The sequence below is a fragment of the Phyllobates terribilis genome, unplaced genomic scaffold (genome assembly GCF_046119375.1).
Source record: "Phyllobates terribilis strain yellow unplaced genomic scaffold, ASM4611937v1 Scaffold_12__6_contigs__length_324123572, whole genome shotgun sequence".
NCBI lineage: Eukaryota > Metazoa > Chordata > Amphibia > Anura > Dendrobatidae > Phyllobates > Phyllobates terribilis.
The window spans coordinates 12,598,451-12,871,090 of NW_027362772.1; the positions used below are offsets into that span (position 1 = coordinate 12,598,451).

The 272,640-nt window shown below is 45.9% G+C and overlaps 2 protein-coding genes across 9 annotated transcripts; one reads left to right on the plus strand and one right to left on the minus strand.

The window, feature by feature from the left end:
- The first annotated feature begins 39,506 nt into the window (after window positions 1-39,506).
- Window positions 39,507-73,758, plus strand: LOC141171904 (uncharacterized). 2 transcript variants are annotated; one of them, XM_073655546.1, is made up of 8 exons: window positions 39,542-39,579; window positions 64,942-65,016; window positions 66,666-66,815; window positions 66,945-67,124; window positions 67,203-67,326; window positions 67,403-67,506; window positions 67,700-67,790; window positions 71,135-73,758. In XM_073655546.1, exons 2-8 carry the CDS (start codon window positions 64,975-64,977, stop codon window positions 72,154-72,156), a joined length of 1,713 nt encoding a protein of 570 aa, XP_073511647.1. In that variant the 5' UTR covers window positions 39,542-39,579; window positions 64,942-64,974; the 3' UTR covers window positions 72,157-73,758. The 2 variants fall into 2 exon arrangements, with proteins under 2 accessions (XP_073511648.1, XP_073511647.1); XM_073655547.1 differs by lacking the exon at window positions 64,942-65,016 and having other exon boundaries at window positions 39,507-39,579.
- Window positions 73,759-95,362: 21,604 nt separating this feature from the next.
- Window positions 95,363-204,218, minus strand: LOC141171905 (uncharacterized). 7 transcript variants are annotated; one of them, XM_073655551.1, is made up of 8 exons: window positions 200,476-200,546; window positions 199,383-199,657; window positions 184,988-185,137; window positions 184,679-184,858; window positions 184,481-184,604; window positions 184,303-184,397; window positions 184,047-184,137; window positions 95,365-100,786 (listed from the first exon to the last, which is right to left on the minus strand). In XM_073655551.1, exons 3-8 carry the CDS (start codon window positions 185,063-185,065, stop codon window positions 99,681-99,683), a joined length of 1,674 nt encoding a protein of 557 aa, XP_073511652.1. In that variant the 5' UTR covers window positions 185,066-185,137; window positions 199,383-199,657; window positions 200,476-200,546; the 3' UTR covers window positions 95,365-99,680. The 7 variants fall into 7 exon arrangements, with proteins under 7 accessions (XP_073511655.1, XP_073511652.1, XP_073511653.1 ...); XM_073655548.1 differs by lacking the exons at window positions 184,047-184,137; window positions 184,303-184,397; window positions 184,481-184,604; ... (2 more) ...; window positions 199,383-199,657; window positions 200,476-200,546 and adding exons at window positions 116,411-116,501; window positions 116,659-116,753; window positions 116,837-116,960; ... (2 more) ...; window positions 127,891-127,999; window positions 139,376-139,464 and having other exon boundaries at window positions 95,367-100,786; XM_073655552.1 differs by lacking the exons at window positions 199,383-199,657; window positions 200,476-200,546 and adding an exon at window positions 204,075-204,218.
- Window positions 204,219-272,640: the final 68,422 nt, after the last annotated feature.

The window sequence follows — 272,640 nt, forward strand, 5'->3', positions numbered from 1 at the left end:
TACGAGGTGTACGGAGCGGAGCCGCGCGTGTACGAGGTGTACGGAGGGGAGCCGCACGTGTACAAGGTGTACGGAGCAGAGCCGCGCGTGTACAAGGTGTACGGAGCGGAGCCGCGCGTGTACGAGGTGTACGGAGCGGAGCCGCGCGTGTACGAGGTGTACGGAGCGGAGCCGGGAGTGTACGAGGTGTACGGAGCGGAGGCGGGAGTGTACGAGGCGTACGGAGCAGAGCCGCACGTGTACAAGGTGTACGGAGCGGAGCCGCGCGTGTACGAGGTGTACGGAGGGGAGCCGCACGTGTACGAGGCGTACGGAGCAGAGCCACGTGTGTACGAGGTGTACGGAGCGGAGCCGCGCGTGTACGAGGCGTACGGAGCGGAGCCACGTGTGTACGAGGTGTACGGAGGGGAGCCGCGCGTGTACGAGGTGTACGGATCGGCCAATAGCTTGTGAACAAGATACTATCCCCTAAAGTGACCGCATTTCTGTCACTGTGCCCACCAGGGAAGTCATCTGAGGTGTAATGGACGTTCTTATCCCACAGGTTTCTCACTGATTTCTTTACCGCTCGGTTGTGTGTACATAATATTACATTTGCTCAGTGCCGCAGCGAGGGGCTCAGCCAGGGGAGGACACACCGCCGATGCAGCCGCACCCGGGCCCAGAGGTGGAGGGGGCCCATGCAGGAAGGGGCGTACTGCTCAGGTAATAGACCACGTAGCTGCTATGGGGCCCCTCAGTCAAGGGTCCCGATGCTGCTTAACCCCGTCCACTCCCACCCGTAATGATTTTTGATACCCTGGGCAGAGTGTGGGCATTGAAAAAGGGGGCGTGTCATGCAGGAGAGGCGGCTGCCAATGAATACTTCACCATCAGACTGATGAGAGCGCTCATTGGAAGCTGTGTCCATCCTCCTGCAGGGACTTACACTGGGTCTTCTGCCTCCTGCTGGTCCCTTCCCAGCAGCATCTCCTCAAACAGTAGAGGGAGGAGAGTTCAGGAAGCTGAAATCAGGCCTGTCTGCTGTGTCCCCTCCTCCACAGTGGGTTCTCCAGAAGACCCTGATATCATAAAACATTAGTATATGAGAGTATGTATATGTGTGCAGGGCTGCCACCAGGAAATTCAGGCCCCATAATGGCAACATTTTCGGGCCCCCTTGAGACTTCCCCAAGGCTCCACCCCAGCTCCGCGTCCACTCCTCAAACCTTCCACACACCGCCCACTCTTTGAAAAACGCCACTTCTGCACCACGTCCTGACCAATCACAAATTAAGGGTATGTGCCTACAGTCAGGAGCCGCCTGTGGCCCCAAAGCTGAGGGATAGCCGCTGACTTTCCTCATAGATGTTAGTCTGTTATTGCATTTTATTGCAGTGTTGTGGCGACCAAAAAAACATAATTCTGGCGTTTGGAATTTTTTTCTCATTACGTCGTTTACCGATCGGATTAATTCTTTTTTTTATATTGATAGAACGGGTGATTCTGAACGCGGTGATACCAAATATGTGTATGTGGGGTTTATTTTTTATTATTTTATTTTGAATGGGGCAAAAGGGGGGTGATTTAAACTTTTACATTTTTTTAATTTTTTTTATATTTTTAAAAACATTTTTTTGACACTTTTTGCATCCTTCTATAGTCTCCATAGGAGACTAGAAGAAGCCATTACCTGATCGCCTCTGCTACATTGAGGCGATGAGCAGATCGCCTCTATGTAGTAGAAATGCAGTAGAAATGCTCCTGTGCTATGACTACCGACCACTAGGTGGCGCCCATAGCAATCTTTACATGACAACCACAGGGGTCTGCTGCCGACCCCAGGTAGTCATGCCCACCCATCAATGACCCGCGATCACGTGACGGGGTCACCGATGGGCGGGGTAAGTGACGCGCTTCCGGCGCGGCACTGTTAAATGCCGCTGTCAGAGATTGACAGCAGCATTTAACTAGTTAACAGCTGCTGGCGGATCGCAATTCCACCCGCGGCTGTTGGGGGCACATGTCAGCTGTATAAATCAGCTGACATGTGCCCGGTTCCGTGCGGGCTCAGCGCCGGAGCCCTCACTGAACCAGGGGTACCGATGTGGTGCGTACCAGTACCATGTCGGAAAGGAGTTAAAATGACCAATAATATCACATACAAGGAACAAATACAGCCACACCATGACCAGACCACATATTACCACCACATAGTGACCGAGTAATACCACATACAAAGAATACCGACACAACATGACTAGACCACATATTACCACCACATTAGTGACCGAATAACACTACATACAAGGAACAAATACCACCACACCATGGTCGGACCACATATTACCACCATATACTGACCAAATAATACCACGTACAAGGGACAAATACCGCCATAACATGACCAGACCACATATTACCACCACATAGTGACTACTACAATACTGATCATTAATAAAAAAAAACACAATACTATTATTACCGTAAGTGCCATTATACACAGGAGCTCTGTACATAGTAATCAGTGTATAATGTCAGTGTACAGGTAATACAGGGATCACCAGTGACAATTATACACAGGAACTCTGTATATAGTGTCAATGTACAAGTAATACAGGGATCACCGGTGACATTATACACAGGAGCTCTGTATATAGTGTCAGTGTTCAGGTAATACAGGGATCACCAGTGACATTATACACAGGAGCTCTGTATATAGTGTCAGTGTACAGGTAATACAGGGATCACCAGTGACATTATACACAGGAGCTCTGTATATAGTGTCATTGTACAGGTAATACAGTGCTCACCAGTGATATTATACACAGGAGCTCTGTATATAGTGTCAGTGTACAGGTAATACAGGGATCATCGGTGACATATGCAGGAGCTCTGTATATAGTGTCAGTGTACAGGTAATACATTGCTCACCAGTGACATACACAGGAGCTCTGTATATATTGTCAGTGTACAGGTAATACAGTGATCACCAGTGATATTATACACAGGAGCTCTGTATATAGTGTCAGTGTACAGGTAATACAGGGATCATCGGTGACATACGCAGGAGCTCTGTATATAGTGTCATTGTACAGGTAATACAGGGATCACCAGTGACATTATACACAGGAGCTCTGTATATAGTGTCAATGTACAGGTAATACAAGGATCACCAGTGACATTATACACAGGAACTCTGTATATAGTGTCAGTGTACAGGTAATACAGGGATCACCAGTGACATTATACACAGGAGCTCTGTATATAGTGTCAATGTACAGGTAATACAGTGATCACCAGTGACATTATACACAGGAGCTCTGTATATAGTGTCAGTGTACAGGTAATACAGGGATCACCAGTGATATTATACACAGGAGCTCTGTATATAGTGTCAATGTACAGGTAATACAGGGATCACCAGTGACATTATACACAGGAGGGAGGTTTAGGGAGCTGTAACGATGAATCCAAACAGGATGAAGATAATCCACTGAAGGGTCCCGCTTGTGAGCACAGCCATACGAAGAAAACGAAAAGGAGAAAATCGGCACTCCAGCAGGTAAAATATGAAAAAAATTTATTGGATCATTTACAAAAGAGGAACAATTTTAAATTCTTACGCGTTTCTGGTGCTGGGGTTGCATCCTTAGTCATAGCAGATGAGAAAAGGACAATTAAGTCATATATATACAAACACAATGGAGTCACATGACATGAAATGAGAAACAATTAGACATGCAAAAGGTGTGCAAGAAAATCACAGCCACAGTTCACATTGAAGGCAATTAGATCACATACAGACAAGGTGATCATTGATCATTGCAAGCGTCACACAACAAGCCGGACATACAAAACACCATGATGGTGAAAAATAAGATAGAATTAAACCTCATACTCTTGTTCATGCATATTTGTATCCCACTCTGTATATAAACTGTTTATTGAAGGAAATTTGTGTGAAAATCACTGTTGTTAGCAAATACACCCGCATAAGATCTGGTGCAAAGCATAATATCCTGGCAAAAGATCAGGATCATAGAGGTGCAGATATACCAAGCATTATCAATCATATCAACGGGAGGCAAATATATGCATCATTATAAAACAGACGAGAACAAGTACAAAACACTGGTGAGATTACTGTGGAGCATTGCAATGGTGAATCAGATTAGAAGGAATGTACAAATCCATGATATCAAGGAGTTGGATGTACAAGGGTATGTGCAGACTATCCGGAGCCGGCTGCAGCTTCAATGAGCGCCGGTCTCTTTTTTTTTCTCCCATGCAGACTTTCCCCATGGAGATTAGATCCATGTGGACCCGCCAGAGAAATTGACATGCTGCAGTCTGGAAAGATGCGCCACATGTCAATTTCCGCAGATGTACAGGGACGCATAGTGGACATGGGATTTGTATAAATCCCATCCACTATGCAGTAATATCTGCCCGCTGCGGATTGTATACAGCTTGCGCTGCGTCCAATCCGCAGTGAACACTGATCGTGTGCACATACCCCAACATCATATCTCGGGTATGGGTTCATTGAACGAGAATTTAAGCCAATGGTTGGATGAACACTTGTATCCTTTGGTTATTCAAACACCAGGCTATTTGAAAGATACTACATCTGTCCTGAGAGTTTTTGATCAGTTCGGTGGCGGGAGGAATTTGTCACCAGCGATGTTGTTGTGGCGCCCTGCTGCGCATTGGTGCCACAGATCTCAGAGGGGTGCATGGATGGACTTCTCCACAAGAGGCCCTCATAGCATTCACACACCTCCACCATACCACTTTAGACCACCAGCCCGGATAGGGATATATATACTGGGGGGGGTGGAGTTAGGCAGTCAGTCTAGAGAACAGTTTCCTCAGGGAACAAAGCTAGTTCCAGTTCCTGCAGAAGATGAGCCTGAGAGAGGTCAGTCTGTGGAGAGGAACGCCTGCAGTGGAGCTCAGCCAGTTCAGTCCAGACTCAGAGAGCTCAGATTAGTGAGCCAAGTGCGTGCCGACGCTAAAAGAGCGGTGAAGAGTAGCGAGGCCTACTGCCCGTGTGAAGTCTAGTGAGGGCCCCGAGCGTGACCGAAGGCGAGTGGAGTAAGCAAGCAACAAAGGGGGCAGAGGAGCTTAACCAGCTCACCCCAAAACCATTTACCGGACACCGGGTCTGCGCCTACGGGGGGCCTATATCCCCAGCAGGAATAACCGGAACCCCATGGAGAACTATATGTAACAGGGTCACCAGAAGCTGACTGTTATACCAGGGTCAGGAGTCACGGAGGCCCCAGAGACCAGGGAGTGTGAACTCCAACTCCCACAGAAGGCCCTACCACCAGGTTAGCAGGTGCAAGACAGAGACCAAGTTAGGCCTAGCTCCAGGCAGGTCAGAAACTTATCAAGGAAAGGCAAGGAACAGGAGGCCCCACACCCGCTCACTGGGGAGAGTCCTGAAATGCACCCTTCACCCTGAAGTACCCTTGACCGTGCCAAAAACACCACCAATAAAGGTACTGAAGTGAACTGTTGTGTGTGTGCCTATCCATCCTCTGACCCGGCTGGGTCCCCTCTGTCCTGCATCCCCACACTTACGCTGCCCTGAGGCCCCGCTCCACCTGTGGGGAGTCGTACCAACTAAGCTGCCTAAACACCGGCCTCAGAGGACTGTCGCAGCGCTGGTGATCCTCACCAGACACCACAGGTGGCGTCACGAACATTCCCTATCCCATATAACTTCCCCCCTTTCTTTTAAGAGTGACCCCAGGGTACGGGCCTGGGAGCCGACCACTGCGACATCCACCAAGGTCAGGCAACAACCAGTCCCGGGCGCCGAGTCGTCTCCATCCCCTGGGCGCATCATTGTCAGCCTGTATTCCTCCATCCCTCACATTGACCATCATTGCCATTCAACACCATTTAAATAAATATAGTGGATATTCAGTGAATTTAAAAAGGATCATTATAGCACCTTTAAAATATTTGTTGTCCCTCAATAATTTTATGTTTGATTCTAAATATTATTTACAGGTACTTAGAGCCCCCCTGGGCTCCAATTTCTCACCATCTTTGGCTATTCTGTACATGTTGTGGTGGGAAGAAATGTACATTTTTTCTGATGATAATCCATTTTTTTAGCACATTTTTGGGTTTGGTAGATATGTTGATGATGTACTTATGGTATGGAGAGGTGACCCCCAGGTAGTTTCACAATTTGCTTTCTATTTGAATTGTAATCTCTTACATTTAAAATTTACTGTCAGTGAAAGTTCGATTTCCACTCCATTTCTGGACATTTCCCTGACAGGGATAGTAACATCTCATAAAGTGGACACCACACTCTATAGAAAGCCTTTGTCAGGTAACACATTACTGTGATCTTCCGGTTCTCATCTCCGCCATACAACTAATGCCATTCCATTTGGTGAATTTAATCGAGCCTGACGTGCATGCTCTTCACATAGTTCATTTGTTCAAGAGAGTCATACCATCAAGCAGAGACTCGCTGATAGAGGCTATGGTGCGTCCCTTATTAAACGGGCTTTCAACACAGTCTCTGCAAAACCCATAAATGTCTCCAATCCTGATGGCGATTCCATTCTGACATTCACCGCAGCATCTAGCAAACAATTCACAGATATTAAAGATATAGTTTTAAAATATTTACCTGTCACCAATCAAGATGATATTCTCCGGCCGGTCATTTCTAAGGGCCGTAGACGTGTTCCAAAGAAAGGGTTAACACTGGGAAATATTCTTGAGTCGGTTCAGATGACCGACAAGCAATAGCTGGTCAGCAACCACTGGATGCCTTAAATGCGGTGGCTCTAGGTGTAATGTCGCTGTTATGCCCAGGACAGAACCTAGTCTTCTGCTATTACACCCAGTGTCCAGCATAATATTACCAGCTTTATCAATTCTGACACAATATTTGTCGTGTACGGCATTCATTGTAAATGTTGTCACGTCCAGTATATCGAATGCACCATCCGAAAACTAAAGAAAAGAATAGCGGAGCATATGGCAAATATCAATAGTTCTAAGAGCACATACTCCGGGGCATCATAACATTTTGTGTCCATACATAATAATGATCTCACACATCTTTCTTTCTTTGGTCTTGAGAAAGTTAATTATCCGGCGGTGGAAACAGACAAGCACCTTAATATGCGGGAAGCCTTCTGGATCTTACGGTTAAATACTAAATACCCTTGGGGTAATGAATTTCCACAATGACCTGTGTTACATCTATTGATGAAATTCATACTGGTTTATTCCCAGCAGACCATCTATATGACCATAATCCAGGTTTTCTGAACTTATTTTGTGTTTTTCCAGTTGTTATTTGCCGGTGTACTTATTTACCTTTAATAATAATAATAATAATAATAATAGTTTTTATTTTTATAGCGCCAACATATTCCGCAGCACTTTACAAATTTTAGGGGGGACATATACAGAATAAGCACATCACATATCGAAAGGAGTGAGGGCCCTGCTCGCAAGCTTACAGTCTATGAGGAAATGGGGGAGACACAAAAGGTAAAAAGTACATATATACAGTTATATGAAAAAGTTTGGGCACCCCTATTAATCTTAAGCTTATTGTTTTATAAAAATTGGTGTTTTTGCAACAGCTATTTCAGTTTGATATATGTAATAACTGTTGGACACAGTAATGTTTCTGCCTTGAAATGAGTTTTATTGTACTAACAGAAAATGTACAATCTGCATTCAAACAAAATTTGACAGGTGCATAAGTATGGGCACCTCACCAGAAAAGTGACATTAATATTTAGTAGATCCTCCTTTTGCAAAAATAACAGCCTCTAGTCGCTTCCTGTAGCTTTTAATGAGTTCCTGGATCCTGGATGAAGGTATTTTTGACCATTCCTCTTTACAAAACAATTCCAGTTCAGTTAAGTTTGATGGTCGCCGAGCATGGACAGCCCTCTTCAAATGATCCCACAGATGTTCAATGATATTCAGGTCTGGGGACTGGGATGGCCATTCCAAAACATTGTAATTGTTCCTCTGCATGAATGCCTGAGTAGATTTGGAGCGGTGTTTTGGATCATTGTCTTGCTGAAAGTTCCATCCCCTGCGTAACTTCAACTTTATCACTGATTTTTGAACATTATTGTCTAGAATCTGCTGATACTGAGTGGAATCCATGCGTCCCTCAACTTTAACAAGATTCCCCGTGCCGGCATTGGCCACAGAGCCCCAAAGCATGATGGAACCTCCACCAAATTTTACTGTGGGTAGCAAGTGTTCTTCTTGGAATGCTGTGTTTTTTTGCCGCCATGCATAATGCCTTTTTGTATGACCAAACAACTCAATCTTGGTTTCATCAGTCCACAGGACCTTCTTCCAAAAAGAAATTGGCTTCTCCAAATTAGCTTTTGCATACCTCAGCAGACTCTGTTTGTGGCATGCTTGCAGAAACGGCTTCTTTCGCATCACTCTCCCATACAGCTTCTCCTTGTGCAAAGTGCGTTGTATAGTTGACTGATGCACAGTGACACCATCTGCAGCAAGTTGATGCTGCAGCTCTCTGGAGGTGGTCTGATGATTGTCCTTGACTGATCTCACCATTCTTCTTCTCTGCCTTTCTGATGTTTTTCTTGGCCTGCCACTTCTGGCCTTAACAAGAACGGTCCCTGTGTTCTTCCATTTCCTTATTATGTTCCTCACAGTGTAAACTGACAGGTTAAATCTCTGAGACAGATTTTTGTATCCTTCCCCTGAACAACTATGTTGAATAATCTTTGTTTTCAGATCATTTGACAGTTGTTTTGAGGAGCCCATAATGCCACTCTTCAGAGGAGATTCAAACAGGAGAACAACTTGCAAGTGGCCACTTTAAGTAGCTTTTCTCATGATTGCATACACCTGGCTATGAAGATCAAAGCTCAATGAGGTTACAAAACCAAAAAAAAGTGCTTTAGTAAGTCAGTAAGAAGTAGGTAGGAGTATTTAAAACAAGAAAATGATAAGGGTGCCCATACTTATGCACCTGTCAAATTTTGTTTGAATGCAGACTGCACATTTTCTGTCAGTACAATAAACCTCATTTCAAGGCAGAAACATTACTGTGTCCAACAGTTATTACATATATCAAACTGAAATAGCTGTTGCAAAAACACCAATTTTTATAAAACATTAAGCTTAAGATTAATAGGGGTGCCCAAACTTTTTCATATAACTGTAAGTATAATGCAGCCTTGATATACTGAATAGGATAAATAATAATACATGGACTGGTGTCCTGCCAGTATGTGTACCGTCCTGACAGAGGCTATTAAGTGCATGGTTGGTATGAACCTGAAGTTGAAGAAGATTTTAATATGGAGGAAAACTGGGACGGACAGAGTGTGTTTAGGCGATACGCCAGTCTAAAGAAATGTGTTTTTAGGGTTCGCTTGAAACTGTGGGTATTGGTAATTAATCGAACTGTCCTGGGTAGTGCATTCCAAAGAATTGGCGCAGCACGCGAGAAATCTTGGAGACGGGAGTGGGAAATTCGGATTATGGAGGATTTTAGTTTTAAGTCATTTGCAGAACGGAGGGCACGTGTAGGGTGGTAGACTGAGACAAGGGAGGAGATGTAGGGGGGTACTGAAGCATGGAGCGCTTTGTGGGTAAGTGTGATAAGTTTAAAATGAACTCTATATTGGATGGGCAACCAATGCAATGACTGGCACAGGGAAGAGGCATCGGTGTAGCGGTTGGCGATGAATATGATCCTGGCTGCTGCGTTAAGGACAGATTGGAGAGGGGAGAGATTAGTAAGAGGGAGACCGATTAGTAGAGCGTTGCAATAGTCAAGACTAGAGATGAGCGTTGTTCTACTCGAACTGTTCGCCAATCTCAAATTCGAGCTGTTTTGGGCGGTGTTCGAGCCGTTCGGCGAACACGAACGATTTGAGAAAAATTCGGCTGTTCGAGGTTATGTTCGATAACTGTTCGTGCACCAAAATCATAACTGGATTTTTTCTCAGTAATGATAAAAATTAATGTTAATACGCAGTTTGAGTGTACAGCGGGGTGGGGGGAGGGGCAGGGGATGGATCTCTGCAGGAATAATGAAGATCTCCATTTTTTTTTCTCTTTCCCGCATTTGCAGTGGGGAGGTGCAGTCTGTCAGCCTATCAGCAGCGCATACACGGAGCGAACTGCTGTTTTTCACACAAGCAAGGGCATGTGTCATTGGCAGTGTATGTCACATGTCCCTGCCCTATAAGACCAAGCCATTTTCCCCGTCGCCACCATTTTCTCACTGCTGCAGCTGCGTGTTAGACGGCACCGCTGTTGCTGTGTGCGCTATACCTTGTTAATTTCAAGCCAATTTTCGCACAAATCTACAGATAGCTTGGGAGTAGGGAATAGTTGTGATTGCAGTCCTTTTAAGGACTAGGTTACAGCATTTCCTATGACTTTTATCAGGCAGGTCTGTGCTCTTAAATAGATAGATTGTGGGAGTAAAGACTAATTGTAATTTCAGTCCTTTTCAGGACTAGGTTACATCAGTTCCTATCAGTTTTTGCCAGGCAGGTCTGTGCCAGTGCTGTGCAAGTTTTTTTCACAGCATTTGGCTGAATCTAGTAAAGCTAATCCTTTTTGGCCTATTGCAGAGTGTGTTAGTCAGTGGAGTAGCCTATCTGTGTTGCAAGATATACCACCTGTGTATAGAATACCAATTTTTTTACTGCACCTAGTGAAGTAAAATCTTTTGGGCATAGCATCATTCTATTAGTCCATCTATACTGACCTCCATCAGGTTGCAAATTGAATATAATTTTTTTCTGCATCTAGCTCTGAAAAAATATTTGGGCTTCTAGCAGTGTGTGGGACTTGTTCTATTAGTCCATCTATACTGACCTCCATCAGGTTGCAAACTGAATATAATTTTTTTCTGCATCTAGCTCTGAAAAAATATTTGGCCTTCTAGCAGTGTGTGGGACTTTCTCTATTAGTCCATCTATACTGACCTCCATCAGGTTGCAAATTAAAAATAATTTTTATCTGCATCTAGATCTGAAAAAATATTTGGCCTTCTAGCAGTGTGTGGGACTTTCTCTATTAGTCCATCTATACTGACCTCCATCAGGTTGCAAATTAAAAATAATTTTTATCTGCATCTAGCTCTGAAAAAATATTTGGCCTTCTAGCAGTGTGTGGGACTTTCTCTATTAGTCCATCTATACTGACCTCCATCAGGTTGCAAACTGAATATATTTTTTTTCTGCATCTACCTCTGAAAAAATATTGGGCTTCTAGCTGTGTGTGGGACTTGTTCTATTAATCCATCTATACAGACCTCCATCAGGTTGCAAACTGAATATATTTTTTTTCTGCATCTACCTCTGAAAAAATATTGGGCTTCTAGCTGTGTGTGGGACTTGTTCTATTAATCCATCTATACAGACCTCCATCAGGTTGCAAACTGAATATAATTTTTTTCTGCATCTAGCTCTGAAAAAATAGTTGGCCTTCTAGCAGTGTGTGGGACTTTCTCTATTAGTCCATCTATACTGACCTCCATCAGGTTGCAAATTAAAAATAATTTTTATGTGCATCTAGCTCTGAAAAAATATTTGGCCTTCTAGCAGTGTGTGGGACTTTCTCTATTAGTCCATCTATACTGACCTCCATCAGGTTGCAAATTAAAAATAATTTTTATCTGCATCTACCTCTGAAAAAATATTTGGGCTTCTAGCTGTGTGTGGGACTTGTTCTATTAGTCCATCTATACTGACCTCCATCAGGTTGCAAACTGAATATAATTTTTTTCTGCATCTAGCTCTGAAAAAATATTTGGCCTTCTAGCAGTGTGTGGGACTTTCTCTTTTGGTCCATCTATACTGACCTCCATCAGGTTGCAAATTAAAAATAATTTTTATCTGCATCTAGCTCTAAAAAAATATTTGGCCTTCTAGCAGTGTGTGGGACTTTCTCTATTAGTCCATCTATACTGACCTCCATCAGGTTGCAAATTAAAAATAATTTTTATCTGCATCTAGCTCTGAAAAAATATTTGGCCTTCTAGCAGTGTGTGGGACTTTCTCTATTAGTCCATCTATACTGACCTCCATCAGGTTGCAAATTAAAAATAATTTTTATCTGCATCTACCTCTGAAAAAATATTTGGGCTTCTAGCTGTGTGTGGGACTTGTTCTATTAGTCCATCTATACTGACCTCCATCAGGTTGCAAACTGAATATAATTTTTTTCTGCATCTACCGCTGAAAAAATATTGGGCTTCTAGCTGTGTGTGGGACTTGTTCTATTAATCCATCTATACTGACCTCCATCAGGTTGCAAACTGAATATAATTTTTTTCTGCATCTACCTCTGAAAAAATATTTGGGCTTCTAGCTGTGTGTGGAACTTGTTCTATTAGTCCATCTATACTGACCTCCATCAGGTTGCAAACTGAATATAATTTTTTTCTGCATCTAGCTCTAAAAAAATATTTGGCCTTCTAGCAGTGTGTGGGACTTGTTCTATTAGTCCACCTATACTGACCTCCATCAGGTTGCAAATTCAAAATAATTTTTTGTCTGCATCTAGCTCTGAAAAAATATTTGGCCTTCTAGCAGTGTGTGGGACTTTCTCTATTAGTCCATCTATACTGACCTCCATCAGGTTGCAAATTCAAAATAATTTTTTGTCTGCATCTAGCTCTGAAAAAATATTTGGCCTTCTAGCAGTGTGTGGGACTTTCTCTATTAGTCCATCTATACTGACCTCCATCAGGTTGCAAATTAAAAATAATTTTTATCTGCATCTACCTCTGAAAAAATATTTGGGCTTCTAGCTGTGTGTGGGACTTGTTCTATTAGTCCATCTATACTGACCTCCATCAGGTTGCAAACTGAATATAATTTTTTTCTCCATCTACCTCTGAAAAAATATTGGGCTTCTAGCTGTGTGTGGGACTTGTTCTATTAATCCATCTATACAGACCTCCATCAGGTTGCAAACTGAATATAATTTTTTTCTGCATCTACCTCTGAAAAAATATTTGGGCTTCTAGCTGTGTGTGGGACTTGTTCTATTAGTCCATCTATACTGACCTCCATCAGGTTGCAAACTGAATATAATTTTTTTCTGCATCTAGCTCTGAAAAAATATTTGGCCTTCTAGCAGTGTGTGGGACTTTCTCTATTAGTCCACCTATACTGACCTCCATCAGGTTGCAAATTCAAAATAATTTTTTGTCTGCATCTAGCTCTGAAAAAATATTTGGCCTTCTAGCAGTGTGTGGGACTTTCTCTATTAGTCCATCTATACTGACCTCCATCAGGTTGCAAACTGAATATATTTTTTTTCTGCATCTACCTCTGAAAAAATATTTGGGCTTCTAGCTGTGTGTGGGACTTGTTCTATTAGTCCATCTATACTGACCTCCATCAGGTTGCAAATCGAATATAATTTTTTTCTCCATCTAACCCAGCCAATAGTTTTGGCCTAATACCACAGTTTGGCCACTCAGCTCTGCTCGGTTCCCATCCATTGTTTTTTTGTGCAAACAACTCCAGAGTTGTGAATTAGTTAACCACCAAAATGAGTGGAAAAAGGCCTGCTGCTGGTGGAAAGGGGAATAGGCGTGTTGGGAAGGGGAAAAAAGGTTGTGTCCGTGGGGTAGGTGTTAAAGCAACAGTAACATCAGCAGAAGAAAGACCATCTTCCAGCCAAACTAAAATGTCTACTTCTTTTAGCGGACAATGTGATAAGATCCCTTTCTTACGGCCACGCCAATCGCTACAAATTCCAGATGAGGCACAAAAACAGCAGGTGCTTCAACGGATATCAAGTGCTCCTTTAAGTGGGCTCTCCTCCACATCAACTTCAACATCACAAATACTCCAGTCCTCAAAGGTGTCACCCCAATCGCACTTGCTTCCTCACAGCTCCCAAATCTCCAGCTGCCCGTCTGAGTATGAGGTAGAACAGATGGTTGAGTCTGCAGAGCTGTTTACTCATACTATAGCCTGGGAATCAGAGGTCGACTCCAGCGCTTCTGTGAATCCAGACGAGGAAATGATCTGCACTGATGCCCAGAATCTTTATGAGTCGGATCCAGGACCAGACGCAGAAGGTTCTGACCATAATGTAGACCCTCATTCCCAAACTGTAACTCCTGTTGGTGGAGACAATGAGGAAGACGATGATGAGACTCAAATACCTGATTGGAGCGACAACTTTAGTTTTTTGTCAGGGCAGGAACAGGTTGGCTCTGAGGACGACGGGTGTGATAACGCACAGGGTGATGATGATGAGGTTGGAGATCCCACTTACTGTCAACCCACAGTCAGCCAAGAGATGAGGTCAGCAGAGGAGGTGGAGGAAGATGCTAGTGACGACGAGGTCAGGTTGCGCGTTCCTGGACAGAGACGTAGTACTGGAAGCACGTCAACAACTGCATCCTCAAACACAACTCTGCCTCTCACCACAAGTCGTGGTGGCTCTTCAGGTCGCATGGGTGCTAAGCCTTGCATAGCCTGGGCATTTTTTCAGATCGATAAAGATGACCCAACTCGTGTTATCTGTAACATTTGTCAGCAAAAGCTAAGTAGAGGCCAAAAAATACATAGTTTGAGTACTTCATGCATGAACCGGCACATGGACATGAAGCATAAGTTGCAGTGGGAAGCTCAGTGTGCTACAATGCGGCCTAGCCGGCCGGGCCAACCACCGTCTGCCATATCTTGTGCATCCGCGGCCTCTTCATCCTCTGTGACTGGGGGGACAGCAGTCACACCTGTTTTGGGGCGCAGACCTGCCACCTCTTTACCCGCAACAGCCAGCGTGATTGGCAGGTCATCATTTTCTTTGGAGGTGGTAACACCAGCTGGTGTTGAGCGCTGTCCGACATCGATAGCACCACCTTTGGATCAAGGCAACCTAACATGTCCGCCTGCATCTTCCTCACAGACTGGCAGTTTGCCGGGGACACCCTTATCAACCCCGTCTAAGCACAATAGCCAGCCCTCGGTCCCTCAGATGTGGACAAGTAAAAGACCATTTCCTCCTAGCCATGAGAAAGCTAAGAGGTTGAATTTCACCATCTGCAAGCTCTTGGCTACAGAAATGCTGCCTTTCCGCCTGGTGGACACAGAGGATTTTCGAGACCTTATGTCCGTCGCAGTGCCCCACTATCAGATGCCCAGTCAGCACTACTTCTCAAAGAAAGGTGTGCCTGCGCTCCACCAGCATGTCGCACACAACATCACCGCTTCTTTGAGAAACTCTGTGTGTGACAGGGTGCATTTCACCACAGACACTTGGACGAGTAGGCATGGACAGGGGCGTTACATGTCGCTGACTGGGCACTGGGTAACTATGGTGACAGCAGGACAAGGGGCTGCTGTCCAAGTCTTGCCGTCCCCACGAGTTGTGCGTCAATCCTCTTTATGTCAAAGTTCCTCCACTGCTTCTGCCTCCTTAACCTCCTCTCGGTCTTCCACCTGCACCCAAAGCCTGTCTGGTCATGCCACAAGCTTTCTAACTGCGCAGAAGGGATCCTGCACACCTCCTTACTATGCTGGCAGTAGGGCTCAACGTCATCAGGCGGTTTTTACTTTGAAATGTCTGGGAAATGTGAGTCACACAGCTGAGGAGTTGTGGTCAGCTCTGGAGAACCAATTTCATGAATGGTTGTCTCCACTGGACCTGAAACCAGGGAAGGCCGTGTGCGACAATGCTGCAAACCTGGGTGCGGCCCTTCGCCGGGGCAATGTCACACACGTGCCTTGTATGGCTCACGTGTTGAACCTGGTTGTCCAGCAATTTTTAGCCCACTATCCCAGACTAGATGGCCTTCTGCAGAGGGCACGGTCGCTGTGTGCTCACTTCCGCCGTTTGCATCCCGCAGCTCAGCGACTTACATCTCTACAGAAGTCGTTGGGCCTGCCACTTCACCGGCTAAAATGCGATGTGCCTACCCGGTGGAATTCAACTCTGCACATGTTGCAGCGACTGTGGCAGCACCGACAAGCCCTGGTGCAATACGTTCTGACGTATAGCCTGGGCCAACGAGATCCAGAGGTGGGGCAAATCACACTGGAGGAGTGGTCTCAGATCAGGGACCTATGCACCCTTCTGCACAGTTTTGAAATGGCGACGAAGATGTTTAGTGCTGACGATGCCATTATCAGCATGACTATTCCGGTGATTTACATGCTGGAGCACACGTTAAACAGAATTCGGAGTCAGGTGGTGGCACAAGAGGAGGTGGAGGAAGTAGAGGAGGAGGAGTTGTATGCGGAAGGGCTAACATCTGCAAGGTCCAGACGGTCGGCAGCACCAAGGCGGCAGGCATGTGAGGGTGGGGGAGATGGTTTTACCAGGGCGCATGGTAGCAGCCAAACTAGTGAGGAAGGTGCAGGAGCCCAGGAAGAAGTGGAGGACGAACTGATGGAAGACTCATCAGATGAGGGAGACCTTGATCACATTTCTGTTGTGCGAGGTTGGGGGGAGAGGACAGTGGAAGGAAGCATGATTGTTACCTCGCCACCAACACAACAGGGACTTGGTGCTCCTGGATGCGCAACACACATGAGTGCCTTCTTGCTGCACTACCTGCAACATGACCCTCGAATTGTGAGAATTAGAAATAATCCTGACTACTGGGTTGTCACACTGTTAGATCCCCGGTACAAAAGTAAATTTGCCGAAATTATTCCTGCCATAGAAAGGGATGCACGCATGCAGGAGTATCAGCAGAGACTGTTGCAGAATCTTACATGTGCTTTTCCACAAAACACCAGTGGTGCACGTAGTGAATCTCACAGTTCCAACTTGCCAACCGTGGGACCGTCAAGTGTTCAGCACTCAAACCGTAACAGAACCACAGTATCTGCTGGTAACATCAATTTTGCGGAATCATTTCACCACTTTTTTAGCCCATCCTTTGCAAGGCCACAGGAGACAAGAAGTCTGACACATAGTCAACGCCTAGAGACGATGGTACAGGAGTATCTCCAAGTAAACATTGAAGCCATGACTGTGTCACTGGACCCTTGCTCTTTTTGGGCTTCCAATCTGGATAAATGGCCGGAGCTAGCCACTTACGCCTTGGAGATCTTGTCATGCCCCGCAGCCAGCGTTCTGTCTGAACGTGTGTTCAGCGCTGCTGGTGGTGTGCTGACAGATAAGCGCACGCGGCTCTCCACTGATAATGTAGACAGACTCACGTTCATAAAGATGAACAAATCATGGATCCGAAACGACTTTTCTACCCCTGTGTCATCCTGGGGAGAGTAAAAGCTTGATGATTGGTTAAAATCACCCTACCAACCGTTTTAAGCTTTCAAATTACTAATCATGTTTATCTGTATCTTGGCTGGAAAATAATTTGGGCTTTGTAGCAGTGTGCAGCACTGATTCTATTAGGCCATCCATAATAAGCTCCACCAGATTTAAAATTACTAATCATGTTTATCTGTATCTTGGCTGGAAAATAATTTGGGCTTTGTAGCAGTGTGCAGCACTGATCCTATTAGGCCATCTATACTAAGCTCCACCAGATTTAAAATTAATAATAATTTTTAGCTGCATCTAGCCCGGAAAATAATTTTGGGGCTCCGAGATGCGCAAGACACATAAGTGCCTTCTTGCTGCACTACCTGCAACATGACCCTCATATTGTAAGAATTCGAAGTAATCATGACTACTGGGTTGCCACACTCTTAGATCCCCCAAACTTTTCGATCAACCTTTTCATTTTAATAAAGACCAAAAAAATGGTCATTTTTGAAATTATAAGCATTAGCAGGTTATTAGAAACTGAAATCAAACAGTTTTCAACTCAAAACTTTATTCTAGGTGATGTTACATTTTCACATAGGACCCCTTGTTCGAAAGGAGCTTCTGAACTCTCTCGTCCATTGAATTTGTCAGGTTTTGGATGGTTTCTGCTTCAATTGTTTTGCATGAGGACAGAATACCCTCCCAGAGGTGTTGCTTAGATGTGAACTGCCTCCCGCCATCATAGACACTCCTTTTGATGATGCTCCAGAGGTTCTGAATGGGGTAGAGGTCAGGGGAGCATGGGGGTCACACCATAAGTTTGTCCCCTTTTATGCCCATATCAGCCAGAGATGCAGATGTTTTATGTGCAGCATGAGATGGTGCATTATCATGCAAAAAAATGATCTTGCTGTGAAATACACGGTTCTTCTTCTTGAACCATGGCAGGAAGTGCTGTTTGAGAAAATCCACATACATTATGGAGTTCATCTTTAGCGCCTTCAGGGATCCTAAAGGGGCCGACAATCTCTCTCCCCATGATTCCAGCCCAAAACATTACTCCACCTCCTCCTTGTTGGCGCTGTAGCCGTGTTTGCGTGGGGTGTCCATCAACCAGCCATCCTCCACTCCATCCATCTGGACCATCGAGCGCTGCACGGCACTCATCCGTGAACAAAACAGTTTTGAAATCAGTCTTCATGTAATGTTTAGCCCACTGGAGCCGTTTCTGCTTGTGTGAAGTGGATAGAGGAGGTCGACAGGATGGCGTATGCACAGCTGCAAACCTCTGAAGGACCCTGCATCTTGTTGTTCGGGGGACGTTGGAGGCACCAGCAGCTTCAAAAACTTGTCTGCTGCTATGACAAGGCTTTTTTGCCGCTGCTCTTTTAACCTGACGTAATTGCCTGTAGGAAAGAGTCCTCAATTTGCCCTTATCAGCACGCACACGTGTGTACTGTGAATCAGCTACATACTTCTTGATTGCCAAGACACTTCATCCTGATCATCGCACAATGTTGATTGTAGTCATGCCTTGACCTAAACACTCCACAATTTGTTGCTTCTCAGCAGCCGACACATCCTTTTTCTTTCCCATTTTGGCAGAAAATGTAGGCTGCTTAATAATGTGAGACAGCCTTCTTAAGTAGTCTTGCCTTTCATTGGACACACCTGCCAAACTAATTAGCACAGGTGTCTGCAATTGCTTACAGTGATATAAAGAGCCCTGACACACATCACCATCAATCAGTTTAACTGACAAACAAACAAATTCTTCCCTTATCACTCCTAAACACTTTTTGCATAATAATTTGGAACACAGTGTACATGTGCTTTTCCACAAAACACCAGTGGTTCACGTAGTGAATCTTACAGTTCTAACTTGCCAACCGTGGTCTGTATGGAGTTGTTCAATAAAGGGCCCAAAATTAAGATAACATAGATGGGAGAGGTCTCTATGAATAGGAATTCCTAAGTATTTGATACCCTGTGAGGGCCAGGCAAAGGGAAAGTTGGACTGGATGGAATCCTATATGGATTTGGGGAGGGAGACATCGAGGGCCTCAGACTTCGCTGCATTGATTTTAAAATTTGACCATGTAACAAAGTGATCTATTTCAGCCATAACAGCATGGATGGATATATGTGATTGAGTGATATATACTAGGACATCATCAGCAAATAGAGAGCACTTGTACTCGGTCCCTCCCACCTCAATCTACCTAATATTGGGGTTATGGCGAATTGATGAGAGCAGGTGCTCCGTCACTAGGATGTATAAGAGAGGTGACAGAGGACATCCCTGCCTTGTCCCATTGGTGATTGTGAAAGGTGATAAAAATGTTCTGATGCACCCCCTGGGCCTTGGGACACCCGGAGCCGGACCCTTTTTGGTGGATGCTGGTGGTTGTAGTCTTCGTGGCGGCGACCCGGTTCCGTGGCTCAGGGTGGTCAAACCAGTGGCGGAACTATTTATGTGGTTTTGATGTTTAAATGTCCGACTACGCCACCCGTGGATTGCGGTCAGAGTGAACCGCCGCTGCAGGGCAGACCGCTGAGGCTGGTGTTGTGGGTGCAGCAGAGCGTAGCATAACTCCCCACGGGAGGAGTATAGCCTCAGGGCAGTGTATGCGGAGGATGGGGGTGATGGTACAGGGCAGCAGCAGTAACGACACGGAGTCAGTGATGCAGTCCAGGGCCTTTACTCACAGTTCTTATTATCCAGACCACGTCTGCAGGTAACGGCTGCCCACGTCGTACTGTGCTCACCAGGTGAGGGGCTCAGACAACTCCCAGATAACTTTGGAGCGCTTCACAGGACCCCCTTTGTGTGTCCTTTGTCTGGCCTTTCTTACCAACCCTTCTGTCCGGCTGCCTCGGGCCTCCTCTTGGTAAACTTGGCGCCAGTTTCCCTGACCCTATGTGGTGCCTTCCTAGCGGGTGTAGCGAGGGGCTGCGCCACATAAAATGTCACAGCCTCCGGTTTCTAGCTGAGGGTCGTTTCCTGCCTCCACTAGTTTCGGGGACCGGTCTCCCCCTTTGGCCTGACCCCTCCACGCAGGTGGATTCGGGCGTGCGGTGGCGACTCGCCCGTCCGCACCCCTGGGATCCCTTCATTCCTCGTTCCTGGAGCCTTCTCCGCTCCTCTTCCTTCCTTCTCCCTCTTCCAGGCCTGAGCCTCTGTTACTAGGCCCGCCTCCAGAGCAGAGCTCATGCAGAGCCCCTGCTCCCTGCCACTTCTGCTCAGACTTCTCTGCACTGAACTAAGATGGTGCCCACCTTTTATACTCCCTTCTCAATGCACCCAGGAACTGCTTCCTCCCTGCTCCTGCACTACAGGGTTCCCCTTCCTCAGTGTTCCTTCCCCCCACTCCAGCCAGGGACAGGGACTGTCGTGCCCATCTCAGAGGCATATTGGTCGCCCTGCCCCACGGCAATGTGGTGTAATGCATGCAGGTGTCGGGTCCTGATCCACACTCCATCCTTACCTGAGAGTGAGATATCACACCTCTGGGTGAGGTGCAATACCTCTGTAGCAACCGAGCCCTCAGGGTGCTACAGTTCCATTTACCTTCAGCCTAGGTGACGTATTGTGATACAGGGCCGTGATTTTGGCTATAAAAGGGTCCCCTAGACCCCTACCCCAAGCTTTTTAAGAGAATCATATATGGCGTGCCAGGAGACTCTATGGAATGCTTTCTCAGCATCCAACGAGAGTATCTAATTACAAATTTTTAACTGCATCTAGCCCAGGAAATACTTTGTGCCTAGTAGCAGTGTCTGCTAGTCAGCGGATTATCCCGGCTGTTAAGCAAGCTACACCACCTGTAGTTTGGACACTTAATTTTTTCAAAGGAAATGCATCGGGACCACGGGATACTCAGTGAAGAGCATCAGGAGGCACCCCAAGGCATAGGGGCTGGCACTGGCAGTAGGATGCCTTGCGGTGGACAGTCGAGCTCGATCCTTATAAAAGCTTTTTAACTGCAGCAGCTTTAGTGGACGCTACTGGAGCTGGAATTACGCGGCTGCCTGCATGAGACTTGCCCTCCAATAGATCCTTGTATATGGATTTAAAGTGTATTCATTCAAATTAGAGAGACAATTTAAATTAAAAAGCTTAGAGCTGCCTCCACCACAGGGGGGCTCGCTCGACCCACCAGCGGACAGGCACCAGTATTGGGAGAGGGGGGCTGGCCGTCAGGGTTCACTGCGGCTCTGGCACAAACCCGGCGACACGGAGGTGGCACGGGCAGGAGCGGACTGAACGTGTCGGCTTCTCACTTTTTGGATTTTAGAAGGGCATGACATGCCTATATTTGTGTCTCCCCCTCCTTTTACTCCTCCACCTCTTTTCTTTTCGCATGACTATATGTACTTGTCACTTTTCCATGTGTTAGTTGTGTCTTCTGAGCAGTTTGTCAGCTTTTGGACACCTTTGAAGGTGTTTTCTATGTGTTTCTATGTGTTTTTGTTTGCCTGCCATTGGTTTTAACGGTGTTCGAAGGTGTTCGACGAACAGTTCGGCGAACACACGGGTGTTCGACGAACCGAACCGAACTCGAACACTACGGGGGTGGCTCAACACTAATTGGCAGTCACAGCATATGCTTCGCGGTTGGCTACAGGCTCTACCGTAGGGACGGGCTGCACCTCAATGGGGAGGGTGCAGCGGTGCTGGGGAAGAAGATGGCTAATAGGTTGGAGGAGTTTTTAAACTAGAGACGGGGGGGGGGGGAACCAAGGAAATAGGTGGGATGTGAGGCAAGCAAGGGGGAAGGGGAGAAGTGAATATAATGAGGGTGGAGAGGGGGGTGGGGATAGTACAGTTAGATCGTTAGAGAAGTATAGGATGCTAAATAATCCCAAAGTTTTATCTTGCATGCTGACCAACGCAAGAAGCCTGACCAATAAGGCGGATGAGCTGCAGGCGCTTATATCGGAGTAGAGGTATGACATCGTAGGTATAGCAGAGACTTGGCTAGACGATAGCTACGACTTTTTTCTTCAGAGCACCCGAATAGACCAGTGAGCGACCCCTCTCTTTTTTTCTATTAATCATTTTTGGGATCCCGCTCCTGGAGCATTGCAGCAGGTACGTGTTCACACTATTAGAAGTTTGACAGCCTTTTTTCTGACCATGTGTCCCTCCCATTCAGTCACAGGTGGTTTTAACTAGCTCTACCAGCCCATACATTGTAGGTTAAAAGCCCAAGCATAGACATATTGTCCATACAGGCTTACAGCCCAAGAGTGGCATATCCAGTGGTAGCGTAGCGTAGTTTCCCATTATACGAAGGTGACCTTGTCATGGTTGATGGGCACACATAAATTGGCCAAATTATGCGCAAAAAACCTTCATTTTTCAAAGTGACATTAGTCTAGATACAATATTTCTTATATTTTCATGTATGGAGTGCCGAAGTTCTTTTTGCAATTGAGATTACTTTTTTCTTCAGAGCACCCGAATAGACCAGTGAGCGACCCCTCTCTTTTTTTCAATTAATCATTTTTGGGATCCCGCTCCTGGAGCATTGCAGCAGGTACGTGTTCACACTATTAGAAGTTTGACAGCCTTTTTTCTGACCATGTGTCCCTCCCATTCAGTCACAGGTGGTTTTAACTAGCTCTACCAGCCCATACATTGTAGGTTAAAAGCCCAAGCATAGACATATTGTCCATACAGGCTTACAGCCCAAGAGTGGCATATCCAGTGGTAGCGTAGCGTAGTTTCCCATCATACGAAGGTGACCTTGTCCTGGTTGATGGGCACACATAAATTGGCCAAATTATGCGCAAAAAACCTTCATTTTTCAAAGTGACATTAGTCTAGATACAATATTTCTTATATTTTCATGTATGGAGTGCCGAAGTTCTTTTTGCAATTGAGATTACTTTTTTCTTCAGAGCACCCGAATAGACCAGTGAGCGACCCCTCTCTTTTTTTCTATTAATCATTTTTGGGATCCCGCTCCTGGAGCATTGCAGCAGGTACGTGTTCACACTATTAGAAGTTTGACAGCCTTTTTTCTGACCATGTGTCCCTCCCATTCAGTCACAGGTGGTTTTAACTAGCTCTACCAGCCCATACATTGTAGGTTAAAAGCCCAAGCATAGACATATTGTCCATACAGGCTTACAGCCCAAGAGTGGCATATCCAGTGGTAGCGTAGCGTAGTTTCCCATCATACGAAGGTGACCTTGTCGTGGTTGATGGGCACACATAAATTGGCCAAATTATGCGCAAAAAACCTTCATTTTTCAAAGTGACATTAGTCTAGATACAATATTTCTTATATTTTCATGTATGGAGTGCCGAAGTTCTTTTTGTAATTGAGATTACTTTTTTCTTCAGAGCACCCGAATAGACCAGTGAGCGACCCCTCTCTTTTTTTCTATTAATCATTTTTGGGATCCCGCTCCTGGAGCATTGCAGCAGGTACGTGTTCACACTATTAGAAGTTTGACAGCCTTTTTTCTTACCATGTGTCCCTCCCATTCAGTCACAGGTGGTTTTAATTAGCTCTACCAGCCCATACATTGTAGGTTAAAAGCCCAAGCATAGACATATTGTCCATACAGGCTTACAGCCCAAGAGTGGCATATCCAGTGGTAGCGTAGCGTAGTTTCCCATCATACGAAGGTGACCTTGTCCTGGTTGATGGGCACACATAAATTGGCCAAATTATGCGCAAAAAAACTTCATTTTTCAAAGTGACATTAGTCTAGATACAATATTTCTTATATTTTCATGTATGGAGTGCCGAAGTTCTTTTTGCAATTGATAGCTACGACTGGGCGGTAAATTTATTAGATTATAGTTTATTTAGAAGGCACCGGAAACAGGGGAAAGGCGGAGGAGTCTGCTTATATGTAAAGTCATGTCTAAAACCCAGACTAAGGGAAGATATAGGAGAGGGAGAAGAGGGGGTCGAGTCCATGTGGGTAGAGATAGAGGGGGCAAAAAATAATACTAAAATATTACTGGGGGTCTGCTATACGCCACCAAATATAACAGAGGAGAATGAGAATCTGCTATTAGGACAAATAGACAAAGTAGCAAAACATAATGAAGTGATTTTTAAGGTGGGATTTCAACTACCCGGATATTGACTGGGAAACAGAAACCTGTAGATCTCAGAAAGGAAAAAGGTTCTTGACAAATATTAAGGATAATTATCTCTCCTAACTAGTGCAGGAACCAACGAGAGGGAAGGCCGTGTTGGACTTAATATTGACTAATAGGCCTGATAGAATAACTGAGGTACAGATAGGGGGGCACCTAGGTAATAGCGACCATAATATTATCGACTTCAAAATGCCCTTCAGTAGGGTTATCAATAAGGGAACAACAAAAACATTAAACTTTAGGAGGGCGAAGTTTGATCAGCTGATAGAAAACCTTCAACTTATTGACTGGGACAAAGTACTTAATCAATGGAATACGAATAGTAAATGGGAAACCTTCAAAAGAATTCTGAATACTCAGTGCGAGAGGTATATACCGTATGGGAATAAAAGGGCCAGAAATAAGAGGAAACCAATATGGTTGAACAAGAACTTAAAAGGGGCGTTAAATAGCAAAAAAGAGGCATTCAAGAGATTAACACAGGAAAACAGTAAGGAGGCACTAATGTGTTACAAGGAAAAAACGAGAACCTGTAAAAAACAAATAAAAATAGCGAAGGAGGAAACAGAGAGACGTATTGCTAGGGAAAGTAGATCAAATCCCAAACTGTTCTTTACGTATATAAATAGTAAAAGGATTAAATCGGATAATATTGGACCGATAAAAAGTGAGGAAGGCAAAATCATAGAGAAAGATGAGGATAAAGCTAATCTATTAAATAATTTTTTTTCGACAACTGTCACAAAGGAAATAGAACTAACAGGAGAAATGAGAAGTGACAAGCTTAATCCTCCACTAAGTATGACTATTCTAACCCAAGCTGGGGTACAGAAACGCCTCAGTAACATTAAAATAAACAAATCACCAGGACCTGATGGCATACACCCACGGGTACTAAGGGAACTAAGTAATGTGATAGACAGACCGTTATATCTTATATTTAAGGACTCTGTTGAGACTGGGTCTGTGCCACTTGATTGGCGATTGCTGTAAGGGCAAACAGGGTAATGGGATGTATCAGAAGAGGTATAGCTGCAAAGGATGAGAACACTGTTCTTCCACTGTACAAAGCACTCGTCAGACCACACTTGGAATACTGTGCTCAGTTATGGGCCCCAATATATAGAAAGGATATAAATGAGCTTGAAAAGGTACAAAGGAGGGCAACAAAATTAATAAAGGGAATGGAGGGACTGCAATACCCAGAGAGGTTGGCAAAACTAGGACTATTCAGCCTGGAAAAGAGAAGGTTGAGGGGGGACATAATAAATGTGTACAAATATGTTAGGGGACAGTATAGAGATCTTGCCCGGGATTTGTTCAAAAGGAGGGATATTACGGTAACAAGAGGGCATTCACTAAGACTGGAAGAGAAAAGGTTTCAGCACCAGCATAGGGAGGGGTTCTTTACTGTAAGAGCAGTGAGAATATGGAATTCACTGAGTGAGGAGACGGTAATGTCGGATTCACTACACCAGTTCAAGCGGGTACTGGATGCATTTCTAGATACCAGGCAGATTTCAGCATATACTTAAAAATAAAATAAAATAGTAGGTTGATACAGGGATTTATTCTGACTGCTGGTTTCAGAGTCGGGAGGGAATTTTTCCTCAGGTGAAGATTGGCCAAATCATTTGGGGTTTTTGCCCTCCTCTGGATCAACTTTAGCAATTACAGAACTAACAGGTCGAACTTGATGGACGCAAGTCTTTATTCGGCTTTACAAACTATGTATGTATGTTACTATGCTCCTTCGGATGATGGATATCACGACCGCGGCCCGTGATACCACCCAGCTCTCAGTCCGACTAGCAATGAATCTTCTCTTTCTCCTACACAGGGTTCAGCCCCCTGAATTGGCAGAAGAGCTCACCCCTCCCTCCCCCAGCTAATTGGGCCTTAGTGGAGATATTTTCTCAGGTGGAACCCATTCCCTGGGTTTGCATGTGAGACTACCTGTGGTGACGGAGAGAACAATGGCCCAAGGTCTTGGAGATATGGTCACTGAATGGAATAGATACCTGAGGTTGAACTGATGAGCAAACAAATCACTAACAAAACACAGCAAGCAAATTTCTAACAAAATACAAAAATAAGATCGATGAAAATGGGTGCTCAGTGCTGGAAAAGTATTTAGTAAGTGGCCAGGTCCTCACACACCTCCCCCACTTTTTCAGCATAGACATGAATGTAAGAGATCTCGCCTTTATGACAACGAAATTTTGTATCATCCAGTTTCCTCAAAGCATATTCCATGTCACCTTTGTGAATATACTCCACAGTCCCCATTCCACTCTGGTATACATCAGTATAATAGACATCTCCAGCTTTTCTCATATAATCTTTAAGATCCTGCCAACTTCCCGATGGGGTAAGCCCTGAAATGAGAACTCTGTATCTAGATAGCTTGTTCAGGGGTCTGTCCCTTCTGCGGGTTCCTCCATATCCCCCCCTGATTCCCGGTTAGTGCTGGGAAACTCCCCACGTGCCCAATGAGAACCAAACTTGGATCCATTGCGACCAGCCCCAGAGTGCTGACACCCAGTTAGGGGGATGGTCACTTGGCGGACTGGTAAAGGGAGCTCTGGGGGACAGTATCTGGGCTGACCAGGGTGATGGTAGATCCAGTGTCCCGAAGTCCCTGCGCCTCCTCGCTGATGTAATTTACCTCCCCCAGATTACATTCCTTCATTGTGACAGTCATTGCATTTTGTGTATCACTCACCGCTGACATGTTGATATTGCTCCTTTCCCTATTAGCTGATGCAGTGTGAACCGGTCCTTGGCTTCTTGTTACGACATTGGCCCAGTGGCACACCAATCCTGCTCCCAGATTGTTTCCCAGCAACACATCTACTGGTAGGTGCCGCACTACTCCTACGTCCACCATTCCATGACTGTGACCCCAGTCTAAATGTAGTCGGGCCCTCCGAATGTTCAAAGTTTCTCCTCCGGCTATATTGACTAACATACGGCTGCCGGGACAATACATTGGTCCGGTACTAAACGGTCTTTTATCAATGTGACTGAGGCTCCGGAGTCACGGAGCCCCACAGCCTCCACGCCCTCTACCCAGACCGGCTGCAGATGCTGGTTAATAGACTCTGAGGTGTCTCATCTAGTCCGGGACATTTCTCCTTGTACCACATATGCCTCTTCTTCTCCCGGTCGGGGTAGTGGGATCCTCTCTCCCTCAGCATTCCAGCCCCATTGCAGCACAGGGTTCACAGGTTTGGGACGCGGATGATGTGGCCTAGAATGTTTCTGACATTCCCTGGCAAAGTGTCCCATGCGTCCACAGTTATGGCAGTTAAGCCCTCGTCGCCCTGACGTGGGCCGTACTTGGGGGCTTGGGAAACCTCCCCCTCTTTGTGAAGTCCAAAATCCCTGCAGTGCCTCCTCTCGGTGGTCCATGGGCCTCACTGGAATCCGTGTAAGCCCTGATTCCCGACTCACTGGGGCTGTACTTCCACGTTGCCCGGGTCGATTGGCAGACCAATCATCAGCCAATCTGGCAGCCTCATCCAGGCTGAGTGGCTTTCTATCTGCCACCCATTCTTTTAAATTACCTGGGAGCTTTGACATAAATTGTTCCAGCATGACTATATCCATTACATGTTCTGCTTCCTGAGCGGCCAGTCCTTCTATCCACCGAGTGCATGCCGTACGTAGTGTGTTAGCAAACTCCCGATGTGTGTGTGCAGCGGGCTTGTCAGTCTCCCGAAACTTCCTCCGGTAGGTTTCCGGCGTGACGGCATACCTCTCTAGTAATGCACTGCGAATGGTAGAGTAACATCTCTGATCCCCAGAAGACAAGTTATTAAAAGCTTCTCTTGCTTTTCCGGTCAGGCCAATACTCGAAAATCTGGGCCAGTCACCGATTGACACGTCATGCAGCATACAGAGGTTCTCAAATAACCGGAGATGTTCATCAATATCTGAGGTGTCCTCATTAAACTGTGGTATATCTCGGTACCTTAAAGATGCAGGCCCCTCTCTCCTGTTATCCATTGTCCTCTGCGCTGGGGCGGGTGGGGGGTATCGCTACATGTCAACCAGATATTTGCTTAGCACTGCCGCCCGCTCCATCTCCGTGGCCCGCTCTCCTAGCGTGTCCAGCAGCCGCCTCAACTCAGTTGGTTAATCCTCTGCCATCTGGATGCCAGCCCTGGGCTGTGGTCCCTCCACAGAGATGCCCTCTTCCACGTCTGAACTGACCTCCTCCTGTGGCTGTTCACGATCCCAATCGTCCAAGCGTTGTATTAGGGTCACACGGTTATCCTCTGGCAACCAATCTAGCTCTCTCCCAGAGCAAAGAGTTCTCAGCTCCTCCTTCTTGAGCCTCTTGCAGATGGAGTCTGCCATCTCTTCTGCCAAGTCACCGCTCAGTAACTTTCCCTGGTATGCTGTCCAGAGATAGGTGATCCCACCACTTGCCACCACTTGTAAAGATGTCCGGTTGTGGATTTTAATAATCACCTAGGCAGGTTATCGATGCAATTAGTTTTATTCCTTCTGACCACGGTGAACAGCAATTCCAGGTAAATGTCCAACAGGCAATTCTCTTAGTCCTCGAGTTTCCAACCTGGGATCAGTAGTTCCACTGCCCCGTACAAGGTGATACCCACTGTCCCCCAACTTTTAGTTGGCCCACAGCTTTTTGTATCTCCTGCCGGTATATTGGCAGTCACAGCATATGCTCCTTCGGATGATGGATATCACGACCGCAGCCCGTGATACCACCCAGCTCTCAGTCTGACTAGCAATGAATCTTCTCTTTCTCCTGCACAGGGTTCAGCCCCCTGAATTGGCAGAAGAGCTCACCCCTCCCTCCCCCAGCTAATTGTGCCTTAGTGGAGATATTTTCTCAGGTGGAACCCATCCTCTGGGTTTGCATGTGAGACTACCTGTGGAGACGGAGAGAACAATGGCCCAAGGTCTTGGAGATATGGTCACTGAATGGAATAGATACCTGAGGTTGAACTGATGAGCAAACAAATCACTAACAAAACACAGCAAGCAAATTTCTAACAAAATACAAAAATAAGATCGATGAAAATGGGTGCTCAGTGCTGGAAAAGTATTTAGTAAGTGGCCAGGTCCTCACACCTTTATTACCTGGACACTGACACTATATACAGAGCTCCTGTGTATAATGTCACTGGTGATCACTGAATTACCTGTACACTGACACAATGCACAGAGCCCCTGTTTATAATGTCACTGGTGATCCCTTTATTACCTGGACACTGACACTATATACAGAGCTCCTGTGTATAATGTCACTGGTGATCCGTGTAGTACCTGTACACTGATACTATACACTGTGTACTATGTACAGAGCTCCTGTGTAAAATCGCACTTATAGTAATTAGTATTGTGTTTTTTTATTAATGATCAGTATTGTAGTATTTGGTCACTATGTGGTGGTAATATGTGGTTTGGTCATGTTGTGGCGGTATTTGTCCCTTGTACATAGCATTATTCGGTCACTATGAGGCGGTAATATGTACTCCATTCATAGTGTGGAGGTATTTGTTCCTTGTATGTAGTATTATTCGGTCATCATCTGGTGGTAATATGTGGTCTGATTATGGTGTGGCGGTATTTGTTCCTTGTATGTAGTATTATTCGGTCACTATCTGGTGGTAATATGTGATCTGATTATGGTGTGGCGGTATTTGTTCCTTGTATGTGGAATTATTCGGTCACGATGTGATGGTAATATGTGGTCCGGCCATGGTGTGGTAGTATGTGTTCCTTGTATGTAGTATTATTCAGTCACTATGTGGTGGTAATATGTGATCCGGCTATGGTGTAATGATATTTGTCCCTTGTGTGTGGTATTATTGGTCATTTTAAAAAATGTATGTGACACATTCCCTTAAAGAAAAATAAATAAAAATATACCTAAATAGAGTACTGGATATTTTAAGAAATGTTTAATAGGTTAGAGTAGAGTAGGGCCCGGCCAGAAGAGTCTACCTTGTCATGGTGGCGGCTTACAAAATATTTTGGCCAAAACAAAAGCTGCTGGCTATGTATGTGATACGGTGTTCTAAGGGAACTGTTAAGGTATGTGCACACGGTCAGGAGCAGCTGCGGGTTTATGCAGCATAAAACCTGCAGCGGCCAGGTATTACAGCACAGTGCATGGGATTTCTAGAAATCCCATGTCCACTATGCGATTCTGTGTACCTGCGGATCATCCATGGAAATTGACATGCAGCGCGTCTTTCAGACCCGCAGCATGTCAATTTCTCTTGCGGGTCCACATGTGGACCTTCCCCACAGAATAACATCTATGAGGAAAGTCCGCATGTAGAAAAAAAAAAATCGCATTTGCATAAAATGAGGACAGAAGCCGCGCGGCTATCCTGCAGCTTCGGGGCCACAGGCGGCTCCTGATCGTGGGCACATACCCTTACTGTGTGATTGGTCATGACGTGGTGCTCTTTCCAAGAGTGGGCGGTGTGACTGTGGAAGGTTCGAGCAGTGGAGGCAGAGCTGAGGTGGAGCCTGGGCGGAGTCTCAAGGGGGCCTGAAGATTTTGCCAGCATGGGGCCTGAATTTCCTGGTGGCAGCCCAGCACACATATACATACACTCTCATACTAATCTTTTATGATATCAAGGTCTTCTGGAGAGGGCTGCAGGACCCACTGTGGAGGAGGGGACACAGCAGACAGGCCTGATTTCAGCTTCCAGCCCCTGCGTGCTGTCCGATGCTGTGAACTCTCCTCCCCCACCCTCTACTCTTTGAGGAGATGCTGCTGGGAAGGGACCAGCAGGAGGCAGAAGACCCAGTGTAAGTCCACACAGGAGGACGGACACAGCAGCCAATTAGCGCTCTCATCAGTGTAATGCGGAAGCGTTCATTGGCAGCCGCCTCTCCTGCATGACTCGCCCCCTTTTTCAATGCCCACACTCTGCTCAGGGTATCAAAAATCATTACGGGTGGGAGTGGACAGGGTTAAGCAGCATCCGGCCCCTTGACTGAGGGGCCCCATAGCAGCTACTTGGTCTATTGCCTGAGCAGTATGCCCCTTCCTGCATGGGCCCCCTCCACCTCTGGGGCCCGGGTGCGGCTGCATCGGTGGTGTGTCCTCCCCTGGCTGAACCCATCGCTGCAGCTCTGAGAAAATGTATGGCTCCGCTCCGTACACCTCTTACATGATGTGCCCCCTGGGGCCGTGGGGTACTCGGTAGCCAGACCGGTCCTTTTCTCTGGTAGTCACGGTGGTAGTGACCCAGTCTGTGGCCCCGGGCGGTCAAATGAAGGAAAAGTAAAAGTCAATTTTGGGGAATGTATTCGTGACGCCACCCGTGGTATGCGGCTATATGGGGCCGCCGCTGCGGTGCAAGTCCACTGGAGCTGATGGTGACGCAGCAGAGTTAGTTCAGCTCTCCACAGGCAGAGCTAAGCTCCAGGGCAGTATATGATGAATTGTGAATGTAGATGTTGTTGGTGCGGTGTAGTGCAGGGCTGAGGGCGCAGATAAAGACCAGACAACAAATTTATGGCAGTTTCCTCTACCTTTACTTGCGGTTTGTCAGAGCAGACTGGGGCACTGGTACTAGCTGGTGGTAGAGGTCCGGGCGGCCTAGAAGCAATTTGGGGATCCACCTTGCCAGGTGGAGTTGTAGGCCTTCCCTCTGCGCTATCCTCTTTGGCCCTGCTGCTTAAAGTTATGCTCCGGCCCTCGTTCCTGAGCAAAATGTCTATTCCTCACCCGTATGGCAGGTAGCTCGAGTCTTCTTCAGGTGTCGCTCCTTCGTGGCGGCGCTGGGTCCTAGGATGCTGCTGAGCCGCTGGGCGTCTGGTGAGGCCAGAAGACCTGCAGTCTCCTTCTCTCCGGATTTAGCTGCCGGGCCTTCAGTGCCAGCACAACCACGGACTCCGGTGTCCGATTCTTTGCGCTTTTTCCTCTGGGGCAAGCTTGTTCACAGCTCCGTTCCCCAGGCTCTTCCTCGTCGCTCTCCTGTCTCCAACCCCTTCAAGTAACTTTTCTAACCCCGCCTCCAGGTTCCAATTTAAAGGGGAGGAGCTCCCCTTTCTGGTCTGGAGCTAGGAAAGTGTTGGATGCTGGTATACCTGATAAGGGGACCCCTCCTTGCTTCTAGGCATGGCATCACCCCCTGTGAGGAAGGCAATGCCAATGTGGCAACCGGACTCCTGGGGTGCCACATTCCCCCCTAGTTAAATTCAGTACTCCCGGACTGAGGACACCTTTTAGAGTTAAACAATTAACAACAATAATGATTCAGATTACAAAAAAGAATTTACAAAGTCTCAGTAAGGCAAAAATCACAAAACCAAATAAAAATTGGTAGCAGTCACTGCGGCGCTTAGTCTTTATGCCGCTATCCGGGAATTGTCTTTTCCGGATACCTGAAGGTTGGTGGGAACCGCATCAACCCACTTCGTATATTGTCCCTGGGCATGGCTTCAGGGCACTCTATCGGTGGGCCTGGTTTTCGGCGACACCTGCGGTTTATTTTCAAGACCAACAATTAACTTTACTCAACATTGTTCTGACCACATCTAGTCCTGTGGTTCATTTGTCTTAAATATAATAACTATATACACTCACGATTGCTTAATGGTTCTTACAGGAAGTCTCTTTAGGCTCTCATACTTAACGGTTGCAACTATATACTATTATCGTATTACACCTTAGTCCCTATAATGGGCAGGGAGCTGATCTCTGGTACTATGGGCCGATCTACGCAGTACAGTTGTTGCCAATGACCTACCAGGGTCTCTAGTGTCTACCGCTGGTGTGGTGGGCTCAGTGTGGACTACACTACGGTTAGTCTGAGGTAGTACAGGTAGACTTGGTAGTCTTCTACGACCTTGTCTCACCATGGGCATGACAGATTCACCGCTAGCAGGGGGTGGATTCACTTGTTCCACTGCAGTTGTGGCATCTGTTGCTGGGGCCGTCTGGCTCTCAGCTGTTCTAGAGTCTCTGCGGCATCCGGTAAGGCTACTTGGGGAAAGGTCAGGACAGGTACCACGATTGCTTGGTTCACCTGCATCCAAGACCGTGGAAATTCTCCAAGGATGGTTTGAACCATCTCTTCCACCTTTTATGTGTGCTGGGGGCTGTTTTGGTCTTCCTCTTGGTGTCTCAATTGATCAGGGCATATCTTCAGGTGGTCTCTTGAGACTGCCACCGAAGTCTCTCCTCCATCTTTACTGATGAGGCATACCTTAGTGTTGTCGAAATTTGAAGGTAAGATGGTATATGGCTCAACCTCCCACTGATCATCTAATTTGTGAACTCGTCTCTTCCTTTTGAGTACTTGTTCTCCAAGTAACAAGGGAGCTGCATATGCATGCTGATTATAAGTTCTTTCCTACCTCTGTCTCGCCTGGGACAAACTTCTCTGTACACATTCTTACACCTTGCGGTATTGTTGCTGCCGCTCCATATCCCAGTCTGCATCTGGTGATGTCGTCTCAGGTGTTAAAACTCCCATGTGTAAGTCAATGGGTAACTTGCCAGGTCTTGCCCTCATCAGGTAGGCGGGTGTACAGTTGGTGGGGTTCACCGGGATGTGGTTATATAGGTCTACCAAATCCGGTAACTTCTCTGGCCACAGGGTACGTTCTTCAAGGGGCAACGTCTTCAACAGGTCTATTACCACCTGGTTCATTTTCTCGCACAACCCGTTGGTCTGGGGATGATACGGTGTCGTATTTATTTTCTTGCAGCCATACAAGTTACAGAATTCCTGAAACACTTCTGCTTCAAAGGCTGGGCCCTGGTCAGTATGCACTCATTCAGGGCAACAAAAGTGTTGTTGAAACGCTTTGGCTGCCGTTTTAGCCATCTGATCCTTCACTGGCACTACTTCCAGGAACCGGGAGTAGTGGTCTACTATGATGAGAGCGTAGACATAGCCTGACCAAGTTGGGGCTAGCTTCACGTGGTCCAAGGCTACCAGTTCAAGTGGTTGTTTGGTGACTATGGGCTGCAAGGGAGCCCTCTGGCTATCGCGGTCTTTCCGTCTCAGGTTGCATGGACCACATTCTCGACACCATCTCTCGATTGCTTTTCGCATGCCAACCCAGTAGAATCGCTCATGTAGCAGGACTTCCAACTTCTTCCACCCGAAGTGTCCTGCTCCATCGTGGTATGCCTCTAAGACCATTGGCGCATCCCGCTTCGGGACTACCACCTGCCAGACCAGTTCGTGTGTCCGGGAGTTGATGCTTCTCCGACACAGCTTTCCCTCATAGATGAACAGCTTGCCCTTCTCCTTCCACAACTGTTGGGTCTCCTGTGGATCATCTGGACCAGGGTGCGAGTCAGCTTGTGTCAGCAACTCCTTTACTAGGTGGACAGCCGGGTCGCTATCCTACATCTCTGCCCATCCATGGTGGGGCAATGGGTTAAAAGTGGCCTCTCTGTTGGCGGAGCACTTGTCCCTCACACAGTGGGAGCACTGGGTCACCCCGTGACGATGGAAAGCCGGTAGCTCTATCTCCTGCAGCTCTTCTCCCCCATCTGGCAAGTTTGGTATCCTGGACAGCGCATCAGCATTAGCGTTTTATGCCCCGCCCGATACTTGATGATAAACTCGTAGTTGGACAGCCGGGCCATCCATCGCTGCTCCAGCGCACCCAGCTTCGCCGTGTCAAGGTGGGTCAGCGGATTATTGTCTGTGAAAATGGTAAACTTCACTGAAGCCAGGTAGTGTTTGAAGCGCTCTGTTACAGCCCAGACTATGGATAAAAACTCCAACTTGAAGGAACTATAGTAGTCGTGGTTCCTTTCCATGGGACGGAGCTTCCTGCTGGCATAGGCTATCACACTCTCCCTGCCCTGCTGTACCTGGGACAGCACCGCTCCCAATACCACGTTGCTGGCATCCGTATAGAGTATAAAGGGTTGGCCATAGTCGGGGTAGGCCAGGACTTCGTCTCCCGTAAGAGCCACCTTCAGTCGAGTGAAGGATTCATCTTCTTTTTTACCCCACTTGAATAGAGGATTCGGGTTCTTGGCCTGGCCCACTAAGAGGTCCTGCATGGTGCCGCTATCTTGGTGAAACCCTTGATGAATCTCCTCTAGTAGCCTACCAGCCCGAGGAACTGCCGCAATTCCTTGATAGTGGAGAGTCTTGGCCAGTCCTTGATCACGGTGACTTTTTCAGGGTCTGGTGCTACACCTTCGGCGTTTACCACATGGCCTAGGTACTGCACCTTGGGCTTCAACAGGTGGCACTTAGACGGCTTTACTTTCAGGCCAAAACCGGATAAGGCCTCGAACACCTCGGCCAGGTGGTCTTCGTACGTCTTTGAGTAAATGATTACTTCGTTCAGGTCCAGCAGAACGTTTTCAAAGTTTTTGTGTCCTAGCCAACACTCCTTTAACTGCTGGAATGTTCCCGGGGCATTGCAGAGCCCGAATAGCATGCATTTGAACTTGCAGAGGTCTATTGGTGTCGTAAACGTGATCTTCTCTTTGTCCGCATCTGCCACATGAACCTGCCAATACCCACTGGTGAGATCCAAAGTGGAGGAATAGTTAGCGGATCTCAGTGCAGCTAATGATTCCTCAATTCTGGGTAATGGGTAGGCGTCCTTATGTGTAATGCGGTTAATCTGCCTATAATCAACACACATCCTAATTGTACCATCTTTCTTTTGAACGAGGACTAATGGAGCTGCCCAGGGGCTACAACTATCTCTGATCACCCCAGCCTCCTTCATCTCCCGTAACATTCCCTTGGCACATTGATAGTGAGCTGGGGGTACAGGCCGGTACCTCTCTTTAATGGGCGGATGATCTCCTGTGGGGATATGATGTTGGACCTCTTTTACCTGCCCAAAGTCTAGCTCATATTCTTGGACCACCCGGTTCACCCCATGCTTTTGGTGCAAATGGGTGCAGTCAGTGCCTACTTGTAGCTTCTGACACCAATCCTCCATCTGCCCCTTGGGTCCGTTGTCTTCCGCCTGTTCGGACGGAGGCAAGGGTTCCACTGCCTTCATTGCATTGTTACTGACAGTGAACAGCTTAGCAACGGTGGCATACCAAGGTAAATGGACCTCTTTCTCCCCACAATTCAGGATGCTTATCGGTACTCTCCCCTTACGGACATCGACTACCCCCCTGGCCATCAAGATGGTGGGCCTACTATCAGAGTACACGGGTTGTACCAGGGCTTGATAATCTTGTCCCCTGAGACCTATTGCTGCCCGACACCATATTAACATTTCACTCCTAGGGGGCATTGTATTGAGGAATGAATCACTCACTCTGAAACTGTTGACTTCTCCACCAGACAGCTCTACCTGTTGTCTCTGCATCAGGTCTTTGATCTCCTTCTGCAGAACTCGCTGCTGAACAGAGCTGGCAGTCTCTGCGACCTGTTGCAACAAAACAATAATTTCCCCAAGACAATTCTCGATCACATTGGTGCCTAAGGTTATCATAGGGTGGCCTTCTCGGCGATCAATATCTACAATAGTCAACCCTTGTGATGGCAATTCTACTTGGCCAACTTTTATGGTCACCTCTTCATACCCCACCTGAGGCAAGGGCTGACCCTTGCAGGCAAAGATGTTAAAGTGTTCATCTGGACTGCGGGTAATGTCTGAATCAGCTCAGTATCGTTGAAAAAGGATATATGGCATCGTTGTCACCTGGGAACCAGTGTCCAGTAACACGTTCATCGGGATGCCATCAAGCACGACAGGTAGGACCGGTCGTCCTCCCACGTACTTGTCTCGCCAGCTTTGTGGGCCTGGTCGTCTTACTCCTGGGGGTTGGCCCTCTGCCCCAGGGGTTGCTCATTTAAATCGCAGAATCGTGTGATGTGCCCCGCCTTTTGACAGTGGCGGCAGATGGGTTGTCCGTTCTGGTCGTAGCGATCGCTGTCTCTCCCTCTGGTCGGTGGACGTTATCTGGACTGGAAGCCAGCTGGATCCTTTCCTTTGGAGACACTTGCATAGCCTGCATGGTTTTGGTTAGTGTAGCCACACTTTTGGTCAGCTCCTGGACCTGAAGGCGTAGGTCTGCAAAGGGGTCATTATCTAAGGTCTGCGCGTCAGCCTCCACAGGTGCCAGGGAAAAGGACACTGCCTCCTGGTGGTATGTGATAGCTGGGCGCCGGAGGGGTGCAGTGCTACTTGGGGTTGATTCTCGCAGCAACCGGATGGCCCAGTCTTTAAATTGCGCAAAGTTCAGATCAGGGTTTTGCAGAGCCATAATTCGCAGCTGTGTCCGGTGAGCGTTAGACCGGAGCCCCTCAATAAACTGCTCAGTTAGCAATCTGTCCTCATCTCGCACACTGTCGGGGTCTACTTGTTTAATGGCCCGCAGCGCCTCCTGCAGGTTTGGAGCATAGTCCCGTACATTGTCTTGCACCCTTTGTTTGCACCCGTAAAACTTCATTTTAATCTCTGCTGCTGTGCAGGTGTCAAAAGTATCCTTTAACCTGGCCTGTATTTGCTTAACAGTGCCATTGTCCCTGACCGGCCTTCACCTCTCTCTGGGCTGCACCGATTAGCTGGCCTATGAGGATGCTGACTTTTTGCTCCTCAGAGAGGGGGTACACTTTAAACAAACTGCGCACTCTCTCCTCAAAGTCGCTCAGGGTGTGTGACTCCCCTGTGTACAGAGGCAACCACGCCACCCCTGGTATATATGGCATTGATAACGGCATTACAGTGGCGACGGCCGCGCCCGCGGCTGAATCCTCTCCCAGGTTGGGCATCTCCCCCCCCCCCCCCCAAGTGAACCTCAGCCAGGTCCTGGGTTTCTGCTGGCGTACCAGTCTGCTGCTCTGCAGGCGACAGGGATCGCTTACCCGGCGGTTCCAGATTGAGGCCTCCTGCTTCCCCTCGGCTGACTGCAAATGACGTGATGATACAGTTCAGCAAAGTCTATGGCAATGGCACACAGTACCCGGTTATACCGGGCTTCGTTTTTCCTGTTTGTGATGCCAAGTTGACGCGCCCCCTGGGGCCGTGGGGTACTCGGCAGCCGGGCCTTTTCTGGGGTAGTCATGGTGGTAGTGACCCGGTCTGTGACCCCGGGCTGTCAAATGAAGGAAAAGTAAAAGTCAATTTTGGGGAATGTATTCGTGATGCCACCCATGGTATGCGGCTATATGGGGCTGCCGCAGCAGTGTAGATCTACTGGAGCTGATGGTGACACAGCAGAGTTGGTTCAGCTCTCCACAGGCAGAGCCAAGCTCCAGGGCAGTATATGATAAATTATGAAAGTAGATGTTGTTGGTGCGGTGTAGTGCAGGGCTTAGGGTGCAGATAATGACCAGACAACAAATTTATGGCGGTTTCCTCTACCTTTACTTGCGGTTTGTCAAAGCAGACCGGGGGCACTGGTACTAGCTGGTGGTGGAGGTCCGGGCGACCTAAAAGCAATTTGGGGAGCCACCTCGCCAGGTGGAGTTGTAGGCCTTCCCTCTGTGCTATCCTCTTTGGCCTTGCTGCTTAAACATATGCTCCTGCCCTCGTTCCTGAGCAAAATGTCTATTCCTCACCCGTATGGCAGGCAGCTCAAGCCTTCTTCAGGTGTCAATCCTTCGTGGCGGCGCTGGGCCCTAGGATGCTGCTGAGTCGCCGGGCCCTCCGGATTTAGCTGCCGGGCCTTCAGTGCCCTCACAACCACAGACTCCGGTGTCTGATTCCTTGCGCTTTTTCCTCTGGGGCGAGCTTGTTCACAGCTCCCTTCCCCAGGCTCTTCCTCATCGCTCTCCTCCTCCATCCCCTTCAACTAACTTTTCTAACCCCGCCTCCAGGTTCCAATTTAAAGGGGAGGGGCTCCCATTTTTGGTCTGGAGCCAGGAAAGTGTTGGATGCTGGTATACCTGATAAGGGGACCCCCCTTGCTTCCAGGCATGGCATCATCTCCTGTGAGGGAGGCAATGCCAATGTGGCATCCGGACTCCTGGGGTGCCACATACACATGCAGCTCCGCTCCGTACACCTCGTACACACACGGCTCTGCTCTGTGCACCTCGTACACGCGCGGCTCTGCTACATCCACACTGTAAACCCCTCCTGACCCCACACATAAACTTCAGCTCATCCAGCACCATGACAACCAGCACAGCAGAGTCCTGCATCCACTGAGGCCCCTTATCATGTGACCCCTGACTCCTCCCCTCCTGTGACCTCATCACAGGTCCTGTGCGCACACAACAGCCATATATGCGGTGGCGGCTCTGCAGGTGGAGGTATGTGGAGACCCCCATTATAGGGCACAGTGGGCATTAACCCCTTCAGCACGGAGACGCTTTTGGGGTCTTGTGTTGCCCCTTTATAAGAATCATAAGGTTTTGTTCTGTTTCCTGTAATAGATACATACGACCCAACTATGGAGACAGGAAGTGAGGAAACATATTGTTCTCAGAGTACAGGACCCCCACAGTGTAATGCCCCCATTATGTCCCTTATACAGTATGTTTGATGCCCCCCACAGTGTAATGCCCCCATTATGCCCCTTATGCAGTATGTATGATGCCACAACACAGTGTAATGCCCCCATTATGCCCCTTATGCAGTATGTATGATGTCCCCACTAGTGTTGAGCCACCCCCGTAGTGTTCGGGTTCGGTTCGGTTCGTCGAACACCGGGATGTTCGAGGAACTGTTCGTCGAACTGTTCGTCGAACACCTTAGAACACCGTCGAACACCGTTAAAACCAATGGCAGGCAAACAAAAACACATAGGAACACATAGAAAACACCTTCAAAGGTGTCCAAAAGCTGACAAACTGCTCAGAAGACGCTTTCTTTAAAAAAGCCGGCCGGCAATTCAGCAGCGGCATACACCGGTACCCGACAATTTAGACATGAAGGAATAGAGCATCACACATAGATTAGATAGATAGAAACATGTCAGTCACATATATATGAAGTACAGTGACAGTGTTGCTTAATGTACTTGTCATTTAGTGTAAAGGATTTATTAAAAAATATAATAGTGTTTTCGTGCACCGTCTCTTTAAAAAAGCCGGCCGGCAATTCAGCAGCGGTACCCGACAATTTATAACAGACAGAATAGAGCTTCACACATAGATTAGATAGATAGAAACATGTCAGTCACATATATATGAAGTACAGTGACAGTGTTGCTTACTGTACTTGTCATTTACTGCAAAGGATTTATTAAAAAAAATAATAGTGTTTTCATGCACCGTCTCTTTAAAAAAGCCGGCCGGCAATTCAGCATCTGTACCCGACAATTTATAACAGACAGAATAGAGCTTCACACATAGATTAGATAGATAGAAACATGTCAGTCACATATATATGAAGTACTGTGACAGTGTTGCTTACTGTACTTGTCATTTACTGCAAAGGATTTATTAAAAAAAATAATAGTGTTTTCATGCACCGTCTCTTTAAAAAAGCCGGCCGGCAATTCAGCAGCGGTACCCGACAATTTATAACAGACAGAATAGAGCTTCACACATAGATTAGATAGATAGAAACATGTCAGTCACATATATAATAAGTACAGTGACAGTGTTGGTTACTGTACTTGTCATTTAGTATTAAAATAAAGGATTTATTATTAAAAAAAATTGGCGTGGGGTTCCCCGTAATTTTAGTCTCTAGCGGAGGTTAAGCAGACAGCTGGGGCAGATGTTTGAAGCCTGGGAAGGGGGTAATACCCACGGAGCTTCCCAGGCTACTAATATCAGCCCCCAGCTGAATACCTAGCCTTTACTAGCTATTAAAATGGAGGACCCCCCAAAAAAAATGACGTGGGGTCCCCCCTAATTTAATAGCTAGCAAAGGCTAGGCAGACAGCTGGGGGCTGATATTAATAGCCCAGGAAGGGAGCCATGAATATTGGCCCCCTCCCAGGCTAGAAACACCAGCCGTCAGCCGCCCCAGAAATGGCGCATCCATAGGATGCGCCAATTCTGGCACTTAGCCTCGCTCTTCCACGCTGCCCTGGTGCGGTGGCAGGGGGTAATAGGGTTGGGGTTGATGTCAGCTTATAATGCCAGCTGACATCAAGCCCAGGTTAGTAATGGAGAGGCGTCTATAAGACACCCCCATTACTAACCCCATAGTCAAAGTTAAAAAAAAAACACAAACACCCAGAATAAAGTCCTTTAATTGAAATAAAGACACAATTCTTTATTGTTCTAAATTAAACCATACTTACCATCACGCCCATTCCAGCTGAAGCCAACGATCTCCTGCAATAAAAGAAAAATAATAAAGCAACCTCATCCTTACCTTTCCATGGTTCCCAGGACAGCTTCAGCTCTGCTACATCGAGATGACAGGCTGGACCGCAGCAGAACGCTGCCATCCAGCCTGTCATCCCGCAGACACTGAGAAGCGCAGGCATGCTTGCGCTCCTCAGTGTCTCTCTGTGACGGCATCCAGATGAGCCGACAATGAACTCGGCTCACCTCATGTACGTCACTGACAGCGTGGGAAAATTCTCCTGCACTCAGCGCTTCAGCGTGAGAATTTTCCCACGCTGTCAGTGACGTGCATGAGGTGAGCCGAGTTCATTGGACATTACCTCGGCTCATCTGGATGCCGTCACAGCCAGACACTGAGTAGCGCAAGCAAGCCTGCGCTTCTCAGTGTCTGCGGGATGACAGGCTGGATGGCAGCGTTCTGCTGCGGTCCAGCCTGTCATCTCGATGTAGCAGAGCTGAAGCTGTCGTGGGAGCCATGGAAAGGTAAGGATGATGTTGCTTTATTATTTTACTTTTATTGCAGGAGATCATTGGCTTCAGCTGGAATGGGCGTGATGGGAAGTATGGTTTAATTTAGAACAATAAAGAATTGTGTGTTTATTTCAATTAAAGGACTTTTTTCTGGGTGTTTGTGTTTTTTTTAAATACTTTACTAGAAATTCATGGTGGTCATGTCTAATATTGGCGTGACCCCATGAATTTCGGGCTTAGGGCCAGCTGATAATGCCAAGCTGGCCTTAACCCCTTTATTACCCAGTGAGCCACCGCACCAGGGCCCTGGATGAGTTGGGTACAGCGCCAGAAGATGGCGCTTCTATGAACGCGCCATTTTCCGGGGCGGCTGCGGACTGCAATTTGCAGCGGGTGGGGCCCAGAAAGCTTGGGCCTCCCTGCGCTGCAGATTCCAGCCCCCAGCTGCCTAGTTGTACCTGGCTGGACACAAAAATAGGGCGAAGCTCCACGTATTTTTTTTTTAAATTCATGAAATTCATGGAATAATTAAGAAAAAAAGGGCTTCCCTATATTGTTGTGTCCGGCTAGGTACAAATAGGCAGCTGGTGGTTGGGAGCAGCCCGTTCCTGCCTGCTGTACCTGACTGGACACAAATATAGGGCGAAGCCCCACATCAATTTTTTTTTCATTATTTCATGAATTTCCTGAAATAATTAAAAAAAAATTGACGTGGGGCTTCGCCCTATATTTGTGTCCAGTCAGGTACAGCAGGCAGGAACGGGCTGCCCCCAACCACCAGCTGCCTATTTGTACCTGGCCAGACACAACAATATAGGGAAGCCCTTTTTTAAAAAAATTATTTCATGAAATAATTAAAAAAAAATTGACGTGGGGCTTCGCACTATATTTGTGTCCAGCCAGGTACAGCAGGCAGGGACGGGCTGCCCCCAACCACCAGCTGTCTATTTGTACCTGGTTGGACACAACAATATAGGGAAGCCCTTTTTTTCTTAATTATTCCATGAATTTCATGAAATAATTTAAAAAAAAAATGTGTGGGGCTTCGCCCTATTTTTGTGTCCAGCCAGGTACAACTAGGCAGCTGGGAGCTGGAATCCGCAGCGCAGGGAGGCCCAAGCTTTCTGGGCCCCACCCGCTGCAAATTGCAGTCCGCAGCCGCCCCAGAAAATGGCGCGTTCATAGAAGCGCCATCTTCTGGCGCTGTACCCAACTCATCCAGGGCCCTGGTGCGGTGGCTCACTGGGTAATAAAGGGGTTAAGGCGAGCTTGGCATTATCAGCTGGCCCTAAGCCCGAAATTCATGGGGTCACGCCAATATTAGACATGACCACCATGAATTTCTAGTAAAGTATTTAAAAAAACACAACACCCAGAATAAAGTCCTTTAATTGAAATAAACACACAATTCTTTATTGTTCTAAATTAAACCATACTTACCGTCACGCCCATTCCAGCTGAAGCCAATGATCTCCTGCAATAAAAGAAAAATAATAAAGCAACATCATCCTTACCTTTCCATGGTTCCCAGGACAGCTCCAGCTCTGCTACATCGAGATGACAGGCTGGACCGCAGCAGAACGCTGCCATCCAGCCTGTCATCCCGCAGACACTGAGAAGCGCAGGCTTGCTTGCGCTCCTCAGTGTCTCGCTGTGACGGCATAAAGATGAGACAAGCTCATGTCCAATGAACTCGGCGCACCTCATGCACGTCACTGACAGCGTGGGAGAATTCTCCTGCACTCAGCACTTCAGCGTGAAAATTCTCCCACGCTGTCAGTGACGTACATGAGGTCAGCTGAGTTCATTGGACATGAATGAGCTCACCTCATGCACGTCACTGACAGCGTGGGAAAATTCTCACGCTGAAGCGCTGAGTGCAGGAGAATTTTCCCACGCTGTCAGTGACGTGCATGAGGTGAGCTCATTCATGTCCAATGATCTCAGCTCACCTCATGCACGTCACTGACAGCGTGGGAAAATTCTCCTGCACTCAGCGCTACAGCGTGAGAATTCTCCCACGCTGTCAGTGACGTGCATGAGGTGAGCTCATTCATGTCCAATGAACTCAGCTGACCTCATGCACGTCACTGACAGCGTGGGAGAATTCTCACGCTGAAGTGCTGAGTGCAGGAGAATTCTCCCACGCTGTCAGTGACATGCATGAGGTGCGCCGAGTTCATTGGACATGAACTCGTCTCATCTTTATGCCGTCACAGCCAGACACTGCAGAGCGCAAGCATGCCTGCGCTTCTCAGTGTCTGCGGGATGACAGGCTGGATGGCAGCGTTCTGCTGCGGTCCAGCCTGTCATCTCGATGTAGCAGAGCTGAAGCTGTCCTGGGAACCATGGAAAGGTAAGGATGAGGTTGCTTTATTATTTTTCTTTTATTGCAGGAGATCGTTGGCTTCAGCTGGAATGGGCGTGACGGTAAGTATGGTTTAATTTAGAACAATAAAGGAATGTGTCTTTATTTCAATTAAAGGACTTTATTCTGGGTGTTTGTGTTTTCTTTTAACTTTGGCCATGGGGTTAGTAATGGGGGTGTCTTATAGACGCCTCTCCATTACTAACCTGGGCTTGATGTCAGCTGGCATTATAAGCTGACATCAACCCCAACCCTATTACCCCCTGCCACCGCACCAGGGCAGCGTGGAAGAGCGAGGCTAAGTGCCAAAATTGGCGCATCCTGTGGATGTGCCATTTCTGGGGCGGCTGACGGCTGGTGTTTCTAGCCTGGGAGGGGGCCAATATTCATGGCACCTTTCCTGGGCTATTAATATCAGCCCCCAGCTGTCTGCCTAGCCTTTGCTAGCTATTAAATTAGGGGGGACCCCACGTCATTTTTTTAGGGGGGGTCCTCCATTTTAATAGCTAGTAAAGGCTAGGTATTCAGCTGGGGGCTGATATTAGTAGCCTGGGAAGCTCCGTGGGTATTACCCCCTTCCCAGGCTTCAAACATCTGCCCCAGCCGTCTGCTTAACCTCCGCTAGAGCCTAAAATTACGGGGAACCCCACGCCAATTTTTTTTAATAATAAATCCTTTATTTTAATACTAAATGACAAGTACAGTAACCAACACTGTCACTGTACTTATTATATATGTGACTGACATGTTTCTATCTATCTAATCTATGTGTGATTCTCTATTCTTTCTGTTATAAATTGTCGGGTACAGATGCTGAATTGCCGGCCGGCTTTTTTAAAGAGACGGTGCATGAAAACACTATTATTTTTTTTAATAAATCCTTTGCAGTAAATGACAAGTACAGTAAGCAACACTGTCACAGTACTTCATATATATGTGACTGACATGTTTCTATCTATCTAATCTATGTGTGATTCTCTATTCTTTCTGTTATAAATTGTCGGGTACAGATGCTGAATTGCCGGCCGGCTTTTTTAAAGAGACGGTGCATGAAAACACTATTATTTTTTTTAATAAATCCTTTGCAGTAAATGACAAGTACAGTAAGCAACACTGTCACAGTACTTCATATATATGTGACTGACATGTTTCTGTCTATCTAATCTATGTGTGATTCTCTATTCCTTCTATTCTAAATTGTCGGGTACCGCTGCTGAATTGCCGGCCGGCTTTTTTAAAGAGACGGTGCATGAAAACACTATTATTTTTTTTGATAAATCCTTTACACTAAATGACAAGTACAGTAAGCAACACTGTCACTGTGCTTCTTATATGTGTGACTGACATGTTTCTATCTATCTAATCTATGTGTGAAGCTCTATTCTTTCGGTTCTAAATTGTCGGGTACCGGTGTATGCCGCTGCTGAATTGCCGGCTTTTCATGTTTCACTGTGAGCACTGTTCCCATCGATTTGGGCAATCACTGTAATGCCACAACCACCATGGCCGTGGCATTACAGTGAGTGGCAGACAATCCCTGCATGATTGGTGCTCTAAATAGCGCCAGACATGCAGGACAAGCTTTTGGTGCACGAACAGTTATCGAACATAACCTCGAACAGCCGAATTTTTTGCAAATCGTTCGGGTTCGTCGAACAACTCGAACACCGCCCAAAACAGCTCGAATTTGAGATTGGCGAACAGTTCTAGTCGAACACCGCTCATCTCTAGTCCCCACACAGTGTAATGCCCCTTATGCAGGATGTATGATTCCTTCTCCCACACAGTATAATGCCCCATTATTCCCCTTATGCAGTATGTATGATGCCCCCCACAGTGTAATGCCCCCATTATGCCCCTTATGCAGTTTGTATTATGCCCCCACACAGTGTAATGCCCCCTATGCAGTATGCATGATGCCCCCACACAGTGTAATGCCCCCATTATACCCCTTATGCAGGATGTATGATGCCCCCACGCAGTGTAATGCCCCCATTATGCCCCTTATGCAGGATGAATGATGCCCCCATTATGCTCCTTATGCAGTATGTATGATGTCCCCACACAGTGTTATGCCCCTTATGCAGGATGTATGATGCCTCCACACAGTGTAATGCCCCCATTAGGCCCCTTATGCAGGTTTATGATGCCCCCACACAGTGTAATGCCCCCATTATGCCCCTTATGCAGTATGTATGATGCCCCCACACAGAGTAATGCCCCTTATGCAGGATGTATGATGCCCCCACAAAGTGTAATGCCCCCATTATGACCCTTATGCAGTATGTATGATGCCCCCCCACACAGTGTACTGCCCCCATTATGCCCCTTATGCAGTATTTATGATGCCCCCCTACAATGTAATGCCCACATTTTGCCCCTTATGCAGTATGTGTAATGCCCCCATTATGCCCCTTATGCAGTATGTGTGATGCCCCCACACAGTGTAATGCCCCCATTATGCCCCTTATGCAGGATGTATGATGCCCCCACACAGTGTACTGCCCCCATTATGCCCCTTATGCATTATGTATGATGCCCCCCTACAATGTAATGCCCACATTATGCCCCTTATGCAGTATGTGTAATGCCCCATTATGCCCCTTATGCAGTATGTATGATGCCCCTACACAGTGTAATGCCCCCTGTATGCCCCTTATGCCGTATGCATGATGCACCCACACAGTGTATGCCCCTGTGATCAAGTGACCGGATGTAACGCACAGACAAACCCTATAACCATATGTTACTTTACTGACAAGGGTGATGGTCCCGACACATATAGGCTATTATGCGCTTTGGCATGGAACACATAACTACAGGCATGCGCAGTCACGGGTACGAGTGGTGTGTCGTTAATTCGTTTATCCGGTGTTTCAATCTAAAACGCATCACTTCCGGACATGCACACTAGGGGATGTACATTATTGGACCTCTAGCGCTTGAGAAGTAGCGCAGGCGCAGTACATTGTTGTAGACAGACTCCATTCTATATGTCCTATGACAATTCACCTCTAGGAATGGGAATGGGTCTCCTAGTCTGGGGAGGGGTTTGGATAAAGTGAATATTTATACATGGACACCTGGTTATTAGGCACACTATGATGAATATCATGTATCATCATCCCTGTATGAACCTGGCAGATTATTGAACCATTCTCTGATGAGTACCATACCCTTTCCTTTATACCTTGAGACATATCTGTTCCCATGTAATGTATCAATGTATTTTTTTGATATATCAGAATTAACTAGGGTTTCTGAGGGACAGCCACCGGTGAGTGGTGGCACCATTGTTGTTCCTTAGGGCGCCAACCTCCGTGGCCAGGCAGTACCAGCTTTGTTTAGGTACAGAATAGAGTACGATAGTGACTGTATTAATTACTCAGCAGCGTCATTGTTTTCATCTTTATGTATATATATATTTTAGTGCGGTGGTGTTCACACTGTGCAGTAATGAGGCAGTGACCCAAGAAAAGTTCAACTTAAGCTTTATTTGGCAAAAACTCACACAGTGAAGGCGCTTTATCCTCCGAATCGCAAGAATAAAAGCCCATGCCGGGTTTTATTAAATCTGCCTTGGGCAAATAGCTTGACCAAGTCCAAACTTAATTTTATTCTTCACTGCGACCACAGGCTTGCCTGTGATTGCAAAGCACTCCAGCGGGTTCAATATGCTTTGGTGCATATATGTAGATATATATATGTGTTAGTCCAGTTTCCAATGCATACAATTAAAAAAAGTTTAAGATTTTATTTTAGGGGGGGGGGGGGGTTCTTATAGTATTGCCCCCTTCACACAACATGGTACCATCCACCCCACCGACTACCCTATGGCTGATAAATAAATACTCACTTAGGCCACTGCCCACTAACAGTATTTGGTCAGTATTTTTTCTCAGGAGTGGGCGCCAAAACCAGGTGAGGAACAATCAGAGAAAAGGTATAATAGAAACATGTCACCAGTTCTCCATTTATCACCCACTCCTGGTTTTGGCTCCCACTCCTGAGAAAAATACCGAACAAATACTGATAGTGGATAATGAACCCAGAACCTATGAGATATTTACCACACAATAGTTAGCAGGGCTGTATCATCAATAGCTGAAGCCCATGTGGCCGCTATGGTGCCCATGAATTGAAAGGGCTTGAACCGAGCAGGGCTGTGGAGTCAGTAACCAAACCCTGACTCCTCAATTTCCACGACTCCGACTCCCTCATACATGGCTCATGTTTAAGTGATAAATTTACTGTAGCAAAGATTCATCTCAGCTAAAAGTGTAGATCCTTAGATCAGGAACAGGACAGACATTTATAAGACATTTCATAACTTTCCCAAATTCTTATGAAAAAATATGCCCCACAAACTGCATTGAACTACTGTACCCAATTTATTATATATTTTCGTAGTCGGTCCATTTTATACCGTCTCCAACTCCAACTCCAGAGCCCTGCAAGCACCCTCTCCTTCCCCACCATTACAATTTCAGTGATATCCACATTCCCATGACTGTGAAACCATTGAATAAATAGTGAATCAGGGAGTTGAAAGCTTACTGATCCACAGTTCAGTCGTCGCCTGTGAGTCAAAGACTCCGTGCACTGCAGGCACAATGGCGTCACTACATCACACCTGTAGTGGAGCCTCAGTACTCACACTGCACAGACTGGAGCAGCGCACCTCAGGAACAGGGTTGGATGAGTAGTGTGTGTTTTAATATCAGGAATTTTGGGGGCAATCATACTCTGTGGTATCTTTGGGGGCAATCATACTGTCTGGGGGCCCTCATTCTGTGCTAGATGGGCACACAGAACAATTTCCTGGTGATGAGTCAGATAGGGATAAGTACTTGAGAAATACAGACATTCAGTCCATCTGGTTGCAGGGTGTTGTGTGCCAGGAGGTAGACATCGAATAGTATGTTCTGAAGGAAAGCAGAGATATAATGTCAGTGTGAATCTGGATACCAGGCAGGGAGCATAGTAGAGACAAAGAGCAGGACGAGGTCCTAAGCTCAGGCCAGGAGACCTACTAAGATGATACAGAACTTTGCCCTGAGTGGACAGTAGGCCTAATTAAAGGAGATTAAGTTAAGGAAGGATTCCTTATCTTAAGCAAACAATTGTATATACTAGAGAGGAAGCCACAGTGTTGCCAAACTGGGACACAAGTTCTCCTATGGAGATCTGAAGATGCAGTGTCATAGAAAGGAGTATGTGGCCTTCATCGAATGGACTTTGACAGTACTAGTGAGGAGTCGTACTGATGCACTTCAGCCAGCGAGGTCTTCACAAATCAACTGGGAGCTGAGAGTAGCTCTGAGGAGCCATAGTGACACATCTCAACCTGTATGGTTCCCACAGGTGATGATGGGCTTTCCCATAATAATTTACTGGACTGATGTAGCTTGTAACAAAAGTTATGTACTGCTACATGTAACCGGAAAGTTCCTAATTCTGCTATATATTGTAGGGGTTTGATACTCACTCAGCTGCTTTTGAGGTACTCAGAGGAGTCAGTTTCTTTAAAATGTCCAAGGCAGGTTTATTCGAACGTCATAAACTGCATTTTCAAAGTAAATAAAGCATAGTCTTGTCTGGCACAAAGTAACAAAACAGGAAAATGAACAGTCCATACAGTGCTGCGGGTTCGCCCGCTCACAGTCAGAGTCCTTCAGCACAGACACGCTGTAGGTCTCTACACCTCCAGCCACAGAAACTGAATGAGACACTCTGTCTCCATTTTATTCACATGCCCTGGGGTGGGGATATGTGAGCAGCCAATCCCTCCCAACTCTTATTACTGTTCGAAAAACTGGCCCTGATATTCCCTGTTAACACTCTCAGCACTACGTGTGCTGGAGCATACTTCCTGGGTTTACATCAACGAAGCAGCCAAATTCGGTGACACACATCTCCCCTCAAGGACCTGTCCGGTGGCCATCTTGCATATTCTGCCCTCTGCCCAAAGCCGGGGGGCTTGGCACCTTCCGCTACCAAACAGTGGACCATCGAAAATGCATCAGAATTGCCATGCAGTTTCCTGGGTTTATGCTCTACATGAAATCTAAAATCTGAAGGGCTAGGAACTAGAGATGAGCAAATGTTTCAATATTCGGTTCGGATTACGATTGCTGAATTTACAATATTCGCCGATCTATTCGTCGAATGTTCATCAAACGTTACCGAACGCCATATGATTCAATATGGGGCAAAAAAAACGCATACACAACACCTTCAAGCGGGCCCAGAAGCTGCCAACACACATCAAATTAGGGGTAGACACCAGGAAAGTGCCATCAATTGACCCAGAGTACAAGTACTATAATTATTACTATTACAGCGACATTTATTCCGTGGTGTTTTATATGTCAAAAGGGGTCACCGACTGGTATAAAAGGAGAGAGGACCCTGCTCGTGAGGGTACAAAAACAATCTACAAACGATGAGTGAGGATACAGTAGGTCAGGGTACTGCTAGTTGTGTAGCGGTATGCTGGAGCGAGGGTTGCCACAGATTGTATTCTTGCATTCTTTGGAGGAGCAGAGTTGAGTTGTTATGAGAAGGGGCTGTTGGGACTTTAAGCAAAAGTTTTGCCCTATGTTGTGAATCTTCTGCTTGAAGAATGAGGCTTAGGCTGTGTGTCCACGATGCGCATGGTAGAAGGCCTGCCATGGTCCCCAATTATAATCCGCATGTGCTGTGCACATGCTGCGGAAATTTCCGCTGCGGATTATCATTGCGGAAAAAAACGCAGCACTACCAATTATTTTGCGGAAGTGCTGCGTTTTCGCCGCCATTGACTTGCATTGAAACGCATGGATTACGTATCACTGCATATGTAGATGCGCATTCCACGCATTACAATGTGCGGATGGTACCCCAGTCTAGAGGACAGGAGACTCTCCTCGGGTACCATAGAACCTGTGAAAAAAAGAATAAAATAAAAAAGAAATATTATATTTACCTTCTGACGGCCCCCGCTACGCTCGTCCTCCCTCCCTTGCCGGCAGATCGCAGTGGACTGAAGGACCTACGCTGACGTTTTAGTCATGTGACGGCAGTTCCTTCAGTGCAGTGTACCGTGATCTGCCGGCAGCCAGGACGGAGCAAAGCAAGACTGCGGGGGCCATCAGAAGGTAAGTATAGATTTATTTTTTTATTTTTTACCATTCTTTACTGTCACTCTATATAGATCCATGCCGGTTGCATGGATTTATATAGTGTGACCACGTTGACAAGCACTTTCCAAGTGATGCTAAAATCGCTTGGAAAGAGCTTGTCAACCCGCATGTGGAAATGCATGTGAAGAACGTTTCACATCCGCATGTCCCTGGCAGGAAAAACGCATGTACAATCCGCATGCGTTTTTTTCTGCCAGGGAGGTGCAGAAACGCTCAGGAAAAATCCGGAGCATTTCTGCATCGTGGGCACATAGCCTAAGTCTTCAGCTGAGATGAGAGGGAGGGAGAGCTGGTGGACAGAGGAGGGACTTGAAAGTACTGAATAGCTAGTTATGGTTGTGAGACACGTATGATATGAGAGATGAGAAGTAGGTTTGTTTTGCTGCAGTGAGCAATTGCGCAGCATTTTGAAAACTTCTGTTACTGGACTCCACTCCCTTTCTTTGGCAGTCCCACAGCGGTACGCCTTGTAGATGAGGGGCTGGAAGAACATGTGCTCCAGTAGATGACAAGCGCTGCATCAAGTGGCCTCTTCTCCTCTTCCTCCACCTTAACATCACACACAGTACAGTCCTCAGAGGTGGCACCCCATTTACCCTTGATTTCACCTACGTCACAACTCTCCAACCGGCCAACTGACTATGGGGAAGCACAGATGGGCGAGTCTGCAGAGCTGTTCACACATTCTATTCCGGGGCATCAGAGGTCTGATCCAAAGCTTCACAGACTCAAGAGGGAGAAAGCATGTGTAGCGATGCCCAAAGTTTTTTTCAGTTGATCCGGGTCTGGACGAAGTAGGGTCCAAGAAGAATCCAAACCCTCGTCAGCTGACGTTAATCTGGGCATGGATGGGTTGGAGAAAAAAATAAATACACACCAGAACATGGAGAAATAAACTAATAGAAAACAGGGGTTGGAGAACTAACCTACTAAACAGATAGGGTTGGAGAACTAAACCACTACACACCAAGGGATGGAGAACTAAACCACTAGACACCAAGGTGTCACTAGACAGCAAGTGTTGGAATCCCCAAGTCTTGCAGGACAAACCTTTGTATCTAACACTTCCTCCAGTGCTTCTGCATCCTCCACCTCCTCTAGGGCCTCCACTTGCGACCTCAACCTCTGCCTTACTGAAGCACATGTTCCAACAGTGCAGAGAGAATCCCCCCCACCTCTGTACTGCACAGCCAGGTCTCACCGCAATCAGGCAATGTTAAAATTAATATGCCTGGGAGATGGCAGTCATACAGCTGAAGAGTTGTGGACAACTCTCCAGGCCGAGTTTGAGCAATGGCTGTCTCCACTGAACCTGGAGCAAGGGAAGGCGGTGTGTGATAACGGTGCAAACCCGGTAGTGGCCCTTCGCCTGGGCAACCTCAGACACGTGCCTTGCATGGCTTGCATCCTCAACCTGATGGTACAGCAATTTCTCCGCCAGTATCCTGGCCTGGATGCGCTGCTGCAGATACCATGGTCTCTGCGTGCACACTTAAAACTATAAAAATGAGCAGGATATTTAGTATAAAAGCCAGACTACTACACATCGAGCAAACACCTTCATGATGATAGAGGCCACCATCTCCTTAGCTTGCTAGTACTTTTTTGTGGGAATGAGCTTGTCTCCAACCAGCCAGGAATATCCAGTTTATTTTGTAGACTGGCTGAGCAAACATTAGTTTCTCACAAAGGAGCTGAAGACACTGAGTGGCAGTAGGTGCAAGTTTCTCTAGCATGACCTTTTTGTTATTGTTAGATATCAGAGGGAGAACATAGCTGGGCTTTGCCAAGGTGCCATATTGCATCTTAAGTCTTATAGACCCTGCACTTGCAGCCTTACATTCTACAGGATGGTGGGGAAGGAGACAGTAGATTGTAGAGTTGCATTAGCTCCGGTGGTGTTGAGGTGAGGTGGCAGCGAGGCAATGGCAGGCTGTAGGCTGTCTTAAAGAGATGGGTTTTCAGGTTGTGTCTGAAGGATTCGAATGTGGTGGCTAATCGGACATGTTGAGGTACAGAATTCCAGAGGATGGGGGATATTTGGTAGAAGTATTGGAGGTGATTGGATGAGGAAGAAATAAGGAAAGAAGGAGGTCTTTGGAGGACTGGAGGTTACGTAAGGGAATATATCGGTAGATTAGTTCAGAGATGTATGGAGAAGAAAGTTTGGCTTTGTACGTCAGTGTTAGTAGTTTGAACTTGATACACTGGGCAATTTGGAGCCAGTGAAGGGATCTTATAGATTGCAATCTTATGGATTGCTGGAGTCAGTCCACAGTAAAAAGCAGCCAAAGAGTGTCTGGGAACCTTTCCACACTTCTCTTAGCCAGGGCTGCTTCTCGGCAGGGTTGGACGTGCCCACCAGAGAAGCGGAGAATCCTCCGGTGGGCCCTGGCTTCTCCATCGGGAGAGTTCATAGCGCAAACCTTTCAGGTTGTGATGATAAGGCCATCCATCTCCTTAGGTTTCTGTTACTTGAAATGCAAGCACAAGTATGCAGCCAGCCACCCACCCACCCACAGTCCGCAATACTAAACTGCCACATTTCTGGACAGCTGCTTGCACTTGAAATGTTGCATTTTAGGCTCATGGAGGCGGAAGCTTTTCACAACCTCATGGCGGCAGCCGGGTCTCCATACTTGGTCCCCAGCCACTATTTCGCCCGATGTCGTCCCCACCTTCCACAAGCACGAGTCCCAGAACATTACCTGTGCCCTCCCCAGTGCACTTATTGGGAAGGACTGCCTAATCAAAAACATGTGGCCAGGGACGGTTCGGAGCCAGTCCACAGTAAAAAAACAAAAAAGCAAAACAGCCATAGAGTGTCCGGGAACCTTTCCACACTTTTCTTAGCCAGGGCTCCTTCTCGGCAGCATTGGACGGGCCCACCAGAGAAGCGGAGAATCCTGCGGTGAGCCCTGGCTTCTCCTTCAGGAGAGTTCATAGCACAAACCTTGCAGCTGCTAGGTGGTCCCTCAGAATCAAATCCTCTGGTGAGCCCAATGTTCTTCAGTCTGACTCTGCTTCTCGGTGAGAGTTGTATTTCACCACAGCCATATTCTTTAGCTTGGTGAAAGGACTGGCATCGAGGGAAACCGTATCTACTCCGGCTGTCATTTCTCCTAGGAAGTCCTCTAATGCAGCTTGTTGCATAAGCAATGGCAGCCCATCCAACATCAGCTCATACTTCTCGGTGGTGCTTAGTCACAGACAAAGATGTTTCTTTACGCCTTGAATATAATCACTACAGAGTTGGACAATGGCCTGATCTGCAATGCATTTTGAGAAATAACGTGCATAAGCAAAGCCACGGTTTAGGCCACTGAAGGTCATTAAGCGAAACTCATACAGCTTTCCCACAGACTGAAAGAGGTGTATCAAAACTTCCAAGATAGCCAAGACTTCCCTGTTCTCCCCAAGAGGACGACTGTCCATGTTCTCCTCCTCATCCTCCTCCTCATTATCACCTAATCCGCATTAAGATGAGATGAGGTTGGGCTGCATAGTTCCTTGCTCCACCTGCAATGCCTCCTCTTTAACTGTGAGCACCGAGCGTTTCAGTAGACAGAGAAGCGGGATGGTGACGCTAATTATGGCGTCGTCGCGGCTCACCATCTTCAGAGTCCTCAAAGTTTTGGAGGACGGCACAGATGTCAGACATCCATGCCCACTCATCAGTTCTTATGTGCGGAGGCTGACCTGAATGCAGATGGGCGTGTTGATGCTGGTACTCAACAACTGCCATCTGCTGCTCACAAATCCTTCCCCACATCTGTAACGTTGATTTCGAACATTTGGTGACATCACACAACAGTCGGTGAACTGGAAGCTGCAAACACTGCTGAAGCACTGCCAGGGTGGCGGAAGCATTGTATTTTCACAAGCAGCTCTGGCAGATCTGGGTAGGTTTTGAGAAACCGTTGAACCACTAAGTTGAGCACATTTAGTGCTCTCTCATTACTAATATGAACCCCTGCATGGAGAACAATATCAGCATTGAAAAATTAAAAGATGAAATATAGCCTGCATTATATACCACAGTACTAAGAAAACCAATTTCGATTATATCTTGTGTACCCCTGTGACAAAAATATCTGCACCAAAGAATAAATTTCACTAGAGTAGAACTAGTGTAATGGTGATCGACAACTCTTCCACTACAGCCAAACCCAATAGATGGATACCCAATCAGGATTCTCCACATTTCCAAAAATTAGTGGCTGACACCATCAAAGTGGCATCAATTTCACTACAGTAGAAATTGTATAATTAGGACCGACACCTCTTCCAGTAGATGGAGACACAATCAGAACTGTTCACATTTAAGAAAATTAGGGCCTAAGACCTTCCCGGTGGCCTAGAGATTGGAGATGGTGGAGTTCAACCTCTTTGTTTACTCCTACACATGACAAAGCTATCTTTTACGTGACCACAACTGCTTGACCAAGGGCTCGCTGCAATGCTTAAAGAGGGCGGAGTACGGTGAAATAGACAAACTGCTAGACCGTGAGTGGGGTGCAGGCGGAGATGTTTCGGTGGATTGAGAAACGTGGTGTGCTCAGTGAAACAAACACAGCAGGCATGTCCGTTTCTGTTACAGCTGACTGGAGTGACTATACTACTGTAGGTTCTGCGGACAGAGACCTGCGTGACAATACTTGGCACAGTAACAGAGGAGGAGGAAGAAGCAGCAGATGCGTTTGATGGGGCAGCTGATGGTTGTTTATTGAAAATCAATTTTGAGTTTATCATGTTTGTGTACCCTTGTGTTGAGAACAATATCTGCACCAAAAAATAATTTCACTAGAGTATAACTATTAGAATGGATACCAAAACATCTTCCACTACAGCTGACCCAGCAGATGGAGACCCAACCAGGAGTGTTCACATTAAAAATAATTAGGGCCTGACACCACCGAAGTGGCATCAATTTCAGTAGCTTAGAAGTAGTATAATGGGGACAGACACCTCTTCCACTACAGCCAACCCAATAGATGGAGACCCTTTCAGGATTCTCCACATTTCCAAAAATTAGTGGCAGACACCAGCAAAGTGGCAGCAATTTCACCAGATTAGAAGTAGTTTAATTGAGACAGAAACCTCTTCAGAAACCCAATAGATGGAGACCCAATCAGGAGTCTCCACATTTCCAAAAATTAGTGGCAGACACCAGCAAAGTGGCAGCAATTTCACCAGATTAGAAGTAGTTTAATTGAGACAGAAACCTATGTAAGTTAAGGGCCTGAGATGAGTTGAGAGATTTTACAGGTTTATGACAAGGAGATGTACAGACGGTCTATCATAGTGTTTCTGAGAAGGCTTTCCGATGCAATCCCCAGAGTCGTTAACCATTGTTCCCATAGTTTTAAAAATTTTTTGAGGACATTTCTTTTAATATATGTTCCCCTTTCCATACCTAAGACATTATTTAGTTTGGATTTCAATTCTTCTATCTTTGGGTGGGATTTTTCTATCCAATGTAGTGCTAAAAGTTTTCTAGCTTGAAATAGTACTCGGGAGATAGCTATAGCTATAAGTGAATCCGAATCCAGCCCCTCCACCAACAGACCAAGTATGCAGATTTGGGGTTCCTATTGTATATGGATTCCAAACACAGATTATATTAAGTCAACTACCCCCTTCCAATAGTTCCCAATGTTTACAGACTCCCACATCATGTGCATTAAATGAGCGTAGTTTTTCCTGCATCTTGGACACAGGTTGTCCACTCGTATACCAATTTTAAATAGGATACTGGGGGGTCTTATGTACTCTATGAGTAAGAAAGATTTGGGACAGTCTTTGTAATTCGGACAAGGATAATTTAGGAATTAGATCCAGCACTTCTTTCCATTGTTCCTCAGATAGGGGACCCGAATTAGAAAAACACAATGAAGCAAACATCAGCTCACCGGGTTGAGAAATTCCTGGAATAAGGGTGTGGTGCACGTAGACTTCAGGCTGGTTTCCTGAGCAATTGAACTGTGGAAAAAAAATGGAAAGTCCAGCAACCGCAAAAATCATAAAACATCACATTTATTAGTAGATTAAAACATGAAAAAGGAAAATTTAAAAACCATGATAGTGCAAGGGTTGACGCGCTTCGAGCTACACTAGCTCTTAATCATTTTTTTTTCCAGGGGACCCAAATCTCTTTCCCACTTTACTTTGGCTGTGATGGGATAGTTTTCTAAATGCACAGCCATAAGCTGCTTATATATATATATATATGGGAAATTAAACCCTTTGTGTCTATCGCAGAAGCAATTGTATCAATTATAGAGTGCTTATTTATAATAATGTCATTTGCTCTGAGTTGTTCATTATACACATGATTTATTTGAAAAAATTGCTAAAACATTTTGCGAGTAAGATTATAACCTGCTCTTATTTGTTCGAAGTTTTTAAATATTTCCTCATTTAGAAGTTGTGACAAAAGAAAAATCCCCGTATCTTCCCAATTGTTGAAGCCTTTTAGCTTGTATATCTCTGGCATGTTGTAGTTATACCATACAGGTGTATAGTTTGTGAATTTCCCAATTCCTAACATTCTTGCCTCTATACCATACTTTATATATCAGGTTCATGTGGGACAGTTTGGGACATTCTCTCGGGGGGTGACCCATGTCTAATACTGACATTGGCAGGTTCCATTTAGTTTCTTCTCTAACTAGTTGACCTGATATTCCACAGTGCTCTGTTGTTCCCCAACCGTGAAACTGTTGCATTTGTGAGGCCAAGACCATTATCTTTTCCTCTCTGCAGGGTCTCTAGTTTAATTCTGGCCTGTTTCTTTTTCCATTAAAAGTTCTCGGAACAAGATATGTATTTTATAAAAGAAGGTTGTGGGGATCCATACTGGGGTATTATGTAGGAGATATAAAAGTTGAGGCATGAGAATCATTTTTATTAAATTGCCTCTCCCGATTACCGATATTGGAAGTCGACACCAAGTGTCTATTTTAGTTCTGAATTTTATCAATATGGGAGCCAAGTTAAGAGAATAGTATTCCTGGGGCCTGGCGGTAACCACTACCCCAAGATATTTAAAAGTATTTGCTACCTGTATCCGAGTATTCTCCTGGGATAAATCTGTTGGTAAGGGATCTACGGGCATGAGGACTGATTTATTCCAATTAATTGTTAATCCTGACCAAGTTCCAAATATTTTAATAAGATTCATTGCTGGAAAAATGGAAGAGACCACATTTCCTAAAAACAGAAGCAGTGACCCACAACGGAAAGCAGTTATTTCAGTAGATGAGCGTATTAAACAAGCTAATGGCTCTATGGCAATCGCAAAGAGAAGGGGCGACAGGGGGCATTCCTGCCTGGTTCCCCTCCTCATCTCTAACGTCCCTGATATACGACCATATACCTTAAGTTTTGCCCTAGGAGATACATATAACAGCTGGATTTATGAAATATACTGTATGTATCACCAATCCCATTACTCTCAAGACTGCCCACAAGAAATTCCACTCTATGCTGTCAAACGCTTTGGCAGCGTCAAGAGAAAAGACTACTCTGGACCCGGTAGACTCCGAGCTTAGCCGTACACCCAAAAAGAGACGTCTCAAATTAACTGATGTGGATTTGTTTGGCATAAAGCCTGTTTGGTCGTCATTAATCACTTTGGTAATTACTTTTGACAGTCTGTTGGCTAAGGCTTTTGCCAGTAATTTGACATTGGTTGAGAGAAGGGAGATTGGTCTGTAGGAATCAGACTGACAGGGGTCTTTCCCAGGTTTTAATAATAGGATTATTACAGCTTCCTTCATAGATTCTCGAAGAGATCCAGTTTTAACTGATTCTTCAAAGACATTTAACAATTTAGGTAATAATATATCGTCGTACATTTTAAAGAATTCTCCTGGTATCCCGTCTAAACCTGAGGCCTTTTCATTTTGAATCTCTTGAAGTGCCTCTTCTAAGGTTAGAGGTTTTTCTACACCACGTGCAGAATTATTAGGCAAATGTGTATTTTGATCACTTCGATACTTTTTATACATGTTGTCCTACTCCAAGCTGCATAGGCTTGAGAGCCAACTACCAATTAAGTAAATCTGGTGATGTGCAACTCTGTAATGAGGAGGGGTGTTGACTAATGACATCAACTACCTATATAAGGTGTGCTTAATTATTAGGCAACTTCCTTTCCTTTGGCAAAATGGGTCAGAAGAGAGATTTGACGGGCTCTGAAAAGTCCAAAATTGTGAGAGGTCTTGCAGAGGGATGCAGCAGTCTTGAAAGTTCCAAAATTTTGAAGCGTGATCACCGAACAATCAAGCGTTTCATGGCAAATAGCCAACAGGGTCGCAAGAAGCGTGTTGGCCAAAAAAGGCGCAAAATAACTGCCCATGAATTGAGGAAAATCAAGCGTGAAGCTGCCAAGATGCCATTCGCCACCAGTTTTGACATATTTCAGAGCTGCAACGTTACTGGAGTATCAAAAAGCACAAGGTGGGTGATACTCAGGGACGTGGCCAAGGTAAGGAAGGCTGAAAAACGACCACCTGTGAACAAGAAACATAAGATAAAACATCAAGAATGGGTCAAAAAATATCTTAAGACTGATTTTTCAAAGGTTTTATGGACTGATGAAATGAGAGTGACTCTTGTTGGGCCAGATGGATGGGCCAGAGGCTGGATCAGTAAAGGGCAGAGAGCCCCACTCCGACTCAGACGCCAGCAAGGTGGAGGTGGGGTACTGGTATGGGCTGGTATCATCAAAGATGAACTTGTGGGACCTTTTCAGGTTGAGGATGGAGTGAAGCTCAACTCCCAGGCCTACTGCCAGCTTCTGCAATACAACTTCTTCAAGCAGTGGTACAGGAAGAAGTCGGTATCGTTCAAGAAAAAAGATGATTTTCATGCAGGACAATGCTCCATCACATGCATCCAACTACTCCACAGCGTGGCTGGCCAGTAAAGGTCTAAAAGAAGAAAAAATAATGACATGGCCCCTTGTTCACCTGATCTGAACCCGATAGAGAACCTGTGGTCCATCATAAAATGTGAGATCTACAGGGAGGGAAAACAGTACACCTCTCGGAATAGTGTCTGGGAGGCTGTGGTGGCTGCTGCACGCAATGTTGATCAAAAACAGATCAAGCAACTGACAGAATCTATGGATGGAAGGCTGCTGAGTGTCATCATAAAGAAAGGTGGCTATATTGATCACTAATTTTTTTGGTTTTTGTTTTTGCATGTCAGAAATGTTTATTTCTAAATTTTGTGCACTGATATTGGTTTACCTGGTGAAAATAAAGAAGTGAGATGGGATTATATTTGGTTTTTATTAAGTTCCCTAATAATTCTGCACAGTAATAATTACCTGCACAAACAGATATCCTCCTAAGATAGCCAAATCTTAAAAAAACCCACTCAAACTTCCAAAAATATTAATCTTGGATATTTATGAGTCTTTTGGGTTGATTGAGAACATAGTTGTTGATCAATAATAAAAATAATCCTCTAAAATACAACTTGCCTAATAATTCTGCACACAGTGTAGTAAATTTCTATCTTCAAATGTTAATTGCGTTAATGGGATGTTTTTTAGGAACTCTTCGATATCTTCATTTGTGGCACTGCTTTTAGATGAATATATGGAAGAGAAATAATAACTATGTAAAGTTTGAAGGATATCCTCATCCTCCGTGACCACTACGCCATTTCCAGAGATTAGTCTAGATATATATGATGTTCCACTTTGGACTTTGACAATAGTTGCCAATAAACGTCTGTCACTTTCTCCCTCCCCAAAGAATGCCTGTTTCATAAAAAAAATCTCTTTTGGGTAGCTAAGTCAAATACGTGATCTTTCAACATTGTTTGAGCCTTCTCTAGCTCTTTGGCTTTATAAATGGAGGGGTCCGCAATGAATAATAACTCAGAGTGGACAACCTCCTTTTCTAATTTTTGCATGAGTTCCCTTGATTTAGATTTTCTTTTACTAATCTCGTATATAAACCTCTGACTTATGCCTTCATTGCATCCCAGACTATTAGAATGAAGGTGAATCTGCATTAACTGCAAAGTATTCAGTTATCCTCTCATACAGACAACTTCCAATATTTTTAATCCAGAACGGGTTTAATCGCCATATAACCCCAGTATTTATCCTGTTTTTGCCTAACTGAAGTCGTACCTGTAAAGGGGAGTGGTCCGAGTTGCTTCTAGGTAGATATTCAATAGATTTTACATATGGCAGCATGTCTGTGTTCCCAATAGCTAGGTGTATTCTGGATAGCGAGTGATATGATGCTGAATAACAAGAATATTGCTTGATATTAGGGTGTTTAATTAGCCAGTTATTTACCAAACCCATTTCTGAAATAACTGTTGATAGAGATGTTTGTGCTGTAGTTACTGGTATAGTCCACATGTGGAATTTGTCCCAGTGTGGGTGCAAATACATATTTAAATCACCTATTATTATAGTTGGAAAATCTGGGAAAGTGGCCAAAAAGGAAAATATCCCCTTTAACATCTCTCCTGAGTACAGCGGTGGGATATACAGCGCTACTATGATAACTGAAATATTATATATAAAAGATTGTATAGAAACAGAGCGGTCCGCTGGGTCCACAACCACCTTATTACATATAAAGGGTATGTTCCTATGTACCATAAGGCTTACGCCCCTTGAATGAGTGGAATACACAGAGTGATATTCATGCGACATCCATGAACGATGTAGTAAATAAGTTCTGTCCCTTATCATATGCGCCTCAGACAAGTATATTATTGCTGGTTGGAATTTCCTTAGCCATGAGAATATGGCGCATATCTTGGAAGTGTCTCCCAAGCCCCTAATATTCCATGTTATAATATCCATTCATTTAGACATAGTGAGTAGTGTGAGAATCATTTGCAATATATTTTACATATATCCCGATCTGTTCGGGGTCAATTTCGGCAGTCAGATTATTGTGTTGAGAGAAGAACCTTAAATCAGAAAAAAACAAACCCATAACATACTAATTACTAAGCAATATACAGTTGTGCTCAAAAGTTTACATACCCCGGCAGAATTTTTCCTTTCTTGGCCTTGTTTCAGAGAATATGAAAGATAGCAAAAAAACTTTTTCTCCACTCATGGTTATTGGTTGGGTGAAGCCATTTATTGTCAAACTACTGTGTTTTCTCTTTTAAAATCTTAATGACAATCAAAAACATCCAAATGACCCTGATCAAAAGTTCACATACCCTGGTGATTTTGGCCTGATAACATGCACAGAATTTGACACAAATGGGTTTGAATGGCTACTAAAGGTAACATGCTCACCTGTGACCTGTTTGCTTGCAATCAATGTGTGTGAATAAAAGCTGAGTGAGTTTCTGGGATCCAGACAGACTCTTGCATCTCTCATCCAGCCACTGACGTTTCTGGATTGTGAGTCATGGGGAAAGTCATGTGTTTTCTCTTTTTAAATCTTAATGACAACCAAAAACATCCAAATAACCCTGACATCAGTGACGGGTCACGTGATGCCTCTGAGGCGGCCAGTGATAGCGCCGCTCAGAGGCAGAAAAGGCACCGCAAGTTATTTACAAAAACACTTCTGGGCCCTGGGGGGATACATTGGGGGGTTCATATAAAGTAGTGGACAACTTCTTTAATGATATAAAATATAAACCAGCAATTTAAAGGTGCAGCATCCTAATCTATCTATATAATTGTCTTATCCCGTCTGCCTGTCTGTATTTATGTCTGTCTGTCCTGGAAATCCCGGGTCGCTGATTGGTCCGGCCGCGGCCAATCAGCGATGCAGCATTTCAGAAAAACATGGCGGCCATTAGCGGCTCATGTGTGGCACGGAGGTCAGCGGCGATGCAGCCGGGAGATGCAGCCAGTTGCTCGCAGCATAAGTCCCCCGACCGCAGGCGCCGCTGACCTACATGCGGCTATCGTTGGAAAAATCAGCGGCTACGCTTATCTCCCGAGGACAAGTGTGACGCCCCTCCCCTCCTCTCCCCTCTTTTCCCCTCCTCTCCCCTCCTCTCCTCTCCCCTCTCCTCCTGTCCCTCCCCCTGCTCGATCAGGACCCCGGCACCCGGCCTCATACTTACCCCTCCCCGTGCCTGCGCAGCAGCTCCTGTGTCTTCCGCTGATGCTCTGCGATGTCTCAGGTCAGAGGGCGCGGTGACATCTTTACACCTCTCTCTCTCCTGAGCGGTCACAGCGCACAGCGGGAATATGCCGGCTACGCTGGAGTCCAGAGAAGCAGTGAGGTGAGTATTGGATTTTTTTTTTTGTATGGGGCCATAGGGGACCTGCATGGGGCACTATGGGGGGATGTGACATCCTGCATGGGGTATTATATAGGGGGGATGTGACAGCCTGCATGGGGCACTATGGAGAGATGTGACATCCTGCATGGGGTATTATATAGGGGGGATGTGACTTCCTGCATGGGGCACTATGGGGGGATGTGACATCCTGCATGGGGTATTATATAGGGGGGATGTGACAGCCTGCATGGGGTATTATATGCATGGGGTATTATATAGGGGGGATGTGACAGCCTGCATGGGGCACTATGGGGGGATGTGACATCCTGCATGGGGTATTATATAGGGGGGATGTGACATCCTGCATGGGGCACTATAGGGGGATGTGACATCCTGCATGGGGTATTATATAGGGGGGATGTGACTTCCTGCATGGGGCATTATATAGTGGGGATGTGACATCCTGCATGGGGTATTATATAGGGGGGATGTGACATCCTGCATGGGGCACTATAGTGGGATGTGACTTCCTGCATGGGGCATTATATAGGGGGGATGTGACATTCTGCATGGGGCATTATATACGGGGGATGTGACATCCTGCATGGGGTATTATATGCATGGGGTATTATATGCGGGGGATGTGACATCCTGCATGGGGTATTATATGCATGGGGTATTATATAGGGGGGATGTGACTTCCTGCATGGGGCATTATAAAGGAGGGTCGGGAGACATATGCTAGAATACCCGATGCATTAGAATCGGGCCACCATCTAGTAATATTATAAGAGAGCATAGTTACTGTCCCAAGTGGTGGAGATGTATTTGTCTTCAGGGTTTTTTTTCTGTAAGCTTTTTTTCATTAGTGTCCATCCATGATGAAGCATCAGTCGGGTTCTCAAAGATATGCACTTCTCCATTTGCCGCCACACACAGATTAGCTGGATAAAGCATGGAGTATGGCACTTGAAAGGTCCGCAATCTTCTTTTGATATCGATGAATTTTGCACGATGTTTTTGTATTTCAGCAGAAAAGTCAGGATAAATAGAGACTCTGTGACTATCAATGTAAATATCTTTGAGGTCTCTGGCTTTCCGCAGAATGGCGTCTCTGTCCCAAAAGTGTAATAAAGCATGAGGATTGGACGTGGTGGAGCACCTGCGGGTAAAGGTCTGGTGGGTACCCGATGAGCTCTTTCTAATGTGCAAAATGAGGAAATTATTTCTTTTCCAAAGGTGCTCAACATCCACTTTTCAAAGAAGCTCACTGGATCTTTACCCTCAGCTTTTTCAGGGACCCCCACCAGCCTCAAGTTGTTTCTGCGCAGTCTATTTTCCAAGTCATCTGTCTTAGCAATGAGAAGGGAGATGTTATGTATAAACTTGTTAAGATCTTTATTCGTCTGTGGCATTTTGTCCTCAATATAGCTAATTCTCCCTTGCATCTTCTCAGCATTTTCATTCACTCTCTGGAGGCCATGTTTAATAAGACGTATGTCTTCTTTTAAACCTGCCATGTGCTCATTGAGAGAAGTTTGCGCTTTATTAGACATAGTCACTGCAGTGTACACATCTCTTAGGTTGGTTCTGCAGACTAACTTACAGACATTGAGGCATCTGCACATACCTCTGTGGCAGGTTCTTCTGCCTGTATTAATGAAGGATTAACTGCAGAGAGTCTGTGAGCCAGCACCATGATGCCTGTGTCAATGGGGTCTTCTACCTCCGCCTGCAGCTATGTCCCATCTAGCAAAGGGTTAACTTTTTCTTCACTGGTGAGAGACTTCAGAGGTACAGTGTCCATTTTAGGACATGATCAGATATCAAAATCAAACATCAGAATGATGTCAGTTTGAGGCTAAATACCCTGTCTGAGAACTGATTTTGATAAGTGATTCTTACGAGTGATTTTGACGAGTGACTTTTATGACTGTAATAATAAAAAAAAAAAAAAAAAAAAAAAGGAAGAAAGTCACACATCAGACTCACACATAAAAATCAAACATCATTTGAATTTGGCTTGCTTGTAGTCTGTGCATAAGTCCCAATGAGTTTTAGACAAGTTTGCACTGAAAATCATATAACCAAATAGAACTCCTAGGTTTTCACAACTGAGTTTATAGCTCAGTGGTTAGTGCACTGGCTTTGGGACACAGAATTTCGGGTTCAAGTCCCATCAGCGATCAGTTACTTTTTTTTTAAATTATTATTACAGTTGTAAAAGTCACTTGTCGAAGTCACTCTTCAGAATCACTCGTCAGAATCACTGATCAAAATCAGTTCTCAGACAGGGTATTTAGCCTCAAACTGACATCATTTTGATGTTTGATTTTGATATCTGATCATGTCCTAAAATGGACACTGTACAGAGGAGTCCTATCTACTGCCCTGTTCCCAGCAGGAGTATTAGTCTCCGGCACCATCTTAGCAATGCTGTCTTCCTTCGGCTGCTGTTCTTTTTCTGCTGTTTTTTTGCTACGGGTCATGTTTGGAGAGCAGATAATCTTCCCCTCATAAGACACCAAGATTAAACAGTGCAGGTACACCGGTTATCTCCTCCAGATGTAGGTCTATAGGCTGGTATATCAGGATTTTTAGGAGTGAGAAGCAGGAGCGAGGTGAAGTGCGTCTGCCTCACATGCCTGCCAGGCCACGTCCCCGAAGAGATTGCTTGTTGTCTGTGGCCTAAAATATATAGGTTTTATTAGGAGATGTAAAGAAGGAAACTAAACTGTAAAATAATAAATCTCCTCTTTATTTCCAGTAATTGTATTATTACACAGGATTTTTATGACGTTACATCGGCTCATCTTCTTCTCATTCAGGTCTCTACAATATCAGATCCTCTCAGTGAAGATCGTCTATATAAGAAAATTTTCCTGATTTACCCATCAAAGATGCATATGGACAGAGACAAGATGGTGGAGAGGATGTTACACCTCACCCTAGAGATCCTCTTCCAGCTTACTGGAGAGGTGAGAGATTCTGATGACGTCACATTACATCATTCTTATATATGGGAATAACAGATGAGCAGAACTGGAGAGGTGAGGACTCTGGAAATGTCTGTAGTGAGATTTATTAATGTGTCTCTCCATAACCAGGATTACACAGTAGTGAAGAAGACCTCTAGTGAGCGCTGTCAGGACCCTGTGTCTGAGGGCTGGGAAAGACCCCTTAGCCCAGTCACGGGACCTCCACCTCACCCCTGGATACATGAGGACATCAATGACCTGAAGATCCTGGAGCTCACCTACAAGATGATTGAGCTGTTGACTGGAGAGGTGACACTGCTGGGAATGCTGGGACATTATACAGTAATGTTATGATTCGGGGAGTGAAGATATCATTGTATGTGTCAGGTTCCTATAAGGTGTCAGGATGTCGCCGTCTATTTCTCCATGGAGGAGTGGGGGTATTTAGAAGGACACAAAGATGTGTACAAGGACATCATGATGGAGGTTCCCCAGCCCCTCACATCACCAGGTAAAAGACAGGACTAAGTACACATGGCCTGTAATTATCTGTATGTAAAAATTAATTTAGTCCCTGTTTCCTCCAGTTCTATCCAGTAAGAGGACAACACCAGAGAGATGTCCCCATCTCCATACTCTTCTTCCACAGGACTGTAAACAAGAAGTTTCTATTGTTCCTCCGGTTCATCAGGTAGATGGAGAGAAAGTGTCATGAGATCTCCCTTATGATGCCGGCTGTGAAGGTCTTGTGTTCAGTCTTGTTTTATCCACCAGTATTATATGTTTTATACTTGTGTAATGAGAATGGTGGAGATGGCAGGATTAGAGCTGATCATAGATGGGACTTCTCCATCTGTCTGTGACTTTTACAATATTCTTTTCAGGGTAAAGATCTGATCCATATTGGTACTACAGAGACATATGTGAGGGGTGATGAGCGGTGTAAGGAGGAGATTCCTACATATGACTACCCAGGTGAGTAGTAACCACTAAATGCACAGAAGTCACAGATTCTTCTCAGTCACCAGCTGCGGCTGCTTTATCGGTGGTGTAGTCCGGCCGTATCACAATTGTGTGATCACCATTTTGCCTCCAGACCACAATGGTCTCCTCCACAAAAAAATAATCAAATGACTTTGGGCATTGAAAGCCCTTTTCTAGAGAACTTACAACCTGGAGGATCCACCTACCCCCTGGTATTAGAAGACGCTGACCGTTACCTGCCCAGATCTTTAAACTACAAAGCCAAATGACAGCATATGTAGAAAGTGCTGACAAGTGAGAAAATCACTTGTAGAAAATATTCTGATGAGCCTGTAAGAGAAAGCGGAGGGTGATGATGCTGCTGGCTTCCTAGATCCCTGATATCTTATTAGATGAATCTACTTTCTCTCTGTTCTGTGCTGCTGAATGTGCTTATATGGTCCCTACAAGACCAGGTCCAGTCTTTCTGACCAAACTTCGCTTTTAGGCTGCTTGCCCACTATGCGTTTTCAAGCGTTTTTGCCATGGAATTTCCGCAGTGAAAACGCTTAAAAAAAACGCTTGGTAATACGTGCCCCATGGTCCCCAATGATAATCCGTATGTGCTGTGCACATGCTGTGGAAATTTCCGCTGCGGATTATCATTGCGGAAAAATATGCAGCATGTCCATTAATTTTGCGGACACGCAGCGTAGTTGCCGCCATTGACTTGCATTGAATCGCGTAATATCCGTATGAGCACATGCGCACAAGCAGATATTATGCGATTCAATGTGCGGATGGTACCCGGGTCTGGAGAAGCGGAGACTCTCATCCAGAATCTGGTACCATAGAACCTGTTAAAAAAAGAATTTATAATAACGTCGGCTGTCGCGTGACCTGTCACATGACTAAATGACGTCATGGCAGGTCCTTTCACACCACTGCGAGCCGCCCAACACACTGGACGTAGCGGAGAAAACACCGGGGGCCATCGAAAGGTAAGTATAATCTTTATTTTTTATTTTTTACCATTCTTATTCTTTTTTTTTAACTATTACTTGGTCACACTATATAAATCTATGTCGATTTATATAGTGTGACCAAGTTGTCAAGCACTTTTCCAAGTGATGCTAAAATCGCTTGGAAAAGAGCTTGATAACCCGCATGCAGAAATGCATGTGAAGAACGCTTAACAAACGCTTCTACCTGGTGGGAAAAACGCATGTAAAATCCGCATGTACAATCCGCATGCGTTTTTCCTGCCAGGGAGAAGCGGAAAAAATATGCAGCATTTCTGCATTGTGGGCACTTAGCAACATTAAATGTACAGTGAGGGCCAAGTGTGAAATTCTGTAAAATAACAACAGAGTTTCCCTTTATCCCGACTTTTCATTTTCTTTTAAAACCGACTAATTTTAAACAGGATTGTGATAAACTACATAAATAACATTACACCTGTGCCATGATATATCTCTAAGCTGTGCGTGGCTGATGGCTGTAATATACATCTATTCACGCCTCCAGGAGATGTGGTGGCATGGCTCGAGCCCTGGTTTCATGGATTCACTCCACATCATAAATTACATTATGTTTTCAATCCTAAAGAATTCAGATTCCTGCACAATGTCTCTTGAAATGGGGAGCACTGACATACATTGTTGTTGGAGATGTAAGATGTTTTTTAAGTCTATGCCTTTTTTGGCCTGCCTCACTTATATGAGTCTGTAACTCCCTGGTAGTCTTTAAAAAAAAAAGGTCTCCATTACCTCTTCCAAATGCCTGAGATATAAATTTAAGACCCCTCAGCTCTGCATTATTATAAAAAGTTCCCTTTAAATGTCTAATATTTCTTCTTGAAACTCATTCGACAGAAAATATTGGCCCTTACAATAGTTTAGATTGCAAAGAGCCCCCGAGCCCCAGACTCTAATTACCCCAGAGAGGTTTCTCCACTAGTTATTCATTTTTTATTGATGAAGACTGTTGAGTTTGATAATTTCTGTAGATGTGTTATTGTCTATAGTCACAGTTTTGCCCATCACAGTTTAACCCCTCTACATGGATCTGGACTTACACAGAGACCCCTAGGCTCGGGCCACGGTGTTACCTGCTGTTCTGTGGAGTGAGATGGGAAGAAGAATAGTCAGGTAGCCGGATCAGAACCAGGAGGGCAGAGAAAATACAAAGTCAGAAGACACGAGTAGTCAGTAAACGGGCCGGGGTCACAACAGGAAACAAATACACAAGCCGGGAGCTGAGCACAGAGGACTGAACCAGAGGAGAACAAGGCTGGATCTGGCAGCTTCCGGCAATATGCTTCCAGCTTTAGTAGGGTGCGGTGCTTTCCAAATGGCTGAAGCAGGGAGCAGATTACTTCAGCTTGACTGCACACACACCCATACTGCCAGACTCGATGGTACTACTGGTCCCAGGCACCCTAATCTTAGTGGGTGGACAGAGCCTGAACCACCCAGAGCTTCAGGTTCTAACATCTCCTCCATTACCAGCGCCGCCTGCAGAATGAATAAGGCGGCTCCTGGTGACAGAAGTAGATCTCGCAGGAGCAGATTACACAGGAGATAGGACGCACCATTTGCAGAAGCCCTAATATGACAAAATGGCAGAAAACCAGAGCAGTAGAAATCCCCATAAAGTGAGTCCATTTTGGAAATAACCCTCAGTGATCTAATCTATAGGAGTAGTGACTATTTTGACTCCACAGACACTTTCCGGAAATTATCACGCAGTGGATGTTGGAGAGTGAAAATTACAAATATGTCATTTTATTCCCCAACACATAGTGCCCAGATTGTGCTCCAGGAGACACACACCATAAATTAAGTGGGATCTTCTCACCATAGTAATGCCAAATACATGGATTGTAAATGTGGTTTGGGTGCACTGCAAGGCTCAGAAGAAAGGGGGAGATTTGACTTTGGGAGAGCGGACATTGCTGGATTGGTTTATGGAAGTCATGTTTTGAAGAGCCTTTGAGCCACTAATAATGTCGAAATCTCTGTTTTTCCCCTGACAGATGATGGAGCTAAGTGGGGACTTGTTTTTTGTGAGATGAATAACAGTTTTTATTGGTTTTATTTTCGCCTGCATAACATTGTTTGGTGGCTTTTTATTCCATATTTGGGGGGCAGAATGAACAAACAATTGAACACCACGCTCTACTGGTTCATCCTATGAGGTTTTCTATTAGACTGGGGACTGTCATTGTCTTGGTGAAAAATTTCATTTTTTTACATAACTTAACATTTGTACAGACAGTTTAAGTAGAAATGTTCAAAAATATAAATTTCAACAATATTTTATTAAAAACTAATAATTGGTTTTATTCTTGGCAGATGACTGTACCATGAGATCAGAGGGACACCTGACATCTTCATTTTTTAAATCAGATGATCTTGAGATCCCACAGGATATAATTGAAATGAATGCCATTACTCCAGATATCCCATCATCCCTTCACAGCAAAAATCAGCCCTCTGACCCTTTGAAACAGATCCTGTCTGCTGATTCATTACTGACCACTAAGGAAAATCAAAGTCACAAAACAAGCATTAAAAGACAAACTGCTCTTAAAGCAAAGAAGCCATTTTCACGTTCAGAATATGGAAATAGTTTTACCCTCAAAAATTCTATTCTTAAACCTCAAAAGATTCACACAGCAGAAAATATATTTTCTTGTTCCAAGTGTGGGAAATATTTTAACCAGATATCAGATTTCGTTAGGCACCAGAGAACTCATACACCGGAGAAGCCTTTTCCCTGTTCAGAATGTGGGAAATGTTTTAACCGGAAATCAGATGTTGTTATACACCAGAGAACCCACACAGGGGAAAAGCCTTTTTCCTGTTCAGAATGTGGGAAATATTTTACACAGAAATCAAATTTTGTTAAGCACCAAAGAACTCACACAGGGGAGAAGCCTTTTTCATGTTCAGAATGTGGGAAATGTTTTATCCTGAAATGGAATCTTGTTATACACCAAAGAACTCACACGGGGGAGAAGCCTTTTCCATGTTCAGAATGTGGGAAATGTTTTAACCAGAAATCAGTTTTTGTTAGGCACCAGAGAACTCACACAGGCGAAAAGCCTTTTCCATGTCCAGAATGTGGGAAATGTTTTAACCGGAAAGTGTATCTTGATAGCCACCAGAGAACCCATACAGGGGAAAAGCCTTTTTCCTGTTCTCAATGTGGGAAATGTTTTAATTGGAAAGGGCATCTTGTTAGACACCAGAACAGTCACACAGGGGAGAAGCCATTTTTATGTTCAGAATGTGGGAAATGTTTTGCACAGAAATCACACCTTAATACACATCAGAGAACTCACAGAGGGGAGAAGACATTTTTATGTTCTTAATGTGGGAAATGTTTTGCTTGGAAATCAACTCTTAATGAACATCAGAGAAGTCACACATGGGAGAAGCATTTTTTATGTTCAGAATGTTGGAAATATATTAACTGAAAATTGTGTCTTATTAAATGCGGTGCCTTGTTTTACATCATTAAAATAAAAACACTCATACTCTGCTTCCTTGTCAGCTCTGTTCCAGCAGTGTTGCATTCCTTGGGCTCACGTGAGGTTGTTATGTCATGTAAACCCTGCTCACAATCAGTGCCGGCTCCACTGTTCCCACCTTCGGACATATTGAAGATCATCAGAAAGCCAGGGCTGTGACTGCTTTCTGACTTCCTCGTGATGTTCGATTTGTCCGAAGGTGGGGACAGTGACGCCAGCGCTGATTTGGGCGCAGGGCTCACATGACATAAAAACCTCACATGAGCCCCAGGAATGCATGTGCTGACACCGCTGGAACGACACCAGCATGAGAGGTTTGGTTTTGTTTTAATATTGCGAAACATGAGGAATGAGAAGGGATTGTCCAAGAAGTAGTGGACAACCCTGTTAAATATCAAAAATCGTACACCGAGAGAAGCCATTATCATACCTGGAGTGTCAAAAATGAAGTTACTGGAAAATCATATTTTGTTGACCATCAAATATAACTCAGACGGAGAGAAACTATATATGTTAAATAATAAGGTACCGATAGATAACTTAATATAAATGGTGAATATCAAGACCAACCTGTACATGTGAGTTCAATAGGGCCTGCTTCACTCAGAAGATAGAATATGTTTCTGTGTAGAGACGTTCTTGTATCTGATGATACTGAGCAGTGGTCAATAGTCCAACAGTGATTTCCACAAGTGTACCGTTATAGAGTCCATTCCACTTTAAACATACGATAATCCGGGGTGGAGGAGGTAAGTGAGTAGTCGTAATGTTTATTGCACTGAGCTACAATTTTAGGTTTTCTCCGTCCTGTCCTGGTCGTTGTATGGAAGTGTGATAGAGAAAACTGATAGCTGTAGTTATGCACCACGCTAACCACCGAGTGAATAATAAGCTCCAAACTCGTGGTGCCAAAGTAGAGCAGCTGGCCAGTCAGGATGATCCAGGCTTCCCACAAAGTCGACACCGCCATGAATTGCAGTGACATCACTAGCCACGTAAAAACGCGTTTCAGAGGATGACGTCCTCCTTCTTCAGGGATTGCCGTTGTACAAGGCAGTGTTAGCTTTTATAGAAGGGTATCGATACTGATTGATCTCGCAATTGCTAACATTTAATTGTCCACAAATGCAATTAGCTCTATTTTACTATAAAGTCCCGCTGGCATAAGTGTATTTAATTCAAAAATCCAGCGGCTCTCCCTTCTTGACATCTGATGTATAAAGTTGCCCCCTCTCCAGTGTTTTCTTACTTTTTCTACTCCCCAGAAAGAATTACCTTTTAGTTTCCCATCATGTACTAGTTTATAATGTTTGGATAACGGATGTCCTGTATATTTACGTGTAATATTATGTGTTCTTTTATTCTTGCACATAATTCCCTTTTTCTTCCAATGTATAATTTATCGCTGGGATATGTAATGCAATAAATTATACCTTTACTCTTGACATGTTATGTGATTTTTGATAGTAAAATTTCCCTCTATTTTAGTGAAAGTGTATGTAGGATTAGTGTTTTTTGTGGAACAGCACATTTTCGAGGAGGGAGTATTGGAATTACAGACTGGGAAAATAGCACAAAGAATCCCTTAGAGTACTTAAAGATGGGAACACCTACAATAAGATAAAAGATGACCCCGCAGAACGATTCAAAAGAGTTAAAAACCCTTCTGGACACAAGAAAAAACATAATTTCATTACAGGAATACAAGTATATAAAAATTCACAATCCATTTACAGCTATGTTTTTTTCATATACCCAAAGGTACAGAAAAATGAAACTAATCCGCCAGGGAGACCCATAATTTCGGGCATTAACTCTTCAACAACATCTAATTTATCTGAATATCTAGATAACATTCTGCAAAGATATGTCCCCTCCTTACCCACGTATATCAAGGATACTAAGCATATACTGGAAATTCTTAAATCTATCCAATGGAAACCCCACTATATTATGGGAACTCTTGATATATCGTCACTATACATAGTAATTATAAACCAGAAGAGATGTGATGCCCTAGGAATAGATTGATTTTATTAAAAAATCTTATGTTTATTTTAACCCACAATTATTTTAAATATGATTATTTTATGCACAATGCGGAGGCACAGCTATGGGGACGAGACTTGCACCAAGTTTGGCCAACATGTATGTCGGTTGGTGAGAATCACTAACCCTCCCGCCTCTCTGATGCATGAAGTGAATAAAAATTCAAAGTTAGAAAATTGCAAAATTTTTGCAAAATTTCCAATTTTTTTCATAAAGTAACTCACGCAAGGTGTGGGAAAGACTAAGTGTCAAACAAAGGGATGAGGGAAAGGGAGCCGAAACACTAGGGAAAGGGGGAGTAGAGATCTGATATCACCCTGTGTCCCCTTTTGTCCCTATATTGGTTCCTCACCAATCGCCGCACGGGAACCTAAACCCTGTATTTCCATAGAGCTTGGCCCTGGATAGGGAAGGGGGGATGAGCACTAGTCAGTCCCCACTAAACAACTAAAGACAGCAAGGGGGACAGACACAGGGGAAAGCAACTTAGCTTGAGCCGACTTCAGAGAGATTACACAAACATCCTTTCAGCACCAGGGAGGAACTAAGCAGACTGCAATAGCTCCAAGCCTTCACAGGAAACATGAATATCACCGGCACCTCCCTATTGCAAACTGAAAGTATTTAAACACCCACGCCAGGGTGTCAATTAGACCAGGAGTGAGGTAGCCACTGGGTCCTAGTGTGAGGCAAATTCTAAGAAGGTGTCTGTAATGCCAAACGAAGACATCTCCTGCACCATCTGAAGGGCGACTGTCGCATCTGACACACCCATAACAGTACCCCCTCCTCTACGAGTGGCTTCAGGACCAGGTTTCTCAGGATAAGAGGTGTGAAATAAACGAACCAACCTGGGAGCGTTCACCTCTGATGCTGGAACCCACATCCTCTCCTCAGGACCATAACCCTTCCAATGCACCAAGTATTGTAGAGAACGATGTTGGAGATGAGAATCTACAATCCTCAAAATCTGTGACTCCAGATTACATCAACCATTATTGGGGGCGGCGGTAGAGGTGAGGACTCAAGAGGTTCCACATATTTATTGAGTAAAGACCTGTGAAAAACATTAAAGACCTTAAGGGCCTGAGGTAGCTCAAGACGAAAAGCTGCTGGGTTAATGACAGCGATTATTTTATAGGGACCAATGAACCTAGGTCCCAGCTTCCAAGAAGGAACTTTAAACTTAATATTCCTGGTAGACAACCACACAAGGTCATTAACAATCAGGTCCGAGCCTGGCAAGCGTTTTCTGTCAGCCATACATTTATACCTGTCTCCCAAGATCTTCAAAGTACTCAGAACCCCCCCCCCCCGCCACACTGAGGAGAGTGACGTAGCAAAACGTTCCTCCTCTGAAACTCTCGAAGCTCCTCCCCCACTAAAAGTACCAAACTGGTAACAGTGCAGCGAAGAACTGTAACCTGCCAGTAGATTCTTGACAATGATTATTAATGGCGAATTCTGCCAGCGATAAGTAGAATGCCCAATCCTCCTGATTTTCGGAGACAAAACACCTAAGGTAGGTCTACAAATTCTGATTGATGTGCTCGGTCTGTCCATTCGACTGAGGATGGAAGACAGAGGAAAAGGACAGCTGCACCCCCAGTCGAGAACAGAATGCTTTCCAGAATTTGGAAACAAACTGGGTCCCCTGATCTGACACCACATCGGAAAGAACCCCATGAAGCTTCATGATCTCATTTATGAACATCTGAGCAAGAGTCTTGGCATTTGGAAGTGCCGGTAATGCGACGAAGTGAACCATTTTACTGAACCTATCTACAACCAACAAATCCATTTTGCCTGCCGACACCGGTAGGTCAGTAATAAAATCCAAGGACAAGTGTGTCCATGGCCTGGTAGGGATAGGTAGTGGAAGAAGAGGACTAGATAGGCGGGTATGTGGTACTTTAGAATGTGCGCAAATTCTACAAGCAGATACGTGTTCAATCAAATCCCGATACAACCCCAGCCACCAAAAACGACGAGAAAGGAGGTCCGCGGTTGCTTTGCCACCTGGATGACCAGCGAGCACAGAGTTGTGGTGGTCCTTAATTACTTGGCAGCGCAAATTAGATGGTACGAATAACCTTCCTGAAGGGCAGGCGACAAGGGCGCCCCACTAAGCCCCCAACACCTCACCCTCCAGTTCAGGGTACAATATCGAAATGACTAAACCCTTCTGTAATATCGGGGCAGGATTCTCATGGTCACCATCACCAGGGAAGCATCAGCCTTGACATTTTTGACCCCTGGATGAAAAGTGACAACAAAATTGAACCTAGTAAAAAACAGGGACCACCTGGCTTGCCTTGGGTTGAGACGTTTAGCTGATTGGAGATATGACAGGTTCTTATAGCCAGTAATAACAGTAACAGGATGCGTGACAGCACAGGAAACACAGGCTCTGATCGGCGGTAGCATTACCGCGGTCAGAGCGCTGTGAGATCATGCTGACAGGTATCAGCATGATGCCTCAGATGTGACAGTGAGCTGCGATACATGGTTACCACGCTCAGAGCACTGTGGTATAACGCTGTGGTATCATGTGTCAGCATGATGCCACAGTTGAGACCGAAACCCCTGGTAAATAGCTTACCGGGTTCGGGTTGAACTCCGTTCAACTCATTTAATATATAGATATATATATAGATGTATATAGATATATTGATAGATAATAGATCGATAGATAGATAGATATATGGATAAATAGATTTATAGATAGATAATAGTTAGATATATGGATATATAGATATATTGATAGATAAATAATAGATATGGATAGATATATAGATAGATAACAGATATATGGATATACAGTGCCTACAAGTAGTATTCAACCCCCTGCAGATTTAGCTGGTTGACACATGTGGAATTAACTTGGCATTGTGACATTTGTACTGTAGATCAGCCTGGAAGTGGGAAATACAAAAACAAAATTTGCTGCAGTGCTTTTTTTGTTTGTTTTTTTTTAAAACGTTAAAAGTTAATTCAGAGTGTCATTTATTATTCAACCCCTCAAACCACAAGAATTCTGTTTGGTCCCCCTAAAGTATTAAGAAGTAGTTCAGGCACCAAGAATAATGAGCTTCACATGTGTGGATTAAAGATCTCTTTTGCCAGCCTTTTCTGACTATTTAAGACCCTCCCCAAACTTGTGAACAGCACTCAGACATGGTCAACATGGGAAAGACAAAGGAGCATTCCAAGGCCATCAGAGACAAGATCGTGGAGGGTCACAAGGCTGGCAAGGGGTACAAAACCCTTTACTAGGAGTTGGGCCTACCTGTCTCCACTGTTGGGCGCATCATCCATAAGTGGAAGGCTTATGGAACTACTGTTAGCCTTCCACGGCCAGGACAGCCTTTGAAAGTGTCCTCCCATGCCGAGGCCAGGCTTGTCCGAAGAGTCAAGGCTAACCCAAGGACAACAAGGAAGGAGCTCCGGGAAGATCTCATGGCAGTGGGGACATTGGTTTCAGTCAATACCATAAGTAACGTACTCCACCGCAATGGTCTCCGTTCCAGACGAGCCCGTAAGGTACCTTTACTTTCAAAGCGTCATGTCAAGGCTCGTCTACAGTTTGCTCATGATCACTTGGAGGACTCTGAGACAGACTGGTTCAAGGTTCTATGGTCTGATGAGACCAAGATCGAGATCTTTGGTGCCAACCACACACGTGACGTTTGGAGACTGGATGGCACTGCATACGACCCCAAGAATACCATCCCTACAGTCAAGCATGGTGGTGGCAGCATCATGCTGTGGGGCTGTTTCTCTGCCAAGGGGCCTGGCCATCTGATCCGCATCCATGGGAAGATGGATAGCACAGCCTACCTGGAGATTTTGGCCAAGAACCTCCGCTCCTCCATCAAGGATCTTAAGATGGGTCGTAATTTCATCTTCCAACAAGACAACGACCCAAAGCACACAGCCAAGAAAACCAAGGCCTGGTTCAATAGGGAAAAAGTCAAGGTGTTGGAGTGGCCTAGTCAGTCTCCTGACCTTAACCCAATTGAAAACTTGTGGAAGGAGCTCAAGAATAAAGTCCACATGAGACACCCAAAGAACCTAGATAACTTGGAGAAGATCTGCATGGAGGAGTGGGCCAAGATAACTCCACAGACCTGTGCCGGCCTGATCAGGTCTTATAAAAGACGATTATTAGCTGTAATTGCAAACAAGGGTTATTCCACAAAATATTAAACATAGGGGTTGAATAATAATTGACCCACACTTTTATGTTTAAAATTTAATAAAATTCAACTGAGCAACATAACTTTTTGGTTTGTAAGATTTATGCTTCTGTTCATAAAACCTACTCTCGTTTGCAGTTTGAAGGCTCTAACTTATTTGCATCTTATCAAACCAGCTAAATCTGCAGGGGGTTGAATACTACTTGTAGGCACTGTATATATAGATAATAGATATATGGATAGATCAATAGATATATGGATAGAAAATAGATTGATAGATATATGGCTAGATAAATAGATTTCGAGATAGATAGATAGATAATAGATATATGGATACATAGATATATGGATAGATAAATAAATTTATAGATACATAGATAATAGATTTATGGATATATAGATATATTGATAGATAGATTAATAGATATATGGGTAGATAGATAATATATGGATAGATTTAGGAAAGATAGATAAATAGATAATAGATTGATAGATATATGGATGGCTTGATATATAGATAATAGATATATGGATAGAATTAGGAAACATAGATAATAGATCGATAGATAGATGAATAGCTAGATATATAGATAATAGATATACAGATAGATATAAATATGTGATATATATAATCTGTGCTTTGCGTTTGTACCTCACTGTTCATGTCATTTATTAATAAATGAGTAAATTTCTGGAAAAAAAATTGAGTGGAGTCCCCCGTAATTTTATTAACCAGCAGAGGGAAAGCGGACAGCTGGGGCGGATGTTTTTAGTCTGGGAAGGTGGTAATAACCATGGAGCTTCCAAGGCTCATAATATCAACCCCCAGATGTATACTTAGCCTTTACTGGCTATTAAAATGGGGGAACACCCCCCCCCAAAAAAAGAAAATGACATGGGGTACCCCTATTTTAACAGCTAGCAAAGGCTATGCAGACAGATGGGGGCTGATATTAATAGCCTAGGAAGGGGCCATGGATATTGGCCCCCTCCGAGACTAGAAACAGGAGCCCTCAGCTGCCCCAGAAATGGCGTAGCCATAGGATGCAACAATTCTGGCACTTAGCCTCGCTCTTCCCACTGCCCTGTAGCGGTAGCAGGGGGTTATAGGGTTGGGGTTGATGTCCGCTTATAATGCTAGCTGACATCAAGCCCAGGTTAGTACTAACCCCATAGTGTAAGTCAAATGTAAAATAAAAACACCCACACCCAGAATAAAATATTTTATTTGAAATAAAGACAGACACCCTTTAATATTGTAAATTAAACCATACTTACTGTCACGTCCATTCCAGCTCAATCCAATGTCCCCTGTAATAAAAGTAAAATAATAAACCATCCTCATCCTTACCTTTCCGACGCAGTCCAAATAGCGAGAGTCCCACGAAGATCCCATGAACAGAACGGCCACATTGTAAAATGTTACCGCTCTGTTCAGCAGCCGGCAATACACTGAAGCTCAGTCTATTCCCGGCAAATGAGGTCAGCTCATGCGCAGTCAGTATTTTCCCACGCTTGCAATGAGTTAAACAGAGCGGTCCATTTTACAATGTGGCCGTTCTGTTCATGGGATCTTCGTGGGACTCTCACTATCTGGACTGCGTCGGAAAGGTAAGGATGAGGTTGGTTTCTTATTTTACTTTTATTACAGGTGATCATGGGCTTATGGGCTTTGGGGACTAGGCGTAAGGTGAGTATGTGGTCTTTTTTTAATTTTTGCAGGGGCGGAGAAAATCGTGGACGAGATGTGAGTATAATGTGTTTTATTTTTATTTGAACATTTTTTTTAAATTAATTTTAACTTTTTTTTTTACTTTCAGCACAGCACAGGCGCCAGTGGATGGTCAGCATCTGTCAGCATGATACTACAGCGCTCTGACCGCGGTAACCATATACCGCAGGTCACTGTTACATCTGTGGCATCACGCTGACACCTGTCAGCATGATTTCACAGCGCTCTGACCGCGGTAATGCTATTACCGCCGATCAGAGCCTGTGGGAAACAAGGTAAATGCGGCTCCCCCATTCACATGAATGGGGTCCATGTTCGCGTTTGGGGTTTGGGTACAGTTCTGGTACCCAAACCTGAACTTTTATTAAACTTTTTGGCATTCGGCTCAATTAGCCGAACCTGAACAGTCACGGGTTCGAACATCACTACCAGTGACCCATGGACCAATGTCACTAGGCTCCCTGAGTCCAAGACAGCCTCCGTCTGTTACCCGTTGATGATTACCTGGCACAGTTGGGGTTCGCTGCGCGCAGCGTCTGCAGTCGTGGTGCAGACTGTCTGGGCATACATCAAGACTCTGCATGGTAAACCCGCAGTCCGTAGGTTCAGCCATCAAGGGGCAGTTGGCAGCCATATGTCCTGGCCCTTGGCATCGCCAGCACCTGATAGTGGAGGCACTGTTAGTCCCTGAGACCGTTTTAGGGGACACTGGTTTCCTGCCACCCTCACTCCGGGGTACTCTTTCAGCATGGGCTGTGTTCTGACTATCCCCAGCAGAGGGATGTTACCCTTTCCCCATCTCCTGGGCTTGCAGAGTCCGGCATGATAGTCGCAGTGGGGCAGAGTTCCGTATGAAGTCCTGAGTGGCCGTGTACCAGTTGATCAAGCAAACCACCTGATCTAGAATGCCAGGGTCCCCTTTCCCCACACAATGCTGTATAGTGACTGGCAGAGTTCTCATTAGCTGGTCAACGACCACCCTCTCCACCATCTGGGCTGGTGTTAAGGTCTCAGGCTGGAGTCACCTTTTAACTAGCTGAAGGAAGTCATATGCCTGAGACCTGACGGGTCGTGCCTCCGCAAGGGTCCATGAAAACACCCGTTGAGCTCTCACATAGGTATTAACTCCCAGTCATGCAAGGATCTCTCATTTCAGCTTTCCATAGTCCTGGCCATCCTCCCGACTGAGGTCAGAGTAGGCCTTCTGAGCGTTTCCCATTAAAAACGGAGCCACCACTTCAGCCCACTGATCGGCTAGCAGGCACTCCCGCTCCACCGTGCGTTCAAAGAATGTGAGGAAGGCTTCCATGTCGTCCTCAGGACTCCTCTTCCTCAACGCTGCCCTTACTTTGTCCTGAGCCCCACAACGGATCGGGGTCGGTGTTGGGGACGTCTCTCGCAGGACACCAATCTGTTGCAGAATCAGTTCATTCGTCTACTACTGCTGCTGGTGAAGTAGCTGCTGCTGCTGATTGTGCTGCTGGTTCTGCTCCTGCTGTTGCTGCTGGAGATTCTGGTTCTGCTCCTGCCGTTGCCGCTGGAGATGCTGGTGCTACTCCTGCTGTTGCCGCTGAAACTGCAGCTGCTGGGTGAGTACCAACTGTTTTAGTAGCTCCTCCATGTTGTCGGCAGACCTGAGCTGTAGCTTTGCCTGCTTAATCACGGACATGCAGTTTTTTGGGGTATGCCTCAGTTCACACTGCCTGCATTCTCCACCATAATGTAATGTGGCGGTGTTTACACGGTGCGGTAATGAGGCGGTGACCCAAGGAAAGTTCAACTTAAATGTCTTTATTTGCAAAACTCTCAATTCAAATGCAAAAGATGTCCTCCAGATCACAGCCAGATGATCCAAACAGTCCGTGTAAACCTGTTGCCATGGGAGACAGCCACTCCGTTTCACTCGGGTGCGCCAGTTACATTGCCTTCACAAGCTTGTGTTATGCCTTCACCAAGGCTTGCAGTGCACAGACCCTCCTGCTCTGCAGCTTAGCAAACAAACTACTGACACACCCAAATCTTTGCTGAAGGTTTTTAAATGGAATCTGTGGCCATGAGCCACTTGTAAAACCCGGCTGGAGGGAGTGATCCGCCCCACTGACACTTGTAGAGCTCTCCAAATATAAAAGCCCATGCCGGGTTTTCTTAAATACAACTTAGTCCAAATAGCTTGGCCAAGTCCAAACTTTACTTTTATTTTGCACTGCAACCACAGGTGTTTCTGTGATTGCAATACACTCCAGCGGGTTCAATATGCCTCTATGCGCATCCTAGGGGATACATACCATCCCTCGCATATGATCCACCTCACTGCCTCACACAGAATACAGACAGATTTTTTTTTTTTAATTCGCATTACTGTTTTGTGGCAGCAGATTAACTTGTCCATCATAAGACGTGATCCGATATTACTACGGTAATAATCGTGACATTTTTTTGAGCGTGTCAAATGTTACGCTCCAGTTAAAGTCTGCAAGTTGTGCGTTGTTCAACCTATTCACGCTTGGTCACTGATCAATACCACATCTCTAAGGCCACTGCCTAAAACCGTGGTCATCAGACGTGATCCGATATTACTACGGTAATAATTGTCACATTTTTGGAGCGTGCCAAATATTACACTCCAGTTAAAATGAGCAAGGTGCATGGCAAGGGACGGAGAAGTGGACGTAATGCTGATGGCGCATGCAGAGGCCGAGGCCATGGGCAAGATGAAACTGTGCCTGCTGAGGGAGCAAAACAAACACCCACATCATGTCGAACTACCTTCCTGTACCAATTTCTAGGGGGCCGCGTAACAACACTCTTGAAGCCAGAGCAGTGTGAAAAGGTTGCTGGTTGGATAGAAGATAATGCTTCCAGTCAGTTTGCCACCACCACCCTGTCTTCCACATAGTCCAGTCTCAGTAACCGTGAGTCTGGACCACATATTCCTCACCCTGATCCTCCTTCCTCCCACCATGCCGAGTGACCGGAGACAAGTGTTCCCACAATTGGACACTCCGAAGAGCTGTTGAATTTCCCATTTATAAAATTCGGGCCTCTCACCCGGCCCGCTTCAAGAGGGGCAAGAAGAGATCGCATGTAGTGATGCCCACATATTTGAGCAGCCATGGTCACACAAAGGTGATGGTGGGAAAGTACCATTACTGTCACAAGAGGTAGATGATGATGATGAGACACAATTGCCAGCAAGTCAGGAGGAGGCCCAGGGTGCGTACGTGGAAGATGAAGTCACTGACCCAACCTGTCAAGGTGACATGCATAGCGAAGACAGTAGCACAGAGGGCGAGGGAGGAGTAGCACCATAACAGGCAGGAACATGCAGTGGGGAAGCCACTAACCCAAAGAGGGCAACTGTTCCCCGGAACACCAACACGAGGTAAGTTGCCAGTCTAACTGTTAGGTCTTCCAGAGTCTGGCTCTTTTTTAAACATTGTCCAGATAACCCAAAAAAGCCATTGGCAACATCTGCCATGACAGCATCAGCAGAGGCAGCAAAACTACCAGCCTGACCACCACCACCATGCTCAGGCACATGACAAAAAAGCACCTGACTAGGTGGGCTGAACGCCTGGGTTCACAATCAGTGTCTGCGGGAGACACCAATGCCTGTTCCACTGTTGTGCATGCACACCAATCCTTTGTACATGGTGCAGGCGAAGATGCCTCCGCCCTGGACACTCACAACCACCACTATCAGCAACCATGTCGAAGTCCTTGTCCCAGCGCAGCGTTCAGTTGTCTCTACCCCAGTCCTTTGAACGAAGCGCAAATACGCAGCCAACCACCCATAGTCCACAGCGCTAAACTGCCACATTTTTAGACTGCTTGCACTTGAAATGTTGCCTTTTAGGCTCGTGGAGACGGAATCTTTCCGCAACCTCATGGTCCTCGATACTCGGTCCCCAGCCGACACTATTTCTCCCGGTGTGCTGTCGCCACCTTACACAAGCACGTGTCCCAGAACATTACCCATGGCCTCAACAACGGGTTACCCGGAAAGTCCACCTAACCATGGAAACATGGACAAGTGCTTGTGGCCAGGAACGGTACATCTCGCTGATGGCACACTGGGTTAATATAGTGGAAGCTGGGGCCCAGTCGGACCATGGGACAGAACACGTCCTTCTGACACCTAGGATTGCGGGCCCTGGGTCAATCTGGTTCGCCCCCACATCCTACAGATCCTGCACCTCCTCCTCTTCAGCCTCCCTCTCCGAAATGACCACATCAGTCGGAAACTGGTATCACTGCAGCACTGCCTCAGCCAAGCAGCAACAGGCTGTGCTGAAGCTAATATTATTAGGGGACAAACCGCACACTGCTGCAGAGTTGTTCATAGCTGTAACAGAGCAAGCAGATCTATGGCTGTCACCGCTGAACCTACAGCCAGGCATGGTCATGTGTGACAATGGCCGGAACCTGGTGGAGGCTCTGAAGCTAGGCAAGCTCGCACACATACCATGCCTGACCCATGTACTCAACCTAGTGGTTCAGCAGTTTCTCAAAACTTATCCTGATCTGCCTGAGCTGCTTGTCAAAGTACACCGTTTGCCCATTTCAGAAAGTCAACTGCAGAATCCACCACACTCGTTGTGCTTCAGCAGCGTTTGCAGCTTCCAGCTCACCGATTGGTGTGCGATGTCACCATGCATTGGAATTCAACCTTGCATATGTTGGGAAGGATTTGTGAGCCGCAGCGGGCAGTTGCTGAGTACCAGTTTCAACACGCTCATCGGTATTCAGGTCAGCCTACACACATAAGAGCTGATGAGTGGATGTCTGACATCTGTGACATCTTCCAAAACTTTGAGGACTCCAAGATGGTGAGTGGCGACGACTCCATAATTAGTGTCACCATCTCACTTCTCTGTCTACTGAAATGTTCACAATTAAAGAGGAGGCATTGCAGGAGGAGCACGATGAGATAGAGCAAGAAACTATGCAGGGTGATGCCACACAGCGCAGCCTCATCTCATCTCATCGCAGATTAGGTGATAATGAGGAGGATAAGGAGGAGGAACAGGAGCTGGTTTCCTGCGCTACAGATGGTAATACCCACACAACATTCATACCGTCTGTTTAGCGTGGATGGCCGGAGAATGAGGAGGAGGACCAGGAGGAGGATGAGGAGGAGAGCATGGACAGTCATCCTCTTGGTCAGGACAGGGACAGGGAAGTCTTGCCTGTTGGCAGTCTGGCACACATGGCTGAGTTTATGTTCCGCTGCCTTTCCCATGACCCTCGCGTTGTATGCATTTTGGATGACAGTAATTACAGGTTGGTCACATTTCTAGACCCACACTACAGGGAGAACTTTCTAACTCTCCTTCTCGTGGCGGAGAGGTCTAATAAAATGTTGCAGTATCAGAAGGCCCTTGTTGAGGAAAAGATTCCCATCTGAAAACGCTGGCTGCAGAGGTCACAGTTCGTTGAACAACCAAGAAGTACAGGCATGGGAGACACAAATACAATGCACAGAGACAGGGGAATACTGTCAAAGGTGTGGGACAGTTTTCTCAGACTTTCCCAGCGCCCAGGCCCTGCCTGATGCACGGGGTACTCTGACAAGGGAACATTTTTGGAAGATGCTGAAGGAATACCTTGGCGACCATACCAACATCCTCCGTGATTCCTCTGTGCCTTATAAGTATTGGGTATCCTAGCTGGACAAGTGGCATGAACTGGCTCTCTACGCCTTGGAGGTCCTGGCCTGCCTTGCCACTAGTGTTTTGTCAGAATGGGTTTTTAGTGGCGCCGGGGCCATTTTGACTGATAGGCGTTTCTGTTTGTCAGCTGAAAATGCTGACAGGCTAACTCTTAGAAAAATAAACAAGGGCTGGATTGGGCCAGACTTCTCAACACCATCGGATGATAGCAGCGGAACATAAAGTCAAATCTAGCGTTTTTTTTGGGGGTCTACTCCCATGCACCTCTTCACACCCAGACATGAGTATTCGCTTCCTGATTTTGTCCATTTTCTGCTGTCCTCCTCCTTATCCTTATCCTCCACCACCATATCACCAGGGTGAACGTGATGCAACACTCACATAATTTTTTTTAAGGGTGCGGTTTATGATGCCCATAGGAAATTTTTTTAGAGGTGGCCTACCTCTAACATTCTGTATGTTATACAGTATGTTCATGTATACCCCCCAGGGGTAAATGTTTTTCAGTCCATGCACCTAGTGCATGGGCATTACCATATAGGAGACCCACTCCTCAACAAAGGTAACAATTTTTTTAATGAGGACCTCCTCTATGTCTCTTCAAATGGGTATTAAAGTATGTCCTAATTTTTGGCAGCTCTTGAACTTGCTGCATACGCTATAATAGTGTAGGAGACCCACTCCTTAACCCCTTTACTCCCGAGGGTGATTTGCACGTTAATGACCGGGCCAATTATTACAAATCTGACCACTGTCACTTTATGAGGTAATAACTCTAGAACGCTTCAAAGGATCCCGCTGATTCTGAGAATTTTTTTCGTGACATATTGTACTTCATCATAGTGGTAAAATTTCTTCAATATCAGTTGCATTTATTTGTGAAAAAAATCGGAAATTTGGCGAAAATTTAGAAAATTTCACAATTTTCAAAATTTGAATTTTTATGCCCTTAAATCAGAGAGATATATATCACACAAAATAGTTAATAAATGACATTTCCCACATGTCTACTTTACATCAGCACAATTTTGGAATCAACATTTTTTTCATTAGGGACCTATAATAACAACAAAATTTGCAAACCCATTTTTTTAGGGACCACATCACATTTGAAGTGACTTTGAGGGGCCTTTAAGACAGAAAATACACAAAAGTGACACCATTCTAAAAGCTGCACCCCTCAAGATGCTCAAAACCACATTCAAGAAGTTTATTAACCCTCCAGGTGCTTTACAGGAATTTTTGGAATGGAGAAGAAAAAAACGAACATTTAACTTTTTTCACAAAAATGTTACTTTAGACCCAATTTTTTTTATTTTTGCAGGGGTAACAGGACCACAAAATTTGTGAAATTTCCTGAGCACGCAGATATCCCATACGTGGGGAAAAAACACTGTTTGGACGCACAGCAGGGCTCAGAAGGGAAGGAGCGCCATTTGACTTTTTGAATGTAAAATTTGCTTGAATAATTAGCGGACGTCATGTTGCGTTTAGAGAACCCCTGATGTGCCTAAACAGTGGAAACCCCCCATAAGTGATACCATTTTGGAAACTAGACCCCTCAGGGAACTTATCTAGATGTGTGGTGAGCACCTTGAACCCCCAAGGTGCTTCACAGAAGTTTATAACATGGAGCCGTGAAAATAAAATTTTCACATTTATCCCACAAAAATGTTTTTCGGCTCCCAGTTTTGCATTTTCATAAGGGTAACAGGAGAAATTGCACCATGCAACTTGTTGTGCAATCTCTCCTGAGTAAGCTAATACCCCATATGTAGAGGAAAACCACTGCTTGGGCGCACGGTAGGTTTCGGAAGGGAAGGAGCGCCATTTGAATTTTTGACGCCATGTTGCATTTGGAGAGCCCCTGATGTGGCTAAACAGTAGAAACCCCCCACATGTGACACCATTTTGGAAACTAGACCCCTCAGGGAACTTAACTATATGTGTGGTGAGCACCATTAACCCTCATGTGCTTCACAGAAGTTTATAACTTTTTCCACAAAAATGATCTTTTAGCCCCAAATTTTTTATTTTCACAAGGGTAAGAGGAGAAAAAGGAACCTAAAAACTGTTGTGCAATTTCTCCTGAGTACGCCAATACCCCATATGTGGGGAAAATACACTGTTTGGGCGCACGCCAGGGTTCAGAAGGGAAGGAGCACTGTGTGACTTTTTGAACGCAAAATTGTCTGGAATCAAGAGCGGATGCCATGTCGTATTTTGGGAGCCCCTGATGTGCCTAAATAGTGGAAACCCCCCACAATTGACTCAATTTTGGAAACTAGACCCCTCAAGGATTTTAAGGGGTATAGTGTATATTTTGAACCCAGAGATATGACAGAATTTGATGACATTAGGTCATCATATTGAATAAGTTGTCATTAGTCTTGAGTGCAAATGCTCGCTACTTGAGTTTGCATCGGGTACTTGGGTATGCAGCATGTATCATGGGTGCTCGAGTGTCATGCCCGAGTCCCTCCCCCGCATGTTTCACGGTTGTTAGACACCCCCCAAAAAAATACAGGGATCGCTCGTGCATGGCAGGCGATCCCAGCAATGTTTTTTTTTTGGCCGCGAAGCATATGGGGCAGAGACTCGAGTATGTCACTCGAACACCCATGATACTCAGTGCATACCCGAGCACCCGATGCAAACTCAAGTAGCGAGCACAACACTGACCGCCATATCGTCATCATTTTGTTTTCTTTACTTTTGATAAAATCCCAACCCTAACCCCAACGCTAACCCTAGCCCAACCCTAACCCTAGCCCAACCCCAACCCTAACCCCAACCCTAGCCCAGCCCTAACCCCAGCCAAACATTAACTCTAACCCTATAACAACCCCAAACCATAACCCTAGCACAACCCTAACCCTAGCACAACCCTAACCCCAAACCTAATACAATTCCAACCCTAACCCTAGAGTTTATTTTTTTACATCGTTCCTCGTGTGGTATAAGTGATTAGACGACTTTATTCTTTGGGTCGGTGTGATTACAGCAATACCAGATTCATATCGAGTTTTTATGATGACAGCTATCACATACTAAAAGACGCTTTTTTTGCAAAGGCTAGTTTTTGCATCGCCATATTTTGAGAGCTATAATTTTTCCATATTTTGGCCAACAGAGTCATGTGATGGCTTGTTTTTTGCGGAATACGTTGACGTTTTTATTGGTACCATTTTCTGGCATGTGACATTTGTTGATTGCTTTCTATTCCGATTTTTGGGAGGCAGAATAAACGAAAAACAGCAATTCCGGAATTGTTTTTATGTTTTTTTTTTATGCTGTTCCACGTGTGGTAAAATTGATAAGGTAGCTTTATTCGTCTGGTCAGTACGTTTACAGTGGTACTGCATTGATATTTTTTAATGTTTTGGTGCTTTCACACAATAAAAATTATTTTCTAGAAAAAAGAATTTTTTTTGTATCGCTATATTCTGAGAGCTATAACTTTTTTATTTTTGGATGATGGAACTGTATGGTGGCTTGTTTTTTGCGGGACAAGATGACATTTTCAGCGGTACCATTTTTATTTACATTCGTCTTTTTGATCGCGTGTTATTCCATTTTTTATTTGGCGGTATGATGATAAAGCATTGTTTTTTGCTTTGTTTTTTATTTTTATTTTTCACTGTGTTCACTAAAGGGGTTAACTAGTGGGACAGTTTTATAGGTCAGGTCATTCCGGACGCGGCGATACCAAATATGTGTACTTTTATTGTTTTTTTTCATAATAAATAAATGTTATGGGTTCATTTAATTTTTATTTTTGGGGGATTATTTATTTCATTTTTTTAATATCTTTGCAATTTTTTTTTTTTAAATTTCACTTTCCTACATTTTTTTTTTCTTTTACACTCTGTCCCACTATGGGACTTTCACTTTTTGCAGCCCGATCGGCTGTATAGCATAGAGAGCAGCAGCTCCCTATGCCATGCAGCCTGTCAGCGCTGCACACAGGGAAGACATTACTTTTCTCATGCACTGCGCATGACCAAAGTAACGTACTTGCCTCCTGGTGACCCGGATGTTGTCATGACGACATCGGGTCATCATGACAACATCCGGAAGCTGCCGCAGATATCGTGGGACTCAGGCAGGAGAGGCGAGTACAGCAATCCCCTCCTCCCTTGCCCCCGCAATGCTGCGATTGACTTAGATCACAGCATTGCGGGGGTTAACGTGCAGGGAGCGATGCGGGACCACTCCCTGCACATAGCACCGGGTGTCAGCTGTGACAATCAGCTGACAACCGGCGGTGATCGCCCCACACCGCTTGTGTGCGGGCATGATCGCCGCACGCGTAATAGTACGTAGCTGGTCCAAAAGTCCCAGGGCGCAGCTACATACTATTACTGACCTGGTCGGAAAAGGGTTAATAATGGGAACAATTTTTTTAAATGAGGACCTCCTCTACATCTCTTCAAAGGGGTATTGGAGTGCGCCCAATTTTTTGGCAGCCCTTTCAGTCTCTGCATGGGCATTACCACTATAGCAGACCCACTCCTTAATAATGGGAAAAACAAAGCATAGCTGGCTGATGGCCCTCTAACAATAGTGAGGGACGACTGATGGCCATCTAACAATAGTAAGGGCCGACGGATAGCCTTGTAAAAATAGGCTTTGTGACTTTCACAGTCCCTCCTTCATAAATGAAACAGGATGTATCTGATCATGTCTCACACACCACATGGCCAGATAAGGTAGTAAAATGTTAAAATTACATTTACCAGTGAATGTATTTTTCACCGTTGAAAGCAATGCAAAAACGCATCAAAAATGCTATTTCATTTTTGGTTATTTATTTTGCCTTATATACAAGTCATTACCCTTGAAAGAATGTTGCTTAACATTTTTTCCAGGAAAATTCATTTTTATATGTTTTATTGTGAGTCCGTAAAAGTGGCGTAATACTCTGACAACATTGTTCACAGCAGTGACCGGGGAGTCAGAGATACTTCCAGGGCTCTTTTCCATGCTGTTCCCGTATCATTTTGGTTTGGTTAGGGTGTGTTAGTATGGTTAGTTATATATGTATATATATGTTAGTATAGTTAGTACAGACAGTGACTTTGAAATCCTATCACGAGATTTAAAAGAAAGGTTTTATGAACGCGGCTATAGCCGCAGGTTAGTTAAAAGGACATACAATAAGGTCAAACATTCTACTCGCCAAAGCCTTCTGTATAAAACCAGGGACAATATGAACACTGAGATGGTAAGATTTGTTACCAAATACCATACTCAAGTCCCAGCAATGAGGAAGGCCCTAGGAAAGGCAGGGCCAGTTCTGAAAACCGATCCAATTTTGGCAAGATATGTACCGGATAAGCCAGTGATAACATTTCGAAGTGCCAGAAATCTCTGTGATCATCTTGTGTGGAGTCATTATGAGGGTAAACCTAGACTTAAATTTCTTGATGGAGTGGGTGGTAGGAAGTGTGGCTATAGTCCGTGTGGTCACTGTGTCGCTTGCCCCAACATTGATCGTTGTACCAACTTTCTTGATTCCAGTGGAACAACAACCCCTGACAAAAATTATGGAATCACGGGGCTCGCAGGATGTTCATTCAGTTGTTTAAAACTAAAGTAATTTCAAATGGCAACTTTAGGGCTTTAAGAAACACTAAAAGAAATCAAGATAAAAAATGTGGTACTCAGTAAGGGTAATTTTTTTCAGACCAAGCAGAGGGAAAAAATTATGAAATCACTCAATTCTGAGGAAAAAGTTATGGAATCATGAAAAACAAACACACAAAAGAACACTCCAATACATCACTAGTATTTTGTGGCACCACCTCTGGCTTTAGTAACAGCTTGCAGTCTCTGAGGCATGGACTTAATGAGTGACAAACAGTACTCTTCATCAATCTGGCTCCAACATTCTCTGATTGCTGTTGCCAGATCAGCTTTGCAGGTTGGAGCCTTGTCATGGGCCATTTTCTTCAACTTCCACCTAAGATTTTCAATTGGATTGAGATCCGGACTATTTGCAGGTCATGACATTGACCTTATGTGTCTTCTTTCAAGGAATGTTTTCACAGTTTTTGCTCTATGGCAGGATGCATTATCATCTTGAAAAATGATATCATCCCCAAATATCCTTTCAATTGATGGGATAAGAAAACTAACCAAAATATCAATGTAAACTTGGGCATTTATTGAAGATGTAATGACAGCCATCTCCCCAGTGCCTTTACCTGACATGCAGCCCCATATCATCAATGACTGTGGAAATTTGCATGCTGTCTTCATTTCTTTATAAATCTCATTGGAACGGCACCAAACAAAAGTTCCAGCATCATCACCTTGCCCAGTGCAGATTCACGATTCATCACTGAATATGACTTTCATCCAGTCATCCACAGTCCACGATTCCTTTCCTTAGCCCATTGTAACCTTGTTTTTTTCTGTTTAGGTGTTAATGATGGCTTATGTTTAGCTTTTCTGTATGTAAATCCCATTTCCTTTAGGCGGTTTCTTACAGTTCGGTCACAGACGTTGACTCCAGTTTCCTCCCATTCGTTCCTCATTTGTTTTGTTGTGCATTTCCTGTTTTGGAGACATATTGCTTTAAGTTTCCGGTCTTGACGCTTTGATGTCTTCCTTGGTCTACCAGTATGTTTGCCTTTAACAACCTTCCCATGTTGTTTGTATTTGGTCCAGATTTTAGACACAGCTGACTGTGAACAACCAACATCTTTTGCAACATTGCGTGATGATTTACCTTCTTTTAAGAGTTTGATAATCCTCTCCTTTGTTTCAAATGACATCTCTCATGTTGGAGCCATGATTCATGTCAGTCCACTTAGTGCAACAGCTCTCCAAGGTGTGATCACTCCTTTTTAGATGCAGACCAACGAGCAGATCTAATTTGATGCAGGTGTTAGTTTTGGAAATGAAAATTTACAGGGTGATTCCATAATTTTTTCCTCAGAATTGAGTGATTCCATAATATTTTCCCTGTTTGGTCTGAAAAAAACTTACCCTTACTGAGTACCACATTTTTTATCTTGATTTCTTTTAGTGTTTCTTAAAGCCCTAAGGTTGCCATTTGAAATGACTTTAGTTTTGTGCCATGTCTGGTATCTGCTTTTTTTCAACAACATTAAACAACTGAATGAACATCCTCCGAACCCGTTGATTCCATAATTTTTGCCAGGGGTTGTATGACTACGGATATTTGTAACAGTAGGAGCAGACAGAATGTGCAATGGACCCTCTTGTGCTGTTTACACTACAACAAACCCTGTCTGCCTAATTTCTGCTATCACCACTAGATATATGCAGCTGGATTTGTCCTCAGGAGGACTGTTAGATCAGATTGATATATGTACTCCTGGAGTACCACTACCACTATATCTAACTATTACACTGCCAATTCTGTCCCTAGCTCAGCAGCACCTCTCCCTACTCTGCCTGTTTCTGGGATAGAGCGTGACAAGCCGGACATTACCAGGTCTTATATAGACCCGATGACGATATGCGGCCAGCCAATCACTGTAATGCCACAACCAACATGGCTATGGCATTTCAGTGTGTGGCAAGGAATCCATGCATGTTCATTGGCTCTCTAAAGAGCGCCAAACATGCAGGGCGGGGACCCAAGCTCCTGCCCGAGCAACCCGGAATTACTCGCCGAGCATGTTGAGCAGGGTGATGTTCGGGAGAGTACAGAGCAGTGGCGAGCACGCTCCCTCATCACTACTTATAACCTCATCTTGACATTACCAATAGAGTGAATCTATAAACTCCTCTTACTCTCTCGATGCTATTCTTTACTATATTAAAAATATTATACATAGTTTATAAATTTTCCTATCATTACATATATGAAATTAAACCAGATATATTTACGATAAAGAGATATGTGTCAATACACATCAACCAATTTACTCTTACTTACTATTTTATAGACCGCTTCTATTCTATAGGAAGTAAAAGAGAAACAGCCAATTCAGTTGGTTCCTGTGTCTTTTGCTTCTGAAGGAAACCCCACCCATAACTAATAGGGATAAGTATAAGTACCCTGTATGTGATATGGTTTCATATACATCTGATGAAGGCTCGCTCATAGAGTCGAAACGCGTTGTGTGAAAATACTATACATTTTTAATGTAACACAGCAATCACTCCTTTGATTGCAGCTATTTATATTACATAATTGTTTTTTAAATATTATGGGCGTTCACAACAAAGATGAATAATCTCCTTGCTATACTGGGGACTCTACTATCCTATGGGAGCGCCTCTGGGTAAAACATTCCTATCCTTGTCCACGTGGAGGCAATTTATCGGGCTAGGACAAGCACGCCACCACAGCCCTTGGGTGAGCTGCAGACCACGGATTAAGAACCCCATCTCCCTAAGATTTTGAATTAGAGTTGTGCCTATCCCACACAACCAGCTCAGGTGAGCACATACAGTATAATTTACATTTAAATATTAATTCTTATTCTACTTACTACACTCAGCGTTCTTTTTTCTTTCCTCCCACCTCTCTCTACCCAGGATTATTTATTGAAGATTTTATGTATAATTGTACTGGAATACGATTTGAAATTAAAGGGTGATATTAATAACCATAGGGTGGAATGCAGCCTATTTCGTAAAAAAACATCTGGCAATTCTATATTGCACGCCTCAAGCCAGCACCCTAAACATGTTATTAGCAACATACCCACAGGAGAGTTCATAAGGGCACGCAGGTGTTGCACTGATGGCTTCAAATATGAACAGAAATGTCAAATCATTAAAGAGAGGCTAATAAATAGAGGGTATGACACTAAAACCATAGAAGCATCAAAAGATAAAGCTAATGGTAAGACCAGGGATCAATATTGAGTTCCAAAAATGCAAATAGAATAAATACATTCCCGAAAAAAAGTGATATTCTCAACCACATATAACAAAAATTATTATAATGTTATTGGTGCTGTACGGAAATATTTGCCATTGCTTTATACCGATAGTACTTTAAAGGAAATTTTGAAAAATGGATGCAAATTAGTTCCAAAGAGGTCACGCACAGTGGGGAACATTATTTCTCCTAGTGAATTTAGAAATAACAAACATAGAAAGAGGGGGAATTCTTTGCTGTCCACAAAAGGCTCATTTAAGGGTGGACAAAGGCAATGCGGCTTGTGTTCGTACATGAATAATAACAACAAATCGGTAATTAATATACAGCGAAGGGAAAGATACGATCAAAGCTACACAGCAGGTGATTTAATCATAAAATATAGCTTTTATTAAATATATAATTAGGAAAAAGGTACACCACATAATATGGCAAAAACAGTGCGAGACATACATATCTAAAATACCATCATGCTCAATGGACATAGAGGTCCACATATAAGACACCCACAAGGACTATAATCATAGACCCTAATGCACCTAATCAACAGATCTCTAATATATATAACCAGTTAGTGTGTATCTAGTGATCAACTCGTTCAGCCTAACTGTATGGCAGTATAACAATATAGTTGACCACTTATTACAATAATAAAATCTACCTGGACTGAGGGCTAACTGAGGGGATGCTCACATGTGGACCACGCGTCCACCCCGACGCGCGTTTCGGCGTTACCTTCTTCAGGGTAATCGGTAATTAAGAATGAGGGACAAATATACCGTCTAGTGACCTTTATGAACTGCGGCAGCAATCATTGTGTTTATGTGATTCTCTGCACACAGAGTAATAAACAGTATGTTGGGTCCCTAAGCAGAACTTTGAGAAAACGTTTGTCAGAACACATATACGATGTCCTAAATCCCACTACCCGTAGTTTGTCAGGAGCCTCCACACATTTTTTGGAGGTAACATCAGCTGCTTACGTATAAGTGCATTGGAATCTGTCCCTATATCTCATCGTGGTGGGTACAGGGTTAAATTATTATGGAAAAAAGAAGCACAGGGGATTTTGAAATTAAATACTAGATATCCAACAGGTTTAAATATGAGAAATGAATTCATGTATTTGTATTAATATTTCGGTTATTTCTACTTGCACTATTTTACACTATCGGATTTCCTGCTATATTCATAATAATTGTCTGTTTCTAGGTTGATATTATGTGACTTAAATTTATGGAGTTTGTAATTATTTTGTCAAGCTTCCATTTTTTTTTTAAAAGAAACAGTCAGTTTATTTAGAGTTAAAACGGAGTTTTCTGAGACTCTAGAGTCATGTGTAATTGAGCTTCTGAACAGGTGATGTTCGGTGGGCGGCTACTTTTTCCATATGCCTTAAAAGTTTTCCCATTTCAACATTGTATTATGCTATGAGTAATGATCTACGTATCCGAAATGCGTAAGCCTCTGCACGCTTTTATTTGCACTATGGTCTTATGTTTTTAATTTTTTTTTTTTTTAAAAAAAGGCTATTTTTTTATGTCAATTTCACGAGTTGCCGGATAACTACCCTCTCATCACTGGAATACGATGGTGGTATGTAGATAGAGTTTATAAATAGAGATTTAGTGATCAACTTACAGAACAAACATACGTACTGACCCTCTGTATCTATTATCACTGTAAGACGCTCACATTGTGCACTAGGATGTACTAATATTCTGAATCCCTGAGAGTATGGAGAATGCGTGGAGTGATAGTCAGCCTGTAAGCACTTCTTGTTTAGTAGATGAAGTTTCTCAGATGTAAGATGTGTTTCTTGCAAATTAATCAGAGCAGGTTTTTCTGTTTGAAGATACTGAAAGGTTTCTTGCCTTTTAACACTAGAAGAAAGACCCTTTACATTCCAGCTAACTATTTTCACCGACTTTGCCATATTTAATGCAGTAGATATGTCTTTTCCAATATCCTATCAGCAGAGCATTTCCGTTTTACATAGCTAGTTAAGAGTATGTTACAAGATTGTCGAAAATATAAAACATAACCAAAAACAAAAGAAAAAAAAAGGGAGTACCCCCCCTTCATAAAACCCCAACCATAACAAGCAGATATAAAACATCTTTCTCCGGGTGACAGAGTGGGCGAATTATTTCCATAGCCGTCACTTTTAAAGTAGAAAAAATGGCAGCTCAGTCACTGTTGAATGTATGGGAGAATCTTGCCTAGAACTATCAAGTCTCCTTGGGGAATAATTCAACTCCAATTAGGCATAAAAACAGTGATATAAGCATAATAGAACATGAAGAAAAAAAAAAGCATTTGTAAAGAATTGTCCAACAAGCAGGGACACACTTCTTCCCATATATTCACGGATCGCCGTGTTTTTGAAGAACTAGCATTTGTACCACAGGATCTTCAACTTGTAACATCCTGCCATCTCATCTTTAAGACCACCAAACTGTATATTCAAAGCAGAAATAAAGGATTTACATTGTACCACTGTCATGAAAATATCTTTTAAAGTAGATTCCACTTGGTGCAGATTAGGCTGTGGGGCAGTGAGTACTGTGCCACATGCAGTTTTGTGGTCTTTTCGACCCTCCATCATTGCAGCTGCCTCTCCCATCTCCTCCTCACCCAACTCCTCTGATCCGGAGCCCGTGCACAGCTGCGGGGTAGCTGCTATATGAAGGCCACCGTCACCTGCTGAGACCTGTGTTTCTGTGCGGGAAAATTGCTCCAGCCTGACCACTACTTCCCTTCTCTAGGTCTCCACTGCTCAATCTGTCTCCAGCATGATGAAAGTGGTGTCATCTTGGAGCTGAGAGCCTGCTTCTCCAGCCATCTTTCTGTGGCTTTTCCTGGTCATTTTTTACCCCCGGAGCAAAGTACCTCCACACTCATAAAGTTATCCAATAGGTGAATGGCGATTTCCAGGATGATCTTCAGGTCATCGGATAAAAATAGCTAGATGCTTGGCAGGAGCTCCTCCATTTGCACTCTTACTTGGTCTCCAGGGTAGATACACAAAGTACTGTTGCTTTCAGTGTAAGTGGGATAGTCGTGCAAGAGAATATCACTACAATAAAAGACTGGCCTCTCTGACATTCACTTTAGCCAGGGAATAAAAATGTCCTGCATCCATCACTTCTTGACCCACATAAGATTCTGTTACCACCATTGCATATTAAGTTGGGCCTAATGAAGAACTTTGTAAAGACAGTGGATTAAAATGTGAAAACATTCAAGTATTTCATTGATAAACCAACAACCATCTCTGTGATACATATCTCCCATCAACTGTGTGTCCAGTAGCTGCCTTACAATCTTTCTACTTGCAAAAATAATAATATTTCAAAGTACTGAAACTTCTATGCATTAATTATATGTAGCAGTAAAAGGAAAACTCTTTGGTAAAACCAAAAATTTTCACTGTCAGATTTGGATTCAGGAGGTCAAAATCATTAAGAAATGGCAAATTTTATAACTGAACTTGACAACTTTTGATAATATGTAAAACAGTGTTACATGGTCTGAAAGTCCTTGAACTAGTCGGGTGTTGTCATGGGTGTGTCAGAAGTGACAGACAGTCCCCTACAGTTGGTTGTGGGAGATCTCTATGTTTGACCTACAGACATCTTCTTAAAAGCTGTCTCTAGGACCCAGCGGCTACCTTCCTCTGGCTAATTAACACCCTGTCTGGGTGTATAAATACCTGCTGTGTTTCAGAGGAAGGTGCCGGCGCTATTCATTCCTACTTGTGAAGGCTTTAGCAAGAGAAGTACTTCGTTCTCTCTGGAGCTTGAGGACGTGTGCGCATTTGTCTGGAGTTCGTCTAAAGCTAATCAATTTCCCCATGTTTGTACACCCCTGTTGTTCGTAGTGTTTAGTGGAGATCGACTAGTGCTCATCTCCTCCCTTCCCTAGCCTTAGCCATACACCAGGGAAAGACAGGGATAGGCACGTGTGCGAAGATTGGTGAAGAGCCAATATAGGGACATTAGGGGAGACAGGGTGACGCTAGATCAACCTAGGAGGTCTCCACTTCCCCCCTTTCCCTAGAGCCTGGTCTCCCTTTCCCTCTTCCCTTTATGATGCACTAAGTCTTTCCCACACCTTCCGTGACAGGTGGCAGGTTCTTCAGCTGCTCACGTTCAGCCTCTGTGCAGATCCCGGTACCTTACTCTCCTGCTCTGCACCAATCAGTTAGATAAATGTGGGACTGGAGGACAGAGAGCAGTTCTCGCACTGATCAGGAAGGACACTAGCTAAAAGGGTGTCTTACGACTGTATGTTATATGTTTTTGTTCAGTTTGCAAATAACATATATTGTTTCCCCCGTCTGAGTTATTTTTGAGAGTCAACAAAATATGATTTTTCAGTAATTTTTCACACTCTAGGTATCATAATGACATCTCTGTGTGTGGGATTTTTGATGTTTAAAAGGGTTGTCCACTACTTGGACAACCGCTTCTAATTCCTCATGTTTGGCCCTATTAAAATAAAATCACTTATACAAACTTCCCATGCCGGCGCTGTTCCAGGGGGCACAAATTGGGCGTAGGACTTGTGTGATATGACCACCGCATGTGAGCCCCAGGAATGCGAGTCCTGACACCGCTAGAACGGCACCGGCACAGGAGCAGAGTATGAATCGGTTTATTTTAACGAGTCCAAACCTGAGGAATGACAAGCGGATGTACTAGTAGTGGATAATCCCTTTAAGAAGATACAATTTTCAGTTAAAACATTTCCAACATTCTGAACATGAAGAAGGCTTTTCCCCCTGTGTGACTTCTCTGATGTTTATTAACAGTTGATTTCCAAGTAAAACATTTCCCACATTAAGAACATGAAAAAGGCTTTTTTCCTCTGTGGGTTCTTCGGTGCTTAACTAAATTTGATTTCTCTGTAAAATATTTCCCACATTCTGAACAGTAAAAAGGCTTCTCTCCTGTGTGTGTTCTTTGGTGGTTATCAAGATGCCCTTTCCGATTAAAACATTTCCCACATTCTGAGCATGAAAAAGGCTTCTCCCTTGTGTGAATTCTCTGGTGACAAACAAGATCTGATTTCTGGTTAAAATATTTCCCACATTCTGAACATGAAAAAGGCTTCTTCGCTGTGTGAATTCTCTGATGATTATTAAGGGTTGATTTCAAAGTAAAACATTTCCCACATTCTGAACATGAAAAAGGCTTCTCCCTAGAGTGAGTTCTCTTGTGACTAACGCAATTTGATTTCAAAGTAAAACATTTCCCACATTCTGAACATGAAAATGGCTTCTCTCCTGTGTGAATTCTCTGGTGACAAACAAGATCTGATTTCCGGTTAAAACATTTCTCACATTCTGAACATGAAAATGGCTTCAGCCCTGTGTGAGTTGTTTGGTGTATAACAAGATTCCATTTCAGGTTAAAACATTTCCCACATTCTGAACATAAAAAAGGCTTCTCCCCTGTATGAGTTCTCTGATGTCTGATAAGACTTGAATTATCTGTAAACCATTTCCCACATTCTGAACATGAAAAATGTTTTTCCCTTGTGTGGGTTCTTTGGTGACGAACAAGATCTGATTTCTGTTTAAAACATTTCCCACACTTGGAACAAGAACATATATTCTCTGCTGTGTGAATATTCTGATTTTTAAGAAAAGACTTTTCGCTGAGAAAACTGTTTCCATATTCTGCATGTAAAAATGACTTCTTTGATTTAGGAGTATTTCGTTTTTTAATGCTTATTTTGTGACTCTGACTTTTCCTAGTAGTCGGTAATGAATCAGAAGACAGGACCTGTTTCAATGGATCAGATGATTGATCTTTGCTGTGAAGGGATGATGGTATATATGGAGTTATGACATTCACTTCAATTGTATCCTGTGGGATCTCAAGATCATCTGATTTAAAAATTGAAGATGTCATCTGTCCCTCTGATCTCCCGGTACAGTCATCTGCCAAGAATAAAACAAATTATTATTTTTGAATAAAATATCCTTGACATTTATATTTTTTGAACATTTTTTTTTAAACTGCTGTAAAAAATGGCAAGTTATGTAAAAATATTTACTTATTCACCAAGACAATGACAGTTCACAGTCTAATAGAAAACCTCATAGCATGAAACAGTGGAGCGTGGTGTTCAACTGTTTGTTCATTCCGCCTCCCAAATATGGAATAAAAAGCCACCAAACAATGTTATGTAGGCGAATAGAACACCAATAAAAACTTCTACTCATCTCACAAAAAAACAAATCCCCACTCAGGTCCATCATCTGTCAGTGGAAAAACAGAGGTTTCTACATCATTAGTGGCTCAAAGGCTCTTGAAAAGAAACATGATTATGATTCCATTAACCAATCCAGCAATATTCACTCTCCCAAAATCAAATCTCCCCCTTGCTTCTGAGCCTTGCAGTGCGTCCAAACCACATTTAGCAATCATATATTGGTATTACTATAGTGAGAAGAACCCTCTTAATTTACGGTGTGCGTGTCTCCTGGAGAAGAATCTGGGCACTATGTGTTGGATAATAAATGGCAAATGTGCAACATCCACTGCATGCTAATTTCTGGAAAGTGCCTGTGGTGTCAAAATAGTCACTGCTCCTACAAATTAATTCACAAAGGGTTAAAAGTTCCAAAACGGAGTCACTTTATGAGGATTTGTACTGCTCTGGTTTTCTGCTATTAGCGCTTCTGAAAATGGTGTAAATGGTGGGTCCCATCTCTTCTGGGATCTGCTCCTGTGACGTCTGCTTCTGTCATCTGGAGCCGCCTTATTCATTCTACAGGTTGATCTGGTAATGGAGATGTCAGAACCAGAAGCTCTGGGTGGCGCAGGCTCTGTCCATTCACTAAGGTTAGGGAGTCTGGCACTTGTAGTACCATCCAGTCTGGCGGTATGGGTGTGTGTGATGCCCAGCTGCAATAATCTGCTCCCTGCTTCAGCCATTTGGAAAGCACCGCACCCTACTAAAGCTGGAAGCATATTGCCGGAAGCTGCCAGATCCAGCCTTGTTCTCCTCTGGTTCAGTCCTCTGTGCTCAGCTCCCGGCTTGTGTATTTGTTTTCCATTGTGACCTCGGCCCGTTTACTGACTACTCTTGGGTCTTCTGATTTTGTATTTTCTCTGCCCTCCTGGTTCTGGCCTGACTACCTGACTATTCTTCTTCCCATCTCACTCCACAGAATAGCAGGTAACACCGTGGCCCAAGCCTAGGGGTCTCTGTGTAAGTCCAGATCCATGTAGAGGGGTTAAAGGGTGATACACATCGTGGCAAGGAGATATAGCTCCTGTGCTTTGGAATACATTAGAAAGCAAAAGTAGATAGCTGTATGAATGGAAATATAACAAATCTCCTGATATACCCATAAAATAGATGGGTGAAATGCGTTGAGGAGTATGAGAATCAGCTAATAATAAATGAAAGGAATGTAGGGAGTCCGGGATACTGGGATAATTGTTAAACGTAATACTGTAAAAATAAAATGGGGGGGGGGGGCATAGTGTTCACCTGACATCTGGACAGAATTTGAAGATCAAAGGGACCATACATACCATCAACTTTTGTATAAGTTGAATAATAAAGATTGTCTATTGAAAGAGCTATGATGCAAGCAGTATAATGCACCAACCATGTGCCTAAACAAGGTGTATTACACAAAAATTCATTGTATCAAGAATGTTTAATACCCTGTGGGTAAAGAAAAATGTATTTCCCCTAATTAAAGGATTAGCATTGATATTTCATTAGTTAAGTATTATCACGGTATTTTCTTATAGGTTAATACTAGCAGCCTGAGGGGGTCACCTAGTGCTCATTTGATTAAGGGCAATGTGAAATAATAAGTGGCAATGTATATACAGTGGGGGAAATAAGCATTTGATCCCATGCTGTTTTTGTAAGTTTTCCCACTGACAAAGACATGAACAGTCTATAATTTTAAGGGTAGGTTAATTTTAACATTGAGAGATATAATATCCCCCCAAAAAATCAAGAAAATCACATTGTATAAATTAGATACATTTATTTGCATTTTGCAGTGAGAAATAAGTATTTGATCCCTCTGGCAAACAACACTTAATACTTGGTAGCAAAACCCTTGTTGGCAAGCACAGCAGTCAGAGTTTTTTTGTAGTTGATGATGAGGTTTGCGCACATGTCGGGGGGAGTTTTGGTCCACTCCTCTTTGCAGATCAACTCTAAATCATTACGATTTTGAGGCTGTCGCTTGGCAACTCGGAGCCTCAACTCCTACAATAGTTTTTCTATGGGATTAAGGTCTGGAGACTGGCTAGGCCACTCCATGACCTTACTGTGCTTCTTTTTGAGCCACTTCTTTGTTGCCTTGGCTGTATGTTTTGAGTCATTGTCTTACTGGAAGACCTAGCCACGACCCATCTTCAATGCTCTTACAGAAGGAAGGAGGTTGTTGGCCAAAATCTCGTGATACATGACCCCATCCATCTTTTCTTCGGTACAGTGCAGTCGTCATGCCCCCTTTGCAGAAAAGCAGCACCAAAGTATAATGTTTCCCCCACCATGCTTCACGGTTGGAACGATGTTCTTGGGGTTGTACTCATCCTTCTTCCTCCAAACACGGCGAGTTGAGTTAATGGCAAAGAGATAAATTTTTGTCTCATCTGACCACAGCACCTTCTCCCAATAACTCACAGAATCATCCAGGTGTTCATTGGCAAACTTCAGATGGGCCTGCACATGTGCCTTCTTGAGCAGGGGGACCTTGCGGGCACTGCAGGATTTTAAAGCTTTAAAAGGGGTATTCCCATCTCCAAGATCTTATCCCAATATGTAGTAGGTGTTAAAATAATAATAGCAAATACCTCCAATTAGAAATGTAGTATAGTTTTTCTGATTCGTTAAGTCTCTTTCCTCACGTGCAGGCATTGCAAGACCTTAGAGATCCATGGTTATTACCACTAGCAACTAGCTAACTAACTGTCACTATATCAGTGGTCGTAACTATGGATATCTAAGGTCCTGCAATGCCTGCACATGAGGAAAGAGACATAACGAATCAGAAAAACTATACTAAATTTCTAATTGTAGGTATTTGCTACTATTATTATTAGTACTACAACTACTACATATTGGGATAGGATCTTGGAGATGGGAGTACCCCTTTAAAGGCATAATGTGTTACCAATGGTTTTCTTGGTGACTGTGGTCCCAGCTGCCTGGAGATCATTAACCACTTCCCCCATGTAGTTTTAGGCTGATCTCTCACCTTCCTCATGATCAAGGATACCCCACGAGGTGAGATTTTGCATGGTGCCCCAGATCGATGTCGATTGACAGTCATTTCGTATTTCTTCCATTTTCTTACTATTGCACCAACAGTTGTCTCCTTCTCACTCAGCGTCTTACTTATGGTTTTGTAGTGAAAAGATAAAAGGTGTCGGTAGTTCCGCGCTCCTCTGTTAGTCAAGATGATACAGAATCCAGTTCTTCTTAAGAAGGGTTATGAAGAAGGAGTCCAGATTGTATAGGTAAAGGAGAGTGAGGACGCAGTGTCTCAGTCAAAGAGGGAGCAGGCAGCTCCTGGACAATAGGTGGATACCTCGTTCTATGCCTCCTTACCTCCTGTACTACTTTCTTTAAGGGCCGTCTCCCTCTTTGACTGAGATACTGCATCCTCAGTCCCCTTTAGGCTGTATGCCCACGTAGCGTTTTTCAAGCGTATATGCTGCGGAATTTCCACAGCGTAAACGCTTGTAAAACGCATGTATATCCGCACCCCATGGTCCCCAATGGCATTCCGCAATGTCAATGCCCATGCTGCGGATTTTTCCGCAGCGTATATGCTGCGGTCAAAAATCCGCAGCATGTTCATTAATTTTGCGGAAGCGCAGCGGAATCAATGTGCGGATGGTACCCAAGTCTGGATGAGAGGAGACTCTCATCCAGACCTGGGTACCAAAGAACCTGTAAAAAAAAGAAAAAATAAAGTTTATACTTATCTTCTGATGTTTTCCCTCCGTCGCGCTGTTGTCTGAAGGACCTGCCACGTCATGAGTCATGTGACCCATCAAATGACTCAATGACGTCACCCCAGGTCCTTCACACAACAGCGTGAGCCGCTCAAGACTCCGGACGGGGCAGAGAATGAATCTGTAGGTGAGTATAAACTTTATTTTTTTATTTTTTACCATTCTGATTCTTTTTTTTAACTATTACTTGGTCACACTATATAAATCCATGCCGGTTGCATGGATTTATATAGTGTGAACAAGTTGTCAAAGCACTTTTCCAAGTGATGCTTATAATCACTTGGAGAAGTGCTTGATAACCCGCATGCGGAAATGCATGCAAAGACGCCTCACAAACGCTTCTACCTGGTGGGAAAACCGCATGTAATATCCGCATGCGATTTTCCCGCCAGGGAGATGCGTAAAAAATATGCTTCAGGTCCGCAACGTGGGCACATAGCCTTACCTATACAATCTGGACTCCTTCTTCATAACCCTTCTTAAGAAGAACTGGATTCTGTATCTTTACAAACGGAGGAGCGCAGAACTACCGACAACTTTTATTTTTTCAATACATTGTGAACCACCAAGGTTTGGTGTCTCCTGCAGCCCTCTTTCACGCCTAATATATGAGTTGTGCATGACACAACCCTGCAAGGTAAGCATATTTCTGCTTTTATACAATATTGTTTGCCTGGGTAACAGCAATATTGCGCCTCTATTCTCATCCTTTTGTAGAATTATGGTTTTGTAGAACATTCCAGCTTTGTGCAGGTCTATGATCTTGCCCCTGACATCCTTAGAAAGCTCTTTGGTCTTGCCCATGTTGTAGAGGTTAGAGTCTGACTGATTAATTGAGTCTGTGGACAGGAGTCTTTTATACAGGTGACTATGTTAGACAGCTGTTTTTATTGCAGGTAACGAGTTGATTAGGATCGTCTAACTGGTCTGTAGGAGCCAGAACTCATAATGGTTTGTAGGGGATAAAATACTTATTTCGCACTGCAAAATACAAAAAAATGTATCTAATTTATACAATGTGATTTTCTTGATTTTTTTTTGGATATTCTATCTCTCAATGTTAAAATTAATCTACCTTTAAAATTATAGACTGTTCATGTCTTTGTCAGTGGGCACAAAAAAGAAATTGCCACACTACTGTATAGGTGCACGAGTAGGGTCCAAAACCAAACATTTAAAGAACAACCTCGGCACTCAAAACATAAGTAAGTGTAGAATTTAATGCAGTCCAAACAAAGTAACAGACGTTTCGGCCTTGACAAACGGCCTTCATCAGTGTGGTCTATAAACCAAGAACAAAATCATAATCAAAATCCAGAAAGTAAAACATATTACATTTAAAATCAGTGTTACGTATAGAAAATCTTTAGTTTACATGGGAGAAATGACTTCTAAAGACAGGAGACCTACCAGACTGTTTGGAGTCAGGTGTCTAAGGAGAGGATGGGCGAAGTGCCTCTGGGAATATGTATCAATACCTGTGAAAGCACGTGGATAACCTAATTAGGTGCAGTTCAGAAAAGACTAGACTGTCCGAAAGTAGTGCTGAAGCATACCTGTGTGCCATTAGCAGGGGTCTTAGCGTTAGAACGCGGTATCCACCACTGGTTCAGTGTGGTCCCAGTGTGTGACATCTATCTGCACTATTTAATTGCATAAGGGGGGTGGGACTGGTAAATATGAGGGCCAATCCCATAAGATGGGTGTCACCCCAGGAAGTTGTATGGCTGTCATAGAAAAGTGTAGTGTCAGTGGGTTGTGCCGGCTGTGACGTCACAGGATGTGACGCGCGGCACGTGCGTGCCAGGAAGTCCTAGAGGTTATCAGCGTGCGTTCCACTGTGCCGCATGTGACGTCATCGAATGTGACGCGCGGCACGTGCGTACCAGGAAGTCCTCGAGGTTGTCAGCGTGCGTTCCATTGTCCCGGAAGTGCGCGCTCTCTAATGGAAATGTGCGTTCCACAGGTTATAAGGGGCGGATTCTTATATAGTGATGGTCAGCATGCGTTCCACAGTCACGGAGGTGCATACTAGTGAATAGGATTGTGCGTTCCAAGGCTATCAGGTGGATTTCCTGTGCAGTGGCAGAGTGATAGGTCCATAATCAATGTCCCACATTTCAAGGCACAATTAAACATGCCATCTGTAACACAAAATGAATAATTAGGACTAATCATATCCGTGGGGTGATATCATAATGACAAGGGGAATTAAATAAAGGAAATTAAATAGGGAGGCGTACTGGATACATGAACTTCAGTCCCTTGCCCCCAAGGGTTTAAATAGGGACTACGATTTAATTTCCTTTATTTAATTGGCACTAATTCCTCTTGTCATTATGATATCAAAAGCCCAAATCTAGGGTTTATTTGCAGAAAGCCTTGAACTTTGATTGTATGCCAATTTATGCTATGACAAGGTTGTATTATGCCGTCACCCCACGGATATGATTAGTCATAATTATTCATTTTGTGTTACAGATGACATGTTTAATTGTGCCTTGAAATGTGGGACATTGATTATGGACCTATCACTCTGCCACTGCACAGGAAATCCACCTGATAGCCTTGGAACACACAATCCTATTCACTAGTATGCACCTCCGTGACTGTGGAACGCATGCTGACCATCACTATATAAGAATCCGCCCCTTATAACCTGTGGAACGCACATTTCCATTAGAGAGCGCGCACTTCCGGGACAATGGAACGCACGCTGACAACCTCGAGGACTTCCTGGTACGCACGTGCCGCGCGTCACATTCGATGACGTCACATGCGGCACAGTGGAACGCACGCTGATAACCTCTAGGACTTCCTGGCATGCACGTGCCGCGCGTCACATCCTGTGACGTCACAGCCGGCACAACCCACTGACACTACACTTTTCTATGATAGCCATACAACTTCCTGGGGTGACACCCATCTTATGGGATTGGCCCTAATATTTACCAGTCCCACCCCCCTTATGCAATTAAATAGTGCAGATAGATGTCACACACTGGGACCACACTGAACCAGCGGTGGATACCGCGTTCTAACGCTAAGACCCCTGTTAATGTCACACAGGTATGCTTCAGCACTACTTTCGGACAGTCTAGTCTTTTCTGAACTGCACCTAATTAGGTTATCCACGTGCTTTCACAGGTATTGATACATATTCCCAGAGGCACTTCGCCCATCCTCTCCCTAGACACCTGACTCCAAACAGTCTGGTAGGTCTCGTGTCTATAGAAGTCATTTCTCCCATGTAAACTAAAGATTTTCTATACGTGAGGCTAAGTGCCCACGATGCAGAAATTCTGCATATTTTTTACGCTTCTCCCTGGCAGGAAAAACGCATGTGGATTTTAAATGCGGTTTTCCCGCCAGGTAGAAGCGTTTGTGAAGCGTCTTTGCATGCATATCTGCATGCGGGTTATCAAGCACTTTTCCAAGCGATTTTAGCATCACTTGGAAAAGTGCTTGATAACTTGTTCACACTATATAAATCAATGCAACCGGCATGGATTTATAGTAGTGTGACCAAATTAGTTAAAAAAAAGAATAAGAATGGTGAAAAATAAAAAAAATAAAGTTTATACTCACCTTCTGATGTCTTCCCGGTGTTTTGTCTGCTCCGTCCGGTGTCTTGCACTGCTTGCGGGGGTGTGAAGGACCTGTGGTGACGTCATTGAGCCATGTGATGGGTCACATGACTCAGTGACGTCATGGCAGGTCCTTCACATCAACGCGAACATTGCAAGACACCGGACGGAGCAGACAAAACACCGGGAAGACATCAGAAGGGGAGTATAAACTTTATTTTTTATTTTAAATTCTTTTTTTTACAGTTTCTATGGTACCCAGGTCTGGATGAGAGTCTCCTCTTCTCCAGACTTGGGTACCATCCGCACATTGAACCGTGTGATATCCGCATGTGCAAATGCAGTGATGCGGATGTCACGCGGTCCAATGCAAGTCAATGGCGGCGATTACGCCGCGCTTCCGCAAAATTAATGGACATGCTACGGATTTTTGAGCGCAGCATAAACGCTGCGGAAAAATCCACAACATGGGCATTGAAAGTGCGGCTTGTCATTGGGGACCACGGGGGGCGGATTACCAAGCGTTTCCCAAGCGTTTATGCTGCGGAAATTCCGCAGCATAAACGCTTGTAAAACGCTACGTGGGCACCCAGCCTGACACTGATTTTAAATGTAATATGTTTTACTTTCAGGATTTTGATTATGATTTTGTTCTTGGTTTATAGACCACACTGATGAAGGCCGTTTGTCAAGGCCGAAACGTCTGTTACTTTGTTTGGACTGCATTAAATTCTACACTTATGTTTTGAGTGCCGAGGTTATTCTTTAAATGTTTGGTTTTGGACCCTACTCGTGCACCTATGCAGTAGTGCGGTGATTTCTTTTTTGAGTATATAAACCTATACGCCTGCACACTGTAGTGTCATGTCTACACCAATCACTTTTTCATACAATGCGGAGGAGACTTCTAATATATTGGCACAATCGAGTTTTTCAAGTGAATTTTTGAAAGTTGCACCTAAGGAGACCCGTGGGAGAGACCACGAGAGAGAACAGCGGCATCTCGTTAACAACGAACTGCATTGTGCTACCCTTACTGAGTATTTGAGAACCGAACGTATCCCGAGGGGGCTGAGGGTACAACTGCGGCCGACTTTATTCTCAAACAATACTGAATATACTACAAGATTTGAACAGATTGTCATTAAATCAAAAGAACATTTATTTACATTACCTGTTGATTTTCTGAATAAGGCCATCATCACGACTAAGGAGGAGATCAAGAACATAGAGACCCAACTCCTGACGACCACTACTTCTGAGGAATACGCCAACTTACAAGGCAAGATTAAAACCAACATCGAAAACCACCGACGTGATACCGAAGCAAGGAAAAGGTCCAAATTTATACGTGATACCGAAGATTACGAGTCCAATAGAGTCTACCGATGGCGCGACAATTACTCCACTAGGAGAAGTTCCTATAATTACAACAAATCTCCCTCAGACGCCTCCACATCAGGTTCGGAAGTGGACCGACGGGATCATCACTCTTCTTCTGTTCCTTTTTTAGGCCTACCCCGGAGACAACCAAGAAGAAAACGAGGTGGGGCAGGCAACACAAGGAATATGGACTACAATCGAATAACCAGATCTCAAGCAACCCCCTGGTGGTAAATATATCATCACATACCCTTAGTATCCCTCAATTGTCGGTATTACAATGGGGTCTGTCCTTTTGCCCGTTAAGTAAATACAATACATTTCAGTTGGACATGGAGTTACAGCGATTTTATCGCTCACTGCGTTTAAAAACACATGTCTCCAAAACTGTGTCCACTAAAGATAAAGGCCAAATAGACACCATGGCACTTATTACGGCTGAGGAACTAGGGTTCCGAAAAAAGAGCACTTATAGACCACCATATGGCACCCACGCATTGGAGACATTCATCAGTTTTATTGATAGTGCATTCCAAAAATTACGCTCAGATAGCGAAAGGGGCAAACTACACTATCAACAGAACCTGTCACCACTTGATCAGCAAGCCCTGAGGGAACTAAGGGATAACAAATCACTAATAATAAAACCAGCCGACAAGGGGGGAGCAATTGTAGTGATGAACAAAATCGACTACACTAATGAAATAGAACGTCAATTGGGGGACACTACCACCTACCGGCCACTACCCAATGACCCCACCCCACATCTGAGCACATTGATTCAGACCACAGTCCAGAGATACCTCACAGCAGGTGTCATAGATACCAAAACAAGTGAATTTCTGATTAGGAAATTTCCTATTACCCCTGTCTTTTATGTCTTACCTAAAATACACAAGAACCTTGAACAACTTCCTGGTAGACCCATAGTAGTTTCCACTGACTCATTACTTTCACCACTCTCGATCTTCTTGGAGAAGATCCTTACACCATTGACCCAACGTAGTCCATCTTACCTGTTAGATACGGGAGCCTTCCCGACAGCTTTAAAAGATATTGGACAAGTCCCCTCTAGTGCTATCTTGGTATCATTTGATGTCAAAAACTTATATACGTCCATACCTCATGAACAAGGTATTGCCATGGTCCAACGGTTACTGACACACTCCGAAATAGATCCCAAGGTCTCGGACCTCTGTGTAGACCTCCTATCATTAGTCCTTACGAAGAACTTTTTCCTTTTTCAGGACACATACTACCTCCAAGTGAAAGGGACCGCCATGGGATCCAATGTGGCGCCCCCATATGCAAATTGTTACATGGCAGCCTTTGAGAATGATGTCGTCTATTCCCACCCACTATTTCAGAGATACTCCATTATGTGAAAAAGATTTATCGACGACATCTTTTGCATATGGGGAGGTCCAAAAGATTCCTTAATAGAATTTTTCTCTGGTTTAAATATGGCATGGCCCGGTCTTAGCTTCACCATGACCAGGGAAATCCATCAAGTAAGCTTCCTTTATACCATGTTGATGAAAGATCAACATGGCACCCTTTCCACAGACCTGTTTTCCAAACCCACTGACCGCAACAGTTTGTTACACTTTACTAGCAATCACCCTAGGGCCATGAAGAGTTCTATTCCCAAATCACAATTTAAAAGGGTAGATAGAATAGTAACTAACGAACAGTTAAAGCAAACCAGAATTCATGAAACGAGAGCGAGATTTTTAGAGAGGGGCTATCCCCCAGCCATTCTTGACCAGCAACCAACAGAGCCCCGCGGTACACGTATTCCCACCAAGGATCGCATTCTGTTTGTACATACCTTTCACCCTTATGCGTACATACTTCATAAAGCAATACGTAGACATTGGAACATACTGGGGACCGGTTATCCTGACATCCCTTCTTTTCAAACACCATTTCTACCCTGTTTTAAACGACCGTCTAATCTTAGAGATTCCCTAGTACGGGCGGACATAGGTAGTACAAAATCAGGTCCTCAACAGAGATTCCTACAGAATCCCAAAACAGGAACATTTCCCTGCCTACAGTGCAGGCAATGCAATAATGTCCTGCGAGGAGATTCAGTCCACCATCCACCATCCACAATCCGGGAACAGATATCAAATTAAATTTTTTTTTACCTGTGACACATCTTTTGTGATTTAGTTGATTAAATGCCCTTGTGGCTTGATCTATATAGGTGAGACCACCCAACCCATCAGGGATAGGATTTCCAAACATAAATCCACTATACGATGCAAAAATTTATTATTGCCCATTCCCTTCCATTTCGACACAGCAGGACACCACGTTTCACAATTAAAATTTCACGTTTTGGAACAGGTACTCACGCCACGGAGGGGTGGCTACCGTGTATGCCTCCTGAAACGTAGGGAGGCGTACTGGAAACATGAACTTCAGTCCCTTGCCCCCAAGGGTTTAAATAGGGACTACGATTTAATTTCCTTTATTTAACTGGCACTAATTCCTCTTGTCATTATGATATCAAATGCCCAAATCTCGGGTTTATTTGCAGAAAGCCTTGAACTTTGATTGTATGCCAATTTATGCTATGACAAGGTTGTATTATGCCGTCACCCCACGGATATGATTAGTCCTAATTATTCATTTTGTGTTACAGATGGCATGTTTAATTGTGCCTTGAAATGTGGGACATTGATTATGGACCTATCACTCTGCCACTGCACAGGAAATCCACCTGATAGCCTTGGAACGCACAATCCTATTCACTAGTATGCACCTCCGTGACTGTGGAACGCATGCTGACCATCGCTATATAAGAATCCGCCCCTTATAACCTGTGGAACGCACATTTCCATTAGAGAGAGCGCACTTCCGGGACAATGGAACGCATACTGACAAACTCGAGGACTTCCTGGTACGCACGTGCCGCGCGTCACATTCGATGACGTCACATGCGGCACAGTGGAACGCACGCTGATAACCTCTAGGACTTCCTGGCATGCACGTGCTGCGCGTCACATCCTGTGAAGTCACAGCCGGCACAACCCACTGACACTACACTTTTCTATGACAGCCATACAACTTCCTGGGGTGACACCCATCTTATGGGATTGGCCCTCATATTTACCAGTCCCACCCCCCTTATGCAATTAAATAGTGCAGATAGATGTCACACACTGGGACCACACTGAACCAGCGGTGGATACCGCGTTCTAACGCTAAGACCCCTGTTAATGTCACACAGGTATGCTTCAGCACTACTTTCGGACAGTCTAGTCTTTTCTGAACTGCACCTAATTAGGTTATCCACGTGCTTTCACAGGTATTGATACATATTCCCAGAGGCACTTCGCCCATCCTCTCCCTAGACACCTGACTCCAAACAGTCTGGTAGGTCTCCTGACTATAGAAGTCATTTCTCCCATGTAAACTAAAGATTTTCTATACGTGACACTGATTTTTAAATGTAATATGTTTTACTTTCTGGATTTTGATTATGATTTTGTTCTTGGTTTATAGACCACACTGATGAAGGCCGTTTGTCAAGGCCGAAACGTCTGTTACTTTGTTTGGACTGCATTAAATTCTACACTTACTTATGTTTGTCAGTGGGCAAACTTACAAAAACAGCAAGGGATCAAATACTTATTTCCCCCACTGTAGCTGAAGGAGCCATCTGTTACCTATTTAATTAAAGGTGAAGTGTAATAACAAGTTTCTATATAGAACAGTAACAAGCACAATTGAATTAAGTGTATAGTTTGAGGTGTTTATACAATTATGTGAGGTAGGAATCAAAGTATATGCTGTCGAATGAAATAAAAGAATTACTATGATTAGAACAGGGGTCCTCAAACTACGGCCCGCGGGCCACATTCGGCCTGCGGAGGACTTTCATCCGGCCCGCCGGGCTATGGGCGGAGGAGAGGAGAGCGGTGCCATTGCCCGCCCTTCCCCCCCGCTTGCTCAGGGCCCCGGCAGGTGGATACTTACCTCTCCCCGTGCCTCCGCAGATCAGCTGTCATCCTGCTCTGCGCTTTCTGTGACGTCTCAGGTCAGAGGGCGCGGTGACGTCTTTACACCGAGTGCTGTCACAGGCAGCGCAGAGCGGGACAACGCCGCTGCGACGCTGGAGTCCAGACCAGAGCAGCAGCAGCAAGTGAGAAGTGAGGTGAGTATTGGATTTTTTTTTTTTTTTTTTTAAATGTATGGAGACATAGGTCATTATATGGAGGGTGACATCCTGCAAGGGGTATAATATGGGGGGGGGGGGGGGGTGACATCCTGCATGGGGTATAATATGGGGGGGGGGTGACATGCTGCATGGGGCATAATATGGGGGGGGGGTGACATGCTGCATGGGGCATTATATGGGGGGGTGACATGCTGCATGGGGCATTATATGGGGGGGTGACATGCAGCATGGGGCATTATAAAGACAGGGGAGTGATATCCTGCATGGGGCATTATATGGGGGGGTGACATCCTGCATGGGGCATTATATGGGGGTTGACATCCTGCATGTGGCATTATATGGGGGGTGACATGCTGCATTATATGGGGGTGTGACATGCTGCATTATATGGGGGTGTGACATGCTGCATGGGGCATTATAAAGACAGGGGAGTGATATCCTGCATGGGGCATTATATGGGGGGGTAACATCCTGCATGGGGCATTATATGGGGGGTGACATCCTGCATGGGGCATTATATGGGGGGGGGAGGGACATCCTGCATGGGGCATTATAAAGACAGGGGAGTGATATCTTGCATGGGGCATTATATGGGGGGGGTGACATCCTGCATGGGGCATTATATGGGGGGTGACATCCTGCATGGGGCATTATATGGTGTGAGAAAGGGACATCCTGCATGGGGCATTATATGGGGGGTGGCATCCAGCATGGGGCATTATAAGGGGGGAACAGCCTGCCTATTGGGAACATTTACCTGCCCATTGAGGACCTATGCTGCCTATTGGGGACCTATGCTGCCTATTGGGGATATTTATCTGCCTATTGGGGACATTTACCTGCCTATTGGGGACATTTACCTGCCTATTGGGGACCTATGCTGCCTATTGGGGAACTATGCTGCCTATTGGGGAACTATGCTGCCTATTGGGTACAGTTACCTACCTATTGAAATACCGGTTGATTTAACTTTACTTGTTCTTCATTTTAAATATTGTCTTTGTTCCTGTATTGTTTTTTTACTTCAAAATAAGATATGTGCAGTGTGCATAGGAATTTGTTCATACATTTTTTTAAAAACTATATTCCGGCCCTCCAATGGTCTGAGGGACAGTGAACTGGCCCCCTGTTTAAAAAGTTTGAGGACCCCTGGATTAGAAGAAAAAACGCACATGATTTTTTAGTACATTTTGTTTATTGTTAGTATCCAGCTCTGACCTTATCCAAAGGCCAGAGACGGTAGACTGCACGAATAGTATGGTGAATAATGGAATATAATTTTAATATCCTAATAAAGGTTGCATTTTAATATAGTTATCCTAGTCAGTAAGTTGTTAAAGAGTGATGAGCAAGGAAATCCCTGAGATCTGGAAAAAGGAGTAGATAGAACCAAGCCTGTTCGTCGTGGCCATCTTTTTAGCTGCCAGGTGACCACGAACAGTGCCTTCAATACATTGTGTCTTCAAGCTATTCCAACAAGAGTATGCAGAGAAGAAAAGAAAAGTGGCAATCACCATTGGAAGCAGAAAAACATTCTTTAATTCAGACAAAAGTCGTGATGGGAAGTGGTAGGCTGGGGTGTGCGGGGGAGTGCAAGACTGGATGACGCAGAAGCGCATTCCCAGCATAAAATGGTCGTCGTCCAATCTTGCACTCACTCGCACACCCAAGCCTACAGCTTCCCATGACGACTTTTGTCTGAATTAAACAATGTTTTACTGCTTCCGATGGTGAGTGCCACCTTTCTTTTCTTCTCTACATACTACTGTAGTACTCTTGTTGCAGCACCGTGGACCGTCGGCAGGCATTTTTTTGTTTCATTACAGAGGACTACAAGTCCAGGCTTAAAAGACTGGTGCACTTGGTACTCCGTTTCTTTTGAGACTCATATTCCAGCAAGATCTGCATTCAAATAGCTAAATGGTGCTCCTTCCCTTCTTAACCTGCCATGTGCCCAGACAGTAGTGTGCAACCAAATACAGGGTATTGTCGGATTCAAGAGATGTTCGAAAATAATTTTTAAGGTCCATTTGTTTCCTTTTAATCCTTTGTGAAGAATTCCAAAGTTATCACCACATAAAGTGACACACGTCAGATTTGAAAAATGGGCACTGATTAAGAATACAAAACTGGCTGCGGGAAGTGGTTAAGTCAGAGTATTTTTGGCACTAACTACTATAGTTAAAAACTGTGAGTATAGACAATAACATCTACTGAAATTAACAAACTCAACACTCTTCATCAGTAAAAATATGAGTAACCAATGCAGAATGTTAATGCTCTAGAGGCAAAATGGTAATCACACGATTGTGATACGCCCAGACTACACGACCGACAAAGCAGCCGCAGCTGGTGACTGAGAAGAATCTGTGACTTCTCTGCATTTAGTGGTTACTACTCACCTGGGCGGTTATCTGTAGGAATCTCCTCCTTACATTGCTCATCACCCCTCACATATGTCTCTATAGTATTAATATGGGTCAGATCTTCACCCTAAAACAAATATTGTAAAAGCCACAAATGGAGAAGTTCCATTAAGTTCTTATTACATAAGTATAAAACATATAATACTGGGGGATAAAATAATACTGAGCACAAGAGCTTTACAGCTGTCATAAGGAAGATCTCATGACACCTTCTCTCCATCTACCTGATGATCCTGAGGAACATTGGGATCTTCTTGTTTACAGTCCTGTGGAAGAGGACGGGGACATCTCTCTGCTGTTGTCCTCTTACTGGATAGATCTGGAGGAAACACATACAGGGACTGAATTCATTCTTTACATACAGATAATTATAGGCTGGGTGTATTTAATCCTGTCTATTACCTGGTGATGTGAGGGGCTGGGGAACCTCCATCATGACGTCCTTGTACAGATATTTGTGTCCTTCTAAATACTCCCACTCCTCCATGGAGAAATAGATGGCGACATCCTGACACCTTATAGGGACCTGACACATACAATGATACCGTCATCCCCCCAATCCATTCATAGCGTTACTGTGTAATGTCCCAGCATTCCCAGCAGTGTCACCTCTCCAGTCAGCAGCTCAATCATCTTGTAGGTGAGTTCTAGAATCTTCTGGTCATTGATGTCCTCATGTATCAGGTGATGAGGTGGAAGCCCTGTGATTGGGCTCAGGGGTCTTCCCCATCCCTCAGACACAGGGTCCTGACAGCGCTCACTAGAGGTCTTCTTCACTACTATGTAATCCTGGTTATGGAAAGACACATTAATAAATCTCACTACAGACATTTCCAGAGTCCTCACCTCTCCAGATCTGTCCATCTGTTATTCCCATAGATAAGAATGATGTAATGTGACGTCATCAGAATCTCTCACCTCTCCAGTAAGCCGGAAGAGGATCTCTAGGGTGAGGTGTAATATCCTCTCCGCCATCTTGTCTCTGTCCATGTCCATCCTTGATGGGTAAATCAGGAAAATTCTCTTAATATAGAAGATCTTCACTGAGAGGATCTGATATTGTAGAAACCTGAACAAGAAGATGAGCCGATGTAACATCATAAAGAATCCTGTGTAATAATACAATTACTGGAGACAATAAGGGGAAACATATGAGGAGATTTATTATTTTACAGTATTTAGGTTTCTCTTTTAAATCTATATATATGTATAAAGTATAAAATTTGTGTGAAGCCCGTTGAATACAAAAACCACATTTTTCATGCAGTTTGAGTGAAGTTTTGCATGGCCTGTTTTAACACGAGACTAAAAATGCTGCAAACATTAAAATTTGAAATTTCCCTCCATCACGAGATTTGGCCCCCCAAATTTAGGCTCTATAGAAATAAAGGAGAAAATGGGTGTCTGTGTGTTGAATGCAAAACCATAGTTTATGCTCAAAAGGTTTTAAAGAATAAGAGCGACGGCGTCCGAAGAGTCGCTCTTAAAGGGGCAGCAACCATATAGTCGCTGAGGTGGGGCAACCTGATAAGTCGGTCTAAATTCCGTAATTATAGCAATGGCTGTTGCAGAAGTAACTGAGGCCTCATTTATGAGAATTGCTTCACAGTAAGATTGCTTTAGTTGCCCATAGCAAACAGACTGCAGCTTTCAGCATTGAAGCTGCTGAGGTAAAGTGAAAGCTGAGCTCTGATTGGTTGCTATGGACTACTAGAACAGTCTGAGAGTGAGGAAGTCACATTTTCTGCTTTATATATATAGATTCACCTATTAGATCTCTGATAAGTGTGAGGTGATTACAGTATTTTTCGGACTGTAAGACGCACTTTTTTGCCTCCAAAATTTTGGAGGAAAGTGGGGGGTGCGTCTTATAGTCCGAATACTATATTACTGTATGGCCACATGGTGGTGGGTGTGGGGAAGCGGCAGCGGGGGATCAGCGGGGCACAGGAGGCAGCAGCCGCCTGCTGCAGCCTACCCTGTGCCCGCTACTAAAGAAAATGAATATTCCCTGCTCCCCACGCACATGGGCGTGGAGAGCAATGAATATTCATTTTTCTTAATAGCCAGTGCACTGTACAGCAGCGAGGCTCCTGCTGCTGCTTTGCGGTCTGTGTGCCCGCTATTAAAACTCATGAATATTCCCTACAACCCACTCCCATTGGTTGTAGTAAATATCCATGGTCTTTAATAGCGGGCACACTGACCGCAGAGCGGCAGCAGGAGCAGCGCTGCTGTACGGTGTGCACGCTATTGAACAGACTGAATGGTCACGGCTCCCCACGCACAGAGTCCCGACGTGGGGAGCAGTGACTATTCCAGCACAGCGTCTCACACTGTGTGAGGGTGCATGGCAGGGATGCCATGTGCGCCCTGCCATGTGCGGCTCACACAGTGAGAGTGTCGGCAGCAGAGCGGGACAGCGCTGGAGGAGAGAGGAGGTGAGTATGAGTGTTTATTTATTTATTTTTGTAGCCAGCATGATGGGGGCTCAGAGGGTGCGATACATACCAGGATGGGGGCTCAGAGGGTGCCATACATACCAGCATGGGGGCTCAGAGGGTGCCATACATACCAGCATGGGGGCTCAGAGGGTGCCATACATACCAGCATGGGGGCTCAGAGGGTGCCATGCATACCAGGATGGGGGCTCAGAGGGTGCCATGCATACCAGGATGGGGGCTCAGAGGGTGCCATACATACCAGCATGGGGGCTCAGAGGGTGTCATACATACCAGCATGGGGGCTCAGAGGGTGCCATGCATACCAGGATGGGGGCTCAGAGGGTGCCATGCATACCAGGATGGGGGCTCAAAGGGTGTCATGCATACCAGGATGGGGGCTCAGAGGGTGCCATGCATACCAGGATGGGGGCTCAAGGGGTGTCATGCATACCAGTATGAGGGCATCAAGGGGTGCCATGCATACCAGTATGAGGGCATCAAGGGGTGCCATGCATACCAGGATGGGGGCTCAAGGGGTGCCATGCATACCAGGATGGGGGCTCAAGGGGTGCCATGCATACCAGGATGGGGGCTCAGAGAGGTGCCATGCATACCAGGATGGGGGCTCAGAGAGGTGCCATGCATACCAGGATGGGGGATAAAGGGGTGCCATGCATACCAGGATGGGGGATAAAGGGGTGCCATGCATACCAGGATGGGGGATAAAGGGGTGCCATGCATACCAGGATGGGGGATAAAGGGGTGCCATGCATACCAGGATGGGATGGGGGCCACTTATACCAGGAAGGAGGGGTCATACATACCAGGATGGAGGATATTAACAGAATTGGGGGGGGGGACATTACCCCAATACCAGTGTCAGCAGCAGACACCCACCCCCATAACAGGGCATCATGGCCACATTTTTTGCTTAAATTTTTTTTCCTATTTTCCTCCTTTAAAACATAGGTGCGTCTTATGGTCCAGTGCGTGTTATAGTCCGAAAAATACGGTACTAAGGGTCATAATACTAAGGATTGTTTTTTAAAATGCCGCCCAAAAAACTGCCATCAATTGGGCAAGATAATCCAAAAGCTAAGAAAGCAAAACAGTCTCAAACAGCTGAGACAAGTGAACAATGCGAGTCCCGGCTTGAAAGGAAATGGATGAGACAGGCTGAATCAAATGCAGCTGAAACATCTGAACAACAGGAACATCGTCTTCAGGAGAAACGGATGAGGCAGGCTGAATCAAGGGATGCGGAAACATCTGAACGAAAGGTTGAACCTTGTCAAACTGACCGCATATGACATATGCAATTTATGCAAAGATGTAGGCAGCCTGACTTGAGTTTGGAAGTGTTTCACTATGACACAATTCAGGACTATAGGTCACATCTGAAAGTCATAATAGGCAAAATGGACATAATATGCGAACATTGTCAAGCAAAAAAGTTTAACTTTGAATCGTCTGGTATGTGCAGCTCAAATGACAAAGTCAGTTTATCACTTAAGTCTACCTCCCAAACCACTTTTTTCATACATGTTGGAACAACTCCTGAATCCAAACATTTTCTGCAAAGTATTAGGAGATACAATTCATCCATCCAGATGACATCCTTTGATAAGACAGCTAGACTCAAGGAAGCAGAAATTGTGCCCACTTTTTTTGCCCAGGGCAAAATATATCACAACATAAGTTCTATGCTTCCTGTAACAAATGAAGACCCAATTTTTTTTTTTAAATTTACTTTTTGGGAGATGAACAGATGCAAGCTGATCGACTTTGTGAAGCTATACCTGAGACAAAAAAAGATATTGTTTTGAGTTTGCAAAGATTTTTCCATTAATGAATTCAGGTAGTAAACCTTTTTAAAAAAAAACTTAGAAAGAATGCCAAGTGACGAATATTAGGTTATAATAAGAGCAGACAAGACACCAGTTGGTGAGTAGTGATGAGCGAGCATGCTCGCTACTGCTTGGTGCTTGCCCGAGCATCTCACTGTACGAGATGCTCAGAACTCGCCAAGTATTTCCGGGTTGCTCGGCGGGAGCTCGAGTCCCCTCCCTGCATGTTTGGCGCTCTTTACAGAGCCAATGAACATGAAGGGATTGCCTGCCACTCATTGTAATGCCATAGCCATGGTGGTTGTGGCATTACAATGATTAGCTGGCCGCACAGCGTCATCAGGTCTATATCAGACCTGGCGCCACCGTGCTCGACACAGTCACTCCAGAATCAGACAGTGTAGGGAGAGGTGCTGCTGAGCTAGGGAGAGATTTAGTTGTTTATTATGTAGTGTAGGTACGAGAGAAGTACCGTATTTTTCGGACTATAAGACGCACTTTTTTCCCCCCAAATTTGGGAGGATAATGGGGGGTGAGTCTTATGGTCCGTACACAACTTACAGGTGGTGGTGGAGCGGGATTGCAGGGCGGCGGCGGAAGAAGAGGTAAGGCAGGCTGATATCTGGCTGGGGGCCGGGCCTGGCCGGGTACCGGGGCCGGTGTATTGCTGTGAGCGGAGTTTGCAGAGCAGAGTGTGCGGCTTCCAGTGGCCGCGGCCATGTTCCTGAAGCTGTGCTCTACAGGAAAATGGCCGCCGACTCGGCAGAGCGCATGCACAATGGTCATACCCTCTGTTCAGCGTGGATGGCCTGAGGACAGAGAGGAGGAGGAGAGAATGGTCAGTTGTCCTCTTGGTGAGGACACGGAAGTCTTTCCTGTTAGCAGTCTGGCACACATGGCTGAGCTTATATTACTCTGCCTTTCCCATGACCCCCGCGTTCTCAAAATTTTGGATGACAGTCATTACTGGTTGGTGACACTTCTAGACCCACGCTACAAGGAGAACTTTATATCCCTTATTCCTGAGGCAGACAGGTCTACAAAACTGGGGCTGTACCACAAGGCCCTTGTTGCGTAACTATTGAAAAAATTCCCATCTGAAAACGCTGGGGGTAGAGGGCACAGTTCGTTGGACAACCAAGGAGTACAGGCGAGAGAGACAACTCCAATCCAGCAGAGGCAAGGGAACACTGTCCAAGTTCTGGGAGAATTTTCTCAGCCCCTCCCATCGCACAGGCCCTGAGGCACGGGTACTCTCACAAGGAGTGCAAAGTTTGGGAAGATGCTGAGGGAGTACCTTGCCGTCTGTACCAACGTCCTCTGTAATTCCTCTCTGTCTTCTAATTATTGGGTATCCAAGCTGGATACATGGAATGAACTGGCTCTCTACGCCTTGGAGTTCCTGGCCTGCCCTGCCGCTAGCGTTTTATCAAAGCGGGTTTTTAGTGCCGCTGGTGGAATTATAACTGATAAGTGCATCCGCCTGTCAACTGAAAATGCTAACAGGCTGACTCTTATAAAAATGAACAAGGGCTGGATTGGGCCAGATTTCTCAACACCACCGAATGATAGCAGCGTAACAAACTCATAACCAGTGTCCTTTTTTAGGGGGGTGTATTCCCATGCACCTTTTCACACCCACACATGGGTATACGCTTCCTGATTTTGGCTATTTGCTTTTGTCCTCCTCCTTCTCCTCATCCTCAACCACCATATCACCAGAGTGACCGTAGTCTGTGATGCAACACCCACATAATTTTTTTAAAGGGTGTTTATGACTCCCGTAAAAAAAAAAAAAAATTGTATACAGTATGTTCATGTATACCCCCCAGGGTATCCTGGAGGCTGTATTTCCAGGCCTGTCTGAACACGCTCCTAGCCTGTTCCTCCCGCCTTCTAGGGGCCGATTACCTAGACCCACTCCTGTATCTTGTCTGTCCTGTCTGAACACGCGCCTTGCCTGTTCGTCCCGCCTCTCTGGGGGCCGTATTCCCAGACCCGCTCCTGTATCCTGCTGCAGTGTCGGTCTCCTCCGTGCACTCAGTTCCAGTCTGAACTCTCTCCTATCCTTTACCTGTTTTTTCTGTATGTCCGTTCCTTTCCTTTTTCTGCAGAGTCTGAACTCGTACCTAACTCCTGCTTGTTGTCTCTGTACTCCCATTTGTGAGTTTGTGGTCCACTCGCTACTTCACTGCAAGTACCCTGTGGGTATCTGGCTCTGCCTTTCCCTTCCTGTCTGTTCCGTGTGAACAGAGCCCTGTCCCCGCTGCTCTGCCTTGCTCACCGCTCTGGCGGTTCTAGCCTGCTCTGCCTTGCTCACTGCTCCGGCAGCCTTGCTAAGCTCTGACCCTTTTGCTCGCTGCTCCGGCAGCCTTGCTCCGCTCTGACCCTTTTGCTCGCTGCTCCGGCAGCCTTGCTCCGCTCTGACCCTTTTGCTCACTGCTCCAGCAGTCTTGCTCCGCTCTGACCTTTTTTGCTCGCTGCTCCGTCAGCCTTGCTCCGCTCTGACCCTTTTGCTCACTGCTCCGGCAGTCTCGCTCCGCTCTTATCCTTTTGCTCACTGCTCCGGCAGTCTTTCTCTACTCTTGCTCACCGCTCCAGACGGCCTCGTCCTGCTCTGACTCCTTGCTCACTGCTCCGGCAGTCTCGCTCAGCTCTGACCCTTTGCTCACCGCTCCAGGCGGTCTCGTCCTGCTCTGCTCTTGCTCACCGCTCCTGGCGGTCTCGTCCTGCTCTGCTCTTGCTCACCGCTCCTGGCGGTCTCGTCCTGCTCTGCTCTTGCTCACCGCTCCTGGCGGTCTCGTCCTGCTCTGCTCTTGCTCACCGCTCCTGGCGGTCTCGTCCTGCTCTGCTCTCGCTCACCGCTCCTGGCGGTCTCGTCCTGCTCTGCTCTCGCTCACCGCTCCTGGCGGTCTCGTCCTGCTCTGCTCTCGCTCACCGCTCCAGGCAGTCTCGTCCTGCTCTGCTCTCGCTCACCGCTCCGGGCGGTCTCGTCCTGCTCTGCTCTCGCTCACTGCTCCGGGCAGTCTCATCCTGTCCTGCTCTCGCTCACCTCTCTGGGCGGCCTCACTCTGCTGTGTTTGTCCGCCACATCTGTGATTCTGTTCCAGAGTCCCAGTGTGTACTGGGTCCTATCCCGCCTGTGTTCCTACCTGCTAGTGCCTTCCTGTCTGCACTCTAGCCGTGCTTGCCTGTACCCCCCCTGCCTGCATACCAGTCGTGCCTGCCTATTCCCACCAGTCTGTGTGCCAGCCTAACCAGTCTGTTCCTGTATTCCTCTGTGTGGGTCAACAGCCGTGTCCGGGGTCTGTCCTGGAGTAGCACCTGGTCCCTCTGCTCGGTTCCTCCTTGGTGCACTGGCGTCGTATGCTGTCGTGCGACCCTGGTCGGATCGGGTGAATACCTAGTTACGCCCCTCCAGGCATTCACTCTCCGGCACGGTCCAGTGGAATCACACGCACACGCCGCTCAGCCCGGGCGTGTGCATTACAATGTTTCACACACCACATGGCCAAATAAGGTTGTAAAATGTTAAAATTACATTTCCCGGTAAATGCATTGGTCACTGTTGAAAGCAATGCAAAAGTGCAAAAACGCATCAAAAACGCTATGTGTGAACATAGCCCAAGGTGTGGAGGAGTATTTTTGTTTTTGGTTATTTATTTTGCCTTATATACAAGTCATTACCCTGGAAAGGATGTTCCTTAACATATTTCCCAGGAAAATCCATTTTGGTTTTGTTTTTGTATGTTTTATTGTGAGTCCGTAAAAGTGGAGTAATACCTCTGACAACATTGTTGACAGCAGTGACCTGGGAGTCAGAAATGCTTCCAGAGGTCTTCTCCATGCTGTTCCCATGTCATTTGAGAACTGTTCCCATCGATTTTGGCAATTTTTAGACCCTCTGCCGACCGCCTGAAAAATGCTCGAGTTTCCCATAGACTGACATTGGGCTCGTTGCTCGGGTCGAGCACCCAAGTATTCCAATGTGCTCAACCCAAGCAACAAGCACCCGAGCATTTTAGTGCTCGCCCATCACTATTGGTGAGCACAAAAGGCGAGTTAATTCTCCCAGTATTAACGAAGTAGCTATTGTAATGGTTGGACAAAACTTTCTAAGCCGAGATATAATTATTCAGCGACGAAGCGAAAATGGCTATCACTTTAATTTAACGCAGACTGATCCCAACACTGCTTGACCAACCAATACAAAAATATCAGCTATGGACTTCTACGCCTACCAAATAATGATCAGAGATGGTTCATCAAACCACATTTTACAATGTAGGCAACTTTTTCATCAATTTATATTAGATATGTATGCCAAGGTGGAAAGCGAGCATCTTTTGTACAAACGACTGAACCAACGAAAGCTTCGATTGGATGAGGATAAGAGATGCTGCTGCTAACGATGGCAACGTGAGGGATATTGGCCGCATGGTTTATTTTACTGGCTACATTTACAGGAAGTCCCAGACAAATGCACGAGTACGCTCAGGACGCCATGACATATGTTCGGATATATGGCCATAGCGTAGAGATTTGTTTATTACAGTTATATGTTATCCAACTTGGCCAGCGATATGGGAAGAACTTCTGAGTGGTCAGGATCCCCCTAATCGACATGATTTAACAGTAAGGGTGTTTAAACTAAAACTGATTAAGGTCATGGAAGTAATTACATAGTGTCATATTTTTGGTGAAACTCTATGTTGGATGTATTCAATTGAGTGTCAAAAAGAGGTCTTCTGCATGCACACATACTGATGTGCCTAAAAGACAAGATATGTCCTGATCAAATTGACAGAGTTATTTTGGCTGAGCTTCCAAACCCAGAGGAGCACCCGATACTTTTTGACAGGGCTGTGGAGTCGGTAAGCCAAACCTCCGACTCAGACTCCTCAATTTCCATGACACAACTCCAACTCCGACTCCCTTATACATGGCTCATGTTTAAGTGATAAATTTACTGTAGCACAGATTCATCTCAGCTAAAAGTCTAGACCCTTAGATCAGGAATAGGACAGACGTTTATATGACATTTCATAACTTTCCCAAATTCTTATGAAAAAAATATTCCCCACAAACTGCATTGAACTACTGCACCCAATTTATTATATATTTTAGGAGTCAGAGTTGGTCCATTTTATACCGACTCCGACTCCACCAAAAAGGGGTCCGACTGACTCCACAGCCCTGCTTTTTGAAACTATTTAGAAAATATGATCCACGGGTCATGTGGGCCATTTAATCCAAGATCGCCATGCATGAAGGAAGTAAAATGCACTAAAAAGTATCCTCGCAACTTGATTGAAGAAACACAGACAGTAGATGATGGTTATCCTCTTTACAGAAGACTGAAAACCTGGACAGGGAAGATATACTACAACAATCAGATTTAAAAGAATTAGCCAGTACACAGATAATGAAATAGATAACCGATGGGTTGTACCTTAAGCCCCCGTCTCACATAGCGATATCGCTAGCGATATCGCTGCTGAGTCACGGTTTTGGTGACTCACCAGCGATGTCGCTGTGTGTGACACTTTGCAACGATCAGGCCCCTGCTGTGAGGTCGCTGATCGCTGCAAAGTGTCCTGGACCATTTTTTGGTCGTTGGCCTCCCGCTGGCCAGCACACATCGCTGTGTGTGACCAGCGGGACCAACGATCTGGCTGGTAACTATGGTAAACATCGGGTTACTAGGGGCACGCGCGCACTTCGTAACCAGCTGTTTACCATGGATACCACTCTGCTACGGTAAGCGGAGGCTCCCGCGCACCGTAGCAGAGTGGTATCCATGGTAAACAGCGGGTTACTAGGGGCACACGCGCACTTAGTAACGCGATGTTTACCATAGTTACCAGCCTGCTCCTGCTTGCAGCAGGCTGGTAACGGGAGCAGGACATCGTGGAACGATCCTTTCCACGATATCGCTGCTCCCCTGATCGCTGGTGAGCCTGCCTGTTTGACAGCTCACCAGCGATGTATTAGCGATGCAGCAACGATCCCTGACAGGTCGTATCGTTGTCGGGATCGCTGCTGCATCGCTTAGTGTGACGGGGCCCTTACACTCTACTGCTTTGAACAATGTTTGACGAACACATTAACGTAAAATATTGTAACTCTGTGAAGTCAATCAAATACATTTGCAAATATGCTAACGAGGACAGTGATATGGCAGTTTTTCAGCTACACAATAAAAAATGTGCATCTGATGAGATTATGCTCAGATGGAAAGGTATATAAACAGTAACGAATCTGTGTGGCCATTACTACATTTTAACATCTGTTAAAAACATCCAACTATGGTTCATCTCAGCTTCCATCTTGAAAATGGACAAATTTATTTCACTACCTAAATTGCAGAGGAAAGAGCTGCTCGACTACGTAATACAACATTAACAGCTTTTTTTCTCCTGTGTCAAGCAGATCCATCTGCAAGGAGTTTATTATATTCAGAAGTTCCAAGTTATTACGCATGGAATAAATTGAGAAAAGTATTTTGCAAGAGGAAACAAAGTGCATGGGTCCAAGGATGGAACGGAAGTTCCAGTGATGTTCTTGGACTTGTGTATAAAGTTCAGCCAAACAACGCAGTTTTACAAACTATGTTTATTGGATCCAGTTGGATAAACACGTAAGTGGGCTGTGCTGCTGAAGTAAATCAATTCTTCAGAGATGATGATGATGAAAAGGCTTTTTATTAACAACACGTTTCAACGCCATAACGGTGTCTTTTTCAAGTAAAAAAAACTTGAAAAACTTTTTTTACTTGAAAAAGACGCCGGTACGGTGTTGAAACGCGTTGTTAATAAAAAGCCTTTTCATCATCATCTCTGAAGAATTGATTTACTTCAGCAGCACAGCCCACTTACGTGTTTATCCAACTGGATCCAATATCTCCTGAAGGATTTATCTTCCAGCCACGGGGAATCAGCAGCTGTTTTTCTTTGTGCCTTCATAGGAGTTGTGCCTGTCACAACTCCATCAGGTGAGTAACCAGCACTTTCCTACACTCCCTCCATAGGGTATCACTCTATTGTGCGCTCTGTTCCCCACATTTAGATCTACATATAAACTATGTTTATTGTTTCACACTGTCCGCGGGCCAACATCTTTCAAAGATTTAAAAACAGTTGATGGTGAGATGTGTCAAACTTACAGGGAGGCATCCCAGAATCGTGGTCTGATCAAAGATGCTCAACACTGGGACATGACATTGCAGGAAGCATCCTTCACTCACAACCTGTGCACCTTCCAATCCTCGTGCTCTATGGGATAAATACAAAGAATATCATAACAAAGATACTGTTAGAGGGCACAGGAGAGTTAATCCGGACTCAAACTTAAATTTCACTACCAAAGTCCTCTTGACACTAGAATAAAGGTGCATATGTATGTATAGTAAAACTCTAATAGAATTAGGTTTACCAGCACCGGTTTGACCAGCCTTTGATTTTATGGACAGAGATATTTAAAGAGAAAAAAGCTGACTTGGAAAAGTTGAAAGAATTTGTCACACTAAATAAGCTTTTGGCTGATGATCAAACAACGGTGTATTTGGCAATTATGGATCACATTTCAAGTGGAAATGGGAGACTTTTTCCTTATTTCCTGTTTAAAATCTTATCTATGTAGACAGTGTGTCCCTACAGATTCCACTACTGGCTTATTTAATTTTCTGGAAGACTTTTGCAAAATGACGTCCTCGGTACTGGAGGTTAAGTTTTCCCTGATATTTGTAACAATTTTATCAACCATCAGTGGCGTTGTGAACGCGCAAATCCTAGGGCCTAAAAACGATAGTGTCAGCTCCATAAATCTACAAATACAGAAGAGACTGTCCGGTCCAGGGACCACATACATGTCCGCTGATTCAGTCATGGATAGTGAACAAACCGTAATGTGCCCATTGGGGTTCCGGAATTGTGTGGAGCCTCCTGGATGTCACCACTAGTGTTGAGCCACCCCCGTAGTGTTCGAGTTCGGTTCGGTTCGTCGAACACCGTTAAAACCAATGGCAGGCAAACAAAAACACATAGAAACACATAGAAAACACCTTCAAAAGGTGTCCAAAAGTTGACAAACTGCTCAGAAGACACAACTAACACATGGAAAAGTGACAAGTACATATAGTCATGAGAAAAGAAAAGAGGTGGAGGAGTAAAAGGAGGGGGAGACACAGATATAGGCATGTCATGCCCTTCTAAAATCCAAAAAGTGAGAAGCCGACACGTTCAGTCCGCTCCTGCCCGTGCCACCTCCGTGTCGCCGGGTTTGTGCCAGAGCCGCGGTGAACCCTGACGGCCAGCCCCCCTCTCCCAATACTGGTGCCTGTCCGCTGGTGGGTCGAGCGAGCCCCCCTGTGGTGGAGGCAGCTCTAAGCTTTTTAATTTAAATTGTCTCTCTAATTTGAATGAATACACTTTAAATCCATTTACAAGGATCTATTGGAGGGCAAGTCTCATGCCAGCAGCCGCGTAATTCCAGCTCCAGTAGCGTCCACTAAAGCTGCTGCAGTTAAAAAGCTTTTATAAGGATCGAGCTCGGCTGTCCACCGCAAGGCATCCTACTGCCAGTCCCAGCCCCTATGCCTTGGGGTGCCTCCTGATGCTCTTCACTGAGTATCCCGTGGTCCCGAAGCATTTCCTTTGAAAAAATTAAGTGTCCAAACTACAGGTGGTGTAGCTTGCTTAACAGCCGGGATAATCCGCTGACTAGCAGACACTGCTACTAGGCACAAAGTATTTCCTGGGCTAGATGCAGTTAAAAATTTGTAATTAGATACTCTCGTTGGATGCTGAGAAACCATTCCATAGAGTCTCTTGGCACGCCATATATGATTCTCTTAAAAAGCTTGGGGTAGGGGTCTAGGGGACCCTTTTATAGCCAAAATCACGGCCCTGTATCACAATACGTCACCTAGGCTGAAGATAAATGGAACTGTAGCACCCTGAGGGCTCGGTTGCTACAGACGTATTGCACCTCACCCAGAGGTGTGATATCTCACTCTCAGGTAAGGATGGAGTGTGGATCAGGACCCGACACCTGCATGCATTACACCACATTGCCGTGGGGCAGGGCGACCAATATGCCCCTGAGATGGGCACAACAGTCCCTGTCCCTGGCTGGAGTGGGGGGAGGGAACACTGAGGAAGGGGAACCCTGTAGTGCAGGAGCAGGGAGGAAGCAGTTCCTGGGTGCATTGAGAAGGGAGTATAAAAGGTGGGCACCATCTTAGTTCAGTGCAGAGAAGTCTGAGCAGAAGTGGTAGGGAGCAGGGGCTCTGCATGAGCTCTGCTCCGGAGGCGGGACTAGTAACAGAGGCCCAGGCCTGCAAGAGGGAGAAGGAAGGAAGAGGAGCGGAGAAGGCTCCAGGAACGAGGAATGAAGGGATCCCAGGGGTGCGGACGGGCGAGTCGCCACCGCACGCCCGAATCCACCTGCGTGGAGGGGTCAGGCCAAAGGGGGAGACCGGTCCCCGAACTAGTGGAGGCAGGAAACGACCCTCAGCTAGAAACCGGAGGCTCTGACATTTTATGTGGCGCAGCCCCTCGCTACACCCGCTAGGAAGGCACCACATAGGGTCAGGGAAACTGGCGCCAAGTTTACCAAGAGGAGGCCCGAGGCAGCCGGACAGAAGTGTTGGTAAGAAAGGCCAGACAAAGGACACACAAAGGGGGTCCTGTGAAGCGCTCCAAAGTTATCTGGGAGTTGTCTGAGCCCCTCACCTGGTGAGCACAGTACGACGTGGGCAGCCGTTACCTGCAGACGTGGTCTGGATAATAAGAACTGTGAGTAAAGGCCCTGAACTGCATCACTGACTCCGTGTCGTTACTGCTGCTGCCCTGCACCATCACCCCCATCCTCCGCATACACTGCCCTGAGGCTATACTCCTCCCGTGGGGAGTTATGCTACGCTCTGCTGCACCCACAACACCAGCCTCAGCGGTCTGCCCTGTAGCGGCGGTTCACTCTGACAGCAATCCACGGGTGGCGTAGTCGGACATTTAAACATCAAAACCACATAAATAGTTCCGCCACTGGTTTGACCACCCTGAGCCACGGAACCGGGTCGCCGCCACGAAGACTACAACCACCAGCATCCACCAAAAAGGGTCCGGCTCCGGGTGTCCCAAGGCCCAGGGGGTGCGTCAGAACATTTTCATCACCTTTCACAATCACCAATGGGACAAGGCAGGGATGTCCTCTGTCCCCTCTCTTATACATCCTAGTGACGGAGCACCTGCTCTCATCAATTCGCCATAACCCCAATATTAGGTGGATTGAGGTGGGAGGCACCGAGTACAAGTGCTCTCTATTTGCTGATGATGTCCTAGTATATATCACTCAATCACATATATCCATCCATGCTGTTATGGCTGAAATAGATCACTTTGTTACATGGTCAAATTTTAAAATCAATGCAGCGAAGTCTGAGGCCCTCGATGTCTCCCTCCCCAAATCCATATAGGATTCCATCCAGTCCAACTTTCCCTTTGCCTGGCCCTCACAGGGTATCAAATACTTAGGAATTCCTATTCATAGAGACCTCTCCCATCTATGTTATCTTAATTTTGAGCCCTTTATTGAACAACTCCATACAGACCACGGTTGGCAAGTTAGAACTGTAAGATTCACTACGTGAACCACTGGTGTTTTGTGGAAAAGCACATGTACACTGCGTTCCAAATTATTATGCAAAAAGTGTTTAGGAGTGATAAGGGAAGAATTTGTTTGTTTGTCAGTTAAACTCATTGATGGTGATGTGTGTCAGGGCTCTTTATATCACTGTAAGCAATTGCAGACACCTGTGCTAATTAGTTTGGCAGCTGTGTCCAATGAAAGGCAAGACTACTTAAGAAGGCTGTCTCACATTATTAAGCAGCCTACATTTTCTGCCAAAATGGGAAAGAAAAAGGATGTGTTGGCTGCTGAGAAGCAACAAATTGTGGAGTGTTTAGGTCAAGGCATGACTACAATCAACATTGTGCGATGATCAGGATGAAGTGTCTTGGCAATCAAGAAGTATGTAGCTGATTCACAGTACACACGTGTGCGTGCTGATAAGGGCAAATTGAGGACTCTTTCCTACAGGCAATTACGTCAGGTTGAAAGAGCAGCGGCAAAAAAGCCTTGTCATAGCAGCAGACAAGTTTTTGAAGCTGCTTGTGCCTCCAACGTCCCCCGAACAACAAGATGCAGGGTCCTTCAGAGGTTTGCAGCTGTGCATACGCCATCCTGTCGACCTCCTCTATCCACTTCACACAAGCAGAAACGGCTCCAGTGGGCCAAACATTACATGAAGACTGATTTCAAAACAGTTTTGTTCACGGATGAGTGCCGTGCAGCGCTCGATGGTCCAGATGGATGGAGTGGAGGATGGCTGGTTGATGGACACCGCACGCAAACACGGCTACAGCGCCAACAAGGAGGAGGTGGAGTAATGTTTTGGGCTGGAATCATGGGGAGAGAGATTGTCGGCCCCTTTAGGATCCCTGAAGGCGCTAAAGATGAACTCCATAATGTATGTGGATTTTCTCAAACAGCACTTCCTGCCATGGTTCAAGAAGAAGAACCGTGTATTTCACAGCAAGATCATTTTTCTGCATGATAATGCACCATCTCATGCTGCACATAAAACATCTGCATCTCTGGCTGATATGGGCATAAAAGGGGACAAACTTATGGTGTGACCCCCATGCTCCCCTGACCTCTACCCCATTCAGAACCTTTGGAGCATCATTAAAAGGAGTCTCTATGATGGCGGGAGGCAGTTCACATCTAAGCAACAGCTCTGGGAGGGTATTCTGTCCTCATGCAAAACAATTGAAGCAGAAACCATCCAAAACCTGACAAATTCAATGGACGAGAGAGTTCAGAAGCTCCTTTCGAACAAGGGGTCCTATGTGAAAATGTAACATCACCTAGAATAAAGTTTTGAGTTGAAAACTGTTTGATTTCAGTTTCTAACAACCTGCTAATGCTTATAATTTCAAAAATGACCATTTTTTTGGTCTTTATTAAAATGAAAAGGTTGATCGAAAAGTTTGGGGAATCTAAGAGTGTGGCAACCCAGTAGTCATGATTACTTCGAATTCTGACAATATGAGGGTCATGCTGCAGGTAGTGCAGCAAGAAGGCACTTATGTGTCTTGCGCATCTCGGAGCCCCAAAATTATTTTCCAGTCAAGATACAGATAAACATGATTAGTAATTTGAAAGCTTAAAACGGTTGGTAGGGTGATTTTAACCAATCATCAAGCTTTTACTCTCCCCAGGATGACACAGGGGTAGAAAAGTCGTTTCGGATCCATGATTTGTTCATCTGTCTACATTATCAGTGGAGAGCCGCGTGCGCTTATCTGTCAGCACACCACCAGCAGCGCTGAACACACGTTCAGACAGAACGCTGGCTGCGGGACATGACAAGATCTCCAAGGCGTAAATGGCTAGCTCCAGCCATTTATCCAGATTGGAAGCTCAAAAAGAGCAAGGGTCCAGTGACACAGTCGTGGCTTCAATGTTTACTTGGAGATACTCCTGTACCATCGTCTCTAGGCGTTGACTATGTGTCAGACTTCTTGTCTCCTGTGGCCTTGCAAAGGATGGGCTAAAAAAGTGGTGAAATGATTCCGCAAAATTGATGTTACCAGCAGATACTGTGGTTCTGTTACGGTTTGAGTGCTGAACACTTGACGGTCCCACGGTTGGCAAGTTGGAACTGTGAGATTCACTACGTGCACCACTGGTATTTTGCGGAAAAGCACATGTAAGATTCTGCAACAGTCTCTGCTGATACTCCTGCATGCGTGCATCCCTTTCTATGGCAGGAATAATTTCTGCAAATTTACTTTTGTACCGGGGATCTAACAGTGTGGCAACCCAGTAGTCAGGATTATTTCTAATTCTCACAATTTGAGGGTCATGTTGCAGGTAGTGCAGCAAGAAGGCACTCATGTGTGTTGCGCATCCAGGAGCACCAAGTCCCTGTTGTGTTGGTGGCGAGGTAACAATCATGCTTCCTTCCTCTGTCCTCTCCCCCCAACCTCGCACAACAGAAATGTGATCAAGGTCTCCCTCATCTGATGAGTCTTCCATCAGTTCGTCCTCCACTTCTTCCTGGGCTCCTGCACCTTCCTCACTAGTTTGGCTGCTACCATGCGCCCTGGTAAAACCATCTCCCCCACCCCCACATGCCTGCCGCCTTGGTGCTGCCGACCGTCTGGACCTTGCAGATGTTAGCCCTTCCGCATACAACTCCTCCTCCTCTACTTCCTCCACCTCCTCTTGTGCCACCACCTGACTCCGAATTCTGTTTAACATGTGCTCCAGCATGTAAATCACCGGAATAGTCATGCTGATAATGGCATCGTCAGCACTAAACATCTTCGTCGCCATTTCAAAACTGTGCAGAAGGGTGCATAGGTCCCTGATCTGAGACCACTCCTCCAGCGTGATTTGCCCCACCTCTGAATCTCGTTGGCCCAGGCTATACGTCAGAACGTATTGCACCAGGGCTTGTCGGTGCTGCCACAGTCGCTGCAACATGTGCAGAGTTGAATTCCACCGGGTAGGCACATCGCATTTTAGCCGGTGAAGTGGCAGGCCCAACGACTTCTGTAGAGATGTAAGTCGCTGAGCTGCGGGATGCGAACGGCGGAAGTGAGCACACAGCGACCGTGCCCTCTGCAGAAGGCCATCTAGTCTGGGATAGTGGGCTAAAAATTGCTGGACAACCAGGTTCAACACGTGAGCCATACAAGGCACGTGTGTGACATTGCCCCGGCGAAGGGCCGCACCCAGGTTTGCAGCATTGTCGCACACGGCCTTCCCTGGTTTCAGGTCCAGTGGAGACAACCATTCATGAAATTGGTTCTCCAGAGCTGACCACAACTCCTCAGCTGTGTGACTCACATTTCCCAGACATTTCAATGTAAAAACCGCCTGATGACGTTGAGCCCTACTGCCAGCATAGTAAGGAGGTGTGCAGGATCCCTTCTGCGCAGTTAGAAAGCTTGTGGCATGACCAGACAGGCTTTGGGTGCAGGTGGAAGACCGAGAGGAGGTTGAGGAGGCAGAAGCAGTGGAGGAACTTTGACATAAAGAGGATTGACGCACAACTCGTGGGGACGGCAAGACTTGGACAGCAGCCCCTTGTCCTGCTGTCACCATAGTTACCCAGTGCCCAGTCAGCGACATGTAACGCCCCTGTCCATGCCTACTCGTCCAAGTGTCTGTGGTGAAATGCACCCTGTCACACACAGAGTTTCTCAAAGAAGCGGTGATGTTGTGTGCGACATGCTGGTGGAGCGCAGGCACACCTTTCTTTGAGAAGTAGTGCCGACTGGGCATCTGGTACTGGGGCACTGCGACGGACATAAGGTCTCGAAAATCCTCTGTGTCCACCAGGCGGAAAGGCAGCATTTCTGTAGCCAAGAGCTTGCAGATGGTGAAATTCAACCTCTTAGCTTTCTCATGGCTAGGAGGAAATGGTCTTTTACTTGTCCACATCTGAGGGACCGAGGGCTGGCTATTGTGCTTAGACGGGGTTGATAAGGGTGTCCCCGGCAAACTGCCGGTCTGTGAGGAAGATGCAGGCGGACATGTTAGGTTGCCTTGATCCAAAGGGGGTGCTATCGATGTCGGACAGCGCTCAACACCAGCTGGTGTTCCCACCTCCAAAGAAAATGATGACCTGCCAATCACGCTGGCTGTTGCGGGTAAAGAGGTGGCAGGTCTGCGCCCCAAAACAGGTGTGACTGCTGTCCCCCCAGTCACAGAGGATGAAGAGGCCGCGGATGCACAAGATATGGCAGACGGTGGTTGGCCCGGCCGGCTAGGCCGCATTGTAGCACACTGAGCTTCCCACTGCAACTTATGCTTCATGTCCATGTGCCGGTTCATGCATGAAGTACTCAAACTATGTATTTTTTGGCCTCTACTTAGCTTTTGCTGACAAATGTTACAGATAACACGAGTTGGGTCATCTTTATCGATCTGAAAAAATGCCCAGGCTATGCAAGGCTTAGCACCCATGCGACCTGAAGAGCCACCACGACTTGTGGTGAGAGGCAGAGTTGTGTTTGAGGATGCAGTTGTTGACGTGCTTCCAGTACTACGTCTCTGTCCAGGAAGGCGCAACCTGACCTCGTCGTCACTAGCATCTTCCTCCACCTCCTCTGCTGACCTCATCTCTTGGCTGACTGTGGGTTGACAGTAAGTGGGATCTCCAACCTCATCATCATCACCCTGTGCGTTATCACACCCGTCGTCCTCAGAGCCAACCTGTTCCTGCCCTGACAAAAAACTAAAGTTGTTGCTCCAATCAGGTACTTGAGTCTCATCATCGTCTTCCTCATTGTCTCCACCAACAGGAGTTACAGTTTGGGAATGAGGGTCTACATTATGGTCAGAACCTTCTGCGTCTGGTCCTGGATCCGACTCATAAAGATTCTGAGCATCAGTGCAGATCATTTCCTCGTCTGGATTCACAGAAGCGCTGGAGTCGACCTCTGATTCCCAGGCTATAGTATGAGTAAACAGCTCTGCAGACTCAACCATCTGTTCTACCTCATACTCAGACGGGCAGCTGGAGATTTGGGAGCTGTGAGGAAGCAAGTGCGATTGGGGTGACACCTTTGAGGACTGGAGTATTTGTGATGTTGAAGTTGATGTGGAGGAGAGCCCACTTAAAGGAGCACTTGATATCCGTTGAAGCACCTGCTGTTTTTGTGCCTCATCTGGAATTTGTAGCGATTGGCGTGGCCGTAAGAAAGGGATCTTATCACATTGTCCGCTAAAAGAAGTAGACATTTTAGTTTGGCTGGAAGATGGTCTTTCTTCTGCAGATGTTACTGTTGCTTTAACACCTACCCCATGGACACAACCTTTTTTCCCCTTCCCAACACGCCTATTCCCCTTTCCACCAGCAGCAGGCCTTTTTCCACTCATTTTGGTGGTTAACTAATTAACAACTCTGGAGTTGTTTGCACAAAAAAACAATGGATGGGAACCGAGCAGAGCTGAGTGGCCAAACTGTGGTATTGGGCCAAAACTATTGGCTGGGTTAGATGCAGAAAAAATTATATTCAATTTGCAACCTGATGGAGGTCTGTATAGATGGACTAATACAACAAGTCCCACACACAGCTAGAAGGCCAAATATTTTTTCAGAGGTAGATGCAGAAAAAAATTATATTCAGTTTGCAACCTTATGGAGGTCAGTATAGATGGACTAATAGAACAAGTCCCACACACAGCTAGAAGGCCAAATATTTTTTCAGAGGTAGATGCAGAAAAAAATTATATTCAGTTTGCAACCTTATGGAGGTCAGTATAGATGGACTAATAGAACAAGTCCCACACACAGCTAGAAGGCCAAATATTTTTTCAGAGGTAGATGCAGAAAAAAATATATTCAGTTTGCAACCTGATGGAGGTCTGTATAGATGGATTAATAGAACAAGTCCCACACACAGCTAGAAGCCCAATATTTTTTCAGAGGTAGATGAAGAAAAAAATATATGCAGTTTGCAACCTGATGGAGGTCAGTATAGATGGACTAGTACAACAAGTCCCACACACAGCTAGAAGCCCAATATTTTTTCAGAGCTAGATGCAGAAAAAAATTATATTCAATTTGCAACCTGATGGAGGTCAGTATAGATGGACTAATAGAACAAGTCCCACACACAGCTAGAAGGCCAAATATTTTTTCAGAGGTAGATGCAGAAAAAAATTATATTCAGTTTGCAACCTTATGGAGGTCAGTATAGATGGACTAATAGAACAAGTCCCACACACAGCTAGAAGGCCAAATATTTTTTCAGAGGTAGATGCAGAAAAAAATTATATTCAGTTTGCAACCTTATGGAGGTCAGTATAGATGGACTAATAGAACAAGTCCCACACACAGCTAGAAGCCCAATATTTTTTCAGAGCTAGATGTAGAAAAAAATTATATTCAATTTGCAACCTGATGGAGGTCAGTATAGATGGACTAATAGAATGATGCTATGCCCAAAAGATTTTACTTCACTAGGTGCAGTAAAAAAATTGGTATTCTATACACAGGTGGTATATCTTGCAACACAGATAGGCTACTCCACTGACTAACACACTCTGCAATAGGCCAAAAAGGATTAGATTTGCTAGATTCAGCCAAATGCTGTGAAAAAAACTTGCACAGCACTGGCACAGACCTGCCTGGCAAAAACTGATAGGAACTGATGTAACCTAGTCCTGAAAAGGACTCCAATTACAATTAGTCTTTACTCCCACAACCTATCTATTTAAGAGCACAGACCTGCCTGATAAAAGTCGTAGGAAATGCTGTAACCTAGTCCTTAAAAGGACTGCAGTCACAACTATTCCCTACTCCCAAGCTATCTGTAGATTTGTGCGAAAATTGGCTTGAAATTAACAAGGTATAGCGCACACAGCAACAGCGGTGCCGTCTAACACGCAGCTGCAGCAGTGAGAAAATGGTGGCGACGGGGAAAATGGCTTGGTCTTATAGGGCAAGGACATGTGACATACACTGCCAATGACACATGCCCTTGCTTGTGTGAAAAAAAGCACTTCGCTCCGTGTGTGTGCTGCTGATAGGCTGACAGATTGCACCTCCCCACTGTAAATGCGGGAAAGAGAAAAAAAAATGGAGATCTTCATTATTCCTGCAGAGATCCATCCCCTGCCCCTCCCCCCACCCCGCTGTACACTCAAACTGCGTATTAACATTAATTTTCATCATTACTGAGAAAAAAATCCAGTTATGATTTTGGTGCACGAACAGTTATCGAACATAACCTCGAACAGCCGAATTTTTCTCAAATTGTTCGTGTTCGCCAAACGGCTCGAACACCGCCCAAAACAGCTCGAATTTGAGATTGGCGAACAGTTCGAGTAGAACAACGCTCATCTCTAGTCACCACATAGGATCACTATAGAAATAGGAGCTCCGATAATGCTGCTTAGGAACCTTGACCCACCAAAATAGTGTAACGGTACAAGGTTGTGTGTTCGAGTCTCATGCCCAACGTTATTGAAGCCACTATTCTTATGGGAAACTCTAAATGTTCCCATTCCGTGTATCCCCTTGCTATCAAGTGACATGCCCTTCCATTATAAGTGTCTGCAGTTCCCAATACAACTTGTGTTTGCCGACTATAAACAAAGCAAACACTTAAAGTAGTCGGCATTAATTTGGAGAACCCGTGTTTTAAGATGGACAACTCTATGTTGCTTGTTCTAGGGAGGATTAACCCCAAAAATCTTTTTATCTACACACCTGAAGGTAAAACAAAAAACGTTGTTTACCAGAAAACTACAATAGACAGGCCGCGGAGTCGAGCACAGCGCCTGAGCACCCCGATGTGTCACCGAGTAGTGGAGAGATCATCACCAGTATCTACATCACTGTGCTGGAACTAGAAGAGAAGTAGCGGCCATTGTGTGAGGACGTCTCTGGGCTTCTGTCCTTCATCCTGCAGTCGTCTGAAGGGATCTAATGTGAACGGGAACCAGCGAAGCCGCATTCTGTCCTCAGCTGTTACCTCACTGTTCACACCACACAGAGACCCCCAAAGAGCCTCCGTGCTGAAGGGGTTAATGCCCCCTGCCCCAGTAATGGGGTCTCCACATACCTCCACCTGCAGAGCCGCCACCACATATATGGCTGTTGTGTGCGCACAGGACCTGTGATGAGGTCACAGGAGGGGAGGAGTCAGGGGTCACATGATCAGGGGCCTCAGTGGCTGCAGGACTCTGCTGTGCTGGTTGTCATGGTGCTGGATGAGCTGAAGTTTATGTGTGGGGTCAGGAGGGGTTTACAGTGTGGATGTAGCAGAGCCGCGTGTGTACAAGGTGTACGGAGCGGAGCCGTGTGTGTACGAGGTGTACGGAGCGGAGCCGCGCGTGTACGAGGTGTACGGAGCAGAGCCGTGTGTGTACGAGGTGTACGGAGCAGAGCCGCGCGTGTACGAGGTGTACAGAGCGGAGCCGCGCGTGTACGAGGCGTACGGAGCAGAGCCGCGCGTGTACGAGGTGTACGGAGCAGAGCCGCGCGTGTACGAGGTGTACGGAGCAGAGCCGCGCGTGTACGAGGTGTACGGAGCGGAGCCGCGCGTGTACGAGGTGTACGGAGCAGAGCTGCGTGTGTACGAGGTGTACGGAGCAGAGCCGCGCGTGTACGAGGTGTACGGAGCGGAGCCGCGCGTGTACGAGGTGTATGGAGCGGAGCTGCGTGTGTACAAGGTGTACGGAGCAGAGCCGCGCGTGTACGAGGTGTACGGAGCGGAGCCGCGCGTGTACGAGGTGTACGGAGATGAGCCGCGCGTGTACGAGGTGTACGGAGCGGAGCCGCGTGTGTACGAGGTGTACGGAGCGGAGCCGCGCATGTACGAGGCGTACGGAGCGGAGCCGCATGTGTACGAGGCGTACGGAGCGGAGCCGCGTGTGTACGAGGTGTACGGAGCTGAGCCGCACGTGTACGAGGTGTACGGAGCGGAGCCGCGTGTGTACGAGGTGTACGGAGCGGAGCCGCGCATGTACGAGGCGTACGGAGCGGAGCCGCATGTGTACGAGGCGTGCGGAGCCGCGTGTGTACGAGGTGTACGGAGCGGAGCCGCGCGTGTACGAGGTGTACGGAGCGGAGCCGCATGTGTATGAGGTGTACGGAGCGGAGCCGCGCGTGTACGAAGTGTACGGAGCGGAACCGCGTGTGTATGAGGTGTATGGAGCCGCATGTGTGCGAAATGTGCGTGTGTACAAGGTGTACGGAGCAGAGCCGTGCGTGTACGAGGTGTACGGAGCGGAGCCGCGCGTGTACGAGGTGTACGGAGATGAGCCGCGCGTGTACGAGGTGTACGGAGCGGAGCCGCGTGTGTACGAGGTGTACGGAGCGGAGCCGCGCATGTACGAGGCGTACGGAGCGGAGCCGCATGTGTACGAGGCGTACGGAGCGGAGCCGCGTGTGTACGAGGTGTACGGAGCTGAGCCGCACGTGTACGAGGTGTACGGAGCGGAGCCGCGTGTGTACGAGGTGTACGGAGCGGAGCCGCGCATGTACGAGGCGTACGGAGCGGAGCCGCATGTGTACGAGGCGTGCGGAGCCGCGTGTGTACGAGGTGTACGGAGCGGAGCCGCGCGTGTACGAGGTGTACGGAGCAGAGCCGTGTGTACGAGGTGTACGGAGCAGAGCCGCGCGTGTACGAGGCGTACGGAGCGGAGCCGCATGTGTATGAGGTGTACGGAGCGGAGCCGCGCGTGTACGAAGTGTACGGAGCGGAACCGCGTGTGTATGAGGTGTACGGAGCCGCATGTGTGCGAAATGTACGGAGCGGAGCCGTGACTATAATCAGTCTTTTAGGGCTAAATGGTTTTCCGACCTTGACCTTAGACCTTATTACAATTTAATTTGCATCATGAAGGATGATGAGTGGAAAACGGCGTCTTTAGGGTCTGAGGGTTTATCCGATAATCTTCTCCTGCCCTTTGGATTCTCCAATTCACCAACAGGATTTCACGACTTTCTGAATGATATTTCTCTGATTACTTCGGGAGATTTCTTGTGATTTATCTTGATGATAGAATTTTCTCTCCTGATTTGGATTCTCACCAGGAACATGTCCGTGTTGTATTAGAAAGGTTGAGGGAGAATTCTTTCTTTGTTACAATTGAGAAATGCTTTTTTTTTCTGTTCAGGAAGTTTCATTCCCGGGGTTAATTTTATCGGCTGACGGTTTACGATGGATCCTGGGAAGGTGAAAGCCATAATAGATTGGGTCCAACCTAGTGACCTGAAAGCGCTGCAATGTTTTGTAGGATTCACCAACTATTATAGGAAATTCATTAGGGGATTTTTTCAGATTGCTGAACCTCTTACTGACCTCACACGTAAGAGGGCGGATCACAAAGTTTGGCCACTGGATTCTATGAGGGCTTTTGAAAAATTGAAAGAGTGTTTTATGTCTGTCATAACTGTCCGACCAGGAAATTGCCAATTCCAGAAAGACCGTGGACTCATCTGTCCATGGATTTCATCACAGATTTGCCTCTGTCTGGTGGGAAGACTGTTATTTGGCTGAGATTACAAAAATGAGGGTGATTTCCTGCACAACAGACTGGATAAAATGACTCCTCTGACTAAGGGCGTCTTAGTACACTGGGTTTCACTTTTAATGAATTTTTTAAATTGATCTAATAAATTTACATTTTATCCAGTTGGTTGTGCTGGAAATCAGCCTCGTTTTTCTAATGTCAGCTGCAATCACCAGCAGCACCCACTTGTATTCAATTTTGGCAACGGACTCGTCCAGGATTCCAGCATGAGTAGCTCTAACCTCCCCCTCAAACTGTAATTTGGGTGGTGGTTGACCGATTCAGTAAGCAGGTTCATCTTGTTCCTTTGTCAGGATTACCTAATGCTGAGTCACTCTCCAGGTTGTTTATTTGTCATGTTGTGAGATTACATGGAATACCTCTTAAATTGCTCTCCCCTATCAGACACAATGTTATCTCCAAATTCTGGAGTGCGTTTTGTAAAAAACTGGGGATTGACTTGTCATATTCCTGTGCCTACCACCCTGAAACCGATGACAGAAAGGACAAATCAATCTTTGGAACAAATTTTAAGGTATTTTGTTGCGGCTTAGCAGAAGGACTGGTCTTCATTCTTACCTCTGAGCTCACCTTTAAAGGGAACCTGTCATGTCTTGTCTGCTAAATAAAGTGCCCCCCCATAGCGTTGGGCATCACTAACATGCTTTTTTCATTAAAATTAGTGGTAATATACTGATGATAGAACATTTTATATACTTATATCCTACCTGCTCGTTCAGTTATAAGGGTGAGATTCAAACATTCAGTCATGGGCTGGCGCAGCATTCAGTCAGTGCTGGCGCTGCCCACGTATTTGAATTTTGCTCCCGGTGAGCGCTGAAGTTGTGGGGCGCTTGCGCAGGATCATGGCCAGGCAGTAATGCTTCCAGCGCTGGGAGCCGCGCATGCGCTCTGATGAGCGGCTCCCCGCGACTGCGCAGTGAGACTGTGTACTTTCCAGCTTCACTGCGCTATGACGAGGCTGCTCCCGGCGCAGTGAAGTTTCCAGCTTCACTGTGTGCCACTGGAGCCTCTCATCACAGCACATGCGCACTAAAGCTGGAAAGTACACAGCCTCACTGCGCAGGCACGGGGAAGGAAAAAGTGTGGTTGAAAAAGGTGCACAAGCAACCGGGATAACCGCAGCATTGAAAGGATTGTTAAGAAAAGGCCATTCAAAAATTTGGGGGAGATTCACAAGAAGTGGACTGTTGCTGGAGTCATTGCTTCAAGAGTCACCACACACAGACGTATTCTGGACATGGGCTACAAATGTCGCATTCCTTGTGTCAAGCCACTCATGACCAATAGACAACACCAGAAGCGTCTTACCTGGGCCAAGGAGAAAAACACCTGGACTGTTGCTCAGTGGTCCAAGCTGTTGTTTTCAAATGAAAGTAAATTTTGCATTTCATTTGGAAATTAAGGTCCCAGAGTCTGGAGGAAGAGTGGAGAGGCCACAATCCAAGCTGCTTGAGGTCTAGTGTGAAGTTTCCACAATCAGTGATTGTTTGGGGAGCTATGTCATCTGCTGGTGTAGATCCACTGTGTTTTATCAAGACCAAAGTCAGCGCAGCCGTCTACCAGGAAATTTAGAGCACTTCATGCTTCCCTCTGCTGACAAGCTTTTTGGAGATAGAAATTTCATTCTTCAGCAGGACTTGGCACCTGTCCACACTGCCAAAAGTACCAATACCTGGTTTAAAAACAACAGTATCACTGTGCTTGATTGGCCAGTAAACTCGCCTGACCTTAACCTCTTAGAGAATCTATGGGGTATTATCAAGAGGAAGAGAGAGAGACACCAGACCCAACAATGCAGGCTAGCTGAAGGCTGCTATCAAAGCAACCTGGGCTTCCATAACACCTCAGCAGTGCCACAGGCTAATCACCTGCATGCCACATTGCCGCATTGATGCAGTAATTAATGCAAAAGGAGCCCCGACCAAGTGTTGAGTGCATTTCAGTAGGCCAACATTTCGGATTTTAAAAACATTTTTTCAAGCTGGTGTTATAAAGTATTCTAATTTACTGAGATAATGACTTTTGTGTTTTCATTGGCTGTAAGCCATAATCATCAACATTAACAGATATAAACACTTGAAATAGATCACTGTTTGTAATGACTCTATATAATATAGGAGTTTCACTTTTTGTATTGAAGAACTGAAATAAATTAACTTTTTGATGATATTCTAATTTAGTGAGTAGCACTTGTATGTTGAAAAAAGACTTCATCAAGTTCAACCTTTCTCCACCAATTATACATTTTCTTGTCACTAAATTATCTATTACCCGCAATATTATGTGTACTGAGGAAATCATCCAGCCCTTTTTTAAAATTTGTTACAGTGTCTGCCATTACTACCTCTTGTAGTAGGGTGTTACACAGTCTGACTGCACTAACTGTAAAGAACCCTTTCCTGTTTGCCGGACTGGCCCTTCTTCCACCCATAATGAGTGCCCTCTAGTCCTTAGTATGGAATAATTTCAACAAATTAAGGAAAGAGCTTAATCGTGTAGACTGGGACCATGTCATGGTAACTAGGGATACCGAATGTAAATGGGGCATCTTTAAGGAAATACTACTAGAATCCTGTAGAAATCCTGCAGAAAACTTATAACCTCTGGTAATAAAATGTCAAGGAATAAAATGAAGCCATTATGGATAAATAAGACACTACAAAGTTTAATAAGACAAAAACAAAGGGCATTCAAAAATTTGATGGCCAAGATTACAGAAATAGCATTTCAGGAGTATAAAGATCTAAATAAGAAATGTAAAAAATAAATCAATCTAGCAAAGTTATCTACAGAGAAACAAATCACCAGCGACATTAAAATAAATCCCAATTTTTTTTATAAATACACCAATGCCAACAAGGAAAAAAACAGATGGTATTGACCCCTTAAAAGATGATAATGACAAGATAATTATAGAGGACAAAGAAAAGGCTGAGATATTAAACATCCACTTTTCATCCGTGTTCACCAATGAATTGTCTGTTCCAGAGATTTTTCAACAAGGCAAAAATCTAAATTAAACACCTCATATAACTAGTTTACTACAAAAAGAAGTATGCATGGGTCTGAGCAAATTAAACATTGACAAATCCAGGTGAAATTCATCCACGGATACTGAGGGAATTGAGCTCAGTAATTGACAGACCGCTGAATCTCATATTCTTAAACTCCCTTGTAGCAGGGGTAGTGCCACAGGATTGGAGGATAGCCGATGTGATACAGATATTTAAGAAAGGTAAGAAGGTGGATCCAGGTAACTACTGTCCGGTAGGTCTGACATCAGTGGTGTGCAAAGTTTTTGAGGGCATCATAAGAGATGACCTGCAGAGTTATATCACAGAGAATAATATAATAAATGATAATTAGCATGAAATCATGAAAAATAGGTTATGTCTTACCAACATGTTGGGGTTCTATGAGGAGGTAAGTGCAAATCTGGATGTTGGTAATGTGGCTGATGTGATTTATCTGGAGTTTGCAAAGGCATTTGATACTGTACCACATAACAGCCTTATACTGAAGCTACAGAAGCAAGGACTTGGAGGAACTATATGCAGATGGGTAAGGAATCGGCTAAATGACAAGAAACAGTTGTCATAGAGGGTACGTTCTCTAAATGGGATAAAGTCAGCAGTGGGGACCGCAGGGTTTTGTGTTAGGACCCAATCTTTTTAACCTTGTCCTACACTCACTCTCTGAATCTCTCCTCCCTCTTATAGACATAAGTTCCTTACATGATGCAGACGTTGCTGCTGCTTTATATAACACCTCAACAGCTGCAGCTCTCAATTCGGTCACCCCTCTTACACACACCAAAGCTCGCACAATCAATAGGCAACCCTGGTACACCAACTGGACTAAAGAACTGGAACTGGCCTTCAGGGTTGCTGAGCAGAGATGGAAAAGGTCCCGCTACAACGAGCACTTTATCACATTCAAACAATCCCTCACCATTTTCAAGTCCACACTCACTGCAGCAAAACAAACTTACTTCTTATTTCTCATATCCTCCCTGTCTCACAACCCTAAACAGCTATTCAACACTTTCAATTCACTCATCCATCCCCCAGTGCCTCGTCAATCTCATCTCAGCCGAAGACTTTGCCTCATTCTTCAAGCAGAAGATTGACACCATCAGACAAAGTGTTTGCCTTAAGTCCCCACAGTCCCTCCTCATGTCTACCCAACCTTCCTTCTCCAAAACCAGCTTCTCCACCATTACAGACGATCAAGTTTCCTCTTTACTCTCCAAATCACACATCCCCACCTGTGAACTCGACCCAATCCTGTCCCACCTAATCCCTAGCCTTACCACAGTCTTCATCCCAACCCTAACCCACCTCTTCAACCTGTCACTAACAACTGGTGTCTTCCCCTCATGTATCAAACATGCCTCAATCACACCCATCCTCAAAAAGCCCTCCATCGACCCATCCTCTCTGTCTAGCTATCGCCCCATATCACTCCTCCCCTATGCCTCAAAACTACTGGAACAACACGTCCACCTTGAACTGTCCTCCCACCTCTCCTCCTGCTCCCTCTTTGACCACTTACAATCAGGCTTCCGACCGCACCATTCTACTGAAACTGCCCTGACTAAAGTCACCAACGACCCACTAACCGCCAAATCTAAGCGTCACTACTCTGTCCCCCTCCTCCTGGACCTGTCATCTGCCTTTGACACAGTGGACCATTCCCTCTTACTACAGACTCTCTCTTCTCTTGGCATCACAGACTTGGCCCTATCTTGGATCTCTTCATGCCTAACAAACAGGACATTCAACGTCTCACACACCACGTCCTCATCTCACCCCCTATCTGTCAGTGTCCCCCAAGGTTCAGTCCTAGGGCCCCTGCACTTCTCTATATACACCTTTCGCCTGGGACAGCTCATAGAGTCTCACGGCTTTCAGTACCACCTATGCTGATGACACACAGATCTACTTCTCTGAAACCGATATCTCCTGCTTACTAACCAGAATCCCACAATGTCTGTCCGCTATTTCATCCTTCTCCACCAAATTTCTAAAGCTTAGCATGGACAAAACTGAATTCATCACCTTTCCCCCACCTCACTCAACCCCCCCAACTGACCTATCCATCAAAGTTAATGACTGCCCACTCTCCCCAGTAACACAAGCTCGCTGTCTCGGTGTAAACATGGACTCTGATCTCTCCTTCAAACCACATATCCAAGCCCTCTCCACTTCCTGCCGACTCCAATTCAGAAATATGTCCCGGATCCGCACATTCCTCAGCAAAGACTCTGCAAGAACACTTGTGCATGCCCTCATCATCTCCTGCCTCGACTACTGCAACCTCCTGCTCTGTGGCCTTCCTTCTAACACTCTCGCACCCCTCCAATCTATCCTAAACTCTGCTGCCCGACTAATTCACCTGTCCCCCCGCTATTCCCTGGCCTCTCTGCTCTGTCAATCCATTCTCTGGCTCCCCATTGTTCAAGACTTTAACTTGGCATACAAAGCCATCCACAACCTGTCTCCTCCAAACATCTGTGACCTAGTCTCCCGGTACTTACCTGCACGCAACCTCCGATCCTCACAAGATCTCCTTCTCTACTCCCCTCTTATCTCCTCTTCCCACAATCGCATAGAAGACTTCTCCCGTGCATCCTCCCTACTCTGGAACTCTCTACCCCAACATATCAGACTCTCGCCTACCGTGGAAACCTTCAAAAGGAACCTGAAGACCCACCTCTTCCAACAAGCGTACAACCTGCAGTAGCCACCGCTCCACCATACCGCTGTACAACCAGCTCTACCCCCACCTACTGTATCCTCACCCATCCCTTGTAGATTGTGAGCCCTCGCGGGCATGGTCCTCTCTCCTCCTGTACCAGTCGCTGACTCATTTTGTTCAAGATTATTGTAAATGTATTTGCTATGTTACCCCTTTTCACATGTAAAGCGCCATGGAATAAATGGCGCTATAATAATAATTAATAATAATAATAACCTCTTTATTAATGACTTTGGGGATGGGATTGAGAGAAAAGTGTCAGAAAAGTGTCAGCCTTTGCTGACGACACCAAACTATGTAGGATATTTAAATCTGATCTTGACATTACAATATTGCAGAGCAATCTGGATAAGATGACTGAATGGGCAAACACTTGGCAGATGAGGTTTAATCCCTTTTCCCCCCGAGGGTGGTCTACACGTTAATGACCAGGCCAATTTTTACAATTCTGACCACTGTCACTTTATGAGGTAATTACTCTGGAATGCTTCAACGGATCCCCCTGATTCTGAAACAGTTTTTTTTGTGACATATTGTACTTCACAATAGTGGTGAAATTTTTTCAATATCACTTGCGTTTATTTGTAAAAATATGGAAATTTGGTGAAAATTTTGCCATTTTCAAACTTTGAATTTCCATGCCCTTAAATCAGAGAGATTTGTCACACAAAATAGTTAATAAATAACATTTCCCACATGTCTACTTTACATCAGCACAATTTTGGAACCAAATTTTTTTTTTTGTTAGGGAGCTATAAGGGTTAAAAATTGACCAGCGATTTCTCATTTTTACAACAAAATTTACAAAAATATTTTTTTAGGGACCACGTCATATTTGAAGTGACTTTGAGGGGCCTTTATGACAGAAAATACCCAAAAGTGACACCATTCAAGAACTTTATTAACCCTTCAGATGCTTCACAGGAATTTTTGGAATGTGGAAGAAAAAAATGAATGTTTATTTTTTTTTCACAAAAATGTTACTTTAGACCACAATTTTTATATTTTCGCAAGGCTATCATTAAAAAATGAACCCCAAAATGCGTTGTGCAATTTTTCCTGAGCAAGCAGATACTCCATATGTGGGGGAAAACCACTGTTTGAGCACACAACACCACTTTGGAAACTAGACCCCTCAGAGAACTTATCTAGATGTGTGGTGAGCACCCTGATCCCCCAGGTGCTTCAAAGAAGTTTATAACATTGAGCCGTAAAAATAAAATGTTCACATTTTTTCTACAAAAATGTTTTTCAGCCCCAATTTTGCATTTTCATAAGGGTAACAGTAGAAATTGCGCCAAACCATTTGCTGTGCAATTTCTCCCGAGTAAGCCGATACCCCCATTTGTGGGAGAAAACCACTGTTTGGGTGCACGGCAGGGTTTGGAAGGGAAGGAGCACCATTTGACTTTTTGAATGTAAAATTTGCTTGAATAATTAGCGGACGCCATGTTGCGTTTGGAGAGCCCCTGATGTGCCTAAACAATGGAAACCCCCCACAAGTGACACCATTTTGGAAACTAGACCCCTCAGGGAACTTATCTAGATGTGTGGTGAGCACCCTGAACCCCCAGGTGCTTCACAAAAGTTTATAACATGGAGCTGTGAAAATAAAAAAATCTAACTTTTTCCACAAAAATGATCTTTTAGCCCCATATTTTTTATTTTCACAACAGTAAGAGGAGAAAATGGATCCCAAAAACTTTTGTGCAATTTCTCCCGAGTACGCCAATACCCCATATGTGGGGAAAATACACTGTTTGGGCGCATGGCAAGGTTCAGAAGGGAAGGAGCACGATGTGACTTTTTGAAAGCAAAATTGGCTGGAATTGAGAGTGGACGCCATGTCGCATTTTGAGAGCCCCTGATGCGCCTAAATAGTGGAAACTCCCCACAAGTGACCCCATTTTGGAAACTAGACCCCTCAATGATTTTATCAAGGGGTGTAGTGAACATTTTGAACCCAGTGGTACGACACAGAATTTGATAACATTAGGTCATCATATTGAATAAATTGTCATTAGTCTTGAGCGTAAGTGCTCGCTACTTGAGTTTGCATCGGGTACTCGAGTATGCATCATGTATCGCGGGTGCTCAAGTGATATGCTCGAGTCCCCGCCTCGCATGTTTCACGGTTGTTAGACACCCCCAAAAAAATTGTGGAGATCGCTCGTGCATGGCAGGCAATCCTAGTGAGGTCTTTTTTGCTGCCAACCATATCGGGCGGAGACTCGAGCATGTCACTCGAGCACCTGGGATACTCGGTGCATACCTGAGCACCCGATGTAAACTCAAGTAGTGAGCACTTGTGCTCAACATTAGTCGACATATGATTATTCATTTTTTTTCTTTACTTTCGAAAAAATCACAACCCTAATTCTAACACATCCCCAACCCTAGCACAACCCTAACCCTAGCACAACCCAAACCCTAGCACAACCCCAACCCTTGCACAACCCCAACCCTAGCACAACCCCAAACCTAGCAAAACCCTAACCCTAGCACAACCCCAACCCTAGCACAACCCTAACCCTAGCACAACCCTAGCCCTTGCACAACCCTAGCCTTAGCACAACCCTAGCCCTAGCACAACCCTAGCATAACCGTAGCACAACCCTAACCCTAGCACAACCCTAACCCTAGCATAACCCTAACCCTAGCACAACCTTAACCCTAGCATAACCCTAACCCTAGCACAGCCCTAATCCTAACCCTATAGTTTATTTTTCATGCCGTTCCTCGTGCGGTATAAGTGATTACACAACTTTATTCTTCGGGGCGGTGCAATTACAGCGATACCAGATTTATAGCGGGTTTTTATTGTTGACAGCTGTCACACACTAAAAGACGTTTTTTTTTGCAATGACTAGTTTTTGCATAGCCATATTTTGAGAGCTATAATTTTTCCATATTTCGGCCGACCGAGTCATATGACAGCTTGTTTTTTGCGGGACAAGTTGACGTTTTTATTGGTACCGTTTCAGGCACGTGACATTTTTTGATCGCTTTCTATTCTGATTTTTGGGAGGCAGAATAAACAAAAGCTTTTAAATTGAAATTTTTATGACGTTCCACGTGTGGTAAAATTGATAAGGTAGCTTTATTCTTCGGGTTACACCGGTACCACATTTATATAGTTTTTCTAAGTTTAGACGCTTTTACACAATAAAAGCTATTTTATAGAAAAAATAATATTTTTTGCATCGCTTTATTCTGAGAACTGTAACTTTTTTATTTTTCGGCTGATGGAGCTGTATGGCGTTTTATTCCATATTTTGTTTGGCGGTATGATGATAAAGCATTGTTATTTGCTTCGTGTTTAATTTATTTTTTTACCATGTTCACTAGAGGGGTTAACTAGTGGGACAGTTTTATAATTCAGGTTGTTCCGGATCCAGCGATACCAAATATTAGTACTTTGTTTTGTTTTTCATAATAATATTTATTGATGGGTACATTATATTTTTATTTTTTGGGGATTATTTTTTGTATTTTTTTTAATATTTTTACAATTTTTGTTTTGAATTTTCTAACACTTTTTTTACTTTTATACTTTGTCCCACTATGGGACTTTCACTTTTTTTTTACTCTGATCGCCTGTATAGCATAGAGATGGAGCACCATCCCTGTGCTATACAGGCTATCAGCGCTGTAGAGGCAGAAGATACTTTGATTGTGCACTGCGCATGATCAAAGTATCTTCTGGCTGTCTGGTGACCCGAATATTGTCATGACTACATCCGGGTCACCATGACAACCACGGGACCAGGCCTCAGACAGCGCCGGACGCCGGGGAAGAGGTGAATATCGGCGCTTACCTCAGGAAAGCTGCGATTGACTTTGATCGCAGCATTCCGGGGGTTAATGTGCCGGGAGCGGTGCGGGACTGCTCCCAGCACATAGCACCAGGTGTCAGCTGTGACAATCAGCTGACACCCAGCAGCGATCGCACCCGCACAGCCTGTGTGCAGGCGCAATCGCCAGGGCGTATTAATACGTACCTGGCTCTTAAAGCCCAGGGCACAGGTACTTATTAGTATGCCCTGGGCTGTAAAGGGGTTAATGTAGATAAATGTAGATTAATGCACCTAGGACGGAGTAAACCTATTGCTGCATATAATTAAATGGGAATATACTTGGGACTACAGAACATGAGAAGCACTCAAACAAGCAAACACGATTTTAGGATTTATAAAAAAAAGAGAGATAAAATCCCGCAATCCTGACGTACTATTGCACCTTTATAAATCACTGGTGACGCCACATCTGGAATATGGGATCCAGTTTTGGGCTCCACATTTTAAAAAGGATATTCAGAAGTTAGAGTCAGTTCAAAAGCCGACAACTAGATTATTACAAGGGATGGAGGCCTCTCATATGATGAGAGGTTGCAAAAGTGGGGCTTGTTTAGCTTAGAAAAAATACGCCTCATAGGGGGATCTCATTTACATGTATAAATACATGTGTGGTCAGTACAAAGGACTAGCACATGACTTATTCCTTCCTAAGACCATACTAAGGACCAGGTGGCACTCATTACGGGTGGAAGAAAGGCAATTACGGCAGCTAAATCGGAAAGGGTTCTTTACAGTTAGAGCAGTTGGGCTGTTGCATTCCCTACCCCAAGAGGTAGCAATAGACACTATAACAGCTTTTAAAAAAGGGCTGTATGATATCCTCAGTACAAATAATATTGTAGGTTATAGTTAAATTAGTGACAAAATGTACAATTGGTGAAGAAAGGTGGAACTTCATGGACTTAGGTCTTTTTTCAACCTATGTAACTTTGTAAATAAGTCATCTAGAGATAGTCGCCATCGTGCTCTCCAGAGACCTCCAAGCATCCCCTAGGAGTAAGAGTAAATCATTGGCATACAATGCCACCTTCTCTTCCTTGTTCCTATATTTAAATTAATTTATCTCAAATGTTTTACTAATTCCTGCCGCAAGAGGTTCAATTGCTATTGCAAACAATAAGAGAGACAGAGGCACCCTTGTCTTCTACCTCTGTGCAACAAAAATTGATTAGCCATAGAGTCATTCGCTCTTATTTTGACATTTGGGTCTGAATAAAGCAATTGCACCCATCATATAAATTTGTCACTGAAGCCCATCTGCGGCAACGTAGCTCACAAATATTGCCATTCTACACTGTCAAAAGCCTTAGCTGCGTCCAAAGACAAGATAAACAGACAGCAGAGGAAGTGTACTTATGTACTTTATGATTCTTTATTCTTCCCCCTCTTCTTTTTCCCCTATTTTCTTTAGGCAATTAGTATACTATATCCTTTTGTGATGTATCCTTGAGTAATGTATATCCTACCCAATAAAAAAAATAAAATAATTTGACAGAGAAGACAAGGAACTTACTGATGACTTTATTGATTCATCTCCCCCTCTCCTCCCACAGGTCAGCCTCCCCCACCTCTTCCACCACACCTCTCCCATTGCTGATTTCTCTTCCCATGTCTTCTGTTGTCCACCTTACTTGACACTGCTTTATCCCCTAGGCTAGCTGAGTCAGTGAAGCAGTCAGTAAGTAATCTGCCTTCTCAAGCCTTCTCCAGATTTTTCTTGTTGGTCAGTCGAGGCGGTAAATGCTTTTTCTCCTCTCAAAACAGCTTTGTCTAGGGCTTCTGTTCTGAGCCAACAAGAGGTCGATCTGCCTTTCTTTGTCGAGGTAGAAGCTTCCCCTATTGGGATAGAAGCTGTTCTTTCACAGAAAAAAGTGGGTATGTACATTTGTCACGGGTGTGTCAGAAGTGACAGACAGTCGCCCTGCAGGTGGTTGCAGGAGATCTCTACGTTTGGCATTACAGACACCTTCTTAGAAGCTGTCTCACTCTAGGACCCAGCGGCCACCTCCCTCCTGCTCTAATTAACACACTGGCCTGGGTGTTTAAATACTTTCAGTCTGCTTTTGGGCAGCACCGGTGATATTCACATGTTTCCTAGTGAAAGCTTGGAACAAGTACAGTTCTTACTTCCTCTCTGGTGCTAAGAGAACGTGAGTGCAATCTCTCTGAGGTTGGCTCAATCTAAGTTACTTTCCCCCGTGTCTACCTTGTTGTCTTTAGTTGTTAGAGGGGACTGACTAGCGCTCATCCCCCCCTTCCCTAGCCAGGGCCTAGCACTAGGGAAATACAGGGTTTTAGGTTCCTGTGCGGCGATTGGTGAAGAACCAATATAGGGACGATAGAGGAGGCAGAGTGATATCAGATCAGCCTAGGAGGTCTCCACTTCCCCTTTCCGTAGTGTCTGGGCTTCCTTCCCCTTATCCCTTAGTGTTGCACTTAGTCTTTCCCACACCTTCTGTGACATTATCACCGGCATTTAGAAAAAAAAAAAAAAAAGACACTTGGGTTTAATTGTGTGGTTTTATTTCGGGAGTGTTTTTTTTTTCTTCTTTCTCCTTGGTATGGGTTCAGTTACAGAGCTCGCAGAACAGCTGCGCTGTCTGTCTCTGGAGGTGAATGACCTTCGCTGTGAGGTTCAGCAGCAGCATCAGCAGCTACAGGTCGCTAATGTGGGTGTCTCTGCAGGTAGGCCTGCCCAGCCTGAACCCAAGGTTTCCCTCCCGGACAGGTTTTCAGGAGGTAGGGACAAGTTTTTTGTATCCAAGGAGGCCTGCAAACTGTATTTTAAACTTCGTCCTTACTTCTCCGGAAGTGAGGAGCAACGAGTAGGAATTGTTATCTCACTGTTGCAGGGAGATCCTCAGTCCTGGGCATTATCTTTACCACAGGATTATTTTTGGGGCTCTGGCTCTCATCTATGATGACCCTGACCGAATCGCTTTGGCTGAGTCTAGGCTACAATAGTTTATAGTAACTTCGGCACTCAAAAAGTGATCTGATTCAAATATTTTATTCAAGAAATTGAAAAAATAAGCCAGACTCAAGTGGAAGCAGATACGTAAATTAACATTTCGGCCTATAATGGCCTTTCTAAAGGTATCTGTGTATATACAAAAATCAAAATCAATATACAGAACAGTAATCAAATATACAAAACAATAATCAAATAAATCTCAATACAAAATGCAATATATACATTAATGTCTATATGAGTCAATAGTAATATGCTCCTAGGGAATAATGGGCAACTAATCAGTACTAATATCCTTAATGGAAAAAGCGAAGTAAATTAAGCACAAAACAATATTTTCTTAGGTAAATATTAAACGGCAGAATCAGGGGATGATGGCGGTCCTCCAACATGGATTTCCACAGATGTCTCAGGATATTGATGGTTTGTTTCAGTATCAACCAATATGATATTCCCTTATATGTAGATGAGAAGAAAAGGGAGGAGGAAAATTAATAAATAATGGATAAAAAGAGATAGATGTCCCACTGTGCCACATAATCATAGGGACACAATAAGTCTAAAACATTCTAGAGCAGGGATCAGGAACCATTTTGGCTGAGCGAGCCATGAACGCTACATATTTTAAAATGTAATTCCGCGAGAGCCATACAATATTTTTAAAACTAAATACAAGTAAAGGTCTGCATTTTATGCAAGACCAACACTTTTAAAGTACAATACGCACCTGCTCTCTCCACAAAGGCAAATTCTCAGTTGCTGCTACGCTGGGGTGAGGAGAACGATGGCTGACAGCGTGGTAACTCCCTATACCTGCTGGTGAGCTCACCTCCGGTCTGCGCTTAATGATGACTCACCCCAACGTAGCAGCAACTGAGTTCCGCTCGCTCAAGCTCCGCTCTAGCTGTCAGGAGGGAGGGCGCCTTATATTCCGGGTGACGGCTTCCTGTGGTGCGGATCAGAAGCGATGGCCCCATTTTAAGCTGTCAGTGGCAGGTAGAGAGGTCACTCGTCTGGAAGCCAGATGAAGCCTTCAAAAGAGCCACATCTGTTCTCGCGAGCCATAGGTTCCCGACCCCTGTTCTAGAGCAATCTGAAAGAATAAATCTGAAAATAATACTGAAATAGGGAAATAGTATTGGCATAAAAGAAAACAGAAAAAAAGGAATCTAAAGAGGTAAAAAAGAACTGGAGAAGAGATTCTAGAGATTATGCTATAATATGTACATATAACCCCCCCTCCAGCTAATATGACAACTCTCAAAAAGGCGGTGAGCTTTGCTCTGAACTATCCAAATGCACATGTTCTGTGTATGGGGATTTCAATTTAGTAATGGATAATGATCTGGATAGATTTAGAGTGGAGGATGGAGTCTCTCGCATGGTCTCCTCTCCTTCTCAGTTATAAATGTTTATGGAGGGCAATGGCTGTTTGGATTTATGGAAACTACGCCATACTGATGTGAAAGAATATACCTGCCATTCATCCACTAGGCACACTCTCTCGTCTGGAATATATATTTGGATCCAGTAACTTGGCAGTTTGGGTGGGAGAGGTAAAGCATGGGAACAGAAGTATTTCAGACCACAGCCCAGTAACAATTAACATTAGGTCCGGTTGGACTGGTAATAACTCTTTTTGGAAACTAAATCCATTCTGGCTGAAATTGATAGGCCCTAACGACAGAACGATAGACCAATTGGACTGTTTTATTTCGACCCACCCTGAACCCCGAAACACCAATCTATTCTGGGATACACTAAAAGCATACATGAGAGGCTGTCTGTCCTCTACAATATCATATATCAAACGAGTAACATCAAAAGAGGACGAGGAAATGGAAGAAAATTTGAGAGAATCGGAAAAAGCTTACATTTCTAATCAGATAAATGAAAATAGAATTGAATGGTTAAGCTCCCATAGATTACACACACAATATTAAGATACAATATCCAAACGTAAATTATTTTTTACCCGTCAATCATACTTTGAACTAGGGAACCAATCCAGTAAATTACTAGCATTTATGGTCCGTCAGCACAATACATCAAATACTATCCTTCAAACTCAAAAACCAAATGGCCCTTTAGCCACTTCAATTGATGATGTACTTGTTATGATCTGCGACAAGTACTAAGGAAAGATAGGGGAAAGCTGTCCCTACAGTAAGCTGAATCCCTACGATGTAGCGGGCTGACTGTTCCTAGCAAACAGACCCGCCTTAGTCCTCGGCTGGTCTGAACGGAGACCTATAGCATAAGGGGAGGGGTCCCTAAAAGAACTAAGGACTGGGACAAAAATGGGACACATCCTAAACAGAGAAGTTGTTGCAGAACACAAAAAGACAAACTGACAAAAAGGTACTAGAGGTCTCAGAAGGACCAAGCGAACTGACAGAGAAAGGCACCGAAGCACCTGGCTAGAGAAACAGTCAAACACTGAAGTCCAGCACAGCCAAAAGGGAGGAGCTGGAATATAAAGGCAGATGGTCATGTGACCGCAAAACACAAGATGGAAAAAACAAACAGGAGGGTTCTAACAGTACTTAAATGATTCTATGAGTATTACAAAACATTATATAGATCTGATACTTCAGAATGCCTTAAATATTTATCGGATATAACATTTCCTACATTAAGTCCCTCTCAACAATCCTTTCTAAATGCGGATTTCAGTCTGGAAGAGATAGACAGGGCCATTATATTGGGTAAGGCGCCGGGACTGGATGGTTTTCCCATAGAAATATATTGAAGATATCGAGATGTGCTGGCTCCTCTTCTTCTAGAAGTATTCCAACAAACCTACTGTATGAGGGAGATTGTCTCCCAAACTCCTTCTATGAAGCAAATGTAATAGTTCTTAAAAAAGAAGGAAAAGATCCATTGGAATGTGGGTCCTATCGTCCCATATCACTAGTGAAGGTAAATTAAAAAAATTTTTCACTAAGATTCTAGCCACTGGGCTAAACTCAATAATCTTGGAAATACTACATCCAGACCACACTGGCTTTATGCCCGGAAAGAGTACGTCCATAAATATTAGAAGAGTTCAATTGGTTGTACAATACAGTTCCATGGTACCTGATAATGAATGGGCTGTAGCCTCATTAGACACGGCTAAAGCTTTTGACTCGCTGGAATGGTCCTTCTTATTTGCTTGCCTCCAGAGATACGAGTTTGGTCCTAGATTTCAAAAGTGGATACGCATAATATATAGAAACCCTAAAACCCGAATAATAATCAATAATTCTACATCTGAGGCGTTCTTCCTGGCGAGGGGAACACGTCAAGGGTGTCCTCTATACCCAGCCCTCTTTGCCCTTGCTATTGAAGCACTGGCGATACGGATACGTTCCACCCCAACCATTAAAGGCATAGCAGACCATTTAGATACTATTGGCTTTTATGCCGATGACATGGTGATTTTCATGGATAAAGTAGAAGAAACATTACCCGAAGTGATTGTGACTATAAATGTCTTCAAGACACTACTCACGACTATATATAAACTGGGAAAAGTCTGCACTGATGCCTCTTTCTCATGGGCCGACAGATCACCTGGAAATATTATCCATTGTATCTAGCTTTAAGTACTTGGAAATAAATATATCCAAACAGAGTAAGTATGACCTACAATTAAATATTTTTCCATTACTAGAATACATTAAACTTAAATTTGCCCTATGGAGTAAATTACCACTATCTATATCTGGTCGTATAAACCTAATCAAGATGATTCTACTTCCAAAGCTTAGTTATTTTCTTCAACACAGTGCAGGCAATTCCTAAATCCTTTTTTTCAACCCTTAACTCACTGGTCTCTTCCTTTATATGGGGAAGTGCTAGACCTAAGCTTAAACTATCCACTCTACGTAGATCTAAACAAATGGGAGGAGCAGCACTATATTATCTAGCAAGACAATGAGTAAATGGATGCCTAATACTTGCCTAATTCAGAAAGTCACTTGGCCCACGCTGCTGGACTGGACTGACTTTTGGGTTTTCTAGAAATGGATAAGCCTAATGTCCCTAGATTATTACCACTTCTTAAACTGGCGCAATTGATCTGGAGGCAGACTAAAAAGGTGCTTCATTTCAATAACGTTATAACTGAGATGCCACTATGGTACAACACATATTTCCCAATTCTGTTAAACCACCCATCCACTCAGTTTTGGATATCACATAATATGTTTTTATTAAAAGACATATACGAACAAAACGTCCTAATGTCCTTTGAACAATTACAAAACAAATATGGAATTCCTAGGTCCCAGTTTATTCGATACCTAACTCAATCTCTCTTACAAAATATGGGCACCATCAAGTTAATATCATCTTTCCCTTTAATAGGGATACTCAAATCACAAAGCCCTCAGGGCCTCATTTCCACTTTATACACATATACACTGCTCAAAAAAATAAAGGGAACACTTAAAAAACACAATGTAACTCCAAGTAAATCATACTTCTGTGAAATCAAACTGTCCACTTAGGAAGCAACACTGATTGACAATCAATTTCACATGCTGGTGTGCAAATGGAATAGACAATAGATGGAAATTATTGGCAATTATCAAGACACCCTCAATAAAGGAGTGGTTCTGCAGGTGGGGACCACAGACCACATCTCAGTACCAATGCTTTCAGGCTGATGTTTTGGTCACTTTTGAATGTTGGTTGTGCTTTCACACTCGTGGTAGCATGAGACGGACTCTACAACCCACAGAAGTTGCTCAGGTAGTGCAGCTCATCCAGGATGGCACATCAATGCGAGCTGTGGCAAAAAGGTTTGTTGTATCTGTCAGTGTCGTTTCCAGAGGCTGGAGGCGCTACCAGGAGACAGGCCAGTACACCAGGAGACGTGGAGGGGGCCGTAGGAGGGCAACAACCCAGCAGCAGGACTGCTACCTCCGGAGGATCAGGAGGAGCAGGACTGCTACCTCCGGAGGAACAGGAGGAGCACAGCTAGAGCCCTGCAAAATGACCTCCAGCAGGCCACAAATGTGCATGTGTCTGCACAAACGGTTAGAAACCGACTTCATGAGGGTGGTATGAGGGCCTGATGTCCACAGATGGGGGTTGTGCTCACAGCCCAACACAGTGCAAGATGCTTGGCATTTGCCACAGAACACCAGGATTGGCAAAGTCACCACTGGTGCCCTGTGCTCTTCACAGATGAAAGCAGGTTCACACTGAGCACATGTGACAGACGTGACAGAGTCTGGAGATGCAGTGGAGAGCGATCTGCTGCCTGCAACATCCTTCAGCATGACCGGTTTGGCAGTGGGTCAGTAATAGTGTTGGGTGGCATTTCTTTGGAGGGCCGCACAGCCCTCCATGTGCTCGCCAGAGGTAGCCTGACTGCCATTAGGTACCGAGATGAGATCCTCAGACCCCTTGTGAGACCATATGCTGGTGCAGTTGGCCCTGGGTTCCTCCTAGTGCAGGACAATGCCAGACCTCATGTGGCTGGAGTGTGTCAGCAGTTCCTGCAAGATGAAGGCATTGAAGCTATGGACTGGCTCGCCCGTTCCCCAGACCTGAATCCGATTGAGCACATCTGGGACATCATGTCTCGCTCCATCCACCAACGTCACGTTGCACCACAGACTGTCCAGGAGTTGGCGGATGCTTTAGTCCAGGTCTGGGAGGAGATCCCACAGGAGACCATCCGCAACCTCATCAGGAGCCTGCACAGGCATTGTAGGGAGGTCATACAGGCACGTGGAGGCCACACACAATACTCAGCCTCATCAGGAGCATGCCCAGGCATTGTAGGGAGGTCATACAGGCACGTGGAGGCCACACACAATACTGAGCCTCATTTTGACTTGTTTTAAGGACATTACATCAAAGTTGGATCAGCCTGTAGTGTGTTTTTCCACTTTAATTTTGGGGGTGACTCCAAATCCAGGCCTCCATTGGTTAATTAATTTGATTTCCATTGATGATTTTTGTGTGATTTTGCTGTCAGTACATTCAACTTTGTACAGAATAAAGTATTCAATGAGAAAATTTCATTCATTCACATCTAGGATGTGTTATTTGCACGTTCCCTTTATTTTTCTGAGAAGTGTATGTTATCCATAGGTGTTGAATCTACTCCCCTGGGGATAAAAGGAAAATGGAAGTATTCAGGGTGAGGACTGGGAAGAGATTTTGGAGTCTTCAACCAAAGTTTCTCCGTCTGCTAATAACAAAATGATCCAATTGTACATTTTACATCAATCATAACCCCATTGAGGTTATTTAGGATGGGGCGATCCCAGACCTCGCAATGTTTGAGATGTCCTGCACCTGATGCTGACTTTATACACATGGTGTGGAAATGCCGAACTATTCTTTCTTTTTGGAATAAGGTTACTTCACTACTATTTTCCCTAATATCTATTCCAGTTCCCCATGACCTATTAATTTGCTTATTTGGTGTTTTGGAGGAAGAGTGGTTGGGACATCATACTAAAATTTTCCTAAGGGAAACCCTCTTAGCCAGGAAATTACTAGCTCTACACTGGATGAGTAATTCCCACCCATCTCTTAGATCCTGGATTGAACTAGTCAATTCAGTCATACCATATGAACGAACAGTTTATCAGAATAGAGGATGTTTGGAGAAATTTAATAAGATCTGGGATCTATGAAATTCGTCCCATCTTATTGTCCCGTCACATAGATAACGATTCGAGATATAATGACGAATAAAACAAAAAGGTATAGTGACTCATATTTAATTTTCGTAATACCATAAACACAGCAACTTTAATTATCTTTCTAAATTTCTGTAATATGATAATTTTGGCAACAAAGTAGTTCTTTTTTTGTAGTTTTAGAGAACATTTGTTTGGTTAGACATGTCATTCTGGGTAATAATTAATCACACGTACACAAAAGTGAAGCAATAAGTTTATTGACTTTATAAACCTTGTGTACAATATATGGTTGTGTAATTGGAAAAATATGTAAATAATTCATTTCTATGAATATTCTGCTTTATTAATGTAAAAATCTATAATATCTATTAGTTGAATATGCATTATTCTCAATGTAAAATGTCTTTGTTAATAAACGAATTTAAAAAAAAAAATATAGATTACTTTCAGAACAGACTGTCTTCACGGGAATGAATAATTCAACAGACAATTGGATATGCAGAAGACCCAGACATCGATACTCCTGCTATGGAGGACATGTTTTCTGAGGATGACACCATCCAACTGAGGAAGCTTTTTCACAAACTGGAGGGCACGAGATTCCTCCCCATCTACATTGAAGAAAAACTATGTCCGAGAGGTCTCAGGTTAGTGCATTCATCTCCCTTTCCTGATGACCTGGAATACTCTGCACAATAGGATGGTACCCTGAAGGAGTGTATGAACAACATGCTGCTATGTTTATATAAGAAAAGGTCTAAATTATGTGATATTACGGTAGCTAAGGAACAGTGGTGTGAAAAAGTGTTTGCCTCCTTCTTAATTTCTTATTCTTTTGCACGTTTGTCACTTAAATGTTTCAGATCGCAAAACAAATTTAAATATTAGACAAAAATAACACAAGTAAACACAAAATTCAGTTTTTAAATGAAGGTCTTTATTATTAAGGGAAAAAGAAATCCAGACCTACAGAGCCCTGTGTGAAAAAGTGTTTGCCCCATCCCCCCCTTAAAGATAAATTAACTGTAGTTTATCAAATCTTTGGGATGATGAGTTCAATTTCCCTGGACACAGGTATGATTTCTGCCTCACCTGTTCTTAATCAAGAAATCACTTAAATAGGACTTGCCTGACAAAGTGAAGTAGACCAAAAGATCCTCAAAAGCTAGACATCATGCTGCAAGGAGAATGTCAGGCCATCTGTTCATGACATCAAGCTGAAGCGCACTTGGGTTATGCAGCAGAACAATGATCCAAAACACACCAGCAAGTCCACGTCTGAATGGCCTATGAAAAACAAAATTAAGACTTTGGAGTGGGAGAGTCAAAAATCCTGACCTTAAACCGATTGAGATGTTATGGCATTACCTTAAAAAGGTGGTTCCTGCTCGGAAACCTTCCAATGTGGCAGAATTACAACAATTCTCCAAAGATGAGTGGGACAAAATTCCTCCAGAGCATTGTAAAAGACTCATTGCCAGTTATTGCAAATGCTTGATAGCAGTTGTTGCTGCTAAGGGTGGCCCAACCAGTTATTAGGCTTAGGGGGCAATCACTTTTTCACACAGGGCCCTGTAGGTTTGGATTTCTTAATCCCTTAATAATAAAGACCTTAATTTAAAAACTGCATTTTGTGTTTACTTCTTGTGAAGACCCGGGATCTCCCCTGGACAGAACACTACTCAGACAACACAGGGTGAGGGTAAAACAGTGTGGCAATACTTTATTGAACCACAAAGCAGACAATAAACACATAGAACAGTCCCAGCTAATACCCAAGATGGTACAACATTACACAGTCTCACCCTTCCGCTGGCCTGCCTGGGAATAGAACAGCTGTGACTTTGGAAATTCCAGGCCAACTACCTCAACCAGTGGCCCTTCGCTTTTGGTGCCCCCCCCCCCCCACAAAGGAGGTAGCCTGGCTTCTCCGAATGTCTCCATGGGTTCTCTGATGGTCAATGGAGCAAATCTGTATCCTTCCAGTCAGGGCCATGTACCCTTAGGCCGGAATCATATATAAGCCAAATCAGTGTCTCTCTGGGTAAAGCCATGCTACCAAGCTGATGTCCTGAAGAGACTGTCTGATCTTTGATTCTCTCTTTCAATTCTGACTGCTACAGAGGAATGTACCTTAAAATAGTTACAATTGCCCTTTGAAGTAAACATCCACAGGTCAAGGGTTAGGGATGATATTATTCCACAGGACTCAGGTCTCATTGTTTGTGAAAATAATCAATTTACATAGTTGGTATAGCAGGAGGACTCTTTAAATCAACATCTAGCTGGCTTTAGTACAATATGCAATTAGCATAGTAACAAACTTCATGGTTTCACCCGGAGTCACTGTTCTTGACCAGCCAAATAAACACATACATTCACAAGTCAACACAAAGATAATAGTGTATTTCTCTTGGCTTAACAAATCTAAACGTCAGGCTGTTTAAGATTAGAAGCTGTTTCATCATACTTGTGTTATCTTTGTCTAATATATAAATTTGTTTTGTGATCTGGTCTGAAACATTTAAGTGTGACAAACATGCAAAAGAATAAAGCCCCCATCAAACTAAGCGAGATCGCTAGCGAGATCACTGCTGAGTCACAAGTTTTGTGACGCAACAGCGACCTCAGAAACGATCCTGCTACGTTTGACACATAGCAGCGACCAGGCCCCTGTTGTGAGATCGCTGGTCTTGTCGAAATGGCCTGGACCATTTTTTTGATCGTTGAGGTCCCGCTGGGTTGCATGCATCGGTGTGTTTGACACCTTACCAACGACCTCGTTGGCGACTCAGAACTGAGACACATAGGCGTGCATTTGCGTTGCATCGTTATACAGGTCGCCGTATCGTTGCTGCGTCGTTGGGAAGATCTGACTGTTTGACATCTCACCAGTGACCACACAGCGACGCAGCAACGATCCCTGCCAGGTCGTATTGTTGTCGGGATCGCTGTAGCGTCGATAAGTGTGACGGTACCTTAAGAAATCAGGAAGGGGGCAAACACTTTTTCACGCCAGTGTATATGAGTTAGCCAAAGAATTGATAAGTTTCGAGACACATCCTGAGCATAGGAATCTAAATTCGTTGGTAACTACTTCTATTTTGAAAATGGAACATGACACATACAGTAATTAGAAAATCAAAGAAACCGCATCGAGACCGCTGTGACTACAAAAATGGAAAGAAAAGGGAAAAAAATGATCAAACCCTTGTCTCTAAGACTAGACCCAGAACCTATTCCACTAATTCCAGAGTTTTGTCAATAGCAGTTTTAAAAAGAAAGATAATGTTTTTAAAAATAATCCCTCTGAAAAAAAATAAACAAAAATGACTCTACTAATGTGAAACAAAAAGAGGATGAAAATATGAATAAAAATAAAAAGAGTAATTTAAACAGTGAGAGACAAAAAGAGGAGGAAACTGACCCTACGCCAGGTATCAAAATATCTGATATCCTGTGTAAAAGTTCTGAAAATCCTAAACAAGATAAATCCCACAGCAGATTGCATTTCTTTTCTTGATGCAAAAAAAGCATTTGGAAATGATTAAAAAAAACAAACTGAGAAAATCAATGAGGAAACGAGAAAATCGAAAAAATTTCAAAGACCTTCTCCTACTTATACCTAGGGATAATCTTGACAGTGAATCACATTTCTACGCACTTTACTTGAATTTTCTGTATATGATGAAACCCTTCATGAAGATGAAGCTCGAGTGGAAGAAACCATTATAACTTGACAATACAGGGAAAAATAAGGAGGCTACTGTTCCTTTTTTGCCCAGAGCTCTATCTCCCAAGAAAAAACTAATAATACTTTCATCCACCAAAACCATGAAAAAGAAAAAATTCCACAGAGGATATAGAGCTGAAAAATCACAGCAAATAAAGGAAAAACTGTGATCCCGAATTAAGGGAACACGCAAAATCAGTAAATATCTTTAATTTATCCAACTACTTATTATCCAAGGATGAGACCTCTTGCTCTCTCCATGGACTTTCTTTTTGTCTAACCAATGAAACGAAGGATTTTGATTTATTCTCCGATTTTCAATCATTTATTAGGAACATAACATTAAAGAGATCTTTTCTTATGAATAAAAATGAAGCACCTCTAACGGCACAAGGAGACACATCTGATAATTATCTATATGTGGATCTTGATGCAAAATCCTCCTTTTACCCTACTGAAAGTAAAGGGCAATATATATCAGTATGTTTAGTGATTTGGTACTCTACAAATTTAAGACCTCCCGAACCTTGAAGACCAAGACAAAAAATCTGACCACAAAAGAGAGGAAAGCCCTGTATAACCTTCTAAATAATAATAATGATATTATTATCAGATCGGCTGATAAGTTTGGGGGGATCTTAATGCAAAACACCATTGATTACTGCCAGGAGGTGAATAGAATTTTATCCGATCCTGTATATTACCATGTGATCTAAACTGATCCTTTCCCTAAACTTACTAACGAATATAATGCATTAATAGAGAATGCAGTAACTATGAATATACTAAACAAAAAAACCCTTGCTGAACAGATTTCCAACGATCCCATTTTATTATCATCTTCCCAAAATCCAAAAACATCTTAAGAACCCACCTGATCGACCAATTATCTCAGGTATCGGGTCACTCATGAGTAATTTATCTGCTTACATACATAAAATCATGAAATCACACGTCTGCAATTTACACAGCTACATCAGGGATTCCACGCAATTGATAAATTTACTTCGAAATATGGAATGGAAAAATTCTTATGTTTTTTTAACCATGGATGTGTTAGCATTATATTCCAACATTGATTACGACATTGGTCTTCCTCGTTTTAAGAATTTAGTTTTTTTTCTGACCCCAGACTCCCTTTAAGTCAAAAAGATTTTATCATACAGGGGCTATCCTTCATTTTATAGAATTATTTTACTTTCCTGGGGAAATTTTATCACCAGAAGCAGGGGACTGCAATGGGATCGAGGGTAACACCAAACTATGCAAACTTTTTTATGGGTCTTGTAACGAAACAAAGGGACTGAAGTCGGCACTCCAGCAGGTAAAACTAGAATATTTATTGGATGATATTAAAATGGGAAAAAGAATTAAAAAACGGTCTGGCGCGATAATAGCGCCCTTGGTCATAGCGTATCCATATCATATGCTATGACTAAGGGCGCTACTATGGCACCAGAAACGTGTTAGACCGCTTTTTAACTCTTTTACCCATTTTAATATGATCCAATAAATATTCTAGTTTTAGCTGCTGGAGTGCCAACTTCAAACCCTTTGTTTCATTACAATATATGGCTGTGCTCACCTCTCAGTAAAATATTGTAACCTCAGCTTGGATCCAGTATGGAAGCTCCCTGACCCTCTCTCATGCCTCCTTTTTATGGGTCTATTTGGAAAAGTTTTTATATACCAAAATCCTCTAGCAGAAAACATTGTGGTTTACACACGTTTTATTGATGATGTTTTTTATTTGGAACAACACATCTGACAATATGATAAAATTAATTTAGGAGCTGAATAAAAACAACTGGGGCATTTATCTCTCCTCCAATTTCAACACAAATACTATAGATTTTTTGCATATTACTATCTTCCAAACGAATCAGCAAATTCATACAAAAATCTTTTTTTTAAAAAAAAAGTAGACTCAAATAGCTACATTCACTACAAAAGTAGCCATCATCACAGGTGGTTAAAAATTATCCCCATCAACCAATTTAAGAGAATAAAAAAGAACTGAACGTTTGATTCTGATTTGATATCCCAAGCTAATGTCCTACGTGACAGGTTTGTGGAGCAAGATTACCCAAAAAACAAATAAAAAAAAGCGTATAATGTCACAAAAACTTTACTCAAAATGTGCTATTGGCGAATAAAACCATTCCCCCAAAAAACTAGAACGAATTGAATTTATTTTTTAGCTTTGCAAATGATGAGATCTGTGATATTCTAAGGCAACATTGGCACATAAAACTAGAGGGTCCTATTCTGGGCCCCGATTTACCAAGAAACCCAGGAATCACATTCCGCAGGGCTCCGACCATAAGAAATATTATAGCTCCCAGCCGTATATGAACGAAACCCTACAAACATGATAAAGAGATGGTCCTGAAAGAACCCGTCCATGGGGTGTTTAAGTGTAACACAGCTAGATGTCTCTACTGCAGATCTATCACCCACAACACCTTCTTGTCTATGAATACAAATGAAAGGTTCCGGATTAAGACCCTACTGACATGCCAATCTAGCTTTGTCATCTATTTAATAGAATGGCCCTCTAAAAAACAATATACAGGGAGGACGTTTCAAACCCTACACAAAAGACTGAACAACCACAGGTCTAATATTAAAAATGTTTTTTTGCAGCACGGACTCTCCTGGCAATGTGCAATAGAACATAATAAAGACCACAGATATTCAAAAATTACTCCTATTAATCACATTCCTCACGAGGCTGAGAGTCATATCCAACTGCTAGATAGAAAAGAGATTTATTGGATTTATAGATTAAACACCCCGAAACCAAGTGGACAAAATTAAGTCACTGATATTTTTAATTAAATACATATTCTTAATTAATTTTTATCCCCCTATTTCATAGTAAGGTTTATACATTATACTATATATACTGTGCTTCCAATAGGTGGCGCTATAGAGTTCAAGTCCTCTTTTTCTCTGAAGAGACAATTTGCATATTAAATTTCCCAGCGGAGCATTGTACGTCGAATAAGCCTCCTTACCTTGACGTGCCAGAGCCGGTATGTCACTCTTCACAGCGAGAAACGTTACCCCTTAGACCTCAGTCCAGAGCCTCTCACCTAGCCAAATCAGTTCTCATACTTTGCACTGACGAGGGCCACCAGCCCGAAACACCGTGTCTGCAAATTAAGATTGTGATTTGGCTTTTATCCTAAGTCATATTGTGCGACTCGTTAAAGGGTTGCTTGTGACTTGTAGGATTGCTGCTTCCAATAGGTGGCGCTGTAGAGTTCAAGTCCTTTTTTTCTCTGAAGAGGCAATTTGCATATTAAATTTCCCAGAGGAGCATTGCATGGCGAATAAGCCTCCTTACCTTGACGTGCCAGAGCCGGTAAGTCACTCTCCACAAGGAGAAATGTTACCCCTTAGACTACATTATACTAAAGATTATTAAGTACTAATTAATTTACATATATTTGTTAGCTGCCCCATTATTAAATCTCTCTAGGGTCACCTTCAGCAAGGCACTGACACCTCCATAAAAACCACTAGTTTACTGCAATAAAACCATCAGACCATGAATTCTTCTTTTCCCATCCTATATAACTTCACTTTCAGGTATAATAATCTTCACACCCTCATTATCCTTACCTTCATTTACTCTCATCTGTGTGTGTTTTTTCAACGCTTTTTTCACTGTCCTTTTGTCTCTGTTATGCATGTACATAAAGTTGAGTGAGAAAAAAAATCTGGTTTAGGCACAAAAAACACTGAAAACGTGACACTTGGATATTTGGTGCGTTTTTTCAGCACCCATTACTTCCACTGGGTGGAAAAAAAAGTGACATGCTCTATTTTGCAAAAAACATGCAAAGCACAAAATCCTGAACAAAAAAAAAACATGATGTGTGCATGAGATTTCTGTAATCCCATAGACTTAGCTGGTATTGCAAAATGCAGCTGAAAATGTGCATAAAAAACGCTGATAAAAACATGATGTGTGAACAAAGCCTTATAGTCCAAATAGGTATCTTACCTGAGAGTCAACGTTTTTAAGGTTGAAGGAAGACTAAGTCCATCTAGTTCAACCCATAGCCTAACATGTTGATCCAGAGGAAGGCAAAAAACCCCATGTGGCAACACTAAGCTCCACATTGGGGAAAAAATTCCTTCCCGACTCCATACGACAATCAGACTAGTTCCCTGGATCAACGCCCTATCAAGGAATCTAGTATTTATAACCTGTAATATTATACTTTTCAAGAAAGGCATCCAGGCCCTTCTTAAATGTTAGTAGTGAATCACTCATTACAACATCATGCGGCAGAGAGGTCCATAGTCTCACTGCTCTTACAGTAAAGAATCCGCGTCTGTGATTATGATTAAACCTTCTTTCCTCCAGACATAGAAGATGCCCCCTTGTCCCCGTCTCAGGCCTCAGAGTAAAAAGATCAGTAGAAAGGTCTTTGTACTGTCCCCTCATATACTTGTACATAGTAATAAGATCACCCCTAAGCCTTCTTTTTTCCACACTAAATAACCCCAAGTGTAATAACCTGCCTTGGTATTGCAGAACCCCCAGTCCTCTAATAACCTGTGTTGGTATTGCAGACCCCCCAGTCCTCTAATAACCTTGGTCGCTCTTCTCTGCACCCGCTCTAGTTCAGCTATGTCTTTCTTATACACCGGAGACCAGAACTGTACACAGTATTCTAAGTGTGGTCGCACTAATGACTTGTATAGAGGTAAAATTATGTTCTCCTCATGAGTATCTATGCCTCTTTTAATGCATCCCATTATTTTATTTGCCTTTGCAGCAGCTGCCTGACACTGGCCACTAAACGTGAGCTTGTCGTCCACCAATACACCCAGGTCTTTTTCAGTTACAGTTCTGCCCAGTGTTTTACAATTAAGCATATAATTATACATTTTATTTCCTCTGCCCAAGTGCATTACCTTACATTTATCCCCATTAAAGCTCATTTGCTATTTATCAGCCCAAGCTTCTAGTTTACATAGATCCTCCTGTAATATAAAATTGTCCTCCTCTGTATTGACTACCCAGCAGAGTTCAGAGTCATCTGCAAATATTGAAATATTACTTTGTATGCCCCCTACAAGGTCATTAATAAATATGTTAAAAAGAAGGGGGCCCAATACTGACCCCTGTGGTACCCCACTTTTAACTGAGACCCAGTCTGAGTGTTTTCCATTAATAACCACCCTTTGTTTCCTATCACTGAGCCAATTCTTAACCCACATACATATATTTTCCCCTATCCCCATTGTTCTCATTTTATGTATCAACCTTTTGTGTGGAACAGTATCAGAAGCTTTTGAAAAGTCCATATACACAACATCCACTGCATTTCCTTGGTCCAGTCCAGAACTTGCCTCCTCATAAAAACTGATCAGATTAGTTTGACAGGAACGGTCCCTCGTAAACCCATGTTGATATTGGGTCATGAGGTTATTCTTCTTCAGATACTCTATTATAGCATCTCTTAGGAAACCCTCCAGGATTTTACCCACAGTAGTCGGTGGAGTAGGAGGCATGGTCCTTCAGGAAACCGGCAGAAGTGTAGCATTGCAGAGGGCCCTGGTTGGGAGAAGAGGATGCCCCAGCAGCGGATGGTTGCGGTGGTGGTGGGGCAGGATAGCAGGAAGCAGGGTGCCTCCCTTAGGAACCTGGCGGAAGCGGTGAAATGCTGTGGGTCCGGTGTCGGCGGTGAGGCAGAGCGAAGTGCACTGCTTTTCCGGCCTTTCTTCCAGAAGTCATGGTCTACAGGGAAATGGCCACCCGAGCCTGCGTATACGCAGACTGGGATTTCGGCGGCCATTTCCTTGAGGCCCATGGCTTCTGGCAAGATCCCAGTCTGCTCATTCGGCCACCTGGAAAGCTCGGCCTGACCGCCAACACCGCTTCTGCTGCCACCGGCTTCCTGATGGAGGAGCCCTGCTTCCTGCAATCCTGCACCACCACCACCGCAACTTCCCGGTAAGCCTATACTCAGACCATAAGACGCACCCACCATTTTCCTCCCAAATTTGGGGGAAAAAAAGTGTGTCTTATGGTCTGAAAAATACAGTACATGTCTCCTTCCCGGTTTCAGTTTCGACTCCTCTTTCAAAGATTCCTCTGTACTGCTGTGACTGACATCTGACGTCCTCCATGTCCTGAAATGGTCTTGAACCCTTTGTCCTTCTCCATGGTCCAGCTATAACGCGCTGTTGCCCCTCTCTCCACTAGGCTACAAGCGAGCTGAACAGTTCCCACGCAACGATCTCCGTTGACCTCGCTCTCCGAGTCCGGCATTGAGGGGCTTCCCCTCCCTGTGCAGCTGATGACTCAGGGTAGGAATCACCGCTCTGTGACCCTGCTTTTCAGGCAAGAATACCATATAAAATGAAAACTCAGAAGATTATTCATTTACACTATTGATTTTACTGAATAATATAATAAAATATATAATACATTATTTAACCAATCCTTTTAATAAGAATGAAAATAAACAATAAAAATAGCAAGCATGATCTCCAAGTACAATTTAAATAATTATTCTGAGCACATATATTAATCTTTTTTTACCTTGTTATATTCCTCTGACTGAGTTGTTCCTTATTATGCTTCTTTATATGCTCATGAGTAGATATATATATCAGCATTATCCATGGACACACTGTCGAATGTGATTGGGATATAGCACAACACTTAGCAAGTCAGCTTGTGGCACCCTCCCTCATGTTTTTCCTTCTCACCAGCACTGGGATCGTATCTCCTCGAGCGCATCACTTTAAAATAGACACTTTTTGAATATCCACTTTTATAACCCTTTTTACTTTTAATTTCGGCACAATTAAAACACATGTACTTCCTCTTGTCATTTTACAATAAATATACAAGTATATAACTTGATACACGGTATTTTGACATTTGACTGTACATACCCCTCCCTCTGCTCGTGGCGCCTTTTTATAACTTTTTTGTATTGAAATCATGTAAATCTGTATTCCCTTGTTATTTTTGTACGGCGGTCCTGAAGAAGGTGTCCACTACTTGGACAACCCCTTCTCATTCCTCATGTTTGGTCCTGTTAAAATAAAAACACCTAAACTAATCTCCCATGACGCCACTGTTCCAGTGGTGTCAGCACTTGCATTCCCGGTGCTCACGTGAGGTTGTTATGTCTTGCGAGCCCTGTGCCCAATCAGCGCCTGTGTCACTGTCCCCACCTTCGGGAACATCCCAAGTAAGTCAGAAATCAGCCGCAGCCCTGGCTTCCTGTTGATGTTCAATACGTCCAAAGACGGGGACAGTGAAGCTGATTGAGCACAGGGCTCGTGTGATGTAACAAGCTTATGTGAGCCCCAGGAACACAAGTACTGATGTAGCACCCCGAGGGCTCGGCTGCTACAGAGGTATTGCACCTCAAACCAGAGGTGTGATATTCCACTCCCGGGTAAGGATGGATTGTGGACCAGGACTCGGTAGGCTGCATGCACCACACACACCCCATTTCCGAGGGACAGCTCTACGGTGCTCCCATTAGACAGAAGTGCAGGCACGACAGCATCTGTCCCTGGCTGGGGTGGGGAGGGGGAGGAAAACCCAGTGGTGTAGGAGCAGATAGGGGTTGGTCTCTGGGCAAAGGTAGGAGCCCATTGGTTGCTAGTCACCTGGGCTCACACATAGAGGGAGGTATATAAGGTGGGCACCATCTTAGAACAGTGTTCAGTCCGGGGAGTCTATCCAGAGAGGGGTTCAGCCAGAGAGGGCTGACAGGGAGCTGTGGCTCAGTCTGGGCCCAGCTCCACGAGGCAGGCCTGGAGTGGAGGCCAGAAACAGCAGAAAGAGAGAACAGGAACAGAAGAGAAAGGAAACAAGGAGCAGCACATTAAGAGAGGCCCAGAGACACGAGAGAAGAAGGAACCCCATAGGAAAAGAGATTGCGGGTGACGGGTTGGCAGAACAGGGTACCGGATCCCAAATTGGTGGAGGCGACTAATCCTCAGCCAAAGACCGGCGGTCGTGACTATATCTCGGTGCGACCCCTCACTACACCTACCAGGAAGGCACACCACAAAGGGTCAGGGACGCAGAGATCAGCGTACCAAGAGAAGACCCGAGGCAGCCGGACAAACGTAGAGTCACTGGTGGGGCACGGCCAGAGAAGGGAAGAGAAGGGAGCCCTGTGCCACGCTCTGGAATTGCCTAGGAGTTGGTCGAGCCCCTTGCCTGGTGGACGCAGCACGGCTTGGGCAGTCACCGCCGGTACCGAGGTGACTAGGACCAGTAAAGAACTGTGAGTAAAGCATTGGAAACTGCAACCACACGTCTCTGTGCTTCTTCACCGCACCAGCACTACCAGTGCTGGGACGCTCGTGCACCATCACTCCCATCATCCACACTAACTGCCCTGAGGCTATACTTCTCCCGTGGGGAGTCATCCCATTCTTAGCTGCACACATAACACCGGCCTCAGCGGTCTGCCTTGCAGCGGCTGGCCCCCACTGACCGCAATCCACGGGTGGCGTAGTCGGACTATTATCTCACTAATAAGACTGCCACTGAATTGACAACCCTGGGCACGGACCGGGTCCACGCCACGGAGACTACAACCCCCAGCGATCCGGCTCCGGGTATTCCCCGCACACACAGGTCCAGGGGGCGCGTCACTGACACCGCTGAAAAGGCGGAGGCATGGAAGGGGTGTTTGAGTGCTTTTATTTTAAGGAGGCCAAACATGAGAATTAACAATGGGTTGTCCTAATAGTGCACAAGCTCTTTAACAAGAAAAACATTTCAGTTAAAACATTTCTAACATTCTGAACATGAAAAAGGCTTCTCCCCTGTGTGAATTCTCTGGTGCTTAACAAAACTCAATTTCTTTGTGAAATATTTCCCACATTCTGAACAGGAAAATGGTTTCTCCCCTGTGTGACTTCTCTGGTGTGCATTAAGATGTGATTTTTGGTTAAAACACTTCTCACATTCTGAACATGAAAAAGGCTTCTCCCCTGTGTGAGTTCTTTGGTGAGTATCAAGATTCCATTTCAGGCTAAAACATTTCCTACATTCTGAACAAGAAAAAGGCTTCTCCCGTGTGTGGGTTTTCTGGTGGTTAACAAAATGTGATTTCTGTGTAAAAAATTTCCCACATTCCAAACAGGAAAAAGGCTTCACCCCTGTGTGAATTCTCTGGTGGTTAACAAAATGTGATTTATGTGTGAAATATTTCCCACATTCTGAACAGGAAAATGGCTTCTTCCCTGTGTGAAGTCTCTGGTGACTATCACGATCAGATTTCTGGTTAAAACATTTTTCACACTTGGAACAAGAAAATCTATTCTCCTCTGCGTGAATTTTTTGATATTTAAGAAAAGACTTTTCAAGGGAAAAAATTTCTCCATATTCTGAAAGTGAAAATGGCTTCTTTGATTTAACAACAGTTTGTTTGTTAATGCTTATTTTGTGACTTTGACTTTTCTTAGTAGTTGGTAATGAATCAGAAGACAGGACCTGTTTCATAGGACCAGATGACAGATCTTTGCTGTGAAGGGATGATGGTATGTCTGGAGTAATGGCATTCACTTCAATTGTATCCTGTGGGAGCTCAAGATCATCTGATTTAAAAAATGAAGATGTCATCTGTCCCTCTGATCTGGTACAGTCATCTGCCAAGAATAAAACCAATTATTAGTTTTGAATAAAATATCCTTGAATTTTATATTTTTGAACATTTCTACTTAAACTGTCCGTAAAAATGGCAAGTTATGTAAAAACACTGAATTATTCGCCAAGACAATGACAGTTCCCAGTCTAATAGAAAACCCCATAGGATGAACCAGTGGAGCGTGGTGTTCAACTGTTTGTTCATTCCGCCTCCCAAATATGGAATAAAAAGCCACCAAACAATGTTATGTAGGCGAATAGAACACCAATAAAAACTTCTACTCATCTCACAAAAAACAAACCCCACTCTGGTCCATCATCTGTCAGGGGAAAAAGAGAGGTTTCCACATTATTAGATTCTCTTGAAAAGCAACATGGCTTCCATAAACCAATCCAGCAATATCTGCTCTCCGAAAGTCAAATCTCGCCCTCTCTTTTGAGTCTTGCAGTGTGCCCAAAACACATGTATCATCCATGTATTTGGCATTACTATAGTGAGAAGAACCCACTTCATTTACGTTGTGTCTTCTAGAGCTCAATCTGCGTGTAAAGGTCTGAGGTTGTAGGTCGTAAGTAATCACCTAGGCAGGTTAACGATGCAACAATATTTTATTGATCACAGCCATGGTAATAAAGCAATTCCAGGTAAATGACCAAAATACAGATCTCTCAGTCCTCAAGTTCCCAATCTGGGTGTAGTAGTTCCACTGGCTTTGTATAAGGCCATACTCACTGTCTCCCAACTTTTGGTTGGCCTACAGATTTCGTATCTCCAGCCAGTATAGTATGCAGCCACAGTCCATGATCCTTAGACGGAAGATAAAATGATGAAAGCACAGGTATCCAGTAGCAGCAGTCCTTTTAAGAAAGTTTAAATCCAAACGACATAATCCATAAGGGGAACATGTTTATCCATCCATCCTTCCAAGTCCATGGTCTCCATCGTCCTCCTTCAATCCTTCCAAACAACTCTGACTAAAACAAGTCTGTTCTTTCTTTCACTGGGATCAGTCCCCTCCCAGGTCAGAAGTGATCACCCTTCCCCTTAAGCATTTACTGTTAGCTAAAAACAATGAAGAATATTCTAGAAGCCTTCATCTGAGACTGCATGTAAGACCCCCCGTGGTGACGGCTCCACTGTGTCTACAATCTACACACACATAATGAGATTATTGGCTGTTGGAACGATGGTTTTATACTCCTGAGATACAGATATCCTGAGATACAGATTAGTGGAATGCTGGACATTTTACAAATGAATCTAGTGCACATACTGACAAGTTAGCAGAACTATAGAAAACATAACAAGTAAATCACTAATAAAACACAATAATATTATTGACAAAAATGGTGGTCTGTTGCTGGAAAAGTATCATAGTCTTTAGTAAGTGGGCAGCTCCTCACACTGGGCACTATGTGTTGGGTAATAAAATGGCCAATGTGCAATTTTTACTCTCCAACATCCACTGAGTGCTAATTTCCGTTAAGTGGCTGTGGAGTCAAAATAGTCACTACTCCTAAATATTAATTCACTTTTGGGTTATAATTTGCAAAATTGAGTCATTTTATGGGGATTTCTACTGCTCTGATTTTCTGCTTTTTTTTTTATTTACTAGGGCTTCTTCAAATGGTGTGTCCCATCTCCTCTGGGATCTGCTCCGGTGACGTCTGCTTCTGTCACCAGGCACCACCTTATTTATTCTGCAGGCGGCGCTGGTAATGGAGGAGATGTCGGAACCAGAAGCTCTGGGTGGTGCAGGCTCTGTCCACCCACTAAGATTAGGGTGCCTGGGATCTATAGTACCATCCAGCCTGGCAGTATGTGTGTGTGTGCTATCCAGCTGGAGTAATCTGCTCCCTGCTTCAGCCATTTGGAAAGCACAGCACCCTACTAAAGCTCGGAGCATATTGCCGGAAGCTGCCAGATCCAGCCTTGTTCTCCTCTGGTTCAGTCCTCTGTGATCAGCTCCCGGCTTGTGTATTTGTTTCCTGTTCTTATCCCGGCCCATTTACTGACTACTCGTGTCTTCTGATTTTATATTTTCTTTGACCTCCTGGTTCTGACCCGGCTACCTGACTATTCTTCTTCCCATCTCACTCCACAGAACAGCTGGTAACACCGTGGCCCAAGCCTAGGGGTCTCTGTGTAAGTCCAGATCCATGTAAAGGGGTTAAAGGGTTATGAGCAAGACAATCCCTGGGATCTGGAAAACAAAGTAGATAGTGACAAGCCTGTTTGTGGTGGCCATCTTTTGAGCTGCCAGGTGACCATGAACAGTGCCCCCAATGCATTGTGTCTGCGAACTATTCCAGCAAGATCTGCATTCAAATAGCTAAATGGCGCTCCTTCCCTTCTTAACCTGCCATGTGCCCAGACAGTAGTGTACAACCGTATATAGGGGATTGTCAGATTCAAGAGAAGTTGAAAAATAATTTGTAAGGTCCATTTGTTTCCTATTATCCTTCGTGAAGTTATCACCACCTAAAAGAGACACACGTCAGATCTGAAAAATGGGCCCTGACTAGGAACACAAAACTGTCTGCGGGAAGTGGTTATATAATGCAGGTAAACAGTATGCGGAGCAACAGTATGTTTCTTTTATTTAATAACTAATATAAACTGTAAACCATTATTATATGGTAACAATTTCTTTACAACATTTGACATTAAAATAAGCAGTAAATCACATAACAGAATAAATAATCAGAATACACTAGAATTCAGGGGCTGGTGGTTTAAAATCATCTATTGGAGAGAAGAGGAACTATATTAACTATAGTGAGCAAGGAGCAGTCTTTTAAAGCTTTGGCAATACTCTGTTCCTATCATAACTCGCTACTCGTTTCCCCCGTAACTCTCTATCCACTTTCGCGATGCCGCTCTGGCGTCTGCTGGTCCCTGTCTGGCTACTGTCTTTCCCTCTATCCGTGCCCGGTGCCATATGTCCCTGTCAGAGGTAACGGCCTGTCTTGCGCGTCCTTCCTCGTCGCCGACCCGACCGTGAATCTCCGACCTGACACCTCCGGAGCTTCTGCGACGTCTGGACACTGGCGCACACTTCTGAGAACCGTGCCGCCGCAAACTGTTCCCGTTCGGTCAACCAACGTCACCCGGGTGAGGAACATTGGCCGGCGTCGCTCAGGTCTTCGGGGCTTATCCGTCAATGTCTGGGCTGGGCAGATACGCGGCACCTTTCTTCCTGACAGGAGCTCCGGATGCTGCTGTTGCTCCTTCCGTCTCTCTCACCGGCGTCAGAATCACCTCAGAACTTGCACACGTGCTGTTTTTCTCCTCAGCTCGTTTCCCTGACAACGCTGTACGCAGAGTCCTGATAAAACTCCTCCCCTCTGTCACACCTCCTCCGCTCTGCCACACCTCCTCCCCTCTGCCACGCCTCCTCCCCTCTGCCACGCCTCCATGCTGTTCTGGTTCCACAGTGTCTTGTCTCCTTACATTTACATCAGAGTATTTTGGGCACTAACTGCTATAGACAAAAACTGTGAGTATAGACAATAACATCTACGAAATGACCAAAGTCAACAGTCTTCATCAGTATAAAATGACTAAGGCCGTGTGCCCACGATGCGGATTTAATGCGTTTCCACGGCGCCATTTCCGCCAAAAAAAACGCATTTAAAACACTTGTTAAGTTGTCTGCCATGTTTCCCAATCATAATCCACATATGCTGTGCACATGCTGCGGAAATTTCCGCTGCGGATTATCATTGTGGAAAAATCCGCAGCACTACCATTTCTTGTGCGCAAACGCGGCGAAATCGCCACCATTGACTTGCATTGAACAGCATAACATCCGCATGCATCCATGCATGCATGCAGATGTTATGCGGTTCAATGCACGAATGGTACCCGGGTCTGGAGAACGGGAGACTCTCATTCGACCTGGGTACCATTAGCAAAAAAAAGAAGAATTAAAACGTAAAAAATAAAAAAAAAACATTATACTTACCTCTCCGGTGGCCCCTGGTCTCCTCTCTGGTGGCGTCCTCTGTCCTCGGCGTCCCGCGGTGTTCTGAAAGGACCTGCGGTGACGTCATTTAGTCAGCTGACAGGTCACGCGACCGCCGACGTCAGCGGTCGCGTGACCATCACACGTTGTGTGTGTATTAATAAATCAGTCCTTTTAATATTTTTGCCCTGTTATTGGCGCTCTGGTACCGCTATTCATATTCACTGATTCAAGAAGAAATATTAGACATTTAAAGACAACTTTTTCTAATAGTGCAGAGATGAGGGGTCTTAAATTTAGATTTCAGGCATTTGGAAGAGGTAATAGAGACCTTCTTTTAAAGACCACCAGGGAGTTAGACTCACAAAAGGAAGGCCGGTCGATTCCACCACAATCAAACTATTGTACATAATGAACCTGTAAAAAAATACATTTTTTTTTATCCTATGTTACATCCCCAACAACATATGTATGAGGGGAGAGCTCCAACACTAAACTGGAGTAAGGGCCAATATTTTCTGTCAGATGAGTTTGAATAAGAATTATTAGACATTGGAAGAGAACATTTCATAATAGTGCAGAGCTGAGGTGTCTTAAATAGTGATGAGCGGACCCATGGATGTTGGGTTTTGGCAGGTTTGGCCAGACTTTTTAAAAAGACCAGTCGGGACCCGAACTTGACCCCAGAAACCACATAAGTCAATGGGGACCCAAACTTCAGTGTGGTAAAATAACTGTAAAATGTTTGGAGTCAGGGCTAGGGGGTTGCAAAAGGAAGAAAAATGGGGGTAAGAGAAGGACAAATGCCCTGCAAACAAATGTTAATAGGAAAATGACTTAAAGGGGTTCTGTCACCTAGCAGGCATGGTAAAATAGGAAGTAAATGAATAACATTAAAAATTTAGCAGTGCCCTCACAGAGACTGAGGCTTACTACTGCCATTCCAGATGTAAAAATTTCACCCACAGAGCATGGGACACAATACCCCCACAGCTCCAAAATGTCAGCTCCAGTAGTTTACGTTACAAATACCGCTGATGAAAAGCTGGTAGTATGATCTTGGATAGAGCTGGCGGGCTCCAGCGAGGCTTGCTACCAGCAGTCCAGCTAAAAATTTCACATACACAGCACGTTTTCATATTTTCCCCAGAGAAGCCGATTAAAAATTTCACACCCAGACAATGGGGCATGGTACCCCCACAGGCCAGATTGCAGAGTACACAGGCAACGCAGCATCAGGGTTCTATTCTGGAGAGGCAGACTGATAAATGTGTACCGCATCCAAGGAAGGCAGCAGTCAAGAAAATTACCCACTTTTCAACTGAGTCAGCAATTGATGTAGTGAGACAAAATTATGCCCGGCCACAAAGCTAGAGTAAAATAATTTTTTAGGCACACAACTCGTACAGACACGGCTGCAGAATACACTGAGGCTTTTGGGCACATCACCCCCATAGAAGCTGATAAATTTCACCCACAGAGAATTTTCCCACATTTCCCCCACAGAAGCAGATTAAAAATTTCACACCCAGACAATAGGGCACAATACCCCCACAAATATGGGTTAAAGAATACACACAGCGGCTTTTGGCACAGCACTTTCACAGTCATGGGTGCAGAGTACACATAGAGAGATGCTGTCGCTCACTACAGCTGCGTTCTGTCCCTATGCCAAGCAGAGCAGAAATAAAAAATAAGAATCTTGAACCAGGAGTAACAGATCCAAGTGGAGGAGGTCGACATGGCGGCATAGGTGGAAGAGTCAGGGAAGCACAGTGGTTAATACTGCAGCTTTGCAGTGCTGGGGTCCTGCATTCAAATCCAACCAAAGACAACATCTGCAAAGAGTTTGTATCTTCTCCCCATGTTTGTGTAGGTTTCCTCTGGGTAATCCAGTTTCCTTCCACACTCCAAAGACAAACAGATAGGGAAATTAGACTGTGAGCTGCAATGGGGACAGTGATGATATTGTATGTAAAGTGCTGTGGAATTAATGGCGCTATATAAGTGAATAAAATAAATAAATCCTGTGGGATCCATGCCTGGTTCATCTGAAGGAATGTTAGCTTCCTCACGTTGGATGTGGACAGGCGAATACACCTGTCGCCTGGCCGTGATCACACCCCCTGCCGTGCTAAACACTTTTTCCAACAGTACACCTACTGCAGGGCAGGCCAGCACCTCCAAGGCATAAAGGGCAAGCTCAGGCCATGTGTCCAATTTGGAGACCCAGAAGTTAAATAGGGCAGACCTATCTGTACATGGAGATGTTTGGACACGTTCTCTTCCACCATATTGTTGTAACGCTGCCTCCTGCTAATACGGACCCTAGTACATGGTGGTGCAGTATGTTGTGGCGTGCTCATAAAGTTTTGGCACATTTCAGCCATGATAACCCTGTTTTTCCAGGTGCTGGCAATCCCCCAGCTGCGTTGGCGTCTTCCTCCTCCGACTCTGCCTTGTTCTTCCACTGAGCCCCTGCTGTCAGGTGGGAATGCCATTAGAAGTTTTTCTACCAGCGTCCGCACCAGTGACAAAAGTAATGATGGTACTTTGTCCTTGTAGCGGGGATCCAGAAGGGTGGCCACCCAGAAATCTGCACTGGTAAATATACAGGAAACTAGACGGCTGTTGCGCACTGAGCATGTGTTGGCTCATGTGTGGCAAGCTGCCCAGAAGCAACGACAAGCTGTCCTTGGGGGGAGGTCTATTATCTGGGTACTTTGTATCCCCCCAGCCACGCTCCAGTGATGCCCATGAGCTGATCTGAGTGATACCCTGCTCTGAACATGGTTGTTCCTCCTCCTCCCAAACTGTCCCCTGGCTGTACAGTTGGGTACCTGGCCGTTGTTGGGACAGTAACCCAACCGCCGAGCCACGGGTGGACAACAGGCCTAATTACTGTGGGAACTAGTCCTGCTCCTCCTCCTGTTCCTCTTCCTCTGGTGCCACCACCTCATCCATCATGGCCTGAATGTTTTCTTTCCAGCAGGTATATACACTGTGTTCCAAATTATTATGCAAATAATATTTTCTCAGATTTTCCCAAATTACCTATATGAATTGCATTCATTGTAATTTTCCAGTCAAATAACTATTAGAGTACAATTGAAAGGTTTTTGTACAAACTGCCTATGATAACAGTATATTAAAAAAAAAAATAAAACACTCAAAATGCATGTTCCAAATTATTATGCATAGCAGAGTTTTCAACCTTTTCATTTTAATAAAGAACTAAAAATGGTCATTTTTGAAATTATAAGCATTAGCAGGTTATTACAAACTGAAATCAAACAGTTTTCAACTCAAAACTTTATTCTAGGTGATGTTACATTTGCACATAGGACACCTTGTTCGAAAGGAGCTTCTGAACTCTCTCGTCCATTGAATTTGTCAGGTTTTGGATGGTTTCTGCTTCAATTGTTTTGCATGAGGACAGAATACCCTCCCAGAGCTGTTGCTTAGATGTGAACTGCCTCCCGCCATCATAGACACTCCTTTTGATGATGCTCCAGAGGTTCTGAATGGGGTAGAGGTCAGGGGAGCATGGGGGTCACACCATAAGTTTGTCCCCTTTTATGCCCATATCAGCCAGAGATGCAGATGTTTTATGTGCAGCATGAGATGGTGCATTATCATGCATGAAAATGATCTTGCTGCGGAATGCATGGTTCTTCTTCTTGAACCATGGCAGGAAGTGCTGTTTGAGAAACTCCACATACATTATGGAGTTCATCTTTACCCCTTCAGGGATCCTAAAGGGGCCGACAATCTCTCTCCCCATGATTCCAGCCAAAAAAATTACTCCACCTCCTACTTGTTGGTGCCGTAGCTGTGTTTGCATGGGGTGTCCATCAACCAGCCATCCTCCACTCCATCCATCTGGACCATCGAGCGTTGCACGGCACTCATCGGTGAACAAAACAGTTTTGAAGTCAGTCTTCATGTATTGTTTGGCCCACTGGAGCCATTTCTGCTTGTGTGCAGTGGATAGAGGAGGTCGACAGGATGGCTTAAGCACAGCTGCAAACCTCTGAAGGACCCTGCATCTTGTTGTTCGGGGGACGTTGGAGGCACCAGCAGCTTCAAAAACTTGTCTGCTGCTATGACAAGGCTTTTTTGCCGCTGCTCTTTTAACCTGACGTAATTGCCTGTAGGAAAGAGTCCTCAATTTTCCCTTATCAGCAAGCACACGTGTGTACTGTGAATCAGCTACATACTTCTTGATTGTGCGATGATCACGATGAAGTGTCTTGGCAATGTTGATTGTAGTCATGCCTTGACCTAAACACTCCACAATTTGTTGCTTCTCAGCAGCCGACACATCCTTTTTCTTTCCCATTTTTGCAGAAAATGTGGGCTGCTTAATAATGTTGGACAGCCTTCTTAAGTAGTCTTGCCTTTCATTGGACACACCTGCCAAACTAATTAGCGCAGGTGTCTGCAATTGCTTACAGTGATATAAAGAGCCCTGACACACATCACCATCAATGAGTTTAACTGACAAACAAAAAAATTCTTACCTTATCACTCCTAAACACTTTTTGCATAATAATTTGGAACACAGTAAGTGGTATAGTAAGATTGATGATGGCATCATCAGTGTTGGCCATATTGGGGGAATATTCAAAGCAGCGAAGATGGCACACACGTCCCGCATGAAGGCCCACTCACTGGTACTGAAGTGGTGTTGTTCCGCAGAGCGACTTAGTAGTACGTGCTGCAGCTGAAACTCCATTATTACCTGCTGCTGCTTGCATAGTCTGTCCAGCATATGCAAGGTGGAGTTCCACCTTGTTGGTACGTCGCATATCAGCCGGTGAGCGGGAAGCCAGAAGTGATGCCGCATCACAGACAGGCGAGCAACACCATGGTGAGAACGCCAAGAGTGCACACACACTGCCCGCATCTTCAGCAGCTCTGACATGTGTGGGTAATTTATCAGGAGGCTCTGCAAAACCAAGTTCAGCACATGTGCCAGGCAAGGGATGTGCGACAAGCCAGCTAGGCTCAGAGCTGCTAGGATATTTTTCCCGTTATCGCACACCACCAGGCCGAGCTTGAGGTTCATTGGCACCAACCACTCATCTATCTACTGTTTGATCCCAGTACACGGCTCCTGTGCATTGTGGGATTCCTCCCCCAAACAGAGGAGTTTAAGAACAGCCTGTTATTGTTTCCCCCTGGCTGTACTCAAATTGGCGGTGCAGGTCTCACTGTGACTGGATGAGGATAAGGATTGCAGAGTATACACATTTCCTTAGCATCATTATATTATTCTTCAAGTGATTACCTAACTTGTCATCACATTCTACATACGCTGTCATTTGGCTTTGTAGTTTTCTGACCTGGGCAGGTAAGGGTGAGCGTCTTCTAATTCCATGTACGTTGATCTTTGAGGTTGTAACCTCTATAGAAAAGGGGTTTTAATGCCCAAAGTCATTTGAACAGTTTTGGGTGGAGGAGAATGTTGAGGTCTAGAGGCAAAATGGTGGTCGCTCGATTGTGATATGGCCGGACTACACCACCGATAAAGCAGCCACAGCCGGTGACTGAGAAGAATCTGTGACTTCTCTGCATTTAGTGGTTACTACTCACCTGGACGGTTATCTGTAGGAATTTCCTCTTTACACCACTCGGCACCCCTCACATATGTCTCTGTAGTATTAATATGGGTCAGATCTTCACCCTGAAACAAATATTGTAAAAGTCAAAATCACATCTCCACCGTTTTCATTACACAAGTATAGAACATACTGTATAATCTTGGTGGATACAACAAGACTGAGCACAAGACCCTCACAGCTGTCTACACATCATAGGGAATATTTCATGACACCTTCTCTCCATCTACCTGATGATCCTGAGGAAAATCGGGATCTTCTTGTTTACAGTCCTGTGGAAGAGGATGGGGACATCTCTCTGGTGTTGTCCTCTTACTGGATAGATCTGGAGGAAGCATATACAGGGACTGAATTCATTCTTTACATACAGATAATTATAGGCTGTGTGTATTTAGTCCTGTCTATTACCTGGTGATGTGAGATGCTGGGGAATCTCCATCATGATGTCCTTGTACACATCTTTGTGTCCTTCTAAATACGCCCACTCCTCCATGGAGAAATAGACAGCGACATCCTGACACCTTATAGGAACCTGACACATACAATGATACCGTCATCTCCCTGATCCCTTCATAGCGTTACTGTATAATGTCCCAGCATTCCCACCTCTCCAGTCAACAGCTCAATCATCTTGCAGGTGAGTTCTAGGATCTTCTGGTCATTGATGTCCTCATGTATCAGGGGGTGAGGTGGAGGCCCCGAGATTGGACTCAGGGGTCTTCCCCATCCCTCAGACACAGGGGCCTGACAGCGCTCACTAGAGGTCTTCTTCACTACTGTGTAATCCTGGTTATGGAGAGACACATTAATAAATCTCACTACAGACATTTCCAGAGTCCTCACCTCTCCAGTTCTGTCCATCTGTTGTTCCCATAGATAAGAATGATGTGATGTGACGTCATCAGAATCTCTCACCTCTCCAGTAAACCGGAAGAGGATCTCTACGGTGAGGTGTAATATCCTCTCCACCATCTTGTCTCTGTCCACATCCATCCTTGATAGGTAAATCAGGAAAATTCTCTCCTATGGGAGATCTTCACTGAGAGGATCTGATATTGTAGAGACCTGAATGAGAAGAAGATGAGCCGATGTAACATCATAAAGAATCCTGTGTAATAATACAATTACTGGAGACAATAAGGGGAAACATCAGGAGAGAGAACGTGTAGATGTTGTATTCTCTAGTCTTGTATGGACTGGAATATAAGTTGAATTGCTGACTAAGATATCTCCTCCATTGTCCCAATCAATGGCTGTGCTCCTTACTGCTTTGGCAACTGATTAGCCGTAGGAATCACAAGTGTGTTGGAACTGACCAGGAAATACAGAGACTGACGAGGGGGGCCCAAGCAGCAATTGTATTATTATTGTTTTACAACATTCTGCTTTTTCTCCCTGACATCTACTAATAAAACCTATATATTTTAGGCCACAGACAACAAGCAGTTTCTTCCTCGGAGTCTGCAGCTGAATACGTTTCTCATAGACTCATCTTCCATATCGCTAATTCTCGTCTCATTTACTGACACTGGAATCAGCATTAGCAATACTGCAGGAGATATTCATTACATGTGACATGAGAAATAACTACTTCATGATGAGAACGACATCTTCATCTTCTACTATGGCTTCAGAAACACATTTGGCCAGAGTCCATCACCGACTACATCACCATCTGCTGTGTATATGAATGTTTCCCGTCTTCCCCGGAGTGTAATATTCTATCACGTTAGATCTCATATCTGATTCACACACAGAAATTTGAGGAATTTACAAAAGTTAGTTTGTAAGAACACCAAGACAGGAGTTATTTGATACCAATGTCTACATGTACAGTGTTTTTTTCCTCTGGATGTTGTTATTTTGGGCCATTTTCCATTAGGCTTCTGTGAAATATGTTAAGGAACTTCCTTTCCAGGGTAAAGACTTGTGTATACGGTAAAATAAATAACCAAAAACAAAAATACTCCTCCACACCTTGGGCTATGTTCACAAGTAGCATTTTTTATGCGTTTTTGCACTTTTGTATTGCTTTCAACCGTGACAAATGCAACCTTATCTGGCCATGTGCTGTGTGACACATGCATACAGTGCTGAAAAGACAAGGGAACAGCATGGGGAAGACCCCTGGAAGCATCTCTGACACCCAGGTCACTGCCTAAAAGTGTGACCATCAGAAGTGATCCTTGCCACATCAGAAGATGCAGACTTGCAACTATCCCCGTGCAAGTCCTTGTCCGAGGGGAGTGTTCAATTGTACCTCCCCCATTCCTTGCAATGCAAGAGCAAATATGCAGTCTGACACCCACCCACCCCCAGGCTGCAATACCATACTGCTAGCTTGCACTTGAAATAGGGCCTTTTAGTTTGGAGGAGGCGGAAGCTGGCCACTACCTCATGGCTGCTTTGGCAGCGAGGTATCCATACTCCGTCCCCAGCCGCCCTGCGGCCGGGTGTCCACGCTCGGTCCCCAGCCGCCCCCGGGCCGGGTGTCCACACACGGTCCCAGCCGCCTGGGGAGCATGATGATGATAGAAGTTAGCATCTGCTTTGTTTTCTTGGAATGCAAGCGTAAGTGTGCAACCTGCCACCCACCCACCCCCAGGCTGCATTACCATACTGATAGCTTGCTTGCACTTGAAATTGGGCCTTTTAGGCATGTGGAAGACAAAAAAGGGGGTGGGGTGGAAAAGCGCAGTGCTTGTGTGAACCTGTATGGAAATAGAATATATGTGCAGATACAGTGGTCTGCTCACCTGAGTGGGTTGTGCAGACCGCACAACCCAGGTTAAACAGCTACTGGCGCTGATCGCGCTGCCACGATGCCTTCAGTGTTTCCTCTGGATTAGCAGATGGAGCTTCCAATCATGTGATTCCGGGTGGGGTCACATGGGTGATGACATCATCGCAGGTCCTACAGATCCTGCAGCTGAAATTGTATCCAGTTCTCTGCAGCCTCCAGCCACAACTCCCAAGGGAAAAGTGAACAGTGTGCAAATTGAAGTGGTCAGTGGGGCGCTAGAAACTGGATAAGGCGCTAGAAAAGGATAAAACAAACCTCTTTATTGAAGTATTAACCCCTTCCCGACCCGTGTCACACCGTTTGTGACATGGAAAACAGTTCGTTCCCGACCCATGTCACAGCGTCTGTGACATGGAGGGAAAGAGCCCCTGCAGCGCCTGCGAGCGGGGTCACTCAGGTGTCACAGTTGCTGATGCAACTAGACAACCTGAAGTTGACCCCAGGGGGGGTGGATTAACCCCCCCGTGCCTGGGACCCCTCCGATTGGTAGTTTCATTTTCACTTTTAGTGAAACTGCCAATCGGAATGAATGAAACATTTCACCAATGAAAATTGGTGAAATATTTCAATCTGGGCATAGCCTGATGCTTACAGCATCAGCCATTGGCTGGGGGGAGTGTCACCTCTGTCCCCCCCCCCCCAGATCTGATTGGGGCTAGTGTCCATGTGACGCTAGCCCTCCAATCAGATGTGGAGGAGGAAATTTAAATGGCTAACCAAATTCCTCAGCTTCTATCCTGTCCGTGGATGCTGAGGAGATTGGTTAGCCGCCGCCGACGTCGACCCGCCAGCGACCCGCCAGAGACCCGCCAGCGACCCTCGCCGCCAGCGACCCCCGCTTCCTGCGATCCACTGCCGCCCGCGATCCCCTGCCGCCCCACATTGCTGCCGCCGGTAATTGTTTCTCCCCTTGTCTCACTCCAGCCCCCACTTAGCCCCCGACCCCCCCCCTCCATCCCCTACCACCCCCCACCCCTCCACCCCAGCCCAATTTCCTACCGCTCCCTCCGCTCTCTCCCACATCTTCATCCACCGGCTGCTGCTCTCCTTCTGACAGCCGGTGGTCTCCTGCGCCTGTAATCACAACACCATCCCCCAGTCCCAGGGATCACAACACCATCCCCCAGTCCCAGGGATCTCACCCCCCCCAGGGATCTCACCCCCCCCAGGGATCTCACCCCCCCAGTGATCTCACCCCCCCAGTGATCACCAGCCCCCCCCCGCCATCCGAGTGATCACCCCCCCTGCTGCCTGCCGGCTCCTACCCCCCTTTCTGCCCAGTGATCACTGCTGGCTCTTCCATCTCCTCAACCCCCTCCTGCGCCCCGTGCGCCTGATCGCGCCCCCTCCTGCGCCCCGTACGCCTGATCGCGCCCCCTCCTGCGCCCCGTGCGCCTGACTGCGCCCCCTCCTGCGCCCCGTGCGCCTGACTGCGAACCCTCCTGTGCCCCCTCCTGTGCCCCGTGCGCCTGACTGTGCCCCCTCCTGTGCCCCGTGCGCCTGACCGTGCCCCCTCCTGCGCCCCGTGCGCCTGACTGCGCCCCCTCCTGCGCCCCGTGCGCCTGACTGCGCCCCGTGCGCCTGACCGCCCCTGCCAGCTCCTACCCCCCTTTCTGCCCAGTGATCACTGCTGGCTCTTTCATCTCCTCAACCCCCTCCTGCGCCCCGTGCGCCTGACTGCGCCCCGTGCGCCTGACTGCGCCCCCTCCTGTGCCCTGTGCGCCTGACCGTGCCCCCTCCTGTGCCCCGTGCGCCTGACCGTGCCCCCTCCTGCGCCCCGTGCGCCTGACCGTGCCCTCTCCTGCGCCCCGTGCGCCTGACCGCCCCCACACGTGATTTACACCAAGCACTCACACATACACACGTACACTCATACTAATAATAAAGTTTAGATTTTTTTTTTCCCCACAGCACACAAAATGTCCCGCCCGTCCCGCCCTAGGGCGTACTCAGCTGAGGAGGCATATTCATTTATTGCCTCCGAAGCTGATAGTGAGGGAGAGGACCCCACGTTCCTCTATTCCTCTCATTCTTCCTCCTCCAGTGACACCGAGCCGGCACCAAGACGACGTCAGAGGTCAAGGCATCGTCCGGAGGCCGTGGAAGAAGACCCACAGCCATCTGTAAGTAACCCTCAACCTGGTGCTAGTCACGCCCAACCTAGCACCAGTGCCCCGGTGTGGACCCCCGTCCCTGAAAATTACGCTCCGCGGATTCCTGATTTCCTTCCCCAATCAGGAATCCAGTTTGAGACCGCAAACCTCAGGGAAATAGACTTTTTCAAAGTCTATTTCTCTGAGGCCATTGTCAGTCTCATGGTGGAGCAGACTAACATTTACGCCCAACAATTTTTGTCTGCAAACCCAAATTCAATGTTTTCTACTTGGAGTCCCGTTGACTCAGTAGAAATGTTAAAATATTGGGGACTGGTACTTCACATGGGGATTGTGAAGAAACCAGAAATCCGTCAATACTGGAGTACCGATATTTTATATCAAACTCCAGTGTTCGGAATGGTGATGACCCGCAAAAGATTTGAGGTCATTCACAAATTTTTACATTTCAGGGATAACACGGACAGCCTTCCCCGCGATGACCCGAATTTTGACAGACTGTTCAAAATTCGTCCGGTCATAGAACACTTCAGCAAGAAGTTTGCTGAAGTGTACGTTCCCCAAAGGGAAATTTCTGTGGATGAATCCCTCATCCACTTCAAAGGGAGGCTTAAATTCCGACAATACCTGCCCAGTAAGAGGGCCAGGTACGGAATAAAGCTCTACAAGCTGTGCGAGAGTGCCTCAGGGTACACTCACAGCTTTAGAGTTTACGAAGGAAAGGATTCGAGGATTCAGCCCCCAGAATGTCCACCTGCTCTGAAGGTAAGTGGGAAAATAGTGTGGGATTTGATCCACCCACTGCTTGATAAAGGTTACCATCTATACGTTGATAACTTTTATACAAGCATTCCCCTATTTCAGTCCCTCTCTGCCAGAGCTACCGCCGCTTGCGGTACTGTGCGCAGAACCCAGAGGGGTCTCCCTTTGACGCTAATTGAGCAGGTTTTCCCAAAGGGTGAGAGCCGAGCTCAATGTAGCGGCAACATGGTTGTGGTGAAGTACAAAGACAAAAGGGACGTCTTTTTCTTGACCACAATCCATGGTCCCGGCACCACGGCCACCAACGTTAGAGGTACCCCAGCACCGGTCCGCAAACCGGACTGTGCCCTGGGGTACAACAAGCACATGGGGGGAGTTGATCTTTCTGATCAAGTCCTCCAGCCCTACAGTGCGATGAGGAAGGCGAAAGTCTGGTATAAAAAACTGGCCGTGCACATCGTTCAAATGGCACTGTATAACGCATACGTGCTGTCACGATGTGCAGGCCAGACCACCAACACCTTCCTCAACTTCCAGGAGGCGGTGATAAAGGCCCTGATTTTTAGAAGCGAAGAAGAAGCGGGCCCCAGCACCCCTGGAACTCGAGTCTCCCGTGTGGTACCAGGGCAACATTTTCCTGGTGAGGTCACGGTAAGAAAAAGGTGCCGGGTCTGCCATAAAAGGGGGATAAGAAAGGTCACCCGTTTCCAATGTGAAACGTGTCCTGATAAACCGGGACTGTGTTTGAATGAATGTTTCAAAATTCATCACATGTCCCCGGACTAAACACATCCTGACCTTCCCTACAGAACTCACCCACACTAGCATGACATACAAAACATCACGCACACACACAACAACCTCACGTACACTACAACACACACCAACCTATGTCAGGTTGGTGTGTGTGTTGTAGTGTATGTGAGGTTGTTTGTGTGTGTGTGTGGTGTATACACCACACCACACACCAAACTCACATACATTACATCTAGATAAGTTCCCTGGGGGGTCTAGTTTCCAAAATAGGGTCACTTGTGGGGGAGCTTCAATGTTTACACACAGGGGCTCTCCAAACGCTACATGGTTCCAATTTGTTAGCGGACACCATGTCGTGTTTGGACAGCCCCTGTGTGCCGAAACATTGGAGCTCCCCCACAAGTGACCCCATTTCGGAAACTAGACCCCCCAAGGCACCTATCTAGATGCATAGTGAGCACTTGGAACCCCCAGGTGCTTCACAAATTAATCCGTAAAAATGAAAAAGTATTTTTTTTTCCACTTTTTCATTTTTACGAATCAATTTGTGAAGCACCTGGGGGTTCCAAGTGCTCACTATGCATCTAGATAGGTGCCTTGGGGGGTCTAGTTTCCAAAATGGGGTCACTTATGGGGGAGCTCCAATCTTTAGGCACACAGGAGCTCTTTAAACGCAACATGGTGTACGCTAACAATTTCGGCTCAAATTGTTAGCGGACACCATGTTGCGTTTGGAGAGGTCCTGTGTGCCTAAACATTGGAGCTCCCCCACAAGTGACCCCATTTTGGAAACTAGACCCCCCAAGGCACCTATCTAGATGCATAGTGAGCACTTGGAACCCCCAGGTGCTTCACAAATTAATCCGTAAAAATTAAAAATACTTTTTTTTTTTTACAAAAAATTTCTTTTAGCCTATTTTTTTTAATTTTCACATAGGTAACAGTATAAAATGCATCCTAAAATTTGTTGGGCAATTTCTCCTGAGTACACCGATACCTCATATGTGGTCATAAACCACTGTTTGGGCGCATGGCAGGGCTCAGAAGGGAAGGAGCGCAATTTGACTTTTGGAGCTAATTTTCCAATCAAAAAGTGAAATGGCGCTCCTTCCCTTCTGAGCCCTGTCGTGTGCCCAAACAGTGGTTTATGACCACATATAAGGTATTGGTTTACTCAGGAGAAAATGCCCAACAAATTTTACAATGCATTTTACCCTGTTACCCATGTGAAAATTAAAAAATTTAGGCTAGAAAAAAAATTTTGTTAGAAAAATTAAAATGTTCATTTTTTTCTTCCATGTTGCTTTAGTTCCTGTGATGCACCTGAAGGGTTAATAATCTTCATGAATGTAGTTTTGAGTAGCTTGAGGGGTGCAGTTTTTGGAATGGTGTCACTTTTGGGTGTTTTCTGTCATGTACACCCCTCAAAAGGACTTCAAATGTGATGTGGTCACTAAAAAAAATGGCTTTGCAAATTTTGCTGGAAAAAAGAAAATTTGCTGATGAACTTTGAACCCTTCTAACTTCCTACCAAAAATTTTTTTTTTTCCAAAATTGTGCTGATGTAAAGTAGACATGTGGGAAATGTTATTTATTAACTATTTTGTGTCACATCACTCTCTAGTTTAGCAGAATAAAAATTCAAAATTTGAAAATTGCAAAATTTTCAAAATTTTTCCCATATTTTTGATTTTTTCACAAATAAACGCAAATATTATCGACCTAAATTTAATACTAACATGAAGCCCAATATGTCACGAAAAAACAATCTCAGAATCGCTAGGATCCGTTGAAGTGTTCCAGAGTTTTTACTTCGTAAAGGGACACTGGTCAGAATTGACAAAAATGCCAAGGTCTTTAGGGTCAAAATAGGCTGGGTCCTGAAGGGGTTAATGCCCACAACGCGTTTCTGCAGCGGTCTGCGGCCTTCATCATGATGAAGGCAGCAGACCGCAGCAGAAACGCGTTGTGGGCATTAATACTTCAATAAAGAGGTTTGTTTTATCCTTTTCCAGCGCCTTATCCAGTTTCTAGCGCCCCACTGACCACTTCAATTTGCACACTGTTCACTTTTAGGCATGTGGAGGCAGACGCCAGCCACCATGTCATGGCTGCGTAGGCGGCCTGGTATCCATACTCAGTCCCCAGTCGCCCGGCGGCCGGGTGTCCACGCTCGGTCCCCAGCCGCCAGGGGGAGGCCGGGTGTCCATACTCGGTCCCCAGCCGCCCCTATTTCTCCTTGGAACTTCCCCCCACACTTTTTTTAGCCTGGCCTGCGTTAGGGCAGCATTGGACGAGCCCACCAGAGAACCAGACTCCTCCGGTGGGCCCTGGCTTCTCCATCAGGGGAGTTGAGAGTGCCAAGGTGAGGAGCATGATGATGATAAAAGTTAGTATCTGCTTTGTTTTCTTGTAATGCAAGCGCATGTATGTAGTAGTGGCTAGGCCTGAGGTGGTCAGCGTTTTGGGGCATATCCTACCTCCTCCGAGGATTGCTGGATGTTTTCCTGCTACTATCCCAGTTCTATGACTCCCGTTAAAACAAAGCTTCAGGTGATGAATGATGGATGAGGTGGTGGCAAAGGAGAAAGAGCAGGAGGAACAGGGACCATTCACATCAATATCAGGCCAGTCAACCACACATGTTTTGTAGGATATGTTTCTGTACCAAAAGGAGCGGTTTGGCTACACAGTTATAGGGCAAGCAGTGAGTGCAATGCCTACCAAAAATTTCGAGGCACTCCAATGCCCCTTGGAAGTGACATGGAGGTCAGAGGGCCTTAACTAAACCGTTTTTTCCATTTATAGCAACTGGGTCTCCTGTGCACTGTTGGCCTAAGCAGTGAATGGAAGGCTTTCCAAAAATTATGGGGAACTGCAATGCTCCTTGAAAAAGACGTGGATTACAGCATACTAAAAACCTTCTACCCATTATTGGGGAGTGGGCCTCCCTTAGTGTTCGCCTATGCATTGAAAATGAAAAGCTGACTAAAATTAGGAGGAAATGCAATGCCCGTTGGAAGAATGGTGGAGTTCGCAGTGGAATAAAAAGACAATATCAATGCCCCTTGAAAAAGTGGTGGAGGTCGCAGTAGCTTAACAAGACGGTTTTAATGCCCCTTGGAAGAATGGTGGAGGTCGCAGTAGCTTAACAAGATGGTTTTAATGCCCCTTGGAAAAGTGGTGGAGTTCGCAGTGGAATAAAAAGACAATATCAATGCCCCTTGAAAAAGTGGTGGAGGTCGCAGTAGCTTAACAAGACGGTTTTAATGCCCCTTGGAAGAGACCTGGAGTTCGCAGTGGAATAAAAAGACAATATCAATGCCCCTTGAAAAAGTGGTGGAGGTCGCAGTAGCTTAACAAGATGGTTTTAATGCCCCTGGGAAAAGTGGTGGAGGTCGCAGTAGCTTAACAAGACGGTTTTAATGCCCCTTGGAAGAGACGTGGAGGTCGCAGTAGCTTAACAAGACGGTTTTAATGCCCCTTGGAAGAGACGTGGAGGTCGCAGTAGCTTAACAAGACAGTTTTAGTGCCCCTTGGAAAAGTGGTGGAGGTTGCAGCAGCTTAACAAGACGGTTTTAATGCCTCTTGGAAGAATGGTGGAGTTCGCAGTGGAATAAAAAGACAATATCAATGCCTCTTGAAAAAGTGGTGGAGGTCACAGTAGCTTAACAAGACAGTTTTAATGCCCCTTGGAAGAGACGGGGAGGTCGCAGTAGCTTAACAAGACGGTTTTAATGGCCCTTGGAAAAGTAGTAGAGGTTGCAGTAGCTTAACAAGACGGTTTTAATGCCCCTTGGAAGAGACCTGGAGGTTGCAGTGGAATAAAAAGACAATATCAATGCTCCTGGGAAACGTGGTGGAGGTCTCAGTACCTTACCAAGACGGTTTTAATGCCCCTTGGAAGAGACCTGGAGGTCGCAGTGGAATAAAAAGACAATATCAATGCCCCTGGGAAAAGTGGTGGAGGTCACAGTAGCTTAACAAGAAGGTTTGAATGCCCCTGGGAAAAGTGGCAGTGACAGTTGTACAGGTACTACCGTCTACAGCGCATGATACCTGCTCCTGTTCTTCCACCTCCTCCTCCTCTCCCTCATTGTCCCCCAATGCACGTTGGGATGAGATGAGGCTGGGCTGTGTGTAATCGCCCATTACGGGTTCTTGATCCATCTCATCATACTCTGGCTGCAATGCCTCCTCTTTAATTCTCTGCAGAGAGCGTTGCAAAAGACAGACAAGTGAGATGCTGACACTAATGATGGCGTCATCGCCACTCACCATCTTGGTGGCCTCCTCAAAGTTTGTCAGGATGGTACATATGTCAGACATCCAGGTCCACTCCTGAGGTCTTATGTGTGGAGTCTGACCTGAATATCGACGGCCTTGTTGCAGCTGGTTCTTTGCAACATGTGGAGGGTAGAGTTCCAACATGTGGGGACATCACACACCAGTCGGTGTGCCGGAAGCTGCAAAAGCTGCTGCAACACAGCAAGGACGGCGGAAGCTGTAGCCGACTTGCGAAAATGAGCTGACAGGTGGCGTACTTTGACGAGCAGATCTGGCAACTCGGGGTACGATTTAAGAAACCGCTAAACCACGAGGTTAAGCACATGAGCCAGACATGGTACGTGTGTGATCTCGCCTCGCCTCAGAGCCGCCACCAGGTTACGGCCATTGTCACACACGACCATGCCTGGATGTAGGTTCAGCGGTCTCAGCCACAGATCTGCCTGCTCTTTCACAGCTGTCCACAACTCACAAGCAGTGTGAGGTTTATCACCTAAGCTTATGAGTTTCAGCACAGCCTGTTGCCGCTTGGCTGAGGCAGTACTGCAGTGCTTCCAGCTTGTAACTGATGTGGTGATATCTGAGATGGAGGCTGAACATGAGGAGGAGGAGGAGGATGCGCAGGAGCTGTACACTGTGGGGGCAACTCTGACTGACATAGGGCCCGCAATCCTCGGTGTGGGGAGGATGTGTTCCGTCCCAAGGTCCGACTGGGTCCAGGCTTCCACTATGTTTACCCAGTGTGCCGTCAGGGAGATGTACCGTCCCTGGCCACAAGCACTTGTCCAAGTGTCTGTTGTCAGGTGGACTCTCCCAGTAAATGCGTTGTTGAGGGCACGGCAGATGTTTTGGGACACGTGCTTGTGTAGTGCGGGGATGGCACACCGGGCAAAATAGTGTTGGCTGGGGACAGAGTATCGAGGGACGGCCACCGCCATAAGGTTGGGGAAGGATTCCTTCTCCACCAGCCTAAAAGGCAGCATTTCCAAAGCAAGCAGTTGTGAAATGTGCGAATTTAGGACTGTGGCCTGTGGGGCGTTGGCTGCGAATTTGCGCTTTTGTTCAAAGCTCTGGGATATGGACAATTGAACGCTGCGGTGGGACGTGGACGTTGATGCTGTTTCATGAGAAACTGCCATAACAAGTGAAGACAGAGGAGGGGGCATCTTTGCATGCAGTATGGACAGGGGATTGCCTTGCACGCACAACAGGGGGTTCTATTACACGCACAACAGCGGAAGAAGCAGTGGTGACACCCGCTGACACTCGTCGTGGACCCTGGGGTTCGCCCCATAAAGTCGGGTGCTTTGCTGCCATGTGCCTGATCATGCTGGTGGTGGTCAGGCTGGTAGTTTTGTCACCCCTGCTGATGCTGGCATGGCAGGTGGTACAAATGGCCTTTTTGGGGTTATCAGCAGAGTCTTTAAAAAAATTCCAGACTCTGGAAGACCTACCGGTTGTACTGGCAACGTCCCTTGTGTTGGTGTTACTGGGAACTGTTGCCCGCCTTCTGTGTGCGGCCACCACACTGCTTCTTCCTGCCTGTTGGGGTACTCAACCTCCCTCCCCCTATGTGCTGCTGGCCTTGCTCTGCATGTCGTCCTGCCACGTTGGGTCAGTTACTAGATCATCCACCACTTCCTCCTCTTCCACTTGCGCACCACGATCCTCCTCCTCACTTCGTGGCAATTGTGTCTCGTCATCGTCCACCTCTTGTGACAAATTGCCAGCGTTGACTTCCTGTGGCCGTGGCTCTTCAAATATTTGGGCATCGCTACATGGGATCTCCTCTTCCACCACTTCAAGCGGAGCAGGCAAGGGACACAAATATAGAAATGAACCAGTGAACAGCTCTTCAGAGTGTCCAAGTGTGGGATCAGTTGCTGTCTGACGACACTCGGCATGGTGGGAGGAAGGAGCATCAGGGTGAGGAAGAGTATGCGGTCGAGACTCATGGCTACTAAAACTTGACCGCGTGGAAGACAGACCGGAGGTGGTGGTGCCCAGGTAACTGGAAGTATTATCTGCTATCCAATTAATAACCTGTTCACACTGATCAGTTCGCAATACTGGTGTTGTAGTGTGCTTCCCTAGTAATTCGGTCAAGAAGTGGGAGCGAGAAGATGTGGCTGTTGGTTGTGGCACATTTTCACCTTGGCCACGTCCTCTACACGCACCATCACCAGAACGTCCAGTTCCATGTCCCTTGCCACGTGCCTTGCCCATTGTAAATGAAGTAAAATAGCTTACACTCGCACTATCAATGGAAAAAGGGTAATAAAAAGGAGATTAGAACCGAGGAAGAGAAAAACCACAGTTCTATTCCTCTGGCCTACACCTGACTCTTTTAAACAGATACAAGGGTCAGTCAATAAGTAATGCCTCCTATTTATTTTCTCCTTAAATAAGGTAGTTATGTTAAATATTCGAATTTGGCACAATTCCTCAAACCTTCTTCTCCAATCCACAGCAATTGCAACTTCCTGCACCAACAGGTGCAAAATGGCTGACATCGATGTTCGTATTAGACAACGTTCTGTGATTGAATTCTTGCATGCAGAAGGTGAAACGCCCATTCGAATTCATGAGAGACTGAAAAATGTGTACGGTGAAGCAACACTGGATGTCAGTACTGTTAGACGATGGGTTCGTCGCTTTAATACAGCTGAAGGGCCATCACCGTTGGCTGACAAAATGCAGAGTGGCAGGCCAGTAACCGCAGTGACTCCAAGCAACATTCAGCGAGTCGATGACATCATTCGTGGTGACAGCCAGATGACTGCAGATGAATTGTGTGGCATTGTGTGGCATCAGCCTCAGTAAAGGCAGTGTGATGAAAATTATTGGACAACTGGGATACAGAAAAATTTGTGCACGGTGGGTCCCAAGAATGCTTTTTACCATGCTGGAATACATGCCCTTGTTAAACGGTGGCCCAAGACTGTGGAAATGGACGGAGATTATATTGAAAAGTGACAAATTAATCATTAATGTTGTGGTTTTCAACCTATGTAATTGCATTTGAATTTCTTGCCAATTAAAAGGAGAAAAAAAATAGGAGGCATTACTTATTGAAGGACCCTCGTATATTGGTGTCTGACCAGTCAGGGAGACAGTATTACAGTTTTTTTTACAGCAAAAAATGCCAAAAGCAGGATAATACAGATATTTGACCCGTGGAACGGCAAAATCACAGTTCTATTTTTCTGGCCTACACCAGACTCTTTTAAACAGATATATTGGTGTCTGAACAGTCACAGACACACTCAATTTTTTTTTTTTGGGGGGGGGGGGGGGGGGAATACCATAGAATCATAGAATGGTAGAGTTGGAAGGGACCTCCTGGGTCATCTGGTCCAACCCCCTGCTCAAAGCAGGATTCACTAGATCATCTCAGACAGATGTCTGTCCAGCCTCTGTTTGAAGACGTCCATTGAAGGGGAACTCACCACCTCTCGTGGCAGCCTGTTCCACTCATTAATCACCCTAACTGTCAAAAAGTTTTTTCTAATATCTAATCTGTGTCTCCTCCCATTTAGTTTCATCCTATTGCTTCTAGTCTTTCCTTGTGCAAATGAGAATAAAGATGATCCTTCTACAATGTGACAGCCCTTGACATATTTGTAGCCAGCTATTAAGTCTCCTCTCAGTCTTCTTTTTTGCAAGCTAAACATTTCCAAATCCTGCAACCGTTCCTCATAGGACATGGTTTGCAGACCAGTCACCATTCTGGTCGCTCTTCTCTGAACTTGCTCCAGTTTGTCTATGCCTTTTTTAAAATGTGGTGCCCAAAACTGTACACAGTATTCCAGATGAGGTCTGACCAAAGAGGAGTAAAGACCGATAATGACTTCACGTGATCTAGACTGTATGCTTCTGTTAATACATCCCAGAATTGTATTTGCCTTTTTTGCTGCTGCATCACACTGTTGACTCATGTTCAGTCTATGATCTATTAGTATACCTAAGTCTTTTTCACATGTACTGTTGCTTAGCTCTATTCCTCCCATTCTGTATATGCTTTTTTCATTTTTATTGCCCAGATGTAGTACTTTGCATTTTTCCCTGTTAAAAACCATTCTGTTGGTTGCTGCCCACTGCTCCAGTTTATTTAGGTCTTTTTGAATCCTCTCTCTCTCTTCTCTAGTATTAGCTAACCCTCCTAGCTTTGTGTCATCAGCAAATTTAATCAGTTTACCCTCAATTCCTTCATCTAAATCATTGATAAAGATGTTGAACAATACAGGTCCCAGGACGGAGCCCTGTGGCATCCCACTTGAGACATTCATCCAGCTGGATGTGAAGCCATTTACAACCACCCTTTGAGTCCGATCACTAAGCCAGTTATGAATCCACCTAACAGTTGCCTGGTCCATTGCATACTTGGTCATTTTTTCAATAAGGATGGTGTGAGATACTTTGTCAAATGCTTTGCTGAAGTCAAGATATACTATATCTACAGCATTTCCCTGATCCACCCAGTCAGTGATTCTGTCATAGAAGGAAATTAAGTTAGTCTGACATGACTTGTTAGTTACAAACCCATGTTGACTCTGGTTAATCACTTCATTCTTATCCATGTACTTACATACATGTTGTTTAATAATTTGTTCAAAGATCTTTCCTGGTATAGAAGTCAGACTCATCGGCCTATAGTTCCCTGGGTCCACCTTCTTCCCCTTTTTGAAGATAGGAACAACATTTGCTCTTCTTCAGTCTTCTGGGACTTCTCCTGTTCTCCAAGAATTTTCAAAGATTATGGAGAGTGGTTCTAAAATTTCTTCTACGATCTCCTTCAGTACTCTGGGGTGTAATTCATCTGGACCTGGAGACTTGAACTCATTTATGTTAGCTAAATATTCCCTACCAAAAGGATAATAAGACACGTATTTGTACAGTCTGACTGAGGAAAAAATAAATAAATACAGGATTTAGATAAAAAAAAAATTTTCCTGGCCCCTGAGACCAGGGTGATAAGTCTAGCAATTTGACCAACAGGAGCACAACACAGGACTGTAATGCAGCGTTTGCTGGTATAACCACTGCGTCTCCTATACAGCCTGCCCACCTGCCTGATATCTGGGATGGATATTAGTCCTGAGAAGGACTGTTTGATTTGGCAGGCTTTACAGACCCTACGCTACCTATTTCACAGTATAAATCTCTCCCTAACTCAGTAGCACTGACTCTACACTGGCTGATCCGGAGAGACTGTGTCCAAGATGGAGGCGCCCTGTTGTAAATACTCGAGGTGACGCTGTGCGGCCAGCCAATCACTGTAATGCCCACAACCATCATGGCTGCGGCATTACAGTGACTGCCTGGCAATCCCTGCATGTTCATTGGCTCTGTAAAGAGCGCCAAACATGCAGGGCGGAGACCCAAGCTCCTGCCCGAGTAACCCGGAAATGCTCGGTGCTCGCCGAACATCCCGAGTAGCATGATGCTCGGGCGAGTACTGAGAAGTCGAGCATGCTCGCTCAACACTAGTGAGGACTTCTCTGGGCCTCTGTCCTTCATCCTGCAGTCGTCTGAAGGGATCTAATGTGGACGGGAACCAGCGAAGCCGCATTCTGCCCACAGCTGTTACCTCACTCTTCACACCACACAGAGACCCCCAAAGACCCTCCGTGCTGAAGGGGTTAATGCCCCCTGCGCCCAGTAATGGGGTCTCCACATACCTCCACCTGCAGAGCCGCCACCACATATATGGCTGTTGTGTGCGCACAGGACCTGTGATGAGGTCACAGGAGGGGAGGAGTCAGGGGTCACATGATCAGGGGCCTCAGTGGATGCAGGACTCTGCTGTGCTGGTTGTCATGGTGCTGGATGAGCTGAAGTTTATGTGTGGGGTCAGGAGGGGTTTACAGTGTGGATGTAGCAGAGCCGCGTGTGTACGAGGTGTACGGAGCGGAGCCGCGTGTGTACGAGGTGTACGGAGCGGAGCCGCGTGTGTACGAGGTGTACGGAGCGGAGCCGCGTGTGTACGAGGTGTACGGAGCGGAGCCGCGCGTGTACGAGGTGTACGGAGCGGAGCCGCGCGTGTACGAGGTGTACGGAGCGGAGCCGCGCGTGTACGAGGTGTACGGAGCGGAGCCGCGCGTGTACGAGGTGTACGGAGCGGAGCCGCGCGTGTACGAGGTGTACGGAGCGGAGCCGCGCGTGTACGAGGTGTACGGAGCGGAGCCGCGCGTGTACGAGGTGTACGGAGCGGAGCCGCGCGTGTACGAGGTGTACGGAGCGGAGCCGCGCGTGTACGAGGTGTACGGAGCGGAGCCGCGCGTGTACGAGGTGTACGGAGTGGAGCCGCGCGTGTACGAGGTGTACGGAGCGGAGCCGCGCGTGTACGAGGCGTACGGAGCTGAGCCGCGCGTGTACGAGGCGTACGGAGCTGAGCCGCGCGTGTACGAGGCGTACTGAGCGGAGCCGCGCGTGTACGAGGCGTACGGAGCGGAGCCGCGCGTGTACGAGGCGTACGGAGCTGAGCCGGCGTGTACGAGGCGTACGGAGCTGAGCTGCGCGTGAACGAGGCGTACGGAGCTGAGCCGCGCGTGTACGAGGCGTACGGAGCTGAGCCGCGCGTGTACGAGTTGTACGTTGAGGAGCCGCGTGTGTGCGAGGTGTACGGAGTGGAGCCGTGTGTGTACGAGGTGTACGGAGCGGAGCCGCGTGTACGAAGTGTACGGAGCAGAACCGTGACTATAATCAGTCTTTTAGGGCTAAATGCTTTTCTAACCTTGCCCTTAGAGGGGCTTATTACAATTTGATTCCCATCATGAAGGGTGATGAGTGGAAAACGGCGTCTTTAGCGTCTGATGGTTTATTTAATCATCTCATTCTGCCATTTGGATTTTGCAACTTTCTGAATGATATTTTCTCTGATTACATTGATTAAATTGGGTCCAACCTAGTGACCTTAAAGCGCTGCAACGCTTTTTAGGATTCGCCAACTATTATAGGAAATTCATTAGGGGTTTTTCTCTGATTGCTGAACCTCTTACTGACCTCACACGTAAGGGGGCAGATTTCAAGGTTTGGTCACCGGATGCTATCAGGGATTTTGAAAACTTGAAAGTGTATTTTATGTCTCTTCCTGTTCTAATCCAACCCCATCTTGAAGAACCATTCATTGTGGAGGTGGATGCTTCGGAGGTCGGGGTAGGGGCCGTTTTATCTCAGGGTTCCAAGACTCTGACTAATTTGTGGTCTTGTGCTTTGTTCTTGAGAAAATTTTTGTCTGCTGAAATAAATTATGGTGTTGGGAATTGTGAGTTACTCGCAGTTAAATTAGCCTTTAAGAAATGGAGACATTTTCTGGAGGGTTCATCAGGTCACTGTGGTCATTGACCAGAAGAATTTAGCGTATATTGAATCAGCTAAATGGCTAACTCCTAGACAGGCCAGAGGGCCCTTATTTGTCTCTAGATTCAATTTCTCTATCACTTTCAGGCCGGGTCGCTGTCGCACTATCACGCAGTTTAAGTTCAGTTTTTCCTCCAGAACCTCTATCCTCCATTCTACCGAAGGGCATTGTGGTTTCTGTGGTAATCCCTATCGGGGTGTACAGAACATCATGTGACAAAGCAGTAGATAGGAAAATATGCATTAATGCAATAAACCATGTTATATCATAGCTATCAGCTCACCATGTCCTTAGCTATCAGCTCACCATGACTGTGGTATACAATTAGGGTGTCACACATTTACACAGGATTTTATCTTTGTTTATCAGAGGGATCCAAATTTGTTTGAGACAAAGCAAGGTGGGAGGAAGGTCTGAATAAAGCGCATATTTTTTCCCTTATTTCGTTTCCTTGCCGTGGAGGTTGGCACCCTAAATGCGTGCAAGTTTGTGGCGCCCCCACTCATCGTCGTCTTTATCCTAAAACACCCTATGTGACCCTAAGGGTTCGAACCCCCTCTCAGAGAATCAGAGAATCATAGAATCATAGAATGGTAGAGTTGGAAGGGACCTCCTGGGTCATCTGGTCCAACCCCCTGCTCAAAGCAGGATTCACTAGATCATCTCAGACAGATGTCTGTCCAGCCTCTGTTTGAAGACGTCCATTGAAGGGGAACTCACCACCTCTCGTGGCAGCCTGTTCCACTCATTAATCACCCTAACTGTCAAAAAGTTTTTTCTAATATCTAATCTGTGTCTCCTCCCATTTAGTTTCATCCCATTGCTTCTAGTCTTTCCTTGTGCAAATGAGAATAAAGATGATCCTTCTACAATGTGACAGCCCTTGACATATTTGTAGACAGCTATTAAGTCTCCTCTCAGTCTTCTTTTTTGCAAGCTAAACATTCCCAAATCCTGCAACCGTTCCTCATAGGACATGGTTTGCAGACCAGTCACCATTCTGGTCGCTCTTCTCTGAACTTGCTCCAGTTTGTCTATGTCTTTTTTAAAATGTGGTGCCCAAAACTGGACGCAGTATTCCAGATGAGGTCTGACCAAAGAGGAGTAAAGACCGATAATGACTTCACGTGATCTAGACTGTATGCTTCTGTTAATACATCCCCGAATTGTATTTGCCTTTTTTTGCTGCTGCATCACACTGTTGACTCATGTTCAGTCTATGATCTATTAGTATACCTAAGTCTTTTTCACATGTACTGTTGCTTAGCTCTATTCCTCCCATTCTGTATATGCTTTTTTCATTTTTATTGCCCAGATGTAGTACTTTGCATTTTTCCCTGTTAAAAACTATTCTGTTGGTTGCTGCTCACTGCTCCAGTTTATTTAGGTCTTTTTGAATCCTCTCTCTCTCTTCTCTAGTATTAGCTATCCCTCCTAGCTTTGTGTCATCAGCAAATTTAATCAGTTTACCCTCAATTCCTTCATCTAAATCATTGATAAAGATGTTGAACAATACAGGTCCCAGGACGGAGCCCTGTGGTACCCCACTTGAGACATTCATCCAGCTGGATGTGAAGTCATTTACAACCACCCTTTGAGTCCAATCACTAAGCCAGTTATGAATCCACCTAACAGTTGCCTGGTCCATTGCATACTTGGTCATTTTTTCAATAAGGATGGTGTGAGATACTTTGTCAAATGCTTTGCTGAAGTCAAGATATACTATATCTACAGCATTTCCCTGATCCACCCAGTCAGTGATTCTGTCATAGAAGGAAATTAAGTTAGTCTGACATGATTGTTAGTTACAAACCCATGCTGACTCTGGTTAATCACTTCATTCTTATCCATGTACTTATATACATGTTGTTTAATAATTTGTTCAAAGATCTTTCCTGGTATAGAAGTCAGACTCACCGGCCTATAGTTCCCTGGGTCCACCTTCTTCCCCTTTTTGAAGATAGGAACAACATTTGCTCTTCTTCAGTCTTCTGGGACTTCTCCTGTTCTCCAAGAATTTTCAAAGATTATGGAGAGTGGTTCTAAAATTTCTTCTACGATCTCCTTCAGTACTCTGGGTTGTAATTCATCTGGACCTGGAGACTTGAACTCATTTATGTTAGCTAAATATTCCCTCACAATCTTTCTGTTTACAGATAACTTGGATTCCTCTATTCCTTTAAAAGGACAGTGAAGATCAGTTGATGTTACATTTTCTTTCTGAGAGAAAACAGATGCAAAATAGGAATTAAAAAGTTCGGCCTTCTCAACATCCTCTCTTACCATTTCTCCATTTTCATCCTGTAAAAATCCTATAGCATCTTTGACTTTTCTTTTACTTTTGACATACCCCCAAAATCCTTTTTTATTGCTTTTGACATCTCTTGCAAGCCTTAATTCATTGTCAGCTTTAGCTAACCTGATACGTGCCCTGCAGGATCTGCAGACTGCATTATAATCTTCTTTAGATATGCCTCCCTCTTTCCATTTAATAAACATTTCTTTCTTTCTTTTTAGCATGTGTTTACGTTCTGTGTTCATCCATCCTGGTTTCCTTAAATGCTTCCCATTCTTCCTACTTTTCGGGATTGTTAACGATTGTGCTTTGAGAATCTCATTTTTAAAAATTTCCCATCCTTCCTGGACATTTTTGTCCTTAAGGACATCCAGCCATTGGATCTTTCCTATTCTCTTTCTGAGTCTCTTAAAATCTGCCTTTCTAAAATCTAACCTTGAAGTTTGAGTCTTCACATGTCTTCCTCCTCTAGTTATCCAAAATTCTATAATAGCATGATCGCTGCCTCCTAGGGTCCCAGCCACCTTTACCTCCTCAACCATTTCCTCCCTGTTTATAAGGATTAGATCCAAAGTAGCAGATCCCCTTGTTTTCTCCCCTACCTTTTGGCAGATAAAGTTGTCAGCAAGAGAGGATAAGAATTTGCTTGCCCTGTTAGTTTTACTTGAGAGAGATTCCCAACAAATGTCTGGATAGTTGAAATTTCCCATGACCACTACATCATATTTTTTGGAGAACTTGGTCATTTGATACATAAAGAGTTCATCCATATCTTCAGCTTGCCCAGGTGGCCTGTAGTAAATGCCTACAATGGTGTCCTTTCCGTTGTTCTCTCCTTGTATTCTTACCCAAACAGTTTCCACAGAACTCCCAGTCTCTGAAGCTTCAATCTCTGTGCCAGGGCCGGCTCCAGGTTTTTCTGGGCCCCGGGCGAAAGAGTCTCAGTGGGCCCCTTTAACACATACCACGATTCATGATGCAGAGATACGGCGGAGAAATATAAATAAATTATATATATATATATATTACAATGCAAAGATTTCACTTCTTACATTACATGAGTGATATCTATTCTAAATTCCACAATAGCTCAGAAACCGGTGAATCGCTCCACACAGAATACTGGCCCCCATATAAGGCCCCATACGGAATACTGGCCCCCATATAAGGCTCCATGCGGAATACTGACCCCCATATAAGCCTCCATACGGAATACTGGCCCCCATATAATGCTTCATACGGAATACTGGCCCCCATATAAGGCCCCATACGGAATACTGGCCCCCATATAAGGCCCCATAAGGAATACTGGCCCCCATATAAGGCCCCATAAGGAATACTGGCCCCCATATAAGGCCCCATACAGAATACTGGCGCCCATATAAGGCTCCATGCGGAATACTGACCCCCATATAAGGCTCCATGCAGAATACTGGTCCCCTTATAAAGCTCCATACAGGATACTGGCCCCCATATAAAGCTCCATACAGGATACTGGTCCCCTTATAAAACTCCATACAGGATACTGGCCCCCATATAACGCTCCATACAGGATACCGGTCCCCTTATAATGCTCCATACAGGATACTGGCCCCCATATAATGCTGCATGCAGGCTGTTACCCCCCACATAATGCCCCATACAGCCCCCCCCCCTTATAATGCTCCATGCAGGCTGTTACCCCCCACATAATGCCCCATACAGGCCCCCCCCTTTTAATGCTCCATGCAGGCTGTTACCCCCCACATAATGCCCCATACAGGCCCCCCCCTTTTAATGCTCCATGCAGGCTGTTACCCCCCACATAATGCCCCATACAGGCTGCCCCCCCCTTTATAATGCCCCATGCAGGCTGTTTCCCACCTTATAATGCCCCATGCAGGCTGTCACCCCCCCCCTCTTTATAATGCCCCATGCAGGATGGCCCCCCCTCTCTTTATAATGCCCCATGCAGGCTGTCCCCCCCCTCTTTATAATGCCCCATGCAGGATGGCCCCCCCTCTCTTTATAATGCCCCATGCAAGCTGTCACCCCCCCCCCTTATTTATAATGCCCCATGCAGGATGCCCCCCCCCCTCTCTTTATACTGCCCCATGCCTCCATACATTAAAAAAAAAAAAAATGTCACCGCGCCCTCTGACCTGAGACGTCACAGGGAGCGCAGAGCAGGAAGACAGCTGATCTGCGGAGGCACGGGGAGAGGTAAGTATCCAGCTGCCGGGGCCCTGAGCAAGCGGCGGAGAAGGGCGGGCGCTGACACCGCTCTCCTCCGCCCATAGCCCAGCGGGGTGCGCGACCGCCAGTGGGCCCCTCTGCCTGCTCAGTGCCCCGGCATTTGCCCGGGTGCGCCGGGTGCTGACGCCGGCCCTGCTCTGTGCAGATATTCGCTTTTCTAACATACAATGCAACACCTCCTCCTCGTTTATCAAGTCTGTTTCTTGCAAATAAGTTGTATCCTTTTAGCCGTTTATTCCAATCATGTGTATCGTCCCACCAAGTTTCAGTGATTCCAATGACATCATATTCCTTTTCCTGCATTAGTAGTTCCAATTCTCCTTGTTTGTTGCCCATGCTTTGTGTTATGCACACGCCCGGGCTAAGCGGCGTGTGCGTGTGATTGTAGTGATTCCACTGGACCGTGCCGGAGAGTGAATGCCTGGAGGGGCGTGACTAAGTATTCACCCGATCCGACCAGGGTCGCACGACGGCATACGACGCCAGTGCATCAAGGAGGAACCGAGCAGAGGGACCAGGTGCTACTCCAGGACAGACCCCGGACACGGCTGTTGACCCACACAGGGGAATACAGGAACAGGCTGGTAGGCTGGCACACAGACTGGTGGGTATAGGCAGGCACGACTGGTATGCAGGCAGGCGGGTATGCAGGCAGGGGGGTAAAGGCAAGCACAGCTAGAGTGCAGACAGGGAGGCACTAGCAGGTAGGAACACAGGCGGGATAGGACCCAGTACACACCGGGACTCAGGAACAATACAGGCAGAGGGTTACAGGCAAGCACAGCTAGAGTGCAGACAAGGCTGAGCAGGGAGGACAGGGCTCTGTTCACACGGAACAGACAGGAAGGGAAAGACAGAGCCAGATACTCACACAGTACTTGCAGAGACAACAAGCAGGAGTTAGGTACGAGTTCAGACTCTGCAGAAAAAGGAAGGGAACGGACATAGAGGCAAAACAGGTAAAGGACAGGAGAGAGTTCAGACTGGAACTGAGTGTACGGAGGAGACCGACACTGCAGAGGGATACAGGAGCGGGTCTGGGAATACGGCCCCCAGAGAGGCGGGACGAACAGGCAAGGAGCGTGTTCAGACAGGACAGACCAGACGCAGGAGCGGGTCTAGGAAATCGGCCACTAGAAGGCGGAACGAACTGGCAAGGAGCGTGTTCAGACAGGACAGACCAGAGAACACAAAAAGGACACAGTTCAGACACGGGAGCTGATACCGCAAAGCAGGAGACATACAGGACTCAGTTCAGACACGGGAGCTGAAACCGCAAAGCAGGAGACATACAGGACTCAGTTCAGACACGGGAGCTGATACCGCAAAGCAGGAGACATACAGGACACAGTTCAGACACGGGAGCTGATACCGCAAAGCAGGAGACATACAGGACTCAGTTCAGACACGGAAACTGATACAAAAAGCAGGAGACAAGAGACGGGACCTGGCACCTTCAGAGTGCAAGCACACACTGAAGGAAACACTATGCTCAGGCAGGGATAGAAGGGAGCTGCTGAGCTATATACCAAGTGACAGACAGCAATAGGCTGAGGACGCACAAGGGGTGTGACCCACAGCAGGTACAAAAGGCAGGAAGTGATCGGGCGCCGCCCTTAAGCAGCAGAAACAGACACAAACAGACAGCATGGAGGGAAGCCAGAGAGACATTCTGGACAGGAGATCAAGTGCGCCCTCTTGCACAGTGGGAGATGGACCACCATGCAAGGACGCCGCCAGGTATGTTACAGTACCTCCCCCCTTACGCCCCCTCTTCTTCAGGCCTGCCAGAATCTTCCGCAGGGAATTCGAGGGCCAGTCGTTCACTGGGTTGGAGGGGGACAGAGACTTAAGGGTAATCTCTGCTTCGAGGTACATCTTGTCAAGCTCACAGGAAGAAATAGACGGGTTATCAGGTACATAATGAGGAAAAGTCACTGTCTCTTTGTTATCTGGTGGTATCCCGGAGGATTCAGGAAACAACTGGAGGTCCTCCGCCGGGTCAGAAGAGTGCAGAGGCTCAGAGAAAACAACTGCTTCAGAGTACACTAGGTCGGACTCACTGGAGGAAGCAGGCGAGGTATCGGGTACCGAGTATAGGAAAGTCTCTGTCCATTCACCACCAGGTGGCATCCCGAAGGGTTCTGGAGACAGCTGGCGGTCCTCCGCCTGGTCAGAGGGGTGTAGAGACTCACGGTTAACCTCTGCTTCAGAGTACACTAGGTCGAACTCACTGGACGAAGCAAGCGAGGTATCAGATCCAGGGTATAGGAGAGTCTCTGTCCTTTCGCTACCAGGTAGCACCCCGAAGGGTTCAGGAGACAACTGGAGATCCTCCGCCTGGTCGGAGGGGTGTAGAGACTCGGAGGTAACTACCACTTTGGGGTACCCATTGTCAGGCTCACAGGACGAAGCGGACAAAGTATTGAGTACCGGGTGTAGAGAAGTCTCTCTCCATTTGTCATCGAGTGGTATCCCGGAGGGTTCAGGAGGCAACAGGGGATCCTCCGCCAGGTAGTAGAGGTGCACAGACTCTGAGGTAACCACAGCTTTGGAGCATCCTTGGACATGCACACCGGTTAAAGAGAAAGAAGCATCTGATGCCGGGTGCAGGAAGTTCTCCTGTGTGGAGTCTGGATGGGCAGAAGTCTCTTCGGCCAGGAGAACTGGTGCACTACCCACGCACATTACCCATTGGGGTTTCTCCGGGATACAGGGAGATGAAGCTTCAGTAGGGACTTCAAGGTTGGGGTCAGGAGGTCTCAGGGAGGACAGACCCTGGCGTGACGGCTTGCCTCTAAGTCTAGCACGTCTGGACTGCCTCTTGAGGTTGAGAGAAGTATTCCGGAAAGCGTAGTCACCCTGTGAGGATTCTGGGTGGGCAGTAGTCTCATTGGGCTGGAGGACTATTGCGCTACCCACACACATTACCCGTCGGGGCTGCTCCGGGATATTGGGAAGTGAAGCTTCAGCAGGGGCTTCAGAGTTAGGGTCCTCGAAGACCATACGAAAGGCCACCAGGAAGGCCTGCAGGTCAAGGATGACAGGATCCCATGCTTCCCATAGGGGGGTGACCCATTTCAAGGCATCACCCGCTAGGTAGTCAATCATAAAGGCCACTTTAGCCCAATCGGAAGGAAAATAGAGAGGGTAGGCCTTAAAGTGTAGCATGCATTGCTCCACAAATGCACGACACTGTCTTGGATCCCCATAGTAACGTGGCGGATCCGCAGGAACGAGGGCTGATAGATCCATCTGGACGGGTGCGTAATTCGCCTGGAACTCAGCTAAAGGGGGAAAAAAATTTATTTATTTTATTTTAATGCATGTATTCGCTGGAAAAACTTCTCAAAGAGCGAAGGCCGTGGGGCTCAACGGGAACCATGGCCTGAGCATGCTGTTATGCACACGCCCGGGCTAAGCGGCGTGTGCGTGTGATTGTAGTGATTCCACTGGACCGTGCCGGAGAGTGAATGCCTGGAGGGGCGTGACTAAGTATTCACCCGATCCGACCAGGGTCGCACGACGGCATACGACGCCAGTGCACCAAGGAGGAACCGAGCAGAGGGACCAGGTGCTACTCCAGGACAGACCCCGGACACGGCTGTTGACCCACACAGGGGAATACAGGAACAGGCTGGTAGGCTGGCACACAGACTGGTGGGTATAGGCAGGCACGACTGGTATGCAGGCAGGCGGGTATGCAGGCAGGGGGGTAAAGGCAAGCACAGCTAGAGTGCAGACAGGGAGGCACTAGCAGGTAGGAACACAGGCGGGATAGGACCCAGTACACACCGGGACTCAGGAACAATACAGGCAGAGGGTTACAGGCAAGCACAGCTAGAGTGCAGACAAGGCTGAGCAGGGAGGACAGGGCTCTGTTCACACGGAACAGACAGGAAGGGAAAGACAGAGCCAGATACTCACACAGTACTTGCAGAGACAACAAGCAGGAGTTAGGTACGAGTTCAGACTCTGCAGAAAAAGGAAGGGAACGGACATAGAGGCAAAACAGGTAAAGGACAGGAGAGAGTTCAGACTGGAACTGAGTGTACGGAGGAGACCGACACTGCAGAGGGATACAGGAGCGGGTCTGGGAATACGGCCCCCAGAGAGGCGGGACGAACAGGCAAGGAGCGTGTTCAGACAGGACAGACCAGACGCAGGAGCGGGTCTAGGAAATCGGCCACTAGAAGGCGGAACGAACTGGCAAGGAGCGTGTTCAGACAGGACAGACCAGAGAACACAAAAAGGACACAGTTCAGACACGGGAGCTGATACCGCAAAGCAGGAGACATACAGGACTCAGTTCAGACACGGGAGCTGAAACCGCAAAGCAGGAGACATACAGGACTCAGTTCAGACACGGGAGCTGATACCGCAAAGCAGGAGACATACAGGACACAGTTCAGACACGGGAGCTGATACCGCAAAGCAGGAGACATACAGGACTCAGTTCAGACACGGGAACTGATACAAAAAGCAGGAGACAAGAGACGGGACCTGGCACCTTCAGAGTGCAAGCACACACTGAAGGAAACACTATGCTCAGGCAGGGATAGAAGGGAGCTGCTGAGCTATATACCAAGTGACAGACAGCAATAGGCTGAGGACGCACAAGGGGTGTGACCCACAGCAGGTACAAAAGGCAGGAAGTGATCGGGCGCCGCCCTTAAGCAGCAGAAACAGACACAAACAGACAGCATGGAGGGAAGCCAGAGAGACATTCTGGACAGGAGATCAAGTGCGCCCTCTTGCACAGTGGGAGATGGACCACCATGCAAGGACGCCGCCAGGTATGTTACACTTTGTGCATTTGTATAAAAACATTTTAGTTTGTGATTGGTTTCTCTTCCTCCCATATTTTTATTATTTAAATTGTTTTGTCTTTGTTCTTCCTTTCCACTTCCAGTAGCAGAGATCTCAATAGTATTTGTCAGCTGTATGGCTTTTTCTGGCCTTTTGCTTCCCTTCCCACATTGTTCTAGTTTAAAGCTCTCCTGATGAGTGTAGCAAGGCGACTTCCAAATACATGTTTTCCAGTCTTCGTAAGGTGCACCCCATCTCTAGCAAGTAGTCCATCATATAGGTAATTCATTCCGTGATCCAGAAATCCAAATCCTTGTTGACGGCACCATCGACGTAGCCAGTTGTTCACCTGTAGAATCTTATTCCACCTCATTGTTCCATGGCCATCCACTGGGAGGATGGATGAGAAGACCACCTGCGCTCCCAATTCTTTCACTTTCTTGCCTAAGTCTTCAAAGTCACTGCAGATGGTTTTCAGGTCCTTTCTTGCGGTGTCATTTGTCCCCACATGTATTAGCAGGAATGGGTAGTGATCTGTAGGTCTGAAGAGTCTTGATATCCTGTCAGACACATCTTTAATTTTTGCTCCTGGAAGACAGCACATTTCTCTTGAGGTTATGTCTGGTCTGCAGATAGCGGCCTCTGTTCCTCTTAACAGGGAATCCCCCATGACCACCACTCTCCGTTTTTTCTTCACAACATTCTTCTTTCTCCATCCAGGAGGATTCTGAGGGCTTACAAGGTTATTCATTGCTGGCAAAGTCTTATTTTGCTGTATTTCTTCATGGTTCTCCTGCGTGAGAGCCTGGTACTGGTTCCTGAGCAGTATGGGTGCTGACTGCCTCTCGATCCTTCTGCTTCTGTGGGTCACATGCTTCCATTCCTCTGTTTCGTCAGGTGCAGTTCGAATTTCTTCTCTTTCTGAATCATGAAGAGATAATTCTGCTCTGTCTAGGAACTCTTCACCTTCCTTAATGATTTTCAAGGTAGTTAACCTCTCTTCTAGATTTCACAACTTTTCCTCCAACAGGGACACAAGCTTGCATTTCTGGCATGTGAAGTTTGGCTTTTCCACTGGCAAGTCTGTGAACATGTAGCAGGATATGCAGCTCACCAAATGGCTCCTGGACTCTTCCATGTTCTTATTGTTAATGTTCTGAAAACAGCGAAAAAAGCTTAAAAAAAAAGCTTCAAAATGCGCGCCGGTAGGCGCGCAGTTTACCGATGTCCTCTTTTCAGCTCCAACAGCCAAAATCCAGTGTTCTTTGAGCTCGCGGAGACTCTTCACTTACCCCAAAATGCAGTGGAAATATGCAAATTATCTTCTCAGGACTCCTCCCCTGGTTTACCGATGTCCTCTTTTCAGCTCCAACAGCCAAAATCCAGTGTTCTTTGAGCTCGCGGAGACTCTTCACTTACCCCAAAATGCAGTGGGAATATGCAAATTATCTCCTCAGGACTCCTCCCCTGGTTTACCGATGTCCTCTTTTCAGCTCCAACAGCCAAAATCCAGTGTTCTTTGAGCTCGCGGAGACTCTTCACTTACCCCAAAATGCAGTGGGAATATGCAAATTATCTCCTCAGGACTCCTCCCCTCATTTACCGATGTCCTCTTTTCAGCTCCAACAGCCAAAATCCAGTGTTCTTTGAGCTCGCGGAGACTCTTCACTTACCCCAAAATGCAGTGGGAATATGCAAATTATCTCCTCAGGACTCCTCCCCTGGTTTACCGATGTCCTCTTTTCAGCTCCAACAGCCAAAATCCAGTGTTCTTTGAGCTCGCGGAGACTCTTCACTTACCCCAAAATGCAGTGGGAATATGCAAATTATCTCCTCAGGACTCCTCCCCTGGTTTGAAGAAATACTCAATCCAGCAGAAAACTGTAATCTCTATTTGGGAATATAGAAAGTCAGGTGACAATACAATAGATAAGCAAAAATATATTCCTGCACCAGAACCATTGTTTGTATATGAATTTGTGATGATTAGATTCGTGTTTTAACATATGAGTGTTTGTGTCTATACACACTGCTCAAAAAAATAAAGGGAACACTTAAACAACAGAATATAACTCCAACTAAATCAAACTTCTGTGAAATCAAACTGTCCACTTAGGAAGCAACACTGATTGACAATCAATTTCACATGCTGTTGTGCAAATGGAATAGACAATAGATGGAAATTATTGGCAATTATCAAGACACCCTCAATAAAGGAGTGGTTCTGCAGGTGGGGACCACAGACCACATCTCAGTACCAATGCTTTCTGGCTGATGTTTTGGTCACTTTTGAATGTTGGTTGTGCTTTCACACTTGTGGTAGCATGAGATGGACTCTACAACCCACAGAAGTTGCTCAGGTAGTGCAGCTCATCCAGGATGGCACATTAATGCGAGCTGTGGCAAGAAGGTTTGCTGTGTATGTCAGCATAGTGTCCAGAGGCTGGTGGTGCTACCAGGAGACAGGCCAGTACACCAGGAGACGTGGAGGTGCCTGTAGGAGGGCAACAACCCAGCAGCAGGACCGCTACTTCCACCTTTATGCAAGGAGGAACAGGAGGAGCACTGCCAGAGCTCTGCAAAATGACCTCCAGCAGGCCACAAATGTGCATGTGTCTGCACAAATGGTTAGAAACCGACTCCATGAGGGTGGTATGAGGGCCCAACGTCCACAGATGGGGGTTGTGCTCACAGCCCAACACCGTGCAGGACGCTTGGCATTTGTCACAGAACACCAGGATTGGCAAAGTCGCCACTGGCTCCCTGTGCTCTTCACAGATGAAAGCAGGTTCACACTGAGCACATGTGACAGACGTGCCAGAGTCTGGAGACGCCGTGGAGAGTGATCTGCTGCCTCCAACATCCTTCAGCATGACCGGTTTGGCAGTGGGTCAGTAATGGTGTGGGGTGGCATTTCTTTGGAGGGCCGCACAGTCCTCCATGTGCTCGCCAGAGGTACCCTGTCAGCCATTAGGTACCGAGATGAGATCCTCAGACCCCTTGTGAGACCATATGCTGGTGCGGTTGGCCCTGGGTTCCTCCTAATGCAGGACAATGCCAGACCTCATGTGGCTGGAGTGTGTCAGCAGTTCCTGCAAGATGAAGGCATTGAAGCTATGGACTGGCCCGCCCGTTCCCCAGACCTGAATCCGACTGAGCACATCTGGGACATCATGTCTCGCTCCATCCACCAACGTCACGTTGCACCACAGACTGTCCAGGAGTTGGCGGATGCTTTAGTCCAGGTCTGGGAGGAGATCCCACAGGAGACCATCCGCAACCTCATCAGGAGCATGCCCAGGCGTTGTAGGGAGGTCATACAGGCACGTGGAGGCTACTCACAATACTGAGCCTCATCAGGAGCATGCCCAGGCGTTGTAGGGAGGTCATACAGGCACGTGGAGGCCACACACAATACTCAGCCTCATCAGGAGCATGCCCAGGCGTTGTAGGGAGGTCATACAGGCACGTGGAGGCCACACACAATACTGAGCCTCATCAGGAGCATGCCCAGGCGTTGTAGGGAGGTCATACAGGCACGTGGAGGCCACACACAATACTCAGCCTCATCAGGAGCATGCCCAGGTGTTGTAGGGAGATCATACAGGCACGTGGAGGCCACACACTATACTGAGCCTCATTTTGACTTGTTTTAAGGACATTACATCAAAGTTGGATCAGCCTGTAGTGTTTTTCCACTTTAATTTTGGGGTGACTCCAAATCCAGGCCTCCATTGATTAATAAACTTGATTTCCATTGATGATTTTTGTGTGATTTTGTTGTCAGCACATTCAACTTTATACAGAACAAAGTATTCAATGAGAATATTTCATTCATTCAGATCTAGAATGTGTTATTTGAGTGTTGCCTTTATTTTTTTGAGCAGTGTATTTACAAATATATATATAATGATGATTTCTGTAAAGCGCTGTGGAATACAATAGCGCCATATAAAAAAGTGTAATAAAATAGTTTACACTATATATATATATACACTGTACATAAAGGATATATTCACATGGGGCAGATTTGCAGTGGATTTTTTTGTTACAAATACATCGGATATATACAGTATGTGGAGAAACCACACTTTTTCCATGTTGGTTTGGCTTTACTGCAGATTTCGCCCGAAGAGCAGGTGCAGACGGCCGTAGACTCTCTCATCCGAGAGAATCGAGCCAATCATGCAAATCACACTCTGATCAGAGATTGACCAGAGTGTGATTACAGTGTGATCCAATTCTCTCGGATCAGGAGAAGATGGAGAAAAAAAATTCTCCATCTTCTCTATTCTGTCAATCCGTGAAAATCGGACTGAACTCAGATGTCATCCAAGTGTAGTCCGATGTTTCCCACGCATTCATTGACTTGCATGGCCGAGTGCGATCCAATGATTGGATATAAATCGGGCATGCTGTGATATTTCCCCCCTGATGGGCTCTGTCCAAGGTAAAAATCGGAGATGTGCGCTGTCCCATAGACTGACATTGGTCCGAGTGTGATGCAATATTTTGTGGGATCACACTTGCATCCTGCTCATTGCTCTTAGTTCCTGTCCTCAGTATGAGAGTAAGAGCTTTAAAATCCTCTGACACTCACTCCACACTGAAGTGAAAAGCCTGGCAGCAGGAACAGGATGCTGCTTAGTTTAGTGCAGGCCAAAAATTGCTAACAGTGTGATATAGAATGATTATACTGCAGAGTCCTATAACACGGTAGAACCCTATAACACTTGTGACAAAGTCACTGGTAAAGTGCTGGAGGGGAGATATGTTTCCCTGAGGCTATTAGTTTCAGTGAATTAAAACCGTTAAGTTTCCTCCAGCATGTTATTTGCTGAGAGGGGTTAAGTCCATTTGTAAAAGGGCTTGTTTTTATGAGAACACCCAAGAGCGGGTGGGAGGTTGTTCTCCATATCTCCACCTTACGGTGTTGTCTGGGGTTTAAATACTCGGCCTACTGAGGCATTCAGTGTTTAGTAGGTCTGGAGAGAGGAACTCCAGATCTGTTTTTGTGGAGCTATCCTGTACCACATGGAGTTGCTGAACTCTAAGCAGGCGGACCACTGCTCCCACAAAGTTTTGTGTTACCATTTTGCTTTGCTTTCCGCTTTTGCCCAAAGGGTCGTATTTTCTTTTTTGGATTCAGTGTTGGTTTAGGCTGCATTTTAATAAACAAACCAGAAGTTTTAAAGAGACAGCGTACCTGTGTCAACCTCCATGTGCAGCTGAGTGAGCGATCTACCACACACGGCAGAGTCCTATAACACGGCAGTCTTATAATACGGCAGAGTCCTATAACATGGAAGAGTCCTATAATGCGGCTATTAAATAATCAAATATTACTTTCTAATTTCAATTGGGTAGATTGCATCAGCATCATGAAAGTATTAGCTGTCATGAAATTCAGGATATTCTTGTACATTTAGCGCAGGGTAGATGGTAGGGCCATATATATAAAACAGGTGCTATGTGGGACATATATAATCACGTCACACATGGGGCGGGGGAGAGACACTTTACACTGACACCAGGCGGAGGGTCTGTACGCAGAGGGTAGATTCTTTTTGCTGGACAATCCAATAAACCATTATATTTTTTATAAGAAACATTGTGATATTTTCTTTGGAGTATCGCATCTGGTAAAAAGTCCTTTATAAATAAATATACAAAATAAGTATATTTAACAATGGAGAACCAGCCAGCCCTGACTTTTGTGCTGTTTTGTGTGGATTTCCTTTCCCTTGCACACGGGCGATGAAAGCTTTGCTAAACACCTGTTGTCCAACTCTCAGGAATTCCACTACATTAATTACTTCAAGTCACAAGGATCAGACAAAATCTACAGACGAGTGAGGAGTAAGAGGTACCTGATTGATTGACAAGTAGCAGACATACTTTACATACCAGAAGTGCTGAAGATAGACGTGCTGATGACCAGAGCCCAAAGTAGTCTAACAAGCTGAGATATCGCAAGGTAATAAAAATGGATATAATTACCATATTAGAATATGAATATAAGATGCAGTTTTTCCCCTCAAATTTGGGAGGAAAAAAGGGGTGCATCTTATAGTCCAAATGCTCACTGTGGTGCGGGGAAGCAGTAGCGGAGCAGGGTAACACTGCAGGGATCGGCGGCAACAGGTCTGTCAGCGCCGCCATAAATTCACCACGGCTGTGCTAGACAGGAGGATGTGGGCGGTCTCCCATCCAGATCACATGCTGCAGTGACATTATAAAGAGGCAGGGCTGGGGGACTCTGCGCATTGTGGTGTTCTGTGTTGCTCATGCCCTGCCTCTTTGTAACATCACTGCAGAGTGTGATCTGGACGAGAGACTGCCCACTTCCTCCTGTCTAGCGCGGCCGAAAAGAAGTCATGGCGGCGCCGACAAACCTGCTGCCATTGCTCCCTGCTGTGTGACCCAGCTCCCTGCCGTGTCTAGCGCGAGCATAGTGAATTCATGGCAGCGCCACTGCTCCCTGCTATGTGGCCCCACTCCTGTCTAGCGAGGGTCCATAAAAGAACCAATGAGGCAAGCATTATACCATAGTTTAAATAACACAAAGGACATAAAACACTGTACCACTCCTGTGGTGAACTATAACTCCCAGCATGCAATAGGAGCTACAGGACATGATGGGAGTTATAGTTCTCATGGCAACCAAATAATATAAATGTTTTGAATTAGAACTCCTAGCATGCCATAGAAGCTGCAGGACATGCTAGGAGTTATAGTGCTCAAGGCAACCACATGACATAAAGTTTAAAGTCAGTAATAAGTTCTATTTACATTGGTGGAATATTATGTTATTTATGTTTTTAAATATTTTGCCCCTATTTTCCACCTCTAAAGCATGAGTGCGTTTTATGGTCCTATGCGGCTTATAGTCCGAAAAATACGATAATTGTTTTTCGAAGCAAAGTAGACTAAGATTTATGTCTTCAGATTAGTCTAATTTAGAAGTTTTGTGGCTCAGTTTATATGCAGAATGTGAGATGGAAAACCTCAAGTTAAATTCCAAGCTGGTGTCTTTTAATAGAGAAAAAGAGAAATTGAAAAATACTTTACAGTTGGTTGACGGATTTCATAAGTTCAGAGAAATCCAAACATTACGACTTTGTAGAAATAGTGTCAGAGGATACTAATGATGTTACTGATTTTGACTGTAATGAGGAAATTGAACAAGATGTGAGACACGTGTCTGTAACAGTTACTGAAGGTGACCTTGTGTCTCATGACATAGGACGGACCTACAAGAAACTGGCATAGGAGGAAACGTGGGATGAGACATGAAAAATTACATAGGTGACGTACAAATGCCACTAAAAATAGAAGACAATTTAGAAGCCACAGAAGCCCAACTCCAAATTAAAGTTAGGAAAAATTTGTTAAAATTATACAAAGTCATACCGAAATATGATGTCAAAATCCATGTGTTTAGAAATTCAGAGATATTTGAGAGCTTTGCTGATTAGTTTGATTTAACCAATGAGGAGAGAATTCAGTTGTTTAAAATGTGGCTTCCTGTGACATTTTCCAGACGCCTAATGTTAATGTCTTGTGAAAATGAGTCACATGAATGGTTAAATGATACTGATAGACTGAGAAATCTGATTTACTGTGAAACTAAAAATACATGCCCAGACATAGAAATTCTTCAAAAATTAAGGATTGATAGGAAAGAATGTACATATACATTCATGTCCATATTTGAACGCTTGTACAGAACTCTAATTAAAAATGGGAAATCACAACAAATGATCAAAAATTTTGTAAACAAATTTATATTCATAAATTCAGCATCTCGAGTTATTGTGTCGCAAAAAGTTTCTTTATTTAAATGTGCACAGTCGCTTGATCTTGCTAGTAAACATGAGAATTTTGAAAGGAAAATAAATCGAGATAATTTTGTAAAATCAGAATTTATCAAAAGACAGAATCAAACTTTCCTAAATGGAGTCATATCTCTAATCCAATATATAAAATACGCAGGAGATTGCACATCTTTTATAAACCATATCAGATGATTCAAAAGTCAATTTATTCACAGTAAGAGTTAAAAATTCTAAGTTCTGACCTTCTCTCTCTAAAAAGACAAATGGCAGAAATTGACATACAGAGGCAGGTGGGACGACTGGCTCAGAGTGACATCGTGGGATGTAAACTGAATACTCAATTATCTGAGCTCTTCAAGGAATCCCTCAATGTAAAAATGTCCATGATAAACAGAGCTTTCCTGGACATTTTTGACAGAGAAATAAGATTTGGTTTAGGGAGTGGCTAAGGAAAAGACTGTAATTATATGTTGTATAAAAGTGTTATATAATGTATCATTTAGTTATTTATAATTTTATACATTAAAATTGTGTAGTTACTAGTATTTGTAAGTTTACATAACTATATTCCTACAGTATATATAGAGTATACTTGTATAAGTGGAGATTGTGTATAACTGTATTTATTAATTTATAGTTCTATATTCTATAGTTAAACTATAACTATATTCATATACTTAAAATGTAATTCATTAATAAATTAGGACTTCATATATAAATTAAAGTAACAATATTTTGAATTACATTAGAGCCGATATATATCGTATTTTTTTGACTATAAGACGCACCGGACCATAAGACGCACCTAGGTTTTAGAGTAGGAAAATAGAAAAAAAATGTAAGCAATAAATGTGGTCATGATGCCCTGTTAAGGGGGAGGGGTCTGCTGCTGACACTGTAATAGGGGTAATGTCCCCCAATTCTGTTAATATCCCCCATCCTGGTATATTTGGCCCCCTCCTTCCTGTTATACGTGGCCCTCATCCCCATCCTTATATGAATGGCACCCCAATCCACCATCCTGGTATGCATGGCACCACAATCCCCCATCTTGGTATGCATGGTCCCCCTCATCCCTCATCCTGGTATGTATGGCACCCTTCATCCTGGTATGTATGGCCCCCCTCACACCCATCCTGGTATGTATGGCAACTTCATCCCTCTTCCTGGTATGTATGGCACTCTTCATCCCTGTATGTATGGCCCCCCTCATCCTGGTATGCTTGACACCCCCTGATCCCTGTCGCGCTGCACAGAAAAAAATAAACAATTATACTCACCTCCTCTCTCCTCCAGCGCTGTGTCCTGCTCTGTGCTGGAATAGTCACATACTGTACATACAGGGATGAAGGAGCCGCACTGCAGGCACATTAAGGAAAATGCCCATGGGCATGAGGAGCAGTGAAAATTCATTTTTAGTAGCGGGCACAGTGTAGGCTGCTGCCTCCTGTGCCCTGCTACTCCACTGCTGTTGGTTTCCCCACATCCCCCACCACCCACAGCCACAGTATTTATGTATATAGGACTATAAGACGCACCCCCCACTTTCCTCCAAAATTTGAGGAAAAAAGTGTGTCTTATAGTCCGAAAAATATGGTATATGTAATATATATGTACAGTGGGTACGGAAAGTATTCAGACCCCTTTAAATTTTTCACTCTTTGTTTCATTGCAGCCATTTGGTAAATTCTAAAAAGTTCATTTTTTTCTCATGAAAGTACACTCTGCCCCCCATCTTGACTGAAAAAAAAACAGAAATGTAAAAACTTTTGCAAATTTATTTAAAAAGAAAAACTGAAATATCACATGGTCATAAGTATTCAGACCCTTTGCTCAGTATTGAGTAGAAGCCCCCTTTTGAGCTAGTACAGCCATGAGTCTTCTTGGGAATGATGCAACAAGTTTTTCACACCTGGATTTGGGGATCCTCTGCCATTCTTCCTTGCAGATCCTCTCAAGTTCCATCAGGTTGGATGGTGAACGTTGGTGGACAGCCATTTTCAGTTTTCTCCAGAGATGCTCAATTGGGTGTAGGTCAGGGCTCTGCCTGGGCCAGTCAAGAATGGTCACAGAGTTGTTCTGAAGCCACTCCTTTGTTATTTTAGCTGTGTGCTTAGGGTCATTGTCTTGTTGGAAGGTGAACCTTTGGCCAAGTCTGAGGTCCAGAGCACTCTGGAAGAGGTGTTCATCCAGGATATCTCTGTACTTGGCTGCATTCATGTTTCTTTCAATTGCAACCAGTCGTCCTGTCCCTGCAGCTGAAAAACACCCCCATAGCATGATGCTGCCACCACCATGTTTCACTCTTGGGATTGTATTGGGCAGGTGAGGAGCAGTGCATGTTTTTTTCCACATATACTGCTTAGAATTATCACCAAAAAGTTCTTTCTTCGTCTCATCAGACCAGGGAATCTTATTTCTCATAGTCTGGGAGTCCTTCATGTGTTTTTGAGCAAACTCTATCAGGGCTTTCATATGTCTTGCACTGACGAAAAGGCTTCCATTGGGCCACTCTGCCATAAAGGCCCGACTGGTGGAGGGCTGCAGTGATAGTTCACTTTGTGGAACTTTCTCCCATCTCACTACGGCATCTCTGGAGCTCAGCCACAGTGATCTTGGGGTTCTTCTTTACCTCTCTCACCAAGGCTCTTCTCCCATGAGTGCTCAGTTTGTCTGGACGGCCAGGTCTTGGAAGACTTCTGGTGGTCTCAAACTTCTTTCATTGAAGGATTATGGAGGCCGCTGTGCTCTTAGGAACCTTGAGTAATTCAAAAATTCTTTTGTAACCTTGGCCAGATCTGTGCCTTGCCACAATTCTGTCTCTGAGTTCCTTGGGCAGTTCCTTTGAGCTCATGATTTTCATTTGGTTGGACATGCACTGTGAGCTGTGAGGTCTTATATGGACATGTGTGTGCCTTTCCAAATCAAGTCCTATCAGTTTAATTAAACACAGCTGGACTCAAATGAAGGAGTAGAACCATCTTAAGGAGGATCACAAGGAAATGGACAGCATGTGACTTAAATATGAGTGTCTGAGCAAAGAGTCTGAATATTTATGACCATGTGATATTTCAGTTTTTCTTTTTTAATAAATTTGCAAAAATTTCTACATTTATGTTTTTTTTCAGTCAAGATGGGATGCAGAGTGTAATTTAACCCCTTTACCCCCGAGGGTGGTTTGCACGTTAATGACCGGGCCAAATTTTACAATTCTCACCACAGTCACTTTATGAGGTAATTGTTAGAACTCTCCTGTTAGTTTTTTTCTATCTTGCTGGTCACATGACCTTTTTTGCCTATTTAATCCTGCTCCACCCTCCTGGCTTTGCTGGACTTCATTGTAATTTCTACTCTTAAGCTAGCCTGGTGCTTAGTTACCTTTCTCAGTCAGTTTAGCTAGGTCTTCGGACCTTTATGTTCTATGTTGTGTGTTTGTCTTTTACTGCTACAATTTCTGCTAGGAGGTGTCCAACTTTATCCCAGTCCCTAGTTCTTGTAGGGATCCCTCCCTTGCATCTATAGGTCTTCGTACAGACTAGCCGAGGACTTTAGTGGGTCTGATCGCAGGATCAGGTTCCCCGTTACATCGTAGGGATCTAGCTTAGTTCTATTGTAGGGACAGATCTCCTTTCTTTCCTTAGTGCTTGTAGCAAATCATAACAGTAAATCCAGCCCAAAAATATCTCTAAGGAAAGACCTCCAGTTTCCATCATGGTGTCGGTTCAGGATTTGGCTCAACGCCTGCAGGGACTCTCTTTGGAGGTGACCGAGCTCCAGCAACACGTGAGTAGCTGTTCTGGAGCACATTTTGTGGAGCCAAAGGTAAGTTTGCCTGATTTATTTTTTGGTGATCAACAAGAATTTTTTTCCTTTAAAAATGCTTGTTTGTTGTATTTTCGTTTGAGACCCAGATCCTCTGGTGATGAATCACAGCGCATAGGGTTCATAATGTCACTTTTGCGCAAAGAACCTCAGGGATGGGCCTTTTCTCTCCAACCTAGTGATCCATGCTTTAGATCAGTGGATAGTTTTTTTTTTCTGCTTTGGGTTTGTTGTATGATGATCCTGATCGTGTCTCATCAGCTGAAACTGAATTGAGACGTTTGAGGCAGGGATCAGGTAATGTGGAAAAATATTGTTCTCACTTCCGTCGGTGGTCTGCCCAGGTGGGGTGGAATGATTCAGCTTTGAAAAGTTTGTTTCTTGCGGGGCTAGGTGAAAGGGTTAAGGATTTGCTGATTGCTTATCCCACACCTGGAAACTTGCAGGAGGCAATGCAATTAGCTATATGGGTGGACAGGAGACTGCGTGCAAGGGTTAATGAGAGTAAATCCTCTGCCATGTCAGCTCCGAGTCTTAAGAGGGTCTGTACTGACATTGGAGAGCCGATGGAGATTGGGGCGATGGCACCCCGCTCTCAGGAAAAAGACCGCAGGTCTTCTGAAGGTTTGTGCTTTTATTGCGGGAAATCTGACCATTTTATTAAGAACTGTGTGCTTCGTATGAACAAAGAAAAAAAAAAGGTCAGTCACGCCCGTATAGCCTGTTTAAATACTAAGGGGGTATTTCTTTCTGCTACTACTGCTGCTCAGGAAGAATTAATTGAATTTCGGTTATTTGTGGATTGTGGTTCTACTCTGAATGTGATTGATGGGGGATTCTTGGAAAAACTTAAATTAAAACCCAAACCTTTGTCATCCCCTATTGCTGTGGTTTCTGTTGATGGCTCCCCCTTGAAGAGTGTTACTCACAAGGTCTGTGAATTTCTCCTCACTATTAATGGTATTCACCAAGAAAATTTGGATTTCGTAGTATTAAATAATTTGCCTTCTCCTGTAGTTTTGGGGTTACCCTGGTTAAAATTGCACAATCCTGTACTGGATTGGTCTACCAATGAAATTAAGTCCTGGAGCCCTAAGTGTTATGACAAGTGTTGTAACGGACGTATTGCTGCGGTGGAAAAAGGGGAATTACCTGTACCTATTCAGGATTTTTGGAGAGTTTTTTCTGAGGAGGAGTCACAAATTTTGCCTCCCCATAGAGACTATGATTGTACCATTGAATTTGTCCCTGGAGCGACTCTTCCTAAAAGTCGTTTATTTAATCTTACTATTCCTGAGAGAAAGGCTTTGGAGGAATACATACAGACAAGCTTGGCCGCCGGTCACATTAGGCTTTCCAAGTCTCCTGTGGCTGTTGGATTTTTTTTTGTTAACAAAAAGGACGGCGGTTTACGTCCTTGTCTGGATTTTCGTGAGATTAATAAAATTACTGTGCGCAATCCTTACCCACTGCCATTGATTCCTGATTTGTTTAACCAGTTAGTGGGGGCCAAGTGGTTCTCTAAAATTGATCTCCGGGGGGCATACAATTTGTTGCGCATGAAGGAGGGTGATGAATGGAAGACTGCTTTTAACACTCCTGTGGGTCATTTTGAGAATCTGGTTATGCCTTTTGGTCTTACCAATGCTCGAGCATTTTTTCAGAATCTTATTAATGATATCCTTAGACCTTTGATCGGCAAAAATGTGGTTGTGTATTTGGATGACATTTTGATTTATTCACCGGATCTGGAGTCTCATTGGCGGAGCGTACGTGAGGTATTACAGTTATTAATTGACAATTCGCTTTTTGCTAAGCTGGAGAAATGTGAGTTCGCTGTACAGAGAATTAGTTTTTTGGGCTACATTATCTCCAGCGAGGGCTTTGAGATGGACCCGGTGAAAGTTCAAACTGTGCAGGAATGGCCTAGGCCTATTGGTTTGAAATCGATACAGAGGTTTTTGGGTTTCGCCAATTATTGCAGAAAATTCAATAAAAAATTTTCTATTATTGTCAAACCACTGACCGATCTCACCAGGAAAGGTGCTAATGCGGTTCAGTGGACTACTGAGGCCATTGAAGCTTTTGTGTTTCTAAAGGAGAGGTTCAGCTCTGCTCCCATCCTTATGCAGCCTGATGTGACTAAGCCATTTTTGGTTGAGGTTGATGCTTCTTCGGTGGGGGTCGGTGCGGTGTTGTCTCAGAAAAACAAGGATGGAGTACATCCCTGTGCTTTTTTTTCAAAAAAATTTTCTGAGACTGAACTTAATTACGATATTGGTAATCGGGAATTGCTGGCTATTAAACTCGCATTTGAACACTGGCGTCATCTCTTGGAAGGTGCTGAATTTCCCATTCAGGTTTTCACTGATCATAAAAATCTGATCTATCTTGATGCTGCCAAGCGCTTGAATGCCCGTCAGGCTAGGTGAGCACTTTTTTTCTCTCGGTTTAATTTTTCCGTTACTTACATCCCGGGTACCAAGAATGTTAAAGCTGATGCTTTGTCTCGCAGCTTTTCTCCCATGGTCGGTGCTGAGGAGGAGGGGAGCATTTTACAAGAAGGTGTTGTGATTGCTGCATTGGACTCCGTTTTGGAAGATGAGATTCTTAAAGCACAGGAGAATGCCCCATCTAACACTCCCCATGGGAGGTTGTTTGTGCCTAGGACCTTTAGGAGAGATTTGTTTGTTGAGTGTCATGAGTCTCGATTGGCAGGTCATCCAGGAATTTCTGAGACCAAGAGACTTGTGGGTCGCAGTTTTTGGTGGCCTGAATGGCAGAAGGAAGTCATTAAGTGGGTGCGACAATGTACGGTGTGTGCTAGATCTAAGTCTTCACATACTCCTGCAGCAGGGTTGCTTTGCCCTCTGGAGGTTCCTAGTGCACCTTGGACACATCTGGCTATGGACTTTATTACTGACCTTCCCCCCTCTGAGGATTTCACAGTCATCTGGGTGGTCATTGACCGTTTTAGCAAGATGTGTCACTTGGTTCCTTTCATCAAACTGCCCTGCGCTAAGACACTCGCTAAGGCCTTTGTCAAGGAAATTGTCAGACTACATGGCATTCCTACTGACATTGTTTCGGATAGGGGACCTCAGTTCGTGGCTGATTTTTGGCGTGCTTTTTGTGACAGGTTGGGAGTTCATTTGTCGTTTTCATCCGGATATCATCCTGAGTCTAATGGCCAGACAGAAAGGAAGAATCAGGATGTTGAGCAGTTCTTGCGTTGTTTTGTAGCAGACAATCAGGAGGGGTGGTCTGAGTTTCTGCCACTTGCTGAGTTTGCTCTTAACAACCATACATCCTCTTCTGCTGGTTGTTCGCCTTTTTTTTGTTGTTCTGGGAGACATCCGTCTTTTGGGTCATTCTCCAAATTGGTATCGGCTGTGCCTGAGGAGGAGAGTTTTTCCGGTGATTTGGAGAGAGTTTGGACAGATGTGCATGGTAATCTTCAGGAGGCTAACAAAAAATCTAAGAGGTACTTTGATAGGAAACGGCAAGAGGTTTTGTTTGCTATTGGTGACATGGTTTGGTTGTCCTCTAAGAATCTGCGGTTGAGGATTCCTTCTAAAAAATTGGGTCCCAAGTTTGTAGGGCCCTTTAAGGTGCTTCAGGTAGTTAACCAATCTGCTGTTAGGTTGGAGGTTCCTACCTCCTGGAAGATTAATCCGGTGTTTCATGTTTCTCTGTTGAAAAGAGCTTATGTGTCAGATGGAGACGCCTCTGCCACTGTTCCTCCGGTGGTGGAGGACGGGGAATACGAAATTTCCTGCATCCTAAATTCTAGACGGTATAGAGGGAGTTTGCAGTATCTTGTCGCTTGGAAGGGTTTCGGACCCGAGGAAAACTCATGGGTGAGGGCAGATGATGTTTCTGCTTCCAGACTTGTCAGAGCATTTCACAAGAGGTTTCCTGATAAGCCTGGGCCTAGGGGATCCGGAGGATCCTCATAGAAGAGGGGGTACTGTTAGAACTCTCCTGTTAGGTTTTTTCTATCTTGCTGGTCACATGACCTTTTTTGCCTATTTAATCCTGCTCCGCCCTCCTGGCTTTGCTGGACTTCATTGTAATTTCTACTCTTAAGCTAGCCTGGTGCTTAGTTACCTTTCTCAGTCAGTTTAGCTAGGTCTTCGGACCTTTATGTTCTATGTTGTGTGTTTGTCTTTTACTGCTACAATTTCTGCTAGGAGGTGTCCAACTTTATCCCAGTCCCTAGTTCTTGTAGGGATCCCTCCCTTGCATCTATAGGTCTTCGTACAGACTAGCCGAGGACTTTAGTGGGTCTGATCGCAGGATCAGGTTCCCCGTTACATCGTAGGGATCTAGCTTAGTTCTATTGTAGGGACAGATCTCCTTTCTTTCCTTAGTGCTTGTAGCAGATCATAACAGTAATTACTCTGGAACGCTTCAACGGATCCCCCTGATTCTGAAAATGTTCTTTCATTACATATTGTACTTCATGATAGTGGTAAAATTTCTTTAATAACTCTTGCATTTAGTTGTGAAAAAAACAGAAATTTGGCAAAAATTTTGCAATTTTCAAAATTTGAATTTTTATGCCCTTAAATCAGAGCGATATGTCACACAAAATAGTTAATAAATAACATTTCCCACATGTCTACATTACATCAGCACAATTTTGGAGCCAAATTTTTTTTTGATAGGAAGCTATAAGGGTTAAAAGTTGACCAGCGATTTTCTAAATTTTCCAACAAAATTTACAAAACCATTTTTTTAGGGACCACATCACATTTGAAGTGACTTTGAGGGGCCTTTATGACAGAAAATACCCAAAAGTGACACCATTCTAAAAACTGAACCCCTCAAGGTGCTCAAAACCACATTCAAGAAGTTTATTAACCCTTCAGGTGCTTCACAGGAATTTATGGAATGTGGAAGAAAAAAATGAACATTTAACTTTTTTCACAAAAATGTTAATTTAGACCCCAATTTTTTATTTTTGCAAGGGTATCAGGAAAAAATGGACCTCAAAATTTGTTGTGCAATTTCTCCTGAGCACGCCAATACCCCATATGTTTGACCCCTCAGGGAACTTATCTAGATATGTGGTGAGCACCTTGAACCCCCAGGTGCTTCAGACAAGTTTAGAACATGGAGCCATAAAAATAAAATTTTCACATTTTTGCCACAAAAATGTTTTTCAGCCTCCAATTTTGCATTTTCATAAGGGTAACAGGAGAAATTTGCAATTTGTCATGCAATTCCTCCTGAGCACGGCGATTCCCCATACGTGAGGAAAAAAACAATGTTTGGGAGCACGGCAGGGCTCGGAAGGAAAGGAGCGTCATTTGACTTTTTGAATGTAAAATTTGCTTGAATAATTAACGCCATGTTGCTTTTGGAGAGCCCCTGATGCACCTACACAGTGGAAACCCCCCTCAAGTGACCCGATTTTGGAAACTTGCCCCCTCAAGGATTTTATCAAGGGGTATAGTGAACATTTTGAACCCAGAGGTACAACACAGAATTTGATAACATTAGTTCATCATATTGAATAAGTTGTAATTAGTCTTGAGCGCAAGTGCTCGCTACTTGACTTTGTATTGGATACTCGGGTATCGCGGGTGCTCAAGTGACATAGTAACATAGTTTTTAAGGTTGAAGAAAGACTAAGTCCATCTAGTTCAACCATAGCCTAACATGTTGATCCAGAGGAAGGCAAAAAAAAAACATGTGGCAAACACTAAGCTCCACATTGGGGAAAAAAATTCCTTCCTGACTCCATACGGCAATCAGACTAGTTCCCTGGATCAACGCCCTATCAAGGAATCTAGTATATATAACCTGTAATATTATACTTTTCAAGAAAGGCATCCATTCCTTTCTTAAATTTTAGTAGTGAATCACTCATTACAACATCATGTGGCAGAGAGTTCCATAGTCTCACTGCTCTTACAGTAAAGAATCCCCGTCTGTGATTATGATTAAACCTTCTTTCCTCCAGATGTAGAAGATGCCCCCTTGTCCCTGTCTCAGGCCTCAGAGTAAAAAGATCAGTAGAAAGGTCTTTGTACTGTCCCCTCATATACTTGTACATAGTAATAAGATCACCCCTAAGCCTTCGTTTTTCCAAACTAAAAAACCCCAAGTGTAATAACTAGTGTTGAGCGAGCATGCTCAACACTGCTCGGTACTCGCCCGAGCATCTCGCTACTCGGGATGTTCGGCGAGCACTGAGCATTTCCGGGTTACTCGAGCGGGAGCTCGGGTCTCCGCCCTGCATGTTTGGCGCTCTTTACAGAGCCAATGAACATGCAGGGATTGCCAGCCAGTCACTGTAATGCCGCAGCCATGTTGTTTGTGGGCATTACAGTGATTGGCTGGCCGCACAGCGTCACCTCGAGTAATTAAAACCGGGTGCCGCCATCTTGGACACAGTCGCTCCGGATCAGACAGCGTAGGGTCAGTGCTACAGAGCTAGGGAGAGATTTATACTGCGAAATAGCTAGTGTAGGGTCTCTAAAGCCTGCAAAATCAAACAAACAGTCCTTCTCAGGACTAATATCCATCCCAGGTATATCAGGCAGGCAGGCTGTATAGGAGATTCAGTGGTTATACCAACAAACACTGCATTACAGTCCTGTGTGCACCTGCTGGTCAAATTGCTAAACTCAGGTCTCAGGGGCCAGGAACAGTCCTTTTTTTCATCTAAATCCTGTATTTTTTTTTCCCTCAGTCAGACTGTACAAATACTCGTCTTATTAACCTTTTGGTATTCCCCCCCCCCCCAAAAAAAAAAAAATTGAGTGTGTCTGTGACTGTTCAGACACCAATATATCCGTTTAAAATATTTTGGTGTAGGCCAGATAACTAGAAATTTGGTTTTGCAGTTCCACGGGTCAAATCTCTGTATTATGCAGCTTTTGGCCTTTTTTACATAAAAAAAAAGCAGTAATAGTGTCTCCCTGACTGTTCAGACACAAATATATCTGTTTAAAATATTCTGGTGTAGGCTAGATAACTAGAAGTTTGGTTTTGCAGTTGCACAGTTCAAATCTCTGTATTATCCAGCTTTTGCCCTTTTTTACATGAAAAAAAACAGTAATAGTGTCTCCCTGACTGTTCAGACACAGATATATCTGTTTAAAATATTCTGGTGTAGGCCAGAGAAATAGAACTGTGGTTTTCCTATTCCACGGTTCTAAACTCCTTTTCATTACCCTTTTTCCATTGATAGTGCGAGAGTAAGCTATTTTACTTCATTTACAATGGGCAAGGCGCGTGGCAAGGGACGTGGAACTGGACGTTCTGGTGATGGTGCGTGTAGAGGATGGGGCCGTGGCCAAGGTGAAAATGTGCTACAACCAACAGCCACATCTTCTCGCTCCCACTTCTTGACCGAATTACTAGGGAAGCACACTACAACACCAGTATTGCGAACTGGTCAGTGTGAACAGGTTATTCATTGGATAGCAGATAATACTTCCAGTTACCTGGGCACCACCACCTCCGGTCTGTCTTCCACACGGTCAAGTTTTAGTAGCCCTGAGTCTCGACCGCAAACTCCTCCTCACCCTGATGCTCCTTCCTCCCACCATGCCGAGTGTCGTCAGACAGCAACTGATCCCACACTTGGACACTCTGAAGAGCGGTTCACTGGTTCATTTCCATATTTGTGCCCCTTGCCTGCTCCGCTTGAAGTGGTGGAAGAGGAGATCCCATGTAGCGATGCCCAAATATTTGAAGAGCCACGGCCACAGGAAGTCGACGCTGGCAATTTGTCACAAGAGGTGGACGATGACGAGACACAATTGCCACGAAGTGAGGAGGAGGATCGTGGTGCACAAGTGGAAGAGGAGGAGGTGGTGGATGATCTAGTAACTGACCCAATGTGGCAGGAGGACATGCAGAGCGAGGCCAGCAGCACACAGGGGGAGGGAGGCAGAGTACCCTAACAGGCAGGAAGAAGCAGTGTGGTGGCTGCACACACAAGGCGGGCAATAGTTCCCCATAACACCAACACGAGGGACGTTGCCAGAACAACCGGTAGGTCTTCCAGAGTCTGGAATTTTTTTAAAGACTCTGCTGATAACCCCAAAAAGGCCATTTGTACCACCTGCCATGCCAGCATCAGCAGGGGTGACAAAACTACCAGCCTGACCACCACCAGCATGATAAGGCACATGTCAGCAAAGCACCTGACTTTGTGGGGCGAACCCCAGGGTCCACGACCAGTGTCAGCGAGTGTCACCACTGTTTCTTCCGCTGTTGTGCGTGTAAGAGAACCCCCTGTTGTGCGTGCAAGGCAATCCCCTGTCCATACTGAATGCAAAGATGCCCCCTCCTCTCAGTCTTCACTTGTTATGGCAGTTTCTCAAGAAACAGCATCAACGTCCACGTCCCACCGCAGCGTTCAATTGTCCATATCCCAAGGCTTTGAACAAAAGCGCAAATTCGCAGCCAACGCCCCACAGGCCACAGTCCTAAATTCGCACATTTCACGACTGCTTGCGTTGGAAATGCTGCCTGTAGCATCAGCGTCTCTGCCCCCTGCCAGGCAGAGACGCCGTCCCACTCACCTCCTCGCTCCCCGCGCTCCCCGCTCTGCATTCACCAGCGCTCCTCTCCCTGCTGCCGGCGCGTGCAGCTCCCCAGGCACTGTGCTTAGGGCGAGTGCGCGCGCTCCCTCCCTCTTAATGGGGCCCGCGAGCCGTCCTAAGGAGTCCCCGGCCAATAGCCGAGGGTCCTCCCATATATAAGGCACCTCCTCCAAAATGGAGGTGCCCGAGCAAAAGTTGTTGCACAGTGTTTCTGACCTCTGCTTCAGCCCTCAGATCCCGCTGCTAGCCTGACTACCAGTCTTGCCCGCCAGCCTGTTACCTGCCTATTACCTGCCGTGCCTGCCAGCCCGCTCACCTGGGAGCACTTGCCTGTTGCCTGCCTGTCACCTGCCGTGCCTGCCAGCTCACTCACCTGGGAGCACTTGCCTGTTGCCTGCCTGTTACCTGCCGTGCCTGCCAGTCCACTCACCTGGGAGCACTTGCCTGTTGCCTGCCTGTTACCTGCCGTGCCTGCCAGCCCGCTCACCTGGGAGCACTTGCCTGTGACCTGCCTGTTACCTACTTGTCAGGCCCGGTGGTCTTTGTTCTTCGCCTGCTTCGACTTCGTCCTACATTTCAGCCCGGCGGACAAGAATGTCAAAGCCGACGCCTTGTCCCGATCCTTCCTGTCTTCCGATCTAGAGTAGGAGCCTATGCACATCATTGACCCCTCCAAAGTGATGAATGTGGCCCCCTTGGATCTGACTCATCTTCCACCTGGTAAGACGTTTGTAGCGGTACCAGATCGTGAGAAGGTTCTTCACTGGGGTCATTTATCTAAGCTAGCCGGCCATGATAGCCAAAAGAAGACCTTCCTACTCATTACCCGGCATTACTGGTGGCCTACCCTGCGCAAGGATGTGGTAGACTTCGTCTCGGCCTGTTCGTCCTGTGCCCGCAGCAAAGTTCCCAGACATCTTCCAGCCGGTCGCCTCCTGACTCTTCCCGTACCTGCTGCCCCGTGGCATCACATTGCCATTGACTTTATTACTGATCTCCCTGTTTCTGCCGGTTGTACAGTCATTTGGGTGGTCGCCGACCGCTTCTCTAAAATGGCCCACTTCATTCCTCTGCCTGGTCTCCCGTCTGCATCGGAGATGGCCAAGGATTTTTTCCGTCATATCTTCCGTCTCCATGGCCTATCCCTCCACATTGTATCGGATCGAGGGGTTCAGTTCACCTCACGTTTCTGGAGAGCTACCTGTAAGCTACTGGATGTCACCCTGGATTTCTCCTCTGCCTACCATCCACAGTCCAATGGCCAAGTGGAGCGTATCAACCAAATCCTTACCAGCTACCTCCGGCACTTTGTTAACGCTCACCATACAGATTGGGTGGAGCTCCTATCATGGGCCGAATTCTCCTACAACAACCATGAGAGCGAATCTACTTCTAAATCCCTGTTCTTCGTGGTCCACGGTCAACATCCCCGGATTCCGTTTCCCATCTCCGCCTCGGTGGACAACCCTGCCGCGGAGGCTCTTGTCAGCGAATTCTCCACCATTTGGGAAAATACTAGGTCCGCACTTCTTCAGTCCTCCGAGCGGATGAAGAAACATGCTGACAAGATAAGTCTGGATCCGCCTCAATTTCGCCCGGGATATAAAATCTGGCTCTCTTACAAACATGTCCGACTCAAAATAACCTCCTATAAGTTGGGTCCTTGGTTTATCGGTCCATTTGAAGTTCTCAAACAAATCAATCCAGTGGCCTACAAGTTAAAACTCCCGGCCACCTTACGGATTCCCAACTCCTTCCATGTATCTCTCCTCAAACCAGTTGTGTTTAACTCTTTTTCCAATCTAGGTACTCTCCCTGCTCCAGTTTCCGCTGAGGACGTTTTTGAGGTAGAGAACATTCTGGCCACTAAGAGGGTAAGAGGAAAGACCCTTTTTCTAGTGGATTGGAAGGGGTTTGTGACGCGCCCCCTGGGCCAGTGTTGTTTGGGGAATACCCGGAGCCGGATCAGATGGGGGTTGTAGTCTCCGAGTGGCTGTGACCCGGTCCGTGCCCAGGGTGTCAAGCTCAGTGTGTGGCAGTCCTTACTGATGTTACTAAAGTTCTTTATGTCGACTACGCCACCCGTTGAATTGCGGTCACTACGGCCGCCGCTGAAGCAGGGTCCGCTGAGGCTGATGGTGTTGGTGCAGCTTAGGTAGTATAACCCCCAACGGGAGGGGTATAGCCTCAGGGGGTCAGGTGCAGAGGATGGTGGTTGTGGAAGTGCAGGGATGATGGTAATGAGAGTCAGAGTCGGGTTGTGCAGTTCAGGGTTCTTTACTTACTGCAGATGTTCCGGTCACTCCGGCCTTGAGTGACCACCCGAGCCGTGCTGCGTCCACCAGGTCCTGGACTCGGCCAACCCCCAAGTAGTTCTGGAGCGTGGTTCTGAGCTCCCGTTCTGTCCTGTCCTCGTCTCTGGCCTTCCCCACCAGGGATCCACCTATGTCCGGCTCCCTCGGGCCTCTTGTTGGCGAACCCTTGCCTCTGGGTTCCCTGACCCTATGCGTGGTCTGCCTTCTGGGTGGATATGGTGGGTGGCCGTGGCAGATGCTGCCCACGGCCTCCGGTCTCTGGCTGAGGTATGTTGTAGCCCCCCACCAGTTTGGGATCCGGTACCCTGTTGCCAACTCTTCACCCTGTGATTGTATTTGGGGTCTCAGAGTTCCTTCTTTCTCCCCCTCTGGGTCTTTCTTTCTCCTCTCTCACTCTTGGGCTGGGGCTGCTCTGCTCTTCTGCTCTCTTCCACTCCTCTGCAAAGGCTTACTGACTGTCTTCTCACAGACTGACTGTGGCTGACTGACTGACTGACCCTGATCTTAGATGGTGCCCACCTTAAATACTCCCTCTATGTGTGAGCTCAGGTGACCAGCACCCAATGAGCTCCTATCTTTACCCAGGCTGCTCCCCCTATCTGCCCCTACACTACTGGGATGTACCACCCCCCTCCCACTCCAGCCAGGAACAGACTCTGTCGTACCTGCACATTTCTAAGTGGGAGTACCGTTGGTCTGTTCCTCGGAAATGGGATGTGTGTAGTGCATGCAGCTTTCTGAGCTCAGTTCCACACTCCATCCTTACCCGGGAGTGGAATATCACACCTCTGGGTTGAGGTGCAATACCCCTGTAGCAGCCGAATCCTCAGGGTGCTACATTCCCCCCTGGTAAATCACAGCACGTCCTCGGGCTGTAAGAGATAAAAAACACCAAACATACAATTTTTGCATAAACAACATAATAAAACATATAAAACAACATATATTAGCAGCATCATAAAACTTTTCATATAAAACTTCTTGTCTTCTGGTACCTCCGGTCACTGTGCAACTTGTGACCGGGTAAAGTGCGACAGTCTCTTGAAGAAAAATCAGTTCTTCTATAAAACCAGTAGGGGGCGCTTTAGGAAGCGCAACTATATACAAAAGGGAAGGTATGGCCGCTCTCAGTCCTCGGCCAGGTATAAAGAAGGAACGACCGCTCTCAGTCCTCGGTCAGTGGGATTAAGGGAAATACGGGTAACAGTTCAATTCGCTGGTCCCAACGGGGACTATAATAGCAGCAACGGTTCACTGTGCCCCGACGGGCAACTATATACAGCTTCTACTCTGCTGTACTCAACGACGACGTCCTCCTGCTCTTTCTTTGTGATTAACTTTAGCTTCAGACCCGTCCGGGTCCTCTTGCTCCTCCTCACACCGCAGCTCCTCCTCCGTCAGGCGATGCACATGGAGGGCGTAGGGTCCTTTGGCACACTTGTGCCGGGTGAAGGTGACCTCGTCCCCTATATACAGGTCACGACCTCTGTGTCCCTCCGGTAGGTGGGACTCAACGTCTCTTCTTGTCACGAAGACGTCGCCTGGGGTGCGGTGATCTCGGATGAAGCCCCACCCGTGCTGCATATTAAACTTGATCACAGTCCCGGTGGAAGGGGGACCATGAGCTGCACGGGGACTCCTCCTGGCCCGGCTCTTCTGCTCCGCGCTCTTTATTTGGGCTTGTTGTTCCCGGACCCGCCTCTCTCTCCGCTCCCTCTCGAAGACCTCGAGTTGCTGGCGGCAGCACTCTGCACGCTCCGCTGCAGCTGCCCAGGTCTCCTGAGTGAACCCCATGAGATCTTTTCCGGTGGGGTCCCACTCAAACTGTGCCTCCTCTAGCGGGGGCGAGGTCCTTTTTACGGGCTTTGGAACCGGAATCAGGGGTTCGTCTAGGGGTCTCTCTTTCCGGAGTCGGGGATGGTGAAACTCCGGTGGCCATATAAAGGGCTGCCCATCCGGGCACGTATGTTGGGCGAACAGATCTTCTCCCAGATGCGGCACTCTTGGTTTTATGGGCGCGGTGGTGGTGGCGCCCGGGTTGCCCAGGCCTTGCGGCCAGGCCTGGGGCACCTGGAAAGTGAAGGGCACCGTAAGGACGGCGGCGGCCTGGGCTACTTGGCCCTGCGACCAGGCCGGTGGCTCCGCGGAGGTAGGGGGCGCTGTTGGTATTGCGGCGCCCGGGGGTACTAGGCCTTGCGACCAGGCTGGTGGTACTTCCTGCTTGGTCACGCTCGGGGTCGAGGCGTGTGACGTCACAGGGGTCGCGGCTCCCGTTTGAGGCCTAGTCTGCGGCGGTGACGTTGCAGCGACGGGCACGGCAGGGGATACTTCGGGCTCTGCGACGGGGAGCTGGGGCAGGTACGCGGTTTCCCGGTTTGGGGTAGAGACGTCCCCTTTACCTGCCTCCTTTCGTTCGGCTCCCTTCTCGGCGCCGTCTCCGGCCTTCAGTCCTCCTGCGCCATCCTCAGAGGCGGTCTGTCTCCTCGTCTCGGGTGGCGTGCTCCGCTGACGAGTCTCGGTCCGCTGGGCCATCTCTCGGCTCCACTCTGCTAACGTCTCTCGCTGCACCCGGGCCATCCTCCGTGCGAGGCCCTCCAGCGCGGTCTGTGCACACTCCCGATCTCGGGGGAGCTGTGCCAAGACCTCCACTAAGCCTAGTGGGGTCGTTGCTTCTAGCAGGCTCCTGACCAACGGGTCGGTGCTGCTCTGCTCTCCTCCCGTTGTCTCCAGCAGGCCTTCTGGAGTGGCGACCTGCAACAGGCTCCTGACCACTGGGTCGGTGCTGCCTGGAGTGGCGGCCCGCATCAGGCTCCTGACCACTGGGTCGGTGCTGCCTGGCTCTCCCTCCATCTCCGGGTAGGCTCTTTCTGGACTCTGCTCCAGGCTTCTTGTCTCCGGGTGCGCTCTCTCCAGACTGCTCCAGGCGACACCCATCTTTGCTCTCTTGTTCTGTCTCCGCCCACATCGAGGGTGGTCCCGGGGCAACTTTGTGATTGTCAGTTCCAGGGGCAGTTCTTTCACGCTGACAGACACCTCTAGCATCACAGTCTCTGTTGGTGGGGGCGGTTTCCACTTTTGGCGCCATGTTCGGTCCTGGCCCACGATGGGAGGCGGCCTCTTGCCACCCTCTGGCACGCCCATAATGGCGTCCGCTCTTCCAAGGCGGGAAACCTTTGGAAATGGCGGGAATCGTCTCCCAGTGGCGGGAAACTCTGCAGATGGCGGGAAAAAGCTGTTAATGGCGGACAACCGGCGGGAATCGATCTGTGATGGAGTCCGATGGCGGGGACCCTCCGGAACCGGCAGGAGACTTCTTTTTGAGGTAAACTTGTTCTTTTCTTCAGGCACGCAGTACCCGGGTGTTGCGGGCACGTAATCCTGCCGACTACGCCAAAGTTGACGCGCCCCCTGGGCCAGTGTTGTTTGGGGAATACCCGGAGCCGGATCAGATGGGGGTTGTAGTCTCCGAGTGGCTGTGACCCGGTCCGTGCCCAGGGTGTCAAGCTCAGTGTGTGGCAGTCCTTACTGATGTTACTAAAGTTCTTTATGTCGACTACGCCACCCGTTGAATTGCGGTCACTACGGCCGCCGCTGCAGCAGGGTCCGCTGAGGCTGATGGTGTTGGTGCAGCTTAGGTAGTATAACCCCCAACGGGAGGGGTATAGCCTCAGGGGGTCAGGTGCAGAGGATGGTGGTTGTGGAAGTGCAGGGATGATGGTAATGAGAGTCAGAGTCGGGTTGTGCAGTTCAGGGTTCTTTACTTACTGCAGATGTTCCGGTCACTCCGGCCTTGAGTGACCACCCGAGCCGTGCTGCGTCCACCAGGTCCTGGACTCGGCCAACCCCCAAGTAGTTCTGGAGCGTGGTTCTGAGCTCCCGTTCTGTCCTGTCCTCGTCTCTGGCCTTCCCCACCAGGGATCCACCTATGTCCGGCTCCCTCGGGCCTCTTGTTGGCGAACCCTTGCCTCTGGGTTCCCTGACCCTATGCGTGGTCTGCCTTCTGGGTGGATATGGTGGGTGGCCGTGGCAGATGCTGCCCACGGCCTCCGGTCTCTGGCTGAGGTATGTTGTAGCCCCCCACCAGTTTGGGATCCGGTACCCTGTTGCCAACTCTTCACCCTGTGATTGTATTTGGGGTCTCAGAGTTCCTTCTTTCTCCCCCTCTGGGTCTTTCTTTCTCCTCTCTCACTCTTGGGCTGGGGCTGCTCTGCTCTTCTGCTCTCTTCCACTCCTCTGCAAAGGCTTACTGACTGTCTTCTCACAGACTGACTGTGGCTGACTGACTGACTGACCCTGATCTTAGATGGTGCCCACCTTAAATACTCCCTCTATGTGTGAGCTCAGGTGACCAGCACCCAATGAGCTCCTATCTTTACCCAGGCTGCTCCCCCTATCTGCCCCTACACTACTGGGATGTACCACCCCCCTCCCACTCCAGCCAGGAACAGACTCTGTCGTACCTGCACATTTCTAAGTGGGAGTACCGTTGGTCTGTTCCTCGGAAATGGGATGTGTGTATTGCATGCAGCTTTCTGAGCTCAGTTCCACACTCCATCCTTACCCGGGAGTGGAATATCACACCTCTGGGTTGAGGTGCAATACCCCTGTAGCAGCCGAATCCTCAGGGTGCTACATTTGGCCCAGAGGAGAGAACTTGGGAACCCAGGGAGAACATTCATGCCCCGCTTCTCCTTGAAAAATTCCTTTCTGGCCTAAAAAAGAGGGGGGTATAAAGGGGGGGGGGTACTGTAGCATCGGCGTCTCTGCCCCCTGCCAGGCAGAGACGCCGTCCCACTCACCTCCTCGCTCCCCGCTCTGCATTCACCAGTGCTCCTCTTCCTGCTGCCGGCGCGCGCAGCTCCCTGGCCACTGTGCTTAGGGCGCGCGCGCTCCCTCTTAAAGGGGCCGCGCGCGCCGTCCTAAGGAGTCCCCGGCCAATAGCCGAGGGTCCTCCCATATATAAGGCACTTCCTCCAAAATGGAGGTGCCCGAGCAAAAGTTGTTGCACAGTGTTTCTGACCTCTGCTTCAGCCCTGAGGTCCCGCTGCTAGCCTGACTACCAGTCTTGCCCGCCAGCCTGTTACCTGCCTATTACCTGCCGTGCCTGCCAGCCCGCTCACCTGGGAGCACTTGCCTGTTGCCTGCCTGTCACCTGCCGTGCCTGCCAGCTCGCTCACCTGGGAGCACTTGCCTGTTGCCTGCCTGTTACCTGCCGTGCCTGCCAGCCCGCTCACCTGGGAGCACTTGCCTGTTGCCTGCCTGTTACCTGCCGTGCCTGCCAGCCCGCTCACCTGGGAGCACTTGCCTGTGATCTGCCTGTTACCTGCTCGTTACCTGCCGTCACTTGCTGTGACCACCTAGAGACTCCTGCCGTCACTTGCCGTGACCACCTGCCAGCCCACCTAGAGACTCCTGCCGTCACTTGCTGTGACCATCTAGAGACTCCTGCCGTCACTTGCCATGTCTACCTGTTAGCCTACCTGGAGGCTTCTGCTCGCCAGCCTGACTGCTGTGCCTACCTGCTATTCCGGTCAGTTCCTGCCATCTGTACCGTGGGAGTCACCTGCTCCCTTACAAGGTTGTCCCCAGAGTAGCACCTGGTCCCTCGGCTCGGTCCCTCCCTGGTCACGGAGTCGTTAGCCGCCGTACAACCAGGGTCGGTTCGGGTTGATACTTAGTTACGCCCCTCTGGGTCCCTCCTTGCACCGTAGCACAGAGATTCCACCTCCCTGACCCGTAACACTGCCTTTTAGGCTGGTGGAGACGGATTCCTTCCGCAACCTTATGGCGCTGGGCGTCCCTCGGTACTCGGTCACCCGCCGACACAAGCACGTGTCTCAACACATCTGCCGTGCCCTCAACAACGCAGTTACTGGTAGAGTCCACCTGACAATGGACACGTGGAAAAGTGCTTGTGGCCAGGGATGGTACATCTCCCTGACGGCACACTGGGTAAACATAGTGGAAGCCGGGACCCAGTCGGACCTTGGGACAGAACACATCCTCCTCACACTGAGGATTGCGGGCCCTATGTCAGTCAGAGTTTCCCCCACAGTGTACAGCTCCTGCGCATCATCCTCCTCCTCATGTTCAGCCTCCATCTCAGATATCACCACATCAGTTACAAGCTGGAAGCACTGCAGTACTGCCTCAGCCAAGCGGCAACAAGCTGTGCTGAAACTCATAAGCTTAGGTGATAAACCTCACACTGCTTGTGAGTTGTGGACAGCTGTGAAAGAGCAGGCAGATCTGTGGCTGAGACCGCTGAACCTACATCCAGGCATGGTAGTGTGTGACAATGGCCGTAACCTGGTGGCGGCTCTGAGGCGAGGCGAGATCACACACGTACCATGCCTGGCTCATGTGCTTAACCTCGTGGTTCAGCGGTTTCTTAAATCGTGCCCTGAGTTGCCAGATCAGCTCGTCAAAGTACGCCACCTGTCAGCTCATTTTCGGAAGATGGCTACAGCTTCCGCCGCCCTTGCTGTTTTGCAGCAGCGTTTGCAGCTTCCGGTACACTGAGTGGTGTGTGATGTCCCCACCCGTTGGATCTCTACCCTCCACATGTTTCAAAGGATTTGTGAGCAGAAGAGAGCAGTTGTGGAGTACTAGCTGCAACAAGGCCGTCGATATTCAGGTCAGACTCCACACATAAGACCTCAGGAGTGGACCTGGATGTCTGACATATGTACCATCCTGACAAACTTTGAGGAGGCCACCAAGATGGTGAGTGATGATGACGCCATCATTAGCGTCAGCATCCCACTTGTCTGTATTTTGCAACGCTCTCTGCAGAGAATTAAAGAGGAGGCATTGCAGCCAGAGTATGATGAGATGGATCAAGAAGTCGTAATGGGCGATTACACATAGCCCAGCCTCATCTCATCCCAACGTGCTTTGGGGGACAATCAAGGAGAGGAGGAGGAGGAGGAAGAACAGGAGCTGGTATCATGCACTGTAGATGGTAGTACCTGTACAACTGTCATACCGTCGGTACAGCGTAGGTGGCCTGAGGACAGGGGGGAGGAGGAGGAGGAGAGCATGGTCAGTCGTTATCTTGGTGAGGACACGGAAGTCTTGCCCGTTACCAGTCTGGCACGCATGGCTGACTTTATGTTACGCTGCCTTAACCGTGACCCTCGCGTTGTCAAAATGTTGGGTGACAGTCATTACTGGTTGGTGACACTTTTAGACCCCCGCTACAAGGAGAACTTTCACTCTCTTATTCCTGAGGTGGAGAGGTCTACAAAAATGGGGCAGTACCAGAAGGCCCTTGCTGCAGAACTGTTAAAAAAATTCCCATCTGAACACGCTAGCGGCAGAGGTCACAGTTCGTTGACCAACCAAGGCGTAGAGGCGAGAGAGACGCAACTCCAATCCAGCAGAGGCAGGGGAACACTGTCAACATTCTGGGACAGTTTTCTGAGACAAGGGGCATTAAAACCGTCTTGTTAAGCTACTGCGACCTCCACCACTCTTCTAAGGGGCATTAAAAATGTCTTGTTAAGCTACTGCGTCCTCCACCACTCTTCCAAGGGGCATTAAAACCGTCTTGTTAAGCTACTGCGACCTCCATCGGTCTTCCAAGGGGCATTAACACCGTCTTGTTAAGCTGCTGTGACTTCCATCGGTCTTCCAAGGGGCATTAAAACCGTCTTGTTAAGCTGCTGTGACCTCCACCACTTTTCCAAGGGGCATTAAAACCATCTTGTTAAGCAACTGCAACCTCCACCACTCTTCCAAGGGACATTGATATTGTCTTTTTATTCCACTGCGACCTCCACCACTCTTCCAAGGGGCATTAAAACCATCTTATTAAGCTACTGCGACCTCCACCACTCTTCCAAGGGGCATTGATATTGTCTTTTTATTCCACTGCAACCTCCACCACTCTTCCAAGGGGCATTAAAACCATCTTGTTAAGCTACTGCGACCTCCACCGCTCTTCCAAGGGGCATTAAAACCGTCTTGTTAAGCTACTGCGACCTCCACCACTCTTCCAAGGGGCATTAAAACCATCTTGTTAAGCTACTGCGACCTCCACCTTTTTTTCAAGGGGCATTAAAACCATCTTGTTAAGCTACTGCGACCTCCACCACTTTTCCAAGGGGCATTAAAATCGTCTTGTTAAGCTACTGCGACCTCTACCACTCTTCCAAGGGGCATTGATATTGTCTTTTTATTCCACTGCGACCTACACCACTGTTCCAAGGGGCATTAAAACCGTCTTGTTAAGCTACTGCGACCTCCACCACATTTCCAAGGGGCATTAAAACCGTCTTGTTAAGCTACTGCGACCTCCACCACTTTTCGAAGGGGCATTAAAACCGTCTTGTTAAGCTACTGCGACCTCCACCACTCTTCCAAGGGGCATTGATATTGTCTTTTTATTCCACTGCGACCTCCACCACTCTTCCAAGGGGCATTAAAACCGTCTTGTTAAGCTACTGCGACCTCCAACACTCTTCCAAGGGGCATTGATATTGTCTTTTTATTCCACTGCGACCTCCACCACTTTTTCAAGGGGCATTAAAACCATCTTGTTAAGCTACTGTGACCTCCACCACTCTTCCAAGGGGCATTAAAACCATTTTGTTAAGCTACTGCGACCTCCACCACTCTTCCAAGGGGCATTAAAACCGTCTTGTAAAGCTACTGCTACCTCCACCGCTCTTCCAAGGGGCATTAAAACCGTCTTGTTAAGCTACTGCGATCTCCACTTTTCCAAGGGGCATTAAAACCATCTTGTTAAGCTACTGCAACCTCCACCACTCTTCCAAGGGGCATTGATATTGTTTTTTATTCCACTGCGACCTCTACCACTCTTCCAAGGGGCATTAAAACCTTCTTGTTAAGCTACTGCGACCTCCCCCACTCTTCCAAGGGGCATTAAACCCGTCTTGTTAAGCTACTCTGACCTCCACGTCTCTTCCAAGGGGCATTAAAACCGTCTTGTTAAACCACTCTGAACTCTACAGGTCTTCCAACGTGCATTGAAATGTTGTTTTTAATTAACTCTGACCTCCACGACTCTTCCAACGGGCATTGCATTTCCTCCTAATTTTAGTCAGCTTTTGCTTTTCAATGCATAGGCGAACACTAAGGGAGACCCACTCCCCAATAATGGGTAGAAGGTTTTTAGTATGCTGTAAACCACGTCTGTTTCAAGGGGCATTGCAGTTCCTCATAATTTTTGGAAAGCCTTCCATTCACTGCTTAGGCCAACAGTGTACAGGAGACCCAGTTGCTATAAATGGAAAAAACGGTTTAGTTAAGGCCCTCTGACCTCCATGTCACTTCCAAGGGGCATTGGAGTGCCTCGAAATTTTTGGTAGGCATTGCACTCACTGTATGCCCTATAACTGTGTAGCCGAACCGCTCCTTTTGGTACAGAAACATATCCTACAAGACATGTGTGGTTGACTGGCCTGATATTGATGTGAACGGTCCCTGTTCCTCCTGCTCTTTCTCCTTTGCCACCACCTCATCCATCCATCCTCATCCCATAGAACTGGGATAGTAGCAGGAAAACATCCAGAAATCCTCGGAGGAGGTAGGATATGCGCCAAAACGCTGACCACCTCAGGATTAGCCGCTACTACATACATGCGCTTGCATTCCAAGGAACAGAAAGCTAAGGAGATGGATGGCCTCATGATCATGAATAATTTACTCATTGTGTAGGAGACCGACCACTGCTGCTGTCTACCCTCTGAACTTTGTGTTGAAGCCTGATTGATCCAGGACCCGCAATCCTCTATGTCTGGAGATCGTGTTGCATCCCAGTGTCCAACTGTGTCCTGGCTTCCACAATATTAACCCAGTGTGAAGGCGTCAGTAAGATGGACCATTCCTGGCCACATTCACTTGTCCACGTGTTTGTGGTTAAGCTGTCCTTCAAATAGGGGCGGCTGGGGACCGTTTATGGACACCTGGCCACCCCCTGGTGGCTGGGGACCAAGCGTGGACACCCGGCCCCCTGGCGGCTGGGGACCGAGTGTGGACACCCGGCCGCGGGTCAGCTGGGGACCGAGTATGGACACCCGGCCGCCCCCTGACGGCTGGGGACCAAGCGTGGACACCTGGCCGCCGGGCGGCTGGGGACTGAGTATGGATACCAGGCCGCCGCCGCAGCAATGACGTGGTGGCCAGATTCCGCCTCCACATGCCTAAAAGACCCAATTTCAAGTGCAAGCAAGCTAACAGTATGGTATTGCAGCCTGGGGGTGGGTGGGTAGCAAGCTGCACACTTACGCTTGCATTCCAAGAAAACAAAGCAGATGCTAACTTCTATCATCATCATCATGCTCCTCACCTTGGCACTCTCAACTCCCCTGATGGAGAAGCCAGGGCCCACCGGAGGAGTCTGGTGGGCTCGGCCAATGCTGTCCTAAAGCAGGCCAGGCTAAGAAAAGTGTGGGGAAGGTTACCAGGACAAATAGGGGCGGCTGGGGACCATTTATGGATACCCGGCCACCCCCTGGCAGCTGGGGACCAAGCATGGACACCCGGCCACTGGGCGGCTGGGGACTGAGTATGGATACCAGGCCACCGACGCAGCCATGACGTGGTGGCCAGATTCCGCCTCCACATGCCTAAAAGGCCCAATTTCAAGTGCAAGCAAGCAAGCAGTATGGTATTGCAGCCTGGGGTGGGTGGGTGGTAGGTTGCATACTTGCGCTTGCATTGCAAGGAATGGGGGAGGTACAATTGAACACTGCCCTGGGACAAGGACTTGCACGGGGATAGTTGCAAGTCTGCATCTTCTGATGCGGCAAGGATCACTTCTGATGGGCACACTTTTAGGCAGTGACCTGGGTGTTAGAGATGCTTCCAGGGGTCTTCCCCATGCTGTTCCCATGTCTTTTCAGCACTGTTTGCATGTGTCACACAGCACATAGCCAGATAAGGTTGTAAAATGTTAAAATGACATTTCCCGGTGAATGCATTTGTCACGGTTGAAAGCAATACAAAAGTGCAAAAACACATAAAAAATGCTACTTATGAACATAGCCCAAGGTGTGGAGGAGTATATTTGTTTTTGGTTATTTATTTTACCTTATACACAAGTCTTTACCCTGTAAAGGAAGTTCCTTAACATATTTCACAGGAAAGCACTTTCAGTTTAGTTTTTGAACGTTCTATTGTGAGCCCGTAAAAGTGGCTTAATACCTCTGACCACGTTGTTGAGAGCAGTGACCTGGGGGTCAGAAATGCTTCCAGGGGCGATCCCCATGCTGTCCCCATATAATTTGAACACTGTCACTATTGTTTTGGGCACTTTTTAGGCTTTCTACAGACTGCCGGGGGTGCCGCCGCAAAAATGCTCGGGTCTCCCATAGACTAACATTGGGCTCTTTGCTCGGCTCAAGCACCCGAGTATCACGGTGAGCTCGGCTGGAGCTTCGAGCACCCGAGCATTTTAGTGTTCGCTCAACACTAGTAATAGCCTGTCTTGGTATTGTAGACCCCCCAGTCCTCTAATAACCTTGGTCGGTCTTCTCTGCACTCGCTCTAGTTCAGCTATGTCTTTCTTATACACCGGAGACCAGAACTGTACACAGTATTCTAAGTGTGGTCGCACTAGTGACTTGTATAGAGGTAAAATTATCTTCTCCTCATGAGCATCTATGCCTCTTTTAATGCATCCCATTATTCTATTTGCCTTTGTAGCAGCTGTGTGATACTGGCCACCAAACGTGAGCTTGTCATCCACCAATATACCCAGGTCTTTTTGAGATACAGTTTTGCCCAGTGTTTTACAATTAAGCATATAATTATACATTTTATTTCCTCCGCCCAAGTGCATTACCTTACATTTATCCCCATTAAAGATCATTTGCCATTTATCAGCCCAAGCTTCTAGTTTACATAGATCATCCTGTAATATAAAATTGTCCTCCTCTGTATTGATTACCCTGCAGAGTTTAGTGTCATCTGCAAATATTGAAATACTACTCTGTATGCCCCCTACAAGGTCATTAATAAATATGTTAAAAAGAAGCGGGCCCAATACTGACCCCTGTGGTACCCCACTGTTAACTGAGACCCAGTCTGAGTGTGTTCCATTAATAATCACCCTTTGTTTCCTATCACTGAGCCAGTTCTTAACCTACATACAGTGGTGGCCAAAAGTATTGGCACCCCTGCAATTCTGTCAGATAATACTCAGTTTCTTCCTGAAAATGATTGCAATCACAAATTCTTTGGTATTATTCTCTTCATTTAATTTGTCTTCAATGAAAAAAACACAAAAAGAATTGTCCTAAAGCCAAATTGGATATAATTCCACACCAAACCTAAAAAAGGGGGTGGACAAAAGTATTGGCACCCTTTGAAAAATCATGTGATGCTTCTCTAATTCGTGTAATTAACAGCACCTGTAACTTACCTGTGGCACCTAACAGGTGTTGGCAATAACTAAATCACACTTGCAGCCAGTTAACATGGATTAAAGTTGACTCAACCTCTGTCCTGTGTCCTTGTGTGTACCACTTTGAGCATGGAGAAAAGAAAGAAGACCAAAGAACTGTCTGAGGACTTGAGAAACCAAATTGTGAGGAAGCATGAGCAATCTCAAGGCTACAAGTCCATCTCCAAAGACCTGAATGTTCCTGTGTCTTCTGTGCGCAGTGTCATCAAGAAGTTTAAAGCCCATGGCACTGTGGCTAACCTCCGTAGATGTGGACGGAAAAGAAAAATTGACGAGAGATTTCAAAGCAGGATTGTGCGGATGGTGGATAAAGAACCCTGCAGTCCGAGGGTACAACAGTGTCAACCCGTACTATCCGTCGGCGTCTGAATGAAAAGGGACTGTATGGTACGATAACCATGGAAAACCCCACTTCTTACCCCGAGACATAAAAAAGCCAGGCTGGAGTTTGCCAAAACTTACCTGAGAAAGCCTAAAATGTTTTGGAAGAATGTTCTCTGGTCAGATGAGACAAAAGTAGAGCTTTTTGGGAAAAAGCATCAACATAGAGTGTACAGAAAAAAAAAAGAGGCATTCAAAGAAAAGAACACGGTCCCTACAGTCAAACATGGCGGAGGTTACCTGATGTTTTGGGGTTGCTTTGCTGCCTCTGGCACTGGACTGCTTGACCGTGTGCATGGCATTATGAAGTCTGAAGACTACCAACAAATTTTGCAGCATAATGTAGGGCCCAGTGTGAGAAAGCTGGGTCTCCCTCAGAGGTCATGGGTCTTCCAGCAGGACAATGACCCAAAACACACTTCCAAAAGCACTATAAAATGGTTTGAGAGAAAGCACTGGAGACTTCTAAGGTGGCCAGCAATGAGTCCAGACCTGAATCCCATAGAACACCTGTGGAGAGATCTCAAATGGCAGTTTGGAGAAGGCACCCTTCAAATATCAGGGACCTGGAGCAGTTTGCCAAAGAAGAATGGTCTACAATTCCAGCAGAGCATTGTAAAAAACTCATTGATGGTTACCGGAAGCGGTTGTTCGCAGTTATTTTGGCTAAAGGTTGTGCAACCAAGTATTAGGCTGAGGGTGCCAATACTTTTGTCTGGCCCATTTTTGGAGTTTTGTGTGAAATGATCAATGATTTGATTTTTGCTTAATTCTCTTTTGTGTTTTTTCCTTGCAAGCAAATTAAATGAAGATAATAATACCAAAGAATTTGTGATTGCAATCATTTTCAGGAAGAAACTGAGTATTATCTGACAGAATTGCAGGGGTGCCAATACTTTTGGCCACCACTGTACATATATTTTCCCCTATCCCCATTGTTCTTATTTTATGTATCAACCTTTTGTGTGGAACCGTATCAAAAGCTTTTGAAAAGTCCATATACACAACATCCACTGCATTTCCTTGGTCCAGTCCGGAACTTGCCTCCTCATAAAAGCTGATCAGATTAGTCTGACAGGAACGGTCCCTCGTAAACCCATGTTGATATTGGGTCATGAGGTTATTCTTCTTCAGATACTCTAGTATAGCATCTCTTAGGAAACCCTCCAGGATTTTACCCACAATAGAGGTTAAGCTTACCGGCCTATAATTTCCACGTTCGGTTTTCGTCCCCTTTTTGAATATTGGCGCCACATTTGCTATACGCCAGTCGTGTGGTACAGACCCTGTTATTATGGAATCTTTAAAGATTTAAAATAATGGTCTATCTATGACTTTACTTAATTCCTGCAGTACTCACGGGTGTATCCATGCTTGAGTCCCCGCCCGCATGTTTCACGGTTATTAGACACCCAAAAAAAAACAATATGCAGGGATCGCTCATGCATGGCAGGCAATCCCCGCAAGTTTTTTTGGGCTGTATAACAGCTGCAAAACATATGGGGAGAAGACTGAAGCATGTCACTCCAGCACCCGCGATACTCGGTGCATACCCGAGCAACCGATGCAAACTCAAGTAGCGCTCAACATTAGTTGCCATATCATCATTTTTTCTTTACTTTTGAAAAAAATCCCAACCCCAACCCTAGCACAACCCTAGAGTTTATTTTTTACACCGTTCCTCGTGTTGTATAAGTGATTAGACTGCTTTATTCTTCGGGTCGGTGCGATTACAGAGATCTAGATTCATATCGGGTTTTTATGAGTGACAGCTGTCACACACTAAAAGACACTTTTTTTTGCCAAGACTAGTTTTTGCATCGCCACATTTTGAGAGCTATAATTTTTCTGTATTTCGGCCAACAGAGTCATGTGACAGCTTGTTTTTTGCGGGACAAGTTGACATTTTTATTGGCACCATTTTTGGGCACGTGACATTTTTTGATCGCTTTCTATTCCAATTTTTGGGAGGGAGAATAAACAAAAACCAACAATTCCGGAATTGTTTTTTTTTTTTTTATACCGTTCTGCGGGTGGTAAAATTAACAAGACAGCGTTATTCTTCTGGTCAGTATTTTACAGCGGTACTACAGTTATATATTTTTTTTATGTTTTGGCGCTTTTACACAGTAAAAACTATTTTATAGAAAAAATATATTTTTTGTATCGCTTTATTCTGAGAGCTATAACTTTTTTATTTTTCGGCCGATGGAGCTGTATGGTGGCTTGTTTTTTGCGGGACAAGATGACATTTTCAGCGGTATTATTTCAATTTGCATTCATCTTTTTGATCACGTTTTATTGCATTTTTTGTTTGGCTGTGTGATGATAAAGCATGTTTTTTTTTTTTTTTACCGTGTTCACTAAAGGGGTTAACTAGTGGGACAGTTTTATAGGACAGGTCGTTCCGGACGCGGCAATACCAAATATGTGTACTTTTATTGTTTTTTCTTTTTTTCTCCACAATAATATTTATTTATGGGTACAATATATTTTTATTTTTTTGGATTATTTTTTTTCATTTTTTTAAAAATATTTTTACAATTTTTTTTTTCACATTCTGATACTTTTTTTACTTTTACACCTTGTCCCACTATGGGACTTTTACATTTTATTTTCAGATCGCCTCTATAGCATAGAGAGCAGCACCAGGTCCCTGTGCTATACAGGCTGTCACTGCTTAAGAGGGAGAAGATACTTTGGTCATGCACTGCGCATGACCAAAGTATCTTCCTGCTGTCTGGTGACTCGGATGTTGTCAGGATGACATCGGGTCGTCACGGCAACATCCGGGAGCCGCGGCAGACAGCGTTGGACGCCGGCAGGAGAGGTATCAGCGATCACTTCCCCTTGCCCCCGCAATGCTGTGATCAACTTCGATCACAGCATTGAGGGGTCAATGTACAGGGAGCGGTGCAGGACTGCTCCTTGCACATAGTACCGGGTGTCAGCTGTGACAATCAGCTGACACCCGGCGGCGATCGCCCCGCACCTCATGTGTGCGGGCGCGATCGCCATATGACCTAATAGTACGTCATTGATCCAATCGGCCCAGGTCACCATGACGTACTATTAGGTCACACGTCAGAAAGGGGTTAATGAGAAAAAAATGAACTTTTTAGAATTTACCAAATGGCTGCAATGAAACAAAGAGTGAAAATTTAAAAGGGATCTGAATACTTTCCATACCCACTGTATAAGATATTTAAATTATTCTGTTTCTATATGAATTTGATATTTAATCTTATCTTTTCTGTTTCCTTAGAATTTTCATTTCAAAGCAGGATTTGGGAAAAAAAACTATTAAATGGATTTAATTTCTTTATTTACACAGGAAGTTGAAATAACTGCATGATTTTATGTATCTAACATTTTAAAATAATAACAATATATAACTAATTGAATCATTATGTGTAATATTTTAATTATTTTTTTGTGCCGCTAATATTTTCTGTGTGGGTTTTGCATGGTGAGGTAACCTTGCAGCATGACATGTGTGACAGTTGCAGCATATGACATTTGATCTTTGGGCTAAAAATAAGTATTCCATTCACCCTATTTTTTTTATAGTTTGTGTCATTTAAAGCTGGTTTTCCCAGTGAAGAATTTCTAAGAGACTTCGACCTTGCAAGTCAAAGGCATTTTTTAACCCCTTCGCAACCCTGGGATTTTCCGTTTTTGCATTTTTGTTTTTTGCTCCCCTTGTTCCCAGAGCCATAGCGTTTTTATTTTTTGGTCAATTTGGCCGTGTGAGGGCTTATTTTTTGCAGGACGAGTTGTACTTTTCAACGCCATTACTAGTTTTACCATATCGTGTACGGGAAAAAAATTCCAAGTGCTGTGAAATTGCAAAAAAAGTGCCACACCACAGATGGTTTTTTTTATTTTTTTTAGCACATTCACTGAATGCTAAAACTGACCTGCCATTATTATTCTTCAGGTCATTACGAGTTTGTAGATACCAAACATGTATAGGTTCTTTTTTATTTAAGTGGTGAAAAAAATTCCAAAATTTGGTAAAAAAAAATGGCGCAATTTTCAAAGACCCATAGTGTCTCCATTTTTCAGGATCTGGGGCCGCGTGATGGCTTATTTTTTGCGCGCCGAGCTGAAGTTTTTATTGATACTATTTTGGGGTAGATCTGATGTTTTGATCGCCCATTATTGCATTTTATTGCAATGTTGCGGTGACCAAAAAACGTAATTCTGGCGTTTAGAATTTTTTTCTCGTTACGCCATTTACCGATCAGATTAATTCTTTTTTATATTGATAGATCGGGTGATTCTGAACGCGGCGATACCAAATATGTGTATGTGTTTTTTTTTTTATTATTATTTTATTTTGAATGGGGCGAAAGGGGGCTGATTTAAACTTTTATATTTTTTTAATATTTTTAAAAACATTTTTTTTTTCACTTTTTGCTTGCTTCTATAGTCTCCATAGGAGACTAGAAGCAGCACTTGTCTGATTGCCTCTGCTACATACAGGGGACCAGTAGATCACCTCTGTGTAGCAGAAATGCTCCTGTGCTATGAACGCCGACCACTAGGTGGCGCTCATAGTGATCAGCTCATGACAACCACTGGAGTCTGCTGCAGACCCAGGGTTGTCATGCCCACCAATCAGTGACTCGCGATCACGTGATGGGGTCACCGATGGACGGGGTAAGTGACGCGCTTCCGGTGCATCGATGTTAAATTCCGCTGTCAGAGATTGACAGCAGCATTTAACATGTTAACAGCCGCGGGTGGATCGCGATTCCACCCGCGGCTGTTGCGGGCACATGTCAGCTGTAACATGTGCCCCATTCAGTGCGGGCTCAGCGCCGGAGCCCTCACTGAACCGGGGGTTACAGCCTGTTGCGTACTAATACGCCACAGGCTGTAAAATGGTTAAGTATCCTAAGTTTCAGTGTTCAGATAGAATTGCAACCCCTGGACCAATTATAGTTACAGCCTATACCCATTCATCATGTGTGTCCTTGTATCTATAGACTGGTTTTGGGTTTGTAAAGTAAAAAGTTTTGTGTTATGTGTATTTGGGGAATATTCAAAGAAATATTAAGATATTAAATTTAAGAGTTTACAATGCTCACTGATAATTAGGATACAATAATTTTGGGTTAAAAATATATACCGTATATATATATACAGTATATATACATATATATATACATATTCATACCTTTGTATGTGGAATGGATGGTTTGACTATAATATCTGTGACAGAAGAGCGTATGAGCAGCTGCTGAGGTCTATGTGAGGCCTCATGTATGCTAGAGAAAAAAAATGTTTTTATGTGGAATATTAGAAATACCTTTAATTCTGAGAATATTATGATATTATGCTCGTGGAGGCAGAAGCTGTCCACAATCTTATGGCAGCGGCGACCGGGTATCCATACTCGGTCCCCAGCCGCCACTATTTCTTCCGGTATCGTCTCCGCCTTCCACAAGCACGGGTCCCACAACATTACCCGTGCCCTCCCCAGTGCACTTACTGGGAAGGACCGCCTAACCAAAAACACGTGGACAGGTGAATGTGGCCAGGAACGGTATGGAGCCAGTCCACAGCTTTTTTGCTGAGAGTTGTATTTAGCACGGTGAAAGGACTGGCATAGAGGGAAATCGTATCTACCCTGGGTGTCATTTCTCCCAGGAAGTCCTCTAATGCAGCTTGTTGCAGAAGCAATGGCAGCCCGTCCAACATCAACTCGCACTTGTCGGTGGTGCTTTGACACACAAACATCTTTCTTTGCGCATTTAATTTCATGAATACAGAGTTGGACAATGGCCTTATCTGCAATGCGGTTTGGGAAATAACATGCATAAGCACGTCCGATCCACATTAAAAAAGCAGCCATAGAGTGTCCGGGAACGTTCCCCAACACTTTTCTTAGCCAGGGCTGCTTCTCGGCAGGGTTGGACGAGCCCACCAGAGACTCTTCTGGTGGGCCCTGGCTTCTCCTTCAGGAGAGATCATAGTGCCGAGGTGAGGCCATGATGATGATAGAGGCCACCATCTGCTTAGTTTTCTGTTACTTGGAATGCAAGCGCAAGTATGCAGCCAGCCACCCACCCACAGGCCGCAACACTAAACTGCCTGATTTCTGGGCCGCTGCTTGCACTTGAAATATCGCCTTTTAGGCTCGTGGAGGCGGAAGCTTTTCACAACCTCATGCCGGCGGCGGACGGGTGTCCATACTCGGTCCCCAGCCGCCACTATTTCTCCCGGTATCGTCTTCGCCTTCCACAAGCACGGGTCCTACAACATTACCCATGCCTTCCCCAGTGCACTTACTGGGAAGGACCGCGTAACCACAAACACGTGGACAGGTGAATGTGTCCAGGGACGGTACGGAGCCAGTCCACAGCTTTTTTTGCTGAGGGTTGTATTTAGCTCGGTAAAAGGACTGGCATAGAGGGAAACCGTATCTACCCAGGGTGTCATTTCTCCCAGGAAGTCCTCTAATGCAGCTTATTGCAGAAGCAATGGCAGCCCGTCCAACATCAACTCGCACTTGTCGGTGGTGCTTTGACACACAAACATCTTTCTTTGCGCATTTCATTTCATGAATACAGAGTTGGACAATGGCCTGATCTGCAATGCGGTTTAAGAAATAACATGCATAACCATGTCCAATCCACATTAAAAAAGCAGCCATAGAGTGTCCGGGAAGCTTCCCCCACACTTTTCTTAGCCAGGGCTGCTTATCGGCAGGGTTGGACGAGCCCACCAGAGAACCGGAGACCCCTCCGGTGGGCCCTGGCTTCTCTTTCAGGAGAGTTCATAGTGCCAAGGTGAGGCTATGATGATGATAGAGGCCACCATCTGCTTAGTTTTCTGTTACATGGAATGCAAGCGCAAGTATGCAGCCAGCCACCCACCCACAGGCCGCAACACTAAACTGCCAGATTTCTGGGCAGCAGCTTGCTCTTGAAATATGGCCTTTTAGGCTCGTGGAGGTGGAAGCTGTCCACAATCCATACTTGGTCCCCAGCCGTCATTATTTTTCCCGGTATCATCTCCACCTTCCACAAGCACGGGTCCGACAACATTACCGTGCCCTCCCCAGTGCACTTACTGGGAAGAACCGCCTACCCACAAACACGTGGACAGGTGAATATGGTCAGGGAGTTTTCTGTTACATGGAATGCAAGCGCAAGTATGCAGCCAGCCACCCACCCACAGGCCGCAACACTAAACTGCCAGATTTCTGGGCAGCAGCTTGCTCTTGAAATATGTCCTTTTAGGCTCGTGGAGGCGGAAGCTGTCCACAATCCATACTTGGTCCCCAGCCTCCATTATTTTTCCCGGTATCGTCTCCACCTTCCACAAGCACGGGTCCGACAACATTACCGTGCCCTCCCCAGTGCACTTACTGGGAAGAACCGCCTACCCACAAACACGTGGACAGGTGAATATGGTCAGGGAGGGTACGGAGCCAGTCCACAGCTTTTTTTTGCTGAGAGTTGTATTTAGATCGGTGAAAGGACTGGCATAGAGGGAAACCGTATCTACTCCGGCTGTCATTTCTCAGTCACCAGGTTCCGCCCATTGTCACACACGACCATGCCTGGCTGTATGTTCAGCGGTGAGAGCCACAGATCAGGCTGCTGTGTTACAGCTTTCAACAACTCTGCAGCGCTGGGCGGTTTGTCAATTAAGCAATAAGTATGTTATCTTCATCACAACCTGTTGTCGCTTGGCCAAGACAGTGCTGCAGTGCTGTCAGCTTGTGACTGATGTGGTCATTTCGGTGATGGAGGAGGAGGTGCAGGAGCTGAACAATGTGATTACATTGAGGTTAAATTGGTGATGCTGTTTTTATACTAAAGAAAGATCCTATTGTTTTGTTGTTTTTTTTTATGTTATTTTTTAAGATTAATGCATTCACCGGGAAATGTCATTTTAACATTTTACAACCTTATCTGGCAATGTGGTGTGTGACACATCATCAGACACATCCTGTTTTATTCATGATGGAGAGACTCTGAAAATCATAAAGCCTCTTTTTATAGGGACATACGGCCCTCTACTATTCTTAAAAGGCCAGCAGTCGGCCCTCGCTATTGTTAGAGAGCCATCACCCGGCTATGCTTTGTTGTTCCCATTATTAACAAGTGGGTCTCCTATACTGATATTGCATATCCAATGACTGCAAGGGCTGCCAAAAATTTGGACGCAACCCAATGCCCCTTTGAAGTGACATAGAGTAGGGTCTCAGTAAAAAAAAATTTCCCATTATAAAGGAGCGGGTCTCCTATAGTGGTAATGCCCATGCTGTGACTGCAAGGGCTGCCAAAATTTGGGAAAAACCCCACTAAGAATTTAAAGACACATAGAGCAGGGCCACAGTAACAAGGTACGACATGTTCCCATTAGAAAGGAGAGAGTCTGCTATACAGTTATAGGGTATGCAGTGAGTCCAACAGCTGACCAATTTTAGGAAAAACCCCACTAAGAATTTAAAGACACATAGAGCAGGGCCACAGTAACAAGTACGACATGTTCCCATTAGAAAGGAGAGAGTCTGCTATACAGTTATAGGGTATGCAGTGAGTCCAATGGCTGACCAATTTTAGGAAAAACCCCACTAAGAATTTAAAGACACATAGAGCAGGGCCACAGTAACAAGGTACGACATGTTCCCATTAGAAAGGAGAGAGTCTGCTATACAGTTAAAGGGTATGCAGTGAGTCCAACGGCTGACCAATTTTAGGAAAAACCCCACTAAGAATTTAAAGACACACAGAGCGGGCCACAGTAACAAGTACGACATGTTCCCATTAGAAAGGAGAGGGTCTGCTATACAGTTATAGGGTATGCAGTGAGTCCAACGGCTGACCAATTTTAGGAAAAACCCCACTAAGAATTTAAAGACACATAGATCAGGGCCACAGTAACGATAAATTCTCCACGTATCCAACTTGGATACCCAATAATTATAAGGCACAGTGGAATCACGGAGGACGTTGGTACGGTTGGCAAAGTACTCCCTCAGCATCTTCCCAAACTTTGCACTCCTTGTGAAAGTACCCCGCGACTCAGGGCCTGTGCGATGGGAGGGTCTGAGAAAACTCTCCCCGAACTTTGACAGTGTTCCCCTCCCTCTGCTGGATTGAAGTTGTGTCTCTCTCACCTGTACTCCTTGGTTGTCCAACGAAGTGTGCCCTCTGCCGCCAGCGTTTTCAGAAGGGAATTTTTTTAATAGTTCGGCAACAAGGGCCTTCTGGTACAGCCCACTTTTTGTGGACCTGTCCGCCTCAGGAATAAGAGATATAAAGTTTTCCTTGTAGCGTGGGACTAGAAGTGTCACCAACCAATAATGACTGTCGCCCAAAATTTTGAGAACGTGAGGGTCATAGGAAAGGCAGCGTAACATAAACTCAGCCATGCGTGCCAAACTACTAACAGGCAAGACTTCCATGTCCTCACCAAGTGGATAACTGACCATGCTCTCCTCCTCCTCCTCTCTGTCCTCTGGCCATCCACACTGAACAGACGGTATGACAGCTGTGCAGGTAGTATTGTCTATAGTGCATGAAACTAGCTCCTGTCCTTCCTCCTCCTCCTCATTGTCACCCAATCCACGTTGCGATGAGATGAGTCTTGGCTGTGTGTAATTACCCTGCATGGGGGGGCGTGGCCTAGCTCTTGATGTGAGAGGTCGGGTGGCAGTGCCTCTCCACCACCATTAGCTTCAATTATCCTGCACAGAGCCCGAATCAGCCAAATCCCTTATCAGGAACTGCTGTCTGAGGGTCCCGGGAGTCAGAGGCGAGCTTCTGCCAGACTCAGAGAGACCAACATGGGCCGCAAAAGGCGGAAGGATGCCGGGGCCTGCAGCAGTGCCTCAGCCCAAGATGGCACCGAGACAGAGGAAGAGGCGGGAAGGAGGAACACAGCCTATGCACGGAGGCTGGAGGCTTCAGCACGGCTGCACAGGTATGCGAGGGGCATGGAGGCAGATGAAGAAGGAAGTGAAGGCAGTGAGAAGCATGGAGATGAGGAGGAAGACGGTGAGGAGATGCCTGTGCTACATAATGTACAGCAGGAGGAGGGGGATGGTGACACTGTGCTGGCAACTGAAAGTTCAGATGAGGCAGAGCCGACTCTGCGAGATGTATTCCAGGCTGTCTTATACTGCAAGACTGCTTTAACTGCTCTGACAAAGCAGGTGAATGGTCTGAAAGCCGACATGGGAGGCATTGAGGCTTCTATGCAGAAAGTTACAGCCAGATTGACTGAGGTGGAGGGCAGAGTTGGCGTAACAGAAGATCATTTAACCTCAGTGCAAAAGACGCAACAACAGCACACTCAGAGGATCACGGTAGTGGCTAATAAAAACGATGACCTGGAAAACCGGTCACGCAGGAACAATTTGCGTATTGTGGGCATCCCTGAAAGAGCTGAGGGTGCTGACCCCACGACCTTTGTTGAAACCTGGCTGCTGGGAAAGTTTGGGTCTAATATCCTGTCGAGGGTGTTTGCTGTGGAGCGTGCCCATCGTGTGCCCATGAGACCCCCAGTGCCTAGAGAGGGCCCTCGTACGATGTTAGCCAGAATGCTGAACTGCAGAGACCGGGACACTATTTTACGTAAGGCCAGAAAATTGACAGATCTCACCCTGGAGGGCAAACGCATTGAAATATACCCGGATTACTCGGCTGAGGTGCAAAACCTGCGGCTACGGTATGGTGAAGTGAAGAAACAGCTCCGCTCTTTGAATGTGAAATACTCTACAATTTATCCTGCTAAATTAAGAGTGGAAGCCTTTGGAAAGGTCAATTTTTTCCCGTCACCGGTAGAGGCCGCTTCGTGGTTGGAGCAGAACCGGAGCAAATTGAGAGAAGCTGAGGACTCGGCACGGTGAATACACGACCCTGCTATCCTGACTACTGGACAGGGTTGTGGTTCTACATTGCTCTGCGAAACCGCAGAGGAGGGGGAGAAACCCCCGCTGGGATCTACGTTTTATAGTTTTATAGTTAATTTGTTTGATTAATGGTTCGGGACTATGCATACTATTGATTATGTGGTGGAGAGACTGCCAATGCTGGAGGAGGACACGGCGCATGTTGATATGCGGTATACTACGATGTTGCTCAGGTTCTTTGAGCTCCCACTCTCACGTTGGGAAGAGAGTGACAAGAGAAGGGTGGTGGGAGGGGGTGGGGGAGGGGGAGGGAGGGGGGGAGGTGGATGGGTTGGATTTGCGGGAAAATGGGGTTGCTTATGCTGTTTGACCTGGTATGCTGGGGAACAAAATGGAAAGATGTTACTTGATGATGGTGGATTGTTTTTTCTAATGCACAATGAGTAACCGTACGGTTCGGATTTTAAGTTGGAATGTACGTGGTATATCTGACAGGATTAAGAGGGCAGCAGTTCTGAATCACATCAGATCTTGTGATCCTATGATTGCGTGCTTACAGGAGACCCATCTCACTAGAGATACTAGGCACTGGCTATCGAGAGGGTGGATGTTAAAGACATATCATTCTACTTATTCCTCGTACTCCAGGGGGGTGTCAGTCCTAATACACAAAAACGCTCATTATGAAGAGCTGGCAGTGCAAGTAGACAGTGAAGGGCAGTATGTATGGATTGCGTGCAGATTGTATGGACACAAAATGATTTTAGTGGCTTTATATATCCCTCCACCTTATTCTAAAAAGGAACTTCAAGCAGTAATGGACTTGACGGCCAGATGGGGGGAGGCTCCGATGTTGATTATGGGAGATGTTAACAACACCATGAATGATCACTGGGATAAAGTACGTCCGGCAGGTATGGAAGCTGGACGGGACGGAATGACTGCATTTGGCACCTACGTGGGGGAGCTGGGGCTGGTGGATCTGTGGAGAGTACGAAATGAGGGTAAGAGGACCTTCTCGTGTCACTCGGCTACACACGGAACACTGTCAAGGATAGACCTGGCTTTTGGGGATACTGCTATGGATGGGATGGTGGGGGAGGTGGAATACCTACAGAGGACTCTATCGGATCATAGTCCTATGGTTGTCACGCTTCTAGTGGGATCTGCTCAGGGTCAGAGGGGAGGTTGGCGTCTTCACCCGACGTGGCTTAAAGTGGTGGATATGGGTGGCATAACCAAAGAACTAGAGCACTTCTTCCAAGTTAATGAAGGGAGTGCTGAGGCTACAGTGGTGTGGGAGGCTATGAAGGCATTTACGAGGGGACTCTTTATAAGTGAGATCTCACGGTGTAAGACCAAAACTAAATTGGCAGATCAACAAATAAAGGATGACTTGACAAGGGCAGAGGCAGACATGATTTTGGCGCCAACGAGTGTAGCTCACAATAGACTAAAATTGGCACAGGAGGCAGTTAATAAACTGCACATGATGCAAGCCGAGAGGAAAAGGGCATTTCAGCAAGCCCAATTCTTTGAGGAAGGAGAGAGAGTGGGTCGCTTGTTGGCGGTGATATCTGCGGCACAGAGGGAGTCTTCCAGGGTGTACAGGTTGAGAGACCAAGCGGGGACGACTCTGACAGACACAAAGGACATATTGGAGGTCTTTAAGGAATATTACATGGCACTGTACAATTTAAGAGTATGGGACACAGAGGGGGCCGTAGAGGAATTCTTGGAGGGCATCTCACTGTCTAAATTGTCTGAGGAAGATAGGTTAAGGTTGGATGAACCTGTGAGTGTGGAGGAGGTGGAATGTGCAATTCTGTCTATGCCCAATAACAAATCACCGGGTGCTGATGGTCTACCTGGGGAGGTGTACAGGGAGCTGGTGGAACTGCTAGCCCCAAATTTGAAATCTGTGTTTGATGAGGCTTTGGAGAAGGGGGCGTTACCGAGATCAATGGAGGAAGCGGTGATAGTGGTTCTGCCAAAGGAGGGGAAAGACCCAATGGATGCGGAGTCGTATAGGCCCATATCGTTGTTGACAACGGATGTCAAAATACTCGCTAAGATCCTGGCCACCCGGCTCACCGGGGTTGCGCATACTGTTATTCACGAGGACCAGTCGGGCTTTATGCCCAACCGCTCCACGGCTGTTAACTTGAGAAGATTATTTCTTAATATGCAGCTGCCTGCTGATAATGGTGGCGGGAGAATAGTGATGTCGTTGGACGCTAGGAAAGCATTTGATAGCGTGGAATGGGAATATTTATGGAAAATCATGGAAATAATGGGATTTGGCCCCGCATTCATGGCCTGGGTGAAGTTATTGTACTCATCCCCAAGGGCGGTAGTTAAGGTGAATGGTGAACGGTCCGGGATGTTTGACTTACATAGGGGCACAAGGCAGGGGTGCCCGCTGTCCCCGCTATTGTTTACGGTGGCAGTGGAGCCCCTGGCGGCCAAAATAAGAGCTGAGAGAGGAGTGGTCGGATTTAAATTTGGGAGGCTGGAAGAAAAAATATCACTGTATGCCGATGACATCCTGTTATTTCTGGAAAATGCAGGAGAGACATTGGGGTGCACGATGGATGTAATTAAACAATTTGGGAGCATTTCGGGACTGGAGATAAACTGGCACAAGTCTTATGTCATGGCTGTAGATAGACCAATAAAAGCGGAGGAGATAGATGAGAGGGGGAAGCAGCTCCAGCTGGTTTCACAATTTAAATACCTTGAGATATGGGTGGCGCTTCCATTGACACGATTCACGGATCTGAATTTAGTTCCTCTGCTAGAGAAATTTAAAAAGAAAATAGGCGCATGGTGCCAATTGGCTTTGACGGTGACGGGTAGAACTAACCTGATTAAGATGGTCCTTATGCCACAACTAATGTACGTTTTGCACAACTCACCGATATGGCTACCAAAAAAACGGTTTCAGGGTATTGATTCTATCTTCAGATCCTTGATATGGGGCAAGAGGCAGGCAAGGATTAAATTGGGAACGCTGCAAAATGGGAAGGAGGAGGGAGGATTGGCCGCTCCCAATCCCTGGATCTATTTCTTGGCAGTACAAGGCCAGCATGTCAGGGGATGGAGAGAGCCCGATTGTGGAGGGGCAGCTTGCCGGGTGCTGGTACATGTGTCGGGGAGACGCCCACTGGTCCAGGCGTTAGAGGATGGTACCTTTAAGAAATTGGGAGCAATATATCCTACCTTAGGCTTGACTCAGAAGGTATGGGACACTATTAAAAAGATCAGGGGGGTGGACGGGCTGACTAAGTACTCACCGGTGTTGGGCAATGAACATCTGCCGGAACTTAATAAGCTGTGTCAAATGGGCAATTGGAAGGCGCAAGGAGTGAGATATGTGTGCCAGCTGCAGAGTGGAACGGACCTGAAGACCTTTGAGAAATTGAGAGAAGAATTTGATTTGCCTTTGGTATGGGGATTTCAATACTATAGGCTTCGACATGCTTGGAGGGCACAGTGTGGATTGGAAGACATGACGGTTCAGGGTGACATTGTACTAGACTTTGTGTGTATGAAGGGAGGGACGAGGGGAGTCATATCGAGCTTATATCATGACCTACTGCACTCCTATCTGGGGGGGAATCACCTCATTGCAAAGAGTAAATGGGAAAGGGAGGTGGGTAACCTCACAACAGAACAATGGGAGGCGATTCTAGAATATGTCCCGAAGATCTCTTTAAGCGAGCAGGCACGGATTTCCCAATTATACATAATACATAGGACATACAAAACACCGCTGCGCCTGTACAAGGCGGGCTTGAGGGGAGATTCCAATTGCCCTAGATGTGGCACGGACCAGGCCGAACTGCTACACATGCTATGGTCATGCCCACGGTTGGTGGCTTATTGGTTGTTCGTTGTCAGCAAAATTGAGAGGGCTTATACATGTACAATTGACAGAAACCCGGTGCTGTGTGTTTTGGGGGAGGTGGATGGAATACCTGTCTCAGAACATTACAAAGTGGCGATAGCGCGATTGCTATATGTGGCACGCAAACTAATAGCATGAAAATGGACAGATTCGGAACCCCCCACTAGGAGGGAATTTATTGCTCAGACACGTACGGTAATGCATTTAGAGGAAAGCATTTATAGGCGGAGGCATGGAGAGAGAACTTTTGGGAAAATATGGTCCGCATGGATGGCGGTAATATGATTGTCAATGTTCCCAGGTATGCCCGGCATAAGGAGTATTGGCGGGAGGGGGGAGGGGGGAGAGGGTTTTGACTGTATTATTACACGTTATGTGAATTGTTATATGTATATTGATAACTGTTTGCTGTAAAATTTTTGAAACCTAAATAAAAATAATTGGTTTTAAAAAAATTACCCTGCATGGTTCCTTGCTCCATCTCATCGTGCTCCGCCTGAAATGTATCCTCTTTGATTGTGAGCAGAGAGCATTTCAGAAGACAGAGAAGTGGGATGGTGACGCTAATTATGGCGTCATCGCCGCTCACCACCTTGGTGGAGTCCTCAAAGTTTTGGAGGAAGGCACATATGTCTGACATCCATGTCCACTCCTGAGGTCTTATGTGTGCAGTCTGAACTGAATACCGATGGCCTTGTTGATGCTGGTACTCAACAACTGCCCTCTTCTGCTCACAAATCCTTCCCAACATCTGCAGTGTAGAGTTCCAACGCATGGGGAAATCACACACCAGTCTGTGAGCCGGAAGCAGCAAACGCTGCTGAAACACGGCAAGGGCGGCGGAAGCTGTAGCTGACTTTCTAAAATGGGCACACAGGCGGCGTACTTTAACAAGCAGATCCGGCAGCTCCGGGTAGGATTTGAGAAAGCGCTGAACCATGAGGTTAAGCACATGGGCCAGGCATGGTACGTGTGTGAGCTCGCCTTGTCTCAGAGCCGCCATCAGGTTCCGCCCATTGTCACACATGACCATGCCTGGCTGTAGGTTCAGCGGTGTAAGCCACAGATCTGCCTGCTCTTTCAGAGCTGTCTACAACACTTCAGCATTGTGTGGTTTGTCATCTAAGCATACTAGCTTCAGCACAGCCTGTTGCCGATTGGCCAAGGCAGTGCTGCAGTGCTTCCAGCTTGTGACTGATGTGGTCATTTCGGAGATGGAGGCTGAAGTGGAGGAGGAGGCTGAGGTGCAGGAACTGTAGACTGTGGGGGCAACCCTGATTGACCTAGGGCCCGCAATCCTTGGCGTCGGGAGGACGTGTTCCGTCCCAAGGTCCGACTGGGTCCCGGCTTCCACTATGTTAACCCAGTGTGCCGTCGGCGAGATGTACCGTCCCTGCCCACAAGCACTTGTCCACGTGTCCGTGGTTAGGTGGACTTTCCCGGTAACTGCGTTGTTGAGGGCACGGCTAATGTTTTGGGACACGTGCTTGTGTAATGCGGGGACGGCACACTGGGAGAAATAGTGGCGGCTGGGGACCGAGTACCGAGGGACAGTCGCCGCCATCAGGTTGCGGAATGCTTCCGTCTCCACGAGCCTAAAAGGCAACATTTCGAGTGCAAGCAGTCGTGAAATGTGAGAATTTAGTAGTGTGGCCTGTGGGGTGTTGGCTGCATATTTGCGCTTGCGTTCCAAGGACTGGGGTATGGACAACTGAACGCTGCGCTGGGACAAGGACATGGACGTGCTTCCTGATGCTGCTACTTGAGAGTGCGCAACGACAGGTGCAGGGCAGGAGGCATCTTCGCATGCACCATGGACAGGGGATTGGCTTGCATGCACAACAGCGGAAAAAGCAATGGTGCCACCTGCAGACACTGTTCCTGGACCCTGGGGTTTGGCCGAAAGGTTGGGTGCTTTGCTGCCATGTGCCTGAATATGCTGGTGGTGGTCAGGCTGGTCATTTTGCCACCCCCGCTGATGCTGGCCTGGCAGGTGGTGCAAATGGCCTTTTTGGGGCTATCAGCAGAGTCTTTAAAAAACAACCTAACAGTTGTACTGGCAACTTCCTTCGTGTTGGTGTTACGGGGAACAGTTGCCTGCCTTCTGTCTGCGGCCACCACACTGCTTCTTCCTGCCTGTTGGGGTGCTCTGCCTCCCTCCCCCCGTGTGCTGCTGTCCTCGCTCTGCATGTCCTCCTGCCTGGTTGGGTCAGTTACTATATCATCCACCACCTTGTCTTCCACTTCCGCACCCTGGTCCTCCTCCTGACTTTCTGGCAATTGTGTCTCATCATCGTCCACCTCTTGTGACACTTTCCCACCGTCGCCTTCATGTGACCGTGGCTGCTCAAATATTTGGGCATCGATACACGCAATCTCCTCTTTCCCCCCTTCAAGAGGACAGGGCGAGAGGCCTGAATCTATAAATGGAAAAGTGAACAGCACTTCAGAGTGTCCAAGTGTGGGATTAGTTGTCTCTGGGTACTCGGCGTGGTGGGAGGAAGGAGGATCAGGGTGAGGAATATGGGGGTCCAGACTCACGGCTACTGAGACTTGACCATGTGGAAGACAGGGTGGTGGTGGCTAAGTGACTGGAAGCATTATCCGTTATCCAACCAACAACCTTTTGACACTGCTCTGGGTTCAATAGTGGTGTGCTGCGGGCCCCTAGAAATTGGGACAGGAAGGTCAGGCAAGAAGATGTGGGTGTTTGTTGTGGCACAATTTCAGCTTGCCCACGGCCTTGTCCTCAGCGTCGACATGCACCATTACCATCACGCCCCCTGGAAGAAGCGTGGCGAAACGGCGTCGTCGGGGTGCAGCATCAGGAGCGGTGGGCTTCATTCTTTCTCTCCGTTTGGCTGTAAGTAATGTGCCCATTTCCTCTATGCCTTATTGTGGTTTCGGTGACCTGCCGTTCTGAACTTATACTACTGTGGCTACTCCTAACGGAACTTTGGTAATAAGGTGTCACATATGGAATGGGGGGATTGCTAGTATTGGGCATTTTTGTATTGGTTTGGTGACAGGCATATACTATCAATACAGTCCACATATGAAGCACTAGCATTTTATGTCTCTATGGTTGGATGACAGATATATATTGTTGATATAGATGCTACTATATGGAGCACTAGCACTTTATGTCTCTATTTGCTGTCTTGAAACCACCCAATTTATTTTTGAGCTGTGGAACAATACCATATTGCATATGCTCCCAACTCAATTAGCCCATAAATTCAGCCTTCGGTTTGGGACCCACCTATATGTTCCTGTATAGCTAAAAAAAAATTCCTGCTTAATTTTAATGTGTCATTAATTTTTTAAAAAAAATTAATAATAAAATATTCTTTTAATCTTCAACTGGGTCCTGTCTCCAGTTTATCCCTTGTTGTTGCCTTAACGGGTTAATGTGTGTTGTTATATGAATTTTGGAGTGACCAGATTAACTTTTGTGACATGTGTTGGTTACCATTACCATCACGTCCAGTTCCCCGTCCCTTGCCATGTGCCTTGCCCATTTTAAGTGGAGGACAGTATCTTCCACGCTCACTACAAATGACTGAGTTTGGAGCGAACTTATATGTGATCCGTGTGACGGAGGAAACAGTTTTAAATACCTGGCCTGTAGGTAAGTAGTTTGAACAGCAAACTGGTGTGACTTGCTTCACTGACACGCTAAAAGAAATTTTTAATGGAGGCCAGAAATGGCATTATTTTCTGATAACGTATATGTGATCCGTTTGACGGAGAAAACACAGTTTTAAACAGCTGGATTCCTAGCGCTGTAATATGGAAAGGACCTGGCTGTATTCTGCAGTGCCAACAAGCAAATGGTGCAGAAAAACTGTGTTCTCTGGATTGCTTTTTAAGCAAATAATGATTAAGATCCAAAGAAAAGTATTCCTGGCCCCTGAGACTTTGTATGGAAATATCTAACAGCAGCAGAAGGCAGAATTGGAATGGAGCCTCTTGTGCTATGTGCACTGCAGTCTGCCTATATACCCTGCCTGCCTGCCTATATACACTGCCTGCCTGATATCTCTGCAGATGGATTAGTTAGTCCTCAAAAGGACTGTTTGTTAAGATGGATATGTGTAATGTACGTTTTTTCTCCCTACACTACCTAATACACAAGCAAATCTCTCCCTGACGCAGCAACACCTCTCCCTACACTGTCCGATTCCAGAGTGACTGTGACGAACATGGCGGCGCCAGGTCTGATATAGACCTGATGACGCTGTGCGGCCAGCCAATCACTGTAATGCCACAACCAACATGGCTACGGCATTACAGTGAGTGGCAGGCAATTCCTGCATGTGGATTGGTGCTCTAAAGTGCGCCAAACATGCAGGGAGGGGACCCAAGCTCCCGCCGAGCAACCCGGGAAATACACGCCGAGCGCCGAGCAGTAGCGAGCATGCTCGCTCATCACTATTAATAAGGTACAATGGTATAACTAAGAAGGGTATTTTATGCAAAGTTGCATAATTAAATTATTTTGGTAATACAAGGTTATGACAAATATGAAATCATCCAGATCATGGAAATATAAAGGTATTTGTTACTGAGAATATACAGTACAGGCCAAAAGTTTGGACACACCTTCTCATTTAAAGATTTTTCAATATTATCATGACTATGAAAATTGTACATTCACACTGAAGGCATCAAAACTATGAATTAACACATGTGAAATTATATACTTAACAAAAAAGTGTGAAACAACTGAAAATATGTCTTATATTCTAGGTTCTTCAAAGTAGACACCTTTTGCTTTGATGACTGCTTTGCACACTCTTGGCATTCTCTTGATGAGCTTCAAGAGGTAGTCACCAGAAATGGTCTTCCAACAATCTTGAAGGAGCTCCCAGAGACACTTAGCACTTGTTGGCCCTTTTGCCTTCACTCTGCGGTCCAGCTCACCCCAAACCATCTCGATTGGGTTCAGGTCTGGTGACTGTGGAGGCCAGGTCATCTGGCGTAGCACCCCATCACTCTCCTTCTTGGTCAAATAGCCCTTACACAGCCTGGAGGTGTGTTTGGGGTCATTGTCCTGTTGAAAAATAAATGATGGTCCAACTAAATGCAAACAGGATGGAATAGCTTGCCGCTGAAAGATCCTGTGGTAGCCATGCTGGTTCAGTATACCTTCAATTTTGAATAAATCCCCAACAGTGTCACGAGCAAAGCACCCCCACATCATCACACCTCCTCCTCCATGCTTCACGGTGGGAACCAGGCATGTAGAGTTCATCCGTTCACCTTTTCTGCGTCGCACAAAGACACGGTGGTTGGAACCAAAGATCTCAAATTTGGACTCATCAGACCAAAGCACAGATTTCCACTGGTCTAATGTCCATTCCTTGTGTTCTTTAGCCCAAACAAGTCTCTTCTGCTTGTTGCCTGTCCTTAGCAGTGGTTTCCTAGCAGCTATTTTACCATGAAGGCCTGCTGCACAAAGTCTCCTCTTAACAGTTGTTATAGAGATGTGTCTGCTGCTAGAACTCTGTGTGGCATTGACCTGGTCTCTAATCTGAGTTGCTGTTAACCTGCGATTTCTGAGGCTGGTGACTCGGATAAACTTATCCTCAGAAGCAGAGGTGACTCTTGGTCTTCCTTTCCTAGGACGGTCCTCATGTGAGCCAGTTTCTTTGTAGCGCTTGATGGTTTTTGCAACTGCACTTGGGGACACTTTCAAAGTTTTCCCAATTTTTCGGAGTGACTGACCTTCATTTCTTAAAGTAATGATGGCCACTCGTTTTTCTTTACTTAGAATTTGTATTATGGCAAGAAAAAAGCAGCTAACAGTCTATTCAGTAGGACTATCAGCTGTGTATCCACCTGACTTCTGCACAACACAACTGATGGTCCCAACCCCATTTATAAGGCAAGAAATCACACTTATTAAACCTGACAGGGCACACCTGTGAAGGGAATGCCAAGAGTGTGCAAAGCAGTTGTAGCACCCCGAGGACTCGGCTGCTACAGGGGTATTGCACCTCGATCCAGAGGTGTGGTATTCCACTCCCGGGTAAGGATGGAGTGTGGAACATAGCTCAGTTAGCTGCATGCACTACACTCACCCCATTTCCGGGGGACAGACCAATGGTACTCCCACCAGATAGATGTGCAGGTACGACAGCTTCTGTCCCTGGCTGGAGTGGGGAGGGGGGAGGAACATCCCAGTGGTGTAGGAGCAGAGAGGGGAGGGACTCTGGGCATAGGTAGGAGCCCATTGGGTGCTAGTCATCTGGGCTCGGGTGTCAGAAGGGAGTATATAAGGTGGGCACCATCTTAGGACAGCAGTCAGTTCGGTTCAGTTCAGTCTGGAGGAGAAGAGGAGAGGAGCTCAGCCAGAGAGGGCTGACAGGGAGCTGTGGCTCAGTCCGGGCCCGGCTCCAAAGCCAGGCCTGAAGTGGAGGCCTGAGGCAGAGAGAGAGAGAGAGAGAGAAAGAAGAAGAAGGAGGAACAGGAACACCAGGAAAGGCCCAGAGACGCAAGAAGAGAGGGAACCCTGAGATCCCACGAGTTAACGGGTGAAGGGTTGGCAGAACAGGGTACCGGATCCCAAACTGGTGGAGGCCAATTATCCTCAGCCAGGAACCGGAGGTCGTGGTCAAGCCTTGGCGCGACCCCTCACCATATCCACCAGGAAGGCATACCACGTATAGGGTCAGGGGAGCCGGGAAAGGTTTCGCCACCAGAAGGCCCGAGGGAGCCGGACAAAGGTGGGTCCCTGGTGGGGACGGCCAGTAGAAAGGAAGAGAGGGGAGCCCTGGACCACGCTCCGGAATTGCCTGGGAGTTAGCCGAGTCCCTCACCTGGTGGGCGCAGCACGGCTCGGGTGGTCCTTACTGCGCACAAGTGACCTGATAAAGAACTGTGAGTAAAGCTGTGAAAACTGCAACCGCACGTCTCAGTGATTCCTTGCCACACCACCACTACCACCATCATTCCTCCCTGCCTCACCAGCTGCCCTGAGGCTATACCCCTCCCGTTGGGGGTTATACCATCCACGCTGCACCACCGTACCACCGGCCTCAGCGGTCTGCCCTGCAGCGGCGGCTTCATAGCCGCAATCAACGGGTGGCGTAGTCGAACTCTATAACATCTTAATGCCGAGCACTGCCACTTAGTTTGACCACCCTGGGCGCGGACCGGGTCACCGCCACAAGAAGACTACTACCCCCATCGGATCCGGCTCCGGGTATCCCCCGCATGCGCAACGCAGCACAACATGGCCCAGGGGGCGCGTCAACTTTGGCGTAGTCAGCAGGATTACGTGCCCGTAACCACCGGGTACTGCGTGCCTGAAGAAAAGTTAACATGTACCTCAAAAAGAAGTCTCCCGCCAATTCCGGAGGATTCCCGCCATCGGACGCCGTCCGGAGTCGTTTCCCGCCGTTTGCCCGCCATTTGCAGCCTTTACCCGCCATCCGCGGAGTTTCCCGCCATCAGGAGACGATTCCCGCCATCTGAGACGGTTTCCCGCCCTGGCAGAGCGGACGCCATTATGGGCGTGCCAGAGGGTGGCAAGAGACCACCTCCCATCGTGGGCATGGCCCCAGAGTGGCGCCAAAGGAAGAGACCGCCCCCACCAGCCGAGACTACAATAATGGAGATGTCCATCAGAGTGGGGGGTCTGCCCCTGAAACTGACTGTCAATAAGATGCCCCGGGACCACTCCCAATGGGGGCGGATAGGGAATAAAGCTGAGAGGATGGGTGCGGCCTGGAGGAGTCTGGACAGATCGCACCCGGGGATGGAGGAAGGGTCTAGCAGCACCGACCCCGTGGTTCGGAGCCTGTTGCAGGCCGCCACCCCAGAAGGCCTGGTGGAGATCCTGGCACAACTCCCCAGAGATCGGGAGCGTGCACAGACCGCGCTGGAGGCCTTGGCCCGGAAGATGGCCCGAGTACAGCAGGAAGCACTGGCCGAGTGGAGAAGGGAGATGGCCCAGCAGGCTGGAACCCGCCAGCAGAGGACGCCACCCGCAACGTGGGGCATGTCTGCCCCTGAGGATGGTGCAGGAGGGACGAAGGCCGGAGACGACGCCGCGGAGGGAGCTGCAAGGATGGAAGCAGGTAATGGGGACGTCATTACCCCGAGCCCAGTAGCCGTAAGCCTGCCCCAGCTCCCCGTCGCAGAGCCCGAAGTCCTACTCACCGCGCCCGTTGCCGCACTGCCACTGCTCCCAACTAGGCCTCAAGCGGCAGGAGCCGCAGTCACGCCCTCTTCCGCGCCACGCCCCTTGACCCTGAGCGTGGCGAAACAGGAAGTGCCACCGGCCTGGTCGCAAGGCCTAGTGAACCAGGGCGCCGCTGCCCCAACAGCGCCCTCTACCTCCAAAGAGCCTCCGGCCTGGACGCAAGGTCGAATAACCCCGGGCGCCGCGGCCCCCACCGCGCACTCTGCTTCCACAGTGCCACCCCTGGGAGCAGATCTATTCGCACAGCATACTTGCCCGGACGGGCTGCCCTTCGTGTGGCCACCGGAGTACGTCAATCCCCGACTCCGGAGGGAACGGCCCCTGTGCGAGCCCCTGATCCCGGCTCCGGCGCCCGCCAAAATTGTTCCACTCCCGTTGGAGGACGCCCAATTTGCATGGGATCCGACCGGTGAGGACCTCATGGGGTTCACCAAGGAGACCCGGGCAGACGCAGCCCGGCGTGAGGAGTGCTGCCGTCAACAGCTGGAGGTCTTTGGGAGAGAACGGCGAGAGAGGCGAATCCGCGAGGAACAGCTGCAGGCCCAAAGCGCGGAGCAGAAACGCCGGGCCCGACGAAACCCCCGTACGGCCCACGGCCCCCGCACCACCGGGACCGTAATAAAGTTCCAGCTAGAGAATGGCTGGGGCTTTATCCGGGATCACCGAATTCCCGGCGACGTCTTTGTCACCCGCAGGGATGTCGAGAGCCACCTGCCGGAGGGACACCGCGGACGTGACCTCTACCCGGGTGATGTGGTCGCCTTCACCCGGCATCAGTGTGCTAAAGGACCGTACGCCCTTCACGTACACCGGCTGACTGAGGAGGAGATGCAGTATGAGGAAGACCAAGAGGACCCGGACGGGTCTGAAGACTACCCTCAGGAAGGAGCAGGAGGACATTGTTACTAATGAACGGTAACTGAAACTGTATATAGTTACCCGTAAGGGTACCTGTCATGCTGCTAATTGGAGTGTGGTCCCCGTTGGGACTAGTGTGGAACTGTTAAAGAACTGTTTCCTGTGTGCCCCTATCCCTAACCAGGCTGAGGACTGTGAGCAGCCACTCCCTTATTCCCACTGGCCGAGGACTGAGAGCGGTCAACACCCTGTAAATAGTTGCGCTTCTTAAAGTGCCCCCTACTGGTTTTATAAGGAACTGTTTTTCTACTACGGAATTGGTGACTGTTGCACTTTACCTGGTCACAAGTTGCACCGTGGCCAGAAATCAAGAATATGTTCTGAAAACGTTGTATGTGAAAATGTCTTATAATAGAAAGTTTAGTATGCTGCTAAAACAGTAATGCCAAAATCTTGCATAATGTTTTACAAAAGAGTTCCGGTGGCATTAGTCAGATATTTTATAATGTCATAGGAAAATGTTTTATACCTGTAACGTTTAAAAAGAAAAGAGTACCTCCCATAAAGGGATGAGTTCATAGTTAATATCTTATATGTGAGTGCACTTTAAAATTTTTGTATGTCTAATTGTTTTGCTCTATTCCAGCCCGAGGACGTGCTGTGATTTACCAGGGGGGAATGTAGCACCCCGAGGACTCGGCTGCTACAGGGGTATTGCACCTCGATCCAGAGGTGTGGTATTCCACTCCCGGGTAAGGATGGAGTGTGGAACATAGCTCAGTTAGCTGCATGCACTACACTCACCCCATTTCCGGGGGACAGACCAACGGTACTCCCACCAGATAGATGTGCAGGTACGACAGCTTCTGTCCCTGGCTGGAGTGGGGAGGGGGGAGGAACATCCCAGTGGTGTAGGAGCAGAGAGGGGAGGGACTCTGGGCATAGGTAGGAGCCCATTGGGTGCTAGTCATCTGGGCTCGGGTGTCAGAAGGGAGTATATAAGGTGGGCACCATCTTAGGACAGCAGTCAGTTCGGTTCAGTTCAGTCTGGAGGAGAAGAGGAGAGGAGCTCAGCCAGAGAGGGCTGACAGGGAGCTGTGGCTCAGTCCGGGCCCGGCTCCAAAGCCAGGCCTGAAGTGGAGGCCTGAGGCAGAGAGAGAGAGAGAGAAAGAAGAAGAAGGAGGAACAGGAACACCAGGAAAGGCCCAGAGACGCAAGAAGAGAGGGAACCCTGAGATCCCACGAGTTAACGGGTGAAGGGTTGGCAGAACAGGGTACCGGATCCCAAACTGGTGGAGGCCAATTATCCTCAGCCAGGAACCGGAGGTCGTGGTCAAGCCTTGGCGCGACCCCTCACCTTATCCACCAGGAAGGCATACCACGTATAGGGTCAGGGGAGCCGGGAAAGGTTTCGCCACCAGAAGGCCCGAGGGAGCCGGACAAAGGTGGGTCCCTGGTGGGAACGGCCAGTAGAAGGGAAGAGAGGGGAGCCCTGGACCACGCTCCGGAATTGCCTGGGAGTTAGCCGAGTCCCTCACCTGGTGGGCGCAGCACGGCTCGGGTGGTCCTTACTGCGCACAAGTGACCTGATAAAGAACTGTGAGTAAAGCTGTGAAAACTGCAACCGCACGTCTCAGTGATTCCTTGCCACACCACCACTACCACCATCATTCCTCCCTGCCTCACCAGCTGCCCTGAGGCTATACCCCTCCCGTTGGGGGTTATACCATCCACGCTGCACCACCGTACCACCGGCCTCAGCGGTCTGCCCTGCAGCGGCGGCTTCATAGCCGCAATCAACGGGTGGCGTAGTCGAACTCTATAACATCTTAATGCCAAGCACTGCCACTTAGTTTGACCACCCAGGGCGCGGACCGGGTCACCGCCACAAGAAGACTACTACCCCCATCGGATCCGGCTCCGGGTAT

Excerpts from the sequence above, each read along its gene's own strand:
- LOC141171905 (XM_073655552.1), bottom strand. The coding sequence starts at position 185,065 with ATGGATGTGGACAGAGACAAGATGGTGGAGAGGATATTACACCTCACC. Across the intron at positions 184,605-184,678 it reads TTGAGCTGTTGACTGGAGAG|GTTCCTATAAGGTGTCAGGA; the intron begins GTGGGAATGCTG and ends TGTATGTGTCAG. Across the intron at positions 100,787-184,046 it reads TCCTACAGATAACCGTCCAG|ATGACTGTACCGGGAGATCA; the intron begins GTGAGTAGTAAC and ends TATTCTTGGCAG.
- LOC141171904 (XM_073655546.1), top strand. The coding sequence starts at position 64,975 with ATGAGGATTGGACGTGGTGGAGCACCTGCGGGTAAAGGTCTG. Across the intron at positions 65,017-66,665 it reads CACCTGCGGGTAAAGGTCTG|GTCTCTACAATATCAGATCC; the intron begins GTGGGTACCCGA and ends CTTCTCATTCAG. Across the intron at positions 67,791-71,134 it reads TCCTACATATGACTACCCAG|ATGACTGTACCATGAGATCA; the intron begins GTGAGTAGTAAC and ends TATTCTTGGCAG.